The 244,904-nt window shown below is 36.8% G+C and overlaps 3 protein-coding genes and 2 long non-coding RNA genes across 11 annotated transcripts; 2 read left to right on the top strand and 3 right to left on the bottom strand.

Annotated features, from left to right (window-relative positions):
• Positions 1–20,352: 20,352 nt before the first annotated feature.
• On the bottom strand, positions 20,353–145,237 carry LOC132142775 (type II inositol 3,4-bisphosphate 4-phosphatase-like). 4 transcript variants are annotated; one of them, XM_059552887.1, is made up of 20 exons: positions 144,474–145,229; positions 135,562–135,678; positions 117,124–117,203; positions 94,424–94,532; positions 91,128–91,197; positions 87,846–87,993; positions 77,193–77,323; positions 71,451–71,555; positions 65,406–65,514; positions 49,415–49,598; positions 41,072–41,326; positions 38,645–38,783; positions 33,315–33,505; positions 32,945–33,068; positions 29,398–29,524; positions 27,360–27,500; positions 27,134–27,231; positions 25,744–25,856; positions 25,342–25,496; positions 20,353–21,198 (listed from the first exon to the last, which is right to left on the bottom strand). In XM_059552887.1, exons 1-20 carry the CDS (start codon positions 144,510–144,512, stop codon positions 21,066–21,068), a joined length of 2,568 nt encoding a protein of 855 aa, XP_059408870.1. In that variant the 5' UTR covers positions 144,513–145,229; the 3' UTR covers positions 20,353–21,065. The 4 variants fall into 4 exon arrangements, with proteins under 4 accessions (XP_059408870.1, XP_059408868.1, XP_059408871.1 ...); XM_059552885.1 differs by lacking the exon at positions 20,353–21,198 and adding an exon at positions 21,962–22,158 and having other exon boundaries at positions 144,474–145,237; XM_059552888.1 differs by lacking the exons at positions 20,353–21,198; positions 144,474–145,229 and adding exons at positions 21,962–22,158; positions 143,324–143,341.
• Positions 145,238–156,445: 11,208 nt separating this feature from the next.
• LOC132142026 (uncharacterized) lies at positions 156,446–160,233 on the top strand. The gene is made up of 3 exons (XR_009434008.1): positions 156,446–156,974; positions 159,488–159,547; positions 159,769–160,233. It is a non-coding gene; the product is annotated as an uncharacterized LOC132142026 (long non-coding RNA).
• A 48,991-nt stretch (positions 160,234–209,224) lies between these two features.
• Positions 209,225–218,845, bottom strand: LOC132142772 (SWI/SNF-related matrix-associated actin-dependent regulator of chromatin subfamily A member 5-like). The gene is made up of 24 exons (XM_059552881.1): positions 218,568–218,845; positions 217,266–217,388; positions 216,987–217,153; positions 216,297–216,397; positions 216,062–216,162; positions 215,676–215,855; positions 215,430–215,585; positions 215,217–215,348; positions 215,001–215,069; positions 214,786–214,895; positions 214,448–214,674; positions 214,232–214,353; positions 213,880–214,032; positions 213,569–213,701; positions 213,119–213,267; positions 212,882–213,001; positions 212,687–212,794; positions 212,483–212,596; positions 212,242–212,364; positions 211,920–212,052; positions 211,716–211,834; positions 209,952–210,164; positions 209,763–209,873; positions 209,225–209,651 (listed from the first exon to the last, which is right to left on the bottom strand). The coding sequence occupies exons 1-24, from the start codon at positions 218,646–218,648 to the stop codon at positions 209,586–209,588; spliced, it is 3,111 nt and encodes a 1,036-aa protein (XP_059408864.1). The 5' UTR covers positions 218,649–218,845; the 3' UTR covers positions 209,225–209,585.
• An 867-nt stretch (positions 218,846–219,712) lies between these two features.
• LOC132142774 (protein PAT1 homolog 1-like) lies at positions 219,713–230,031 on the top strand. Of its 3 annotated transcripts, none has more exons than XM_059552884.1 (18): positions 219,713–219,868; positions 220,629–220,731; positions 222,909–223,306; positions 224,154–224,228; positions 224,321–224,521; positions 224,873–224,974; positions 225,138–225,224; positions 225,351–225,544; positions 225,629–225,779; positions 226,021–226,135; positions 226,323–226,420; positions 226,639–226,698; positions 227,232–227,377; positions 227,690–227,849; positions 227,978–228,103; positions 228,219–228,310; positions 228,468–228,617; positions 229,499–230,031. In XM_059552884.1, the coding sequence occupies exons 1-18, from the start codon at positions 219,854–219,856 to the stop codon at positions 229,518–229,520; spliced, it is 2,295 nt and encodes a 764-aa protein (XP_059408867.1). In that variant the 5' UTR covers positions 219,713–219,853; the 3' UTR covers positions 229,521–230,031. The 3 variants fall into 3 exon arrangements, with proteins under 3 accessions (XP_059408867.1, XP_059408866.1, XP_059408865.1); XM_059552883.1 differs by lacking the exon at positions 219,713–219,868 and adding an exon at positions 220,494–220,544 and having other exon boundaries at positions 225,147–225,224; XM_059552882.1 differs by lacking the exon at positions 219,713–219,868 and adding an exon at positions 220,494–220,544.
• Positions 230,032–239,216: 9,185 nt separating this feature from the next.
• Positions 239,217–244,206, bottom strand: LOC132142025 (uncharacterized). 2 transcript variants are annotated; one of them, XR_009434006.1, is made up of 6 exons: positions 244,160–244,206; positions 241,059–241,112; positions 240,362–240,479; positions 240,186–240,250; positions 239,880–239,958; positions 239,217–239,737 (listed from the first exon to the last, which is right to left on the bottom strand). It is a non-coding gene; the product is annotated as an uncharacterized LOC132142025 (long non-coding RNA). The 2 variants fall into 2 exon arrangements; XR_009434007.1 differs by lacking the exon at positions 240,362–240,479 and having other exon boundaries at positions 244,160–244,199.
• Between the last annotated feature and the right edge of the window lie 698 nt (positions 244,207–244,904).

Below are 244,904 nucleotides of genomic sequence, written 5' to 3'. Positions count from 1 at the left end.
AACTGGAAGATATGCTTGTAACCCGTGGTGCTTTGAGAATCACATGGAATGCCTTTTGAACTCAGAGGTTTGGAATTCTATCTTAATTCTGAGGTATATCTAAGAAATTAGACTGATTATTTCCTTTGCTGATTACTGTGTAAATCTGGCATAACCACTAGGTTGCTAAAACTTGGGCCACTTTCTAACATGAAGATAGGCCAGCTGACATGAATGAACACATAATAACCCCCCCCCCCCCCAAAAAAAAAAATGGTATAAGATTTACTAACACAAAGTATTACAAGTTAGCAGCATGTAACATTGAATTAAATTAATTTGTGAAGTAGAAAGACTGAAATCGTATTTTTTTCTTGTCAAGCATACTCCAATAAAGTTTTATTTAAGATTTTATTACAATTTTGTAACATGTCAACTGAAGAGAAATTGTATAGATGAGTTCAGAGTTGTTGTTGAAACTTTTTTTGAATATTCAAAATTTCTCAGGGTTTATTTGAATGCCAATTTGTGTATCAGACACATACATTAAAGTCTCAACTACTAAAAAAAAGCTATTTGACATTTACTAAACTGAAAAAAACTAACATTGGTGTAGGATTTACTTTGAATCAGTTTTCACTTGGAAATTGCAAAAACTAAAACAGCATTTCCTTTTAAAACACACAGTAAATATCTATTTTATTAATGTTGTCAAAAAATAAATAAATGACAGCTTATTATTGTAAGGGAAAAAAATTGTAAACTATTTGTGACACTGTGCCCCTGTTGACAAACTATATGGGGTAAGTTGTCAAAATGTGAATCTGTCAAGAACTAGGTCTCTTATTAGCCGTATGAAAACATAAAACAGTTCTTGAAACTGCAAAAATAGACGGCAAAAACAACCAATTCTTGTTTTGACCACAAGCTGTCCTGAGTCATTTATATAACATATAACATGACGACTTGCCCCAGCCAATCTGCAGTGTTGTGCGAGCACTATATCTACCTTTATCATAAAGTAAACTTTATTTACCCTAGCAGTCTTACATTTTTCTAATTGGACTTTTGACTCTTTATAGTTCATGAGTTTATAATTGTTGAGATATGGCTCTTGTGACAGCGTCCCCACCGATATACTTACAGTCCAATTAAAATAATTAGTCTCACACATGAGATGAGCTGGCACATCTGAGATTTCTAAAGTCCAATTTAAATGGCCTTTTATCTGCTGCTTCCCCATTATAGTGTGCATTAGTCAAGTATGCACATTAGAGTCTTAAGAGACGCAGACACAGCTGGTAATGTGAACCGGCTTTGAGATCAATCTCTGCCTAGAGCAAACAACACTATTATCTGTTCAGAACAAAGCTGTGTAGCCTTTTTTAGCTTGTTTACAATAAAAAGGGTGGAGAATGGTGATCTTGAATGTGATCAGATAGAATTGAAACCTACATCTGAAACCATAATGACGTTTGTGTATACAGTCTATACCACTTGCTCTATTCGATTTGTTGATATCTTGATTTAGTTCATCCGTATTTCCATTGCAACTGAAGCCAGTGTCTTGTAGTTACATTAGAACTGTTCTAAATCCCAAGTGTGAAGGCTGTTAGAAAAGATTGTACTTTATTCTTAGATACCTTCTTTTGGCCAAATGGCATGTGGAGAAGTTACTTCACGAAGGAAGTAAAGCTTTAGTGCATTATGCATTGAGCTTGGTGGACAAAAAGGTAGAAGAAGGGGGAAAAAAAACAACCCAAATGTGACAAATTTGGATTATACATAGTTAAAATTAATTTAGTACCACAAGAATGTCAATAAAAATTGGACTGTGTTACCCATCATTTGTGTGCTGTATATTAATACTTTTATTTAACAAAGATGAATTCAATTGATCAAAAGTGACTCTAAAACATTTATAACATTACTAAAGTTTTATTTATTATTATTATTATTAATATTAACTTGATCAAAAAAATTATAATATCAATGGTTTCCACAGATATAGGTATCAGCACAACTGCAATATTGATATCAATAATGTTTCTTTAGCATCAAATCAGCATATTCAAATGATTTCTGAAGGATCATGTGACACTGAAGACTGGAACAATGATACATTTATAAATTACAGGTTAAATGTACACACAGAAAACAGTTCTTTTAAATTATGATAATATATCAGAATATAATTTTTTACAGTTGTTGTTTTTTCCTTGATCAAATAAATGCAGTCTTGGGGAGCAGAAGAGAGTCGCTGAGCACAAACTGTCCAAATCAATCAGTTACAAACTCAAACTGTAGAGAACAAGGCATCACACTGGGTTTTGGACCAGAGCCATGTGCTGCATGACTGTCAATAGAAACACTCATGTTATGTTTTTGACGTGTTCAGAAGAGCTGCATGGAGAACAGATCAAAACTCAGGTCATGAATAAATTAATGAATTTTGCCTAATAGAATACAATCAGAGGTTTTTGGAAGCTGGCACTGTGGCATTGCAAATGGATTTGTAATGAAGATGGAGCCATTGTGTATTGTGCAGGATTATAAAATAATTTTACTTCAACTTATGACATATTGCGGTTGTTTTTCTGTGTTTTGTGTGTGTGTGTGTTCAGCTGTCTTAGTGTTCTGTTGCCCTTGGCTGGAGGTAATGAAATGCAGGCAGTGACAGACCTCCAGATCGTACTCGAAGAGACAAAGCCTTTATTTCAAGTAAGTGTGACACCTGAGCTTTTGATGCATTGTGCAATCAAGGTGTAGCCTTATTTGTCTGTTGTCACAAAACTCACTTACAGTAAATCAGAATCCTAATATGTAAACTTCCCCCCCAGCGTTCTAATACAAGTTTGTATACACCATACATAGAGGATATCAATGTAAGTTCACTTAAAAAAACTCAATTTTACACCGATTATTATTAGCATGGCAATAAACGTTAGAATCCAGTGCTAACAGCGCGCTATGTTTGTCTGCAGAATTGCACATTTAAGTTTTTTGACTGTTTCCTGATGGAGATGAACGTTCTCTTGCATGATGAAGACCCAACAAATGTGTACACATTCCAGATAAAGACAACTTTAGAAGAATATAACAAAAATGTAAGTCAAAAGCAATACCACAGTGTGTGTGTGTGTGTGTGGGTCAAGATTGTGCATAATTCAGGATTAACATTCCTAAACTGGAATTGTTTTCAATAATGCATGAGATTATGAAGAATCAACATTTGAAATGTTATAACAATGACACCATAGAAATGTGTATTTCTAAATAAATAAATATTATATATATATATATATATATATATATATATATATACACACACACACCACCGCTGCATTTATTCGACCAAAAATACAGTACAAAATTTAATATTGTGGAATATTATTATGATGTGAAAAAACGTTTTTCTAGTGTAATAAAGATTAAAATGTAATTTATTTCTGTGAACAAATCTGAATTTTCAGCATCATTCCTCCAGTCTTCAGTATCACATGATCGTTCAGAAATCATTCTGATATACTGATTTATTATCAGTGCTGCAAATAGTTACATTTATTTATTTTTTTAGGAATGTGATACTTTTTTCTTTTAGGTTTATTTGGTGAATAAAAAGTTAAAATGAAGAGCATTTATTTTAAATAGAAACCTTTTCTGACAATATACACTATAGTTCAAAACGTAAAGTTAATTCTTTTTTTACAGTCTATTTTTATTCTTTCTATTTTTGAAAGAGAAATCAAAACTTTTATTTAGCAAGGATGTGTTAAATTGTCAAGTGATAGCAAATATTTATATTGTTAGAAAATATATATATTTTGAATAAATGCTATTCTTTTTAACTTTTTATTCATCAAAGAATCCTGAAATTTTTTTTTTTTAATATTTGGCAGCACAACTGTTGATAACATTGATAATTCTAACAATAAATCAGCACATTACAATGATTTCTCAAGGATCATATCTTTATACTGGAGTAAATTCAGCTTTACATCACAGAAATAAATTATATTTTAAAGTATATTAAAAGAGAAACCATTATTTTATATTGTGATAACATTTTACATCTCTGTATTTTTGATCAAATAAATGCAGCCTTTATGAACAGAAGAGACTTCTTTAAAAAACATTACAAGTCTTTTGAATGGCAGTGTATATATATATATATATATATATATAAATGTAATATTGTTTATATATTTTAATATAGACTTAAATCTGCAAACAATATGGTGGACACTGGACATTTTGTGGAGCTCTATGGCAAAATTATGGTTTTATTAGCTGATTATTGTTTCAAAGTATTGAACTTGGTAAAGAAAAAAGCCTAATAATTTGATATATAAGCACATATTAGAGTTTTGTAATATTAAAGAGTGGATAATATTAAATATGCATAATTAAGAATAAATGTATTTAATGTTAATCACATAACTTTTTCAGTGAATCATCCTGTCATTGCAATTCAGATTCCCAGTCATGAATAGGAAAGAAGCAGATTTAGTTTCAGTTTCCTGTGATGTGCATCCCTGAAGGTTATGTTTATAACAGCTGGTAACGAGTTTGTGTTCGCACTGCTTCCACAGAAGTGCTCCGAACGATATCCTTGTGAACTACAAGAGCTCACCAACACCAGGGAGTTCTTTAACAGGATGACCACCTTTCTTCAAAAACAGCAATCTCTTTGCCAGGAGACATCTACTATTAAGCATCAATCTACTACAACATGTGATTAAAATCATACTTTATTTAAACAATAGCATGAACAATAAGCTCATTTATCTATTCTCATTTTAAATTATACTACTTTTTTATTAATATTTATATCACATCAGTCTGAAAGTGTCACTATATTAAAGCTGTAAGAATGTTTTGTTAATGATTAACTGTGAATGCCTTGTAAGTGTACAGAATTTTACATTTTTTTTTAAATGTTTTTTTTTTTTTAATCGTTTAATATCTAATGTATTGTTACATTAAAAAAATGATCAACAGAAATAATATCATTGGGTTTTATGTCTGATTTTCTGACCCGGTCTGAAGGAAACCTGACGTCTGATATCATTTTTTAACTTTGAGGGAGGACTAGCATACATTGTTTCAGTTTGCCTGAGAAGGGATTTCCTGTGAAAGTCCCACCACTGTCCCAGGAGAGATGCATGACATTTACTACACATTCACAAAAAAATAAAAATAAATCTTTAACAGACCCTTAGTGTGTTTTTGACAGGAAGGAAAACGAGGCTGTGAGATTTTTTGTCAGGATTATATATCATATTTCTGCATTTATATCTCAGAATGGAAAGGAAAAAAAAAAATAATCAAAATTGTGAGGGAAAAAAAGGGCTAAATTACAAGATGACAATTTTTTTTTTATCCCATGGTGGAGAAAAAGTTTCTATCTTCACGGTCTCATTTTCATGCAGGTTACATTCAGTTTGACAAAAGTCTAAACTAATTTAGATGAATGTTAAAATAATGACTTGATGATTTCCGGACCGGTCTCATCTGTGGACGCATCTGCGTCGTTCGTGACCGTGGTATCAGGTTGTGTTACGTTCACACTCTCGCTCTCTCTCTATGGGAGCTGTGATAAAAACAAGGACGTGTTGATGAAGAATAAACAGAATAAACTATTTTATCAGTAAAACACATACCACAATATGGCTGTGTTTACTGGTTGGTACATATGATGACAGTATTAAAAGATTTTCAGAATATTAATGAATAATGAAAACAAATCAATAAAAAATATAAATTCCCCTTACCTTATTTTGGGAGAGAAAGTATTCCTCGTGCAAGCATCACGATTCGTCAAATGAGAGGTTTATAAAAATGTGCATGTTTAAACTTCAAATCAGTATGGTGCTCTCCCTCACCCTCTCATATATATAAATACAGTCAGGTCCATAAATATTGGGACATCGACACAATTCTAATCTTTTTGGCTCTATACACCACCACAATGGATTGGAAATGAAACGAACAAGATGTGCTTTAGCTGCAGACTTTCAGCTTTAATTTGAGGGTATTTACATCCAAATCAGGTGAACAGTGTAGGAATTACAACAGTTTGTATATATGCCTCCCACTTTTTAAGGGACCAAAAGTAATGGGACAATTAACTGCTCAGCTGTTCCATGGCCAGGTGTGTGTTATTCCCTCATTATCCCATTTACAAGGAGCAGATTAAAGGTCCGGAGTTCATTTCAAATGTGATATTAGCATTTGGAATCTGTTGCTGTCAACTCAATAGGAGATCCAAAGAGCTGTCACTATCAGTGAAGCAAGCCATCATTTGGCTGAAGAAATAAAACAAACCCATCAGAGAAATGGCAAAAACATTAGGTGTGGCCAGATCAACTGTTTGGAACATTCTTATAAAGAAAGAACGCACCGGTGAGCTCAGCAACACCAAAAGACCCGGAAGACCATGGAAAACGACTGTGGTGGATGACCGAAGAATTCTTTCCCTGGTGAAGAAAACACCCTTCACAACAGTTTGGCCAGATCAAGAACACTCTCCAGGAGGTAGGTGTATGTGTGTCAAAGTCAACAATTAGGAGATGACTTCACCAGAGTGAATACAGAGGGTTCACCACAAGATGTAAACCATTGGTGAGCCTCAAAAACAGGAAGCCAAATTAGAGTTTGCCAAACAACATCTAAAAAAGCCTTCACAGTTCTGGAACAACATCCTATGGACAGATGAGACAAAGATCAACTTGTACCGGAGTGATGGGAAGAGAAGAGTATGGAGAAGGAAAGGAAATGCTCATGATCCAAAGCATACCACCTCATCAGTGAAGCATGGTGGTGGTAGTGTCATGGCGTGGGCATGTATGGCTGCCAATGGAACTGGTTCTCTTGTATTTATTGATGATGTGACTGCTGACAAAAGCAGCAGGATGAATTCTGAAGTGTTTCGGACAATATTATCTGCTCATATTCAGCCAAATGCTTCAGAAGTCATTGGACGGCGCTTCACAGTGCAGATGGACAATGACCCGAAGCATACTGCGAAAGCAACCAAAGAGTTTTTTAAGGGAAAGAAGTGGAATGTTATGCAATGGCCAAGTCAATCACCTGACCTGAATCCGATTGAGCATGCATTTCACTTGCTGAAGACAAAACGGAAGGGAAAATGCCCCAAGAACAAGCAGGAACTGAAGACAGTTGCAGTAGAGGCCTGGCAGAGCATCACCAGGGATGAAACCCAACGTCTGGTGATGTCTATGCGTTCCAGACTTCAGGCTGTAATTGACTGCAAAGGATTTGAAAACCAAGTATTAAAAAGTTAAAGTTTGATTTTATGATTGTTAATCTGTCCCATTACTTTTGGTCCCTTAAAAAGTGGGAGGCACATATACAAACTGTTGTAATTCCTACACCGTTCACCTGATTTGGATGTAAAGCTGAAAGTCTGCAGTTAAAGCACATCTTGTTCATTTCATTTCAAATCCATTGTGGTGGTGTATAGAGCCAAAAAGATTAGAATTGTGTCGATGTCCCAATATTTATGGACCTGACTGTATATATATATATATATAAATATACAAATTTATATAAACACACACACACACACACACACACACCTATATATATATATATATGAGGTTAAAATTATCTTTACTATTCATATCTTTTAAATACTTTAATATCCATTTTATATTCTTTTAGTTAGATTTGTTATTTCTTTATTCACCCATAGATTTTGCAAGTCTCAACACAAGTACAAACATGTACAAAAACGCAAACACACAAACACAACACTCAGCACAAACACAAGCATACACACAAACACTCAAACAAACACAAATATGCAGAAAAACACAAACATCCATGCAAAACGCAAACCCAAACATACACGCAAATCTAAGCACACACACACTGCAGTTAAACACTGAAACTTACGTTGTCTCATACAAACCTTTTACAAATAAAAATGTTTACCATCACACTTGTGTATCTCTACAAGATGATGTTAAGCAGTATGATTAAACACTGACGCAACTTTTGTTTGAACAAATAAGTTACATTTTGTAGATTTTTCAAACCTAAAACTATGATGCTCTAAAGCAGGGGTTAGAAGTAGTCAAACGAGCCTCTGATGAATGCATGGAGCTTACAGAGAGCTTTCTTTATGAATTAGGCTGAAATACGACTGAAAATCAGTCGTCATAAGGTTGTTTTCAACAAAAGTACTTTTTAAACAAGGCACTACAAATGTCTCGCAGAACCTTTACGACAGATTAGACTTTCTCTCTCACTTAAAAAATGGTATTATTAAATATTGATTTAGATTTGTGATATAAATATCTTACTGATACAGCTGTGTTAAGATGTTAACTATACTGTGTATAGTTCAATATTACTGTTTAAAATTGTTAAAAAATTAATATTTTTAGCTCTCATGTAGGATTCATGTCCACACTCAAGAGTTTTTCAGAGTCCTGAGACAAATGGAAATAGAATGTATGGAACATTTTTCGATTTAAGATATTTGCAATGACAGACTAAAAAGCTTTAGTTTGATTAAAACAATTGAGTATATACATTTCTCTTGAATACATATATAGCAACCAGCAAGTAGCCTAAATGAAACAGTATAAATACATAACCTCATAAATTCAGCATGATTCTAATATATTAATCAATAAAAAAAGACTTCGTTTTTATACCATATCTAACTTTCTCTTCAAAACACCACAAATTTTTGTTGAGGAAAAACACAGTGTTATGTTTCTAAGGTAGGATGCGTGTAGTTAAATCACATCTTTAACCCAAAACATTTTTTATGTAAACTCTCTCTCTATCTGTGTGTGTGTGTGTGTGTGTGCGCATGTGCGAGAACACTGGAGTTGGTTTGTGTGAGTGAGAGCGTCCTTGAGTGAGTTTCTTTTTTCTACTTTCTACTATTTTTTTAGTTAGATTAAAAGTTTTTGTTTGTGAGTAAAGTTTGTGGGGCGTTAGCTGACCTTTGGTCAGCGTGCTTCGAGTAATGGAGACAAACACAAGAGATTGTCTGGGGATGACTGCATGGTTGTAAATGCGTGGAGAATTTTTATTAGCTGTGATTCTATGATCGGTGGCGCAAACATCAGGTATGCGTCACGCATGAATAAAGCTATACAGGTGCATCTCAATAAATTAGAATGTTGTGGGAAAGTAATTCAACTCAAATTGTGAAACTCATGTATTTAATAAATTCAATGCACACAGACTGAAGTAGTTTAAGTCTTTCTTTTAATTGTGATTATTTTGGCTCACATTTAACAAAAACCCACCAATTCACTATCTCAACTAATTAGAATACTACATAAGACCAATAAAAAAAATTTTTTTTTAGAGAATTGTTACTGTACATGTACTCAATACTTGGTAGGGGCTCCTTTTGCTTTAATTACTGTCTCAGTTCAGTGTGGTTTGGAGGTGATCAGTTTATGGCACTACTGATGGAAACCCAGGTTTCTTTGACAGTGGCCTTCAGCTCATCTGCATTGTTTGGTCTCTTGTTTCTCATCTTCCTCTTGACAATAGCCCATAGGTTCTCTGTGAGGTTCAGGTCTGGTGAGTTTGCTGGCCAGTCAAGCACACCAACACCATGGTCATTTAACCAACCTTTGGTGCTTTTGGCAGTGTGGGGAGGTGCCAAATCCTTCTGGAAAATTAAATCAGCATTTTCAAAAAGCTGGTCAGCAGAAGGAAGCATGAAGGCCTCAAAAATTTCTTGGTAAACAGGTGCAGTGACTTTGGTTTTCAAAAAACACAATGGACCAACACCAGCAGATGACATTGCACCCCAAATCATCACAGACTGTGGAAACTTAACACTGGACTTCAAGCAACTTGGGCTATGAGCTTCTCCACCCTTCCTCCAGACTCTAGGACCATGGTTTCCAAATTAAATAAAAAACCTGCTCTCATCTGATAAGAGGACTCAACATTCTGTGAACATGCTTGGATACAGCACTCTGTGAACAGCCAGCTTCTTCTTTCAATAATTGTCTTCTGGACAACTGTCAGATCAGCAGTCTTCCCCATGATTGTGGTACCTAGTGAACCAAACTGAGAAACCATTTTGAAGGCTCAGGAAACATGTATGTGCTTTGAGTCGATTAGCTGATTGGCATGTCAACGTTATTCTAAATTGTTGAGATCGTTGGGGTTTTATTAAATATGAGCCAAAATCTTCACAATTAAAAGAACCAAAGACTTAAACTACTTAAGTAAGCCGCATTTCCACTGCAGGAACTTTACCCAGGAACTAGGGACTTTGGCCTGGTACTCGGTGTGTTTCCACCGCAGGAACCAGGAACTAAACAAAGTTCCGGGTAAAAAATGCCCCCCAGAAAGTCCCTGTTGGCGGGGTGGTACTTTTTAAAAGTTCCGGAACTTTCGGGGGCAGGACTTGGGCGCTAAACATCCTGATCGGTTGAGTACACGCAGCATTGTGATTTCAACCACCATTCATTCGGATCATTTTCAAAATATTACTGTTATTGTGTCATGAAATGTAATTTTAAAAGTATTTAAGGCGAGAATGTAGTTGTTTAAAACTCAAATCTGCGGTTTATTTATAAAGACAGCGCCTATTTAAAAATGTGTTTCACCAATTTCAGAGACGTTCAGAGTTTATGTATCCGCCGAGAGCAGTCTCACCTCGGCTAGACCTTCTGATATGTGCCGCTGGCTCTGATGTCTCTTTAGTGGTTAAACATAACATATAATTTAGGTAAATCTAACAGGTAATCTTTGGTCTTTATTCAATTTATCTATATGTTAAAATGAAAATAAAAAGAAGCAATTGATATAATATTTCGTTTCATTGTAATGGCTGTATATATGCACATTTCCCTGAACTAAGTACATTTCTGCAGCTGTTATTATGTCTAAATTGAAATGAAAGGAGGCAGTGGCATTTAATATCCTTTTTCATTTTATTGTAAATATACAGAGAGGAAAACTGCAGTTGCCATGGCGGGCTGACGTATGTTATCAAGTACTCTGCTGTTTGCAGAATTACCGGATTTGTGTCGTCGCGGACATCACACTCCCGAGTCGAACGAACTACCGAGGATGCAAGTCCAAATTCAGCGTACTATAGTATTGAGAAATGCGCGCAGACTTACGTCACCAGTTTTTTTTTTTTTTTTGCCTAATCTTCCCGGTACTGTAGACTGCGGTAGAAACGCAGAAAGCAACAAGTCTGGGGGGGAAATAGTTCCTGGGGAAAAAAGTTCCTGGTACAATTGTTCCGGGTAATTTCGGTGGAAACACGGCATTACTGAAATAAATTAACTTTTCCACGACATTCTAATTTATCTGAGATGCACCTGTAGTGGTGTTTCTTAGTGAAATTCAGTTGGTACATACTTTGATTGAGAGTGGTTTATCAATTAAGTACACTTTTGTGCCTGTTCTATCTCTGTCAAGATTTTGAATTTCCAGAATGAGGCTCTGAACTTATCCGTCAAGTTGAGAATTGATGGTAAAAGATTATATGATTTTTATCAGTTCAGAGACGATTTAATGTTTTGTATGTGGAGAGTTTGGCCACGTTCAGCAGTCTTGTCTGAAAAAAATGGAGTGAATGTTAATATCACGGCTGCCGCTGTTAATGAAGAGAGTAACAGCCAGGCAAGTAGTGAGTTAAATAGGGGCACGGCTGCTGTAGTCGGCTGCTCATCAGTGGTGTCAGTTGTTGAAGGTGCCACACCAAATACCTCGCATGAGATGAGTGTGGTCTCAGAAAACTCAATAGATGATTCTGTGGAAGCAGATAAGGTGACTGTTTTAAATGGTAGTGAGAGTATGGTCTCACAACCTGTAAATGGCCTCTGTGAAGTGCTTATAGTTTCTGATCACGATTCACATAGCGAGATAAAGCAGATGCAGCTTACTAAGGTAACAGTAAATCTGAAGAAAAAAAGTACAAGCCAAAGTGTAGAATATAGGAATAGGAATTTAGTACATATTTGCAAACTGAGGATTCTGATAATGATATTGAAGACGTGGGGGCATTCTGGATGAGAACAATGAGACTGGCTCAAGTGTGCAGTTAGTTCACTGAAACAAATTAACGACTCTTTGGATAGTACTAGAGGACTTTGTAAGCCCAAGATCGAGAATTTAATCCCCCATATTTAGGTCTGTTTTTGGCATCTGGTACAGTAGCAATGAGAAAAACCTCTTTTGAGGAATTTGATAAGCAGGACAAATATCGTCTTAAGATTCTAAGCAATGTGAGCTTTTCCTGATGTAAAACCATATACATGGATGAAAGTAAATTCTAATATGGTTTCTGCAGCAAGGCTTGACAGAATTTATGAACAAAGAAGTGTCAGAGAGAAAAAAATTTAATAGGTGTATTACTCCCACTCCTTTTTCAGACCATCATTATATGTCTGTCAATGTAACTACAGCATTTAAATGCCCCTACTGGCGTTTTAATAAGCTTTTGCTGGATCACAATTTTGTACACACTTTTACACTTTTCTGGGGGCATTGAGAGAGAGAAAATCTCAGTACAAGTCTCTGAGTCAATGGTGGGACATCAGTAAAGTCAAATTTTTATGTCATAAGTATTCTATACATAATAATAATATTCTTGAAAACAAAATGAGACATCTTGAACAAGATATCATGCAGTTGAACATTGAAGAGGATGATGGAAGTACTGTTGAAGCTTTGGAAACAAGAAAAACAAATTCTCCATTATCTCTTGGAAGAGAAAGCTAAAGAGACTTTGATTCATGCAAGGTTTACTTCTTTTAACTGCATGGATTCTCCAACATCCTTTTGTTTTTCAATTTGGACAAAGTTGCAGATAGAAAAACTTTAAGGTGACTTCCGGAAGGATGTGAAACAACTGATGAACATTAAATAATTGTTCATGCATTACATTTTTATGCAAATCTTTATAGAGTGGAGCTATGTGATCGAGAACTAATAGAAACACTTTTTCAGGATCTGCCTTTGCACATGAACAAACTGACTGCTGCAATCAAAGATCTGTCTTCAGGCAAGGCTCTGGGTTTAGATGGCTTAACTGCAGAATTTTATCAGTTTATTTAACAGTTTTGGCCAGTCATTGGAGAAGACTTGTTCTCAGTTTTTTAGAGTGCTTTGATATTGGCACTTTACCACTGAGCCTACGGACAGCAGTTATCACCTTGATGGATATAAGAAACTGGCGACCAGTGTCTCTACTTGGTCTTGATTATAAGATAATATGAGAAAATAATTTTAATGTGGGTTTATAATCTTTGGACCAGGAAAAGGCTTTTGATCACGTGGATCATGAGTTCCTTTTTAAATGGTTTGAAGATTTTGGTTTTGGTTCTTCATTTATTTCTTGCGTGCAATTGTTGTATACTGACATTTATAGTATTTTGAGTGGTATTTTGAGTGGTTCACTCACAATAACTTTTCTAGTTGGCAGAGGCATACGGCAAGGGTGTAGTATATGTCAGGCATTTTATATGCCAATGTCATTGAACCTTTGCTGAGGCATCAACATTGTGGAATTTCAACTGTGGGTTTTTCTACTTTAGAGTTGATAAATGTTAAACTCAGTGCTTACGCTGATGATATCACTGTGGTCATTAGATCAAATGATCTTCACAGATTTGAGATCTATCAAAAAGCCTCTTCAGCTCGAGTCAACTGGAAGTACATACAGTAAAAGTACATCTTTGTTATTAGGCCAGTGGGAGGAAGAAGGCATTTCAAAACTTCCTCAGCGCTGCCCCTGGAGTTCACAGGGCTTTAAAGTGCTGGGGTTTTCCTTGGAACAGAGCAATACATGGCAGAAATTGGGAAGGCCTCTATGAAAAGGTGGCTGGGCGCTTACAGAAATGTAAATAGAGATGGATCTTATAGAGGGATGGTTCTTGTTTTAAATAATCTAGCAGCATCAATGCTATGGCATTGTTTGACTGTTATTGACCCCCCCAAAAGATCTACTGCAAAGACTACAGAAGTGGTGGGTTTCACTGGCTTCCTTCTGGGTTGTTGTATTTGCCAATAAATGAAGGAGGACAAGGACTGATTGTTCTGTCAGCAAAAGTGAGACTAAAATCTGCACAGAGACTTCTTTTTTCTACTGAATTTATTCGGTGGGTGTCATTTGGGCAAGCTGTTTTAAGATCCTTTTGTGGTGTTGCGCTTGATAAACAATTGTTTTTGATGTAATCTTTTAATGAAAAGTCTCACATCTGGTGTTAATTTTTATGTATAGGTTTTAAAATCTGCGTTTGGTGCATTTGCATTTAGGGTGTATAGGTCTGAAGATGATCACTACGGTTTGAATGAACCATAGTCTTTTTAATTCCTTTCTAGGAAATGTTTGTATATCTAATGGTATAGTTAAGTTGTGTATGATGAAAGGTTTGACTAAAGTGGGACACTTGATTAACTTAGACTCAAAAGAGTGGAGTTCAGTGGAAGAGATTGCCAGGCAGGTTGAACTGAGGTCTGTGAGGGTGGAAGAGCAGTTGACTGTAGGCTTGAAAGCTGCTCTTCCTCCTACTCTTATGCAGTTCTTGAATTTTTCTTTAGAGAGTGGGCCTATACAGTTACATTTTCCTAAGTTAAGTATGTCCCCTGAAGTCTGCCCTGAAGTCAGTTGGGTTGAAAAGCTGTCAATTTTGAGAGATTAAAGGGGCTACATTTTCAAACAGTTGGAAAAAAGATATATATCAGTTATGTGTAAAAACTGCTTATTTTAAAGAGCTTCATGAAAGATGCGATACAAAATGGAGAGAAAAACTTGCAGTTACAGATTGTATTTCTCCTTCTTGGAGGCTTTTTTATAAAAGTCCCCTTCCAAAACATTCAGGTGATTTACAGTGGAGAATAGTGCATTGTGTGTTAACTACAAATGTTTTTGTTTCCAAGTTTACCTTGTTTTGTAATGTTTGCAATGTAATGTTTTGCCCTTTTGTCATTTCTGTAATAGTCATGAAACGGTTTTTCATGTTTTCATTGGATGTTCATGGTTGGTGCCACGTTTTGGATTGTTGGGAAGGCAAGAAAGGGCAAGGCAAGTTTATTTATATAGCACATTTCGTACACAATGGTAATTCAAAGTGCTTTATATAAAAGAAAGTAAAACAATTATGAATAAAAATAATCACAAAAATAAAACAAGCAATTTAAAAACTTTGAAAATTATAAAAGAAAACTGACTTAAAAGAATTTAAGACCATTTAAAAATAGAGAATTATTTTACTTAAAATACAGTGCAATACATAAAATACAGTGCAATCAGTTCGGACATTGCATAGTGATCAAAGCTAAACAGTTGTGTTCTGAGTCTAGATTTAAAAGTGGCTAATGTTTTAGCACATCTGATCTCTTCTAGAAGCTGGTTCCAACTGCGGGAGGCATAATAACTAAAAGCAGATTCCCCTTGTTTTGTGTGAAGCCTTGGTATTTCTAACTGGCTCGATCCTAATGATCTGAGTGCTCTGTTAGGTTTGTATTCAGTGAGCATATCAGTAATGTATTTCGGTCCTAGGTCATTGAGTGAATTATAGACGAGTAAAATTACTTTAAAATCAATCCTAAATGTAACTGGAAGCCAGTGTAAGGACCTGAGGACTGGTGTGATATGCTCAGATTTTCTGGTTCTAGTCAGAATCCTGGCAGCAGCGTTCTGGATGAGCTGCAGCTGTCTAATGGTCTTCTTAGTCACTGCTTTGACATGACTACTGAAACTAAGGTCTGTCTCCTGAATCACACAAAGATTCCTGACTTGATTTTAAGTTGTTTGACCCCTAGAGTCAAGGTATGCATTCACCTTGAGAACTTCATCTTTGTTTTCAAATACAATGACTTCAGTTTTTTCCTTGTTTAATTGAAGAATTTCTGGCACATTCAGATGTTAATTTCATCAATGCATTGGTAGAGGGAGTCAAAGGGGCTGTAGTCATTTGGAGATAAGGCTAGGTAAATCTGGGTATCATCAGCATAGCTGCGATAGGCTATTTGGTTCTTTTTTCATTATTTGACTTAATGGAAGCATATACAGGCTAAACAAGAGTGGTGCTAGAATCAAGCCTTGTGGGACTCCGCATGGCATGGACGTCCACTGAGACTTATGCTCTCCTTAGACTCGCATAATAGCCTCTGTCTTCTAAGTATGACCTGAACCATTTGAGTACCATCCCAGAAAGTGCGACCCTATTTTCCAGTCTTTGTAGAAATATATTATGATCAACAGTGTCAAACGCAGCACTGAGATCTAGCAATACCAGCACTGATATTTTGCCAGAATCCGAATTTAAGCAAATATAATTTATTATCTTAATGAGTGCTGTCTCTGTGCTTTGATACGGTCAGAAACCAGATTGAAAATGGTCCAGGTATCCATTTGAGTTTAAGTATTCATTCAGATGATTTAAAAACTACCTTTTCTATAATGCCTATAAAAGGAAGATTTGATGTTGGTCTATAATTGCTCAAAATGGTGTTGTCAAGATTGGTCTTTTTCAGAAGGGGCTTAACAATGGCAGTTTTCAGGTAGTCTGGAAAAGTCCCAGAAAGAAGTGAGGCATTCACCATTTCTAAGAGATTCGTTTTTTAAACAGTTTAGCACACTTTTGAAAAAAGATGTAGGAAGTGTGTCAAGATAGCAGGTTGACGATTTTAGGCGCTGCACTATTTCTTCCAAAATGTTGCTATCATTTTCTTCAAAAATAGACATAGTATCTTTTGATATCTGTCTGACCTCTGCATAACTTGAGGATGTGCTAATCCCCTTCCTGATATTAATGATCTTCTCAGAAAAGAAGGAAGCAAACTAATTGCATTTGCTGTTTGAGAGCATTTCACTGGGAATCTGACTTAGGGGGTTTGTCAGTCTCTCAACAGTAGCAAAAAGAGTGCAAAGTTACTATTTATAAGGTTTGAGAAGAATCTCTGTCTAGCTGTGGCTAGTTCCACACTGAAAGCACAAAGGCTGTCTTTATAGATGCTAAAGTGAATTTCAAGTTTCGTCTTCCTCCAGATCTGGTCAGCTTTTCTACATTGTCTTTTCACACTCTGTACTGCTGTTGATTTTCTCCAAGCTGATTTTTGTCTGTTTGTTTTCTTCATGACTATTACTGGAGCAATATCATCAATAACATTCTTAACCTTTGAGTTAAAGAAATCAAGGAGAAGATAAACAGAGTCTGCAGAAATACTTGATGTTAAAGATATAGCCTCCATAAATGGCACAATAGTGTTCTCGTTAATGCATCTCTTTGTGAAAGAGACAGATTATTGGATTATTGGAGGATGGGATTTGATTTTAACAAAACATTTTTTTAATATATGGCTGTAGGTAATCTAAACTAAACAAGGAACGATGTACGGGAGCCAATTTTATAATTGAACAAGCAAAATTAGCTATTTGGAAGACTTGCAGACTTGCTCTTGAAGGAAGAATTGTTAATGTTCTTAGTTTACAGCATTAGCTGAATCAAAAATAAGAGTAGAATATATTGTTGTATTGTTGAAAAACTTTTTTATAGTGTTGTTTCAAGTGTGCAGTCTTTTGATTGAATAAAGACTTTTTTAAACATCTCTCTCTCCCTCTCGCTCTCTCTCCCTCTCCCTCTCCCTCTCTCTCACGCACACACACACACACACACACACACACACACACACACACACACACACACTTTTGTGTCCAGTCAAGCCTTGTTCATGCCTTCATCACCATCAGGGTTGACTATTTTAATGGTCTCCTCACCGGCCTTCCCAAGAACACCATTAGACAGCTGCAGCTCAGGATTCATTGTGTGACCGTCTCTCTCTCTCTCTCTCTCACGCACGCACACACACACACACACACACACACACGCATGCGCACATCCACACGCACTCGACGTGCAAGCTCCACATTTGAACATTAAATAGCAAATCCTTAAACTAATAACAAAACGTACTCCCAGAAGCTCCAGATTGTAGTAGCAAAATCAGAATTACCTCCTGTCCTAGGTTCATCAAACGATTGTCCATAAAATGGTGTAAGTAATCATGTTGTAGTGTACTCACACTAGGCAAGGTTGCCTTGAACCGAACCCGAGCACGATTATCCCCCCTCCCCACTCTCCTGCTGGCCTGCCGGAGCACACTTACGTCATGCATAACAGAGAAAACCACTTTCGCTTATATTCTGCTGAATAATTAATAATAATTAATTTATAATTTATGCCATGCATTGATTTTCACTTGTATGTATCACAAAAATGTTTACGGAGACAGCTGAGGTTGATGAAATAATGTGCAGCTTTACGAGAGCTTTTTTTGCAAACTACATGTCCTGTTCATCAATACGGTAAGTACCAGAGCCCTTACAAACCTAAATATACTTGATTTAATTAAATTTATAGAAAATTGTAGTGTAATTGTAGTAATAGAATATGTTTGAGGTTGTAATGATGACAGTAGTGCACACAAAATAGTATCTGTTCCGTACTCCGGCGTGGTTATCGCTCACACTGCATTCCTACCGCACCCGAGCCCAACCCAACGAACCCAACAATCGAACCTCGCACGTGCACAACACTGAGTACTCACACTAGTCAAATGAACAGGGCTTAGGGGGTCAAACGTGCTCGGGTATGGGTACGACAAACCGCCTAGTGTGAGTATACCCTTAAAGATTCCTAAATGCATTTACTTTCGGAAGGCCAAATAAAGTGCTTTTGCTTTCGCCTAGCCCTAGATACACACAGCATCTCCCTGACATGACTGCTTCAACACTAACTGCGGTCACTAAAACCACACCTTTTTCCTTTGCATGAACATTTGGGCAGCATTACGCAAATATTTCCACATAGTGACATAGACATGTGGGGGGCGTGTTTAAATAAGCTGTATTAGGGGGGCGTGGTCTTAACCTTGATAAAGAATATCTCTTTCGCTCTTTGGATTTGAGGTTTTAGTCTTTGCAACTTTACAGATCTTCTTTATGCATCAAGAGCTTGTAACACTCAAAAGAGAAAAGAAAAATTTTTAATTGCATCATATGAGCCCTTTAATAAAACACGATCTAATAGGAGGAAATGTAAATTTATTGTTAGCTTCGGGGTTTTGTTTTATCCCTGCTATCCACTACCCACAGTGCGAATCCCAAACAGAAGTCAGCAAGCCCTACTTCCTTCTAACAGCAGAGGCCTTGAAGTGTGCTAAGGGAATGACTGACCAAATATTTACCCAACCTTCACAAAGCTGTGCGTGCATGCAGTATTCAGCAGCGAACGTGATTTCACCAAGTACAACATGTTTCTGGATCAACATCCTCGCTGATCCTGGAACAACATTCCAATCAACCAAACAGAACTGAGATATAACTTTTCCGGAAATATCTGTTTTAGGCATACAATCACCCTTGTTAATCAGCTATCATTTCCCACTGATTTGAGGAATACATTTTGGGTAGGGTTAGGGTTAAATCTGTTTTTTTTTTTTGACAATAACAATGATCCAGGATCATCAAAAGATGTTGATCCAGGGACATGTCTTACTTTGCAAAATCACGGCGACCTCATTCAGCACTCCATTAGTTGTTGCAAAATTTTTTTACTGTAATTGTATTTAAATATGAGCAAATTGTGTCTTATTTAGCATTCTATTATACTTTCTCAAACTTAACTTGTTTCCACTACCATCTTAAATCATATTTTTATCACTGACAATTTTCTATCATATTAAAATAAGGACAAATTTAATATACCCACTTTTAGAGAGAACACAAGTTTTTTTCAGGCTATGCAAACAATTAATTTTGACTTATTCTCAACCTTTGCAGTACATCACGTCCAGTCAGAGAGGCAAATAATACTTCAAATGGAACACTTCATTTGCTCTAAGTCCACGAGAAAGTAGCGTGTCCTATTTGTCATTTTAGCGTTCATAAGGGTGCTCGCGAGCGCCCCCTTTGGGGCCGTTTTGTGACCTCTATCTGCACTTCTGCCGAGTCTGCACTGGTGCCAGCTCCGTAGCAGACTTCTACCCGACAGTCAAAGGGGCAATACATCACACAAAAGTGCAGTAGATCGCGAGGGTTTAGGGTGCTATTTGGGACAGGGCCCATGAATGTGTTCTGGAAAGAACTATTCAGCTAATCAGATAAACACACAAATGTTTTAGGAACAGCATATTTCATTTAAAGCATTTTGCTTGGCTTCAAAGACCAGACAGTATGTCTCTTATCTGCTTATTCCTTGATACACAAACAGAGCGAGTGATCATTTACAGCTCCAAGTTGGCAGCATATTGAGAGAATATTATGTAAACTTAATGTTCACCGAGTGCAAAAGCAAGCTGAAAGATGTAATGGAAATAAGTCCAAGATTCATCCTGAAAAAATTTAAAGTGAAATGGCTTTATATATCAACACAAATATAAAACATACAGTACACACCTTCAGAAATACCTCAGTACAAAAACAAACCAATTACAACAAAAGAACAATCTGTGGTCATGAGACACATATAGACAGACATGTGATGAATGTCAACTGATATGACAGGCCTACAATCCATTTACTTGGCATTCAAAGCTGCAAATCCCTGCAAATCGCTCGCTTTTCGCTTTGGAAAGAAAACATTTGTACACATTACACGTAAATAACATGGTAAATATACATTATTTACATGTAAATAATGTTTACGTTGAGTATCTTAAAATTATTTTTAAATAATGCACTGCATTCATTTCTTGAAACAATTAAATTAACAATTAAAGAATATGTCCTTTACAGTAGGCCTTTTGTTTTAATATATTCAACAAAAAAACCTTTCTGTTCCTGTGTGTGTGTGTGTGTGTGTGTGAATATGTACAGCAGGGTCCAAAAGTCTGAGATTTTATAATTACCATAAAATGGTGAGTGGAAATTCAAACATTATGTATTAAAAGAAGTATTTGGTATATGAAGTGCTGCTGTCATTAAATTATATTTCAAAATAAAATATATTATTAAATGCTCCCCACCCCTCCTAGATTTTCTAAATTACATTTCTAAGTTAATTTTGAATCCCAGATTTCAATGTGTATTTTAAACCCCTCTGTATATACAGTGTTTAGGAGTCCACCTTGCCGTATGTCCCTTCAGGTGGCCGGTAGTATTTGGGAAAGGCCATCAGCTGGAGCATGTTGAAAGCGTATTTTCTGCACTTTATATTCTTTTGCACATTCTCAATCCGGCAGCCTTCTCTGATGAAGGGAAAATGAAAAAAAGAAAGGAAAGGAATGATAATGATAATAATGATGAGGATGAAATCATATAAGAGCCTTATAAGAAACCATATAAGCAACAATGAAAAGGCCAGAGATTCAACACTTCAATTATGAAAGCATAATGCAACAGATAACTGTGACATTCATGCTGCATTTAGAGCGTGTCAAAAACAAATAAACACATCTTCACTTCCTTCTGACCAAAAAACACATGCAGCTGCTAAAATACTTTCCATTTAAGATCAGAATACCGTTCCAAACCCGCATGTGACATTATCTTTCAAAGAGATAAATAAAAAGGCTGTCAGACATGAGGGTTTGAACCATTAATATTATCAAGTGCTCAAAATGAAATGACTTATTTCGTTAGTAGTCTTATAACAAATACCTAAGGAAGCACGTTTCTCCCATAGGATTAAAATAATAATAAAAATAAAAAAGGTAGATGTTACTTTGTATCTCACAATTCTAACCTTTTCTTAGAATTCAGGGGAGAAAAGTCTGAATTGCGAGGTAAAAACTGAAAAATGAAAGCTGTCAAATATAAACTCAGAATTCTGAAAAATGTTAGAGTTGCGGGATAAAAAGTTGATATTTTTACGTTTTTTAATTCCTTGGCAAAAACGGGCTTCCATAAATACCTGAAAACATAGTCACTCCCAAATGAAAATCAAAGTGTTATTCGTGAAGACTGAGAGAATCACTCGAGGAAGCAAGTAAGAAGTTAGACGCAGCTCAGTTATGCCATAATCAGCCGTTTATTGGTATTTCGCAAGCAAAAAAACAAGACTTAAAATGAGCCACACCACCAGCAGATGGGAGCTGACAAGCAGAAGAGCGATTGGATAGAAGTGGCGGGACGCCGGCTTGTTAATAGCTACGGAGCCCACTTCAGGGTCGTCCCATTGGGCAACCTCTCCCTGGGCCAAGAGACCGCTGAGCCGAAACGAAAGAGAGAGAGAGAAAGAAGCAAACACACAAACACATTCAACAAGACGTTTGGTTAATAGGTCAGTACACACACACAAACAAATTCAAGAAATGGTTAATTGTTTAGTCTGGTCTGTGAGACTCACACAAACACATTCAACAAAACCCTAATAGAATGCACACAGATTTTAAAATTCATTCATTTTGGATTGGAGGCCAAAAATATCAGAAGCAAATGATTCTCATTAAATTCAAGTCTATTAATGGTCGTTGAATGTCTGTGTTTTTCCACTGATGCTGACAGAAGAGCAAACTACAATAGTGAATCTATCACGAAACAGCAAGTAAACAAATCCAAACGGCATGTGCTGAGAAAGGCAGATTGGGCAATGCAAAAATGATACAGATGTCCTTCTGCTGAGTTGTGCACAAAAACAAACATACAGTGCAACACATGTGGTTTGATTCTCAAACAAACCAGTTTCACAAAAATTACGATTTCTATAAAACATTAAAGCTGACAAAGTGAATTAAACACAAGTTTTATCTGAATAAAACATCTAGTAATGTATCTCCAGATGCACACAAAGGTCAGTCGCAGGTGACACACTTCAGGACACCAAGAGCAACAAACACGGATATTCTTTTGAAAAGGGATGAGCTTGGTTTTTGCATCAGAATAACAAAATGTCACAGCAAATCCACTGTTGAGTGAATGTCACACAGGCTGAGACGCTTCCACATTTATCAGCTCAACTTTCTATTTTGGCAATTTCCACAGACAGGTTCTGCCACTGCAAAACAAATGAACTCGAAGCCTTCAGGGCATCAACACCCAGCACTAATAACTTATAGGAGAATCGCAATCAAGCCACACAGCCATGAGCATCTTTAGCAGGGTCTTACGTCTTTGTGGGGTTTTGGGAAGAACACATGCAAATCATTGTCTATATAGTCTCTTGAAACAAAATGTATGCCTCATGATAACATTTTAAATGTAAAAGAATTACAAGAACTCACATTTCCTCCGTGCCGAAAACAACAGCAATGAGAAAATCTCCTAAAAATATTTTTCCATGCAATGCGTTTTGTAAATTCTGTTCACAATGCAAGTTTCAAGTGTTTTTACCAGTTGAAGTTAATTTTCCTTGAAGCTTTGAGAACAATGCTTTTTGGATATGAGGTTTGTTTACATTGGAAACAGTAGTGGAGGAAACACTGGAGATCATCCTGCACCGGGGTGGATCTAGAAAACGACTGTTAGTGGGGCGTGAGGACTGTGAGGGGCGGCAACACCAGAGCAAACAAAGCATTCAGTAATCTATGCTTAAGTACAAAGAGTTTATTTATGTAGGCTAGTTGGATGATCCATAAATCACATGTTTTCATGCGTCAAGTTTATAAGCAACGATTAAAGCACAGCTGCTAAAATAAGTTACAGAAAACATGGCTTATTTAGATTTTATACTGGGATAAATGAATGATAAGTCTTAGCAGATACGTCAAGCCACCTAGCAAACGAATCTTATTTTGGTATTGAGTGAGGCAGCAGATGAAGGAACATAAATATTTGAAGAATAAAGCAAATTAATGAGATTACTCTAATTTTGCTTGCTCAAATCAATTATTGGTGTTAAATGAGTAGTGGCAGAATAATTGATGAAAGTGTGTTTGAAAGTGCGCAAAATAAATAAATTGTATAAATAGAAGGAACTTGGCTATTTTTTACTTTATTTTTTTTAGAATATATTATAGACAACATTGTTCAGTGAATGAAATAATGGTAATAGTAAGAATATTTCACTAATTTATTCATTCTTTCCACTGAGCATGTTTTATTGCATTCTGGAATTGATGACAAAATGATCTAATTTTGATGTAAAAAAATGTCACTTTTTGAAACCGAGCCTTTGTTGGGAACATTTAGGATATAATTGGTACATTGTGAATGCAGTAGTAGTGAAATTTCCTACTATACTGTTCTTTTTTTTCTTATAGGATCAGGATGTAAATATGAGCTGCTGACAGTGGAAGTTGCACAAGGCTTCTTACAAAGTGCTCTTTTAAATGCTCTTTTGTGTCAAAAGCTTCCTGCTGCCTGTATTCAACAATCTCAACACAGGCTACATGTGAGATTCATTAGATATCAACAGATGTCGAACTCTTCAGTACTGGGTCATAACAGGAAGCAATATTTCACATTTTTCACATAGTTTGGCTTCTTGCATCAGTTAGATTTTAACCAAACTAGAGATGGGGTCTCTGTTTCAGAACATACATATATACAAATATTTAAATGCATCATGGGCAAATTTTGCTGCATATTTTTCTGTGAACAACACAATCAGAACGGACGCACTGGTATAGACTTCAAGTGTAATTTTAAAAGGAATAGTTCACCCCAAAATGACAAGTTTGCTGAAAAACTACTCACCCTCAGGCCATCTGAGATGTAGATGAGTTTGTTTGTTCATAGGAACAGATTTGGAGAAATGTAGCACTTGTTCACCAGTGGATGGGTGCCGTCAGAATGAGAGTTCAAACAGCTGATAAACACATCACGGTAATCCACAAGTAATCCACAAAACTCCAGTCAATCAGTTCATGTCTCATGAAACAAGAAGCTGCGTGTTTGTAAGAAACAAATCCATCAAGGCATTTTAACTGCAAACCTTTTCAGCTAGCAAAAAATATAAATCCGTGATCCATAATAACACTTACTCCAGTGAGAAAGTCCATCTCCTGTTGTCCTCTCACATCGAAATCCACCCACATGTATATTTTTTAGAGCTGTTTTTGGACTGTTTCTGCATTTAACTGGTTATTTGATCAGTGCATATTTAATTCAGACAAGATTACTTTTTTTTTTACTGGAGCAAGCAATATTATGGATAGAGGACTCGTATTTCAGCCAGAAATAACAACTGAATTGATGGAATGGAGTGTAAATTATTGTGATGTTTTCATCAGCTGTTTGGACTCTCCTTCTGACGGCACCCATTCACAGAAGAGGATCAACTGGTGGTGAGCAAGTGATGTAATGCGACATTTCCCATGAAGAAACAAACTCATCTACATCTTGGATGAGGGCAAGCACGTTTTTATTAAATTGTCATTTCCTGGAGAATATTCCTTGAATGCATGCATTCATGTGGAGAACAGACCTGCACAGAAATGTCTGGCTCTTACCTCCGCATGCAGTCCAGAGCTCGCACAAAGTAATCTTTATTGAGCTGGTGCTCGTCCCGCAGCAGAGAGCACTGCTCCAGGGTCACTGACATGGACGTCCTGTCTTTGGCACTTTTACAGCTGGTGAAGCGGATACCGTTAATCCGTCGACAGATCTGAGGACACATGTGACAGATCCAGTAGTATTTACTTTAGCTTCCCAGAAGTGAAGTTTGGTGATGCCAAACTGATGGTTGATTTTTACATGAGACTGTGTCATAACAAATGTTTTAATAATGCTTCTGATTTCTCTCGAAATCCATGATTTATAAAAATTTTAATCTTACTTGAAATCACATTTCAAGGTTTGAAAAATGGACACATGTGAAGTTATTAAACAACCTGCCCACACTTCTGCCTCACCATTCCCGCAAGCCACAGGATCTCCACATTCTTTCTTTTCTTGGTGACTACATTCTGGCCGAGGCTGTCGAGCAGTTCCCTGATGTCTGTCTGTGTCTGAAAACAAGGCAGGCCTTCAGATAGAAGAGACAAAAACAGCACCACTTTAGATTTCATGCATCAATGGGTTTAAAGTGAGCTTGTTTGTCCCTGTATTGACAAGCACTACAGATGAGATTGAAAAGTCTGGGGACATGTTCTTTTTCTGATAAACAGAGAGATGTGAAAAAGACAAGATGTGACACGTTGAGATGCCGCTTGGCATTCGTCTACTGGGAGCATTCATCAAGTGGAGCCGTCACGCTCCATAGACGTGTTTGACTTATCAGAAAACAATAAATTCCTGCACTCAATTCCTTCGAACATGAGACGCTACGCTCGACACTAACACTGAAGCAGTGTCACATGGCTGTAGACGTGTGGCATGAATGATTGCTTTCAGAAGTTGGTCTAAAAAAACAATATCGTTCGACTGTAGGAACTTTTTTTTTTGTGTTTAATTCATTCAATTACTTCTGCTTTCAGAAACGACCAAACGTGTGATAAATGTAGACTTAAATATGAAAACATAACACTGAAACTTTTTTTTTAATTAAGGTATAGAGAGACTGAATCTTTGAACTGTTTCGTACAAATCCTTAGAGAATCGTTGGAAAACGAGGTGATATTAAATGCATATTTTGAGAAAACGAAAGTGTTTTTTGACCTTGCATTAATGTAAACCTATTGTAGGATAGTCTCAAAACAATATTAGGAACCATAAAAATGGCATTATAGGGGTTCTTTAAATCAGCCCATTATCGAAGGTTTGGAACACACACACACACACACACACACACACACACACACACACACACACACACACACACACACACACACACACACACACACTACTAACTACACTAAGATTTGTTTATGTTTTTAAAAGTTACCCAATGCTGCATTTATTTGATCAAAAATACAGTGAAAAAATCTTGTTAAATTTGTCATTTTTGATTACTTTTTGATAAAAATGACTTTTAAAAAATCTATTTGTTGGATTTTTTACAGTTAGTTAAATTGAGTTTAAACAAAACAGTCACAGTTTTTGTCTTTTTAATGATGGTTGAATCTCAGTTAATCCTCTATATTCAAATAAATAAGAAATTTGTCATAAGAATGTTGCATAACGAAAGTGAAAGTTTTTATTTACGCAATTTTAATATCAATATCAAAATCGAAATAAATTGTTTCCAACGTTTGAATAAAAGTAACTGATGAATGACTAAATGCAATATATTACTTTATATATCACTGCATAATGTAATTTAATTTAATATATAAAGCTTGGTTGCTTGAAAGTTGAACTTACATTCAGAAGACACCGTGTTGGTTAAGGATTTATAGTAACCTTCTAGAATCTCAAAGTTCTTCTGGTTTATTCTCTCCTGTAAAGATATGTCACCAAATCTGAGAGGGAGACACGCAGAGAGCACAAGGATCACATTTCAGCTCAGACATGCTTTCTGTTTGTGTGCTTCACTGAGCATTTACGCTTGTAGGGATTGTGTTTCATTTCTATCGGTCGGTGCTTGTACCTCTCAGCGATGGTCTGTTGCTCGTTGATGCCCACGTTGAAGAGCACGGGGAGCACGCGTAGTGGCTTGCCCTGGCGCAGCTCATCCGGGAGCGCTTGGAAGGCATGATGTGGGAGAGGCACCTCGACAGTGTAAAGGTCTCTGGGACAAAAACAGGTTACATTTCCAATGTCAATACCAGCATGCAGCTGCTCAGTGTGCATGTTCCCACAGCTTCCTTGCAAGTCTTTTTCCAACTCATTTTAGAGCTTCTCTGCATATATACTGTATTTACCATTCAAAAAAAGTTGCGATTGGTAAGATGTTTTAAATTGTTTAAAAGAAGTATCTTCTGCCTAGCAAGGCAGAAAAATACAGTGAATATTGTGAAATTTTATTACAACTTAAAATAGCTGTTTTCATTTGTAATATAATTAAAAAATGTAATTTATTGCTGTGATCAGTTTTTTTTTCAGCAAAGAAATTTTCAGCATCATTATAGCAGTCGTCAGTGTCATGTGATCCTTCAGAAATCATTATTAAAACATTATTATTATTATTATTTTGAATCATCTTTTTATACATCTTCTTTTTATCAAATGTCTTTAATGTTTTGATCAAGTTAATGCATTCTTGCTGAATAAAAGAAAGAAAATTTTTATTCCTCCCCCCAATTTTTATTTTTTTATTTCTACAATAACTTAATCAAATTCTCTATATAAATTATTTTATTAAAATCTAACACATAATAATAATATAATATAAATGGTCAAAAATGTCATTTAATATTTTAGATTTACTGTAAAATCTGAGCGACTAAGATTTATTTTCATCACTTTTTTATTTTTGTTTATTTATTTATTTGTCTTTATTACATGGGACAGTAAAGAATTGTCAGCAAGTAAGTGATGTGAGAGATAAAAAGAGACATGAAAGAAAAGTACGAGACGGCAGAAAGCATATGCTTAAAACATATGTTTGTTTTCTTTATTTTATATTTATTTATTTTATATTATGATCACGCTGGAACCTATATGTCCCAAAAAAGCGTGCTTTATCTTGCACTCTCCGCACAAAATATTCGATATAGCGCACATCTGGGTTTAACGTTAAAACATCGTTACATGCTTGAACTTTTATATCTTTAGATTTTATTTCAGACAATTCGTGATGATTTGAGAAGGCTAAACTGATTAAACAGGCTATGTAAACTCTCTCTATGTGCTGGCCGCTTTAAAAACAAAACTTATAGGCCTGTTTAACGATCAAAAACTGCTCCAAACATAAAAAACGACGGAAAAAAGACGGGCTGAACATCCTCAAGTGAGTTTTAAAACTTAAAGTTTTTTATTTTTTTATGTTCGGCATGGTGGGTCGCATGTGATTTCATGACGTGCCGCGGGTTGAGATCCACTGGTTTAGAGCTACAGGATTTGTGGAGTAGCAAGATCCCCAAATAGATTGAAAAAAGTTAAATATGAACAAGAAATACTTCCACTACTACTTCGTTTGTGATGGTCGTTTATTTTTTAGATATTAAGATGCAATGTTTTCAGTTTATTGATGACCTGACTTTGTCCTGTGAATGCATTGCTCTCGGAGACAGTTAAAAGTTATTTTATCATACGTTACTGCATCACTAACAGTTTCTCTCAGATGACGACATATTTCTTCATCCGCCCGGATAAGGAGAAGCGCTTTAATTTCACTGTCGCTTCAGTTGGATGACATTTATATAATTTTCTTAAACAGTGTGTGAATGCGTCACATTGTTATGATTGGCCCGGAGTAGACGTCTTACGTCACTGCGTTCTGAACTCGTACGTGCTCATATCAGTAATTTTCCTTCTGCGTCCACACAGTAGAATTCCGGCAATTTACTGGTAATGTTACAACTTCTCATACCGGTAAATTGCCGGAACGAATTTACCAGTATTTTTGAAAAGATCCTGTTCACACACGATCTCTTTAATGCAATTTACCGGTAATTTTCCGGAAAAGTCTGTATGTGTGAAAGGGCTTAGTGACTGATTGTGTGTGTGTGTGTGGTCTCTCTCACCGTCTACCGCTGACGGTGGGCTGCATGCTGACTGCTTCTTCAGATGCCGCCTCTGTGATCCTGAAGGCCACTCTGTGCAGGTCACTGATCCCCACCTCCATGTCCTCCAGCATCCCTATTTCTTCACCTATGTGACAGATATCTGTGTTACTTCAGCATATACAAGCTATCTACATGATAGCGCTACATTTTTACATCTACATTTTTTTTTTTATAAATGAAAAGACAAGAAAAGGAAAAGTGCAATACAAACCCGCAAATGTATAAATGCATAAATACATATGTTGTATACTGTTGTACAGAAGCTGGATTAGTTTAATTGTGAAAAAGATCACTACATTATCTTCAGTTTATCTTTACGTTGTCTATATTCTCTAGGTTGTAGTATATCAGTGTAGTTTTAGCTGTGCTCAACAGTGTTTAGTATAAGTTGTGGGGGAATTGAGGGATTTCCAAAAAGCACATTCCCAGGAGCCAGTTTCTCAAGAGTGTCGGTAAACGCAAGAACCCAGCTGTTTGGTGTTTCGAAACAGTCTTGACCGATAATGACTACACACACAAAGCATGGCAAGACTTCATCTGTGAAGAATAATACTGGGCAAAAACCGAAAGTGAATGAAGGGAACCAGTGACTGTGTCCAAACAACACAGATCTTTCAGGAAAGAGATGGCAAACCTCAAGGTTCAAACCGAAGACCGTTTCCACAAAGCACCGATCACAAAGCCGCACAAAAATGCTAAAACTTTCAATCACAGACACTATTGCTAAAATGCTAAAAAGGGTGGTGTCATCTTGACTCATGATCATAAAAAATGTGCAGATGCAACACCAAGATGAACTTGTACAAGATGTTCTGATAGATGACATTCAACTGGAGACATTCAAAAGTTGTCTTATAATCTTAAATGTTCATATTATTTTGTCCAATGCCTTTATATACTGTATCAATACTTTTTAGTACAGAATGGAGATTGCTACATTGACAGTTCAAGGATTCAGAACAGAGGGATTCATTTTATTTGTGAATCACTTTTACCATTGAGGACATGGCCAAAGGGAGGTTTTGTCAGGTTTCACTAACTTATAGTGAAGCTAAATTTTGTCCCTAAAGTAAAGGTAAGCATTACATTTAGATTTCTTTGTGACACTGTATGTGGACGCTGGGAAATTGAACACGTGACAATAACATTTGATAATGTCATGCTCAACCAGTTAACAAGAATGTTGTCTCTAACTCCAAGGTTATTATAGTTAACTGAAACTAAAACTAAAAAAAGGGTAAAATAATATTAGAATTTTTAATTTGAACTTGAACTCAAATAGTTATAACTGAAATAAAATTAATAAAAAGACATAAGCATATAAAAAAACTAATAAACTCACTATATGAAAACTTGGATAAAAACCAGTTCTACTATGATGCTATAATAACACTGTCTAACTCCAACACCCATAACTACCAACAAACCCTCTTTTCAGGAGTGTTGATCCTGGAACTTCACTATCTTAAGGCGTATGTGGAATATAACAACCAACATTAGAGTTACATTGGTACACTGTAATCTCTCCACTGGCATTGCCTCAATGGATAAACTTTAACTGAGAGCAGCAAACAGTCGCAGTTATTCATTAAAACAACAGCCTCTAGCTCTTCACAACACAAGAACGGTGAGTTAAGGTCAAAATCCTTATGGCGTTAAGATGCATGTTCAAGCACTTGATTGTAATCTGCGATCTAAGGCACACGTTCAGCTGGAGTCTGTTTATTTCAAAGTTTTGGTTGCTGCGGGAAACAGCCGTAAGAACACAGCAATCATACGCAGAGATATAAAGAGCTAAATAAAGCAATAAGCCACTCACATTTTACGAGTGCCAAAATGGTAGTAAATTAATTACACACAGTCTTAAGTGACTTATTGTTTTTATAAAACAGTTTTAACAGAAATATAATAAAATAGGGCAAGGCAAGACAAGGCAAATCATTTTAAACACCTGAGTTGAATTCAGACATTATCACATTATAATGTAAAGAGTGAAATTTGCTAAAGATAAACATTTAACAGTGATATTTAATCAAGTATTTAAAGAATAAAAGCTTAAATATAAAATATATAAGTAAATAGGAAAATATGAGATACTGATCAATTAAAAAATGAAATGCATTAAAAATATTTTTTATTACATTCCTATGATGAAAGACACCAAATTGTTATAAATAAGATATATTTATCATTAATAAAGTTGTGTAGCATTCAATGTGCTGACCAAATTTCGACTGAAACAGACTGAAAGTGACCATAGAAGCCACTCTTGTTTTCCTGTTCCAGTAGTGCCTGCCAATGAATATGCTTCACAAACAACATGTGATGTGATGATGTCAGAGCGGTTTGACATTTGAACTAATCGAATCTGCTATTCTCCAGCTGTTGTCCTTGGAGAGCCTCTAGCCACTCAAACTCTCCTCCTCACCGTGCATTTGGACGATATAGACACACGTCCTCTTCCAGGCAGAAATGGGAATTTTCAATGCTCTAGCTCTTTTCTTAAAGCCACTTTCTGATTTGTGAAGCTCAATTATCTGTTGCTGCACATCAGAACTATATTCTTTGGTTTTACTCGCTGTGATGGATGATTAAGAGAACTTGGCCTTTGTTTTCCCTCATATTTATGTTCCTGTGAAATGGATAATTTCATGTTCACAATTGATGTTCAAACCACGAATGGGAATGAACTTAAGATATATTTTCCATATTTTAAGGGTACCAATAATTGTGGCCATTGTGTTTAAGAGAAAATAATTTATTTTACTTTTTTTTTTAGTTGAGATGCTTTGGTTGCTACAACCCTTAATATTCGTGAAAGTGTAACTAGTATCTGATTTTGCAGATAGTTCAATTATGAATATAAAAAGTACTTGTTCTGGCCCTTGTTTTAAATGATTTTGTTCCGTTGTTGTGCTTCTTATTGTCGTCTATTGCAGTTGTACAAGCAGGATGTGGAGGTTGGTCGGGTTGCTCCTCCACTGTGATTGGTTAGCTGTCTAAAAAGTGACAGTGATGAGCTCTGCATTTTACCCAGAGATGAACATTCTTCAACTCTAGGAGCAACGCCAATTTTGTCTTTGTTGTTGCTGGAGCTCACCGGATTACCGGTAACCTTAAGGCAAACATATTCATACTAAAGCCCAAAAACCTTCAAATTTGATTTCATCTTGACTTCAACAATAATGTGGACTTTAAAAAAATCTTCCAAAAGTAATATACAGATTGAAACAATTTAGTGTAAAAACCATTGGCAGTAAATTTTACAATTAATTAGAGAGAAGTACTCCATACTCCAAAAATTGTAATGTTTTTTTTTTACTTTGTTCTAGAACTTTTTTTTACAGTGCAGTTCATCATATTAAAATTAGACTAATATTCACCAAGCAATGTAGAAACTTATCATTTCATATGAAATGTGTGGTCATATATGCATGTTTATCTTAAAATAGTGCATTTAGCAGGTTGCTTTGGTGTGATTGCACATCTGATTGTGGATACTCACTGTAAGTGCTCAGCAGGCTCTCAAACTGGGCCACCAGCCCAACGGCGTGAAGCTGTCTGAGAAAGCCCTCATCTTCCAAACCTGCGTATAATCGCATGACAAATCCACATGCCAGCGCAGCCAGCTGCGGATACACAACATACAGTATATATCTGCACCATTGCCTTTTCACAATAAAATGTGATGCATAAACAAGCAAATTTCTAGACAAATTCCAACAATATTGAGTGTTTTATTTAAACACAGTTTGGAAACTGTGGCCTAGTTTTTCTATCAAAATAAGAACACAAAATTATTTTTACAAGACACAGTTCACTAAAGTGAAGGCCAGATCGTGTGTGTCTCAAATGAGGAATGTTAGATCTCTCACTGCCTGACTGAAGACAGCGTCCCGTCTCTGCTGCAGCTGCAGGCCCTGTGCCGTGCTGCACACCGCCTCCTGGAGCAGGACGAAGCTCACGGAGCGCCTGGCTCTCTCTGCCACTTCTGCCACACACTCCTTCAACGACTGAACCACTACACCAAGCTGATCCTGCCAAACTTCAGTTGTCAGGGGAGGATCTGAGGAAAAACACAACAAATGTGAGCTGCTTTTCCACTAATGTGTTTTTTCCAGAGCATTTGTTTTCCACAAGTACATAGATGGTCAGTATTAATAAGAATGAAACTGGATATTTGAGATCGCATAATAGCTTGAGAGAGCTCCAGGGATGATTTTTTTACATTTCCATCCTTCTGAAGTAAATGTGCTTTTGGTTAAATGTCTGAAATAAGGTCTGTGGTATGTTTTATTTATCATTTTACAGTCCTGTGCCTTCAACAGACAATACAAATGCATATAAACACATTTAGACCACTTAGTGACTGATTGCTATCGGATGTGAAGAGACTTCACCAGCATAACTGTTATGCCCTGACTAGAGTAAAGGTGTGTCATGTAAATATCATCAATTTTAATGAGCATAATAGTTTTACAATGAAGTTGGGAAAGTTAGCTTCAGGAGGCCAAGAGCCAAAATAACAAACCAAAAATGACTAATTATTATATACCTCTAACTGTCCTAGATGTGGTGTCTGGCAATTGTATTTAAGCTTCAGATGAATGTTGTGTTTATTTGTGAAGATGATCATGATGAACAAAATGGATAAATCCTATTGGATATTGGAACCAGGGTGATGCTAACTTCAGGATAAGCCTACAAAAATACAATCATCACCGCAGCACTATTGGTTATAAAAACAGCTGGTTTAAACATGAAAGTCACTAATATAAGTGTGTTTATATTTAAAATAATTTGCACTTACAAATCGTTCACAATCAGAGCAGGAATGTGCATTAAGTGTGTAGGGTCCATTTGGATGTAGGCTTTAAATCAGACCAAAATTATACAAAACTGACCAAAATGAGACGAAAACATGGAAAATGAATGGGTCTGGTTTCTTCAGCATCAGCACAAACCACGCTTAAACTTGCTGTAAGTCAACCTGAATTTAATGTAGCAGTCATTCGTTTATTCTTTGTGCAGATATGTTCATGTTTGTTGAGGATGATGGCATGTCACAACCAGTCTATGTTGACATTTATCAAATAATCTCTTGCTTCAAGTGACAGATGACACACACACACACACACAAAAACATAAGTATTTCCATTTTCTTTTGATGAAAGTTAATAAGCTTGTTTATTTACGCATGCATGACCTAGTGGTTAGTTGCATTATATTATTTGCATTTAGCGTTATGTTTAACCTTGTTAGGTAAAGGAAAGGATTTAATGGAACATTGAAGTTATAAAAGTTTTAAAATCTTTAATAAAGTTTAATAATCTACTATTATAATAATGGCATAGTTTGTTTTTGAGCGCTGTATAAAGGAATTAAAAATGATACTGCTCTCCCTTATATAAAGCAGCAAACCCCCTGTTAAGATCACAGTGCAATTAAAGCGCCCTCAGAAAGAAGTAGATCAAGCAATAGAATAAGCTGTGTTCAATAAGGCCTGCACAAGTCTGTTTGTTTTTCTAAACTACAGACTAAGACAACTACAGCTCTGAGGGTCCCGAGAGCCGGGGGACAGAATTAGACCAGAGTTAGCAGATATGATCTTTGGGGCACTAGAGATCAAGTCTTGGCTTCCTTGCCCAAACATAGTCTGGAAAATATAGAACAACAAGGGTTTCATCTATCAATAAAAATAGCTCCAAAACATATGAAATAATACACGAGAAAACACAGTAGTGGAGTTTCATTAATGAATCTGTGTTTTTGAACAGATCTCTTGAGCAAATGTTTCATTGATTTACTAATCAAGACACGCTTTGCTCTTGTGCTAAAAATGTGCTAAACGAATAACTCATTGACTCATTTGTAAAGACCGTCACATGCTATGCTCCTGAAATAATAAATGTTTTTGAATTAATTGTTTTAAGAAACTATTATATGAATCACTTATAAAAACACTCACTTGCTTTGTTCCTTACTGAATAAACTTCATTCCAAAATAGATTATTTTAAACAAATTGGTTGAAAAATGATACAACAACTCACTTACTCAAAGACTCATTTCTAACTGAATCAAAGTTTTTGGATGAATCAGATGAACGACTGTCTTTCTCATAAAGACAGTCTTTTTGTTTCTGAATGAATCAAAGTTTGTAAACAAACTGGTTGAACAAACGATTCAATAGTTCATTTCATTCCTGAACCACTCAAGTAGCAAATGTTTTCTGGCCCAGCTTCGGGCCACACAATCACTTTTACCTCGGCCCAAGCAAAGAATGACGACCCTGAAGTGGCCCAGAACTGGATTAAAGACAAGTGCCACATATGGGCCATAACCAGCCCGAATCACAGCCAGTTAATCACCCTTAGCTGGCCCTGAACTGGGCCAAAACAGGTTTTATTATTGGTGCCAATTCTCAGCCTTAAAGGGGTCATATGATGCGATGGAGGAAGGAGGAAGGAGATACATATCGCAGATGACAGGTTTGAATGTGGATCTGTTCCTTACGCAAAGCATCACACGGATACCGAGGATTTAATAAAATAAAAAACTTGTATGATCAGTTTATTTAATGCTTGTACATGACAGCATACTAATAAAATGATGTGCCCCATGGTAAACCAAATAAATATATATGATAATGGTTTAATGACCTTTCTCGCTCTATGTAAGGATTCTAAGATTACTTGTACAGAAAATAATAATATAACATTTTATGAGATTATAATTAAGTGCAGTTCAATGCAGTTGACTGATTTACTTAATTTTTTTATGATAATGTTTCATTCTGTTTTGACTTGCCATTTCAAAGACTACATTTTGACAATACTACACTTCATTTAACCATTATCATGCAATATTGTATTTATCTTGTTTATTATGGGTCACATAATATGCTGCCAGATCTTAGGCTGATTTGGGCCACATGATCACCTGACTGATCTGGGCCACACTCCTCCCACCAGAGAGCAGCCCTCATATTGTTTGGTGTGACACCCTGGGCCATCATTTCCACACATGACCCAGCTCTGGCTGAAAGGGTACATGCCATTGCCGACAGGAGGCCAGCAGTGCCAGCTCGAGGACACATTTGGGCCGAGTCCTTTTGCTTTGTGGGATGTTGAATGAACAATTTAATGATTTATTAGTAAAATTCCAATATTTTGACATATTTTGTTGTTTTCACCTTTTTACTACATCACTAATCACAGAAAATATCATTCATACATTATTTATATATATACATTTACTAATCACTGTAAAAATATTTAATAAACATGTTAACATGTTCAGGCACAATTCAGGACAATTCTAAATGTCAGATGCAGGTGCCCTGCTGAAATTTCACATGCATTAGCTTGTTATCTTTTCCATTTGTCATTTGAATCTGTGGAACACAATAAATCATTTGTTGTTATAGACAAAAGAAATACCTGAGAAAATCACTTTAATCTTTAATCTATGGACTTAATCTGCCTTGCTCCTTTCATTGTGCCTCCATGTTTTGCAACAAGCTCTGCGTTTGAATGCGTTTTGCATTAGTCATCAGGTTTTTGCACTATTATCCTCATTTGAGTGACATTTCAATGACCCAATTTCATGCAAACATTAATTTTAATAGTCACATTCAATAGTTTGGTTGCCAGCTATGGTGTATTTACACCGATGATTGGAATTCCCAACTTTATTAATTTTTTTTTTATTTTAATGTGCATGACACGAGACATCAACCTAAACCGGTCTGACATCATTTCATCACGCCTTTGAAATGACAGCTGATTTCATGTGTTATGTGAAGTATTTGCACAGACACAATAACGTTTTGCACAAAATGTAAACACTTACAGTAAGGAAAAAAAAAATAGCACACATTGGAATTCTTTAAAAAAAATTATTATTAGTTTTGCAACATTAAAACTTTGAAACTGCTGTGGTGAAAATATATTAACAAACAGACAATATTTACTAAATCAGTCATAAAGAATTGATGACCAGTTGCTTTAACATAACATGAAGGCTTAGCCTTTTCGCTGAGAACTTTTGTTTTAAGCTTGATATTTAAAATGGACAAAATTGTCGGAAATTAAGTTTAATATGAGTTTAGCATAAAAAAAGCAAGACTGAGATTCAGTAAATTCATTATATAGTGAACTGCAACCAGATGAACCTCAGCATGTAGTTGGTGTCCACATGGTGGCAGCATTAACTGTATTAAAAACTATATTGAGGTTTTGCACTCTTCTGCTGCTTGTCATTGGTTGTGTTTTTTTTTCAGTTTAATAGCACTGAAAGTCAGAAGTTGTCTTAACTATTCTGGTCTGACAGAAGATTCATGGATGGTGCTGATCTCTCAACTGACATGTCTGACATGTGCTTGAAAAAAAAACAGAGTGTAGTAAAACATTAGAAGCTTTTCTAGGATGCCTAAAGTTGGCAACATGTGTGGAATATTACTATTAAAATTAGAAGGAACAATATTACGATATATATCTCAACATTTTTGTGCACTTTTCTCTACGTAAGACTTTTTTTATATAACAAAATTCTGTAAAACTTGAAACCTTTATGTACAATACATTATAAAGGAATTCATAATGAACGCTGTAATGCTATATATATATATATATATATATATATACACATTCACATACATATATTTTGTCGTGTTTTAATGGATTTTATTTTATTAAGGTGTAATAATGAATTCATAAGTATCAAAATGTATTATAACTATGGTTACAATTATTAATGGGATCAAAAATGCACTGCAAGGTGCATTACAAGGCATATTTAATGCTTTAAAAAATATTTTTAATAATGCATTATATAAACTGGCTTCAAGTATTGTAAAGTGTTAACTAAAATTCAAATGATAAATCAAATGTAATTTCAAATCCTCATAATGGGAAGCAAAAAAAAAAGTCATTTTCATAATCAATCTAGAGCAATGTCATAATTAAATCAAAAGCATGATAATAAAATTATACAAATGATACGTTTTCTTTTTTCCACTGTTTATGCTTCACCATAAAAGGAAATGAAATCACCTTTAGGATTTTTATTGCTCAATCCAAGCAGCCGTTTGATGCATATTTGATGTATAACTTTAACATTTAAGCATTGGATGGTTTGTTGCAGCTGCAGTCTTAAGTTTTTAATGATCAGTTGAGCATTTCTAATCTTTGTAGTTTGCTGTACCGGGACTGTGTGAGGTGATGACGTCAGCGAGCGTGTGGCCCGGTGCTGATTCCAGGTTGTTGTTGTCGTGTTCCTGTAGTTTATCCACCAGGGCGATGACACAGTTCAAACTCTTCGCCACACTGGCCCAGACCCTGTCCTAGAAGAGCCAAAGCAAACATTAAAGGACCAGCACTAACATCGCAGAAACCTGACATGCAAACATGAGCTTATGGGCAAACCAGACACCGCTGTGAACTTTTGTATTCTGCAAAAACATGGAACAATAATAATTTGTGATTTTATTCAATTTGATTCATCATCTCGGATGAATGGGTATATGGATTTTGGGGAAAAATTTTATATATATAAATTGCATATATAAATACAGAGAGAGAGGGAGAGAGAGAGAGAGAGAGAGAGAGAGAATGCTATAAGTAAATATATATAAATACACACTCACAATCATGAACACATATGTAAAAACATAACATAAAAACATGTTGATAGGTTTCTTTATTTATCTTAGGAATCATTTAGATGTCATTTTCTCAAGCTGAGTTTGACTCCTTTCCACAAGTTTCTTCAACAGCCAAAAGTTGACATGTGCCTTCTGGGGCCTTATTACAGAAACCTCCAATCTTAGATCTCAAATTAAGGGCTTGACGAGTTCAACGGAATGTGAAAGTGAAAGTGACGTGACATTCAGCCAAGTATGGTGAACCATACTCAGAATTCGTGCTCTGCATTTAACCCATCCGAAGTGCGCACACACACAGAGCAGTGAACACACACACACACACACACACACACACTGTATGTGGTCCCTAATTGAAATTTGCCATGGTTACTAAGGATGTTTTTGTTATACAGCTCCTGATCTCATAAAAAAACATTGTAGAAGCCACACACACACACACACACACACACACTACTACATTTATGCAAACTGATACAAAAGCAGCACTTCTATTGGCTGACAGAGTTAAAAGCAGTACAAATATAAAACAGCAAAAATGACAGCATACATCTGCTATGAATATTGGGAAGATTCTTAATGTACAGCAACCTTCAGGCATGTTTCTCCTTCCCTCCTGTGAGTGGCGCTCAAGGACACTGATTAGAGATGCTTGTCTTATCTTGTTCTCTAATCCTCTCCACACACACACACACACACACACTCTTGAAGGCAATTACAGGAGCCAGACACCGCAGCATCCACAACTAAACAAACTCTTGAGGCCCTGAATATGTGATTTGAGTTTGTGGTCATCCTTCAGCTTCTGTGGTAAAGCTTTCCACTAACAGATGCTTATAAGAGCTGAAGACACTGGTTCGGTTGCTAACCTGATCCCGATCTCGCCTCTGGTCCTGTGGAATGATTGAACCTCTCAAGATCACATCAAATATGTCCGAGCTCAAGTGCTGTCAGATACAAGCAGCACATGTGCAGAGTATGGAAAACCACTTCTGCCATTGAATAAAAAGGATAATTGTGACCTTTTTCTCACAGTTCAGTCTTTTTTCATGCAATTGCGAGTTTAAATATTGGAATTCTGACCTCATAACAGGCAGTTGCTTACAATTCTGAGAAAGGAAGTTAGAATTGCAAGAAATAAACTAGAATTACAAGATATAAGCATACAAATTGTAGAGAAAACTGTGCAAATTGTGAGATAAAAAGAAGCAATTACCTTTTTTTTTTTTCACAGGCAATTACCTGTGTCGGAAATGGGCTTCCATAACAGAGAGACTGAAAAACTAAAGGCTGGAATACACTACATGACTTTTGCCTCATATTTTTGGCAGATTTACAGTTTGGAGAAATTGATGAAAGTCAGACATGACAGATTCATGTAGTGTATGATGGTCACAGACTCTGATTTTTTAGCTTCAGACTATGATCCATCAAGTTGGAGGATATCAAACATGTTTAGGTATTTTGAGCTGATTTTAGAACGCATATTGTTTCACACATCTCAAATATTAAGGTCACAACTGCACCTGTCTGAAAAAAAAGTGATTCAATTAATCATTGTTATTTTCAAAGCTCTAAATGTCGTAATAGAAATGCTCAAAAATAAAAAATATTCCAAATCATTTGTTTATAATCTCTGCATAGGACTGACTTGGTGTTGTTTCCAAACAGAATCGGCATTGGCTATCCGAGGCTTATCCATTTTCAACTTTTGATGTGTTATAAAAATATAACTTTTGGGTTATTAGAAAACAAATTTGGAAGCCCAGGTTACGCAAAAGTAATAATGCAATTGTAACTACAATGTTACTTTTCTTATAGCGTAACGGAATATTATAATGCAATACTTTTAAAAGTAAGCATGCAAAATATCAGCAAATCTGGCAAAAAACAAACAAACAAAAAAACAACATCTATTCTTGTGCATACCTATTATTAATGCATGAACACTCAGAAGTGAAAACACTTGCCCATTCCTCCTCGTCGTACTCCTTGTGGTGCGGGATGGAGTCGGCGCGGACGGGAGACGCTCGGCTCACTTTCGCCGGCGTCTGACAGCCGTCCACATTGTTGCAGACGCTGTGTGGCTCCTCAGTGGCTCTGGGATGTGGGCTGGACGGAGCAGAAGTCTGACTCTTGCTGACGTATCCAGGACGGGCGGCATGCAGCGCCAGGAGGGCACTCTTCACCAGCTCATCCTTCAGAGCATGAACAAACTGCTCCGTCTGCAGACAGAGAGAGAAGAGCGGATTTGATAAGCCAGCGTTTAATAACCAACATTTCATTAAACTACAGTGCAGCATAACGGTGTGTGACGTGGATGAGAAGTGTATCAGAAAACGAATAAGCAGACAAGAGCAAACAGCAACGACACATTCGATAGAAAGAGAAGAGAAGGCAGAAGAAAGAGGAAAAAGAATTAGAGAGACAACAAGATACATTCAAGGACAGGGCAGCCTCATTCATATTCATAGGCATTTGTACATATGTATATTTTTGTATGTTTGGAGAAACTGTTGAAGTAGGCATGTCCAAAAGTCTAATTTCACACTGAAAAACTCATCATGAGAATCATGAATAAACGACGGATAAATTTGAGCTGAGAAATAACTTTTTAATGTCATATTTATTTATAAATGAAGTCATAAAATTTGCATGATAAAATTCATATATTATTTCATGATCCTCGAAAGTTGTGAACTTCTCTAGTTCAAGTGCGTCTGTTACTGATGCTAGTTATAAATAAGTCTATAATAATTGACAGCAAAGGCTTTTGGGTAGTGCACATGTCCATCTAAACTTCTTACAATTTTATTTCAGAATTTATAATTGATATAATTATACGATTTAAATTATATAATTGTAATTATTATTATTATGCATAAAGCTTTAATAACTTCATATGTGACAAAAATCTTTTGAAACTATTTAATTGCAAAATAATAAAATAAATAATGGTTAACTTGATAGCTCTATAAATAAAAACATAGAAATAAATAAATAGGTCTAAAAGATTACTTTTAAATATACTTTTTAAATTAATTTCTATACAGTGGCTCTTTGGTTAATATGACACCTCTATAAATTCGAATAAATAAACTGGTTGATATTATAATCTCTAAAATTTAAGGAAATGAGTCAACTACGTTGAATAAAAATGTTTTAGAATTATGTAGTCTTTCTTTCTTTCTTTGATCAGGTGCACAACTGTCTCTGAGAGATTTATTATTTTTCTGACTCCACCAGCACTACCGGGATGCCAACTTTTCTTTTAAAAAAAGAAAAGACACAAATTCACAACCCAGTTAGGTTGGATTTGTGTGTATTTCAGGGCCAGTTGAACTGACGCTGCTGACCTTTTCTCTACCCATTGTTCTATCATTGTTTTAAATATGATCATCTCATTTCACAATTCATTAAATTCTCCAGCACTGAATTTACCCACATCTCTTCTGTTTGGATTCTCATCTCACTGAAATTCTGGTATTTCTTTTTTTAATGCAGCTTTACGGAGCTATTTTTAAACTTGATGGCATTTTAACAAGCCCGGTCAGCTTCACTTTCTCCTCACGTTGAGTTCCCAGCAGCGAGGTGGCAATCCTGCGGGACAATTTCTCATCGTCAGTGTGTGAGTGATGCCTCATCACGCGTCAAGATCTCAATGTTCTGTGTCATTACCAAAACACACATTCCTGAGAGCAGGAAATGGTTCCAGTCGGAGTGCTACACTGAAAACACCTGTACAAAAGGTGCACACACCCCAATAGGCCTACTTACAGATGTGTTAACATTTATCCAGCTGTTTAGGCCTACATTTTCTTAAAAGTCTCCCCTCCCCACCACACTGTCACAAAATACACAATAAAACTTGTTGGCAAATACATTTACTTTTGCTTAGTTTATTTTTATTTATATGCAAGGCTGTAACGATTCACTCGTTTTCTCGATGCATCGATTACAAACCCTGACGATGCATATGCATCGATCTAGAAACATGATTTTTGAATCGTGAATCACCGTTCTCAGACAGTAGGCTAATCTGTTTAAAACGCTAAGAATCGAATAAATCGCCATTTTTTAGAGCTATTCAATGCTTTCTAAATAGATACACATTTAATTACTTCACGCACAAATGAATGGAGACCTTGAACAGTGTTCGTGGCTCGCATCCATCCTTCACGCGCTCCACTATTACCGCCCGAGACTGTCGGAGGATTGCGCTCGCGCTCCGTTCGTCTCTGACGCAGCTGATGTGTGATCTCTCCTTAGGTGAGTTTTACTTTTCTGTAGTCTGTCAATTGCTCTCTGCATCGTACCGACGGCGTGACCTGAGCAGTCGAAAGCTGTATTTATTGCATGGGTGGAGCAGAAATCTAAGTGTCTAAAGTAGTGATGGGAAGTTCGGATCATTTTACCGACTCGGACTTTTGAGTCTCGTTCAGCAAAATGAACGAATCTTTTTTCGAGTCATTTCGTTCATTTCGTTCATTTTAGCAAAATGTAATGAAAATGTTATGTGTTACTTCCCCAACACATCTAGTACTTACGCAAACGTTGATCCCACTAAAAACAATACAAAACTAAAATGCTATAAGATACAGAAAAAAAAATTCCTTCTTTACCTGGGTCTTCAGTCTGTGATTAGCTCACTTCACCTCTTATCTGACAAGAGTCCTCGGGTTTAAGTCATTCCTTAATCACGTGACAGCCACATACGCAAAACTAACGCAGTCTTGAGTCGGAAAGAGAATTGATTAGTTCATCTCATGAGTCTTTCGGGTCTCGGGTCGAGTTTGACTCGTTCTTTAATCACGTGACAGCCACATACGCAAAACTAACGCAGTCTTGAGCCGGAAAGAGAATTGATTAGTTCATCTCATGAGTCTTTCGGGTCTCGGGTCGAGTTTGACTCGTTCTTTAATCACGTGACAGCCACATACGCAAAACTAACGCAGTCTTGAGCCGGAAAGAGAATTGATTAGTTCATCTCATGAGTCTTTCGGGTCTCGGGTCGAGTTTGACTCGTTCTTTAATCACGTGACAGCCACATACGCAAAACTAACGCAGTCTTGAGCCGGAAAGAGAATTGATTAGTTCATCTCATGAGTCTTTCGGGTCTCGGGTCGAGTTTGACTCGTTCCTTAATCATGTGACAGCCACATACGCAAAACTAACGCAGTCTTGAGCCGGAAAGAGAATTGATTAGTTCATCTCATGAGTCTTTCGGGTCTCGGGTCGAGTTTGACTCGTTCTTTAATCACGTGACAGACCCATACGCTATTTCTGTCACTGTGTTTTTGTTACTGTTTGTTGAGGATCTGTTTTGTTATTATTTTATAAATAAATAAAACCCTGTTATAAATAAAATATTGATTAATTTGTCTTTTTGACTGTCTATCGGTAAATAAACACTAGGCTATATAATAATATAATAATTCAAGCTTACAATAAAAAGTATTTATACTAGTTTGTTCATTTTACTCCAATTTTGAGTTTGCTAGTATAATAATTGCTTTTCCTAGGCAGACTTGACATATTGGTGTAATATATGTATAAGAAGATTGCTCAAAAAAGGACATAATGACATATACATTAAAAGCAAATAAAATTTTGAATTTGAATTATTAATGTTAGTTTAAAACATTAAGGTTATGATAACTTCAGCTTTAACAGTTTTAACCCAGCTCAGAGTGAGGAGGATACTTCAGATCCTGGTGCTACTGCCAGTGCAGGGGCCATGTTTTGGGAAGACTTTGACGAGAGGGTAGCAAGCTTGAGGCCTTCTGCTACCTCTTCTAAGACCTCAGATGCTATAAAGGTGCAGGCCTACCTTGCAGAGCCACTCTTACCCCGCACATCAGACCCTCTGGCCTGGTGGAGGAGATGTTCACCAGTATACAAAAGCCTTTCTGAAGTCACAAAGACAAGACTTTGCATTGTGGCCACATCTGTGCCATCTGAAAGAATTTTTTCTAAAACTGGGCAGATTATCTCAGAGAGAAGAAACAGACTCAGCCCATCCAAGGTCAGGGAGCTTGTTTTTTTTAATGCAAACATGCCTTAAAGCAAGTCCTAAAAATATAGCCACAGTGTGTTATTTTAAAGCTTATTTATTTTTATTTATTTAGAAAAAGACTAGCTTGTTGTGCAATATTTTTGTTGTTGTTGTGATTTTAAAGGTAATTTGTTATTGTTATAAGGCTCCGTAGCTTTAGTATCTCTTCATTTTCATTTATTTTTATTTAAATGGTTTAAAATTATTTGGGGAATAGTTATACTCTTTGATATAAAGTTTTTATTTTGGCACAAAAGTGTTATTTATTTTAAAATGTATTCATTTTAAATTATTATATAAAAAAAAGCAAAGCTTGTTGTGCAATATTTAGTTTTTCTTTTTCTTTTTTTATATTGTACTTTTAAAGTTCATTTGTTAAGGTTATTAGACCCTGTGGCTTTATTATCTTTTAGTTTTATCTTTATTATACTTTTTTATTATTTTGATTTATTTTGGAATAGTTGTCCTCTTTGTGACAAAGCTTTAATGGCACAAAAATAAACAATAAACAACAATTCAAAAGTATGTACACAGTGTTTTTTAATGTTTATAAAGTGTCATATGTTACAAAAGTATGGTTTATACAGACAATCTGATTTAATAATTACTCTAGCCAATGTTGTCACATCACGGGACAAAAGAACGAACAACCCGAAGAACCGAAAGATGAACTAATCAATTCTCTCTCCGACTCAATACTGCATTCTTTTACTGTCTATGGTTTTAGCGTACGGGGCTGTCACGTGATTAAGGAACGACTCGACCCGACTCGAAGACTCATGAGATGAACTAATCAATTCTCTTTCCGGCTCAAGACTCCATTGACTGACAGGTGAATCCATAGACATGTATGGTGAATCACTACTACTAGAACAGAACCTATAGAATAATGCGCATGCGCGACTGAACAAATCACTCCCCGAGACGACTCGTTCTTCCCGAGTCACATTAAAGATTCGTTCAAAATGAACGAATCGTTCAAGAACGACACATCACTAGTCTAAAGCACACGCACAGTTCCATTGAATGATAAATGTGTTTAACAATGTGGATGAACCGAATGTAAAGGAAACACAAAATAACCACAGCATTAATGACGACCTTGAAATAAGAGCACGAGGTTTATCTGATAACCAGATGCATGAATGTAGCATTCGTTGCTTTAGCAAACAAACATCTGGCGCGTTTTCTTTCAGGATCATCATTCGCTGATGGAGAGGAAAAGTTAAATAACTACTATAGCATTTTATTCTGTGAAAATGAGATAAAGAAGTTTTCACCCTGAAAGAGAAGTGATCTCGCTCTCATAGATGTGTCAGGCTTTATCTGCAGCTAACTGAATAAAAGCAGAATGAACTGATGAAACGTTAAGAAGAAAAAAACACAATACATAAATAAAATGTATAGCCTAAAGGATGCAGTGCTAATTGATATAATTTATTACAGTACATAAACTAAAGTATATTTTCTACCTTATTCTGTGCAGAAAATGTTAATAATTTGTAATTAAATTTAGCATATAAAACAATAATAAAATTACCATTAGGAAAAAAATATTGATTACAAATGATTGATTATTGTCCAGCAGTGTGTTTGGTTTCTTACAGCTAATTAAAAGTTATAAAAAAAGAAGAGAATTCCTTGTAAAAAATAAATAAAAATAAAAATAATAATAATAGTTATAAGAATACATAGGCTACATACATAAAAATTATTATATTTTACATTTCTGTCACTTCTGAAATGATGGCTACGCCGCTGGTGTGACAAAATGTTAGCTTATACATAATACTTTTAAAGCTCTTTTTTTTTTTTTTTTTAAATCTTGGCTTACATACATCTTTACGTATGTCAAATCGAATTTAATAGTGAATCGAATTGAATTGAATCGTTCTAAATTTGCAAAAAACATTCTTGAATCGTAAACCTATGAATCGGGAATTGAATCGAATCGCTGCCTACCCAAAGATTCACAGCCCTAATATGCACCAATATAACAGTATATACTATGTGCACTTATATTGCTGCATATGAATGAAAATGATTAAATATAATATTTACATAAATTAAATACATTTTGAGAAACATGCCTTAATATAAAAAATGTGAAAATGTAATTGCAAAAAAATTAATAAATAAGAACACTATACAAATTATAAAAATAATAAAAGAAATGGATGAAAAATATATTTTTTTAAATAAAACTTTTAAAATGGCTGTTTGGTTAATATGACTGAAAATAAAATAAAATGAGTCATACATGTTCTAAAAGATAAAAGTAAATAATTCAACTATATATATATATATATATATATATATATATATATATATATATATATATATATATATATATATATATATATATATATATGTAATAAAATAGAATAACAGACGTTATAACAAACTGCTATTAGGTCAAAATGATATTTCTAAAATATAAATTAATAATTTTGACTCAATTACTTTACAACTACTATTTTGGTTAATATGGCAGTAAAGTAAAGTAAAAAAAATATAAAATAAAAAGTAGATTAAAGATGTTTTAGAACTATATAGTTGCAATTGCTGTCTGGTCAAAACGCTAGTTCTAAAAATAAAATAAAATGAAATAATAAAGACTCAGATGGTGTGTGTAGTGTTTCAACATTTGTCTGATGCAGCAGAAGCGTGGTCACGTGACAGATGAAGAGAGGAGGCAGCTGATTGGCTGTGGCAGAAACAGTCTCTGTGTCACAGATTGCACACTAACAGCAGCAGATGTAATTCATTAATTACACACATATAACATGAAGGCCTCCAAACGAGATGCTCATCCTGGTGGCTTCTGTTGGCTCTGGCAGAGGGGGACATGACAGCCAATAGCCATTTGTCAAACAGCCTTGATGTCTGCAAATTAACAGATTTCATGCCCAGTTGTGGTGGTCTGAGTGAACGGGACGACACGGTTAATGACTTGCACATGCTGCATTTGTTGATGTAAAATCTGGTGCCGTCTATAAAAACACAGAGCACATTCACTGCTGGATGATTCAGCATGCCATTCATTTCCATGGTTTTGGAGGAACTGTTTTTGGTCGAGGTAGCATGGTAATATAAATTTTTAAGGCAGAGATATGGTATATGAATATAGTAATGGTCCAGTACAGTAACATATATCAAAGCACCAGGGTATTATCATCTGACACGGTACAAGCGCAGTACTTCTGTATGACGCAGACACCAGATGTTAGTGACTGCAGCAACACTAACAATCATTTCTCTCAGTGATTCAGCAGAAGCTTCAGAATGTGAATAAACTGAGTGAGACAGTAACGTATTTCATTAGAAGAGATATTTACCCTTAAAAGGGTATTTGCAGGAATATTAATAGATGCACTATTCTACCTCATCAACGTCTTGAAGAGTAATACTTTTTTAAACATTTTACATCCACTTTAAAACTTTATGCAATTCCACATTGACTCAGGTATTCAAGGACACTGGCTTATATTGCCTCTCAAAAAATTATATATATATATATATATATATATATATATATATATATATATATATATATATATATATATATATATATATATATATATTTTTTTTTTTTTTTTTTTTTAATACGATGAATCATAGTAATATCATAATGAACCCTCACGTCCAGTTATTATCTTAATAAAATGAAATAAAATAAAATAAAATAATAAAAGACTGAAGGTGATTGGCTAAAATTGTCGCTCAATGGTTTATTGATGAGTCATAATAATACATTTAATAATAATACCTTTACCTACCTACTTACATCCAATTATTAACTTTTTTTAATATTTCATTAAAAAATAACAATATATATAATAATAATAATGTCATAATGCATCTTCACCGTAACCTCATGTCCAGTTATTATCTATCAATCTAATATTCTATCCAATTAAATACTGCTACTACTACTACTACTACTACTATTACTATTTGGGGGGTCAGTATAATTTTTTTTTCGTAAAGTTTTATGATTTTGAATGTCTCAGTAAAAACAGAAATACTGTGAAATATTATTTTACAATTTACAATTAATTTTGTATTATCAGTGTACCACTTCACATTTTTGCGGACACGTATTCTTCAGGAATCCTTGATGAATAGAAAGTTCAAATTCTTTTATTTGAAATAGCAGTCTTTTGTGACATCATAAATGTGTTTCCTGTCACTTCTGATCAGTTCAGTGCACACAGTCTTGCTGAAGGTTTGACTGGCAGCTGTCAGCAGGTCTCACCTTCTCCTCCAGGCTCTTGAGGACGTCTCGGAGAGGCTGGATGGGGCTCTGCTGGGCCGTCTGGAGCAGCTGGTCGGCCAGCGCAGAGATGAGCGGCTGCAGCTGGGACACCACACACAGGATCTCGCGGGCCTTGGCCGTCTGTTCTGGAGGATAGTAAATGCACTGATACGCCATGCTGTAGCTGGAGGACGTCATACAGGAGCCAGAGAAACAACACAGAGAGAGATGGAATTAATAACAGCAGGGAGATGAAGAGCATGGTCTTGTTCATCATCAAACAGCTGAGAGTACAGCTCTGTGCAGCAAACACACTGTAACATCAGTGCAGCAATCAGAGTGACAAACATATCTAATAAACCAAACAATTCCAGTCCCTGTGTGAATAGCGCTCACTTCCTGAACATCTGAGCTCAGGAGACACTGGCAGGCAGGAGAAATTACTGTTTTTTAAAGGATCATATCATGCATTTTTAGCAGATCATTTGTACCCTGATGGCCACTTACACAATTTTCGCTCATAATTGAGTTACCCTCTCTCTGAAGCTGTGGATGTTTGTATAGATGACCTCTGTCTGCAAATGAGAAAATGGACTGAAAGTGATGGCAGACACTAATTCAGGCCTCTGACAAAAAACAAAAACAATAAGATTTCAATAAAAAGGTACTAAAATAAATATTTGTATTATTCGAAAATATGATTTAAATATTGCTACATATTATTTATATTAAAAAAAGATATAATTATATATGAATCGTTAAAGAATATATTTTATAATTTATATTTATTAGTAAATATATTTTAACATTAGTAATATTTAAATACAAGTAAAATATGAATATTATTATGAAATTATTAAGATTAATTATACAGAATTGTATCACTATAAATTATACAATTATCATTATCAATTTTAGATATATTATTTATTTATATTATGTGTATTATATAATTTGTTATACATTTATTTTAAAATATTAATATTTATATAAATGTATACAACATTAATATAACTATTAAAATACATTTCATGTATATTTAATCACTTTTGATAACACAATGATAATGTACTACATTACTTTTACTAACATTTATTTTACATTTCTATTCATTTACACTGATGACTGATGCATACTTGTAAAAGGTAAGCACTATTATACATATTAAAATAATAAATCATAATAATATATACATAATATGCCAAATGTGAACATTCAAGTGAAATAAACAACTTCACAGATACAGAGTACAAAGGTATCTGAATCCTTTAAGGTTGGTTTAATACTGAATTTGTGGATTTAACACAGCAGGTTGATTATTTGCATGTATAACAAATTACATTTAATTAAACATGTTTAACAGCATTGCATTTAATATGATTAACACTAATTTGTCATAAGCATAATTCATTAGCCATTCTGAACTATTGTGACAACGCACTCTCACAGACCCAGTTTCCATTATAATCACATTTATTGTATTTTTATGATAATTAAATTCAGCCATACAAAGAGTGCAAATGACTCTCCTGTTATTAGTCCCATTTGGATTCCATTTGGAATCAATTTGCTATTAAAAAAGTCATTATTTTACTTGTTTTCCATCATTTACCCAAAAATGAGAGCCCCGCTTCAATATTAAGCTCAATCATCTATACAGTCACGAAAGTTGCAACAATTCCAGTTTTCTCTCAACAGAAACGTGTCGACTTGAATGCGATTACCAAAGGTAAGTGCTTGAATGTTAGAAAAGGCCTCTGGGCACGAGCGGCTCTATCATGAGTATCCAATTCAAGTCCACTTTTAAAGGCACCACAGTGAGTAAGTCAATCTGTGATGCTGGAGATTAGAGACGGAGATCAGCGTATCAGACCAGACTCACAGAGCCGAGGCTCATCGCTTCAGATAATTGGCTCCCGGGAGGATTGCTAATCGCCGCGGCTCCGAGCTAATAAAAGCCTTGCTTAAAGAGAGGAGATGCACACCAAAGAACACAGAAAAACATGAGAGAACAAGCTACTGGAATCATTTAGCAGGTCTACAATGACACAACACAGCAGAAGCTAGCACTCCAAGAGGCTAAAACGGATGCTTCCTGTCAGTATACGGAAGCAACTCACTGACAGAAGTGACACAACTTGGCTCACAATACTACATTTTTATTTTTACAAGAAGCAGCAATGTATAGCTTGACAAACACTGCAGACTGTTTTTGTGATCTGTTTGTTCAAACTGTTTCATTGAACTGAATCATCTGCTCGATCAACTAACAGTTTTCACAAATAGTCTGTTTTAGAGAATTCATTTGTTCAGACGGTCCCTTTCAAAGACCTGAGGCAATCATTATGGAATAGTCCACATAATTAAATTCAGTTTGTTTAAATTAAAGTGATTCGTTTAGATGGTTCATTTCAATGAGAAAGATTTGTCATCACTTCAAAAAAAAATTAAGCAAAAAAAGCAAACAGAATAGTCAGATTAAAGAGCGAGTCAGTTTGTTCAGCTGGATCATTTTAATTAACTGGTTCAAAAGAATGTTTCGTACATCTACAGAACCAACAGTCAGTTGTTATTTTTATTTTTTTTTCTTTACCATTTTTAATGTAATATCTTAATATCGTAATATCTGTTATATAAAAAAACAACAGTGCTAAACAGCAGTATATGAATTAAACAATTACAAATAACCTCAATATAAATAATTTTCTGAATATATACATAATTATAATTATTAAAAATATATAAATTACATAATTGTATATAATATCATATGATTACAAACTATATATAATATTTATTTATAAATTATAATTATAAATATTTTAATATAAATAAATTATTTTATGAATATATATATATATATTATATTATATTTATATATAAAAATATAAATATCATAATATTATATTTAAATATAAATAGATTTATATGATTTTTTAGTGTTGCATGTAATATATTTTGTACAAACAAATTATATAAAACATTTTTAAATATATGATTGTTAAAAACAGCATTTTTTTTGTTTATTGTTTTTATGTATTTTAAATAAAATACAGGGTTGTTTAATATTTTTAGTAAATGTAAATTAAACATATATTGAACTTGATTTTTTTTTTTTTGAATATTGGTAACCTAATTGCTTTTGTGCCAGATACATATTAATCTGCAAGATATGCTTTTTGTAACTAGAAAAATATAGCATGGTTAGCTACATTTGTTAGCTCGTACTGAGTGGCTTTAAACTATGATTAGCTTATAGCTTGGACCGCTACAGCTTCAAAGTATCTTTAAAGAATCTTCATTAAATTAAATATACTGTCCACTGTCAAGTCTATTAACAAATAGTAAAAGTGTGTTCTTCAAAAGGGTGCATAAGTAGCCTAAAATAATCAAGGCCGCAGCATCAAACACACAGCATGAGGGAAGGATTTCAAAGGAGCACTACCATTAGCCACATCCTCCATACACACAGCAAGATCTGTGAATGTGCTGTCTGGATTTTCAGAAATGATCAATGGAAATAAAAAAAAAATGATGCTAATGAGAGGAAAGGAATCGCCAAGCCCCTCAGTGCAGTCAAGCCCATGTCTCTGGTGAATCTTTAATTAAACGTACAAATATAAAGGCAGGGAGATAGACGTTTACACCAGAGGATGAGAGTTTACGCCAGGCTAGGCATTACAAAGCACTGCTGGGGGTCTGTCATATGGAAAAAAGCTATGCGTTACATTTATAACACTCATCCCAGCAGACAAAAATAACAACGTTTTGCTAATGTTTCCATTTAGAGAACGAGTCAATGTTTTGTTCGTTATCTGGCTCGGCTCGGTGTTCATCTTCAGTTCTCTCTTCACAGCAGTTCAGTCAGTGTACTGTTTGAGTAAATGAATTACTCCGGGATATTGGTTTGTTTGAACTCAGAGGGAGTGTCAGCCACATTAAAAAAGTTAACAGCTTAAGTCATTTGTGGATTAATGCTTATTAGAGATGTGAACCGTTTCAAACGATTCAGTTTGATTTGGTGAACTGGTTCAAGAAGATCCGGTTACATCGAGTGGTTTGTTCGCGAACCGGATATCACAAACTGCTTTGTTTTGAACTCTCTCACAACAGACACGGAAGAGAAGACAATGCTGAATAAAGTCGTAGTTTTTGCTATTTTTAGAACAAAATGTATTTTCGAAGCTTCAAAAAATTCTAACTGACCCTCTGATGTCACAAGGACTACTTTGATGATGTTTTTCTTACCTTTCTGGACATGGACAGTATACCGTTCACACAGTTTCAATGGAGGACTGAGAGCTCTCTGACTAAATCTAAAATATCTTAAACTGTGTTCCAAAGAAAAACAGGGGTCTCACGGGTTTGGAACAACATGAGGGCAAGTTATTAATGACATAATTTAGATTTTTGGGTGAACTATCCCTTTAAGGGAATATTTAATTTTGCCACCATTATGGGAATGTTACAATTGAATGTTGTCTGAACATTCCGAAAAAAGTAACATTAGAAGAATGTCCAAACGAAAAGTTCCAGAAAAACATTCCAATATTACATAAATAACATTACCAACATTCCACCAATATATAAATTAACCAGAAGACTCTGCACTGATTCTATTAATGTTTGTTGGAAGAACGTTTGTTCTTAACTTTTAGAGAACCTCGCCAGAACGTTCGCAGTTAGCTGAGATGTCGTCAAAGTGCACAAATCCACACGAAAACACTCATTCGAAGCACCTGGAAGGAGACAATTGTCTTTGTGCAGCGAGCAAATCGACTGCTGAACGTCAGAACAATCTAGTCATGCCGACATGCACAAATTAAAGGCAAATAAAGTGCTTGTGGACTGCTGTGGATGTTAAAGAGAAATAAATGCTCAGGTTCGGAGGTGGCCTTAAGGAACCGGAGAAATGGATATTGATTGGTTCTCACACAGCAAGCCAATTAAAGCCATTGTAGCTGCATATTACATCGCTCCCTAGCCGCCTTCCCAGCCTCGCTCTCCAGGCACAAGAGAAGACAGATGGCTCTTTCATTTTGCTCTCAGTGTCCGTTTCCCCAGCACGCTTTTTTTTTTCTGTGATACATTAATAAAGGCCAAGAATCATGTCTGTCCTATTATATTTGTCTTTTAATCAAAGAAAATTCTAAAAGGTTGCTTTCCAGGAAAGTCTGGGTGGAAGCGTGAATGAATATGAGTGTGTTCATGAGGTCATCTCTCGTTGTCCATTAAACTGCACAAAGTGTTTCATTCATATACGAGTTCTACTGCACAGTTTTTCATTGTTGCATGTTGTGTAAATGCCCCTTTTTATGTGCAAAGTGTTAAAAAACATCCAAGAATGGAAAATAAATTATCATTTTGTCATTATTTGTACACTTTTGTATCTTTTCAAAGCTTTTTCTTCAATGAAACACAAAAGGAGAAATTTTGTAGAATGCACCTGGTTGCTCTTTTCCATTGACTACAACAAATGAGGACTGATGCGTTTAAGCTTTAAAATAGACTTAAAAGAACCACAAAGATCTGTTCTTTTGAGTCAGATCTTTACAATGAATCAAATGATTCAGTTCAGAACGATTCACACACACGAATTGGACTGATCTGGTTCATTTTTTAGCTGTTTCTCACACAAAGCTAGGACTTCAGTAGACTTGGATCATGGTGCACTGTAACGACTGGGTGAAGGAGTGGCAGGAAGCAAGTGCGAGATTAATGAGATTTAATGAAGACAACAAGAAAATACAAAACTGAGACACAAATAGCGCTGGGAGAACGCACAGTCCAAGATGGTGGTGAGGAATGATGAATCCGGAAGGCGGAGGTGAGTTGGCAGCAGGAGAGGCTGACACAGGAACTGCGGGGAAGCGAGCCGAAGGTAAGTGGTGTTGCTTGGTGGTGGGTTGTGTAGAGTGGACGGGGTTCCGGGGAGACAATTTTATATCCAACGCAGGAACACACAAGAAAGCAAGGCATATGTTACAAACATAAAACAATGCTCTCACGAACACAAGACGCTAGACAAGCCAATATATAGGGATTGTCACAGTGTCTGGGTTGTGTTCCCTGGGTTTCCACTAGGTGTCCTCCTTTCTCACGGTGTCTGTCTCCTTATCACTTCCTGTTCCCTTATTTGGTCACCTTCCTGCTGTTTAGTAATTGATTGTTCCCCACCTGTCTCCTGTTCCCTCATTATCCTTCTGTGTATTTATACCCGGTCTGTCTGAGTCTGTGTCAGGGAGTCCTTGTTTAATGTTCATGTTAAACCTGTTGTCTTGCCCTTGCTGTGTGTTCTTATCTGTTTTGGTTTATGTTTGGATTCTCTGGTTTTGACCCTGCCTGGACTGTTTACCCTTTGGATTTGCCCTTTAATAAAGTCACATACCTGCACTTGGATCTCTCCCGTGGTTCTTTGTAACACCGATCGTGACAGAAGGACTCCGTCACACTGAGATCCAGCGGTATGTCTTTTTCCCGTTCCCCAGCCAAAATGGCGGAGCGGAGAGCTAAGTATCTCTGGCTGATCGCCCTCCGCCAAGAGGGCAATGAGGTGGGTGCCCTGGCACAGGTGTTCTGGTCCCTGGCCGAGGGTATGGGATACAACGATGCGGCCCTGAAGGATTATTTCAACAGCGGGCTGGATGATCCAGTTTCTCAGGAGGAGATGGGGCATTTAGAGACACTGGAATTCTGGGAATTCGTGTACTTCTTGCAGCATAGGCTTCCGTGGGATGCCCCAGCCACTCCTGTCTCTTCCGCCAAGATGGCCGCGAACCCAGCGCCAATGCCCAAGCCTGTCACCAACCCAGATTCATGGCCCAAGATGGCCGCCAGCCCAGCGCCACAGCACAAGATGGCCTCCAGCCCAGCGCCACAGCACAAGCTGGCCGACTCAATGCCTGAGTCTCCAGACAAGGTGCCACTGACTCGCCATCATAGAGGGCGTAGGAGGAGACAGGCGTCTACCGTTCCTCAAAGCCCGGAGAATGTTCCCGAGCGGACCGCAGCCGTCCAGGACATTCCCGAGGCGGTGCCCGAGGCTGTTCCGGAGGCCGAGGCGGTGCCCGATGCCGTTCCGGAGGCCGAGGCGGTGCCTGATGCCGCTCCGGAGGCCGAGGCGGTGCCCGATGCCGTTCCGGAGGCCGAGGCGGTGTCCGATGCCGTTCCGGAGGCCGAGGCGGTGCCCGATGCTCTTCCGGAGGCCGAGGCGGTGCCCGATGCCTTTCCGGAGGCCGAGGCGGTGCCCGATGCCATTCCGGAGGCCGAGGCGGTGCCCGATGCCGTTCCGGAGGCCGAGGCGGTGCCCGATGCCGTTCCGGAGGCCGAGGCGGTGCCCGATGCCGTTCCGGAGACCGAGGCGGTGCCCGATGCCGAGGCGGTGCCCGATGCCGTTCCGGAGGCCGAGGCGGTGCCCGATGCCGTTCCGGAGGCCGAGGCGGTGCCCGATGCCGTTCCGGAGGCCGAGGCGGTGCCCGATGCCGTTCCGGAGGCCGAGGCGGTGCCCGATGCCGAGGCGGTGCCCGATGCCGTTCCGGAGGCCGAGGCGGTGTCCGATGCCGAGGCGGTGCCCGATGCCGTTCCGGAGGCCGAGGCGGTGCCCGAGGCTGTTCCTGATGCGGTGCCCGAGGCCGCTCCCGATGCGGTGCCCGAGGCCGTTACCGAGGCGGTGCCCGAGGCCGTTACCGAGGCGGTGCCCGAGGCTGTTCCAGAGGCGGTGCCTGAAGCCGAGGCATCTCACGTCTCCACAAGCAGTCCTAAGCCAAGTCAGGTGCCCATTGACTCTCCAGAGTCGAGTCAAGTTCCTGTTGACCTTCCAGAGTCGAGTCAGGTGACTGTTGAATTTTCAGAGTTGAGTGAGGTTCCGGTTGACCTTCCAGAGGCTAGTCAGGTGCTTGTGGACCCTCCAGATTCAGGGTTAGTCACCGTTGACCTTCCAGAGTTAGGGCTAGTCACCGATGACCCTCCAGAGTCAGGACTAGTCACCGATGACCATCCAGAGTCAGGGCCAGTCACTGATGACATTCCAGAGCCAGGGCTAGGTACCATGGACTTTCCAGAGACAAGGCTATTCATCGTGGACCTTTCAGAGTCAGGTCAAGTCACTGGGTGGCCTTCTGCTCCACCCTGTTGGACTCCGGCATCGACCACAGGGGCGTGGTGGTCTTCTGCTCCGCCCTGGGGGGCTTCCGTCCTGACCACACGGTTGTGGTGGTCTTCTGCTCCGCCCTGGGGGGCTTCCGCCTTGACCACACGGCTGTGGTGGTCTTCTGCTCCGCCCTGGGGGGCGCCACATGATGTCCTTATGGATTTCTGTTTTGTGTTTCTTGGTTTCTGTTATATTTTTGTCTGTTCCCCTCAGTGAGTCTGGCCCTCCGTCCCTCCCCCTGAGCCTCCACCTGTCCGCCTCCCTCCTGGTCTGTGTCATGTCTTGTCGTGGAGCGTCTGGGAGCCGCTCCGTAGAGGGGGGGTCCTGTCACAGTGTCTGGGTTGTGTTCCCTGGGTTTCCACTAGGTGTCCTCCTTTCTCACGGTGTCTGTCTCCTTATCACTTCCTGTTCCCTTATTTGGTCACCTTCCTGCTGTTTAGTAATTGATTGTTCCCCACCTGTCTCCTGTTCCCTCATTATCCTTCTGTGTATTTATACCCGGTCTGTCTGAGTCTGTGTCAGGGAGTCCTTGTTTAATGTTCATGTTAAACCTGTTGTCTTGCCCTTGCTGTGTGTTCTTATCTGTTTTGGTTTATGTTTGGATTCTCTGGTTTTGACCCTGCCTGGACTGTTTACCCTTTGGATTTGCCCTTTAATAAAGTCACATACCTGCACTTGGATCTCTCCCGTGGTTCTTTGTAACACCGATCGTGACAGGGATGAGTAATGAGTGACAGCTGTTGCTGATGACAATTAACGGAGACGCCCACAAACTAATCAGTGCTGACGCGTAACACACAGACTTCACCCACAAAGTGCAAAACCCAGAGATCACGGTTTACCAACCGTGACATGCACAAGTCAAATAAAAGCTTTCAATTAATTTTTTTGGTGGCTTTTGAAGCATAAAAGTCCTCAGTCCCTCATATTGTGAAAATCTCATACACCATTGTAATGACATAATAGAGAGTAGCTAACTCTTGGTCTGAACTTTCTCTTAACAAGCAACTTTAACTTTATATGCTAATTCATTGCAGCACATTTTTTAACAGTATTTTCTTTTAAAGAACTACAGGACTCACTTGCTTTTGAGGCATAAAAATGGAAAATCTGAGCATGAAGTAAAACATTAGCCAAGTCGAAAAAGAAACAAAATGAGGTCCATATCAGTCTGGATTAATGTGTAGTGCAAACGCTCTTTCAGAAATTGATTTCTCTCTGGTAGAAATGGCAAATGTCCTTGCATCGTATCATTGAGGCGCTCCACTGATAAATCTTGCCACCACTGGAGGCTGAAAACTTTTTCTAATTTCTTTGTACTAGTATTCCTCTGTCGGTCTGACTCAGTAACATAAAAACCCAGGCAGTGTAAAAAAAATAATTGGACTTTGCTTGGTTTTTAATGAGTCTGTTCTCAGAGGGATGAGAGAAGTACATCTCAAATGATAAAAAAATGGACACATTCACATGACCGACCTCATGACGTTGAACTCATCCCCCCCCCCCCACACACACAAAAAAAGCCAGCTTTGATCATTCACAAAGTACAAAAATGCACATAACTGAATAAGAGAAACTTGAGGAGCTCTTTACTGATGGAAATACCGAGGGGGCTGAGATAACATGACATGCTTTTCCTTCTTCAGAGGGCTGAAATGCTTGGTGTGACGGTTTGGACAGACAAACCACTTCAATGACAGTCAAGACAGGCTTTCTAATTAAACATCTCTGTGAGGACAAAACGAACTGAAGATGAAGGAGAAAGAGTGGGAGACGGACGACTGAGGCTGAAAGAGATGGTCACAATTCATTTCAGAGCACCAAACATGTCAGGAGAGACTCCAGAGCCAATGGGATCCAACTGGGAAAATATTAGACTCTGAAATTATTATAAAGTCATTAAGGACCACTGTTACTGTACAGTATATTCCACCAACAGCTTGGAACTTATCCTTTCACAACAATTTAAAGCCGAACTTGTGGCTGAAAGTGAACACTTATTACTCTTCATGACAGTACAATCATTGCACATTCAGACTTGAAAAGTGGTTTTTAGCCCAAATTATGACAGATTTCAAGGAAGACTTCTGCTAAAAAGACTAGATAAAGGCCATGTACTATAGTAACAACCTAGACCACATCAGCAATCACATCTTAAAATCCATTTAGTAACATGTAAACAACCAACGGTGCTTGGTAAGTTACTTACAAATTGTAGTCTTTTACAGATTTTAAATTACAGGGAAAACATTGAAGTTAGTAACTTCTAATCTATTACATTACACATTTTAAGTAATATAATCCGACTGCTTTTTGATTACTTTTGACCCAACTAATTCATCACATTGATTTAATTAGAAAAAATATTGTACCAATATTGATATAAAAATACAAAGAGAAAGAAAATATATTCCATTTGTTGTTATTAACAACATGCATTAAACATTAGAATACACAGAGGTTTTCCAAACTGGGGGTTGTGAGGTTAATGAAAAGCTAATAATTAATTAAGTTATAAAAATTTTAAATTAAAAGAAATAATTTTAAAATAACAACAATCATAAAATAAAACACTTCCTAGAAATATGAAATTTTTATTCATTATAAATATTTACTTAACCTTTATAACAATTATAAAGTAATATAATTCAAATAAACACTTCGGAATCCACACAGCAATGTTAACGACCAATTAATACTCACTAGCAACTGCATAGCAACACAAGAAAACAACCACCTAGCAACACCCAGTATGCCCTAGTAACACCCTAGAAAACACCTCAGAAAACTTTCAAATTCCCATAGCAACACATTACTGTACAACACACTGAGAAGCACTTAGCAAACACCTCCACCATCCTCAGAATCTGCACACACACAAACACCCAACACACTTTCTTCTTACAACCCACTAGCAACCACATAAGAATAAGATATAAGATAAAACAATTTAAAGGACGAGTTAATTAATACATTTTGATATAATTGATGACACAATTACACACACACACACATATATATATATATATATATGTGTGTGTGTGTGTATGTGTGTGTGTGTTTTATGTTTTTAATGTACATGTACTGTAAGTTTCAATGTCCATTCTCCTCCAGAAAGTGTTTCTTAACTTATTTCTTGTTAAAGGTATAGTTCACCCAAAAATCAAAATTATGTCATTATTAACTCACCCTCATGTCGTTCCAAACCAGTAAGACCTCCATGAGGTGTTCATCTTCAGTTCTCTCTTCACAGCAGTTCAGTCAGTGTACTGTTTGAGTAAATGAATTATCCGGGATATTGGTTTGTTTGAACTCAGAGGGAGTGTCAGACACATTAAAAAAGTTAACAGCTTAAATCATTTGTGGATTAATGCTTATTAGAGATGTGAACCGTTTCAAACGATTCAGTTCGATTTGGTGAACTGGTTCAAGAAGATCCGGTTACATTGAATGATTCGTTCGCGAGCCGGATATCACAAACTGCTTTGTTTTGAACTTTCTCTCAGAACAGACACGGAATCAGAATCAGAATCAGAAAGAGCTTTATTGCCAAGTATGCTTGCGCATACAAGGAATTTGTTTTAGTGACATAAGCTTCCAGTAAACAGACACACAACAACACACAGAAAGAAAAAAAAAAAAAAAAAAAAAAAAAAAAAAAAAAAATTACGGGAGAATTACAAATTGGCAAATAAATAAGTGTATAAACAATTGTGCTATAAATGATAATGGAATAGGATCGAGTGAGATGCAGGAATGTTCTAGGATGGAGGGGTAACAAATAAATATAAGGATATTGCACATTTTTGCATAAGCATAAGTTTAAGTGGGAAACATTTAACTGTTCATGAGGTAGATTGCCTGGGGGAAGAAACTATTCTTGTGCCTTGCTGTTCTTGTATTTGCGGCTCTGAGGCGCCGGCCAGATGGCAAAAGTTCAAAGATGGGGTGACTAGGATGTGAGGGATCCAGAGTGATTTTCTGAGTCCTTTTCCTCACTCTGGATGTGTACAGTTCTTGGAGGGTGGGCAGGGGAGCACCAATAATCCTTTCAGCAGTCCGAACAGTTCTCTGTAGTCTTCTGATATCTGATTTTGTAGCTGAACCAAACCAGACAGTAATTGAAGTACACAGGACTGACTCAATGACGGCTGAGTAGAACTGTTTCAGCAGCTCCTGTGGCAGGTTAAACTTCCTCAGCTGGCGAAGGAAGTACAACCTTTGTTGGGCTTTTTTCACAATGGAGCCAATGTGATTGTCCCACTTCAGGTCCTGAGAGATGGTGGTTCCCAGGAATCTGAATGACTCCACTGCAGCCACAGTGCTGTTCATGATGGTGAGTGGGGAAAGTGCAGGGGGGTTTCTCCTAAAGTCCACAGTCATCTCCACTGTTTTGAGCGTGTTCAGCTCCAGGTTGTTAAGACTGCACCAGACAGCCAGCTGCTCAACCTCCTGTCTGTAAGCAGACTCGTCACCGTCCTGGATGAGGCCGATGACTGTAGTGTCGTCTGCAAACTTCAGGAGCTTGACAGAGGGGTCTTTAGAGGTGCAGTCGTTGGTGTACATGGAGAAGAGCAGAGGGGAGAGAACACATCCCTGAGGGGCACCAGTGTTGGTGGAGCAGCTGTTTGACATGAATTTCCCCAGTCTCACTAACTGTTGCCTATCTGTCAGAAAGCTGGTGATCCACTGACAGATAGAGCTAGGAACAGAGAGCTGGGTCAGTTTGGTCTGGAGGGTTGTTGGGATGATGGTGTTGAAAGCCGAACTAAAGTCCACAAACAGGATCCTCACATAAGTCCCTGTTTTGTCCAGATGTTGCAGGATGAAGTGCAATGCCATGTTGATTGCATCATCCACGGACCTGTTTGCTCGGTACGCAAACTGCAGGGGGTCCAGTAAGGGTCCAGTGATGTCCTTCAGATAAGCCAGAACCAGTTTTTCAAACGACTTCATGACGACAGACGTTAGAGCCACAGGTCTGTAGTCGTTAAGTCCTGTTATCTTGGGTTTCTTTGGAATGGGGATTATGGTGGAGCGTTTGAAGCAGGAAGGCACTTCACACAACTCCAGAGATCTGTTGAAGATCTGTGAAAAGATGGGGGCCAGCTGGTCAGCACAGATTTTCAGACAGGCTGGTGTAACGCCATCTGGGCCTGGTGCTTTTCTTCTTTTGTTTTTCTTGAAGACCTGGCGCACATCATCTTCACAGATTTGAAGAGCAGGAGGTATGGAGAGGGGGATTGCAGGAGGTGTTAATGGTTGTGCAGGGAGATGGTCAGAGTGGGTGTTGGGGGTTTCAAATCTACAATAAAACTCATTCAGGTCGTTAGCAAGTCGTTGATTAGCCTCAGTGCAAGGGGATGGTGTCTTGTAGTTTGTGATGGCTCTCAGTCCTCTCCAAACTGAAGTAGAGTCGTTGGAAGTAAACTGGTCTTCCAACTTTTTAGCATAGGTCTTTTTAGCCGCTCTAATCTCTTTGTTCAGTGTGTTCCTGGCCTGATTGTACAAGACCCTGTCCCCATTTCTGTAGGCATCCTCTTTGGCCTGACGAAGGTGTCTGAGTTTTACTGTAAACCATGGCTTATCATTGTTGAATGTTAAATAAGTCCTGGTAGGAATGCATATATCCTCACAGAAACTAATATAGGATGTTACAGTCTCTGTGAGTTCGTCCAGATCGGTGGTAGCAGCTTCAAAAACGCTCCAGTCTGTGATGTCAAAACAAGATTGTAAATCCTGCTCTGTTTCGCTGGTCCATCTCTTCACAGTCTTTACTACAGGTTTAGCAGATTTAAGTTTCTGCTTGTAGGTCGGTATAAGATGAACCAGACAGTGATCAGAACGTCCCAAAGCTGCTCGTGGAACAGAGTGATATGCATCCTTTATTGTGGTGTAACAGTGATCCAGTATATTACTGTCTCTGGTGGGACAGGTAACATGCTGTCTGTATTTTGGCAGTTCACGGGAGAGATTGGCTTTATTAAAGTCCCCAAGAATGATTAAAACAGAGTCCGGGTGTTGTTGTTCTGTGTCTGTGATCTGATCAGCGAGTTTCTGTAAAGCTGAGCTCACATGTGCTTGAGGTGGAATGTAAACACTGACCAGAATGAGCGAGTGAAACTCCCGCGGCGAATAGAACGGCTTGCAGTTGATAAACTGCGTTTCTAGATCAGGACAGCACATCTTCTTTAACACAGTTACATCTGTACACCACCGTTCATTGATGTAAAAGCATGTCCCGCCGCCGCGCGATTTCCCCGTTGATTCTGCGTCGCGATCCGCTCTAAACAGCTGAAAGTCCGGCAGATGGAGTGCGCTGTCCGGTATGGCGTCATTCAGCCAGGTTTCCGTGAAACACAGAGCAGCAGAGTGAGAGAAATCCTTATTTGTCCGAGAGAGCAAAAGGAGTTCGTCCGTTTTGTTGGGTAGAGAGCGGAGATTTGCGAGATGGATGCTAGGCAACGGCGTTCGAAATCCGCGCTTCCTGAGTCTGACGAGCGCTCCCGCTCGCTTTCCCCGTCTGCGCGTCCTGAAGCGCTTGATCAGCGCCGCTGCTCCTCCGATAACAATGTTCAGTAAAACGTCTGTATAATAGAAATCCGGAAAAATATCATGTGGTGTGTTCTGCCGAATGTTCAGCAGTTCATCCCTGGTGAAACTGATCGTGTTTGTTAAACAAAAAACAGGAAAAACGAACAAAAACAGTACAAACACTGGAGAGCCAAGCACTGAAGCAGCCATGTGCGGCGCCATCTTGCAAAGGGAATCCATGAGGTGGGAAGAGAAGAGAAGAGAAGACAATGCTGAATAAAGTCGTAGTTTTTGCTATTTTAGGACCAAAATGTATTTTCAATGCTTCAAAATATTCTAACTGACCCTCTGAGGTCACATGGACTACTTTGATGATGTTTTTCTTACCTTTCTGGACATGGACAGTATACTGTACACAGTTTCAATGGAGGGACTGAGAGCTCTCGGACTAAATCTAATGTATCTTAAACTGTGTTCAGAAGATGAATGGAGGTCTTACAGTTTGGAACAACATGAGGGTGAGTCATTAATGACATCATTTTGATTTTTGGGTGAACTATCCCTTTAAGTTTGTAGTTGTGTAGGATATGATAGTGTGTGGGAACATGAAATCCTGGATAAACTGTAAGTCCAGACTTCATTCAGCATTAATGATGGATTAGGGCTCACACTCACTTCTCAAGTAGAATAATAAAAAAAAACTCAATCATTCATCGGAATAATCTGGATTTGACCGGATTAACACATTGATCAATTTAAAGAGCCTTAATGAGGGAAAATAGGCTATTTGAGCCTAATGCAAAAACATCATCAACATTTACTTCAAAATGATAACATGTGCATGGATTTGAGTTCTGCTTCCGAATGACGCAACCTTTGCACAATTCCCTAGAAATCAGTCTAAATGTGCTGCAGCTCACGCAGCTTATTTCTCTCAGCAAAATAATCGATTTACACGTTCATTTGCCTCAGTGCAAGATTTTGAGACTCACCGCCATCAATATATAATATATTTATGTTGTTTTATAATGCTTTGGAGCTTAACAGCTTGTGGTCTCAAAATAATATTCTTCAAAATATCATTTTTTTTTGTTTCACAGAGGATAGACATGGATGACAAGGATTGAATGAATTTATAATATCTCATTAAACGAAAAAATCTCCTCGGTGGTCTCATGTTGACAAATTAATCTTGTATAAAACCGTATCCATGCAAATGACAAACAACATATTCTGAATTAAAAGGCAATCTTCTCTACAGAAGGAAGCTGGCGCAGAAGAGACACATATGAACATATGGAGACTGACCTCTTCTTCTCGGTTTCATATTTGCTGAGTAGTTTCTGCAAGCCTCCGTTCTTGAAGCCTTGCGAATGGGCTGCCGGAGCTCCTACTGTGACCACATCATAGAAGGAATCTACAGAGGAAACATCAACAAACATCCTTCAACAGGCCTTACAAATCACAAACAAGCCCACAGCACACGGTTTATGTCTATATTCTGTCTTGTTTTATGTGCTTCCTGTTGTTTTGTGAATACATCCAAACAGCTTGTTCCACCTCCAGCTCTCTGAGGCTCTGAAGAACTGCGAAACGTCTATTGAACAGGATTCAGTGTGGAACGACAAGCTGTTTAGACATACACAACCTGCGCAACAGAATTATACTGAATATCTGCCGTGATCATGTAGAAGTGTTTCATGACAGAAAAACCACAAACTAGACAGTAGTATACGCTTCAACTTAAGAAAAAACCCCTGCATTTAATAGATAATTTTCCGGTTATCACATAGTATTTACAGAATTGACACAATTTACATTAAACAACAATATATTAAGTACCCATCCATCCATCCATCTATCTATCACCCATCCATCGATCCATCCTCCCACCCATCCACCCGTACGTCCATCCATCCATCCATCCATCCATCCATCCATCCATCCAGTTTTCTGACAAAACAATATTTTAAACAAAGCAACGAGATTCATTCAGATCTGGCAGTTTTTGTTGAAAAAATGATTTACACAAAATATTTGCAATGGCTCTATGGATGTTTTATTTTTACACCTATATCTACACCAATTGGGGCCCATTTTCATGATGATGCCTATGGGGAAAACAGGAAATTTCTTCAATGTAGATATATGCAAGGTCAGCCAATCGGCTCTGTGGGAAGTGAGTGCAACACATTAAATGGCAAATAATGATCCAGGCCCCTTCAAACGCTCTGACCCCTGAGCGCCGGGATCATGAAACCCGCCTGCGCTATGGCCGTTTCGTTCCCCCGCTAATGACGACGAGGTTCTCGTGCAACGACTTCCATCCCACCCTCGTGCTCTCACCGCTCCCCTGCCGCTTCAGGAGCATCTAATTGGCTGTTTCACAACAGTGTACCCACACGATGAATACAGTGGCATATATACGGGCCAGGATCATCCGTCATGCATGGCCCAATTTGGAGGTGATTTGTGCAAGTTCCTGCAGTCTCTATAAATGGAGGTTCTGATTCAAGGGGTTCAGGCACCTGTGTACAGTATCTCCATGGCGGAGACCAATTGTTTGCAGAGGCTTAGAAATTGTAGTAGGGCTGTCAATTTAACAAGGTAATTTAGTGCAAGATAATTTTAATTCTATATCGTATGAAAAATATAGAAACAATTAAATGGGCCTATTAAAGTATTTAATTATTAAAAATTAAAATATTATTAAATAAATTATTAAATATTTATTATTTTAATATTAAAATTATATCCGTGTATATCGTGTATATGTATATCCGTCACTCCTATTTTCCTTCTCTGCTAATGTCTCCACTGCTAAAATGACATACTACCATAACAAAATTAACAATTTGTCTAACTCTCGCATGCTTTTTAAAACATTTTCCTCACTTCTTTGTCCTCCTCCTCCACCTCCTGCTTCATCTCTAATAGCTGACGACTTTGCAACGTTTTTCATTAATAAAATTAAACACATTAGTGCACAATTTTCCACACCACAATCAGTCAAGCTCAAATCACCAGCAAACATACACTCTTTTACATCCTTCTCTTCACCCTCTGAAGCAGAAGTCTCCAAACTCATTCTTTCTAATCACCCTACTACTTGCCCGCTTGATCCTATTCCATCTCATCTCCTTCAAGCCATTTCTCCTGCAGTTGTACCTGCACTCACTCACATCATCAACACATCCCTCCACACTGGTGTTTTTCCCTCATCATTTAGACAGGCACGTATAACTCCACTACTTAAGAAACCCAACCTCAACCCATCTCTTTTAGAGAACTACAGACCAGTTTCCCTTCTTCCTGTCATTGCAAAAACACTTGAACGAGCTGTGTTCAACCAAGTCTCTACATTTCTCACACACAACAACCTCCTTGACAGCAACCAATCTGGCTTCAGAAGTGGACATTCAACTGAGACGGCCTTGCTCTCAGTTGTTGAAGCTCTAAGACTGGAAAGAGCAGAATCCAAATCTTCAGTACTTATCCTGCTTGATCTGTCCGCTGCTTTTGACACGGTTAACCACCAGATCCTCCTATCAACCCTACTGGCAAAAGGCATCTCAGGAACCACACTTCAATGGTTTGAGTCTTACCTATCAGATAGGTCCTTCAAAGTATCTTGGAGAGGTGAGGTGTCCAAATCACAACATCTAACTACTGGGGTGCCTCAGGGCTCAGTTCTTGGACCACTTCTCTTCTCTGTCTACATGGCATCATTAGGTTCGGTCATTCAGAAACATGGCTTTTCATACCACTACTATGCTGATGACACTCAACTCTACCTCTCATTCCATCCTGATGATCCGACAGTTGCTATTCGCATCTCAGCTTGTCTAACAGACATTTCTTCCTGGATGATGGACCATCACCTTCAACTCAACCTTGCCAAGACAGAACTGCTTGTGATTCCAGCAAACCCATCGTTTCATCACAATTTCACCATCAAGTTAGGCACATCAACCATAACTCCTTCAAAAACAGCTAGAAGCCTTGGAGTTATGATTGATGATCAGCTGACTTTCTCAGACCACATTGCTAAAACTGTCCGATCCTGCAGATTTGCTTTATTCAACATCAAGAAGATCAAGCCCTTTCTTTCGGATCATGCTGCACAACTCCTTGTTCAAGCTCTTGTTCTATCCAGGCTGGACTATTGCAATGCCCTCTTGGCAGGTCTTCCAGCCAATTCTATCAAACCTTTACAATTAATTCAGAACGCGGCAGCAAGATTAATTTTTAATGAACATCTGTTTATCAATTTGCACTGGCTTCCAATAGCTGCTCGCATAAAATTCAAGGCATTGATGTTTGCCTACAAAACTACCACTGGCTCTGCACCCATTTACCTAAATTTGTTACTTCAGACTTATGTGCCCTCTAGAAGCTTGCGTTCTGCAAGTGAACGTCGCTTGATTGTGCCATCCCAAAGAAGCACAAAGTCACTTTTAAGGACTTTTAAATTAAATGTTCCCTCCTGGTGGAATGACCTCCCCAACTCAATCCGAGCAGCTGAGTCCTTAGCCATCTTCAGGAATCGACTTAAAACAAATCTCTTCCATCTTTATTTGACCCTCTAACTTTAACACTCACTATTCTAATTCTATTCTTTAAAAAAATCTAACTACCTTTCTAATCTTTTTGTATGCTATTTTCTTTTCATTTATTATGCAATTGTATGTGTGTGTGTGTGTATGTGAAAAGATCTCTAACACTAGCTTGCTCTATTCTTTTTGTATTCTATCGGTTTTTTTTATTTATTATATTATTTAAAATCCCATGATAGGTGTACTGTGTTAAGCTAACTGAAACTTGTTAAAGCACTTATATATCATTGCTCTTTTTGTTGTTTTTGATTGCTTCCACTGTCCTCATCTGTAAGTCGCTTTGGATAAAAGCGTCTGCTAAATTAATAAATGTAAATGTAAATGTATTAAAGGGATAGTCCACTCAAAAATGATAATTCTGTCACCATTTACTCATGTTGTTAGAACATGTTTGCTTGGACAAAAACACAATGGAAGCCAAAGGGAACTGTTTGGTCACCAACGTTCTTAAAACACAGGTTTTGCATTAAATAGGAGAAAGGAAGTCTGTATAGGAATGACATGAGGGTGAGTAAACAATGACTGAATTAATTTTTTGGGTGAATCTGTGAAGATACCATTACTAACCAATATGCTAGTAATATGCATGCTATTAAACAACTAGTTAATAGTGAGAATTGGTCCCTAAACTAAAGTATTACCAGTAAGTTATAATAGCATGTACTGTAATTAATTAGATTAACCATTTTAATTTGACTGACAACACTAGTTTAAAGTCACTGTGATATGGGGTTTGATACTTTTCTATTTGCTGTGATGCAATAAAAGAATGATTTTTAGTTCCCCAAAGAACCTTTTTCTTAGCGTGAAGAACATTTTAATAGTCTTAAGAATGGAAATGGGAAGAATGAAAGAACGCAAAGATTAAACTGATGTTAAAAGTTCCTTATGAAACCATCGTTGCCAATAAAGTGCCTTTATTTTTAAGAATGAAGGATGTCCAATGAGAAATGAATGTGTGAATAGGCTTAGAAAGATTAGAAAACACTTCCATATTTAAAAAAAACTACAGCTCCAGCTACAGCGAAATATTTGACATGTTATGGGACTTAAAAGCAGCTGTAAGTGGCTTGTCACCATCAGGCAAAAAAGAAAAAGATCCATGGCATTTTGCTAGTAAAAGGCAAATGCAGTCTGAAAAGTGCTGTCCCCTACACTGTCACTTCAGGACTTCTGTCTGATGCTACAAACAAAAGCGCTTTCTTGGAAATTGTGTTTGGGCAGCGTGCTTAAAGATGGAGCACCATTACCAACATGAACTCGAGAGACGACGTCTGGTTTTTAAACTCTCATTCTGTCACTCAACTGCTGACATTCATTCAATTGACATTCCTCTGTACATGAATATAATAATTAGCAATCAATTGTTTTTTTCTTGAAAGCAAAATAAATTATGTATGTAAAACATAACATTATATAATACTACTTTGTATAAACTATTGACAGTAAAGGGTTTTACATGATTACAAACACTATTTCAAATAAATACTGTTCTTTTGAACTTCATATTCATCAGTTAATCCTAAAAAAAGTGTCAAAAGATTAAAAAATATATAAAAATTATATAAAAAGAATATGTATTAAAAAAAGTAAATACTATCCAAAAGTATACAAAAATATTAAGCAGAATAGCCGTTCAACATTTAAAATCCATATTTCTTAAGCATCAAATCAGTATATTAGAATGATTTCTGAAGGATCGTGTGACACTGAAGACTGGATTAATGATGCTGAAAATACAGCTTTGATCATATAAATAAATTACATTTTAACATATACTCACATAGAAAACTTTGAAATTGTAATAATATTTCACAATATTGCAATTGCTATTAAATGCAGCCTTGGTGAGCAGAAGAGATTTATAAAAATGGCTGTGAGTCTGTTATTCTGGCATTCATCTTGTCCAATCCTGTTGTGCTGTCATATCCTCATTTAGCTGTCTCAGTGTCAGCATCTCCCTGCTGACCCCTCACTGACTGCAGCGCCACCTGCCATCTGGACGCATGTGTGAAACCGAGCATCAGAGGGTGGCTGGGCCAAATGCACTTTCTAATAGGGTGCTGTACTGATCTTTGAGACCACCATGCATTTCTTCCCACACCAAAATAAACAGCCAGACACATGCTACACAGAGAGAGAAAGAGACCCAGAGAAGGGTGAAAGAGAGATGCTGTGCAGAATCACAATCCTTTAAACTAGTACTGCAGTATATAGTATGCACACAGTAGGCATTGCATACCTGTATTTAACAATTCATACACACAACATACAGTATAATATATACATAGAATTTCTTTGATCCCTGCATGCATGTAATATACTGCATGCAAATGTAGAAAAGCAAGGCCCTTTGAAATGTTAACAGTGCTCTTAAGAGTGTCAAACTGAACTAATTATCTGTGAGAAATATTAAATATAATAAAAAATTCAATTAAATAAATACATGAGCTGGGTTCAGATACATAAACTAAAGTGAAACTACAAAAATAATGAAATTGTGTCATAATAAATTATATTTTACTTATTATATAAGTTCATTAGATAGCTCTCTGAAATAAATTTGTATAACAAAAGTAGCATTTTACTGTTTAAAATATTCATTATGGAATAAAGGATTGATGAATTCATGATATGTTTGCTTTACATGTTGTTTTATTTCTAGGCAGTACGCTAGTATTCAATTCCAAACCCAGAGATTGTAAACAGAGGGAATAAGAACGCACATGAGACGCACCTGTTTTCCTTGGACACGTCACCTGCATTCTCTGTGTGTGCAGGTTGATGGGAATGAACTCCAGATATTTCTGGCCTTTGCTGCAGCTGGGCTTGAACAACGGGCCTGGGAAAGATTACCAGAAGCCAAGTGTTTATATGTAATCAGCTTTAGTCCTCATTCAAGAAAACAAACACACACACAAACACACAGCGGGGGCTCTGCCATCTACTTCTATTGAATTACAGCCTCATGCAAATACAACGCTTTATATTATTCAGACTTGAATGTGTTGGTTGCAAGCATTATACCAGCCAGTCTGAATGCATTCGAGTATAAAGCCACGACTTGATTAATTGAATAAAAAGAAGGCAATTAAACATCAATTAAAGGTGACAGCCAAAACAAAGAGCCTTCACGCAAGGCCTTTGATTTAAACGTGGGAAGGTAATGTCTTTCATAAAGGATGAAAGAAATCATGGATGACCTTGAGTGACTCGGTCTGTAGCAATGACCGCTCAGGGCTGCATATAAACACTGCGATCTGATTACAAATATCCCTCTCCCAAATACCAGCTCATTTCTTCTCAAATCTACTAAGAACAGGGTTTTGCTCAAATTAAGCACCACCTGCCTTGTACAAAAACAACCCTATTAAAATCTTCAGAAACGGATACTGTAAGCCCCTATGGTGAAGCAAATATCGCCCAGCGACACACGGCAGGCTTTTGATCGCTTCAGTGTAATATGTGCAAAAATTTAGCCAACAAAGGCTCGTTGAAATGTTATCAGCGCTCTTAAGAACTTTCAAAAGTAACTAATTATCTGACCAGTTGTGTTGTCAGCAGGCAAAGAAATAATAGAAATAAACTCACAACAAATGATACGCTAAATAACATTGGGTTCATAACATAAAAGAAAATATTGCACTTTGCATGATTTTTTGAAAGATAATTAAGTATATTTTCCACTCATTCAAAAATTCATATTAAGATATTACTATTCTCAATTCTCAGTAACTAACAATAAATAAATAAAAGTAAAACCTGATATTATTATTCTATTATACATAACAAATACAAAAATGTCTATACTGCACGACAAAACTACTTCGCATTAATACTTTAAAAAGTAAAATAATGCCATTACAGAAAAATTCATGATCTCAATAGGCTATTTTGATAAAAGGTTTTGTTTTCACTTGATCTAAAACATAATCAATAATTAAGTATATTTCACCCCGCAAAATTCATATTATTCTCCATGGTGAACAGAAATGTTTATAAACACTCTACAATTTAAAAATAAAAACAAACAAACAATTAAATCAAGGAATATTGTCATGGAAACAATGTCACAATGAAAAAAAGTGACTTTGATAATAGTATTCTATTGCATGACACCAGATATCTTTTTTTTTTTTTTTTTGCATTGTGACATTGTTTCCATATCAAGATTCCTTGATTAATTGAATTGTTTGCTTGTTTTTGTTTTTAAACGAAATATCAAATTCTCAATCCACACCAAAAGCACAAGTGAACTCTTTTGATGAAGTGCTGTGATAGTACAGCTGATCAGACTCAAAGGCTCTGTGCTTCAAAAAGCATAGAAACATTAATGAAAGGTTGTGCAGCCCCATGCACCACAGCCCAGCGAAACATCACGATACACCACTCAGGTACTGCTCAATATCACTCAAATATAGATCAGACCTGCCGAGCCCTCTACAAAATGCCCTTTTTATTCATATCAAAACATACCGAGGATGAGGAAAGTATAGAAATAAAAAGCGGCATTCCCCACCGAAACATGACCTTTAAATATTTGTGTCACTGCTGTAAGTTTGACCCTGACAGGCTGAAACATAAATTCACTACACCTCTACAGCATTAAGTCAGGTGGGTTAGAAACAGCACTCATGGGCACAGAAAAACATTGGGGCTAAAAAAATACTGCATGAACCCAAATTAGTGTGCTTTACAGTACATAGTTGGTTTAAATTTGAACAGTTTCATACAATCACTCTAATTAGGATCTAGATAAGCATTGCTCTAAAATAAAACAGACTTGATATGTATATTTCAAAAAATGATGATAAGATATCCAAAGCACTCCTCAGTCTCTAGGTAAATGTTTTTAATAAGAACAGAATGACTGATAGCATCTTTAAACGTCACTCATGCTGAGCACTTCCGGATAGTTTAGTGTCACTTTGTGCTCCGTGTGACAGCGCTGTCAGTCAGACAGATGTGCTCTCTCCTGGGACACGGGCTAATGGAGGCGGCCCAGCCAGGCGTGGAGGAGGAATTAGCCCCATCACACACCATCTGCCCAGCAGGTGCTGCCGAAACCTGCCCAGGGAAACCCCAGCAAACAGTGGACACTATGACTAAAACATACCTGTCAACATTTGGTCGACAAAATACGGGAGAGGGGGCGGGGCTAAAAGTATCAGTTGTTATATTATTATTATACTCATTTAAACAGTTATCATCAAACAATTATTTAAACTCTGTGAATATCAAACTGTGTGTTTTCTTTGTAAAAATAAGGGTTGTTTTTGACTTTGAAATTACTTTAAATACAGTAAAATAGAGCAATTAAGACGCAGTGGTTCTCAAGCCTGGAAGTACTTTGAGTTTTACCTTGCACTCATTTTATTATTACTTTATTAACTTTTGAAAACTTTGGTATAATTTTTTAACTACTTCCATGTTAATTTATTCAGTGTAACACCTCCACATAATACAAAATAGGGATCTTCAGCATTATTAAATATAATAAGTAAACACTTTATTGATTTGTGTGGATGCAGTATATGGATAAAAATATCCTGCAGTGTGAGAATGTAAACCTTTAAAATAATTTGTCACACTAGTCGAGGCAAAAAGTGATTAAAAGTAGTGGAAAAGAAACGCAGCAACGAACTACCTTGAAAAAAGGGATCATGTCTATTTGTCAGCTACGCAAACACAAACGCACTTTGTCTCTTTTCCATAAAAAAGCCAGCAGTCTCATTATTTCTGTCCCTCTGACAGTTTTTCTCTCATAAGATCTCCTTCTCGGCTACAGAAGCGCATAATGATGAGAGTTCAATGCGATCTGGAGCATCTTGCATGTTACTCTGCTTCCATTAAACGCCTTTCTCAGAAATACTGAGGAAAATGGTCCCGGGCCCGCCATAGAGTCTAGAAGGCACAGCTAGCTATTGGTACAGAAGCCTCGACTGATTCAGCTTCGCTGTAGGTCTCTTATGCGGAGCGTTTTCAGGGTTTCCCTCCCGTCGAACAGGCACCGAAGTCCCTGGGCAACAGCAGAGGGAGTAGGCTGTGGTGCCTGCGGCCTGCAGGCTCGTATATCTGTGGTTTTGCAATGTTTCTGGGGAACAAATCAGCGTCTGAGGCTTAATAAACTGTTTTTATGCTTACATGAGATCTAGAGCCAACAAAGAGCAAATAGTCTTGCTAAAAATGTGATTTCTGTCAATTAACTCTTACCCTGATGTTGTTAAAAAACCCGTTTGAGTCATTTTCTGCCATGGCACACAAAATGAGATGTTTAGCAGATTTTCCAGACCGTCTTCTTATCCCACATAAATGTTTCCAAATAGAGCATGTGACTCAAGCAAAGTGACTCGTCTTTTGGAGTCATGCAACAGCTTTGAGTGAAAAAAACATTAAAATTCAGTTTGTAAGTGACAGAAAGTTTCACCTTCCTTTAGCATTAATAACATCAAACCTACCAAATGTGCCATTTTTGAATCAACGCTTGAATGAAAGCTTTTATTATCCCATAAAACTGTTTAATGTGTCACTGTTCAAAAGTTTGAGGTCAGTTTGACTTTTTTTAATGTTTTTGAAAAAAACTTATTCTGCTCACCAAGGCTGCTTTTATTTGATCACAAATACAGTAAAAACTGTAATTGTGAAATATTATTACAATAAAAAAAAAAAATCTATTTGAATATATATATTAAAATAATTTATTCCTGTGCTCAAAGCTGAATATTCAGCATCATTCCTCCAGTCTTCAGTGTCACATGATCTTCAGAAATCTTTCTAATATTGAATAATACCAGGAAATATTTCTGATTATTATCAATGCTGAAAACAGTTGCACTGCTTGTCCATTGTTCTGGAAACAACAAGACATTTTATTCAGGATAATATGATCAACAGAAAGTATGAATTATTTTTTTTTTACTTTTTTTTTTTTGTAACAAACATATAAATGTCTTTACTGTCATTTTTGACCAATTTAATGCATCCTTGCTGGATAAAAGTATAAAAAAAAAATTCATGTGATGTTTTATGGTAGTTTTACGTTGTTGTTGTATTTTGTACAAGTTTCAGTAACACGAGGGTGAGTCAATGCTGAAGAAAAGCAAACCGCTTTAAAGAAAAGTCCAGGAAGCTTCCTCACTTATTTTAATTATCCTTCACTTATTCCGTGGTTCAGTGGAGTCTTTGCTTGGATTTGTCTTACTTCGCTCTCTTTGTCGTGCCGGGGCGGGTGAGGATGTGGGCTTCTCCACCCACACAATCCCGCTGGAGGACTAACAAACAACAGGATTAGCTCCCAGTGCCTCTAATTCCACCGGCTGCAAACAATGCTAACACAAAATGATTAATTCAGTAGTTAAGACACTCTGAATTACCTCACGTCAGCTTGTCTAATTAAAAATGAATTAATCGAAAGGGGAAAAAAACACCACAGAGCTTGTCTTTTGTTTTGTTTTTTGGACCATAGCCAAACGACTGCAATACCTGCCCTGAGGTGAAGAGGGCAGCTGGAGAACGGATCTGCCCTTTCCAGAAGCACCGACTGAAAACAAACACTGTCTTGAGCCACAGGTTGCCAACCTTGTGATAAGCTTAGATATCAATAATTAATAGTCTGCAGTGGCACTGCAGTGAGTGGAATATGACAACATCCCAGAGGACAGGAGAACATACACGACGGCTACCCTATTGACGAAAAACAATGGACCTTTTTGCTGTTGAATTTCAACAATATTACAGCACCTTAAAGCAAAAATACACTTCCCCTTTAAGACTTGTTTCCTGAACTGAATCCCGGCTGATTAGAAGGGCAAGATCATCACTGACTAGCTGACAAATACTGCCTTTTTTATTTTTCCTCAAACAATATGGATCATGCTAGAGCGGGGTGAGATGACAGGATATACGGCACGACAGTATCAATGTGTCAACTGGTAGAGACATATAACGTTTACATGGCCACCCCTTTTGCAAAAAGCACTGCGGCAATGTCTTATTTGTCATTTTGGCTTATGTGCTTCTAAACAGAAGCATAAAATTGGCACTTTTTTATCCATTTTTTAGTCAATCCAAGTTTTGTTTTCAGGCAACGCATGCAATTGCAATGCTACAGTACATCTTATTATTGAAAGCGACAAATATGTATTTACTGTAAACAAGCTTTATGCAATAGAGGCAGCTTTAAAAGTGCATGCTCTGCTTGTTCCTCTACAACGTCCAACCATGCGAGTATAAAGTCACATTGAATGTGACAGCTAACTGTAAGCTGCATATGAAAGTTTGATGAACTAAGAAATTCTGCATGAATGCAGCTGGGCAAAAAAGAAGTCATGCTATTACAACACTGCAGATCAATTATGTGTGTTGTCACATGCTAATTGCGGAAACTGTTTGCACTGGATAAAGTCTCATGCATACAAAATGAGAAGGGTGAAGTGTGTGTGTGGGAAAGATCAAGCTTCATTGCATCTGAAGCACTTACCAGTAAGTTTCTCCAGCTCCGCCAGCGTGTCCTGGTATTCTTTGATGATCTGGTCATAGCGAGAGATCACGTCCTTCCGCAGGTTGTCCCAGTGTGGAGAAAGCTCTCCTAGATCTTTCAGCTCTTGTATCCTGTGGGACACAACATAAATCAACCCTCATTATGTTGGCTTGACTTACAAAATTCTCATATTGGTCTTTCCTTGAGGGGCTAAAAACTTTCAAACAGTAACTGCTTCAGAGTATTTAAGTATTTAATCACAACAACGAGCCTGCAACACACAAAATAAGCCTAACAACATGCTAAAATATTCTACAAACGTACCAAAACATGTTAACCACATGTTAAACATGCTAATAACAACAGGCTAAAACATTAGAAACATGTTAAAACATGCAGGGAACGTTTTTAAAATGCTCACTATATGTTTAGCATGTTTTAACATCAGTCTTAGCAACATGCTAAAACATGTTCTGCAAATGTTAGTACTAACCCTGAACACATAAGCAATGCCATGCTAAAAAATTCTTAACATGTTAAAGACTTACTAAAACATGTTGAAACATACTACGAACATGCTAGAAATGTACTAACCACATGCAAAAACATGTTAGTATTGTTAAAACAAACTAGAAACATGCTAACAATGCTAAATAAGCTAGAAACTTGCTAGCCACATGGAAAAAGACATGTTAGCAATGTTTTAAAATATGTAAGAAACACATTAAAACATACCAGAAACATGTTAACAATGTTTAAATATGATTGTAATGTGTTAAAATGCTAGTAACACGTTCACAACTTGCTAAAACATGCTAGAACTTTGCAAAACATGTTAGCAATGTGCTAAAACTTGCTAAGGACCTGTTAAAACATGCTGGAAGTATGCTAGCAACTTGTTAAAACATAATAGCAATGTTCTAAGACATATTAGCAACACTGACCTTCTCTGACTTCTTAGTAAAAAGCTTCACAATTCAAGCTTTTCAAGTTATCTGTCTGTCTTCAAACTTTACTTTACTCTACTGAAGTCTGAGAGCACCAGCGAACTTCCACTCTGCATTAACAATGCAAATTTTTGCTGTAATGAAAGCAGGACTTGAGCATCTTGAGCTTCAATGGAAGCAAGAAGATCTGAATTACTGGCATATTTTACACTCACTCTGAAAATGTTTTGCTGTTTTGACTTAATAGTTCATGTAAAGTAAGTGCTTTGGTGCACTAACTCATGATCTGCGGTTTCACTGTCAGATCTGATTTAGTTTTAATCACTTCATCCTTCAAGAACAACATATCTGCTGCCTTAAACCTGCATTACGCTCGGATAGATTCATCAAACACCACATGCTTGTCAATGTGCCCTTCAAACTGTTAAGATCAGACTGAAACAATCTGAGATACTGTTAAAAATAAGCTTCAACACAACTTTACTAACATTTCTGACATCAAAAAGTATTTTGCTGTAGTTTGGAGTTTTAAGTTCTGAATGTCACAGTACGTTTTCTTGAACCTTGAATATGCAGGGACTAAATACATTTTTAAAGATAAAAAAGAATTATAGTGAGGATAGTGAAGAATGTCAATTGGGTCCAAAACCACAAAATTGGACCCCACTGACTTTCATTGCATGGACACGAAAGAAAACAAAAACAAACAAACAAACAACAATCTTATTTTATGTTCCACAGAAGAAGAAAAAAATCATACATGTTTGATTTTTCGGTTTTCAAATTTTTTTTTTTATATTCAAGATTTCTGAAGTGCATGTGGACTAAGATGTTTTCAAAGATGTGTTTAAATAAGGTTGAACAGGACATGAAGCTATTACAGGTAATGTACAAATGACTACAGGTTATTTAAAGATTACTGTTTCAGCCTCCAGTCAGTCTCTTTTCAAAAGACACAGAGGCCTTCAGAATGATCTATTCAGGTCTCGTTTTCATTGTCAAACAATGGTTATCTAAGGGAAATAGACAAAATAACTGTTATTACTTCATGCCAAGCCAGAGCTGTTAAAAGTTTGAGAAGATCTTTTGCTGAAGTTGTCGGACCACTTAAAAAAAGCATCGTATCTCCCATCTTGTTTTGTTCTAAAGCTCCGACTTGAATTGTAATGTGGATTTATCAGAATGTGCTTTGGGTTGAGCGGCGGCAATAATAAAAAAGAGATTTGTAGTCGAAAGAAGGCATGCAGAGAGGAAGAGGAAGAAACTTATTTCATATTTTATTGGGGTTTGGGGTGGAAGGAAGACACAGTAATAAAGAGCAGAGCTGAAACAATAGATCTAAGAGTGCTATTGGAGTAAAAAAAACAAAAACAAAAAAACAATCGTTTGGTAGACGAGAGATGAGAGCGCTGGAATCATGTCTAGATGTCGAGGAAGAAGCCACTCATTTCATGCTGCGTTACAGCCACCGTTCACTTTAAATCACCGGCGGATTGGTGTCTGCCGTCAATTCCAGAAATGTGACGGGAACAGTAATTAACAACAGCTAAAGTCCCTTTGAGTGCAGTAATACACTGATGAAGAAACGACAAAATGCACTGACCTCAGAGTTAATCAACACAAATACATCGGAAAACACGGTTTTGAAAGTTAAATGACCAGTTGTGAGACAAAACCGTCCACACTGCTCACTCTTTCTGTCCGAGATACTACTACTGAAACCTGTGTGTACAGGCTGTCAACATTAAAATATGAATATGAAGAAGAACTGAGTCAGCTAACATTATGACTGCAACCAAACATCTATATAAAGCACGGAGAATGAGTTATCTGTTAGCACTGGTATTCATCTCAGTGACAGTTTCTCATCCCCTCTGGACGTACATGACCTGCATGATGCATGTTTTACATGTAAAAGTCATGTGACTAATCACTCTGTAGCCCCAGGAAATGACATCATGATAACACAGACTGGCTGACGGTATCACAGGAACACATGATCCTCAACAGAGACATCGAAGACAGCAGACGGGGAGGAAAAAAAGAGCAATTTTATGTAAAAATTAAATAGATAAAATGGTAATACAAAACTCATTAGTGCATATTGGGCACTTGCAAGTTGCATCATACAATAAAATTAAATTCTTGCTATTTTATTTCTTCAAAGACAGCAGATAGGGATAAAAATAAGGCAATTTAAAGCAAAAAATAAATCAAAATAGTTAAAAAATTAATTGACATATTAGCATCATAGAATAAAATTTAATAATTTATATTTTATTTCTTCAAAGACTGCAGGCAGGGATAAAATAAGGTAATTTAAGCAAATAAATAAATAACGAAATAATTTATATTATCGGGCATTTGCATCCAGGGGCGTCATGCATTCATGATTTTTGAGGGGGCACATTTTGGGGGGGGGGGGGGGGGGGGGGGGTATAAGTCATTCTACGAAAGCACTGTATAACTGATACAGGATTATTTTTTTATTATTTTTTCCTTTTTATTCAAAACAATTCCAAACATGCTTAATATATCAGGAAATATCTCGTTTCTCAAATAAGTGTAGGTAAACGCGTTTTGCACCTTTATAGATTGCTATTTGATCAATATATGGAAATGTAGTGTAATCTATTAACTACACATAAAAACCTGACTTTTTACTTAAGTGCCATATCATGCCATAAAATATTTTTAATACGACTGAATTTGCATTTAATGTAAATTTTAATAACAATATTGTAAGATACTTATTTTAACACTTTCATTTTACAGAGAGTAAAGAACATTTACATTATCAAAAAACATTTTCATTCAGTCTAGCCAGAGTTCAGGCACTCTCAAAAACTCCCATTAAAATCACTGAAGCACTTTACATTATGAAACGAATATCTTACTTACATTCGTACGCACATCTGCACTTTTTTGTTGTTTCTGATGAGAGAATTCGCTAAATCAGTCAGCGAGCAAGTGAACAAAACACTGCGTTTCAGTGATGACTCTTCTGGACGTCTCTGATTGGCCATTGCATCCATAAGCACAACAGAATAGTTTCTTATTGGTTATCATGAAGCGTTGTACGAACGCGTCTGTCTCTGGCTCAGCGCCAGCCAGCGAACGCAGATTTGAATTTAGCAGCTGATGCTGTGCACTGAATCTAATCACACCGCTGTGATTGTATCAAATATATAAAAAATATTATTCTGCAATTTTTTTTTTTTTGGTTTGGAAGCTGCATTTAAAATCAACTTGGCTCAGAAATCTGAGGGGGCACGTGCCCCCTCACTTCGAATGGGCACGACGCCTCTGTTTGCATCAATACAATCATTTTTCTTACAAAAAATAAACAAAAATACAAATTTCAAACACTGTCGAAACATCTTTTGTAATATGATTCACTATTTTATTTTCTCAAAATACATAGCTGCTTTTTAATAACTGGATCTTTTGCATGGCGAAATATGATTTTTGGTCTTAAAATGGTTTAGTCATGTTATTGTCCAGCAGGGGGCTAACCGGACCTAACTTCTTTAAACTTGCCCCCTTACTCAACATGATGGCATTTAAGACCCATTTAACTTTCATAACCGCATGTAATTTCTAGTTAAACAGATACTTAGAGAAGAAAAATGGCATAGGTCAAAGACCTTAAAATATGCTTTAGGAACTAACTGGGTTGCAAAAATAGAAAATAAAATAAAATAAAAAAGATAAAATAAAATAAAATAAAAAAGGAAAGTCAGAGGTGAAGAGTTTGTTTTTGATAAATATGAAGACATGAAAATTCTGAATTTTTTTGAATGAGTTGCAATGATGATTCGTGCAAAATAAATAAGAGCAGGAATGTGCATTATGCATGAAAATATGTTCAGTTTAGATGTCATGTTGACTTCTGAAGGACACTGAATTTCCGTTGACATCAGTCCAATGAAAGCGCAAATGAACACACAAATGTAGACAAAAGGTCTCATTCACAATAAACAAGCACTAGTGTTTGACAACTGCTGAAGATGATGTGAGTTTTGCCGGATCACAACAGTAACAGTGATGCTTAGCAAACACCACTAATGACAAAGCATCAGCATCGTATTGCATTCGACTCCTTCCTTTCCTTTTCTAAACACGTTGAGTCATGGCATCTTTTTTTCTTTGAATCGTATGCAATTGTGGTTAAACCAAAGCCAACAAAAGCAGCTGAAATGGGTTGGTGAATGTGGCAGCAGGGCCGATAATTAGATGTCTAGGGATAGAAATGGCTGCTTGAGTTACCTGTCTATAGCAGGAGAGCAGGTGTTGAGGCCAAATAGCCTCGCTGAATAATGCACACATGATGATAATTGCTTAGCAGGGTCTGATCTATGGGAGCACCAGTCTGGGAATGTGTGTCTCGCTGAGTTAATGATCTCAGATTCTACAATGGACAAACACACACACGGTCTGGACCGGCGTACAATGATTTGTTGTAGATGAAAACAAGCCTATGCTAATACCTGTCGACTTTGGGGAAGCTGCCGCTGATAATGGTGCACGCTGAGAAGTGTTTTGCATGAACATAAAACCAAAAACTCTGGGGAAAGAGCGAGAGCTGGAAACAAAGAGCAAATTAAGCTGTGAGATTGTTCAGCATGATGAAACCGGTTTACAGTTGTCAAAGTCTCCGTCTAGCCTTTAGTGCTAGGATTGGGCAAAAACCTGAATATCAGAACTGACTCCATAAAATGTGTGATATCTGAACTAAATTGGTAAGTGGAATTTATTAAATTGCAATTCAAAGAAATATCACATTAAAAATGATTGACTAACAAAATAAATACCTTTTCTAATTAGAAATGTCACTTTTAAAAAAATCATAACAATTGTTTTTCACATTTTGCATTGCAGCACTATAAAAAAATATTTTTCCAGTGTAAAAAGAACAAAATACTACACTTTATTATTTAAAAAAGATTAATGCAATAATAAAAAATCTATAATTCATGTTAAATATATTTAATAATTATTAGAACAATAGTACATTATTAATATATGAAATAAAATACTTTGAAAATGTATTAAATTAATAAATAAGAAAAAAGTAGAAAATGAAATACACATGCACTCACACAAGCACACTCATACATATGTGTTGATTTATTATCAAATCTGAACATAATTTAATACAATGCTTAAATACCAAAAATACTTATATAATATAAATATATAAATAAAGCACACATTGTTGGAACTATATATAGTTACATTATTTAAAAAAATGTAATATTAAGGTATTGTGTTGATGATCATTGTGTATATATTTAATTTAGCTTAGCTTTAGGTTTAACTTTTGGTCTGGAAATGGAATACAAATTCGGGTGAAACATCTGAGTGCACATGCTTCAACACACTGAGCTGGTCATGTCACATCCAACCATCAGAAACCCCAAAACATCTCCCGTTGCATCATCTGCAAACATGTCCACATTCTTCTTCCACAGATTTCCACTGAGCTGTGTGATCACTGCTTCATCGGACTGAAACACACAGGAACTGAGCAGTGTGTGTTCTTTTTTTTTTTTTATTATTTTTTTTTATTAAACATAAGGTAAACACATAACACAACAACAGAACACAAAAACAACAATAAAACAGCAGTATTAATAACAACAATGGAAAAAAACCCCCACAAATAATAATAGTAATATGTAGAAGTATTAGATAGTATTTAACTAGTAATAGCATGTATAATAATAATGATAATAATATTTAGTGGTGACGGTAACAGTAATATCAGTAATAACAATGACAGTAATAATAAAATAATGATACTACGGATGGTGATAAGTTGTGTTGACGGCAATAGTAATATCAATAATAATAATAATAATATATAACATTGATAATAGTGATAATAAAAATAACAGTATTGGTACTCATACTAACAAAAAAAAAGTGATGGTTGATATTGATAAAATCAATAATAACAATAATAATAATAACATTTATATCAATAATAATAGCAACAGTAATAACAGTAATAATAGTAATACTAAATATGGCGATGATAATATTTTGTATTGAAAGTACAATTGCAATAGTTATATAAATAATAATATAATAACAACAACAATAGTAATAATAATAATAATAACAATAATTACAATAATAACAATACACACACGTGTGACACACACCCACCACATACCACACCTCTCCTAGTTTCCGTGTCAGTGTGCAAAAAACATTTTTTTCTTTTTTCTTTTCTCTTTCTTTTTTTTTGCCCTTTTCTTTCCCTTTCTTCTCATTCACTGTACAGTTACTATTTGTATGTATGCCTAAACTAAGGTGGTGCATTAAAAGAAGGTGAAGTGCATTAAAATCAGCATTTGGTGCATTAAAATCATGTGTGGTATTGTGTTAGATGTTGACTTGATTTGGTTATATTTTTATATTTTATATATTAATATCATTATTATCATCAACATTTCATTTATCCATTTATTTATTCATTTATTTTAATCATTTAATATATACGTTATACCATTACCGTCCTTATATCAAGCAAATTATCACCACATCGCCATCATTCCATCACTGTTTCTATGATATTAAAAATATTAATAACCATAATGTCAATATTAATTATAATAATGAAAATACTCACAATATTACTAAAATCTTGTATAAATGTATAATAATAAATGAATACATAATTAATCGGGATGAGTGTGTCAGATTTGTAATAGTTGGATGAGGTCTGATGTGGAGTGTTGAGGTTCCGATATACAGTTGTAATGAGGTGTAAAATATTCTAGGGAGATGTAGTCTATGAGCAAATTTTTCCAGTGTGTTATGTGAATAGTGTTTCGGGATTTCCAGTTCAGGAAGATTTAACGATGGCTAAGGCTTGGCGATGGCTAAGGCTACAAGGAGCATCCTTTTGTTTGTTATTTCCTGATTGAGAGTTGATAGATCACCTAGTAGACAGAGTAAGGGGGGTAATGGGATGCGGCAGCCCAGGAGGCGGGACAGGGATTCAGTGACGTCTTTCCAAAAGTGTTTAATGGGTGGGCAGTGCCATGTGGCATGGATATATGTGTCTGGACAGTTTTGTGAGCAGTGTGAGCAAATTCTTGATGTTAATCCCATTTTAGCCAGCCTTTCCCCAGTGTAGTGTGTTCTATGAAGAGTCTTATACTGTATGAGCTGAAGGTTGGCGTTTTTAGTCATGGAAAAAATATTTTTACAAATTTGAGTCCAGAAGTCGGTATCAGGAGCAATCGAAAGGTCTTCTTTCCATTTGATTGTTGGTAAAGTTATGGTTTTATTTGAATTAGCTATAATTTTGTATATTTTGGAAAGTAATTTTTTCGGGGAGGATATATTAATTAAATCTGCTAATGCGGTAGGAAGGTGAATGTTGATAGTTCTGTTGTTGATTTTGGATAATACAGCTGATTTGAGTTGCAGATAATTCAAGAATTGATTGCTCCCGATACCGTACTCTTGGACTAAGTAAGAAAATGAAACAAAGTTGTTAGACTGAAAAATGTGCTTTAAATGTGAGATGCCCTTTTGTGCCCATTTATGGAAATTGAGTGTTTTTTTGTTGCTTGTGAAATCAGGGTTATTCCAGAGTGGGGTGAGTTCAGATGGGGCCTGATTGGAGTTTGTGATGTGATGATATTTCCACCAGGCTGTCAGAGCAGAGGCTATTGTCAATGATGTGAAACATGGGTGGTGTTTAATGGACTGACTAAGAAATGGGATGTCTGATATGTTCAATTTTTCGCAGAGGGATTGTTCTATGTCTAGCCATGTAGCCATGTCTGACTGAGTGGGGTGAGTCCATTTATATATTTATTGAAGTTGGTTTGCTAGTGAGTAATGGTAAAAATGCGGTGCTTCTAATCCTCCTAAGGATTTGGGTTTTTGTAAAGTGCTTAATTTTATCCGGGGTGGTTTATTTTTCCAGTAGAATCGGAGTGTGTGTTCTGAACAAACATCTATGCGTTGTGTCGGAGTGTATTGTTGACTGCTGTGCTTTAGAAAGTTTCTCGTGTTGCACCCTTGTTCTCTTGTTCGCTCCAGTCTCTTTTAGATTTCCCCTTTAAATGCTCAGGTTACAACTCTCCCACAATGAGATGGAGACAACAGAGAAAGCAACGGTAAAATGAAAGAAAAGCAGGAGAGAGAGAGAGGTGGTTGAGTTTCCGAGCGAGAGGACAGGCACTCTCCTTTGAAGTGTTAAACATCCTTGAATAATTTAGTGCAGGCTAAGTATAGCTCTAAAACAGCCATTTCCATCTCAGGAATAAAGCCTCACTCCACAATCGCGCTCTTACTGCCTTTTGTGTCGAATTCGTTCTTCCAAACAATTCCAGCTTCGCTCAACCTACACTTGAACCCGTTCTCTAGGAGCGGGAATCGCCAGGGATCTTACGTAACAATAAAGTCACGATACCTCAGCCGCCATGCTGTTTGCAGAAGGACATTCGTATAATATTCACAGCAGGTTTTATAAATATAATTGGCTTTCATACAGGCCGTTTCTAGATCTGAGTCTAGATCTGGACCCCGGATTGGTTTCATTACAACCACAAATTCAGGGAATAATTTAAAACTCAATCAAAATCCTGTCATAATTTTTTTTTTTCTAGTTCTGAAACAAAATGGGGAAACTTTGTAGCATGAAAGAAGATTGGTAACACTTGATTTTAAGGACCAATTATCAATATTAATTGGCATATGTATTACAGGCATATCAGCTGATTATTAGTACTTATAAAGCACATATTAATGCCTAGACTTAACCACTACTTAACTAACCAAGCATAAGCATATATATGTATACATCTGGGCGTCACAGAGATCACTCGCTCTGTATGCATGCATTGCATATAGTCATTCGGATTGATAACCATTAGTATTATTACACAATAAATACTAAATATTAAATGGCTATTATTATTATTTCTTTGCCGGGAAGAAAATATTTCAAACATGTGCGCGGTGAGAGCATCTACGGTAATTCACGTTGGCCAAAACGCATTGTGAAATAAAATATCGCCGGCAATCACAGACATTTGCATTCGGATGGGATTTGTTTTCTCAGAGGATCACTGAGTTTGCTGAAAAACAGTTAGGTCATTTGCTCTGGAATTATAACAGAGGTTGTGTGAGAAAAACACAGACGTGGCAGATTCGGACGGGATTAAAATCAGCAAGTACGTCTGTGAAACACAGATTTTACAAATGACCCCCTGTAAAAATAGTCCCGTCTGAATAGGGCTTTAGAATGATTTCTGAATCTGGATCGTGTGACACTGAAGACAGGACTAATGATGCTGAAAAGTCAGCTTTGAATCCCACAAGAATAAATTACATTTTACAATATTTTACATAGACATATATGCAGCCTTGGTGAGTAGAAGAGACAAAAAAAATATTTAAGTTCAATATATAACAGAAATATGTGACAACTACCAAAATAAACAAGTTGCAACATGTGGCAAATGCTAAAAAATTATTTACTGTATTGACTGTCTGTCATCTTTCCAGTGATGGAAAACTCTTCACATCAGATTCAACATCCAGAGCAGAACTTTATACAGTAGGCACATTAACTCTGATATTACACTCAAGTCTCATCACTGTGGGAATAAAACTTTTGTGCCGCTTTAACAATCTTGTCTGCTTAACTGTTTCCTCGGGTCTGAACGTCTCTTACCTGCAGGTGTCCTCCTGAATGTAGAGGGCGATGAGCTGCTTCGGGATGCTGAAGGACAGCGTACACTCCGCCATCTGTTCCCGAACCAACATCCATTTACTGTCCACCGTCTGAAACCTGTAGACCTTACACACCGCGTTCTTAAACACTGATGGGGAGAGAGAGAGAAACACAGAGAGAGAGAGACATTAAGCAAGAGATTCAGCAACTTCTCTATGTCTTTACATTTGATCATTTAGGCTTTGATTAACAACACGTAATTTCAGCCTGTTCCTTCCACAAAGCTATTGTATAACTTCAGAAGGCATGATAATATAGCACACGAGTTATACGAATCATTTAATGGTGTTTTTTGTTGTCTGACAGATGTTTATACTATATCCTACACTATTAAAACTGCTTTAAGAGCTGCTAACCAAGTCCTATGAAGAGAGACGGAGGGGAAAGCGTTTCTGGATAGCCGTGAATGAGAGCGCAGAATGTGTTTAATGCTGTAATCAGAAGTGAGGCTGTGGCAGGAGAACTTATTTCCTAATGAAATCTTGCTTCTCATCTGAGTGGAAATCTGCAAGCCTCACCCGAGCGTTTACTTTTCCTCATGAGAGAGTTGCATAAATAGTGAACGTTTTCACCATTTTTGGTTTTTGTGGTTGCAGCCTTAAATACATAGAAAAAGAGATCTATCATAACTCCATAAGAGCTTAAACAAAAGGCTTTGAAACATAATGTGGGTATATGTAAAATGGAGAAGTCTGACTAACATAAATATAAAGGCTGAAACCCGCAATAAAATGTAACTATCTAACATAAAATTAACCCTTCATGAAAAGTTCACCCTTCATCTTTTTTATATTTTATTCTTATATTTTTATTGTTTACTTTTATTTCATTCTTACATAGCTATATTTATGTATATTTCCATCTGTGTTGTTTTCTTTAATAATTGCACTGTCCATGGAGCGGACCTGACTCACATTTCACTGCTGGTTATGTATGCTATATATAATTTGGTATGTGACAAATAAAACTCTTGAAATCTTGAAAGTAGCTAGATTTTGTTTTGTTGGCCCTGTATGTAACAAACAATGTCACAGGGTAAACATGTAGCAACAGGGTTGCATGCAAAATGTTTGGCACTTCTATACATTTTTGTTATTAAAAAAGGTTATTTGAAATTTTCTAAAGATATATTGCGTAATTGTTATTCTTTTGAATAATGCAACTTAAGATACTATATATATATATATATCTTACATTAATATAGTTAATTTGATTGCATTATTATATATAACATCATAAATGCAATATATCTTTTAAATAATATATTTTTAAAACAAATTTAAGATGAGATTAAGATGTAAGATAAATATGAAGGTACTAATATATATATATTATTATCAGACTAGATTAAAATACTTTTCCTTTCTTCAAAAAATAAATAAATAAAATAAAATAGCTCATTCATGACCACCAAAACATTGCATGTGTCCTTAATGGAAGCAGGAAGTACAGACAGGTGGTTGGCTGAGGATGTGGAGTGAAGACAGAGACAGATGGATGCGTGAGCTCCAGAGGAGGAGAAGCGGACACAAACTCCCTCATCCAGGGCAGAGTTCTTCACAGAAGAGGATTAACCTCTGACTCCGCCCTCCCTTCTGCCCTCTAATCCAGCGGCCAATCAGATCGCAGCGTCTCTGCCTGCTCAAGCTCTTAGAGAAATGACTGTGCGTTGAGTTCGAGTTGAAGCACAGGGGTTGGGGTGAAGAGGACAAATTTCATTAGTCACTCTTACCGAAGCAGCAGAGACTAACACATTTTGACGGCGTGATTAAAACAACAGCCATCGAGAATGCCACAATGACATTCCATACGGTTACAAATGCGTCAACAAAAAACACAGTGAAACATTAGATTCGAAGATAGCACCCAACACCCTGGACTTCTGGAGAGATTCGTCTGCCGTTCCCGACTTCCCCTCCATCCTTCAAATCACAGCAGCTCATAAATAAAGAAATGACCTTCTACAATGTTTGTTTCTCAGGGAACTTTTCTCATCCTGAGACTTCGAGTCTATTCACTCACTAATAATGTGCCAAAACTATCCGACACATCCCAACTCTCTTTTCCACCTAAATTGAAATGACACAAAACTATCGCATTCCCCCAATACTGTTTATTGCTACGTTACCTGAGGTAATTAAGATAATGAGCTGCACTTCACACCGCTGCTGGGTGTTATTTACCCGCAGCAATCACACCGTTCACTGGGACAGCAATCAAACGCTGCCAAATCCACTTCATAATCTCAACAATACGGATGGGAATCATACTGAATTCTATTCTGCTTCTGCTTCTGCTTCTACTTAATGAATCCATTACTGATTATTTCATTGCTCATCCACATAATTGGACCGACAATACACCAAACAAACATGCTAAATTAAAACAACACTATTTTTGATTACATATTCAGTCTTAAGGACCATTTATTCCAACAAAACTTTGCTAGAATAGGAAACTGGGGCTGAAAAACAAAAGCTAATTTAAAAAAAGGTGCTTTAGAAAATGTTGTTCGTCCACCAGAGCAGGTCATAGTAATGTGATGTTTTATTCACTATTCGTTTCATAACGTCGTAAAATAACATGAATGTGGGTTTTTTTTTCTAGGAATAAACACAAAGAATGTAATTTGTAATTTGACGAATACAAAAGAGCAAAAGAACAGCATTTATTTAAAAGAGAAACCTTTTGTGACGCTATACATGTCATTAGTCTCATTTTTGGTCAACTTAATAAGGCCAATGTAGTTTCAAGAGTTTAAATGATGCTTCTTCTTGGGTGTCATAACCAACTGCAACTCTGTTAGAAAATGCTTCCTAGACAGTAATGAGCTTAAACAGCGAGCAAAAGGAGATGTTTGCTCAGGCCTTCTGCTTTCCAGAGAAAAAGTATCAAGCATCATCTCTAGAAGTAGAGTAGAGAGGCAGAGATCACAAACTGCTCAAATTCATCATGTGTTCATGCACATGTTGCCCTCACCCAATCACCATTGTCATTTGACAATTTGTTTCATTCTGTGAGTACTGTATATTTGGTCACATGATATTTATGCATCAGGTGATTGATTCAAAACAACCCAGCAGTGAAAATTCATCAACACAAGCAAAGATGGCATATTTCAAATCACACACTTCCACAAACTCGCTTTCTTTAAGTATAAGAAACTTTACTGCATATGAGCAAAAAACTCAAAATATAAAGTTTTGGTTTTTTTTTACTCACCAGCATTCATTATTGGTCCATTATCTTGGTCATTAATCCTTCCATGTGACGACTCGTACACCAGCGTGCACTGTGGGAAAAAACAAGATTGTGCATTTGAGACTGAAGCTCATTTGTCCCGATTATTAGACATTACAATAATGACTACTACTCTAAATACAGCCGATGACATCAGAGAGTTTAAAACATCGTCCCGTGACTCTCTCTCTCTATCTCACGAGCTGGACACAGTGACAAGCTGTCACCTGCACCGCTGCTCAGATAATAGAGAACTTCTCCAAGTATCCCTGAGCACCAGTGTAAGCAATCCAGGAGAGAAGAGACCCTCACGGCAGCTCAAGACAAACACGACCCTCAATCAACATCAGCCGCAGTGCTTACAGCCTAATCACTTCAAATGCAAAGCCTGCATCAGGGTTTAGTGCGATGACGGATGAGTCTTCACGTCTAGTTAGGTCTCATGACCTTGGATGGGTCTGTCAGAGTTTCCAGTCAGTTCTTGGCACACAGCTCAAGAAAAAATAAATAAATAGAGAAGAGTTGCAATCAGGCCATGTTCTTGTTCTGTGTCAGATTTTCCACAAACATACATCGGGCCTGACCCACATTCCCTCATGAAGAACAAAGACTCACTTCTGAAGCCCACATATAAAATAAAACCACAACGGCTCTGAGCCAATAAACAGACATACAAAAACACCCACTGTCTATCATCCACCCACCCATCCATCCATCTATCTAGCCATTACTCATCCATGTATCACCCATGGATCCATCCATCTATCTATCTATCTATCTATCACACATCCATCCATCTATCTAGCCATCATCCATCCATCCATCCATTACCAATTAATCCACCCGACCATCCATCCATCTATCTAGCCATCACCCATCCATCCATTACAATCCACCCAACCATCCATTCATCTATCTATGCATTACTCATCCATCCATCCATTACTAATGAATCCACCCAACCATCCATTCATCTATCTATACATTACTCATCCATCCATCCATTACTAATGAATCCACCCAACCATCCATTCATCTATCTATACATTACTCATCCATCCATCCATTACTAATGAATCCACCCAACCATCCATCCATCTATCTAGCCATCACCCATCCATCCATTCACCCATCCATCCATTACCAGTGAATGCACCCAACCATCCATCCATCTATCTATACATTACTCATCCATCCATCATTACTAATGAATCCACCCAACCATCCATCCATCTAGCCATCACCCATCCATCCATCCATCACCAATGAATCCACCCAACCATCCATCCATCTAGCCATCACCCATCCATCCATCACCAATGAATCCACCCAACCATCCATCCATCTAGCCATCACCTATCCATCCATCCATCCATCCATCCATTACCAATGAATCCACCCAACCATCCATCCATCTAGCCATCACCCATCCATCCATCCATCAACATGGAATCCACCCAACCATCCATCCATCTAGCCATCACCCATCCATCCATCCAGCCATTAACATGGAATCCACCCAACCATCCATCCATCTATCTATCCATTACCCATTCACCTTCCATCTACTGTATCATGCATCCAACCACCCATCCATCTATTTATCTATCACACATCTATTCATTCATCCACCCCCGCATCCATCTATCTAGCCATCACCCATCCATCCATACATCCATCTATCACCCATCCATCCATTACCAATGAATACACCCATCCATCCATCCATCCATCTATCTATCCATTACCCATCCACCTTCCATTGGATGTATTATGCATCCAACCATCCATCCATCCATCCATCTATATATGTTTAAAAGAATAGTGTTCTTCCACTGTAGTTCAAAAACAAAAAACAAAGGCTATTATGAAATATAATTATGAATAAAAATAAATGTAAAAAAATATATACAAGCCTATAAACAAACAAACAAATAAAAACTACCCCACATGAAAAATGGGTAATGATTTGATGAGTTTTTCAAGCTGAAAAGTTAAACCTATTATTATGATAGCTTGGCAAACTCAACAATCTGTTTCTAAGGTCTATATACTATTCACACTTTTAGACTTTAAGACAAGGTTTTGCCAATCCAACATACAAAGTTCATCTTAACAAACATTCCTTTTCTAGTTACAAACAATTTATTTCTACTTTCCTGCATTCAAATATAAATTCTGAATCTCGTTTGCTACCTCAATTCAAATTCAGGATTGTCATTTATAATGCATTCTCTATTTAAATCGCTTCAACTTTCTGTATTAAAATGGTGCTCATTCGAAATATCCTCCATTATCTCTCTCATGTTCTTCATACATCTTCATAATGCTTCATAATTCTCACACCCTTCTGGATTCTTCCATATATTCAGTCTGTGCCTCTATCATGCTGATTAATGAAGGTTAAAGGGCTCTGCTGATGGCTGTGTCACTGCAAGTTATTGAGTTTAGGGGACATGAAGGGTGTTATGCAGCCTGTCTGTAAGAATAATAATGCTCAATTTTCCCCCGACATACAGAGCGAAAGCAGCTGAGGACACAAATACAGCTCATTTCCACATGCCCATCACATGTGTCTACATATACTGGATAAAATATTCCATATTCCACAATATTCCATAAACATGCACATGTACACGTGCGCGCACACACACACACACACACACACAGTAAATGCTCTCTAAACAGATGCTTTACTCCTTCTGTCAAATGTGCAATTGAATTTCTGGGACACCACACACAATATTCACTCTACTTTCCCCTCACTGGCTGAAGACACGTCCTGAGAGGTGATTTTCTATTGCCAGCCCTTACAAATTGCATGCATATGCAAAAAAAAAAAAAAAAGAAAGTCACTCTTAATTTACAGTAGCTCAACAGCAGTCAAATGACTAGTTAGCTACAAAACAAGCTCCTAACACACTTCATTGAAGTATTGCATGTAACTAAATAATTTACTTCAGAAACAACTTAATTAAATCACTAATCATTTATTTAGATGAACTATGCGACTACAATAAAATAGAATGAAAAATACAGTGATTTTGCCTTGAAAGCAGCTTTATCAATAACAAAAACACAATATTACCTTAAAAAAAATGGCTATAGAAATAAATATTTCAACAACAACAACAACAACCAAATAGATCATTCATAAAATAAAAGGTAAATAAATAAGTGGGGCAAACATAAAGCCTATATACTCTTCCCAGGCTCCACTAGGCAGTCCAACTAGAAGTGTTATTGAGACAGTAGCTAGTTGTAGTTGTTTAGCTTACCTTCTGGTGCATGTCGGCGGTAATGTGGTCCACCTCACCATCTTCGATCTCACCCATCTTCATCCGGCTCACCACCACTGTCCCCACGGTAGCTGAATCATCTGCTGTCCTGAAACACATCAACACAATGACACATGAGTCTCCATGCATGTGTGGCTACGTCTTCAGGCTAATATGAACATGAAAGAGAGCATTTAAATTCACTCATCAACTTTCCTTACATTTTTTCATTTCCAATGTCGGGAAGAAACTAGTTACATGTAACGGTGTTGCGTAATTTAATTACAAAATAAATGCAATCTGTTACAGTTACTGAGAAAAATGTGTAATTAAAATACAGTTACTTATACATTATATACTTATAGTAAAAAGTTAGGATATGTTGAACAATATTAATTTGTTGTTTTGTCTGGTTTTGATGTGTGTGATGCCTCCTTTCATTTAAAGGCTGTTTAGAAAAATGTTGCTATTCTGACGCTTTTGATTGGTTCTCTTGTTTGAATTTGCATTTGATTTTGATTGGTTTTCTCTTGTCTGAAAGCTTTAGGCTACAACCTCTCTTAGGCCAGACCAGGCACCTTTTTTTAATTGCTTTCTATTGGCAGTGAGTGTTTTGCACTCTGTTTATATGCCTCGGGCACCTTGTGTTTTTTAGGAGCACTAAGAGCGCCTGAAATAAAAAAATTAGCAGGTTTGCTAATAGACAGTTTACTTAACAGCAAACCAAAGATTTTAGAGTATTCACACAATAATCCTTGATTAGACTAACAGGACAGCCGATTCGGTGGTTGCCTAGCAATATATATTTAAAGGGACAATAAGTAACTTTGTAGGTATTTTATTATCTAAAATCAATATTTTTATTCATAAATATGCCCTCAATGGTGTACAAATACCTATGCCAATGTTTAAACTAATCCTCGTAAATGAAGAATTTATTATCTTTACATGGGACGGGTAGGTCGACGGAGGCTTCCATGTAGTTCCGCCATCTTGCAAAACTATAATAGCAGAGAGGGACAAAAAGTACTAAGCCAACGCGTTTTCGGTCAGAGCCAGAAACGCAGGTGCAGAGCAGTGAGAGGCGCTTGAAACTGCACCGGCAAGTTTAAAAGTCTGGATTGCATTCTTATTATGGACCATACATATGCCGCGCCACAGGAGAAGAAAACATCGTCGCCAAAACGAAGTGCTATTAGAAGACATCCTGTCAAAGCTTTTTGGTACATATCGCCTACCGTAGATGCAACGCGCATTTGAAAAAGCGAGGCGCTGGAGAGCAAAATTAGTTTGAATGCAAAATACAATTTCACCACTAGATGGGAGTAATTCCTACTTACAGTCCCTTTAAAAAAAAAAAAAAAAAAAAAAAAAAAAAATCGCAATGCGCTGCTCTTTTCTAAATGATAAAAAGTGCAGTTTCAAACTTGAAAAATGCATTCTTCCTCATCAGGGCCTTAGAGTTGATTAACTGATTAACAATTAAAAAACAATAATTTAGAAAAGTAGACCTAGTCAAAAATGTTATCAAATGTAATCCATTACATGAATAAAGTAATTGAAAGAGTTACACTACTTATTACATTTTAAATAGGGTAACTTGTGATCTGTAACCTATTACATTTCCAAAGTTCCTAACACTGTTCATTTCATCCAATCATATTAATTGTATATTTGCATAATTTGTGCGTCGATAAATAAAGTGCTTCAGAATCTCCGATTCAAAAATCTCCTGTAATTTGACACTGCAGCCTCGCTAAGGTCACTAAAACCCCTATAAGATATCCTGTAGACATTAGCATTGATTGATCAGGATTACTCGGTTTCTCAGTAGTAACCGTCTGCAGGTTTGGCACGATCGGATCAGGCCCCAGCTGTGGCTGTTCACGTGCCAGCAGACTTGGAGCGAGTCTGATAACTGAGGTTATGATTGACCTCAAATTAACTTTGAAGCTCGATTGAGTCATGGAGGAGAGAAAAAGACATCCAGTCAGCCTTTAGAGGCACATTGGCAAATGTCCCATCCATGAACATGACCTAGACAAATCTAATTGGCCCTGGGTCTCTTTATGACAACAGTAAATCAGAGAGTGTTATTATGAGAGGAGCTAGTGCTTTATGCTAATAGATCTGAATGAGACGCCATTAGCAACCCATTTAACTTCTGTAATGTGACACTTTTCTGAGTGAAACAGCATATTTCATGATTGAAAGAAACACAGGGACTGTTTATCAAATACAAGTAGTCATTACATTGCAAAAATGGTGCTCGATGGTTGGAGAGGGTTAATAAAATGAGAGGCATTAATGATGTTAGTCGAAAATTAAAGTCATTTCAGAGGCAGTGCAAGTTATTAAGGTGTGGTACAATTTTTTAATCTATATTTTTTGCTTAAAGTCAGTGTCACTACATACGCTGTGCCATACAAGAATATTCAACACTTTTTTTTCAAAAACATTTTCAAAATCATATACAGACCCAAACTTCTGAATGGTGGTGGTGTATATAAATATAGGGAGGGGATTTTTCAGTGACTCTTTCTGCAAGTTATGCTGGTGGGTGGCAACATAAGTGAAACACTGATTCATCCAATTCATTCAAAAAATGTGAAAATATATGAGACTGTCTTCACAAGTGAGTCATTTTATCGATCATTCAAAAACAAATTTATGTTGCATGGAAGAGCATAAGATAAAAATTGTGCTATTGTAAATACATTAAAAAAAAAATTAGAAAAAGACACAAAAAGTCAAAATTATGACATAATGACAAGGACAACATTATGAGATTTCAGGACATAATTATGATATATAAAAAAAGTCAAAATTTTAAGATGCTAAGTCAATTATGAGGTAAAAAGTCAAATATTAAGAAAGTAAATTATGGGATAAAAAGTCAAATTTACGAGATACTACGTCAATTTTGAGGTAAAAATAAAAAAATATGACAGTCAAATATGGGCTAAAAATCTAAATTAAAACACATTTATGTGAAAAAAAAAAATCAGAATTATGACATAAGTCAATTATGGGATAAAAGTAAAAATTATGAGATACTACATCAATTATGAAATAAGAATTCAAATTATTACAAGTCATAATTATGAGTTAAAACATCAAAATCGGCATCATGACTTTTCACCTCTTGATTTCAACATTTCTCCAATCTTGATTTTTCATGTCATAATTTTGACTAATTCTGACACAATTTCCTATTATGTCATAATTCTGAATTATCAAAGAATGATTTTGTGTTTGAAAAACAGACAACATAATTGTCAGTCTCATGTCTAAAATGCAAGTTACTCAATATTATTTATATTTATTGAGCTCTTGTAACAAAATTAATAAACACAGTCATGATGCCTTGTTTCTTATTAACTTCTGGGAAATGGCTCCAGCCATTGTTGCACATTTTAATGTGAAATTTCAATTATAGTAACTGAGTCTTGGCATCTTTTGAGCAAACTATGTATGCACGTGTATCATGTACCAAAGTCCTGCAAAGTGTAAAAAAGGGTAAAGTGTAAGAGCAGCAGTGGTGAGAATCATAAATCTTCTCACATACAGCATCACAAGACTTGATGATTTATGATGCCTTTAACCTCGCAGCTGACTCTCAGACTATTTCCCACTGTGACTAACAGCAATTATTAGTCAATTAAGAGAGGCAAAATTAATATCTCTCTTTCAAAACGACATACATGTCTTCATTTTGAGGTAGAGGACATTTCAAGGATGCAGTGCTTTCCACACAGAGAAGACTTGACAGTCAAGATACTGTATTGGTGCCGCTCACTAAAGAACAGAGATAGGTTGAATTTGTACAAGATATTCAAGAGGGAGAGAAGTGAAAAGCTAAATGAAGATTCACATTGAAAAGAAGCCCTTCAGTGGAATGCATGAAACGAACCTTACTCTTCACCAGCCGACATGCTGGGTTCTGTGTCAACTAAATCATCTGTAACACCTGAAGAGAGCACTGCCATTCAGCTCAGTGTAGCAAATTAAAACTCCATGATCACGGGAAGAAAGAGGAGGGAACCGGCGGACAATCAAATCAAGACTTTAATGACATAAATAAAAACAAAACAGTGCGTCAGCCCCTCACGGACGACTGACGCGCACAAATCAAAACCAAAACACAAACTAAAATCCAGGCCTGGTCCTCTCACGTCCTTCACTGTCGTCGCTCCAGTTTTATATCCTTCCATCTCCTCCGTGGGACTCGAGACCGGTGGGCTCTGTTCCCACGTCTCTCGGCCCCGCCCCACTCGTCACACTCAGTTTCTCGGCTGAAGTAGAGTCCTGCACGGGTTCGGGTGACCCGCAAATTTGGCTGAAACGGATGAAAAATATCCAACTGTGTCGGATACGGGTGCGGTGCGGGTCGGGTCAGACACCGGGGAAACACGGGTCTAAACACAGGTTCAAAACAGTCACGTGCAAACGTAAAAATAGGCCTACGTTCCACTTTTTAAAAAATCACAACCGCGCGAATGGCTGCATGAGTTTTTTTTCGTTGTTTTTGTTTTCCGTTTATATATATATATATATATACAGAATCTGAATTAAAATGTGTTTGATTTAAGCCTATTTCAAAATTTGTGTCATGAAATTATATTGCGCATACAGCTCAACTAACGCGATCGTTATAAAGGTGTTTAAACAACAATACACTTTTACTTGCATGTATTTGACAATCGGAATATCAGATATTTCATTCCATAGCTAACACATTTGTGAATATGGGCCTAATCTAGGCTATCCAGGGTTGTTGTTTTTTTTTAAAATTGCATCTGAAAATGACTTTGTGCAGTTCATTCACATGTGCGCTCTGGCGCAGATCCGCCTCTCACGATGCTCAGCTGTGAACCGTTCGTCTTGAAGCACAACCTCAGACGGTGGTATGATTCGCTCTTTTCTGTTGTTCTGTTTTCTTTCAGGATCAAAAATACAACAAATGAAAGTGTTTATCTGTATTTCCGACTGATGAGAACTATGCATATACATTCATAAATCAGTCAATTTTGTATCTTATTATGAGATATTTTATTCTAATGTGATCAGTGACTCAAGCACTGATGGACCAAAGAGCACGTATTTCGACATTTGCAGTAAAAAGCGTGAAATATAAATTCTCAGAAAATGCATTTAATACCAATATATTGAAACGTCTGTTTATATACTGCATTAATAAAGTTGTCCAGACATTGGAAAAATATCAGTCCACATGCGTTTTATATTTAATATAAGGGAAATAGACATGCATGCATGCGTGAAACAAAAAATATTAAACTTTTAGGTAGCAAAATATTTTTTTGTAATTCTGTCAATTACGCTAAGGTTATTACATTGTCTGCTATATATTTGCTTCTTATTTATTAAATACGGGCAATCGATTGATAAAACATTGATCAAAATTAAGATAAAATGTATAAAAAACGAATATCTTTTAAAAAGAGTTTTCCATAAATAACTTCTGTATGACCTGGCATTAAAATTTGAAAAAAGTGTGTCTAATGTGATTGGCTTAACTGATTTGATTTCGGGTGCGGGTCGGGTGTCGGTTCTATTTTAAGCGGGTCGGGTCGGGTTGGGATTTTAATTAGTGCTGCTGTCGGAAAACGGGTCGGGTGCGGTTTTAAGCACTGCGGGTACGGGCGGGTGCGGATTTACCAAATCGGACCCGTGCAGCTCTCTGGGCTGAAGTGAAATCTGCCATCTTTGCTTAAGAGCACAGAGATTCACAGTTTATTATTCCTTGACAGTTTATTATTCCTTGACATGACTTCCTTGAAAAATAAAATAAATGTGAAATAATGAAATAACTAAATTTAAAAATAAATTATAAAACTAACTAAAAAATAAAATAAAACACAAAATTATATTTAAAAATACAATAGACAAACTATGAAGCTAACTTGAAAAATGTAAATTAAAATTAAATAAATATAATACAAAACTAAAAACTGCATTAATTATGCACAAAAAGTGCATAATTAAATTAAAAATAAAATACAAACAAATTGAAAAATAAAATAAAATACGAAATAAAATAAAATAAAATAAACATTTATGAGCAGCTAACTCATGGGTAAAAATAAAAATAAAAAGTTCAAAGGAAAATTTATCATAAAAAAGCCTTAAATATACATTTTCTGCACATTAAACAATTCTGACATTCATTTGCGCCCATTGCTGAAAACAAAGTTAAATAAATATGTGTTAAAAACTGTCATACATTATTGATTCTTAGCATTATTCCTCATCTCACTATGAATCAGAAACTGCTTTTTCACCTTCGCAAGTTAAATAAAAAAAATGTTGTGAACCGGTTCATATACATACACTGAAACGATCCAACTCAAAAGAAGGATTCATTCATGAATCAGACATCGCCAGCCGACTCTTTTCATGGGTGATCAGTCAAAATAGAGCAGCGGTGGAGCTGTAACACAGTCTCAGTCTTGTTCTGCCTTTATTTCTCCCAAGTTCTCCCATACATCTCACCCCGTATGTAAGAAATCCTCTGATTTGTGACCAACATAAAAAGCTGGACGGTGCTAAAAATAGCTTACTGGTTTTATGATAGTCTGTATGAGTAATGCTGGCACGACTCTGAGTGAGAGTTACTCTGAATGAGCCGTTTCTTCCCTGCGTTTTTCCCATGACTCAGCAGTAAATGCATTCGGATGGCTATCTCAATCAGTGTGTCGACACACTGAGCTTCTGAACAGAACGTGGCAGAAATCGACCGAGCAGATGCTTGTTTTGGAGCATTTCCAGTCTTTCTAAACAGACGCTATGCAACAGCTACTCATGAATATGAACGACCAGTCCCCTTGCTATTTTTACAGTGGAATATCTAAAATGAACTGAATTCATTCAAACACCATGTTGCAGGCTGCGGTGAGAGGACGCTGGCCGGCCGGGGGTTTATCTGTCCGCTCGATATTATTCTGTATGAAAGCGGGCGTCTGAATGGCTGTGAAAGGTCATTCATCAGTTGATTTCCGAGGGCTGTTAAAAACTCAACCTCAAATGGGGTCATGTTATGAAGCTCATGTCCTAAGACTCATGCTATAACCTTGTATTAAAAACCCTATGTTTCATTCCAGAAAGGTGGCTATCTTTTAAAAAAGGGTAATTGAGAAATAGGTCGGTCTGTGTATCTGGGATCATTATTAGGGCAAACGTGAAACCTGTCAAGAACACGTCTGGGTCAGATTTAACCCTAAAATCACAAGAAAGGTTGAGAAATGTAGTCTACTTTTTAAGAACTGAAAATGTAAAAAATCTAGAAATAATTCAAGTAGTAAAAATTTTAATTAAACATTTAAAAATTAACATGATTGTTATGACAATGAAAGAAAATAAATAAAAATCACAAAACCTATCAGGGTCATATTTAACCCTAAAATGATGAATAATGATATTATTAACATGATAGATAAAATTTCCCCCCACACATGCATATATAATATATATATATATATATATCTTTTTTTTTTTCCTTCATGAAAATTATTAAATAAATAAATCATTCTTTGTGTGTGTGTGTGTGTGTGTGTTAAATTTTGAGGTGAAATGTGACATTGTCATGTTTTCCTGCATGCTAAAATGTCATGTATAAACTAGTGAATTCAGGTAAACATTTGGAGATTAAATTTCCCTAGCTATTCTGTTTGAGGATATTGTGTGGCACAGTTTTTACTGAGACTTATGAATCGAGGCGACATGCCCATTCAAAGTGAGGGTGCCTTCCCCCCTTTAGATTTCTGAGCCAAGTGGATTTTAAATGCAGCTTCCAAATGACAAAAAAATTGCTGAATAATATTTTTTATATATACATATAAAACCAAGACTAATTAATACCCCCTGATTTTGATACTGATTTTGCTCATGAAGGCTGAAATTCATGAGTTTGAGTTGTGCAACTTTCAGAAATCTCTGTCTTGCTGATGAGCACCAACAAAATAATGAAAATTATAATCAGTTTGACCAATATTGAAAATACGTCTGGTCTAATCTAAAAAATAAAAAATCTAGAAATCTAAAATAAATAAATAAATGCTGTACTACTATAAATATCAGTTGATAACAATAATGCAATTCATATAATTTGTATAATATCTTAAATAACACTTTAAAAATATATTAGTTTAAAACCCTTTACAATAATAGTGTAATACCTTAAAAATATTTATTTGATAATATAATAATAATTTGAAATATAAAATAAAATACAAAAATGGTAATATAAACAGCATCAGCTGATAACCTAAAATAATAATATTAATACAACTGATATTATATAGTAGAATGAATGAACAAATAAATTAACTATAAAGTAAATAAAGTATAATATAAGAACAAATAAACATTTAAAATAACAATATTACTATAATTAGTGTAATGTCTTAAAAAACGAATGAATAATATTTTAAACATCAGTTGAGAACTTTAAAATTATAATTTATGTAATTGATGTTGTATGGTAAAATAAATAAATAATAATATAAAAATATATCAATGTAATAAAAAAAAATATATATAAAAAATTGTCAATAAACATAGATCGACCTGTAGGATTTTAATACATAAAATGTTTGTTAGTAAGCCAAGTGTAAATAGGAACGCTGTCAAAATGCTGCAAAGTTTTCTGGCTTTAGGAATTCTATCATTTCTGGAAACATTTTGCCACTATATGAGCAACGTGATCACGTCAGCCACTCAAACACAAGCAACATTAACACATCTAACACATTTCAGTGGCAGTGTGTCATTCATAAAGCAAACAGTCTATTGGTAGTCGCCAGATCACGTGGCTGCTCTTCTGCATAATTCATAAGCATCGTTGACAAACAGTTACTCATCCTCGCACGTTTCTCTTCACAGTTTGTCAACGCTGCTGAAAATGTGTTTTCACAAGGCACTTGTTCTATCAGCTCAACAAGTTCACAGCAGACTCCGTGAACAGCAGCAGCAGTCACACTCCACTCCACAATCTCTCCATCCTGCAGCGTTTTACTCTCCACAAACATCAAAATCTCTCCCGCACCGTCCGAGACAAACAGCACCCTCAGACCCGAGCCGCTCGGCTCTTGATAAGGCAAACAACAAGCTCACCTTCAACGCTGAATGTCCTGGTCTGTGCGGTGTTCGTGAATGTGAAAGTGTCTCAGGCCAGTCAAAATGTCAAACGAACGACAGCTTCCTGCAGGGGAAAGTGAGCAAAGGGTACCACAGACTAAAAATACCCTGTTCTGCGAGTCTGGACGGAAATAGCTTAAAGGTAAGGGCTCAAAAAGAAGACTCTTGAGACACTCGGCATCTTTTAGAAACTCTAAAAGCCTTTAGTGTTTGTGAAGAAACCAAGTACTTGTATTTTACACCCCATACATGCATAATGAAGCATTCGAAACATGCTGTGTTCTGAAAAGTGCAAGACTCCTGTAAAAGAATAGTTTGTCACTGGACTGTTTTTGTACGATACTGAGGTACTATTCTTCAAAAAATGGTTATGTTTCAAACTCCAGAATCTTGTAATGCATCCATTAATGTAATTCCTATTTATATGATAAACTGACAAAGCTTTTCGTCATGATAATTGTATATATATTTTATATCAAATAAATAAACTTAATTATTTAATTAAATTAAATCTACAAGACTGAATCACATGATGCCCAAACAACCATTCTTTTCTTTTTCTTTATTTTTTCTTTTATTTTTATTAAAAAAAAAAAGAAATTACATTGTGCATGAGTGAAGCCTTTTAGGACAATAATTTAAGATAGTTAGGATGCTATTATTTGACATTATTTTCATGATAATTAATCATATTTTCTTCCCAATACATTTTAGTATCATTGACATTCCATTGTAGTTTTTAGTAACATTTTGGAACAGTTTTTATTTTTGTATTTTCTGTTTTCAATTGCACTTTACTTAATTTTTTTAATAGTCTTATTTTTTTTAATAGTCTTCTATCAGGGTTATTAAATTGAACTAAAACTGAAATTAAAATAAACAACTGAAATTACAAAATAAAAACTATATACACTGTAAACTAAAACTATATATATAGTTTTTATTTAATAACCCTGATTCTCATAACTATAATACAACACCAGTGAAACACCATGATGTACTGTATAAACACTTTCAAATTTCAATAATATATATTTATGATTTACATTAATGGATTTATTGTATCAAAGTAATGAGGATAAAAAAAATCTTGATGTTCCTAAAAAAATAAAAATTACAATAAATGCAACAAATCTTGATGCTCCTAATAATAATAATAATAACAACACCAATAATAATATTATTAAACTATCATATAAATAAAATGTTATATATCATAAGATATTTATTACTTTTAATTACTGGGTCAAATGTGACTAGATGACGTCTTGAGAATTATTTTTTTTTTTTTTGGAGATTTGTCCTTTTACTAGTAAAAGTAAACTACTTCAGCCTGTAGTGAGTCAAACAGAAAACACTGACACCTGAGCTGAGACTGTCATCTGTGAGTAGGATGTTGATGTGAGTCATTGATATTGACAGTCTCTCGCTCGCTCCTGAAAGTCTCCATGCAGGATTAGATTCATCAGAGCTGATGCAATCCCAGCAGCGCAGCAGGGATGTCCTCAGACAACTGCCGCCAATGCATCCTCACTCACTCACTCACGCACGCAGGCCGCTCTCATCACAACACATCAGTGCCTTACTAAAGCAAGAATGCATGGGCATTTACACAGCACAAACAACAATGGCTGTCTTAATCGTCTTAGCTTGGGTTAAAGCCAAAAGACTGTTCTTTACAGCAGTGTTTCCACCCACTGGAAAACGATCATAACTTCCTATCTCTGTTATAGTTCCTTATTATTATTTGAAATCATTGCTATTGGTCATCCTTATGTCTGTTTGTGGGTTTTACAAACATTTAACCGATGAAACGCATTCAAAAGCGCTTGTGACTAAACCTCATAACATTACCATTGGATCCTCAAACAGTCAGCGAAGCCTCAGAGTCAGAACTCAAGCCACCTCCAATACAAGGGTATAACATGCTGATGTTGAAGAAGTACAGTGATATCTTTACTCATTAAACACTATAAGAGTCTATAAGAGTCTAAGAGTTAAATATCCCATGCAAAGCGCTTCATCTTATATGTCATGAGACTCTGGCCAAATGTATTCAACATCAGGAAAATCTGAGCTCCCATATAGACACAATAAACTTTATAGCCTGTAAGTTGATGAAAACGTAAAGCGATGCACTTAGTAACTCAGATGAGGCCTTTCAAATGATGGACAAAACACACACCTCCATCATTCGATGGTAAAAAAACTCGTTAACTCGTTAACATTTGAGCGTGATTTTCATAAAATGTTAAGTGTAAGTGTCTGATCATATGTAAAGCCAAAATACCAACTCAGTGGACAATGGAGTATACTGTAATAAATTAATTAAAGAAATAAATCTAAATATGCATTAGGGTGCTTTATATTTCTCCATTAAATTGCCTAAGGATCACATAATTAGCTTGAATTTGCTGAAAACACTATTTAAAACCCATCTCAGAGCATTTATGTATGTATATATATATATATATATATATATATATATATATATATTTATTTATTATGTAGTGCATAAATATACTACACTAAATTAGAATAAATTAATTGAAAATGAAATAATAATATATATATATATTTTTTTTAAAGGTTCAGTGGCTCCAAAGTATTTCAGTGTGACTTGGGTGCCTACTTCATAGGGTTTATATTTTTAGAAATACTGTCATTACTTTAACCCAGTTGTCGTAACTCCAGTTTTTAAGTTTCCAGGTTTCTCATAATTGTGGGAAGCCTGAAGGAACCTTTGAAAAACCTTTATTTTTAGTAGTGTAAGATGCAATCCACTGTATAATGATTGTTCCTGTAAATATGGTCCTTCTGAAGGGATCATTAGAGGCCTGATTGCCTGCTCGCCTCCATTATGATCTGCTCTGCACAAAATCACCACACTTGGCATCCCTGTCAGAGATGAAACAGACTATTTGTTCTTCAGTGAAAACACGTTGTGTGTGTGTGAGAGAGCGCGTGCCACACCGAAGCCTGTCATTCGGCGGTCATTAAAACAGTAAGCAGCTCCTCGAGCTTGACCTGTGTGTCAGACTGTGACGAGCCAAGCTTATCCCCGTCCCTCCGGTGTCAGAGCCCAACTCCACCGCACAAGCTCCCCTGTTAGCCATCTCACCTCCGTGTGGAGGAGCTCTGTCTAATACCTCCAGACTAACAATGAGAAAAATGTCAGAGCAAAGAGAAACGGGCCACGCTCCTCTGACAGTGTGCTCACCGTGGGCTAAATCTCAAAGTCAGTCTCTCACCTCAATAAACAGATCGCTGTTTGTTTACCGTGATCCATGCGAGTGGCCTTCATCTGAACCTCTGTTAGGAACGCAAACTCGGGATAACAACTGTGTTTGGCATTAGCATGTTGCCAAGATAACCACCTGACGCTTCAATAAGCATATACATTGTACATTTATGCATTTAGCAGACGCTTTTATACAAATGCATTCAAGCTAACAATTTTCTTCTAACGTGTTCCCTGGGATGCTCTACCACTTGAGCTACAGGAACAATAACAATAAAATCAGCCTGAGAAAAACGAACAGAGCGAGCCAGCCAGGAGTCGAACCTAGAACCTAGAATATCCATTGCGCTACTAGCCCACCATATAACACACACACACATATATATATTGGATAATAATATACTAGCTGATAACAATAGGCCTAGTACTACCAATAATAATAATAGTGGCATAAGCCACAGGCAATATCTCTGACTATCATTGATACACAATACTACCGTCTGTCGACATAACCCTACTGCCTTCTTAGTCTTTGAAACTCAACATGAATGTTTTACAGCCACAGCTAGAACAGGATGAGTGTCATGATCCAGAAAGCATGTGAATCTCAAGCTGAGCTACAGATGTGAATGCGTCCATGCATTACATTTCTAGATAGTTCCATCCCACTGCATGCAGCATGCAAACCAGCATTAAATGACACTGAGGTCAAGTCAAGCAGGAAAACCAAACCATCCAGTAGCATATACAAGTGTCAGATAACACACCACAAAACTCAAGAACTTCTGCTTTGGGCTGAAGAAGTGCATAAAAAAACCTGCGAAAATAAACCCAACCAGAGCAAGTATGGATATTACTCACTGAGCAAATGCTTGTGTGCTTGCAGTGTGTAACAAGTGGTCACTAGCAGCAGATAAATTAGGGAGGGAGATACTATAACACACACACACACAGACTGTAGCATCAGAAGTCTGTGTAAAGTGTGATGTGTCAGTATTTCTCCAGCACAGCCGCACATACTGTATCCCTTTTTCTGCTGGGCTCTGTATTTCACTGGATCAGATACTTGATGGCTTTTCCATAAACGTGGCAATAAGCCTGGCCTTAAGCGTGCGTGCGTGCGTGCGTGCGTGCGAGAGAGAGAGAGAGAGAGAGAGAGAGAATGCAGTGCTGTGATAGGCAGACTACCAGAAGCCGAGGCAAAGTCGTTCTCAGATTATTTTCTTAGTATATGTTTGTAGTATGTAGCATTGCATCACTTGCTCACCAATGGATCCACTGCAGTGAATGGGTGCCGTCAGAATAAGAGTACAAACAGCTGATAAAAACATCACAATAATCCACAAGTATTGTGTCATGAAAATCGTTGTGTTTGTAAGAAACGAATCCTTCAAGACATTTGAATTTTATCCTGATGCTTTTGGCTGAAATACAAAATCCATAATCCTTAACACTACCTCCGGTGAAAAAGTCCATCCCCTGTTGTATCTCTCATCAAAATTCACCTACATATGTATTTGGAACTGTTTGCACTGTTTTCAATAAATGGTGTTTCTCTCTTGATTCAAACGAGAAAACTTTTTCACTATAAGAAGCAAGATTATGGACTCATATATTAGCCGGAAACGCTGCTTTGAATCTTATCTCATTCTGACGGCACCCATTCACTGTAGTGGATCCATTGGTGAGCAAGTGATCTAATGCTAAATTTCTTCAAATCTGTTCTGATGAAGAAACAATGGGCTTAGGGTGAATACATTTTTAACAAAATGGCATTTTTGGGTGAACTATTCCTTTAACAAATGAAACCTTAGTGTAAAGTGTTACCAATAAATTCAGGTTTCAGGCCTAAACCAAATGTTGCATCAAAGCTGGTTTGACACGGTCATAACACTGTGCATGAGACTCAACACAATGTGAGTGACTTTGCAGATATTAAACAGAAAAAGACTGATCACATTTCAGTACACAAATGAATACAAAAAAGACAATCAATAATTCAGTTAAGAATGCAAATGTCACAGTGACATCATCACTGTAGTTCCATCATGAATACTGAATATTCTATTATTTACTTCACATTTTAGAAGTACAATGTTTAAAAAACAAAAATAGCCCATCTGAAATGATGCAACAACCCAAGCAAAACCAAAAGTGGTGAATTAATTGCAGAAGTCTATTACTGGGTGTGGACCGGAATGCTTGACAAATATGAATACAGTGCTGCCTTGAAAGCACACAAGACAGCAAACAAATAAAGACGAGGATGTATGCATCAAAATACTTCACAGACAAAACCAAAGGAAACTATCTTCATTTTAAAAATGTTAATGGAGAAATACACTTTTCAAGCTTCATTTCACATAATTTAGTATCTATGAGGACTGAAACAACACATTAGTTGCAACCAAACATAAGTCCAATTACATCCAGCATTTCAATAAATTTATTGGTTTGTGCGTCTAATGTTTCCCAACTGGTGACTTGCAACCTAAAAATTCTCATGTTTGTTCTGATAAGGCCCTGAACAGTAAAGGAGAAAATAACTGTTAAAGACAACTGATAAAATAAGTAACCATATAATCATAGCCAGGACAGCAAAATAAATAGGTTTATAAACTTTTCAAGATTTGAAAACACTTCTTTTCTTTTGTTGTCGGCTTCAGAGGCAGTGCATCTAAAGCACTTTGGCACAAGTTCATTGGGGGTTTATTTTTAAAGAGCCAGTCTTTAAACTAAGACCACCAGATAAACACTAAACCATGATGGGTTTTACATGGGCTTAAAATTCACCAAGTTATAGTCTAATTCTGGCCAGTGTTGGCAAAGCAATGAAGTTATAACAGACACAGCGTCTTGTTTACACCCGTTTTACAGTCTTCGGAAAGAGGGAGGTTATAGAGGGTGGAAGAGAGACAGAGGAATAGAAATAACACCAAGTGAATGTGTTTGGGTGTTAAAGTGTAGGTGTGTGGTATGCTAACTGATGTGTGAGATGATATATAGGTTAATGACATTAGTTAATGCATCATGAACTACCAATAAAACAAAAACTTTTTCACAGCATTTATTCATTTTTTTAAAACAGCATTTATTATTAATCTATTATTATTCATTGATTTTAATATTATCCATATTTTAATCCTGACAGGGTGCAACAAAAAAGTATGTTATAATCATTATAAAAAAAACAAAAATCTGTCTGCTAAGATTCAAGAGAGTGGTGGATGTATTATTAATTACATGTAATATTAACGTAATATTAATTATACTACTAATTATGAATGTTTTTAATTATAATTTATAAACAGTTATTTTTTATAATAATTGTACAGTATAATTTAATAATAATTATTATAATTATTGTTAATATTAATATTTAATATTATATATTATATTAATATATAATATAATTATTATATAATTGAAACAAATATTTAGCTTTAATACTGTGCATATTCTAATGACATACTGTAGTGTTTAAAGGTGCCATGTGCAAAAATTGAGGTAAAAATATCCAAAAAATGACCTACACTCATCAAAAGAATAAGAAATAAGGGCGATGATGTCATTAAAAAAATGTCAAGTTATAGTGCTGCAGAGATATCAACCTTAATTAGCATTAGCATTACTAGCCCCGGCCCGACAGGTGTCGTAATACCAGTTTCGGCCATGGGAGGCGGTATGCGGGCAACATAACCACCAGCCAACCTGCAATACACGAATAACTTGCACGGCTTGTGGGCGTAATCTAACCTGATGTCAATCGTGTGGAAAGTACAGCCCACTACTTCAGTTCAGGGAAGAGAGCGCAAGGATGACTTAAGCCCTTGGCAAGAGACCACCACCCGCTACAGGGAAACAACCGCGCTCAGAATCACAAATCAAATCCGATAAGAAAAGGTGCCGAACCAGAGTAAACATCGGCACTGCTTTCAATCGCTGGAGACAACTGATGGACCTGAAAGAAATGAGGTTCGACACCGAACTTGCAACATTTCTTTTGAATTGGTAAGTTAGATGCTGTTAGTATTTCGCTAGAAGTTTGTTTTATATGTTTGTGTATTTTTTTCGGGAAGTTATAACATAGAAATGTATCGAAGGCTGTTCGATAAACGTGCTAATGTTAGCGATGGCTAACCGTAGCTGCGTTTGATAATTAGCTAGCTATAACTTACCCATTTTTTTATATCATAACTAACCTGCTCTCCGTGTCCTCTTTGCTTTGTGGTTTTTCTGTGCGTGAGAAAATTGATGTGTGGCATGAAAGCGTGTGAAAAGAGTCAATTGCGTGTGTCTCACGGTGAATGCTTGAGAGTTGGCAGCTCTGGTTACGTTGGTTGGCGCTAGCTTGGTCAACATCAGCTGTCTGATGTTGACCAATGATGTTGACAGAATGCTGTCTGTCAAATTAATTTAATTCAAATAATGTGTATATACAACTCAAAATGTAATATGAACAAAACGAATATGAACATATTCACTGGTAAAGGTGAAGGGGAGTAGCTTGAAGATGTCATGTTTCAAAATCACTTGACATCACCCAACGTTCCTCTGGAGGCAAAACGTCCTCTTAGGCTTCGGCTATGGCTCTAGGGTTGTTGTGAAGGTAGGGGCGGAGCATAGAGACTATGCCGTTTCTCGTTTGTTACTCTAGAGTAGACCAATTCACTTTATTGAGGCATACTGCCCCCATCTGGTATGGAATGTGGAGTATGACTTGTATATATATATATATATATATATATATATATATATATATATATATATTTACTATGACTACTATTTAATATTAATCAAATAATTAATAAAAAATGTGTGTGTGTTCGTGTTCCATTTTTATTTAAATTTACATTATGTAATGCATTTAGTATCATGAACTATGACAATAACTTTTTTCACAGCATTTATTAATATATTATTTATCTAGTATTATTATTATTATAATTTCTTAAAACTCATTTACATTTACTACTGTTACTACACATTTGCTCATTATACATTAACGGTAACTTAAACGACTTGAAATGTTAAATGTTAATTTGAATGCAATGACTAAATGTCTAAATTGTAACTAATTACATTTTATATCCTTCCAAAGAATTTCTAAAACATCTGTATGTTACTGCATTAATTCCAAACTGAGGTTCAGCTAGTGGAACATGCTAATAAATCCAGAACAAACTAAGACATCAACACTCTCTTCCTCTGCTGTGTTTTGCTTGCTCTTGGCATTTATTGCGCTGCAGTTAAGCAAGCTAATTTAATCAAATCATTCATTTACATTTCATCAACAGCAGACGAGAGGCTAAAGGATGAATCAGGAAATGTAGGCCAGTAACCCTTCTAAACACAAGCTGTATACTAAATCAATCTGTATACTGATTTATGTTTGTTTCATTCAAGGGCTGTAAATGAATCTCTCTTCCCCTCGCGCCAGACATCTTCAAGCTGGTGATCTTGTGCATCTCACAGATACACATGAAGATTCACTTACAGCAGGTACTTAAAACAAAGTGTTTATGTGAATTGAAATACGATCATATTAAATTATTCTGGTCTCTCTGTTCAATCTGATCATGCGTGCATTTTAAAATTATTCCCCAGATGCTTTGAAACACTTTTTTCCTGAAAATCTGAATGAACTTCCATCACAACACATTCATCAAAGCACACTTTCCTCCTGATATATACTAACTAACTGATGATTGTGTGAGCGAAGATAATGCTCAGTTAAGTGCTACTGAGATGAGGGTTAACGCTACTCATTTATCTCAACAGTTTAGAATGAAAGGGACAGGGTTATTTATGTGAGGCATCATGGGATAAGATCCGAAAAACTGCCTGTGCTCGTCCATCACTGGGTTTGTCAATAGCAACATTACTAGCATGTAGTAAATCATTCGGTGAGTTCATGCATGTGAAAACCACTACTTGTGCACCAGAATGCTTTCTCATCTGAAAGTTCTCCATGTACTTTGAATTAGACTAGAATTAAAGTAAAATTAAATTATTTTTGAAAAATCATCCACACACAATAAATCTCGCATTTTTGTGTGAATCTACATTTATGCTGCCAATTGTCAATATTCAAGAGAAGTAAAAAAAATATATATTAATATATGTTTGTGTATATATAACATCTGTATGTATATATATATATATATATATATATATATGAATATACACACACACACACACACACACACACACACACATAAACCTAAAAATTAAAACTATTTTATTTTAGGTAAACAGGTAAATAATGTCACTAGCCAACTTTCAATTTAATCACCAAACCAAAAATATGAAGAACTAAATTCTAATGGGTATTCATGATTTTGTAATTTGCTGGGTTAAGATTAAGTACATTTTTACAAGAAAGCAATTTTCTAATTTCAGGTTTTCTACTTAAAAAAAAAATGTTTAATTCAGTGTGTTACTTATCATTTCTGTAAAAATTAAACTGTTTGTAAACTGTTTCAAAATAAATGTAAACTGTGACAAGCAAATATTTTTGCTACAAATATATAATGGGGAAAATATGAAATAATAATATTGTGTGTGTCTGTCTGTGTGTGTGTGTGTGTGTGTGTGTGTGTGTGTGTGTGTGTGTGTGTGAACCTGGAGCACAAAACCAGTCTTAAGTCCCTGGGGTATATTTGTAGCAATACCCAAAAATACATTGTATGGGTCAAAATGATTGATTTTTCTTTTATGCCAAAAATCATTAGGATATTAAGTAAAGATCTTGTTCCATGAAGATATTTTGTAAATTTCCTAGGATAAATATGTGAAAGCTTATTTTTTGATTAGTAATATCCATTGCTAAGAATTCATTTGGACAAATTCAAAGGTGATTTTCTCAGTATTTCGATTTTTTGCACCCTCAGATTCCAGATTTTCAATTAGTTCTCAGCCAAAAATTGTCAAATCCTAATAAATCAAACATCAATGGAAATCTTATTTATTATTATGATGTATAAATCTCAATTTAAAAAAAATGACACTTAAGACTTAAGGTTTTGTGGCCCAGGGTCACATATATATGTATAAAACTCAATTTCACATGGGCAGTTATAAATATTATTGGATGGTGAAATTTCTCAATTCCATTCACTTTTGGCAGGTGAGTCAAAAATTTTACTTGGATTGTCAGAAAAGTGCAAAGAACACAGAACAACAATACAACTGCAATACTACTACAAAATAATGCAAATAATTATGATAAAAACAGCTGACGTTGCCAGGTACAGAAAAAAAACTATCTGTAATTTTACACCCTGGCCTCACATATGATGAAGCTTTCATTAGGAAAGATTTAGACTTGATTTGCCATGGGTACGGCACATCTCAACCCATAAACTCCCTCCCAATCAATACACCGACTGTAGAAGATCTCCAGTGCAGGCTGCTGTTTATTGCCCTACACTCCAGGCATCTAAGACTGCTAGGATAAGGATCTATAAATAACTGAATGTGGCATGATATAGAGAGAGGAAGAGATATGCCAGAAATGAAAAGGTGACCTGCGAGGGGATGAAGAGAGGAAAGACAAGACTTCCTGAAACACAGCGCAGCAGAGCTGTCAATTGTGTGAAAGGTGTCGGCCGGGTCGAACAACAGAGTCACAGACACACACAACACATGCACTGCATTTCTATTATATGCACAACAAAAACAACTGAAACCGAAGTGAAAAACTGAAAAGCTTCTTCACCCTATACTGTATATACCAAAACAGAGTGCTGATTATAAACAACTGAAGAGCTCAAGAATGCAGATGACTTTTTCAGCACAAACTTATTGAAAGTATTTTTCCCATTAAGTACATTACAAAAGCATTTCAGAAAGTGATCCAAACAAAAGCTCTGAGAGGAATCGCAACATTACACAAAGATAAAAGACAGTGTACTTTAAATCTTTTATGAGTGAATGAAATACACGCCACATAAAGCACTGCGAATGATGCAATTTAAAAACAAATATATAATAAATCACTTGCATTTATGCATTGAAAAAACTTACAAAATATTAAAATATCAATATAAAAAGTTTAATATAAAAATATAAAACAAATCTAAATATAATTAATAAATTAAAACAAAAATTATAAATTATAATAATAAGTTATTCGCTGTAGAAGTACAAAAAGATATGTAGACTATCACAAATATCATATGCATTAATGATTTGACACAATGCATGAAAAAGAAAAAGTAAATCTAATGCTTTTGAAAAACACCATAAACTATACATAAACAAATACAATATATAGAGTCTAATCACGTTAAAACATGCAAGACTTGTCGCAGTATTAAAAAGAAACAAAGCTTTTGATTTCTGAAAAAAAAATCATAAAAAGGAAAATAAATATTTAATATTCTACACTATTTCTAGGTCACTCTCAAGTGAATGAGAGTCAAGACTTGTTTTCATGTTTTTCCATTAACCAATTTCAAATTCTTATTTTTATTTTTGATTAAGATTTGGATTGATTTTGTAAGTCATTTTAATATAATTTAAGTTGAAATAACTTGTAAAGCCAATTTGATTATAATTCAAATTTAAGGTAGCAACTGTACTTAAGTTGTTAAGTTGAAATACAGTAATTGGAAACTTCTTACAGTGTACGGACAGTCATACTTTCTTCCAGCGAAGCTCAAGATGCTCTTTGAAACATCTTAGATCGCTCCACTACTGCTTCAATTAAAGCAGAAGAGACACAAACCAAATATTAAAACAATCCGAAATTCACAATTTTTCGATCCAATGTACAATATGGAAAAAAATAGCTTTCCAGACTTTTGGACCACATGTACTGTACGCCTTGTTGCATTACAGAAGAGATGGTCCTTTTGTACTTCTGCCGCTCTTCACCAAAGAGAAACGCTAGTCTTAGTTTCAAGAGAGAGAGAAAGAATGACAGAGAGAAAACAACCAGCCACTGACAGCGAAACAAACAAGAAGCAAGGGCCAGTGTCTACACCGTAACATGAGCAATATGAAAAATAAAGAGAAACAACACTCTATTGATACTAATGTTGTAATCTGTGCTGCAGTGTGCCGGGAATCCCTCCGTCTGTCACTCACAGTCACAACACTATCAATCATGACTAAACACACACCAGCTCAGCTTCAAAACACAGCAAGCTTTCTTAATGATTACTGCATGCTTACCGTCAAGGAAACTTGTGAGGACACTTCATAGGCAGCAACCCAGCAAACAGCACTCCAATTTGGCCAAAACAAGCTATCTTAGAAGACAGCCGTTTGGTAAGTGCTGTCTATGTAGACAGCCCACTAGGTTTTGGAGCAGATCCAGCACATCCGTGTACACAGCAGAAAATATCCGCACTGAAGCAGCTGTTGAATTCGGAATCATTTAGTGAACAATAAAAAAAGCAACAAAACGGTCGGATTTCAGGTCTCGCTCTGATGGCATGATGCAGATGCTTATGGATATGAATGTATCCTGCCTACACAGTCTGTACTAATTTAGAATAACATATTGATATTTAATTACCAATCAACAGTGCATTTAAAAGGAGCAACCCTACTGAGAGGAGCACAATTGTGATCCTTTATCCTTTATCTTTGTTAATGAATCACAGCTTTTAGGTTGCCAGATTAGACTACTACTATGACTACTAAACGTCCTCTACCTGACTCTTTCTTCACATTACCCAGCTTTCTTATTTCCACACTTATCCAGCACACTTATTGAATAGTTTTTTAACTAACTAAAAACTATTCAAACTAGCATAGAATAGGAATTCACACTATTCCTTACTAGTCTTTTATATTACTATATTAATATGCATGTTTTGTTGGAAAGTGTGCTAAATGTCTATTTTTGTAAAGTGGCCGATATGGGCATTCATATAAAAAAACTCGAAATTCATTGGATGAAGCACATTTAAAAGCACAGCGGTTCTCTGCACCAGAAAAGCAACTAAAATGAACCAGTTCGGGACTTGTCTTGACACATTCCTCGATGTGTAAATAACACATCTAAGGTGCTTTAAACCATCAAGACGTCCTAGCCCTACCATACAACGAAAACTCAAGCTGTGCATTCATTGGACAGTCAGATCGAGCTGTATGGCAACTAAATATGTGCCAAATAAAGGAGCAGATGGCCTGTTTTCTGCTGGTCTCAGTCCTGTTTGATCAGCTGTGGATGCCTGACATCATCCACCTCCAGAGAGCTCATCACATGTGCACAGAATGAAGTTTACACCATAAAACGACAGCACAGCCTCAATTAATGCTGAATCTCACATCCCACAATCCAACTCACCTCAGGCTGAGAGAAAGCTGCTGGTCCTTGGACTGGAGGAAATCAGCCACGGAGAAACTGCTACTTCCCAAGAAGTTGCTCTAAAGAGGAAACAAAGGAGAATGTGGTCATCACCCAACTGTAGAACATGTGTGAGAAATGCATCCGGAGATTGTCCTGCATACATCTTTTTTACATGGTTTTTTATTAATAATGTCATTATATCTAAATGGTTTAACTTTCAATGTTACAGTTGTAACATTCCTGAATTGAATTATTGAAGCAAATATAATGTAGAATTGGAATGCAAATTTTGAATGTAATGAAGCAGAATCAAAAAAAGAATTGAAAATAAAAGTTTGAGACAACATTTGAATGCTGAAAACATAAAAAATGTGGATGGATGGCTGGTTAGTGATGCTGGGTAACTGGGAACAAGTGTTTATTCATTAGCATCATCATCACTTCAATTCAGCTAAATAAGAAGGTCACAAGCTATACAGGAGGTTAAAACAGAGCAAGTAGTGATTTGTTGTTTATTGTTGTATTGACAAAGACTTGTGTCGAGATAATAGCTAAATCCTCTACATACACTTCAGAGCTACACTACTATACATCACACAACATAGTGTACAGATACTTTTTGTCTTTGTCGTTTTGTAAAGATTGCAGTGCCTGAGGAACACAATCTCAAGCATCATTACTCCACAAAACTCGATGAACAGTGTGCTAAGTGCGAGGAAAAGATCAGTCATGCAACTCTGAAAAAACACTGTCCATGCAGCAGAATCGGTTTCAGAGAGAAACAGATAAAGGATAAACTAATGCAACCACTGAGACTAGTCATCTACACATATCTCTATATATTAAACTTGCACTGGTTGCAACTGTTCAAGCAGTCCCTTTTAGATCACCTGACTACCGTAAGTCAATTGGATCATTTAAAAATAAAAAAATACCAAATGTATATTGAATACTGAAGAAGCAATACAGTAAAATAGAGGAGTGAATGAAGTTTGACTTCTTGTAAAACCAAGTAAATATGACCTCAGACTTAAAGCAAAAGGCCTTCAGACCTTTAGAAAGCATCTGTTTTATTGATATGGCCATATCTGCGTAGGCATTTAGGAAAGTCGTTTTAGTTTCTGTTTAGAGTTATTGAAGCGAATAACAAAACTCAAAACGGCCTTTTACCCCAGAAGGCCTTTACTCCTGTTGTACTTTACTCTAGAAATACTCTGCATGATTGATCTCATTTTTCTTCTTTCTAGAGCACTGTAAAACAGATATGCTCACAACGGTGTGAGATCTTGATAAAAAACCACTTGCAGCATCAGGGTTTTTGTTTTGCTGTACTATCTTTCTTTCTTTCTTTCTTTCTTTCTTTCTTTCTTTCTTTCCGAGCTGAAGCTCTGAGACAACTCATGAAGAACCAGACATCACCGCAGAAATAGTCTCAGTCTCAAGATGAGTCAAATGTTAGAGAATTTTTATCTTGTGTACTTTTTTAACTGCTGTCGGAGGAATTTTTCTGCTTTTAAAGGGCATCCTTTACATTGACCTCTTCTACACGAGCACTTCCTTCCTCAACGTTTTCACACTAATAGAGCAGCTTCTCAGGTGCATTGCAACATAGCAAAACCAAAACACACACACACACACCTGTTACAAACATACATAAACATAAGAAATAAATGTGCATGGACACAAACAAACAGAGAAAAAGTAGAGACGCAGACCCTCTTTTTCACCAACAGCTTTATAGTTTATGACCAGGAGGAGCAGGACAAAGCAGGAAAGCAGGAAAATACAATTATATATAATAAAATTAACATTCATACTGGTGTGATGTATATCCAGTTTACCCCTCATACTTAGCACAACCAACACTAAAATAACAGACAAAAAAATGGCGCTTTGAAAGGAGAACATTAAACAGTTCAAACAGAATTAAATCCAGTAGTTTAATACTGAACAAACGCTCGCCAGAATGTCTGAGGAATATCAACATTGTTCTGCTTTGCAAATGAAATGAGAGAAAGAGGAAAGATAAAAGTGAAGTTTCCTGATATTAATAATGAGCTGCTGCTGCCACTCTCACTCTCTCTGTGTGTGTGAGGCTAAACACAAACTTCTGATCATGCCCTACCTTCGTCACCAGAGGAAGTGTGCATGTTCAAAACATGACACACACACACACACACACACACACACACCTTGCTACCTAAATGAAAGCATACCGCAAACGTTTGCTGTTTGTATAAACCTAATTCTGACTCCAGACTACCTCAAAGAAACTTTCTGCATGCTAGGACTCAAAAAATATCATTTTAATATCAAGCACCTTATTCATAAATCATTCGATAACCTCCCCAAAGGGAGAGTTTGCCACATTAAGCTCACGTCTGGGTAGCATTTTGTCCCCAAATTACAACAAAACAAATATCTGGCTCTTCAAAGATGACACATCTCACATTCCAAATCCCCAAATGCACTTTTTCCCACACCAATGTCAGTCCAGTTCATCCCACCTGTGCATTCGGGTCATTTGGCTTTGGGTGACAAAGTGGTAAACCCTTGGGATGATCCGCACCTGCACAAACGCATTCAAATGGTGCATGTTGCCATCCTGAAAGCATACTCACTTGTTAAGAGTAGCGCTCACACTCGGAGGTCCACAGATGAAGTGTCCTAGCAGAGCCGTTGTGGGGCAGAACTGCCTCACAGGGCAGCTGCACGAGACCGCATCTCCTCCTAAGGATACATTTGCAGCCTCCTTCCCATCTTTGCATACCAGCCGGGGCAAGCAAACACACGTGGATGCAGCGAGCACACAGAGCAGCCACACGACCCGACTGAACGACTGAATAAACCACTGCAGATCTGAGCCCACGCCAGAGACACTGAGACAGAGAGAGAGAGAGAGAGAGAGAGAGAGAGAGAGAGAAAGGGGGAGGGAGTAAGACTGGGGAGGCGTGTAATACTCCGAGATAAAGGAAGGAACAGAAAAAGAGAGAGCGAGAGAGAGCACGACAACAAAAGTAGGTGAGAGAAAACAGACACACCTCACATGGGGTTAAACAGTGACTCAACAGCTACTTGAATTAACACCCAGACAGATGCTGATTTTGTGTGTGTGTGTGTGTGTGTGTGGTCCTTATAGTCTGATATTTGCATGTGTTTGCTCTGCAGTTGGAGGAATTACAGTTTTACAGGCTTACAGCTTATCCACAAACACGCTCCCGTGCCACGGTTTCTTAGAAAAATGAGAATGTGGCTCCTCACAAATCTATACAGTATGATAACATAACTGATATTATGGAATTAGAGCAAAAGAAACATTATGAAATATTAGGTTAAATGCCATCTAAGAAACATTTTATCTAAAGTAAGGGCCGTTTATAATATTACCAAATGGACGCTTTTCACATTTTCGGGGTTCTCCGATCCAGTCAAGTCGCCACAGATTGGCAAATTTATGAACAGAAACCACAAAAACTATATTTTTTCCATTTGCTCCAAAAGCATGATTGTGATGGTCAGAAGAGAAAACTTGCCATTGTATTAGAAACACTCACACGGCAGCATTAACTATTTTGCGGTACTTTACTAAAAGGTAATAAAGCATAAAGAGTAGTACATATAGCCTAGGTATATTATAAAACAAATAATTACCCTGTCGATAGTCTAAGTGTGTCAAACTACTGAAAATGGGTTAATTACAGACTAAACAACTTAACCACTCGCACATCACCGCTTTTTGCTCGAATCGTGATGACCTTGAAATGACGATCTGTGGGTGAGCTGGTTTTCCAGCTGTGTTCAATTAAACAGCTCTTCTGTTTTATGACAGCTGCAGTGTTTACAGATCATTTGAGAACTAATGATCTAAAAATAAGGTGAATATTACAAATTTAACAACAGTAACTGATAAAAACTACACAAAACTGTATTGATTGGTCATCTTTGAGGAAATCAAAGAATCTCAACTGAAGACCAAAAAGGACAAAGCTACACGCAAAAGCTAAACATACAGTGATTGGCCACTTCATATGTCAATCAAACTATGTCCTCATTCTAAGTAGGCGGGTCTTAACCAGAATAAGCTGCTCATTCAGTCTGAAGATCAAAAATCTGGCTACGTACACCACTGAAACTGAATGATGACAAATTTATTTAGCTTAAATCCAGTCGCTTCAACAGTGCCGACCTTTGAGACTATGAATACAGATATCTGAAAGCTAGAGGTGACACTAGGCTAGAATTTCAATATCTTCATTGTTTGTTTAAGATTAATCCGGTCGATGTCAGACCTGCCTGAATGCTTTTTCTTTTATTCTAAATGACCTTTAAACCAAAGCAACTTCTAAAACACACACACAATGTCATGAGAGCGAAACACAGGGTATACTACACTGATAAAGTATCCGCCAGATGCTGTAGGCACATCTGTTTACTAGCAAAGTGAATATGAGCGACTGAGACTGAACTTCCTCTTGACACATGGACAGAAACAGTCACAGTCTCACGCAGACTAATGCTGTCTAGACTAATGTTTACTTACATCAACAGTGCTCTAAAAAGAGAGGACTGCTTATTTTGCATAAACAAAATGAAAATTCTTCTTTTGCATTGTGACATTATTTTCCTTTTGGGATCAAGCGAGGATATACAATTTCTCTTACATATTTACTGCTTTTGCTCAATAGAAGATTATATGTAAATCGACAGCTCAGTGAAATCTCAACAGGAAACACAGCTGGAACACACTTTCCACAGAGCAGTGTGTAGGCTATGATTCATCAGAAGTAACACAGCACAAACACACACTGAAGAGTGAATTACAAGCTCGAAAATCAAACACGGTAATGCTTCTTACTTCTTTAAACAGCAGCAGGCCTTTGAATCAAAGCATCATACAGCAGATCAATCCAAACCGAATTCATCTTATTTAGTTAACAACTCCTAACATACAGGCAAAGCAGCAGTATAGAGTCATTCCTCAACATGTCCACGCTCGCCCCAAACCTACACATGACCAGTACAGGCCCATCTGCTCCTCTGCAGGGATGAGCTACAGTCAATAGTGGCTTCTTTTCAATTCATGAAAAAGAACTGAAAAGAATTCCATTAGTCATACACGAGACAAAACACACATTTCAAAACATTTTCTTGCTAAACGTGCTACCAAAACTAAATTCAATCGTGTCAAAATTCAAAACACATTTGATCAAAATATGCATTTTCTCATTGCTTTATAAAAATAAATATTGACATCAAAATTGGAATATTGTGATTTGAAACTAAATCATTTAATAATAGAATAATGATTAATAGAATATAATTAAAAGTAACATTAAACATAAACGTTACATTACTTTAATGTACACATTATTCAGTACGCAATTATTAAGTTAATAGTCATTATATTATAATATAATATAATTCTTTGAACAATAAACACAGGTGTAATTATAATTACCATTTCCACCATGATTAAAAAAAAAACGTTTATATAAAATATATTTATTAAATATGAAAGATGATATGAATTTCTATAGATGGCATTTCAAATATTGATTATCATATCATCTATTGAAATTATTACGACAACAAGTTTATGGGCTAACACAAAGTGTTTTTTAAATGTTACAGTACTAAGTATTTTATAGCATTACAATTCTACATCCTGTTTAGTACCGGAAGTAAAATCCAATGCACACTGATCTGAAAATGAATTGTAGTTTCAACTGACCTGGATGGAATTTAAAATGCATTTTCAATTAAAATCTGAAGCGCTGCACACAAACCCCTCTATAGCACTTCATCTTTCATTTTACTGTGCACAAACAGCGGGCCAAAGCGAGGATCTACCTCACCTAACCCTATTACTTGCACATTATTATCATATTTAAGGTTACTATTATCAGCGGAGCACACACTATTGTTTATTTTTTCATATAATAATCAACACTCAAAGTAAAAACCTAACCCTAACTTAAGGCAATTTTTACATGTGGTTCAAAGGTCAGTGTTTGTGTGTTCTTATCTCACTCAGTCACTCACACAGAAACTGTCAGATAAGTTTGTTTCACAAGCGCTCCTCATCTTCCGGTCTCTTTGAAGCATGCAGGTGGGTGGCTTGCAGAAAACAATGACAACGACACAAAAGTCCACATGCTTGATCATCTCAGAGCGGGTGCAGAGAGGTCACAAACGGCACAGAGTAAAGTTTAGCAAAACTACAGGCGATAAGAAATTACATTTGGCCGAATGCCTCTGGCTGGCTGACTGGTCTGTGTTAATTTTGTGATTCGCTTTGACTTTGAAGACTTTAAGCATAAGGTCATTTCACAGTCACTCAAACAGATGCAGTCACACAGTCGAGTGAACAACGGCAGCAGCGGGGTGAACAATCACTCTTGATGCTGGTCAGGAAAGGGCCATCGCGGACACACACACACACACACACACACACAGGCGACACTATCATCTACATCTCTCTGACATGCAGGAAGTCCAATTAGGGAAGTGGTTTGAGTCTGCAGCTCTGTTCTTAAACCCAGCGAGCCGCCTACATAGGCAACATGACTGAAAAAAACCCTCATAACTCTCTTCATATACAGCAACAATCACACAGAAATACACTCCTCATTTTAAGCGCGCTGTGAATTCGCCTCACGACTGATCTAGAATTTAGCATTAACAAGTTGATAACCTTATGATGCAATGCTCTTACTATAAAAACACAGAATACTCAGATATTGGGTAAAGTACAGTAGTCAAAAAATTATGCATTATAGTTTTTGTTTTTTTTCGAAGAGCTTTTCAAGTTAAGCTGCCTACCTTTTGAAACTCTTTAACTTTTTTAAAACTCTGCCTACAAAAGCACTAGACCTTACTCCCACAACGGGCCTTAGTTTTAACTTCAAAGATCTCAATGTACCTCAAACTTCGTTTCAAAAACTAATCCTGTCTGGAAAAATGCTTACACATGTGTCCAAAAAAAAAATGAAATAAAAAGATATGTCAACATGTGTATATGCCAAGCATCAATACTTGGTAGGTATTATTAGAGTTGTGGCATATGGCCAGAACAGTTGTTTTGACACCTGGTGCATCAAGTTTAAAACTGGAGAAAGTCAGTAGTTGCATGCAGGGGCGGAGCTATGGGTGAGATTGACAGCTTGCCCACCCTGTCTGATGCATGGATTTTTTTTTTTTAATATAATACAATTTTAACATTCCAGCTAGCAGCTCCCTTGAATGTTTATAATAAAAACAGTTATCTATACTAACAGAAAATTTGGATTACAATAAAATTATCAACATCTTCAATTTAAAACCCAGACGACTATGGCTTGTTTACAACATACATCAGTCATTCAAGCTAAGGTTATATGGGTAGTTTTTTGTCAGGCCCGCTGTGGCATGGTTATGCAAAATAATGAAATATTTGCGAGCAAGGGATTTTCTGGAATGTACATACATTACAAACTGCAAAATAATATCATTTTGGAGAACGCTTTTTCTCTCTTTCTCTGGCAATCCCTCCAGTACATATGTGTTTGCAGACAGCGTCAAAGGATTCTATTTCCAAAGTTTTTTGCAGCGTTGAGCAATTTAGCCAATCACAGACATCTGTGATGTCACAACGCCGTCACAACGCCCAATCGGTCAGTCAGAATTCTCATTATTCCAAAGAACAGACTGGCTGTAAATAAGAGATTAAATGTGCAGTGTAAAGAGATCACGACGAACTGAACTGAGTGGCAGCTCGTCAGTGATTATAAAGGGAATGCTCTTTGCACACTTTCTAGGCTTAGGCTATATAATCCATTCATAATTTGAATAAAGGGGCTATTAGTGATGCAAAAAACGCCCTCACTAATGAAGCAGGGAAATGGTTCTGTAACCAGGCATGCACTTGTCACTTTATGCACTTTTACTGATCAGCTATCCGATTAATTCTGTTCCATTTAAACATTGCCACATAAATGTATAAGCTCAAAACTAATATAAATGCTACCTTCAGTGGCTGCGCTAACAGGGGAGAGAGAACTTCATGACTGCTTTTCAGTACTTCTAAATAAGTTGATGAATGTGTTTTGAGCCCCTGGATGCGACACCAAACTTTGAGTTTCATTTGCAGCAGTTTGCGTGTCTGCAAGATACTTTCATCTATGGTGGGTCATATCTGTGGAGATGATCTTGTTCAACAACCAGAAAGGTTAGATTTATGTGCATTTTTTAAATAAAATATCAAAACGATATTATTATTATTAACAATTCAGATTTATTTTCACGGCCTTCTTTGATCATATTTACCAAGGGTGCCAGTAATTATGACCATGACTGTATAAACTTAAATCAAATAAAAATACATCAAAGCAAAATGTAAAAATAAAAGAAAATTAAATACAAAAATATTCCAGTAATATTGAATTTACCCATGTCAGCCTATTTTTATAGTCAATTTAAAAAGTCATGTTTATAAGGGATTTATGATAATCTCCTGACTTTGATATTCAGCAGATTATGCAAATAATTATTCTGTATGACCAATGCATGTACCTGCATTAGTGCAAATATGGGTCCTGAAATGAAACTGAATTAAGCAAACAAAATTAAATGAAAAATGTATAATAAAATAAAATAAACACAGACAGAAAGCAAACTAAAGTATTACTATGCTGGTTAACTTTTTTTTGAAGTGCTTCAAACACTTCAAATATTTTTTTCCTAAGGAACGATGACACGAACTTGTCAAATCCTGTTCTTTCTCATCCTGTGCACTCTGACTCCCAGAAGATGCGTACAGTAAAGCGTAAAGCCGGCCAATCAGATCAGAGATGTGTAATATGCATCAGGTAGTCCTTGACCATTTCATCTGAAGCTAAAGCTAGGGATTTTAGTTCCTGAGTGGAGGAATAACCCCTACTTCAAAACAAAAGGTTTCTTGAGCTGACTTCCATGGATAATAAAGTAACAGTAAGCCAGTTTCCCATTGAGAGATTAGAGTTAGCCAAGCACTGAACTCACCCTTGATCTGCTAATACATGCAGGTGATAGAATATGTATCAGTGATAAGTGGGAGGTAAAAGAAAGACCACCTTAATTACATTTCAAAATGAAAAATGCATTACAAAATTGATCTGGACAAATCCCATTTTGTGGATGCTGGAATGGGATTATAAAGGGAAAGGAGGGGCCTGGAGATGACTGGAGCACTTTAGAGAGCCAATGAAGAATGAGCTTCTACAAAGATACAGTACGTGATGTTTGACTAAACCACAGCACCTTCAGAAGAGTCCATTACTACCTGACAGAAACGCTCACAGTGGACGAGTACCACACTCAAAACAGTGTTTTACAGTAGGGCTTCACTGACTGAACACTGGACATCAGGTGGAGACTAATATGGTACCAGATGCCACTTATAAAACATAAAAATAACAAAAATGTCTTACTGCATAATGTCATTTAATAACAGGTGACAGAAATCTCTCTTCTTCTTTGAGGCTTCTTGAGTTGTTCCCAAATGTCACATCTGTATTTTCTTACCCACGAGCACCGTCATGGTGCCTCAACACTTTTATAACACACGACGCTAAAACAGCAGATGCCACCCAGCCGCCTCTCACTAACGCCTGTCTGCACGTAAAACTCAGCAGCTGCTTTCTTTTATTTGACTGCTTCATTTGTCTAACAACCAGTCAGCCAAGTTCGCGCACATCCTGGCGCTTTGCCAATTTTCACTGCTATAAAAGCAAGAAGCAGACATCCAAATCACTATTAATATTTGGCACTGTATAAAACCTTGTGACCGTTTACAATGCCACTGTATTAACAAGCTACTGTAATTCATCACTCCTCACCTCCACGGGGACCATTTGTTTCTGGCCATTCAGTGTTTACTGCTCAGCCTGAGCTCTGGGAAGGTTTATACCATCAACTGTTCAGTCAAAAATATCAGTCATGTTCTCTCATTATTTTCTCTCTTACTTTCCAAACCCAAACAACGTGACCTCATCTGTCCAGTTCCAAAAAGCATAAAAAAGTAATTCATACTAAGTTTAAAAAAAATATAGGAAGCTCACAATTTTTTTTTTTGGGAAAATACTTTCAAAGTGTGTGTGTGTGTGTGTGTAAAATCAATTACATTTATTAATATAATCAATATACTGTATACCAATATAAGTCAATCTAAAAAAATATGAAAATTAATAAATATATTTACTTTTATATTCATTTATTTGAATGATTTACTGGTTTTATATTGATTGATTAATAACCATTAATTAATATATTTATTTTCAATATAATATTAATGTATTGTATTATATAATCAATATATTATATTAGATTGTTTATTATTATAATATGATATTATATAAATTATATAAAGCATCAATTTAAAATTAATCAATAAAAAAATATGAGATATAATTATTATTTTATTATTATATTAATTAATAAACATTTGCCTTTTTCATTTTAGAAGGGCTTTTGCAATGTGATCCCTGCATATAAGTACAATTCAAAAGCCATGCGATTCTGCCTGAAAATTAAGCCCTAACTTACTCCGAAATCACATCAGTCATGCAACTCAAGAAACAATGACAGATTCTTCTATAAAATGTTGTTTTGAACTACTATGATCTTCAGGAAGGCTCTGTCAAGTTAAAGACCTGCACAATTAAGACAAGATTCAGCAGAAGCCATGTCCACAGCGTTCAGGAGCATGTCATGAGCCTGCCAGAGAAATATGATGGAATATGAAACGGTTCCACACACACTCGGCAAACAGCGGCTGCGCTGCCATTTTTATCTGGTGGAATCCTTTGAATGACAGAGCATTAACATAACATTTGCATAAACAAATGAGCGTAATGCGACGGCTGCGGAATTACTCTGGCAGACGGAAATGAGAAACGCATGCTCATAAACCATTCCCTTTCAGCCGAGTTCGGATGCTTCAAGGACTGTTCTGAAACGGCGCCATGCTTGTCGCAGAACAACACACTAATCAACATAGCGTGAGTAGTGGCCCGGGACATCTTAATAATCTCTGTCTATCTCTCTCTCACACACACACACACACACACACATGGGTCAAAGCATGCCAGAAATACAAACTCTACTCTGGAGTAATACCAAATCTTGTCTCTTGTCAACTCTTCATCCTGGTCTTTTATTAAAGCCCCTTGCTCCTCTTTCCAGTCTTAAAATAGGAATAATTGGAGAAGGGCAGAGCGCAGGGGTGGCGAAGAGGGAGAGGTGGCTTTTCATTTAGATTGACAGGGCCGTGTTATCAGCACCGAGCACCTGCATGGGGGTCCGAGACGAAAAAACGGAGCCCAACCAAAGCCGATCCCGGCAGTCATTTTGCCACTGTAATTGGTTCCATTGACCCTCCTCTGATGGGAGCGCTGAGCCTCGTGGGAATCTCTGACAGGACGGGTCACGTGCTCCTCGAGCGGCTCAGATGACACTGGTGCCACGCTCATCTACGCAGGTATCAGGTTTAGCATGCAGAGAATGGAGAATATCATTTAATTTCATTTTCTTGCATCACTATGACAATTAAGTGAACACTGTGAACTTCTTAAATGAAAAACAGGTAATATATTCAGAGGTGTTACAGGTGTTTCCTCACGCTTTCCTTTCTCAAGTCAAAATTTTTCAAATAAACATGTTTGCCTGGGGGGATATTTTTTAATTGGTGATTCATTTATGGGGTTTTCCTGTGTCCTAAACATCACTGTCCTGTTCCCTTCCACATAAAAGAAAAAAATAATAGTTTTTTTATATGTATGTGTATCTGTTCACTAACTCAGGTACATGTAATAAAATTGCAAAAAAAGAAAAAAAAAATATGATCAGTAAATCATGGCAACTTATGGTTTTACAACAATTTAACTCATCCAAATAAGTTGAGCAATTTCACCTTTTTTTTTTTTTTCACGAAATTCACTTTTTAAGTCATCTTAATGTAATTTAAGTTGTAATTTATGTAAAATTAAGAAATGACTTGTGCAACCAAGTATACTTGTTTTTGAGGCTGAAATATGTAAATTTTCACTGTATGCACAAACAATGTTTTTAAATCATGTAAAATCCATAGTGTTCATGGACCACCCACAGTCTGTTGACTAACTCAAGTACACAAACACATACTGGCACAAAGGAACGGCAAACACACAGGCCGCGTGAATAAAAGATTTCCAGCTGTCTTCTGTAGCACTGAGCAGACACAGAGCCAGAAAAACACACATTTGTGCACATGATGAGCAGGTGCAGATAGTCAGTATGCTGCTTGGACACATAAGGGGAGGCAAGGATCCCTGCAGAGGACGCTGGGAAGGTCTTCGGGTGCAGACTATTAGATTACAGGCCAAAAGCAGACGGGATGCTGGGATATCACAGCGGGAGAGAAGCCCGCTTGTCTTCGCTCACGCTGGCAAATGCTGGCTGCGGCTACTATCTGTGTCTTCTCTGAAACAGATCCAGGAGCATCTAGTGTGAATGTGCGCTTGTCTCGCTCCAGATCCGCCTTTGTTTCATCTTTATTTCTTTGTACGACTTTGATCTGCATTTGTCTCGGGGTTAAAGACATCTCGTCCTTCAGGGTGCCTACGAGAACCGATGTTGCTCTTCATCTGCTGTTATGAGGATATCATTTTTAAACAGGATGACGAAATGTGATGTCAAAGAAATGTGTGAATTCTGACAGGCCACGTCTCAGGAGAAGATCAGATGTCTCATGTTCATCAGATCCGGTCTGCATGTACAGTAGAGCATGTGATGTGAACTTCACAGAGCTCTATGACGGTATAAGTGATAGCTAACGCTTAAAAGTGACATAACAACCCATATGCTGTAACTGGCCTTCTTGCTCCATTGACGGCTTTGAAAAAAGCTTTACAGTATGTTGCCAAGCATACTGAAAATACAACAATCACAAGAAAAATACATGTGATGTTTAGTAGAAGTAGATTATCAACTCTGAAAAATATGTTGAAACGGAAGAGCTAATGAAGAGCTAATGAAATCAACTTTTTATTGCATTATTACCATTTAATTCACCCACAGCTTTGAAAGCTTGTTCTTCTCAGTATGGCAACTTTGGGTTTCTTTTATTTTTTTTGTAAATTTCTTAATTATTTGCTCTTGGAAATTTTCTGTAACCTTTGGAAAACTCATAGATAAAAAAAAATGCAATAATGAAATAAAAAATGTAAAATATATATATTTATTCACTGGATAAGATCAGATAAGATAAGATTTCTCTCAACATCGGGACAGGAACGCTGTCGGTCAATACATGGGGGGAAAAAGTAACTGGCATTACTTGTTTGAAAAAGTAACTCCGATATTTTCTTGTAAATTAGAAAGTAATGCGCTGCTTTACTAGTTAAGCCTGGAATACACTACACGATTTTTGCCCCAATTTAAAGTTTGGATAAGTTGACTAACTGCTGGAAGTCAGAGTCAGTCGGCATATTTGAGTTGACAGATTTATTAATAGAAAATCGCATAGTGTATGACGGTCACAGACTCCAAATTTAACCTTCAGACTATGATTCATCAAGTCAGAGGAGATCAAACATTTTTGATATTCTGAGCTGATTTTAGAATATATATTGTTTGCATTTGTCATGCGTTTCCAAGCAACAAGGTGCACATTTCTCCATGAGTTCATTTTGATCGGAACAACTTTAAAATCTGGTAGGGTATGATCCTCATTCGTTTAATGTATGATGCTCAGTGCCCCATCAAGGGAACTCCATACTGCATCCCCTAGGGGACACTTTGGGGAATGCCATCAGCATGACCGGTGTCTGGAGCACGTGTGAAAACACTCTGTCATACTCTTATACTTCTGGGACCGCCCAGAAGTATAAGAGGATGCCTGTAATGTACATCATGGAAAAAGTTTCAGTTAGTGTGTGCCTCCATTTGAGCACCTGACGACATGCTTGATTGATGCATTTTGTGCATGAACGAGGAGTTCTCGAGGGAATTAAATGTGCTCATTGCACTTATTTTGATTAAGCGTGAATATGTGTTTGAATCATGAGACAGCGGGGTGCGCTCATGGTGATGTATTTGTGGGGCTACTGAGAGCAGAGGTAAAGCTTGCCTTTTACTCAAGATTGCAGATAGTGTTTGCATGAACACGTTCGCCTCTCAAGGGAGTAGAACAGGCTCAATGCGACACATTCACAGCAGTTTCTGTTCTCGCCTGATTCTTGAGGGAATCTAGTGTTTGAATGTACGTAGTGCGTTTGGCTCTCGGGGGAGCTAAATGCACGCTTCATGATGCTATCATGCAGAGAAATGCCTCGTATGCTTGATTCTCTTTTGAGGAATGAGAATTGAGTGTCTGCCACCCGTGGTTTGGGGACTGCAAAGGCAGCTAGGCAGACCGATCACAGGCATTGTAGGCAGGGCATGGAAGGAATCTGATGGGAAGTGCTATCCCTTTCAGGAGTTCCCTTCTTTCTGTTCGCTCCCAAAGGATAGTAGACAGCCTTCACACGATCATGTCCAGCTCTCGCAGGAATAATAGTGATGCTTGAACTATAGGCATGCTTAGCTCTTGAGGGAGTTGTTTGATGTCACAATAATCGGTTCCACCCAGGCTTCACTCTCTCTCTCTAAACTCTGCGTATGTACAGGTTCCTTGGATTGAGCTCTCATAAAGTCTCCCTATTCGGGAAATTACTTGTCAAAGATGTACCGGTTGAGACGGGTTTCCGTTGATATGATCTCCCCCTGAGTCAAGAGCTTCTTCTACATTTCTTCCTAATATTTCTGGTTGATAGGTTGGGCTGCCTCCTCACTTTCTAGGGCAGTCACCCTGAGGTTCCTTTTCTATGTTAGGCTTGGCTGAATGGGATGTCCCTGCTTATAGTAGTATGGGTTGGGTTCCCCATTTCCCCCAAGTTATTTTAGCTGTCCAAAGCGTCATTAAAGTGCCCCCCTTTAAATCAGTGTATGTTTGCCACAATTATTAGTGCTCTCTCATCAGGTGGACAGGCATGCACCGGGGCATAGCATTGTGGGTATTTTGTTCCCCAAAGTGTTCTCTAGGATACAGTGTGGAGATCCCTTAAAAGGGAACGTCTCGGGTTATGCATGTAACCATGGTTCCCTGAGAGGGAACAAGACACTGCATCCCCTTACCATGCCTGAGACAATCAAATGATGGGTTGAGTTCATAAAGACTAAGTGAAAAATATATTTATTTATTATCTAGGAGCTTGTTCCCTCTGAGTCTGAATGAAAATTAAAGCTCTTGATTAGCTAGCACGCCGTCGCTGCGACAGCTATGACATGTTCAGTAGTCCAGCGGACAGCAGATAATGACTTTCTCCTGACAGGCAACTTGTAGCTCAGCTATTAGTTTGCCTGTCAAAGAGCTTCCTAAATATGGTACATAAGTGCTATAAGATATGTGTAGTCTTATCTGTATTGACCGCATAACCGCTGCACATTTCTTCACTACTATTTCTCTCTCCCTCACAATGTGCAATATGCAGAATAATTTAGTTCATTATGTTTTCCACAATGTCTCAGACTGAACTATGATTGCTCACAAGGTGACCTTCAATCACTTAGTGATTCCAGAAATGTAAGTCAAAACACTAAACCGGTAGATCACAGGTCAATTCTGACAAGGTCACAAACAACGGGGGGAAAATATGCTAAATAAAATGCATCTAACATAATTGTGCATAACTATCATAAATGTACATAACTATAATTGCATAAACCATGCAAAATCAATAGGAATGTGAACTTAAAAAAAATTGAGAAGAAAACAATTCCCTGATCTTTTGCTGTCATCAAATGCTTTGGGTTCAATCAAACTCTATTTTACAAATTAATTTTGCGGAACAAAACAACAAGTAAAAAAAAGATACAACAGAAACGATAATAAAAATGGGCTCACTAGCAGCAAGATTTGTAAATTATTGGTTACCATGAGCACAAAATAATCAGAATTGATATTTAAGGACTAAAAACTACTCAAACTAAAAATGCCGTGAATCACGTTTCTGCTTATTTATAAAGTTGTTTTAAATCTGTCACTTTAATAGCTAATTCTACATATCGCTGTATATTGGGCCTATGCATTTCAAAGTAATATTAAAACATTTCAGTATTTGATTTTTAAGCATGTTTTGATTTTAAGTGATATTTTGAAATAATTCTGAAGCCAATTTGTAATCATTTTGCTGAAGCAAAACTGGTTTTGACCCAGCTAGAACCACTGCTCCAGGGTGCACCGAGATCAACAGGATACAATATTAAAGCCAACAAGCTTCTGGAATATCAAAATACCATAATTTACACAGTTTGTTATGCAGAATGATAAATAGGCATGTTCTGCATTCATAAATGAAAGCTGTACATGGAGATCTGCACTATCGTACATGTTTAAAGCAGAGTGAACTGTCTTTTGAACTTCAGATAAGCCACTATATAGTCAGCAATCTCTTGAGTAAACTCTGGTCCTGACAGAAACGGATCCCACGACTCCAAAACCCATGTTGCGGGCTCAGAAGTTTGCACTATTTATATAGCACATAAACAAAGTCTATTCCTGGGATTTCAGCCTCTTGAGAATATTGTGGTCTTGTAGTGCTGAAGGTCATTAATATTACACGGTACATTTACATATGCCCATATGTTTTACAATTATGGTAAAAATAAATATTAAACTCAAATTTTAAAGACGTAAAACATAGTATGTATGTATGTATTTATGTATTCATACAACTTTGGTTTGACCGGATGTTGTCATGTTCTTGGTTGTTGCCAAAAATAAATACATAAATACATCCATACTTAAATACATTTTATACATTATTATACGAAACAATACATAAACGAAATCATATTATTTAATCTTAAAAAATAAAAATATATTTATGTTTTGCATATATGAATGTAATAATGTAATATTTCATTTTAATGATATATTTAAATTCTATATAAATGTATATAACATTTCTCTAACACATATTATACATTTAATATTAATTGATATATTAAGGATAAGATTGATATATTGCTAAAATATGTAATTATAAATATTATAATTGATTAATATCCTACTTTTTTAAATTTTACTCACTCAGAAATCAATTAGCTTTGTATCAAAGTTTCAAAATATTGAAAAAAAAAGAAAAAAAAGTTATAAAAAATTTTTTTTAAAAACTTTAAATTGACCATACATGACTAACTTCATCTCTTTATGATCATCCTGTTAATTTTCCTGCCATTATGCAAATAAGTTACATAGTAATTAAAGTTGAAGTGCCTGAGCAAATGAATCATATTCGTAAGCTAGAGCAGGAATAACTGTGCTATTATTTTTATCTATATATGTGCGATGGCAGGCAGTCCACCTGTCCGCTCTGACTTCATGCCCTCTGGCAAGATCAAATCCAGGCAGAGCAATCAGAAGTGTTTCCCTCTGCCCATCTCTCCTCCTGCTCTCTTATTCATGCAAGTGAGGCAGGACACGTACAGGAATACTAAAGCGTGAAGCTACGGGCAGACGAGGAAATGATGCTCAAATGAAACCTGAAGGATCTGCTCAGAATGTCAAAAGCTCTCTCTCGCTCTCATTGAGCAGCTTCTGCTACCCTCCTGCTTACTGAGGCTTGGCAGTATGAAGCGGTTTGGGAGTGATTCAAACAAACGGTTTGAATTCAGGGAAATGAATCAAACAGGGACGATCCCACAGGAAGAATCGAGGGTCCTGCTCGAGGGCACAATGATCTACAATCTACTTATATTAGGGGAGCTGTTGCATATCTTAACATAGTATTGATTTGAAGTTCGATTTTTGTTCCTTTTTGCTTTTCATAGTGCATGTTACATACAGGTAAAACAAGTCTCTGTAAAGTTTGTGAGTCTTGTGGCATCGCTTCTAAACAAAATGTACTTGAAAAGTATCCAGACTCATATCTTAAAGTTGGCACATTTCTCAAGCGCATCTGTTTCTCCTGCTTTGCTTTCAGATTTTGTCTGTGAAATAATATCTAATTTCTTCAGTGTTGTCTGCAGAACGGGCCGATGCGACAGAAATGAAATGAGCTGTCATTTTGTTGCAGAATAAATGTCAATGTGCCAGACTTTTTGCAAAATAATCAAACATGTGGCTTGCTAGACAACGTCTGAATTATAGACTAAAGCTGCAGTTCGGATTGATTTTGTGACAAACAATACTAAGCAGGTGATTAGAAGAAAATAAAATACATTCAGGGCTTCACAAACAACACTGGGGCCCCAGAATACCCAAATATCATCAATAACGGGACCACAACAAATCCATGAACCAGAGACCGAGATCTGCACAAGCAAACATGAAAAGCACCGAGACAAGTAGAGTCTCTAGCACAGATTTCATCCAGTGTGGAGTGTAACCTCTTTACTCACCGTCTGCTGGAAACCGTCGTTCACACCGTAGACGCTGAGTTTAATGTGTGTCTCACTGTAGACGGGCCAGTCAGGTGGGAAACTCACTCCAGTGGGGAACATGGGATCTCTCGTTCCCTGGAAAGAGGAAAAGAGACAGTCAATGGGAGAGGACCATAAATGAACCAGCACAGCTGTCTGCCAACGTATCGCCACTCATTCACTTATTCGAGGCAGATGGGAATAAAAAATTCCCATCTTAAATAAAAAAAATAATAATAAATTTTTAAAAAATAAAAATATGAATAAATGTAAATAAAAATAAATAATAATAAAATAATAATAAATAAGTGTAACAATAAAATAAAATTAAATTAAATTGGTGACATAAACAACCATTTAAAGATTTTGTAATGTTTCTGAATGTTACCAAGGCTGCATTTATTTGATCAAAAATTCAGTTAAAACAGTAATATTTTGAAATATTATTACAATTTTAAATAACTCTCTTCTGTTTGAATATAATGTAAAATTTGATTTATTCCTGTGATACAAAGCTGAATTCCACCAGTCTTCAGTTTCATATAGAAATCATTCTAATATGATGATTTACTGCTCAAGAAACATTTCTGATGGTGCTGTTCATATTTTTGTAGAAACTGTTACTTTTCACCGTGATTCTAGATTTATTTATTTATTAAGAAATATTTTAACTGCTACTATTTAAAAGGAACAATGCTGTAAAAAAAAAAAAGCACCTTATTTGTTTAAAGTGTTTGCAAACCAAATTCTATTTTTGCACTTTTGTTCATATGGTAGTACTTATAAATGAAAAAGTGCACAATGTATTACTCTTGAATTCATTAATTAATTTTGTGCATAAGAGATTCATATATGAATTTTGTGTATAGAGCAGGGGTGCCCAAACTTTTTCCTATGAAGGGCCAAAAATCAAACTTGATTGAGGGCCGTGGGCCAAAAGTAAATTTTGCATCATAAATCAAACAGTATTATATTAAAGTTGCTATGGGTTTATTTATTTCATAATATTTAAAATAAATATAAAACAACTTTAATCTGATTAACTAATGCAGTTTTATTTGTAAAGTTTTGCATTTTAATGAACTTGTTACAATAAAACCAACATTCCCCAAGTGTTCAATGTACAATACAGTTCAATGCCAAACACACAAGCAATAATAAAACCATGTGGTTGCAATGTCAGTGACCTAATGAGAGATATGAAGCTGGTCCTTATTTTTCAGAAGTTTTTCAAGATTGGGCTGTAGCTGACTTACAGACAAAGACAAGATATTATGTAAGTGAGAGTCAGTTATTTTGCTTCTGAGTTTACTTTTGTTCAAATTCATCAGACTGAAAGTCTGCTCGCAGAGGTAGGTACTGCCAAACAGAGACAGCATCACTTGTGCCTGCTTACACATCTTTGGGTACCTGTTTGCTGGGACACATTTGTAGAAATCTGTCAAGGGAAGGGATGTGAACTTGTGTTTCAGTTCTGAATCACACTGAAGCTCTATTAGTTCCATCTGAAGATCATCTCTGACTGCATCCACCTGAAAAAATCTGATCTCATCACGCAGATCAAAAAATCTCCTGAGAACTTTTCCACGGCTGAGCAATCTGACCTCCTGGTGGTACAACACATCACCATATTGCGCATCCATGTCATCCATCAGTGTCTTGAATTGTCGGTGAGAAAGCGCCTTGGAGCGTATATTGTTGACAATTTTGACGACGTCACGCATCACATCCACAAGCCCGACAGATTTAGCACATAGTTGTTCTTGATGTAAAATGCAGTGGTACTTAACAACTTTTCCTCCACATTCACTGACTTTCTGAGAGAAATGTAGCAAGGCCAGATTTCCTCCCTACCATTGCCGGTGTTCACCGGCGCTCCGTCAGTTGTAATGCCGGCCATCTTCTCCCACTTTAATTAATTTTTTTTCAACACTCTCTCAACAGCAAAAAAGAGATCTTCTCCTTTAGTAGTACCAGAAAGGGTCTCAATGCCAGCCAGCTCTTGTGTCACATCAAAAGTTTCATTTACTCCACGCAAAAATACCAACAGCTGTGCGGAATCGGATATGTCGATGCTCTCGTCGCAGGCTATTGAATAGGCAGAGAACGCACTTGCCTTTGTCTTGATTTGCTCGCCGATGTCTTGAGCCATGTCCTCTATACGTCGGGTAACAGTATTTCTTGACAGGCTAATTTGTGAGAACATTCGTACCTGAGAAGGACAAACTGCTTCTGCAGCCACTGCAAGACATTCCTTGACGAACTCTCCAGTAGCGAAGAATCTTCCACTTTTAGCAATTAGAGCGGAAATCTGATAACTGGCCCGTGTGGCGCTTTCTTGTGCTGATGAAGGACGTAGCAGCGCGCTCTTTTCAGATCGAAGTTTAGCAAGCAGCTCGTTAGCCTTCTGTTTTCGCGCCACGCCGCTGTACTTTGATAAAGCTGCAGAATGTTTTGTTTCATAATGACGACGGATATTTTACTCTTTTAAAATAGCAACAGACTGTTTGCAAACTAGACATACTGCCTTTGATTTTACTTCAGTGAATAAAAACGCATCTTGCCAAACTTTTTTTAAAATGTCTCTTGTCTGTGTGCCAGGCCCGGTTCTAGAACCAAATCACTGAGGGTGCTTCTGAATATAGTGAGGGTGCTGCTTACATAATCGTAGAAAATAGCTCAGTCATCAGTCTGAAACATAGTATCTCAAAATTGGGGATGTTGAATACAACAATACTACGGTAATTGCTGTTATGTTAATCAATATACGATCTGGCAGTAAATTATAGAATAGCAGGTACACAAGCAGCCATCTTCACTTTGCAAAACATTAAAACATGCCACACATAGCCTACCTATACTGTGGTGATACCCTTGTTGTAACCGGCTTCAGCTTACATTGAACACTCCTAGAATGGAGAAAAGTCACTGCCTTACACACGTCTCTCTCCATGACGGTGAGAGACACATTTTTACATAACAAGGCAGAAAATGTACCAAGAACATCCAACCTAACTTGAACATAAACACACGTAACTTTACTAACACAAACCCCAACCATATTGCTGTAATAACGCATAAATCAACTCCCAACAAACAATTACCCATAATGCACTTGCGCTGACTGCCGGGTCTGACAACCATGACAACACATCAACACCCAATCAGTCATTCATTGTTAGCGTTATTCATAAACATATTGATAAAGCACTGCTGCAGTAACGTTATTACACCAAGGTATTGCTGCTATATTCTTTATGACAACTCCAATAACAACGACAAGCAGTTCAAAACAATTGACAGCAAAAGACCAAGAAGCTGCGCTAGCTTAACGTTACACAACACACATAACGTTACACAAAATACTTATTGAGCATGCTACAATTATTAATAATAATACTTACAGGTTGTGATTCGGAGGAGGAGGAAGAAGCTAATCCAAATATATTCAGTACTGTAACCTTCCTTCAAACGGCTTGCGAATCCAGACTAGAAAGCATTTATGTTGGAGAACATTATGTTGGAGAAACGTCAATAAAATGACGCGAGGTTCGGGCTAAACTTCTGTGTTAGTAAATATGAACTGTAGCCACTGACTCTTCACATGCTTGTCCCTTCGATGTAGATGTTTGTGCGTTCTTGAGACATTTTCTTATGTCCATGATGATTAAAAATGGACACTTATTTTTACGTTACCTAAAGCCCCGTCTCAGAAAGTCAGCTAACAAAATTTCTGAGCGGGAAGCACGCACGCAAGCAAAGTGGGCAATTAAAGAGACAGCTTCACCTTTTGCGTATCGCGATCACGAAAGGACAACTACAATGCATTAAACATGAAAGCATAACGAAATAATTTATTTAATATATATATATTTGTATAATTTTATTAATTTATTTCATTTGTGTAGGCTATCCTATTATAGGCAAGAGTGTGAAATCCGTCTGTGTTTTATTTTCGGCATAATCTCGTTTATGTGTGCTATTAATAATTTTTCATCTGAGGGTGCTTTCACTTTTATTTGAGGGTGCTTAGCACCCTCAAGCACCCCCGTAGAACCGGGCCTGCTGTGTGCCACTGCCTTGACTTCTACATTATTGCGTTTAATTTGTTGACGTTAATTGACGTCAAGTGTCGCAAAGCACGTGGTGCTGCACCTTGAATTGCCATTTACAGGAAAAAAATCTAATTAATTTATATTTAATTTAAACATTTAATTTCAGTTTACCCTGTTGTAGTTAAACAATAAAACAAACAAAATTGTTATGTCAAATTAGAAATGACGATCTGTGCGAAGGTATCACCCACCCCTCTCTCTCCTCAGACGGTATGGTGGGCCAAAACAAAGGTTACCACGGGCCAACATTGGCCCGCGGGCCCTAGTTTGGGCATCTCTGGTATAGAGAAATCATGTGATTATCGCGATTAAAATTTGAATCATTGCCCAGCACTAATAATGTTTGGGATGAACAGAGGACCATAGTGACCCATCCCTAAACCGCAACAGCTCAACTAAAAACACAACCACAGCAGTAGAGCGAGAGGTCAGGCACACCACATCAAAAAGTGTCTGTTTATGAGAAGAAGCCAGTCTGTGTCCCACAGAAGAATCTTCACGCACTTATCATAGTGCACTGATCTCAGACCGGGAAACTCCCAGTCATGGCTGTGTTTACACATCGGCATTTCCTCAGGTTCTCCCCTGGGGCGTCTCTGGACCGAAGCCCCCTGAGACAGTGGGCAGGACAGATATCAAGGAGCGACTGCTTGCATGTGAACTCAATCACACATCTAGAAGTCCAGAGACTCGAACAGCTCTCTTCTCTCAGGGTAAAAAGCAGCCTGGCTATTATTCAAGTCAGTTCTGGATCGATGTTGCCCCAGGCTATCTGTTTCACATCTGCTTATTGGCTGAGTACACGCTGCTATCTGAGCTGAAGATCACACTGAGTCTAAGTGCCTCCGGTTCTGAAAATGAACTGAGCAAATGTATCCGGTTAAAGGGATAATTCACCCCTAAATGAATATTCTGCTCAATCATCACTCACTCAACCTTCTGCCGTTCTAAACCGGTACATTAAGGATTGCTCAAGACTTTTTAAAGAATCTTTGCTTTTGTACCAGTTTACAATAACAACAGTTTTGAACATCCAAAAAGCAGCAGAAAAGCCCAGAATATCATTCCACACAACTCATTTGCTATATTTCTAATGCTCACATGTCACACAACAACATCATAAACAACAGACCCCATTACTGAAAATTGTGCCCTCTGCTGCAGTTCCCAAAATGTATTTTACATTCTGCATAATTGAAATGGTGCATCAACAACGTCAAACATGGTGCAACACATTTTGAACAATAAGTGAACAAAATTTGAAATCTTCAATAGACTAGACATAAATAATGGGTTCATTTTAAAGTTGCATTCCTCATAAAAGCTACTTCAGAAGGAGTGGAATATTATGGAAACTCATTTCTGCAACATTTAAAAATGTTAAATCCTAAATATGATGTAAAAAAATCTAAATGATCATTAACAATTTAAATGATTACTCATTAAGTAAGAATTATGAGATAAAAAAAATTAGATACTAAGTCAGAATTATGAGATTTAAAAAAAATGAAATTATGAGATACTAAGTCATAATTAGGACAAAAATGTATTGTCAATTACAGTGTCATCATTTTGACGCATATAATAAATGTCTTAAATTTTAAATTTTTCAAATTGAAAAGATTATATATATATATATATATAAACTTTATTTTTGTCACAATTTCGATGTGTTTATCTCATAATTTCAACTTTATCTAAGAATATTAATGCCTTTCAATTATTTATTTATTTATTAGAACAATCACCATTTCATTCCAATTTCAGCTGGTCATAATTATCACTTTTTATCTAATAATTTTCATAATTTCAACTTGTTTTTCACAATAATAGTTTTAATTTAACCCCTTAATAGGTTTTTAATCCATAATCATGACTATTTTATCTCAGAAATAATTTTGACGTTTTAAACTCATATTTATACCTTTATCTCAACTTGTCATAATTACAAAATTGCAATGAAAATACATAATTATGACAAGTTTAAGTTGAAATCAAGTCTTTATTTTCTTTAATTTTTAGCTCATAATTATGACTTAACATGTCACAATTATGATTTACCAAAACATACTTGTATTTTTTCTCTTAACTGGTGGAAATATTTTCTCACAGAATATAGTGCACATTTTCTGGTGTCATTTTTGAAGTTTGACAGACATACTGAAGATGACTATGTACTGTCGGTTTAGGCTGTAAAGATGCCAAATTACTATTTTTGTTCCAAGGAAGACAGAAAGTCATACATGACATGCAAACAAACTTTCTGGGGGGTGAACTATTCCTTTAATGCTAGCTATGCAAGAAACCGGCACATGGAGACATTAGCCAAGCGGATCTCAGAGTCTTTTACAGGTTTGCATCCTTCATCAATTCAACAGGGTGAGATTGATTTTATAAAGTGCTTAATTAAAAGAATCCGCAGGATCTATAAGCTGAAAGGTTTTCAAACTCCGTCTTGCATACGACTCCTAATCACCAAACAGCACAAAGAGGACCATATAAATCCTGCTAAAGTTATGATCCATGCTAAATCACTAAAAAGCATTACAATGTCAAACTTACCTCACCCTCCATGCCTAAAATTTCAGTTAGAGCCGAGATAAAACAAGTGACCAGCACAAATCTGAACCCATACAACCACAAGGTCAATATCACTGGTGGTATAAATCAGCGGAGCGACGCAGGGGAGCGCAGAAAACTCAACTGCAGCATGGGTAATGCTCAATCCTAAGGACTAATGGCCTCGTTTCAAAAAGCAGCGTTTATTTAGTGTGTGTGGTGAATGCAGGGCGGAGGGAGTCATTTAGATATGTCCCAAAGTGGCCAATTTATCCTGTAATGTGCTGTCACACTGGACAAACTTATTTTTACACTAACCGGACGTTCGATAGGAATGCGATACAAAAACAGACTGAATAAATAGCAAGTCGCCATGATTTTGGCTAGAAATCAATGTGCACACAAATGCACATGCATCAATAATAAATAACCAACAAAGATGTTTTATAAAGAGACAGGGGTGTGACGTCAAATCTTACTTACGACCCTCCTCTTGAGGCAAGACGGGTATTTTTATAGAGTGGGATTTTCCAGGACATTAAGAGGCTGAAAACACACAAACACACAGGCTGCATTTCTCCAAATATTATCAGGGAAGGAACTCAATAGTGTGATTGTTAAATCGTTATTCTCAGTATGAAGTAAATTTCTAGGTGCCAAATAACTACATTTTAAAAGTTTTGGGGTCTGTTTTCACAAAAATATGAACTGCTTTCAACACTGATATAAAAAAAAGGAAATCCACATATTAGAATGATTTCTGTAGGATCAGGTGACACTGAAGACTGAAGGCTTTGCATCACAGGAATAAATTACATTTAATAATATATTCAAATAGAAAACAGTTCTTTGAAATTGCAATAATATTTAGCAATATTGAATGACATTAAGCAGATGCTTTTATCCAAAGCAACTTGCAGTGCATTCAGGGTATATTTTATATATTTGTGTTCCCTTGGAATTGAACCAACAACTTTTTGCGCTGCTAGCGCAATGCTCTAACACTGAGCCACAGGATTTCAAGTCACCATGGCACTTGAAATCAAACCAATGCTGCGGTCACTAACTGGCCTGTTCTCCACTCGACTGTCACATCAGACCAGCATCAGCATGATGACTGAGCAAAACCTCCACTGGGAAACACAGGAAACTGCCTGCAACATCTTCACACACAAACACGCACACGTTTACATGAGATTACATGTGCATTAAGTCAAGAGCCTGGGAAACAGCTGCAGTCTCATTTCAGACTACAGCACCTGTCTATATTAAATAACTAAAGTGGCCCAGCTCTCTCCTAACAGCGCGTGGCCCACACCTGCTGCTATTTCAGAAAACTGCCATTCACAGCAATCCACAGCAGGCGCCTTCCACGCTGAATGTGGAAAACAAATCTGGGAATCTTGCTTCACGGTTTCACCCATTAGGGAAACCTCTGTGATTTTCACCACCACACGTCTCAGTGAAGCTGCTGATAAGTACATGATTACATACAATTCATTTCAATCCATTTGTCAATTGCTTAGCAAATTATATTGCATACTGTTTATTCCATAATCCTTCATTTATGAATGCAAACAAGATATCTAGATCCCCAAAGCAGACTTACATGAATAGTTCATCCAAAAAGGTTGTAACCAACTTTTTGAAGTCTTGTAAGATTTTTGATAATTTTTAGTAAAAAAAAAGTCCGTCGCTAGGTTCAGTTAAGGTGACATCAATGGCATTTCAAAAAAATTTTGAGTTCTTTTGTGACTTGGTCACAAAAACTCTCCATTCACATTTCAAGAAAAAAAAGAATATAAAACACAATTTTCAGAAACATAACAAAAGGTTTTTATGTTTTAAAGTGTATAAAAAGCATGTTTGCAATTATTCTTTATATATTCACTTAGGAAAATAACCCAATCAAAGTCCAATTTTTTGGACAGATGTAGTCACTACGAACTGTTAATATATGCAAAACAGCTTCATGAATATTCTGCAAAAACTCTCATTTGACAAAATAAGGGCAGTTCGGATTTTCAATTCAATTTTTCATAAATATATAAACAAATTTGTGTCAAAGTATAAAAAGTATGGTAATTCATCATTTAAAAATGTACATATTTAATTTTAGCAATAAAACATATAAAGTATAAATATTTTATTATTATAATATTTTTAAAAAATATACTTAGATAAGTATTTTATATATATATATAAATTCACACCTACCCAACATCTCAGCCTCCAACAACATGAGCTCAAGTCCATCTTTAGTCCAGAGTCTAGTGTTTTCACAAACAGGTCAAAAGTGTCACTATTCGGCAGCTTCCAGCATCCAGCTCGCTCGATTGCTAACACAGAAACTGAAGCCAGTCATTGTACGATCTATATGGTGAGGTATAAATACGTCGCTGAACAACAAACACACACACACGCATGAAAGCTAAATATTACAGCAGTCTGGGTGAGCTTCAACAGCGCAAACCTCTTTCCTCCAGCAAATCTAATTTAGTGGGAAATAGACTTCTCTTTGTGCACTCATGTGGGGCCGAGGGTCGATGTGGACGGAGAAAAAAAAGAGGCAGAGTGAGAGAGAGAGAAACAGAGAGATGAGTGTGCCAGCGGAGGGTGTGTCTGGGTGTGAGATAAGAGCAAAGGGAACTGCCAGCTGTTGCCCTCAATAAAGAACTCAAGACGACTGTCAGCAGAAACATGCCAGCTTCCCACAATAAATAATGTGTGTGTGCAAGACACAATCAGGCCTGCTTTACTGTGCAACTTTACAAAGAGCATGATAGCATCGTAAAAGTGCTTTTTCTTTCTTCTATCCCAACGTAGATTATAAGTAGGCTTGTTCAACAGTGTAGACACTGTGACTCCGTTGCTGTGGTTGTTAAAGCCGAACTACACTGACACAGCCAAACCAACTCAACCAATGAAATAAGTTTGGGGTGTGGCTATCTATTTTTGTGACCAATAGCAAGGCAGAGAGCAGATTTTAGTTTTTGCACTTTAGTCAGTTTAATCGATTTTACTTGCGATTTTAAATGCAATCTAATTTTAGTCAATGAAAAGAACACTTAAGTTGATAGGAAGTGCGAAATTAAACAAAATATTTAAAAAATTCCATACAGATTTAAACACGCGTGAACATTTGACTAAAACAATGTGTAAAAAGTAGTTAAATTTCATGCTAAAAGTAAAGTAACTCTTAAAAAATAAATAAGATTGCTTAAAAAAATGTCTAATACTCATTGTATCTGTAATCATGCCGTCGTGCCTCCTCCAACACACCTGCACTGAAGGGTTCAGCTTCCTTCCCATGAACTCTGACACCTTACACGCTGAAAGAAGAGAGAGACAATGTCAGAGCCCAGAAGAAAGATGAATGCCTGATACAGCACATGTATAGGAAGAGGAAGTGGAGGGATTGAGAGAGAGAAAGCAGATGGATATAAAGATAAACCATTTTGTGAAAGAATTACAGAAAACAGTGCCAAAAGGAGGAGAAAACCCTTTAAATGTGAAGAGCGGTTTGTTGGTATGCACAGGAAGTATCTCAGGAGGACACAGGAAGTCTTGCTCAGTCTCCTGAAAAGTGGCATGGAATGGCTGTGAGAAGTGTGCGCATTTTTCCCATTAGGGTTGAATTTCTGTCAGCATTTGCTTTAGCGAGGCTTTCACCCTCCCGTTCCAGGTTTCCTATAGCAGGAAGAGCAGCTCGGCTCTGGAGCTATTCTTGAAGAGGGATTTCTCTTTCACTCCTTCCCTTCCTGCCTCCGCCGTCTTCCTGTAGAACAGCATCGCACCACTCTGTAAATGCCTGCAGGATTGGGATCAGTATGAAGTTTATTAAAGCCGTGGAAAACAAGTTTCAAAAAGTACAAACCAGGCCGAGTTCGTAACGTAAAAAAGAGTTGGACATGTTCTAACGAGAGCGTGATCTGCAGTGATTCAAGGTCAAAAACGAAGCCAAAACACAATAATAAAAAATGTATAAAAAGAATATCATATGAACAATAACTCAATGGCAGGTCTTAAGAACATCACATTAAGATGTGCATAAGTTTAATGAGACTAATTACCCAAACTAGACTAAGCTGGACATCACAGAGAAGAATCTCTGAAGAAAACTTTTTTTTTATGATGGATTGGTGCCGTTTTTTGGACTACTGAATATCAGGCACGTGCAGAGCGGGGGGCGTTGGGTGCTTGAGCACCTGCCCCTTTGCCCCTTGGTGCCCAAATTGCCCTTTTGTCAAAGCAAAATTTCCTCTAATTTTTTTTGTCATAACGTACCCTTTTGTGAATGCCTGCCCATGCCCAATCTAAATATTAGTACAATTTCTGAATAATAATTTAGCCGTCAATAAGATGATCCACATGATGACCTTTCACCTGACGACGACGACCTCATCCGACCGGGAAGATTCGTCACGCCGCACTCGCATTTTTTAATTGCCAGAGGATATTTTCAACACCGCGGAAGCTCGTAAGTGGTGTTCATTCTCAGCGAAGTGATTTTGATATTTATTTACTTATTATTATTTTGCAAGAACGACGTGATGTGAGAACATGCAGATATGTTGTTTATATTGCGGTGTGTAGCCTGTAGTGTAGAAGTAACGTTAGCGGGCTGTTTGAGGGAGAATCGTTTCACAGGCATTGAGGGCAGAGGGGTCATGCCCATTCAAAGATTTCTGAGCCAAGTGGATTTAAATGCAGCTTCCAAATTCAATGCTAAATTCAAATCTGTGTTCGCTGGCTGGCGATGAGCCAGAGACAGACGCGTTCGTATAACGCTTCATGATAACCAATCAGAAACGATTCTGTTGTGCTTATGAATGCAATGGCCAATCGGAGACGTGCAGAAGAGTCATCACTGAAACGCAGTGTTTTGTTCACTTGCTCGCTGACTGAATTATTTAGCGAATTCTCTCATCAGAAACAACAAAAGTGCAGATGTGCATAATGTAATGTAAAGTGCTTCAGTGATTTAAATGGGAGTTTTTGAGAGTGCCTGAACTCTGGCTAGACTGAATGAAAATGTTCTTTGATAATGTAAATTTTCTTTACTCTCTGTAAAATGAAAGTGTTAAAATAAGTAACTTACAATATGGCATCATTAGGTTCTGTCATTCAGAAACATGGCTTTTCATACCACTACTATGCTGATGACACTCAACTCTACCTCTCATTCCATCCTGATGATCCGACAGTTGCTATTAGCATCTCAGCTTGTCTAACAGACATTTCTTCCTGGATAATGGACCATCACCTTCAACTCAACCTTGCCAAGACAGAACTGCTTGTGATTCCAGCAAACCCATCGTTTCATCACAATTTCACCATCAAGTTAGGCACATCAACCATAACCCTTCAAAAACAGCTAGAAGCCTTGGAGTTATGATTGATGATCAGCTGACTTTCTCAGAGCACATTGCTAAAACTGTCCGATCCTGCAGATTTGCTTTATTCAACATCAAGAAGATCAAGCCCTTTCTTTCGGATCATGCTGCACAACTCCTTGTTCAAGCTCTTGTTCTATCCAGGCTGGACTATTGCAATGCCCTCTTGGCAGGTCTTCCAGCCAATTCTATCAAACCTTTACAATTAATTCAGAACGCGGCAGCAAGATTAATTTTTAATGAACATCTGTTTATCAATTTGCACTGGCTTCCAATAGCTGCTCGCATAAAATTCAAGGCATTAATGTTTGCCTACAAAACTACCACTGGCTCCTGGTGGAATGACCTCCCCAACTCAATCCGAGCAGCTGAGTCCTTAGCCATCTTCAGGAATCGTCTTAAAACAAATCTCTTCCATCTTTATTTGACCCTCTAACTTTAACACTCACTATTCTAATTCTATTCTTTAAAAAATCTAACTACCTTTTTAATCTTTTTATATTCTGTTTTCTTTTCATTAAGTATGCAATTGCATGTGTGTGTGTGTGTATGTGTGTGTGTGTGTGTGTGTAAAGACCTCTAACACTAGCTTGCTCTATTCTTTTTTTATTCTATCTGTTTTCTTTATATTATATTATTTAAAATCCCATGCTAGGTGTACTGTGTTAAGCTAACTGAGACTTGTTATAGCACTTATATATCATTGCTCTTTTTGTTGTTTTTGATTGCTTCCACTGTCCTCATCTGTAAGTCGCTTTGGATAAAAGCGTCGGCTAAACGAATAAATTTAAATGTAAATGTAAATGTACAATATTGTTATTAAAATTTAAATTAAATGCAAATTCAGTCATATTGAAAATATTTTATGGCATGATATGGCACTTAAGTAAAAAGTCGGGGTATTATGTGTAGTTAATAGATTACACCACTTTTCCATATATTGATCAAATAACAATCTATAAAGGTGCAGAACGCGTTTACTTACACGTTTGAGAATCGAGATATTTCCTGATATATTAAGCATGTTTGGAATTGTTTTGAATAAAAATGAAAAATAAATAAAACATAAGCCTATATCAGTTATATCACATGCTTTCCTAGTGTGGCGGGATGCAGTTTTCTGGCTCATGCCTCCCTGGGTGACGCTTGATTTGCTGCAGCTGTGGGTGGTTCTGGGCAGGTAACTTTGAGCCAATCGCGAGGACTACTCCCCCTTTATAAACCGGGACTTTTCTTTGGATAAATGATGCCACCGGTACGCGACTTGTCTTGTTTACCTGCCCAGTGACCTGATGTCTGCCTGGTTACCTGTCTACCATAGCGCCGCAGGTATGGTTAGCTTTGTTTCTCTTTTCACTCGTTAACTCTATAAAGTGGGCTTATAAGGAATGTTTCATGTTGTAGAATCCCCGGTGCGGCAGCAGCCCTTTCACCAGCTGAGTGTGCGCTCTGCTATCAGCAATCAGAGCTCAGCGCCTGTGACGCAATGTTGTTAATCATAGGGAGTGCTATTTAACCGGGGGTGCGGCCGCCAGTTGGCTACATCGACGCTGAACAACTGCTGCTTTGCTTATACTCTTCACGTTACATGTTCACATATTTATGTCGTACCCGATTGCCTTTTCACACTGGACCAAGGAGGATTGAACTCAGTTGTGATGTTTTTCATTTGACCTTTTTATGTGATTTGTCTAGGGTTGATTGTTTATTTTTGATTTATTGTGTGATTGAGTCCCTGTTCATATTGCTAACCCCAGTATAATCTTGGGCCTTAGAACGGGTGACTGATTAGACATTGTGTTGTAATTGTTATTTTCGTTTAACTTTCAAGTGTCCATTTTGTCCAGGTGCTGAGAACTGCCAGTGGGAGCAGTGCCCCTTGCGGTGGTGGGTCCCTTGGTGTGTGCTGTGGCTGTGTTCACTGAGTGTGGCCATTTCCCTTGCGGTGCGTGTGTGAAATCGACACGTGTGATTGGGGTGTCTTTTAAGGATGCTCATTGCTCAAGCCACTAGTCTTCCACTGGTAAGATTCCGTCCTGTCCTCCTCTTCTCTCGGGGGTGTGATCATTGTGTGTTTAAGTAATAATAAAAAATGCATTTTTGTACGGGCCACTGTCTCTGGCTGATCCATCCACGAACTTGAGTGCCTGGTTAGAACGAGAGAACAAGATTCTTTGGGTGTAACTCCCATCGTGGCGTAGTCTGCTACTGTCCTATATGCCCCTCCACTGCCACACTAGCATGACTTTTACCCCCCACCCCCAATGTGCCCCCTCAAAAATCATGAATGCATGACGCCCCTGATCGAGGGTCTGGTCTTTTTATGTTATTTGACTAAACTATTATTATATTACAGTATTTATTTATTTTTTAACACGTAGAGTGCCTTAAAATATCACAACACTGGCAAGGCTTATTCAGATTTTCTCATTCTCTGAATTATCATTATAAAAATAAAAACAATTCAGAAATGAATTAAAATATAATTATATTTTAAATGTGACAGATGAATAACACATGCAGCCTGTCATTTGTTTACATTGCAAAGGTGTTCAATTTTAGACAACAAGAACTACAACCGTAATAATAATATTAATCACTATGTTCCAGTGTATCAGTTTTTTTTGTTTTGTATCAATATTTAAGGTGGACTTATTGATTAGGTGCAAGAGTAGTAGTGATGGTTAAAATAATAGATCAATGCTGAAATAGTAAATTGAGCCTTGTTCCTAGATGGACAGAGAGTGGAAAGTAATAGATCAGATGAGGAGATGGAGAAAGAGGAAGAAAAAGAGGGAAATGTAGAGGCACAAGTGACAGAAAGAGCAGGTAACAGCAATCCAGGAGACAGAGGCTGGTGAGAAAGAGGAAAATGTAGAGGTTTTCTATAGTTTTTACTATAACCGCTGTTCTTAATTATACTGTAGAACAGAGAAGAAAAAGCCATCAGGTTGGGACAATTTAAGACATTTCAGTTTCTAATCCCAGAGTTATTATTAGGTGGACAATTTTTTTTTTCTTTTAAACTTAAAATTGTCTCTTCTAATCCGTTTCTTTTTCAAAACTGCATCACAGCATTTGCTGCTGTATCAATACATAATCATCCATATCGATACGTGAATCAGCAAGGAATGCATCACAATATATTGCTGTATTGATATTTTGAACTGCGCTATTTAAAGCCTTGTTCCATGTGCCCCTTTTATACTTTGAGCACCTGCCCCTACAAAGGTCTCTGCACTGCCCTGCTGAATATCACCCATTCATTGTCATTATAAAGCTTGGAAGAGCCAGGATATTTTTAAATATAGCTCTGATTGTATTTGTCTAAAAGAATAAAGTTATTTACACCTAGGATGGCTTGAGAGTGAGTAAATCATGGAGCAATTTTCATCGTTGTGTGAACTATCCCTTTAAAAACAAACTTCAAAATAAAAGCACAACATAACGTTTCGTATGCTCAAAAGTAAAATCAGATTTGCTAGCCTAATCTAGCACAACCTGATAATAAGATTGTTATATTTGATCATATATCGATATGACACTAAAACTGCCAGTAGGTGGCGCCAAGTCCCTTAATGAGTGATTCACTGAATCATGCATTCAAACTATTTGCTTAAAACAGCGGATTCATTTAGAAATTAATCAAGTGGCTGTCTTTATAAATAGATTTAGTCATTTACTCAAATGATTTGTTTAAAAACAGATTATTTCAAGATTGAAACACTGCAGTGTTGCTCAGAGACGCACACATGTTGTGCTCCAGCTTCGTTATAGAAACTAGATTTATTGGTCAAACTGAAAATTTTTTTTTTTTTAAATGTAAAGCACTAAATATTCACTGTAAATGTAAACAACTACATTCTGCCGTTCCAAAAGTGCCTCCTATTTGCAGATGATCAATTTGCGTATTCAAAAAGCCCATCTATAGTTTTGTTCATATCAGTGTGAAAGTGTTTTAAATTAATAGAATAATTTATACTTCTGACTTTTTTAAATGCTGAAATTTTTTAAATGCTGAAAAAGCGCTGGATGACCTTGGAGAAAGACGTCAACCATGACAACATTGGTAAACTTTGTCAGTTACAAGGTGGACGTTTTAGCATCAAAGATCCTAGAGCCACAAGAGAAATGCTGAATATCATCTCTGCTATAGGAATTCACACACTCCCCGTTGGATTGCAACCTTGTAGTGGTCGGGGAGCTTGTGTGTCTCAATGACCCCTAGAGCTATACCAGCAGGAGATTTATCTCCTGGTAGGGCCACCCATGCTGGACAGGTCAAAGGGTAGAGGCCAGACAAAGAGCAATCCACTGGTCCTCCAGGTTGGAGGTTTAGCACAGGGCTAACAACTCTGTCTTGTAAAAACAAACACGTTACGGAAACAGCAACAGAAGGAATTGGCACTACTGGACGTGATGGACTTCCAGGGCTATCATCAGATACTAGGATGAATGTCATTGGTGAAAGCCGAAAGGAAGCCAGTGACAGGAAGGTGGAAATTCTGAACGCCAAACTTAAGACTAGGAAAGGATTTTGGAATGTAAGAACAATGTACGATACAAGTAAATTAGCACAAGTGACATCAGAGATGAGAAGATATAACATAGATATACTCGGAGTAAGTGAAAGCAGATGGACAGGATCAGGGAGACTCACAACAAGCACAGGGGAAACAGTGCTGTACTCAGGAAGAGATGACCACCAACATAGGGAAGGAGTAGCCATCATTCTGAAGAAAGGAGTAGAGAAGAGCTTGATGGAGTGGAAACCTGTCAACAGTAGGCTCATGAAGATTAGGCTGAGGGGGAAGCAAATTAACACAACTATCATCCAGTGCTATGCCCCAACAAATGACAGTGATGTCACCTGGAAGGATGAATTCTATGAACAACTGCAGGTTATATTGGAAACTACACCCAGACACGACATGAGGATAGTGATGGGGGACCTAAACGCCAAGATGGGTAATAGCAACACAGAACACGATAGGGCGATGGGAAGGGAAGGTTGCGGTGTCATGAATGAGAATGGAGAAAGGTTAGCAGAATTTTGCACCATCCATGACCTCGTCATTGGGGGAACCCTGTTCCAACACAAAGACATTCACAAGCTAACTTGGTACTCTCCAAATGGAAAGGATCAAAATCAAATAGATCATCTCATGATAAATGGCACATGGAGACGCTCTTTACTTGATGTTAAGGTCAAACGAGGAGCAGACGTTGGTAGTGATCATCACCTGGTAACAGCTGTGCTGAGAATAAAGCTTAGGAAAACAGGAAGCAGAAAGACAGCCAGAAAACAATTTGATGTCGGAAAGCTACATGATACCAAGGTCAAAGGTTGTTTTGTGCTACAACTAAAGAACAGATTTCAGGCATTAGCAGATATGTTGGATCATACAGAGCCTAAACCAGATGATATCAACACTTTGTGGGAACAGACCAAAACAGCCTATGTGAAGACCAGTGAAGCCTGTCTTGGATACAAGCACAAGGAAAAGAAGGAATGGTTAAGTGACGACACATGGCAAACTGTAGAAAATAGAAGGGTCTTAAAGAAGAAAGTAAATGAGACAAAGTCTGAACGGCTTAAAGAAAAATACAGGAAACAATACCAAGAAACAAACAAAGCAGTGCGAAGGAAAGCCAGAGCAGACAAGCGAGCATATCTAGAAGATCTCGCAAGTCAAGCAGAAGAGGCAGCTAGAAAAGGGGAGCAAGGAAAAGTCTACAAGATCACCAAAATAGTGAGTGGCAAACACAGACGAACAATTGAGGCACCAATAATAGACAAAAAGGGTCAGCTATTGACAACTGAGTCACAACAAGAAGCCCGATGGGCAGAGCACTTCCAGGAAGTTCTAAATAGACCACCACCCACAATAGAACCAGATGTCCAGCATGCAGAGAATGACCTGGACATTAGCATTGAACCACCATCAAAGGAAGAAATTGTCTCAGCCATTAAATCCCTAAAAAATGGAAAAGCCCCTGGCCAAGATAACCTGAATGCAGAGCTTTTCAAAGCAGACCCAGACCTCGCCTCAAAAATACTTCAACCACTATTCAAAACTATCTGGGAGGAAAAGGAAATACCTGATGATTGGACGGAAGGAATTATCATAAAGATACCAAAGAAGGGCAACTTGAGAGATTGTAACAATTGGCGAGGAATCACACTCCTATCTATACCAAGCAAAATCATGGCAAAAATCATTGAGCGACGACTTAAAGAGGCAGTAGATAAGAAACTCAGGAATGAACAGGCAGGATTCCGTAAGGGGAGAGGGTGCATTGACCAGATATTTGCACTTCGTAATATCATAGAACAATGCACAGAATGGCAGAGGCAAATGTACATCAATTTTATAGACTTTGAAAAGGCATTCGATAGTATACACCGAGACGGCCTCTGGAACATCTTAAGGATGTATGGAATTCCACAACACATAGTGGACCTCATCAAGACCTTTTATGCCAATTTCAAATGCCGGGTGGGAAACAGTAGCCTGGCATTTCAGGTAAAGACAGGAGTCAGACAAGGATGTGTAATGTCAGCATTGCTCTTCAACATTGTTATCGACTGGGTGATGCGCCGCACAACAGAAGATAAATCAAGAGGTATACGATGGACCCTCTTCTCAACATTGGAAGACCTTGATTTTGCTGATGATCTGGCTCTAGTTTCACACACTCACCAACACATGCAAGAGAAAACAACACGTCTCAGCTACTTTGCACAGCAAGTTGGCCTGAAGATAAACCAGAGGAAATCTGAAGTAATGGTGCTAAACATCCTAGATCCATTACCGATACATGTGAATGGAGAAGCTCTACTAACAACAAATGAGTTCACCTATCTTGGGAGTACTGTAAGATACGATGGGGGTGCACACAATGACATTAAAAACAGAATCAACAAAGCCAGAAATGCATTCAGAATGCTAAACAACATATGGAAGTCTCAGCAGTATAGAACCAAGACAAAACTAAAATTATATCAGAGTTGCGTTCTATCCACCTTACTGTATGGCGCAGAATGCTGGAGAATGACAGCAAGTGACATATGCCAACTGTCAGTCTTCCACACAAGGAGTCTGAGAAGAATCTGTCGGATTTTTTGGCCAAGCAAGATATCAAATGAGGATCTATTAACAAGATGTCAACAAGACAGCATGGGTAGCATTGTAACAAAGCGGCGCTGGAACTGGATTGGCCATATTTTGAGAAGAGAGCAAGACAGCATCCCAAGAGTAGCCCTTCATTGGACACCCGAAGGTAGAAGAAAGAGAGGACGACCAAAGATCACCTGGCGTCGTACAGTAGAGGAAGAAATGAAATATATGAACCTGACATGGGGAGATGTCCAGAAAATAGCCCAGAATCTACCAGAGTGGAGGACCTTCGTTGCTGCCCTACATGCCAGAGGCATAATGGGCAGTAAGTAAGTAAGTATAGGAATTCACACCTGATATCCCATCAGTGATAACAGCCACCATCCTTCTGCTAATCGTAACAAAAATCTATGAAAACAACCATGAAAAGATCATATTCTTATCAGGGGTTTACAAAAATAAAACTAAAAGTCTCAAAATAATTGTCTCCGTCCTTCAGGGTGAAGCAGCTCATCCATTCATGGTCCTTTACACACAGTTTCATCAGATGCTGCCAATCAAACAAGACCAAACACACACAAAAAACACACAAACACACACGCACACACACACACACACACACACACACACACAGGCAGGCAGAATCATGTTGTCATTATGAGATGGTACAGATGCCGCCTTGTGATGATTTCAGTGGCATTATTAAAAGCCTGTTAGGATTTTATAGGGAAATTGTCAAATGATATAAATTAATAATAATAATAATTATATAATAAAATATTATTAATATAATACTTATAATAATTTTAATATGAATATATAATAATATAAATGCATTTAATAATTATGATATTGTACAATTGTGTTAATATTGCACAATTATGTTATACAATAAAACACTGAAGACATAACACAGAATAATTTCATACATTATAAACTTAAATTAAATTTAAATGTAATAAATTAGTTGATGATTTTTATTGTGTAAGTATATAATTAAATAATATTGTATATTAAAATTTTATTTAAAAAAATATTTGTATAATTATATACAAGATAACAAACAAAATATTGCTTGGTGCGAGCAGTATGACTTATTACAAGTGGGGAATATATTTTATATTTAGAAAAATGGCATCAGGCTGGTTTGTGCCCCGGGGCCTTACAAGACCATAATTCATTCTTGCTTTGCACAACCACTTGACAAAATTCAGTTTTCTCGAGTTTGCTTCGAGTTCATGTAACCACAAAAGCAATAATGTGTGGTTTGTGGCTTTTAGTCCAACGTCTGTTAGTTCTGAGGTCAAAGCCATGCGAGCGAAAACATTCTTAAGCAGACTTACAAATTTTAAATATTAATGCATTTAGGGGCACATGCAAATTTTCATCCAATCAAATGCTTTCTAGAATGAGACTACATAAGCAAACAGCCAATCACAATTCACTGCCAAAAATATAGGCAGGACTATTCTTTAACTTGCCGCTTCAGTAGTAATTATGAGTACATGAGCCACTCCATCAGTACCTTCACACCTGCACACATGCCTTGCCATCACAACTACACAGAACATGATCTTCCATTAGCATAAGAATCCAGAGCACTGAATAATATTAATCATGTCTGCCAATCCTCAGCGCTGCAATTATGCCACAAACCTCGAAACAGATCAATTTGAGTAATGTGTAATGTCATTAAGAGAAAAACACTGGTTGCTACGAGAAACCCATATGCTTTTAAAATGAGGACTATTCATCATGGTAATTTTGTCATTGTTTTACTTAAAGTGACACTATTTGCATCTGGCACCTGTTTGACGATTAGCTCAAGAGCATTAATTTAAAGAGGAACTCGGGCTTAATGAGGAAAACTGATGAGGTTTCTATTGCCAGTTACATCACTGGGATCATCAATAATATTACGCACGTGTCAATTTGCACAAAATTAGACGGACTAGCTGGTCAAAAGTGTGACATCTATGTAATGCTCCAGACTAAGTTTTAAGAAACAAAGCATGCACGTATGGAGGGGATATTTAGTGGTCATCTCATTAAAAAGTTGTCGGTGAGTAAAAAGCCTTTTGCCAAGACCTCTGGGCTGGTGTGTGTTTCTGGACTGCATCTATTCAGAATCTGAAATGAAACAGATGAGCTTGTTAGCACAGATGAAAACACCCACTAATGAAGACCGGTGCAGTCCAAAGGTAAACATTACACAGACAAACTATCAGATCTCTGCTAGTTTTGCTTCACGACCAAGATTTTAGACCTAGACCAAGAAATGACCCGACAATAGGGCTGGGTATTAGCACAGATTTTACTAATTGATTCAATTATGATTCAGTTTGATATACAGTAGATTATAATAAATTTATCCTAAGGAAAACAATCTCTATACAGAACCTATACAGGGAGTCAGTAGGTACTATAAAATAATCAGGTTTCTTAACCTGTTAAAATAAGTCTGTCGTGAAATCAAATAGCCACCATTTAACTGTTCATATTTTAGCAAACTAATTTGAATAGAAACATATAGTGGGTTTAATATTTATTTGAACCCCTGCTGATTTTGGCAATGATTATAGGGATCCAAGACTATATAGCTAATTTTGCCCTTCATGACAACTGTGAGGGGTGTTCATTTTTTTTAACTCATTTTTATTTTTACTTTTTTTTTCTAGCGTATAATTTGCCTGATGTGTTCTCGTAAGCCAATCAGCGAAGAGCTTATTGGCACACCTGGTTGAATCAGAAAATGGAGGTGCACATTATTGTAGCTGTTTGCAGGCATCCCGAAATCTATGATACAACTTTACAGAGTTGTGCGCACCTCTGTATGGTGCTGTGAACACAGACACTTCTGCGTTTGGCTTTTCGGCCTTTATTGGGACTTCCACAACATGTACAAAGCAGCGATCGTATTTATCCTCACCATGGTTGATTACTCACGGGATGTTTTTTGCCTCACTCATGCGAATAAATCCATAGCCCGAGTGATAAAAAAAAATCCCACGAGTAATCTAGAGCGAGAGACGTGATAGGCATATTTTGTTTTGTGTGAATACACCATTAGGTGAAAGTAAGAAAAAAAGAGAAAAAAATCATTATATTTCATTACATTATCATTATATTGGATGCATTGTCTCTTAGTGACAGCACCTAATTTACCAGCTGTTGTTGTCTGTGTTCTTGTTTATCCAAGAAAAGAAAAAAGAAAAAATCACTTACTGCTCTTGACTGAATTAATTAGTAGTTTTAACAAGAATTAACCTATATTTTATTTATGCAGTGCAGATTATGCATTTATTTTTTACACTTGATTATTCTGTTTCTGTACTTGAATACCTTGAAAAAAAAACGTAAACTTTGTATAATTTGTATCTTTGTTCTATTTATTTGTTCGTGCTATTAATACCATTTTACATATTTACACAGCACTGAAATTTTACAGAGTTAATTGGATGGTATTACATGGTCTTTGAGGATGGAGGCATGTCTATGTTAGATAGGCATTGTCTAATTTTCTATCAAAATGCAATAGTTTTATTGGACGTACAATCTTTGACTTTAACACCAAAATATATGTGAAGTGTTTCCCCAGCCTTTTAAAAGACTTTGAAAACACCAGTGCTGTTAAATTAAGTGTTGCACAGAGGCACTGACCTTGCTCAAATGTTAATTATGAGAAAATTACTATGGCGGAGATGAGGGAATCTTTATGCACAGCTTTCTGTCTTTAATCAGGCGTTCCCACTGCTGCACATCTGTGCTTTAAAATCCAGTTTGGGGTTTTCAGGTTGAAGGGGTTTTACTGTCTCGTAATTGCACCACTTTTGATTGCAGATAGGCCTGGGTGTAAAATTGTATGTTTACCTTAATTGCTTGTTAACTTTCAAGTCTCCCGATTAAAAAAAAAAAAAAAAGCTCAGGGGGATGTGAAGACTGTCCTTTACGAGCATTTCTTCACTTTTAATGTTATGATCCCAGTGAGATCTGGGGCCAAAGCTCAAGCAAATGCTGCAACATCTACTGTCTTTTATGTAAGAAGAAACACGAGTGTGCAGCTGTTGGATTCTCCACTTAAATGGCACATTAGTGCCTTGAGGAGCTAAAATTGGCTAAATGTGTCTTGATTATACAGTGTGTATTCAGCTTAACTTATTAAGAAATATACATTAACTTATAACAGGAGTAAGTGCAGTACAAATGAATTACAGTCCACAAATCTGAGACCAGTGCTGAAAATGCTTCTGTTTATTTAAAACATGTATTTATATCTTTTTATGTCAATAAGGTCTCTAAATGTTCATGTCTTGTATTAGTAACAGTTAAAAGTTTGAAAATACAACTTCCGACTGATCTCCATTAATTTTTAATACATTTTCATCTTGAATAGCTCTGCTTCCAATCACTAGAACATGGAATAACATTTATTGCACCTTCTGATCACACCACAAAAAAGTGATGCTCTTCCTCAGTAGTTTTCAGTTGTTTTCCAGTGCAAATGTCTAAAGATTCTGAAATCAAGATGCATTTACTTAAGAAGCAAAACTACATAAAATAAGAAGTCTTGTGAGAAACTGATCAATAAGAGATGAGTTTATGATTTAAACAAAACACATTTTTTTTCCCAATGGGCTCAGAAGAAAAAATCTACTTAATTCAAAGGGAAAAGAAGTTTTCACACCCCACTGACTGATGTTTGTTCTTGTTTTAGGGATACATTTTGTTCGATTTCTCAGAAAACAAGACTTCATATGTTCAGTTTGCATCCCAAGTAAATGTAATTCAAGGATGTTTAGATATTTGTATTGTAAAACAAAGCAAAAACACAGAGAAAGATGTTTAGTTGTATTTATTTATTTACTTATTTTGTGCGTGCAACATTTAATGCCATGACTACCTGTATGAATTGAAGACTTCCTGCTCGGATTTTAGAACTTTTTGAGCATTCATTTGTGAAAAGAACCCTATAATGATTTTTATAAGTTCCTAAAGCTTTGGGATGGATCGATGGATGGATGGATGGAGATCCTCAATGTGCTCTCGAGACTTTTGAAACCTGAACCCAAACAGAATTTCTCTTGGGACATATTGACAGAGTTTTATTTAAGAGAGCAGCTGTAGCAAACAGGAAATCCTTCCTGCCTGTTACTTAGCAACAAGTCCAATTCGAATATTCTCCACCTGCTGAATATTGACAGTGTAAATGACTGTTTGAGGATGAGGAAGACGATATGCTCAAAGTATGACACACTCATTGTGTGCTAGTGAACCTCCCCCCCCCCCCAAAGCAGCCCTTCACCGCAATCGAAACCTATTTAAAAAAGATTACATTTTCCTATATTGCCATTTTTCACTTGACTGCCTGCTTGAAGCATACAAACATGAATGTATTAATGACTCCAATAATAAATGTAATCTATTTTAAGGGTCATATTCATAATTCGCAGTGAGAGAGATACTTACACTGCTAGAAGTAATGCTCAGAAATAATTATATTGTTATTTAATTGTATTATTGATAAGCTTGGGACAGATGCTACAACAGACTGTGATGCTTTCAGAGCTGGAGATATCAGTGAAATTTTGCCAAGGATCTCTAGTTCATTTGATTACATGTAGAGATGATGTCTGTTAAATTGCATCCTCTTGCAGCAGGAGTCTTTGTGATGTGATGTGTTACTGCTGGAAATGCCGCTCGTCTGATGGATGTTTGAACACTCTTGATTCACGGGTAAAGAGGGTGGTTTCTGAGAAGCCCTGAGTTCAATCTCCAGCTGCCTAGAAAATGAGACAGAATAAAAATGTTATTACTGAAATAGTGTTATAAGATTAAAGGCAGACGGGTGAGATAAATTCATATTGTGACATACAAAGTCATAACTACATGAAAACATTTTAACTGTGAGAAATAGTGACTTTTTACTCTGAAGCAGAAACGATAGAATATAAAGACATAATCATCAAATAAAATCAAGTGTAGTATTCCAGTAGTATTACTGGATTATTGCAAATTTGGCATTACCACATTAATCAATATAAAAACATGAATAAATCCATTTATATATTTCAGGAGTTCAAAAGTTTGGTGTCAGATATCTTAATTAATTTATTTATTTATTTTTTTTTTTTTGTGAAGTAATACCTTTATTTAGCATTAAAATTATCAAAAGTGATCACGTGACACTGAGGACTGGAGTAACGATGCTGAAAATTCAGCTTTGATCACAGGAATAAATTACAATTTTACAATATAGCAGTTATTTTAAATGTTAATAATAATTCACAATATTACTGATTTTTGCGTGTGTGTGTGTGTGTGTATTTTTAAGAAAATGCAGCCTTAGTGAGCATAAGATATTTCAAAAACATGAAAACCTTTTTTTTATGGTAAAGTATAGGCAATAACAAATTATTTGATAAAGAAACATTATTATATATATATATATATATATATATATATATATATATATATATATATATATATATATATATATATATATATATATATATATATATATATATATATATATATACACTACTCTTTGCCATACAATTATTCATCATGATATGACATTCTGGTTGCTCCACCCAGCCCTAAACTACATACAGTATACTAAACCTAACAGCACACAGTGCTATTAGTGAGTTAACATCTGACCTCACAGCAGCTGAATCGCTGGGAGCTCACAGAGCCTTTATAACTAGTATGTTACCTCTCTTTGTCAATCTCTGTACCTCCAGAGAGAGGCTGAAAGGCACCAAACACCTCAGCAAGCCAATGTAATTACTGCTGCTGGAGGTGTATAAGCAGAGCTCCATCTCTGTGAAGGCTTCTATGAATCCGGTTAATTAAAGTGCCCCTGCTGTTTTTATTCAATCAGCGAGATGCCGCTTCGACTTTCACAGACAGCGATCAGAGTGGAAGGAGAGTTCGCCTTCACTTGTAAACGCTGATGTAAAACACAGCGGATGTAATTGGATGATGCTTGCAAATGGTGTGTGGTGATGACCATAATACTGACCTATGGTTTCAATGCAGACAGGCTCATTTAAAAGAGCCAAAGATGCATGAAGATGTGATTCCAGCAGAGACACTCATCTAAGACACTAATCAAATATCTTGATGGATTCCTAGCAAATAAATAAATAAATAATCTCTTATTTGCTTAGCTCATAATCACACATATTTGCTGCAAATTGCATTGCTGTGTTGTGTGTGTGTGTGTGTGTGTGTGTGTGTGTGTGTGTGTGTGTGTGTGTGTGTACTCTCAGGGACGTAAACTGAGGTCTGAAACTGTTTCTGCTCAGCTCAGTTCAATCTCCTTTTGTGTTTCTTGTGAAAACTATGCAGGATTGGAATACCATGGGTGTGAATAATGATAAAATACGAATTTTTCTATTTCTTTAATTGTGCATGTTGCTTTCAACAACACAGTTAAGTAAATGATAATTCACCAAAGCAACAGTGGCTAACACTGGCGTGCTGTCAGCTAAAGAATGTGCACTAAACCTCAGAAAGATATTTTTTAATGGGAAGCAAGTGAATTGCGCTCCAATTGTTGACAGGAGAGATCACGTCTAAAAGAAACTGAAGAAATACTGAGGAGGAAATGCATAAAAAGATATGAAAACACTGCATCCTCTGAAAAGGGACTGATAGAATATGAGAGCTCAGATCTGTCAGGCTTTGAAGTAACAACTGGTTACTAATGTATACATTTATCATTAGATATTGATGGTTAACTGTGCTTTTATCATGCAAATGTTTAGCCTGCACAGATGGTTTGTGGCTGGAAACATGATGTCAGTCTGGTTCAACACATTCATTGTATAATTCACTGAAAATGCATTAAAAGTTAGTGATGCTTAAAACTTTGTGAACTTCCGGAAGAATTTTCTGTATGTCAAAATAAATTGATCTACACTGACATCAGATTTTCATCTTCCCATCATATAACTAAAAGAGAATCTAATCCTCAGAAATCAATTTTGGCAATGGCAACCTTCCACAAAATGTCTGAAAAATCTCACAAGATACAGTAAACTTACTTGAGAATAAACACTGCATTAGAAATTAAAACTTGTTTTCAGTGTATTTTGTCTTACTGCATTTGTTTTTAAGTATAAACCAGTAAAAAGGTAGAAAATCAAACAAAATACACTTATGTAATGAAATATTTGACAAGAAGTCTTAATATTGTATGCATCATTAATTATCCAGTGTATGAATCTTATATTTTAAGAATTTTCAGATATTTTAATTTGAAAATACAATGATTTAAAATATTATTTGTCTGCCGACTGTGTGTGAAGTGTAGGTCCAAATTTAAATACAGAAACTTCCATAGGCCTTTACGACTTTTAGTGTGTAGCGTGTTTATATTTCTGTACAAATGCACAATAGAGCCTTTTATATTTGATTATAGATAATTACCAATTGAACATGCACAGAAAAGCAGGACATCTAACGGACAAATGAGGAGCATCTTCAACAGTGAGGCAACACATAACGATTCTCTGGTGCATTTCCAAGGATTCGCCGCATTAGCTAGAACTTTGGCCCACGCAACAGCATATGCATGCTGACACGCGCACAAATAATTATTACAAATATCATACCTCCCCGAGGACAAGCTCCAGCCAACTGCACTCTGCTGCAGATGATGAAGTTCTCATTATGCTCGCAACTCAATTGAATGACCTCCGCAGGTCCTGACTGATTAACAAGTACCGATGAGAGGCTGCAGGCTGGAGAGCAATACTGAGGTATTTATTACCCCTATTCATGAGTGCAAAACACACATGGTGAGCTCATATGGATTGTTATGCACACTGAACTAATCTGGCCAGACAGGCGCTTCATTCAGGGCTGGATATGCCAACGCTACCTCTGCTGTTTATCAGGGAAAGCACGTGTTAATGTATGCAGATGTTCAGGGTTTGCCGTTCCGCCCCTTTGGGCATTGCATTATGCTGACCTCATTCTGTATGACAAGACTTTCTCATAAAGCTTCCGGATAAAGACCTAGATTGACATGAGCATGTACAGCTAGACTCATTTCGATTCTGAAAGCCATCAACTAGAACGGGAAGCCGAAGATTGCATCAAATCGTGTATTTTCACTGAAAAGTCATGGCTCCAATCTGACTCTTGATTGCCCCTATCAGATGCTTATCCTCTTTCATGAATAGATATTACATTACTTGAGCGAGACGCAGAGGGGATCTTTTGCAATTCCTTTTCATATTCACTTTCTTCTCCAAGGCCCATTTACTTATAAATGACGTGAAAAAGGGATCAAGGGAACTCTCGGCGCTCGTTCAGCGCATTTGTATTCCAGGATGGAAACACTACTTCTGCATGATGTGACTCTATCAAAACACTTTACACGTAGACCGGTGGCCTATTGCCTCGACGAGCTGTTAACGAGGGGAAAGTGGATGTGCCGCTCCTTGTGGGACTTGGAGCGAATCCGATAAATGTCAATCATCCTTTAATTCAACATACCTGGAGAAAGCCATCAGTTAGCATTATCATTCATCTCAATGGCTGCTGGTCAGCTGGAGCATTAGCCTCCGGGAGTACGCGACCGGCATGATGCCATCTTTGCTCATGAGCACTCAGTTTTTTGAACAAATATATATCAGCTTCTGGCACCTCAAGAACACACAGTCCCAAACCTTTCACTATAGCAAATATCCTCAACTGAGATGTAAAAAAAACAAACAAAACAAAACAAATTAAATTTCATGCTTTTAATAAAAAAATATATATATATAGAAAATATGGGCAAAACATCCACTTAACCCAATAAATAAATACATATATAATGTAAGTCATTCAGTTTTTCCACTGCAAAGCGTACCTTATCATTATTCAACAAAACAGTGAAAACAAAAAGAATTTGTATTTATTTCTTTAGCATCTGCTAAATAAATATAAATTATAAACTGTAAGTATTAAAAATATTCAATATTTCAATATTATTATTATTTTAAATGGCATCAATTGGAAAAAGTTTTTGCTAGTTTTTCTTTTCCACTGAAAACTGGAAGTGATGATGCTGAAAATACAGCTTTGATCATAGAAATAAATGACATTTTACAATATATTAAAACAGAAAAAAACTATTTTAAAATAGTAAAAAGATTTCACAATATTGGAGTTTTTACTGTTTTTATTATTATTATTAAATAAATGCAGCATTGGTGAGCGTAAAATACTTTTCAAAAATATATTTTTCAGTGATATACATCTTAAGAGAGACATAAATAAACTCAAATGCTTGTTCACCAGCAAGACCAGCACAAACCATCCTAGACCAGTATGGAAATTCCCGCAGGATTCAGGCTGAGAGTGAATGTGTTCTGCTGTTGATCTGGCTGTTTGAACTGTTTGTTCAAATCATATTGCCTTTGGCATCATTAGAGAGAGTTTTTTAAGGTCAGCGAGTGTGAATGTGCTTATGCCTGCACCTCAAATCTCTCTCTTTGGAAATATAAACAAATCCTCCACCTCGCACAGTTGTCAACTCATCTCCTCCGTTTGCTCTGTAATTACCTGTTCAAAGTGCTGCGTCTGCAGAAAACACACCAAAGCGAGCTGCATGAATGTGATTATTATTACCTGTCCAGCGGCATCTTCTCTGGACTGTAAAACTCTGAGGGGATCATTAGTCATATTTTGACTTTTGTTTATCAGACATTTCTCTTGCTTGAACATTTTTTTCTTCTTCTTCTTCTTCCTCTTCTTCTTCTTCAGTGAGCATTTTCCTTTTCCCTAAAGGATACATAAAATAACTTCGAATTTGGTTAGAATGAGGCATCTTAGAAATCAGCATTATTACGGATAATCATGGAGGATCTGTACTTGTGAAGGATTTTTTAAATGAATCACTTAGGATTCAGAAACGTCTAGGCACCAATCAGATGAAAGTGCAGCATGTGTCTCCTGTAAAGAAACAAGAATGAGTCACTCTGCCGAATCAGCACCAGATGGGATCTGCTGACCTTTTTCACCATTTCTGTGTGAGTTTCAGGGAAAAATCTGCAGGCTTTTATGCAATTCCATTTAAATTGTGTCAAAGTTGGGGAGAGGCTAACTGAATTCAGCATTATTTTACCATAATGCCACATAGCCATTTCTAAATGAGACACTAATGACACTTAACTTCACAGCTGAGCGAGCTGAGGCAATAATCAAAATGTGCTCTTCTAAAACATCCCCTCTGTCAAATTTAGCACTGAAACGTCTGAAGTGAATTGGTTTGTTCAGATGGTTCATGTATATGAACCAAATCAAAAAGACATGATTCACTGATGCATGTCTTTTTTCATGTCTTTTATAGAAACATATTCAGTATATTCAGATGCTACTAATTGCGGAATTTGAGTTATCTTTGAGTTATCGCTCTCTCTCTCTCTCTCTCTCTCTCTCTCTCTCTCTCTCTATATATATATATATATATATATATATATACATAAACACTGTATAATCACACACATATATATATAGCTGCAATCACAATTTTTCAACACTCCTGACCTGTAAGATATTCTGCTTATTGACTTTAACCATTGATGCACAAAATTATTCAGTCCCCATAAGTCAACTTTGGTGCTTGATCAAAAGTTTTTCTTATACTGACATTGAACCGTTTTATCCTCCTTTCATCAGGTCATCTTGCAGTACATGGAGGGTTTTTCTCAGCCGCTCTAATCAAACTTTTTATTCCCTGCGATTATACTGTGCTTTTTCTTCCATACCCTGGAAGGTTTTCTGGTACAATACATTTAAACGTATTAATGATGTTGCCAGCTGTGTCTCCAAGAACTCATGTCTTGGAAATGTTCTTATAAGTTGTAGCCTTTCTGATGGAATTAATAAACTATTCTCTCTAGCTTTTGCGAGAGCTCTTTTAACTTGGCCATAATTACTCAACTTTAGCACATGGACTAAACTTATGTATGTGCCCAAGCTAATGAAGTGTTGTCATAGTGTTTCCCAAGGTTTAATGCTGTTTTAAACACAATATTTTACCTTGCTTTACTAGTAAGTGATTTAAAACAGCAATGTTGAAAAGGGGTTGAATAATTATGACATACTAAAAATCCTACAACCCAAAAAATATAATATTATATATTGAGATTATCACTTTTAATATGCCACTAAACTGTCTGGATATTACATTTGTAAATATTAAAACTGACTTGGGGGAGAGGGAGTTGAATCATTTTGATTGCAATCGATGCATACTATTGAGTGTATTTATATACATATGTGTGTGTGTATGTGTATATGTATATGTATAAATTATGTGAATCCCGGCTCTAAAAATATGAGAAATGTGAGGATTACCTGCTTACGGTGGGCTGTGTGTCAATTCATTATTGGCCGCTGGCACATACTGTAAGTTTCCTGGATATCCAGACTCTGAGTTTTATTCCCAATGGAGTGATGAAGTGAAAACTCCAGCCTGAAGTCCAGAGACAGGGAACCTGTTGTTCAGGACTGAGTGAGTAGGGCATACAGAAGACACTTTAATGATCAGGTAAGCTTGCATGTGCACAAGCAATGCTTTGATCAATTGTTTCTGCTTCTTTTTTGCTTGTTTTTACATCCAGAGATTCAGTACTCTATCAGAAGATGCAATTCAAGTTTGCTGAATACGTTTTCTTTCATTGCATTGCTTTTGTGTTGTTATTCAGGTGCCAGAAACAGCACCAGATCCCAGACATTCAGAGCTTCAGCAAATTCACAAAGCCGACTGGTTTCCTCTTTCCTCTCGCTGAAGAAAAGCAATTAGTCAAAGCCTGACAGCAATCTCACGCTCAGCAGGTGAGAGGCACACACAAAAACATATCTGGAAAGAGAGAGAAACGCTGCCTTCAAGTCATGTAGGAATGATCACATTACGAGATGAGCGCACATGAGCGCCGCCATAATATTTTAATATTTTAATGTTTTCCTTTCCATGCTGAATCATGTACGTTGAGACATGATGAGATGAATGGGAATGTTAACGGATTGCTTAACAATTTCAATACTCTGTATGTATGTACTGTACATGGGGAAGAATTGACAATAAAGCAGACTTGACTTGACTTAAACACTGACGCAAAAAATGTACATATGCATCGTATGTTTTGTTGTGCTGGAGCTTAAAATCTTCTTATCTTTGTCTGTAAGTGAATAAGAAACATTAAAAAAATACCATAAATAATTTGAATGCAGATTTATTTGCCTTTAATAAAACTTCCCAAGCTGGAACATCCCAAGAGTATAGGAAGCCGTTTCCCCCACTTAATAAAAAAATAAATAAATAATTGTGACTTTTTATCTTATAATTATTTTTTTCTCGCAATTCTTTTTTTTCTCGCAATTGGGAGTTTAGAGCACACAATTCTGACTTTTTCTCAGAATTGCATAATATAAACTCTTTAACATAAAAAAGATTTAATAAGTTAGTAATTCTAACTCAATTTTGAGTTTATATTTCACAATTCACAAGTCTGTTTTTCTTAGAACTGTGAGATATAAACTTGCAATTCGAGGTCTAAAGTCCAATTCAGAGGGAAAAAATATTTTTTTCTTACAGCTGCGAGTTTATATCTCACAATTCTGCTCAATAATTCGCAATAGCACGTTCTAAATTCTGAATTGTGAGATATAAACTCATGTCACAATTGGCATTTTTTATTCAGTGTCGCAAACAGGCTTCCATACGAGAGGACCTGAAGACAAGAAGAGATAAATAAAGTAAAGGAAGCAATATAAGAAAAATTGAAGGAAAGATTGGAAAATACAGCGGACAGAAAAAGCGACTTGGCAAACAGAAATTGAAACTGAAGCAAAAAACACAATGGAACAGAAAGAAGAGGAGGATTTGAGGTTATAGCAGAGACGTCTTTCACCGAAGAACACACCACATACAGACATGCTGAGAAAACAAGCTAGAATTTTCACTCAATATGATGCTCACTTGTCAAAATAAAACCACAAAGTAATCACAAATAATGAAATCTGACAGCCAGACAGCTAAAATTAAGAAACAGTAGGACAGGAGATTAAAAACAAGAAGCTGATTAAGATACAGACAGCATCTTACCAATACAAATGATACTCAGGGGCTCACAAAGAGCTGAAGGGATTCAGGCCGACTGTTGAAATCATGATTGAGTACGAGAAGCATCTATTCAAAACATCCTCTCCATCCAGAATAAAGCCATATTTTTGTGAAGATCAAGGCTGACAACACAAGCATGGGCCTGAATGCACAAAATCTGCACACTAAGGCTGTATTTATTGAATCAAAGCTACAAAAAATATATATATATAGTGAAATATAATATTTTCTATTAGAATATATTTAAAATTTTACTTTGTTCTTGTGCTCCAGTGCTGCTTTATGTTTTTGTGGAAACTGGGATACATTTAAAGACTCTTTGATGAACAGAAAGTTTAAAAGAACAGCAATTATCTGAAACAGAAAACATTAAATGCCTTTCCGTGTTACTTTTGATCAATTTTATATGTCCTTTCTGAATAAAAGTATTCTTTTATTCTCAAACTCTCACCACTGGTTGAGCCAAACTTGCTCATACAAACACACTTCAGTTTGGTGCTGCTAGTGCTAATGGCACAAAAATTACCCACATGGAAAGAACCTATATGTGGATATATGTGCATATGTGTAACCTATATGCAGTGTATATGCATATATATGCTGCATATATGCACATATATGATAATATATATACTGCATATATGCGTATATATGCCACATATGGGCAAAATTGAGGTGGATATATGTGCATATACAGGAAATATAGGTCTCCTGTATTGCTTCTTCATATCCACATATAAGCCCTATACATACAAGATATGTCTTCTATAGAGCTAATGGCAGGATCTGGTCATTTTGTAGCTCATATCCCATTTTTGACTGTCATACATGATGCCTAGCTCATATTTTCTATTATCAAGGCAAAAACTAAGAATTAACGAAAAAAATTATGCAAGAACTTATGTATGTGCGAACATGTGAAATTGGTATCACATGTAATTGGCATGTTATGGAATTTAACTATGGCAATATATTAACATGATATACAGAGCCGGACAGTAATGGAGTACATTTACTTGAGTACAGTACTTAAGTACAATTTTGAGGGATCTGTACTTTACTCGAGTATCATTTTTGGGGAGTACTCATGACTTTACTCAACTACATTTAAGAGGCAAATATTGTACTCTTTACTCCGCTACATTTCTATCCATAACCGTAAGTACCCTTTACTTCTTCGGCCCCGTCCACACGGAGACGGACCCCCGATCTTTTTTTCCCTCGTCTCAAGAAATATCCGCATCCACACGAAACCGATGTAGAATACATGCCAGACCAGCATGTGGCGCTGTAATTCTGCCACAGAGATACACTTAAAACAGAGAAGAAGACATTGATTTGCTGCGCGTGGTACATAAACGAACATGGAACAATACATTTATTAATCCGTGTTAATGTTAGCGTTCAGTGTTTGTTCATGTTTCTGTTACTGTTACGTGATGTAGTGGTGTTTGACTAGGGGCGAGACGTGGGCTGATGACGCCATATTTTCAGAAAATGTAAGGATTCGCCGTCGAGAAGAAACGCAAAGGCGGCGTTTTCAAATATATCCACTCTGGGACCCGATTTCAAAACATCGGTTTCACTCTTCCAAAACGCCAGATCCCTGTGGACGAAAACGCCTATCCGCAAAAAAATTTGTGCGCTGAAAAAAAAGAGGAAAAAATAAAAATCTCGGACACCCTATCAAACGTCATTGGATAGTGCAGGAAGGAAGAGGAGGAGGAGGAGGATAATGAGGCGCGTCATGACAGACCTTCAAAGAATATTAAAGATTTTTTTTTTCTGTTCAGTTTTTGGTTTTATTTTTGTTCTTGTACTATTGATTGTTCTTGTAAATACATAATGTACTTTTCTATATTTTGGACTTTTATTTATGTTGCCTAGCAGGTTTTTTGACTTAATTTGGTTCTTGTACTATATTTTTTGTTTTGTACTATTTGATTGATCTTGAGTAAATAAATAATGCACATTTCTACATTTTGGACTTTTATTTATGTTGCCTAGCAGCTATGGATTTTAATTTTACTATTATAGGTGAACGTATAGGTACATATATACGTGCATATATGTACCTATATAGGTATATGTATGCACATATATATATCTGTTCATATATGTGTACATATATATGTGTGCATATATGTACATATAATATAGGAAAACGGCCAATTTTATATATGTCACATATATTAAAAACATATATCAAAACCTATATTGAAACATATATGTTTATATAGGTTTTTTCCATGTGGGTATATACACACTGCATGTAGTTTTTTCTTTTAAATGACAGACTTTTAAGGCAGCCTCCCTCTCTTAAAGCTCAGAGATGGCGAGATAATGATTTGCTATGCTTACCTAACAGATGAAGAGATGTGGTTCTGCATTTGTGCTGGTTTTTCTCTTTATTATGTGCCGTTTGACAGATGAGTTTAATATAGGGCTTGTGGGTAATGACCCAGTGGAGGCCCCAATCTGACAGGTGTTACGGGAGAAAGGCGTAATGCAGAGGAGGCCGTGTGGGTCAAGACCGGCTATACACTGAAAGATGAGCATTCAGTCCTGTCCATCACAGACAGCCACGACAGGTCACGCTACCACTGGCCTTTATGGCATAAGAAGAGATGGGGAAAATGGATCAAAAGTCAGGAATAAATGGATATGGTATCATTGTAGCACACTGTAAATAAATAAATAATAATATTTTGTTTTTTTATAAATAAAACAAAATATTGGCATGATTTCGAAGAAAATACGGTCTTTTTACTTCAAAATGTTGGGCCCTATTTTAACGATCTAAGCACATGGTCTAAAGCACACGGCGCAGGTGAACTCAGGGCGTGTCTGAATCCACTTTTGCTAGTTTAACGACGGGAAAAAGGTCAGCGCCTGGGTGCATGGTCTAAATGGGTTTTCCCTATTCTCTTAATGAGTAATGGGTGTTTTTGGGGCGTAACATGCAATAAACCAACAAACCAACCAACTCCCACCCCCCTTAAATTCCAGTTGCGTTGTGCCATAGCGGGTTAGCTATATACATGGCGAATGTAATTTAATTTTTTTTTTTAATGTTTGTGTAATGCTGCGTGCCCCTGTTTGTGTAATAAGTAAAGTGTACACATGTTGTGCACTCGCCTTTGGGCACATATTACTAACGAGCTCTTTAAATAACAAAGAAAAATTAAAGCTGCAAGCAGCGATGAACGGGTCCTCGCACCCGGGCTCACCGCCAGCGAGGGGCTTTGGTAAAAAAAGTGAACGGCGAGAAATATGCATTTAAAGTTATAAATATAAGTGGAATATGTCAAAGTCATTTATATGTTCCAATCTTCCTGTTGCCAGCAGGTGGCGCTATCATTATAATGAAATATTGGCCTTCAGATGTGTTCAGGCCAGGAGTCTTATCGAACATGTGAAGTTTGGGGAAGATCAAACATTTTATGCCTGAGTTACAACAACTTCTCTTGCTGTGGCGAGACATCAAATTTTGTCATGGCGCCATGGACACGCCTTTTAACGAAAACTCAAGATCTTCACATCTGAACATCGCACAGGCCTTTAGATTAGACTGACCACAAAAAATACATTAATGTCAATAACAGCGTAAAATATGTCACTTCCTGTTGCCAGCAGGCAGCGCTATGACTATAACTGAATATGGGCATTTAGATCTGTTAAGGGCAGACTTCATATCTAACATGTGAAATTTGGGGCAGATTGGACATTTTATGTCTGAGTTACAGCAACTTCCTTTTTCATGGCAAAACATCGAAATTTGTCAGGCCGCCATGGACATGCCCTTTAACAAAACCTCAAGATCTTCGCAATTTAACATCGCAAAGGCCTTTAGATGACAATGACCAAGTTTGGTGTTGATCTGTATAAATCTCTAGGTGGAGTTTGTTAAAGTACAACCCCTGGAAATGGCAAAAACAACACCAATTTTGCAGGGAAAATTCTAAATAACCAACATCCTGTTGGGATTCGGATTTCATACCAAGAGTCTTTTTTGTAGGTATTGGTGTGTTACATCCATCCATCCATCCATCTTCTTCCGCTTATCCGGGGCCGGGTCGCGGGGGCAGCAGTCTAAGCAGAGAACCCCAGACTTCCCTCTCCCTAGACACTTCCTCCAGCTCTTCTGGGGGGACACCGAGGCGTTCCCAGGCCAGCCGGGAGACATAGTCTCTCCAGCGTGTCCTAGGTCTCCCCCGGGGTCTCCTCCCAGTGGGACGCGCCCGGAACACCTTCCCGGGAAGGTGTCCAGGAGGCATCCGGAACAGATGCCCGAGCCACCTCAGCTGACCCCTCTCGATGTGGAGGAGCAGCGGCTCTACTCTAAGCTCCTTCCGGGTGACTGAGCTTCTCACCCTATCTCTAAGGGATCGCCCAGCCACCCTGCGGAGAAAGCTCATTTCGGCCGCCTGTATCCGGGATCTTGTCCTTTCGGTCATGACCCAAAGCTCATGACCATAGGTAAGAGTAGGAACGTAGATTGACCGGTAAATCGAGAGCTTCGCCTTGCGGCTCAGCTCTTTCTTCACCATGACAGACCGGTACATCGACCGCATTACTGCAGAAGCTGCACCGATACGTCTGTCAATCTCCCGTTCCATCCTTCCCTCACTCGTGAACAAAGACCCCAAGATACTTAAACTCCTCCACTTGAGGCAGGAACTCTCCACCAACCTGAAGTGGGCAAGCCACCCTTTTCCGACTGAGGACCATGGCCTCGGATTTGGAGCTGCTGATTCTCATCCCAGCCGCTTCACACTCGGTTGCAAACCGTCCCAGTGCATGCTGAAAGTCCTGGCTTGATGAGGCCAACACGACAACATCATCCGCAAAGGGCATAGACGAAATCGTGTTGTCACCAAACCTGACCCCCTCCGGCCCCTGGCTGCGCCTAGAAATTCTGTCCATAAAAATCATGAACAGAACCGGCGACAAAGGGCAGCCCTGCCGGAGTCCAACACGCACCGGGAACAAGTCTGACTTACTGCTGGCAATACGAACCAAGCTCCTGCTCCGGTCGTACAGGGACCGGATAGCCCTTAGCAAAGGGCCCCGGACCCCATACTCCCGGAGCACCCTCCACAGGCCGCCGCGAGGGACACAGTAGAATGCCTTCTCCAAATCCACAAAGCACATGTGGACTGGTTGGGCAAACTCCCATGAACCCTCCAGCACCCTGTAGAGGGTATAGAGCTGGTCCAGTGTTCCACGGCCTGGACGAAAACCTGTCTTGGCTGACACGCCTCTGCAGCATCGCATGGCAGTCGGGGACGGTGCCTCTGGGATGGCAGAACGGGGTGGTGGTCCCTCTTTTTAAGAAGGGGGATCGGAGGGTGTGTTCCAATTACAGGGGGATCACACTTCTCAGCCTCCCTGGGAAAGTCTATGCCAGGGTACTGGAGAGGAGAATCCGGCCGATAGTAGAACCTCGGATTCAGGAGTAACAGTGTGGTGTGTTACATGTGTGTGCGAATTTTCGTGCATGTACATGAAACATAGCTGGAAGGCTGTTGATTTTTTTTAGTATAGGTGGCGCTGTCGAGCCATTTTGCCACACCCTCTTCTGAATCCTTTATCAGACGAAAATTTTCACCAGGTTTGACGCGTGTGCAAATTTCATGACTCTTTGAGCATGTTTAAGCCCTCAAAAATGCGATTCATTTTGGTGAAACGGAAGAATAACAATAAACAGAGCAGATATAATAGGGTCCTCACACCATCGGTGCTCGGGCCCTAAATATTGTGCCAGTCTTAAGACCAGGTTTGAGTTGGTCTATGGCACAGTCTAATTTCAGTTCCTCAAAATAGCAATGCGCCAACAATGAGCCTGAACAGACCCCTTTTTTTGATCAGCATGCTCATGGGCGCATAAATGGGCACAAACTCATTTGCTATTTAAAAAACGAGGTGCAGGATGGGAAAATGAGAAATGCGTCAGGCTGAAACTAGCAAAAACACTTGCACTGGATGTATGACAGGGCCCTTCATATTTAATTCAATGTTGCTTAACATTTTACATTTTTTTGTAAGTGTGTTTATATTTCTGAACTCTTTTTCAAAATGGAATTATTGAGTCTGTCTGGTCTTGTTCTGCAAACTTAAAGGAACACTCCACTTTAAAAAAAAAATTGGCTCATTTTCCAACTCCACTAGAGTTAAACAGTTGTGTTTTACAGTTTTTAAATCCATTCAGCCGATCTCTGGTTCTGGTGGTAGCATTTTTTGCTTAGCTTAGCATAGATCATTGAATCAGATTACACCATTAGCATCTTGCTCAAAAATGACCAAAGAGTTTCTATATTTTTCCTATTTAAAACTTGACTCTTCTGTAGTTGCATCATGTACTAAGACTGATGGAAAATGAAAAGTTGTGATTTTCTAGGCTGATATGGCTAGGAATAGCAACTCTGCTATTGCTGCAACTACACAAACTAGCTGGGGACTATTTTCAGGTGCTACGTAATGTCATTGCCCCTGCTGCACCCGTGGTACGGCAGCAAAGTTCCTTGATTATTACGCTGGAATGAGTATATAGTTCCTAGCCATATCAGCCTAGAAAATCACAACTTTTCATTTTCCGTCTACCTTAGTACACGATGTAACTACAGAAGAGTCAAGTTTTAAATAGGAAAAATATTGAAACTCTTTGGTCATTGGGATGCTAATGCTAAGCTAAAAGTGCTACCACCAGACCCTGAGAACAGCTGAATGGATTGGAAAACGGTAAATCTCAAATGTTTACCTCTAGTGGACTGTTCCTTTAAGACTGATATGAGAACTGACCAACCAGTTTATTTGGTTTGTTTACACAACAACAATTGTATTAAAATCGGAAAAGGTTCAAACGGATCCGCTAAAATGACTAAAAATGCTGTTTTATTCATGCCTGGCCAGTAGTGATGTTACTTTGTAAAGAAGCACTATGAGCCTGCATACATGCACATACTTAACTGTATACATACTGTAATAAGCATGAACGTGATAATCACATCTCTATGTGCTGAGAATTAACTGACTTCTGTGGTCTATGGACTCTGGAGCCTTTTCAAAAACAAGTTCGGAAATCATAATTATGTCCTCTAGCAATTTTTGTTTGGAAAAAAATTGACGCGTTGGGCAATTTCATATTTCTTTCTGTCCCTGTCACTTCACTGGAAGCTTTTAGTGCTAATGCAACATGAAAAGCAAAGGATGAACATATGGTGTGCAGTTTTCTTGTGTTGCCATAGTGAACGTAGGTAAATAGTTTTATAAATCTGTCACTTCTAAACCACCTAACTGAGTTGAGGTTCAGAGAGGTTAAAGAAGCTCTTTATTTTGTCATGCAGCAAGTCAGCTTGGTTATCTGAAGGATTGCTACTCTTAGAGTTTCCTACAGCAGATTAAAAACTCCTTCTGTCTGAGACAGGCTGCCCTTATACTCAATACGCCACAATCTTTTCTTCACTCATTTTAATGCTTTTTGACAATGTGTGCATTGGCGCTCTTGCTGACTCAGTGGACAGCTGACAGGAGCAGAAGCTGAACTTTAAAAACCAAGCTTATGGTCTATGGGCTCTGGAAAGGACGGTAATAGATTTGTCATTACTTTAAATATGTTAGCCATTCTCTTTAACTTCCACTGTATCGACACAGCTCCTGAAGAACAGCATTCTCTCTTTCTCTCCATTGTGTGAGGTGGAAGAGACCATTATGGAGGCTGTAAAGCTCTCTGAATAAGGGTTTCCACCAGAAACAAAAAAAGGCCGTATGGAATTGGCACTGCGTTAAACGTCACCAGAGGCAGCATGAAGAAAGCTATAACAGACTTCTAAGTGCAATTTCTGACATGTCATTTTTGGTCTACATCTTTTGCTGTAATGTATAATATTGTCATCTGACATTATATTTTAGATCCTGGGAAAAACACAGTGTCATTTATTAAAGAAAATAACTACATTAAATTCATGGTAATTCTGACATGATGTGAGTGCAGCATATGATAACTGTGAATTCATAAAATCAATGAATGGATCTGAACACATGGTGAAATCTACAAGAGGATTCCCTCTTAAGACAGCCAGATGTAGTTGGTCTCAGTAGTTTTTAAATCTGTTCAAACTCTCCGGTTCCTGGAAGGCATCCAATCACGCAGTGCAAACATATCAAGAGCAATAAAAATCTTCTAGCAGCTATCGATAGCTCCATATGTTTTTACTGCATGAGTCATTATTGCTTCAAGAAGCGCGAATGGGATTTTCACGAGATGAACTTTCTCAGTCCTGCTGAAGAGAAAGAAGTGCCATGCTGGTCCAGGCTGGTTCATGCTGGTCTAGCTCAAGAGGTCAGGGTTTAGCCATTTACCCTTGGCCTGTTGTATCTACACAATCTGCGGGCAAAAGCAGCTGTGCAGGCAATTAAATTTTTTTTTTAAATATTTCATTACATTATAGCAGATTTATATGTGCCCATGCAGTAATTTCTGTCCTCTGACCTTTGAACTCAAAGACACACACCTATTTGATGTACTGAGAGGTGAAAAAGAATAGAAGAAACCATTTCTAGTGTTTCTGTTGTTGAGATCAATTAAAAGCATTTCATTGTGTGGAATTGTGCTGAAGCCCATCTGGTTCCTCAAGGTGTAAGTGCCAGCTGAAATAATCAAACATCAAAGCTCTGCCGTAATTAAGAGGAGAACAAGAGCTCACCCATGTTTATAACCACGACAGAGCGGATCAAAAACACAAACCAGTCCACCCTCAAGTCTGTGAGATGTCATGGTCCCTACATACGGCATTGTTTTGTTTTGTGGATGTTTGTTTCTGAACAAGGATCTGTTGAAGGATGCTACAAAAAAAAAAAAAGTCGTTCTGTATATGATCAGGCTTCTGTCTGCTGTTTGACTCAAATCATGCTTCATGCTTTTTCAATGCTGCCACAATAATGGAAAATGATAATGGAAACATTAGGTAACTTTAAAAAAAAATGTGTGTTTCTATGACTGAAAAATTAATAAAATTGTGAAATAATAATAATAAATAAATGGAAAATAACTAATAAAAAACAATACAATAACATGTATAATATTATGTATTATAATATTATTTAAATAACATTTTATTTAATATAAAAAAATTATTGATATTAATAAACTCAAAAATATATTAATAATAAGTAAATGTTGCATTATGATGTGATTTGTACAGAAATTTATGACTTTTAGTTTTTTAACCACCAATTTGCTACACTGTGAAATAGTTACACATGCAAGTCTGTTATTTTATGCTCCAATTTTGATTTGATGGGTTTTTGCACTTGTAGGATTGATATTTGGATTTAATTCAACTAAGCACATTCATCTTTCAAAGGAGTCCAGCATTTTACTTTATAAAAAAAATGACACTTGCCACAAAATATTGTTTCAGCTAATCTAATAAGCTTCTAAAAAAGTATGACTGCTTTGTTTTTAATTGGTACTTGCCATTGCTTCAGTTAAAATTAAAATCAAGATTCATCCACTCAAAACAGCATTACAACTGCTTAATTCATGTTTCAACACAGCCTGTGACTATTTATCTGTACGTTAAACTAATCGTACTCCTTGTTCCTCGTTGTATAGAGTGACAGAGCTCTACTGCATCTGATGACTGGTGCTCATAAAGTACAGCAGCACCTGACAGCCATCCATGACCTCTACCTGACCTTCCACACACCCGAGATCAGACAGACAGTGGGAGAAATGAAAAAGTGCATCATCCATCCATGAAAAAGCCTCAGGTTTTTGACGTGTCATATGCCTATAGTTCCCACGAGCCCCGGTGGTGCGCATTCTGCTTCAGGGAGGCCTACAGAAGCTGCAGGAATATGAATTTTCATGAGCGAGGTCAGGAAGTGGGAGGAAGGAATAGAATGAGAAGGGAAAAGATAAGAAGCGACTATGATTGGGCTCATAAAGCATAAAAAGTGCACATTCCTGCTCACGATGACTCTTACATCATATATATGCTAGAACAAAAAGACAGGAAAATAAATATATTATGTAATACATACTGGTAAAAAAAAAAAATAATAATCGCTTTGGATAAAAGCGTCTGCTAAATGCATAAATGTAAATGTTATGTATTTTATAAAACAAATATGAATATAAATGACTCCCACCACATGGGTAAAAAAAAACACACTAAAATGTTGTCATCCTACAAAAAAAAAAAAAAAGACATGCCAATGGACATTTATTTTTTGTATTCCACTTTATTATTAGTAGTAGTTGTATTAATATTATCATTATCATTTAGTAAATAACAATCATATACTTATGTAATGGACATTGGCAGAAAAAAAATGTAATAAAAGTAATAGATTGTATAATTATTACTAATAAATTATATACATTTTCTATATTATATATTTATATATATAGTATATAATTACCATATAAGTATATAAAGTATATAGTGTATATATGTGTGTGTGTGTGTGTGTATATATATATATATATATGTATGAAAATAATTATTAAATTTTTTTTATTATGAATTAATAATAATAATAATATAATGATGATGATAATAATAGACATGCACTCTAAAAGCTACATTTTCCTTTGTAATAATGGTAAAAGAAACATTTGAGGAATCAAATCGAACAAACAGCTTAATTTCATTGTGCTTTCAACCATTGTTTTACTTTCCCTAAATGTACTTTCCCTTAATTATTTTAATTTACAAAAATGTTTATAAATCAATACTTTTAGTCTCAGTTTTAATCAATCTCTGAGCAGAAAGTTCAAAAGTGCAGAGAACTTTGTATGCAAAGCCTGGCACTCTTTTTCCGGAAGAGCTGCCAGGCATTAAACTGTCACCTGATATTAGGAATGTTGATGGGGATTTGGCAGAATGTTGGAAAGCAGTTAACAAGCAACACCGCAGAGACCTTTAAAATAAAGGACAGGAGATGTGAGAGAACAGCAAACCACAAGTGCTCTCGGCTAACTACAGCCAAATAAGGTTCTGCATACATTAGCCAAAGCACAGTGCACCATTTCTACTTCAATACACAAAGTGAACAGAGCTATGCTAAACATGTCCTGTAAACATTCGGAAGGGATAGTCAAGGTCAGGTGTGACCTGAAGCCTGAAGATTTCGTGGATTTCCTGGTCTTGGACATTTGAATAAAGCCGCCCAATAATGTCCCTGTCGACCTCAGCAGTAGGTGTGCATGAGGTCATATTAGTGCTCAAGGAAGGATGGAGGATGGATGGATTACACATAGCAATGGTCGGACAGATGGATGGATTGAAGGTTGAATGGATGGACAGATGGATGGATGACAGTGATGGAGGGACGAACGGATGGATGGATGGATGACAGTGATGGAAGGACAGGCAGATGGATGGATGACAGTGATGAAAGGACAGATGGATGGATGGATGGAAGACAGTGATGGACAGATGGTTGGATGGATGGATGACAGTGATGGAGGGACAGGCGGATGGATGGATGGATGACAGTGATGGAGGGATAAACGGATGGATGGATGGATGACAGTGATGGAGGGATAAACGGATGGATGGATGGATGACAGTGATGGAGGGATGAACGGATGGATGACAGTGATGGAGGGACGAACGGATGGATGACAGTGATGGAGGGATGAACGGATGGATGACAGTGATGGAGGGACGAACGGATGGATGACAGTGATGGAGGGACAGGCGGATGGATGGATGACAGTGATGGAAGGACAGATGGATGGATGGATGGAAGACAGTGATGGACAAATGGTTGGATGGATGACATAGCAATGGATGGATGGACGGAAGGATGGATGAATGGATGACATATTGACGGAGGGACAGACAGATGGATGGACGGATGGATGGATGACAGAGATGGACAGATGGTTGGATGGATTATATATAGCAATGGATGGATGGACAGAAGGATGGGTGGATGATGAAATATAGCAATGGATGGACAGATGAATGGATGGATGTATGACAGTGAGGGACAGATGGTTGGATGGAAGGTTGAATAGATGGACGGACGGATAGATGACAGTAATGAATGGACAGATGGATGGGTGACAGTGATGGACGGATGGATGGATGTTATAGTGACAGAGGGACAGATGGACGGATGGATGGATGACCTACAGCAATGGATGGATGAATGATGGATGGATGGAGGGATGGATGACATGATGGACAGATGGTTGGGTGGATGGTTTAATGGATGGACAGATGGATGTATTACATGTAGTAATGGGCAGATGGATGGATGACATATAGCAATGGATGGACAGATGGATGGATGGATGACATAGTGATGGACCCATGGTTGGATGGAAGTTTGAATTGATGGATGGATGATAGACAATGAAAGTTATTGGCTAAACGTTAGCCAAAGTTAGGCTGGCTTTAGTTTTGCCCACTTTTCTAAATCCAGTAAATTAATTTTATTCAAAGCAACATTCAAATGATGAATTCCTGGTGAAGTCCCATGATGGCAGCAGCAGCAATATTACAGGATCTGTCATTCAGGAGATTGGTTGTGTTCATTGCAGCAGGAATCTAATGTGAGTTTGAGTTTGTCTAATGTGAGCACACTGATCTGCTCAAAATTCAGTGCAGCTCTGCTGGCAAATGCCCCAGAACAGCTTACCATAATAGCTTCCACTGCATATATAGACGAGACATGATTAATCATATTTAGATGGGGACATGTACCAAAAAAAAAAAAGTGATCCACCTTTAACACTTTTTATTAAGGTGCTGCCAAAAAAGATTGTTATTTCTGTCCGAGTTTAAGACTATTTCTCATTTATGCTGCTAAGATTTGCTTTACATGACTTGCTTCAGGAAGCGCAGGAACCTACACGAGAGAACTCATTATTTCTTAAAATCGTATCTTAAGAGCAGCTAAAAAAAGGCTTACGCTTTAACCAGCTGAGGAGGGGGGGGGGGGATCGAAAGATGTGAGTTTATGAAATCATTGCAATAGTTTCCTTTAGAGAACTTGCTCAACTCTTTAAAGCTGAAGTGAATAGTTTGTGTAGTCATCAAACAGATCTGCAGAAAAAGAAAAATTCTAGCACAATTCTAGAACATGCATTTTTTATTCATTCAACAAAAAAACTATTTTAATGGGTTAATAGCCAAGTTATGCAACTCATGCCAATTCATTAACAGTACATGTGTTTACATGCACTGTAATGTTTTCATTATAGCGCCACCTTTTGGACAAACAGCAACTTCAAGCTGGGGTTTTGAATGCGTATACTTAATTCACTGATCTCATGTTGACCTCAAAGGCGAAGATTTTTTAGATAATTGTTCAACCGATGTTTATCCCTGTTGTGTGTGTGTGTGTGTGTGTGTGTGTGTGTACTAAATCAAATCAGCGCAGCAACAGCACTGTATGTTTGCATTAAAAGCCTTTATGTATTCTGTTCAATGGGGCTTTGCATGTGTTAACATTCAGAAGCTCTGGGTCTTTAAGCATAAGCCCTGTACACATGCACGTCCTCACCTACAATCTCTCTTCCCCATTAGCTCTTCTGGATAAATTATTTAACATCAACCCATGTTCACAGCCGGGAGAAATCCATTAAACCCACATGAATCAATCCCATCGATTTTGATGATAAAGACTGTATGTAGGTGTGAAAGCCAGGTCATGAAGGGCCGGAAAAGTTTTTGCTATAGTGCTGATGAAAACCTACTCAAGAGGAGCTGTAATAGTTTTTGTATTTTTTTTATGGCTGACAGAATAAGGGAGGATGGAGAAAATTGAAAAATCCTAACGTCTTATATATATATACACACACACACACACACACACTAACACTTATTGATAATTGTTTTTTATTTTAATTTTATTACAAAATGATAAGGATGATGATTACATTCACAAGATACTAATGCTTTTATAGTATATAAAATTTAAATATTAGCACTAAATAAAAATGAATACTACTATTAAATATTGATTATTATCGTCTATATGATCATATCATATAAAACATTTATATAAATATTTATTATTGTTGTCGTCGTTGTTGTTGTTGTTATAAAAAATGAATGATTATAATCACTTTCAATAAGTATGGCTATAAAATTATAAATATCATTTATTAATATTATTTTTACATTCACAAGATGTTAATACTTTTATATTATAAAAATGTAAATAAATTACTACTATATAAAAATAAACACTACTATTATAAAAAGTATTATTATGAATATGATTTGTATGATTATTACATCATATCAAAATATTAATTTACATAGTAATTATTATTATATTCACAAGATATTAAGACAAATATTATACTGTCATATGATATAAACTGATTAAATCTTAATATTATTAATCCTTGAATGTTGATTGTTAATTTATTAAAAAAGCCATCAAATTAAAAGACATTAAAAATCATGTGTGTACATAATAAACATCTACCCCCTTTAAGTCATACACATATATAGTTATATACATGTATAGTATATATGCACACACACACACACAAACACCCATTCTTGAGTTGTTTCCTCATGATGGGAATTGGACAAGAAAACACTTAAAAACGTAGCATCTCACAGAAAAGATGAAAAAAACATGAAAACACTGCACAGTGTTTTTTGCAACAGCAATAAAAAATAAAATCGGCTGGAAAATAAAATGCTTTGGAGGTTGTAGCGGAAAAGAAACTCAATTAGAAGAGACGGAAAAGCAGGGAAGAGAGGAAAGAGGCTTAGACTGACACTGATGAAGAGCTTCATGTGGGGTTGATGACTGTGGTCACTTTCTGCTGAGACGCTTACCTTATGGAGAGTCATTTAATCATTTCAGCTTCACATCCCTCTACTATTGCCTCGCTCAGTTTGATTAATGACTCATGTTACATCCAGTTCAGCTTTACTGACATGACTGCACCGCTGTGAGTGCTGCTGCTCATTTGGCATGATAACAAACACAAGATTTTTTTCAGGTTTTTGAAAATACTTTTCTGCTCACCAAGGCTACATTTATTTGATCAAAACACAGCAAATTTACATGATCCTTCAGAAATCAATCTAATATGCTGATTTGATGTTCAAGAAACATTTCTGATTATTAGCAATGTTGAAAACAGTGCTGCTTCATATTTTTTTTATAGAAACTGATACATTTCTCAGGATTCTATGATAAAGTTCAAAAGACCACTTTTGATCAATTGTATGCATCCTTGCTAGATAAAAGTGATAATTTCTTATTTCATTTCTTATTTTCTTATTACATATTTCTTTGAACAGTTCACCCAAAAATGACAAGAAAGTTCTTTCTTATTTTTTTCACTCACCCTCCTGATGTTCCAAACCTGCATTATGCATATTTTTTTCTTCTTCCGTGGAACACAAAAGGAGAATTTCAAAGAAATTAAATGTAAACTGTTAATACATAACTATCAAGATACATACTAAATAATATATCAACAAATTATTAAATAAGAACATTTAACATTTGAAAAATAAATAAATAAATAAATAAATAAATAAATAAATAAATAAATAAATAAATAAATAAATAAATAAATATATATATATATATACATTTTTATTAAAAATGAATGAGCTAATGAATGTATGTATGTATGAACGATTGATTGAATGAACATGTTTTCCAGTTCTCAGTGTGAACTAAACTAACTGCATTACTTTGTGTAGAGTGACTTTAACTGTACAATGTGCTCAAATATGCACAAAACCCCCCAAAGCCACAAGGGATGAGCGAATCATTTCAAAGCTGGATCAGAAATTATTTCCACTCTAGTCTCTTAGTTCCCCTTGGACGTCCAGTAATTGATTTTATTTTTTAAAAACACTTTTGTCGTCACTCCAAACCCAGCCTCAGCTTTTCCACTTCTACGTCTTTCTAAGCAGTTTTTCGGCCACAATCCTCACCCCACCAGACCTAAGAGGACAAAAACATTTCTTTTAAACATAGGGCCCTTTAAAATAACTCTAGACGAATGAAGATACTCATACAGAATCTGTAGGTCTCTCAGGTCTTCTTAGTTCTTTTTTCTTAGTTTTCTTATGATTCAGACTCACAGACATGTATCTTTCCCAAACAGCGCTCAACACATTTTAAAGGATGTCTCTTCCATTCTTCCAGGGTATCTCACAATCTGACGGAAGGTGCAGCGGTAAATAGAAACCCTCATCATTATTTTTTGATGTTATTCATTATTCATTCAAATCATTATTTATTTATTTATTTTTGTCTGCAAAACATCAAAGAGCAGAATAATGGAGTTGTGAATGGTAATACAATTAAAGATGGATCTTCTAGATAATACAGCAGAAGGGCTCGCTCATCTTCACTGGGGAATACACTTGATGAAGTTCCTAATTAATTCAATTATGCCGAACCTTTCTGAAATATCGCTTTCAGAAACAAGGGCCTGCGATGCTAAAGATCAACCCAGTCACGAATCGCACGAAACTATTTCAGCTCACAAATAAAATCCCTCTGTGTCCAAGAAAATCAATGCAATCTGCAGTTGAAATGGCCCAGACAGAGTTGACAAATTAAAGATTTATAATAACAAATAGATTAGGACACAAACTGATCTCATTAATATTCATAGTGTTTATGTAAAGTAGTTCTATCAAACACACAATATGAATATCTTCAGATATACAAATTGTAATATTTTTTTAACAATTTACAATAAAGGTTAATGCATTCATGTTAAACAATTAAGCATAATAAACAGCAGTTAACACTTTTACATTCATCTTAGGTAATTTTAACTTCTATATATACTAGAAAGATACTATACATAAATATATTATGAACAAACATAAATAAAAGAACAAAACATTTGTAAACATTATTAAAATTAGATCTAAATGTCTGTTTATTGCTAGATCATGATATGTATATATATTAGTTTTAAATAAATATAACATTGATTTCATTTATATATTATGTAATACATAAAAATGCATTTACTTAATGTAATTTATTGATGCAAAAATATCTGTTAAATTTTATTTGAATCTAAAAGTGTTAAGAAATTGACAATGTGTTTAAGTTCAATTAGTATTTAGTATACCACAGATAAAATGGCCCTACATTTTGACAGGAAACAGACCCTATTGAGAATGAGGAGATGTCGTCACGACACAGCGCCCCGCCCCCAGAGACTGCGTCTCCTCCCCTTTCCCCCATTTTGGGAGGATACCCGCCAGCACAGTTCATTGTTTACATTGGTAGTAGAGGAGGTTGTCGCACTATTCTAGAATGCCTGGAAAACACTGCTGTGTAAAAAACTGCTCCAGTGTCTCACACGATTGTCGCTGAAACCGTAGGAACCATTTTGTTACAGTTTTTTCGTTTCCCTACATGGAAAAAGCATGAGGGAGAGCATGTCTCCGATGTGACAAAGAGATGTCGGATTTCTTGGGTGTCTGTAAACTTGATTTTTTTTCCTCACACAGTAATTTTCATTTTGGGTGAACTATACACACTAGCTGCTACATATTGTCACTATCCACGATATATATTGTTGCATTTTTGTATTGCAATATATTGTGACACGATATTGTTACACCCCCAATTCACACTATTTCATTTGAACTGAATGCCATCACTGTTTGATCCAGAGTTGCTGTAAGTTACAGCAGAAACAAACTTTGTTTTTTTACTGTTATTATTATTATATTATTAATCTGCTTTGATACAATCTGGATTGTAAAAAGCACTATATAATTAAAAGTGACTTGACTTGACAAAAGGTGAAGCAACTTACCTTTGCCAGTACAACGGTGTTTGGGGGCTTGTAGATGACCAAGTCGCGCACCCAGCCGCAGCAGAATGTCTCGTAACTTTCCAAGGATTTCAGGCTTTTGAATTCTACACATTCTTTTGGAAGACACATCCCTTTGGTGTGAGAGACCTAGGTTCAAATCCACTGTGAGACACCAATGTGTCCCTGAGCAAGACACTTAACCCCTTATCGCTCCAATGTAAATGTAAATGTAAATGTAAGTCACACCTGTCTGTGTGAGACCACTGTGAACATAAGGTTTATTAGCCTATCCGAAAGGCTTTCAACATATGTCAATCATTCTGTGTAGGCATGGCTTTAAAGAGATTGCATGTAGCCTGGCTGAAGCTAACAAAAGGGCAGTGATCTACTGTAACACCTTTAATGCAGTGAATGCATATATTAAGTATCAGATCTACATAAACATATGTAACTCAGACTGGTTGCACCAACACACAGCAAACTTGGCATAAAGTCATCTAGAAAGTGAAAACCATAGAGAATATAGTGTTCTTTGAGTATAAATCAAGAACACAGAATTTAATTAGCCTTCAGTGAGCCTGCTGTGCTCAGCCGGTATGTAATTACTGAGTAATGCTTTTAATTGGAGACATTCCCGTGAATCTGACAAGAGCATTTCTGAGCTTAAAACGAGACTCAGCGAGAAAATCCACTTGATAAGCAAAGAGCCGCATTAACTGGGAAAGTGCATTCAACCGTTTTAACTGGAGCAAAGATTTAAGCTTTTTCAATTTTTTCATTTTTTTTTTTTTCATGCTCAGGGAATTCAGCCATGAAATTTCAGTAAATTTTCAATGCCAAGATGCCATGTTTCGGGAAAAACGAACAGGCAGTATGTGTGTTAGAGAAAAATTACAAATCCCAAATGAGAATTTGATGCCTTGTGAACTCATTTTCACAGGGAGAATAAAGCAGAAAATATGCAAAATCAAATAAAGATGTGGGCCTGCCAGTTAGTACCAGTGGGTCAAGGTTTAGCGTGAACCCATTAGCCGTTGCTGATAGATATCATAACTACACCATCTAGCTTCAAAGAGCATCTCTCTCCATTGACGGCCTTTCAAGAGCCTCCCTGTATTCTACCAAAATGCTATGAACTTAAATCAAAAATATAGTAATAATTTAAAAGGCTCTTAATAGTGTGAAATGGACTTATATTATGGTCCAATGGAGAAAGTGTAGTGGTAGTGACATTTCTGAGCAGTGCATCTTCTACAAACTCATAATTTTCAGGACCTCAGGCCACTAATTGTCTTCTGAACATTATCAAAACCAAAACACCATGATCATCAAAACGCCTTTGAAGATAAAAAATAATGATTTTTGCCACCACAAGGAAAGAAACTATTACCAGATTAGCCAATGTGTAAAAGAATTATGATGATACCATCTTCATATACTTTCTCATGGAAGACGTTTTCCACCACAGAAAATGAAAATAAATAAAAATGACAAAATTCTAAGATATAAATGTGTAACTATAACAATATAAACTGCGTCTCCATCATCCCATCTGCTGTAAAAGTACCAATAAGCTCAATCAAGGAGCTCCAAAGCACAACAAAAGTCTACTGAACACTCAACCTATGAGTCAACTTGGCACTTTTGTGCTTTTAAACTAGACACAAGCCATCTATAATGAAGAGCAGTGTTACATAAAAATGCCTCACTTCTAAAAGACACGCTTCTAAGACACGCTTGAATCGCTGGCTCACAGTGAGCTTCTGTATTCATGCTGTGTTCGACTTGAGGAAACAGCTCACCTAACGTCAGATTTCATTCTGCCTGAGCTTTGATCAAGAGAACTGCTGCTCCAGATTTCCTCACGATCATGTGTGATGGAGGACGAGCTGGTCCACCGCAGCAGAGAGGGGTGAAGGATGATGGACCTACAGAAGGCCAACAGTACAATGTTCTTCTCAAATGGAACAATGGCATTACATCAGTCCATATGTCTTTAACCCTGTATTGCCTGAAATGAAAATGTACCATTTAAAAGATATATAAATAAATGAGATTGTCTATTGAACCTTGATATACTTCAGGCATTGATGGCCTTAATGATACAAGAGATCATGGAGCTCATACTCAAGGAGGAAAAACCCTTCGGTTTGGTTCAGTTGCTGATATTTAAATGGCCAAAAAGGAAGATGAAATTCTGATAGCTTGTAATGTAAATCTTATGTTTATAAGAATAAAAAAAGGTTTAACCACGAAAACACACATGTACATGACAGAAGATGGACATTTTTAGAAGTACACTAAAAAGCCAATAAGTTTACATTACATAAAAAAGTTTTTATGTTGATCATTGATGCATTTGAAATATCAAAAGATTGCATAAATCTTAAAATAAGGAAGAAATGTTTATATATATATATATATATATGAACACTGAATCCACATCATTGTGAGATGTTTCCTCCATCTGCTGCAGTGCAGGAGTTTTCCATTCACTCGCCAGAGCAACAGCTGCATTCAATGCAGGGTCAAGACATAAGCATGAGGCACGCAATGCACTGCGGCAGAGTGCTGCTTTATATCAAATGATTGATATGTTCTGGATAGGGAGCTGACTGACTGAATTTCCATGTTTGGATGGTTAAACCCTAAAACCCTATAGCGATGCCTTAATATTCTACCACTGATACACAGACAGGCATCAAGAATGAGTTCATCAATTATAAATGTTTCCATAAAACATTACAAATATATAAAGATGTTACATGTGGGATGCCAAAATGTTTTGACATTTCTTAATGAATAAGAACAAATAATGATTATAAAAAAAAATAAAAAAAAAGATTTATAAAACCTTTTAAAAATGTTTTCATTTTGGAAAATGTTATTCATATCTTGGTCCCTCCATGCATGGTGCCATGCATAATGACATTTCTTAATTATAATGTAAATATAATCATTGTAATAATTGTTTAAGCAAATTTAAGTTTTTATATGTAGATTTTGAAAATGTAAGGATAGATAACCTAGACTGAGTGTTCGCTGAAAATATTCCAAATTCAATTAATATTTCCATTGCTGATTGAAAAAATCTAATCAAAATTCCACAGATAATGTAAAGGAAGTTACAAAAATGTGCTCTTACTGAAAAGAAAGAAAAGATCATTGTGAAGAAATTGTAAAATTGCTATACCAGTTAATAGCATACACAAATACTTAATGCCTTGTTAATCATGTTTCTGACCGTGTTTCTTCTCATGTTAAACACAACGCTCATTGTGCATTATTCAGCAGCGTTCATGGACATCTTTGTTTTTTAAGATGCTTCCTCCTACTATCCTCTCCTTTTTGAAAGGCCTTCTGTGAATTAATTTTTCATCAGCACATTATGATGTGAACCATCTGTTTGTGCTTTATGAGCCCATATTGAGAGATGAATGAGCAAATCCATATATGCATTACAGTGATTTGCATATGTCTGTGCCATACAGAGACAATGAGAGCCAGAAAGAGAGAACCCAAGCATACACAAACACATCCAATGAACTCTGACCTTTGGATTCACAGAGTGCACAAACGTATATATAGGGCATATATAATTTAATTGATATATATATATATATATATATATATATATAGAGAGAGAGAGAGAGAGAGAGAGAGAGAGAGAGAAAGAGAGCAAGAGAATGTGTTAAATTAGATAGTAGAATTTTGTTTTTATATTAAAAATTTTTAATTTTCATTCTGTTTATTTAAGCAAGCAATCACTTGACTGTCCTAGATTCAATTAAAAGCAAACAAGCAACGTTAACTTTTCTAACCAATCAGTCTCTGCATATCAATGATCTGTAAGTATTCTGATTGGCTGACATGCTTTGGGAGGGCAGGGTTTCATGAAATTAGTAAGACTGGCAATATTGTGCAAGCACATTACTTGTTTTTGTATATATCAGCTGTGTGTATAACATACTGTGTGTGTGCTGTCACCTGAGATAACTGTGTCGCCTCCAGCCAAAGCAAACAACAGATGATTATCGGAGAGGAAGGAGAAATTTCACAGATAAAGTGCCGACAACAGAGTCAGCACGTTCTTCCCAGTCATCTCTAATTGCCTTACAAACACCAGCACCATGCTGTCAGGTTGCTCCTGAGGGCTTTGAGAAATCCAGTGTATCATCTGCTGGCACACAAACACGTGATGGGTGTAAACGTATACAATGCACTCTAAATATCATGTGACATGCAGGAAACCTTCACCCAAAAAGTGTTTTACAAAGTTGCATGCATTAGGAAAAAAACATGCACTTGATGATGTATGGTAGCATTGCATCCTGTGGGTGTCAGCATATAGTGACACTCACAGCTGTTTGTTCTGAGTATCTTATAAGCATATGAAATGATTCGTTTGTGAAGTGAGAGCTGTGACTGCTGGCAGCCTGTCATCAAACGCTGATGGGATACAGTGGAGATGCTGCTGAGGGATCGATATCCAGATGGCTGCTGATAATGACAACAGCTCTGCTCTCCTGCGGAGTGGATCTTTGAAAAGTAGAGCTGTTAGAGGAAAGGCTGAGGTGAAAATATGGGTTAAAGGACATTACATCAGTGTGACTCCACACCTTCAACTGATGCATGGATGTAATGATGAAAAACAATCATTGTTTCGCATTGGACCTTTTCACCAAATCGTCATGAATAGGACTGAATCAGTCAGAGAGCTTATTCTTTTTGTTATATGAAAGTCATTAAAACATTTCACAAGGATTTTATTAATATTTATATTTTACTGCCCTTGTTGAAAACCCAGATTTTTAATATTTAATAAATACAATCAAAAACAACAAAAAGAGCAATGATATATAAGTGCTATAACAAGTTTCAGTTAGCTTAACACAGTACACCTAGCATGGGATTTTAAATAATATAATATAAAGAAAACAGATAGAATAAAAAAAGAATAGAGCAAGCTAGTGTTAGAGGTCTTTACACACACACACACACACACACACACACATACACACACACACATGCAATTGCATACTTAATGAAAAGAAAAGAGAATATAAAAAGATTAGAAAGGTAGTTAGATTTTTTTAAAGAATAGAATTAGAATAGTGAGTGTTAAAGTTAGAGGGTCAAATAAAGATGGAAGAGATTTGTTTTAAGACGATTCTTGAAGATGGCTAAGGACTCAGCTGCTCGGATTGAGTTGGGGAGGTCATTCCACCAGGAGGGAACATTTAATTTAAAAGTCCTTAAAAGTGACTTTGTGCTTCTTTGGGATGGCACAATCAAGCGACGTTCCCTTGCAGAACGCAAGCTTCTAGAGGGCACATAAGTCTGAAGTAACAAATTTAGGTAAATGGGTGCAGAGCCAGTGGTAGTTTTGTAGGCAAACATTAATGCCTTGAATTTTATGCGAGCAGCTATTGGAAGCCAGTGCAAATTGATAAACAGATGTTCATTAAAAATTAATCTTGCTGCCGCGTTCTGAATTAATTGTAAAGGTTTGATAGAATTGGCTGGAAGACCTGCCAAGAGGGCATTGCAATAGTCCAGCCTGGATAGAACAAGAGCTTGAACAAGGAGTTGTGCAGCATGATCCGAAAGAAAGGGCTTGATCTTCTTGATGTTGAATAAAGCAAATCTGCAGGATCGGACAGTTTTAGCAATGTGCTCTGAGATGTATATATAATGTAAATATATAACAATATGAACAATGATTTACAATAACAATAACAATAATTTAATTATTTATATTATATATTTATATTATTTATAACAATAATTTAAATACAGCAAAAAAAAAAAAAAAAACATTTTCTTGTGAGAAAGTGATATTACCGGTAATTAAATATTAATCAGAAATGTTTTTTTTGTTTTGCGTGTTTGTTTATTTATCTTTATTTTATTTTATGTATTTTTTTGTTTGTTTGATTATTTGTTTGTTTGTGTTCTTTTCGAGGCTCCCAGAGAGGAGTGTGATACAAGATGTGATTTTTTTTACATGCATAATTTCCAAATCAAGCTGTTTTGTGTATCATTTAATTGAGTGTGTATTCAGAGAAGAAGAAAAAAACATCCAGTGATGATTGCTGACACAGTAACAGGAGATAAACAGTGTTGGACATTGTTAGTTGAAGAACAAAACTAGTGAGAGAGAGAGTGTGTGTGTGTGTGTGTGTGTGTGTGTGTGTGTGTGTGTGTGAGTGTGTTTTAAGTGTGAAACGTATTTTAAAATTAATCTTCTAGCAGTGCACAGGTTTAAAAACACACCCACAATTAAAGAGAAACCTATAAACTGTCAAATTGAATACTGTGTTGTGTATGCGCTGTATCTGTATCTCCCCACACTGACCCTCGAGGACGAGACCGCCGTCTCTATGCCAGCTCCCCTACAGAGAGACAAGCTGAATAACAAACAGCTCAGAAAGGCTCAGAAAGAGAAGGAAAAGCCAACAATCAATCATAGGTATCCCAGCTCACAGAGATTTATGGGTTCAGAGGTCAGAACAGAGGAAACAATACATTGCAGGTAATATACAACACTGGAGCACTAGAGTCGACAGCACACTCAACACCCCACGATCAATAAACACACACACACCTATCAATCCGCTGATGCACGTCATAATGCGAGGAGAGAAACGTGAACTTACAATACATGAGGTCAAAGGTGACCAATGAGAGGAGTTTTTTGGAAATTGTTCTTCACATCATTTTGACCTGCTATGTGACGATGCCTTACGCGAAGTCGAGTGTATTTTGCAATAAAGAGTGTCTCAGCCTGCCGCAACAGACTTCTGCATTTCCCAAAGAGGGGGAGGAACAGTCGTGACGAAATAACCACTAGAGGCCGCTCTAGAGGACCAGAGCAAAGCATGACAGAGCATGATGCTTCACGATCAAAAGAGAAGCAGTGAGGGGGAAGAAACACCAGCCACGGGGTGCTTGCACATTACATATGATGTTGTTTCATAAAGAGCTGCTGTGCTTAAGTGAAGAGAGAGAGAGAGAGAGAGAGAGAGAGAAGACTTGTGAAGTGTTTTTATGCACTTAAAGGTCTCATCCAAAAATGAACATAGTCTCATTCACTCACCCTCATGTCCATTCCTAAATGTTGTTTTACTTCCATGGAATAGTAAAGGAGATGTTTAGGGTGAATTTATACGCTTTCCTCTCCCAGGAAATAAAAGTGGATGGCAATTTATAATCCAAGATGCATGGATGGATAGATTTTATTAATAAATAAAATATCAAATGTAATATTTTAATAAAATAAACTGATATTTAATACAATTAAATACATGTGTGCATTTAAATGAAGCAAATGCATTTTAAATAAATACAAATTGAAATAAAATTGAAATGCAATTCAATAAATGAACAAAATAAAATGTTGTAATTTGATTTAAGTAAACGCATTTTAAATCATTCTAATTAATAGAAACATTTAACTATTAAAATAAATGTAATATTGTTATTTAATCAAAAAAATACCATTTAAATAGATAGAAAATAATATAATTACATGAATAAATAAATAAATGAATTACTTTTGGTTAGGGTGAAGAAACTAGTCAACCTCACAGTTGTTTGGTTGGTGCTTCACCCTGCTACACATGAGGACACCAGGTGACATTTTATCTGCCCTTCTCAAAACAACAGCAGCTCAAGACAACAATACAAGGAGAGAAAGAGAGCCACCAAATCCATAAGAGAAAAACTCTTCAGGGAGGGAAGTTGTTTTAGCCGTAATGGAAGAGCCATCCGGCTTCATTTTCAATCAGAATTGAGTACACTGTTGTCCATGCTCCTTCCCTCTTCCCCATGGTCTGAGGGAAAATCCAATTACTTTTCAAACAACCCCAAAGGCACAAAAAGGTACTCTGTCTTTGCCAATTATCCCGTGCTCTCACCACTGCTCCTCAGCGACTGACATGCGCATCTGAGTGTTCATGCCGTTCAACAGGTCCATGGCTAAACCCCCTTATTTAAAGATCGTTTGATATGATCGTGATGGGAGATGAGGGAAAGTTTGCTCCACCACTGGAAAAATTCAACACATATTTAAGAAAAAAAAAAAAAAAAAAGTTCTCTCACTGAAAATAAGAAGTTTATGTGAGCTGACTGTGAACAATTACTTTAACTTAAAACAGAAAAGCAAAAGAAAAACTAAAATAAAATAAAAGATGTTGATTTTATTCAGAAATTTACTGGGTTGGTCTCCGCCATGAAAGGAGTTAAAAAAATATGTAAAATATAACTCAACTTAAAAAATACTCAAATATACTGAAAAACAAATTAATTAGTGTAGAAACATTTCTAGTAAATTTCACAAATAATTACAAAGAAATGCAAGTACAGAATTTAGAAATTTTGAAGTAGAAAACAGAAAATAGTATTTATTTATTTTTGATTTATTTTTGTAAAAATAAAAAAAAGTCCAATAAAATTAGTTTTATTACAACTAATATAATATATATAATTTCTATCTTTTCTTTCTTTCTTTCTTTTTTACACAGAATATTTGAAATCATCATTTAAGAGGATTTTGAAATATGGTAAAAATTTTAATTTTATTTTCTTCGATAAACCAATAAAAGTCGAAGAGAACTGGGGCTGTCGAGCTTCATGCAATAGCACCATAAAATGATCATAAACATGGTCCATGGTCCATATAAATCCTGAGCAATACTGAAAGTCATTCATGTGATAGATTTGTGTAATGAACAGACCAAAAGCAAGCTGATACTTGAATCATGAGTTAACACCAGAATCATGGAGTTAGTGAATTAAATTTGAGAACCATATGATTTCAAATAATAATTCAGTTCAACAAGACAGATTTCAAACGACACAAGGATGAATATATGATGATGACAGAAAGTTACTGATCACATCTTTAGCTAGCAATACAACTCTCTCATCTCTATATGTGATTAAACAGGCATCTGAAAGAGGCTCATTATTATCTGATGCATTTAACACACAACAACACGAGAAGAATGAAAACTACTGGAGCTGTGGTTAATCAATAACACCTTACAGGGCGTGAAAAACAAGATGCTCAATTGTATTCCTCCACCTCATGATTCATTACAGCGCTGCTGCTGTTATTGACAACGCACTAATATTACACAAATGGAAAACGCTACTCATTAAAGACTCAAACATACCACAAAATACCATGATGTAGCAGAGATCTCGAAACAAAGACTCTGCCGCGCGACACTTTCAGCATCATCAATAGCAGGGCTTTACTTATTCATGAGGTTAAACAGGCAGACCGACACTCTTTCACACTGAAGGCAAATCAAGCTGCTAAATCAGACTGTATTAACTGAGTAAACAGCCAGAGATTCACTCATTCTATGTCTCATATACAAACGCAGCACAGAAATTAATTGCCCATCATTGTGGCTGTAAAGTTCCAGATAAATGTGTCTTCGCTGTCTTACCTGACACACACACACACAAACACACACACAGATGAGCTCGCTTTCATAACCTTGACATTTTACGGCATTACAGGCATGTTTCGGACAGTTGCTCCAAAAAAGGAAAGTCTGCCGCCTTTAAAAAAAAAAATATAGTTTACATAATATAGAGCCTAATAATATTATACTCATAATATTTCTAAATATCATTAATATATTACATTAATTATTCATCTTTTAATTCTTAAGTTTCTATTATTATTTACAGACTGCATTATATATACAATAATATTATACTTATATTATTTATATATTTTATTACATTATAATTGTCTTAATTTGTTGTGAAGTCAGTTTTAATTGCATTACGTTATTAATTATATTATATAATATTAAAATAAGGTAACAATACAATAACAATGCACTGATATTATGCTTATAATATTCACAAATGTTATTTATATATAATTATAATTTCACTTTAAAATTCATTTTAACAGAACTGTTCTATAAAATTAATCGTGAAAAATAATGTTAAACGTTAAAAATAATACCATAATATTATATCTCTAATATTAATACATTTTAATTACATTATTTTACATAATTATATAACAAAGTAAGACAATTCTGTTTAATTAAACTTATATTAGTAATTAAGGCATGAAATATAATAACATAAATAAATATCTAAATTGCCCAATACACCTAATAATGATCTCATAGTTATAAAACTAGTTAGATCTTGATTTTAAACTAGTCACCCAAGGAAAGCATGACAACTCCTGCTCCAAGCAGCTATAAATGATCAGAGAAACAGTAAGACAAGCACAAAAAGATGATAATCAGTGGAAGGACACCTGAGCATTGGAGGAAATGGAAAGATTTTGCCAATGCAGGAGCTGATTTTAGGCCGTCTCCTCTGTTCCTGTGCTCTGAAGTACTGCTCCTGAGTAAGAGCTGTCAGATTATTTAGAAAAGGCATGACACCGCCGGCGTCGGGACGGTATACGTGCCACCTCCCTGCTGTAACGATTAGGAGCAAGGCTGGAGTTTCTGTCAAGAGAGCAACACGCAGAGAAGGAAAATATTTTTCAAAGAACTACAGAGATGGAGGAGAGGATCGATCATGTAAAAGAAATGAAAAAAAAGCTAGGAATATGAGAGGAGTGGGATGAGAGAGAGATAATGCATAGACCTTCCTACTGGACCAAGTATTGAGGAAGATATAAACAACACCACAAAAAAAAAAAAGACTAATAACTCTGAATGCATATCTTCATCCGTTTCCAGACATGTAACATGAATACATGAACAAAAATATACTACATGACCTTGTCTGCTATTCTTATGTGAGAAAAGATGCATCATTTCCAGCCCACATCAATGTTCATCTGTACTTTTTCTAAATTTCAGGTAATAGATAATTAGTGTCCGGCTTTAATTTTATTATTTTATTAGCTTTTATTAGCTGTTTCAAAGGCCTTCCTGCTCTATGTATCACAACACAAGACGGAAGAATATCAATAATGAGGGTGTGAGGCTTCAACAAATACAGTTATGAAGCCGTTTACCTCATCCTCCATCCAGCCGAGGATTGATGCTCCTTTTGAGCAGGAGTAAGAACTAGAAGATAAAGCTCAGAACTAGTGTAATGAGACGTGCTTTAGAAAATTCAAACGGGATTAATGTGACTTTTATTTGATTTTATATTGCTCTGTCACATATTAAGCAATCAAAAAGCTAATGGATGATAGAGACACAACTCATGTCCTGATAAAGTTGGCCAAAATACTTTTATATGCAAAAGACACATCACAAGGAGGCTCCTGATACGCAAACATTACTGATAATACTTCAGAAAGGGAGCACAAACAGCGAATGGGAGATTTCAGTCTCTTTTCGCTACAGTTATCATCATAAAAGACGTATTACAAATCTTCTAAGACACACTTGTTGACAGCAGGCCTCTTTAAGGAAAACCATGGTATCAGCAAATGTAAACGACCAAAAATGAACCACATTTTTAGAAACAACAGGACCACTTGAAAGGATGTGTGGCCCACCCACCAAAAAAAGAATGGGCTCAAAGAGAATGGTTTATTTTGAAACAACTAACAGTAAGCGATGCGGATAATTGGTTTCATTATTTAACTTAGAGAGGAGTGGATGCTTTTAAAAAGCACTGTATATGTTGGATGGTTTGCTCTGAACAATTGCATTACAGGACCAATAAGTGAATTAGACATGCATTGAATTAAAGAGACTCGAAACGCTAGTCATTACTTTGAAAAGATCAACATCACAAACACGATGCATTGCATGTAATATACATTTTAACTATATTATAATGATTCAGTAGCCTTAAAGCTAAAAATGAACTGGATTCTGGAGAATTTGAGCATTAAAACAGCTTGTGTTGCTTCACATGAAAGTAAGGTGATCTTGAACTTCACTGTGCATCTCCTTATGATGGATGGCTTATAATTGTTTGGATGCTTCGAATATAGAAAAAAATGGACTTTGCACGCTAAAGTGGTGCAACTGTTTAATAAAACTGTGCATGTTTTCCACCCGTGCAGGCTGTTTTCCATGACAATGCATCAGAATGCACACTTGTTTAAAATGCTGCAGGTTTGGGCTTGTTATGATGGTGTGAGAGACAGAGAAGCTCAATGGGAAGCACACAGCACTTAACCAGAAATAACATTTCTCAAAGCACCACCGTCTCCTGAGGCATTTTAACGCTCCCTCATTAAATCACAACACAGCTCTATATTAATGACCTGTCACAACCACTAACATTTATTTCATGTGAATTTATTCAAATCAAGGGAATTTTTTACAAATGGCATCCACCGGCCACCGGCTGGTTTTTCTCTATTTCTTCACTGAATTTAAGTCAGCAAAGCCCCGGCGCTTTGGCTTCACACTGAGAAAGAAAAAAAAATGGCTATATTTATGGTGTTCGGGAACGTTATTCTCACATGCACATTGTTCAAGGCATTAAGCAATATCTTGGAAAATGTGAGGGTAGACACTGATGATTAATCTTTATGGAGAGTAAATCTTCACAATGTTACTGTATAACATTTCTTATCAAACCCTTCAGGACCTAATTATCTAAGCTCTATACTTAATAGATTGCAAACTTATAGACAGTAAAAAATAAATAAAACGAATCACTCAGAAATTGCTAGTAAATTTCCCAAATAATTACAAAGAAAAAGCAAACAACACATTGAATTTAACATGAATTTTAACATGAAAATGACCATACTCCATTTGTTATATTTACAGCTTAATGACAGTGTAATTTCATAGCTCAATACTCTTGCATTATTTCAAAAATTGTCTCATGTTTTGTTGTCACAATCCGTTTGTCACATCAATCAATTGTCACAAAGTTGATGCTTAAATGAAACCTAAATTAGTCTAACTCTCCTTAGATTTAAAAGAGCAAAATTTGAGCAACAGAAATGTTGTCTGAGATCTCAGTCCACATAAAATATCACATTCAGCACTTTATCATATGTAAGCGGTATATTTTTTACAGAGTTCATTAATCTTTGTTACAGTTAGTTCATTAAAACATAGGTTAATTGTTATAGATGAATAGTCCAAAATAAAAAAAAACTAGATATCATCATACTTCTCCAGCTGATTTAATGCAAATATCTTTTGCATTACAGGTTTTCCAAAATAAAATGTTTAATTACACAAATGATACATTATTTAATAAAATGTTCACTAATTTGCATTCATTTCCAGAACTGAGATCTAAACACAGACTAAATCAGGTAAAATTTAGGATGTTTCCACTAGTCTGAAACAAAACTTTTTTTGAACAGCCAAATACACCTAAATCTCCAAACTGACCAGTGCATGAAAAAAAACACAGATACAACTTTTGATTTTAATAATGTATTCATAAATGTTTAAATTAACATGAACTAAGATTAAACGGATTCAAAGCTTCACTGTTAGTCCATTTTAACTAATGTAATAAATTTATGTTAACAAATGGAACCTTATTGTGGAATTTAACCATAAAAATACTATATTATTTAATTATATAATTATTATATTTGTAATCATTCTAGCACTATATACATGGATATTTAGAATGCTTCGCATCAATGTGAAGAAAATAGTTTTATCTTTGCCCAGTAAGTTTCCTCCCTTTTCTTGCACTGTATTTACGATGATGCCCATTACTTCATTTTGTGAGTAGTAAGTTAAAGCGTCAACATATTTTTGATGGGAGGCACTGGGGATTAACAACTATCGAGAGAAACCATTTTCCCAGAGCTGATAATAAAAGACTGAACAAGATAAATCAGACTTATATCACTTTCCCATTTCTAAAAGATGAACATGCTCATGAAAGAAGACTTTAAGCTGTAGAGTCACAGCAAGAATGACGCATTAGTAATAACCTGATCCAATTGCATTTCTGACACATTTAATTTTCTGAATATACTGTTCTAATATCGTCAATCAACTCCATATGGCATCGTCTAGAGAAATACTTCATGAAAAGGCGTTTGGCCTGAAATACACAAATGTTAATGATTTAATGCTTTGAGTTTTGGTCTGTTCCTCACTAAAAGACATCAAATGACTTCAGAAGACTTGAAATATAGCTCACAAGTCTTTATGATATAAAAAGTATACAAAATAAAAAAACTGCAGATTTTGCCTTGGTCTGCCATAACTGAGGAATTGCAAGGCAATACAATAGTGTGGATTTTCAAATGGGCCAGGACACAGATAACAACATATGGTTTATCCTTCTGTCCTCTAATCATCCAAATGAGCCATGTAGAAATGACAGAGAAGGAGAAGGAAGCAGCTCAAGCCAGACAGCCAGTCTGCAGTAACACTAGCAGAAAGACAAATGACAATAAAGAGTAATGAGAATACCTCGCCAGGTTGTCTCAATACGGTGTTTAATCTCTCCTGCTAACCACGCTCTTCTCAGATTCACATGTGTACCCTGAATGACGCGTGTACTAGTTCCTGCAGGAGCTAAAAATCACGCCAAGTACTTACGCAGCATCTTGGTTGGATTCAGTGGTGCATTTGGTGTTTGGAGGCTCGATCGACATCTGCTCTGTTGTTAGCACATGTACATCTTGGAGACGTCTATTTGACATCTGCATTTACATCTGCAAGATGTATTTTTTAGAGCGTTTGCTCATCTGTAATACGTCTATAGGATGTTTTCGTTTAGATGTCAAATAGATGTATATTTGATGTCTTTAAAGGGACTGTAAGTAGGAATTACTCCCATCTAGTGGTGAGATTGTATTTTGCATTCAAACTAATTTTGCTCTCCAGCGCCTCGCTTTTTCAAATGCGCGTTGCATCTACGGTAGGCGATATGTACCAAAAAGCTTTGACAGGATGTCTTCTAATAGCACTTCGTTTTGGCGACGATGTTTTCTTCTCCTGTGGCGCGGCATATGTATGGTCCATAATAAGAATGCAATCCAGACTTTTAAACTTGCCGGTGCAGTTTCAAGCGCCTCTCACTGCTCTGCACCTGCGTTTCTGGCTCTGACCGAAAACGCGTTGTGGAAACGCGTTGGCTTAGTACTTTTTGTCCCTCTCTGCTATTATAGTTTTGCAAGATGGCGGAACTACATGGAAGCCTCCGTCGACCTACCCGTCCCATGTAAAGATAATAAATTCTTCATTTACGAGGATTAGTTTAAACATTGGCATAGGTATTTGTACACCATTGAGGGCATATTTATAAATAAAAATATTGATTTTAGATAATAAAATACCTAAAAAGTTACTTTTTGTCCCTTTAAGATGTTTATGATGTATGCAAATCTGACACCTGAAAAACGTCTGTCAGACGTTTGTAGACAGCAGATGCTTTACAGATCAAGAGATCTTTAACAGACATCTTGCAGATGTACATGTACTATAAGAAATAATCAAACAAAAGAAGTTATTCGCGAAGTTATTTTATTTAATCTTTTTTTAAATAATGCATCTTTAAAAACAAGTTTCTGTGCTCCTGAATGTTTCTGCATGTGTGTAGCATGTCCTCCGATCTCTTTCTCTCTCTCTCTGTGTGTGTGTGTGTGTGTTTGTGTGAGGAAATGAAAGCAGCGGTTTTAATGCACACCTTCCAGCCAATCAGAATGGAGAATTCAGATAGACACTGCTATAAATTGTGATATAATATTGCTGGATATAATGCAACATTTACTTTTGGCCCACGGCCCTCAATCAAGTTTGATTTTGGCCAGTCGTATTAAGTTTTAGCACCTCTGGTCTAAACGATGCTTCTATTTGATGAATAATAAAATTAATGATACATAATGGCAACACAATGTGCAACGTAGGGGAATCAATTCCTAAATATGTTTTACTTTTAACAATGGTGTTGAAATAAACACGCTAAAGCAAGCAAGCTTCAGGTAAAGAAACTGAGTAGAGATGAGGTTTACGATACAAAAGGCAAATTTTAAGAAAGGAATAAGGGTCTATTAGTGCACTTGATAAGCAACTGTAAAATTTTAGGTTGCCAAGGAGAAATGTTGCATTACATTAGAAAAGAATGCAAAAGAGAAACATCTGGTGTCTGTTTGACACTCTCAGACTATATTAATAGATGTAATTTCACACACACATTTGCAGAGCATTTCAATTAATCACTGAACAAACTGTGGGCCGCATAAATTAAGAACAGCGCTGTTAAGACACGAAACAAGAACACGAATCGCATCGTTTATCAGCCAATGGCTATATAAGAAAGCCAAGAGCTCATTAAAAAGTTTATTCATTTAGTGGACTATATTCACTCTTTGACTGTTGTGCTGAAGTGCTGCTTAACAGGGCATTTAATTATAGACGCATCAGTGAGCTGTGAAATACTGTCACATCCACAGGAGACACGTCACGGGTTCACCGGCAGAGGTCTCTATCATCAGAGTGCATGTACCAGCCCGTCCCATCACTGTCACTAATGTGCTATTGTGCTTTGTGCATTTCTAGCCTCCAATTACAATCTTGGTTTTCTCAGTAATTCTGGGCTTTCACCCTGCATGAGTTTATTACAGATTGGTCATTTTTCTTACCAATTATGCCTCTGGGCACCTCGATGTCTTAATAAACTCAGTGAGCTCTGAAAGTTTGGGGGTTTGGACGAAATCCTGAATTGTCCACGTTAGTAATAAATGATTTTTGTTCTTGGGTTTTTGGAGTATGTTTTACAAGAAAATACTTTAAAGCTTTTTCAATGTGTTAGTGTCGATTTATTTGTGTTATTTACTAGTAATTTCTGAGTTGTTTCAACAACATTTTGTTCAGTGCGCACTTTATTTCTTTTTTTAACATTGAACACTTTCCTTTCTGTAAACTCTGGATTTACGTCCCATATTTGTGTGCAGATTAGTAACAATGATTCGATTATGCCTAAACTTTCGATATTCTCTTTTAGCAGATTTACATCTTTAAACAAACATTTTCTCTTCCAGGAAAACAGGAAAAATCTGTGACATAAATACAACATTTGTTTTTGGTTATTTACTAAACATGAATCAACAAATATTAATCTTTAATAAATAAATATTTGTGTTTCATAAACATCACTGGATTCATATGATCGGTTAATGTTCTAGAACTGCACTGTTTCTCACTGTAAAACTCTGCCATTGTTATTTCCTAAATGTGTTTATTTGCCTATTTTCCTAATGAAATAATTCAACTATACATTATTGTATACAAAAGATATCATAACTAAAAACTATGGTGTATGCACCTGCCATATCATCCAGAATAACATAATCAAAACATCAGTGAGTGCAGTTTTAAGATTACATGAGGAGGATCTAATAAATTATTAAAAACAGGGAAAATGCAATGTGTAAGTAGTATGTAGGGCAAAATGTAAAGGAATATTAATGAGGTGGCATGCAAATATGGCCATCTATCTTGGCTGGGTGAACTAATTGAGGTTTATCTGATGTCTGTAGAGCAGTCCATCTCCAGAGACAGTCGTTTAGATGATCTTAGCCTTGGGTAAATCGAATCCCATGAAACTTCCAGCCCATTAGCCAGGAGACATGCCAGTCATTCACTGAAGAATAACAGGCACTCCTGAACATGGCCGTCTATAAGCCATTCACCTGTTTAAGATTAACCTTACAATTTACGATGTTAAATGCATAATCTGACTGAGACAGGGCACATACTGACTTTTAGAATATATAAATGTTGCTCATGTATCTTTTCAGCTCAATGAGTAATGGTTGGAAAACATCCAACAACACTCCTCAGTCATGCAGTGAATTCATCATTCATCAAAATTTCCACTGTAAGTTATATTTGTCAGTCTATTCTCCTACAATCTCACGTCATAGACTCACGGGCTCTTATAGATCATTCTGCTACTCGGCACACAGTCTCTTTGTTAGATTTCTGTTAGATTTCACACTGCCGGGTTTATAAAGAACAGTGTTACATAAGGTTGGTTTGCAGAAAGGCGTAAGGAATCCTGAATGCATCCTTTGAACATCTGTTATCATCAAAACCACTTGTAAAGGCAGTGGTAATGTTAAGCACCAAACAAATGCCTGGGCCTCTGAGATTTGAGAGAACTGAAAAGACTAAATGAATCATTGCCATGCCAACAATCGCTATACTGTCAGTTTATAGTCTAATATCAGTGCATGCAAAAAAATTAATAATTAAATAATTAATTAAATAAATGGAAGTACAGCAGATTTGGTTGGTTTATTAAAAGATTCAAAATAAAGTTAAAGACATCTATATGCTAGCATATGCCCAAAATTTCAATATGTACTTTAAGCAAATCTAGAGTTTAAAAGAGAACACTTTCTCTTCCAAAAAAGCTGCACTGCATGCTAAATAGTTGAATGTTAAACAAAATACATTTGTATTAAATATTCAAAATATATTGTATGAAACAAATACAGTACAGTCTTATTAAACACATAAAATTGTGTGAAATAAATATTCGTATACCATAAATTCATATTAAATATATGTATATTAAGTAAATCATATATATAGCCATATGAAATAAAAATATTCATATTAAAAAATAATTTGTATGAGCTATTCATATTACATACATTGATATTAAATGAATACATTCAAATAATTTTTTGTTTTTTTTGCTCGTGTGTGCACATACAGATTTTTTCTTGCTTTGTAAAGTGGTTACATGCACTAAAATGATAACTTAACATCAAAATCACATCATCTGAAGGCAGAGATGTTAGATCAAACATGATCAGTTGGCAAATGCCAAAAGCTCAGCCCAAAACTGCTGCCATTAGAGCTCAACGGGTTCAACCTGCAACAGCAAAGCCGACATCAGAGGATCGTCTGAACACCTCAGGGCTTCAGCTCCTCGCCTCCAGCCAGACTGGGAGTTCAAATAGAAAGTGGCCAGAGAGGATGCCAGAGGCTCCAACAGGGGAGTAGAAAGGCTTTTTGCAGTTTGTTTTTAAAAGGCACAACTAAATGGACCAAATGCTCCACAAAAGATTCAAGGACGCCGTTGGCAAATAAGCTTTTGAAGGGATGCACGCAACGGAGACGGTGCATTATTCACAAGCACTGGTGACTGTAAACAAGACAGCAAAGAGAAAAGGAAGAAATGTCTCAGCCAGGACTAGAAGAATGAGGGAAAAGACTGTAAAATGAGGGAGAGAGTTGTTGCAGGAGAGAGTTTAAAAAAAAAACATAATTGACATTAACAGCGTTCACTAAAAATGGCTTGATTTCACCCCCTGACCCCATTACTGAAGCCCAGTAGAATGAAGACGGCAAAAAATAATTCTGAAAAAGAAAACTAATGCCCTTTGCTAAGAAGACCAACTTAATTTTCCATGCTTGTCCAAAGCTCGTCCACCTAGAAATCAAAAACGGAGAGCAAATGGACGCTTCTGCTGGTGTGATAGTAAGGCATTTTAAAAATACATTTGTCCTTGAAGTTCCTGGCATCAGTCTTGCACTCAGATATCCCAACAATATAAAAGACAGCAGAACACATTTTTTGTTATTACCACTGGTGTCTTTTCCCAAATTGTGAATCCCGCTGGTTTCTTCTCCAGCCTCAGTTATTACACTGAGAGAAGCAGACCAATGGTCAGTGATACATTGCAGGGGTGTGTTTGTTCAATACGTCCTCTTTTTTCCTATTCACCATGAGTTCTGTGCAGCATCTTTAACCTCGTTCACATCCTCAATGAGGAGCGACTGAAGAGCTGCTGCTGGCTTTATTCAGCCATTCACCTCCAATACAGTGAGGGACAATGACGTCCCACGGGCTTATTCATCTCAACGGTCCAATCATTTCATTGCACTTGCAATTTGTGTGATTAACAGAGCTTGATAGATAACCTTAGACATATGATATGATAATATAAAAACAGACATTTTTACATATTTATTTACCGAAATTACCACTTTAAACTGCTTCTGGCTGCAACATACTGCAGGATTGGGTGGAAACAAAAGCGATGCAAACCTCAACTTTAAAAACCTCAAAAGAATAAAGCCATACGGGACTAGAAAGGGTGTAGGGAAACTATTCTGCTTATTTTAAGAGCTGAAGCATCTAATGTAAAATCAATCATGTTAGGGTATTTTAATTGTTACTTAAAAAGAGTTTTTTATTGCCAAGAGTACGCAGACGTTTGTATTGATAAAGCAAACAAACACAATAAAAACCCTATTACTCCTAAAAGATTAGTTTTTGCTACAAGATTATTCATGGGTGGAGAAGTTTATGAGGTTATCATTTCTGCTTAATGTAACAATGCTCTTACTTGGGAGCAGGCCATCTTCAGTAGATAAGCCATTCCACACTGCTGCAGTCTTTCCAGAGAAACAGAGCAACAGCGCCACCTTGTGCATCACACACATTTCATAAATCAGAATTGAATACAGATTTGACACAACACACACACACACACACACACACACACACACACACACACACACACACACACACACACACACACACACACTGCATTAATAAGTAAATAAACAAATAATATATAGCATGTTAAACATATGCAAAAAATGAATAAAATATAAATAATTAAATAAATAAATAATCCACATGGGTGCATTTACACTACTGCTGGCACCTGACAAAAACAGATTACATCAGGTGTCTTATTATATTAATAATAGATACTTTAAGACAATGGATATAACATTTTATGCGATGGCAGCTTTGAAGAATAATAATTACCAATAGGCTGTAGTTACATCACATTTGCAAGTCAGAGGCAGGTTTATTACAGCATTTGATTGAACCTAAATTTTAATATACCATGAATGAACCATCGATATGTTTAAATTGAATTATTAAATTAAATGTAGCCTACGTAGGATTCAATAACAAAATCTGAAAAATATCGACATGGAAATTAAAAACATTGTAGTGAACAAATATAATTACACTTATATAGTGTTTTATAAGGTGATGTGTGTAGTTATTGTATAGTTTTGCTTTTTAGAAACGCGTCATTTAAACTAAAACATCTTCGATTAGGTCGAAGTACATTTAATTTCACAACAAGTTTGTATAACATCTAGGGTTTAATCGCTTTCTTTTCGGCATTCAAAATCACCTCAGAAATCAGTAGCGCATGAACTCACTGCGCATGCGCGGTTTCTCTTGCCAAATCGCTCAGATTTGCGTAACAATAATGTTAGAAAAAATTATGGGAGCTTGTAAAACTGCTGCACATGCACAATGTATATCATTAACAGATAAGCAAGACACAAACGCAAAGGCAAGGCTCGACTCGGCTCGCGATACACCAAGTTTATTACTTTCTTTGGGGAAAAGTTGGAGAAATATATTCAGTTTTTTGTTGGTATGTTTTACGTGATTTAAACTAGCACCACTACAGCCTCTTACTGTGAATAAGCGCATGAAATGACTGATGAAGCAGGGAGCTGCTGTGCTTTAATGACAGTGATTAAGTGTCTGCATTACAGTGAGCTATTCTATATTCATATTAACTGCAATGATGTGACATCCACACAATGTTGTTGCCTGGGTTCAATCCGTCATAACTGTCCTGCAAAAGAAAGATTAATATGCTTCTTCTTCTAAAGCTCTGATAATCACTTTATTGTGACTGGTGCTGATTCTGATTATGGTAAATGTCAATGAAATGACTAATTTGTACTTTATAGAGAGGAATTATTCAATTTTCATAGAGAAAAAAAACATGTACAGAAAATATGCAGCATAAATAAGAGTATCAGTTAAATTCAGAAGGGAGTAATGTAATGCACAATGCAAATTACTTTATTTTTTAAAGTGCTTTATATTAAATCAATAACAAATAACACTGCTTAATGTGTTCCCTTTAAATAACATGCATAAAAAGTACAATAAATTGTTTGTGTATAACATTTTTACCAATATGTATTTAATAGAAGTAAGCAATGTTGGCCTATCTTAATTTTTTTTTAATCTATTGCCATTTTTTGAATTATTATTTGTGTAGTTGATTATATTTATGTAATATTGGTTTTGCACATAGCCTGTTTTAGCAGACATAACAGTTGTTTACACTAATTAAAGGTTTCCTGTTCTTTGTGAATTACATTACACCTTTTAATAATTTTAAATATATAATTAGAAATGTATTGATGTGATTATTGCATCATATCACATCATCTCAATATGTGGTAAACTAGTTAACGTTGATGTTTTTAAAACTACAATGCGTTTGGAATATTCACTTCAGACGAAGTGATTGATGAGGAGGTTTGACTTGAACCTGCAAAGGTGAGGACAAATCACATGAATGAGACAGAAAGTACAAGGAGATGGAGTAACATACAGAACAGAAGCATATTATAGAAAGGATATTGAGCATGAGGCACATCAAGAATCACAAAGACCGCAAAAGAGTTTTTTCTTTTCCTTGAGCATTTACAAAACATTATTTCCTCCATTAACACTAAAGCTCTCTGTGTAGTTGCTGAAAATGTACACAAATACTACATTAACATACAAGCTGCAGATATTACATTCATGTGAAAGAATCATACTGAGCAGTATTTATAAAAACAATATTTATTTGTCACGTTCCAATTGACTTTTCAACTGAGGGTACAGAGACAATACTGAGGATGCTAATAATGAGGGAAAGACGGCAAATCAAATTCATACAAGCAAATGGAATGTGGTACAAAAACAAAAGTAGGCATAAATACAAAACACAACTGACAGCACAGCCGTAGCACATTATAAAACTAAAAGAGAGATATCTAATTTACAACTCTACACCTTTGTTAAAAAGGTCAAGCTACTTGGATGTGAGGTTCAGTGCTGCAAATCCATACAGTACATGAGTGGGACCCGTTACAACTAATGCAACAATCGCTGTACTAACCCTCGCCAAGTAAAGGGTGACGCCCATCACAATTTGAGCTTCTTCTTGCGGCCACGTGCCTCTGAGCTCCCGTCCTGCTTGCGTTTCTGGGCCTATGGGAAAAGAGGGATAAGTCATTAAAAAACTGCTCTACAGCTTCTGAGCTCACTCTTCAATGTCCCCCGGAATTTCTGTGATGAAGAATACGACAGGCACAAGCTCACCGAAGATGTGCGAGGGCCCCTCTTCTTCTTCTCTGCTTTCTCTCGCTCTTCCAGCTCCATGTTCTCACGTTCGATGAGCGTGATCAGTGTGTTACATCTCCTCTGAAGCTCCTGTGGTTACATAACAGTATTAAGATATTTTGGATACAGGAATATTGCTCGTGACTTTACAATCCACATAAAGCTCACCATGGCCGTGCGGGACTTGAGGAACCAGTCGAAGCGGAACTGGGGCGAGTTGCGTATGCACTGGCGCAGCTCATCGTAAACGCTCTCCTTGTCAAAACCCAGTTTGTGCAGCATGCAGATGAGAAATCGATCCTCCTCCTCAGTGTAGTTCTTCCCTTTGTTGGTGCCGTATGAGATCCTGAGCTGATGGAACGGTGCCTTATAACGGCCAATCTGGAGAGAGAAAAACTAAACGTCAACCCTCTAAATCAGTGTTGGTTTAGTATCATTGATATACTATTATAGTCTGTAATATTTTGCATTTAATTAAATTTTGTTTTCATTTCAATCTTAGTTGAGTTTTAGTAATTTTGTCGGATGTTTATTTCAAGTGACAGGGGTTAAGGCAAAAAAAAATCCCAAGCCTGAACTTTTTTCCGGGGACGGGGCAGCACATGCAAAACATGCAATGACTGTGACAACTTTAACATTTGAAAGGATACTATGGCAAAGTTATTGCTTTCTTTATTCAAACTGATTTTCTTTTTTATGAATATATGATTGACCTGCAGAATGAAAGCTGTATCATACACTTGGAAAATTATGAGCTAATCATCACTTATCGACACTAGGGGTGTGACAATACACTTAGGTAATGAGATGAGACAAAGTACAGATACTTGGTTCACTAGAATGTGACAATATTTTAATACTGTTTTTAAGAAGTTTTCAATAAAATGTTTCTTCTTTTTATTACAAAAAATAAAACAATGCAGTTGTATTTAGAAATATTTTAGCTAATCTAGGGCTGTAACTAATTATTTTGGTAATCAATTTATCTATTGATTATTTTGACAACTTAGTAATCCTTTTTTTTATTTTGTGAAAACCAGGCTTTAGTATGACTATTTATATATAAACTAACAATGAGGCAATAATAAATGGCTCAAATAAAACATCAAAACCAAGAAATTACAAGATTGTATTGAACAACACTGTAATATGCCTAAAACATGAACATAACTTAAGTACATTATGTATTAAAACAAATACCTGCAGAGGGCGCCAACGGCCTGGTGACGTTTCACTTAACAGATTGATTAAACAGTGTTTAAATCCATTCAATTTAAATATTTGGCCACGTGCAGAAACATTTATTTTGAAATCGCGATGTACAATACAATACAATGCTGTGTTGGCAAAGGTTTATAAATGATTTACGTTTCAAATCTAGTGAGATAATGCACACGTTTTTTCCAGATTAAAATTCACAGCGTATACAGAGGAAGAGTTTAGCCCCTTTCACACATACAGTCTTTACTGGTGAATTACTGGTAAAGTTACCATTAATAGATCACGTGTGAACAGGAACTTTTCAGAAATCCCCGTAAATGTGTTTTGGCAATCATATCATTCTTATGGAGATGCCATGATTACTCTGAGCTGTTTACAAAGCTTCGCTGCTTTATAATTAGCTTTTCTATGTAAATACGCGCTAGATGGATATATTTGACCATTTGGCCTCACAGCTTTTTGCCGTGCTTCTCCATTCATAGGCTCTGCAATTGAATACTATTACACGCGTCTCGTGTTTATAAAAGCAAAACATTCTGACTGGCTACTAATGTTAGTTACTGTTAGTTAATGTCATACCATTGGTAGGCGAACGCATGGACTCAAAAGTTATTATTATTTTTCATGTAGGATTAAATGCTGCATGCCAGAAATCCGGCACGGTGCCGGAGAACTTTAAGCCCTGCATTGAGAAACAGAAGAGTGACTCACTTTAGAGTCCAGTGCTTTCTTGATGCTGATCCTCCTCTGGATTCGGGCCTCTCCTCTCTCGATCTGAGCCATGATCTTCTCAATGTCCTGCAGCTCATTGCAGCGCTCCCAGAACACAGCTGCACACAAGAATCAAACACATCTTAATCATACACTTGCTGTCTACTGTTGAGCTGTGCGCTGGTGGATGGCACATCGACATACCAGAATATTCCATGACCTCCTCCGGCGTTTTGCCCTCGACCTCACGGGCGATGTTCTCGATATCGTCTCTTCCCCACTTCTCATTGGCCTTGATGAACTGATTGAAGTCACGTTTGGTCCAGATAGTAAAGCCCTGAGTACAGAAGACATACTGACATGAGCTGCTACACAAACATCACCTCATGGATTCTAGAAGGTGGAAACAGTGGACAGCACAATTCAGAGAGTTTAATGTTATCACACGGAGATCAATTATACTTAAAGGTGTCCTGTAAACATGAGAAGATAAGGAAGTACCAGTGGGCTGGAGTGTGGGATTTACCTGTGACAGGAGGTTCTCCTTCTCCTCCAGTTCTTCCTCATTAAGTGGTTCAGCTTCATCGATCTTGGCCTGTTCCTCTTTCTGCATTTGGGCTGAGTTGGGCAGATCGGGGTTTCTTGGCACCTGTTAGCGCAGTGACATCACGCATTATGAACTTTAGTAGGAATCATTGCTTCGGAAGAGTTTTGAACAAAGTGTCAATTTTGTTGACGCCAACCTGAAGCTCAAAATATAGACACACCTTGTAGCCGATAGTCTTCCTGTAATACAGGATCTCTTTTTCCAGCAGCTCAAAGAGCCGAGGGGGAAAGAACTGGAAGTCTTGAACATTGGGCTGTTTGGGAGGACGGGGAGCCTGAGGGAACAGGAGAAAGGCCATTAAGACTGCTCTAGGGTTTCCAATTCAAACGCTGATTACGCTCAACAGCATTAGGGCTAATAATACCTTTGGTGCTTTGGGCTCGCTGACACGCAGGGCCTCTCTGAAGTAAGCATCTACAGCGTAGTTGGCCTTGCGCTCTCTCTTGGGTGGCTCAATCCAGTTAGTGATGACCTGAGGAGGAGGTGAGTTCAGGTCGGTCTGTCATTTTCAACCACAAACTATAATGACAAGTACTTGTTGCGATTTGTAATGCATTACCTTTTTCTTTTCTCTGTAGTCTTCACCCTCAAAGTTGTACACGCTGTTCTCTGTGTCCATGGTGAAGTTCCTCAGCGAGCTTTCGCCAAGATTAGCCAACTTTTCCTTCATCTCCATGGTCTAAAACAACCATTAGAAATGTTAGAAAGAACATTTCTGTAAATGAGCTGAAACAAACTGGTTGCTTTTACATTTTAGTTCAGCTTTGTGAAGTAATTTCTCTAGATCAGGTCCTACCTTCTTCTCTCCTCTCTCCAAGATGGCATCAATGTCTTCATCGGTGATCTCGCTCTCCTTGGAGGCGAACACATGAGTGGCACCATGACGAATGATGGACAGCATCTCGTCTTTGCCCAGTTTGCTTGTGTTTGGATCGACCAGCCTGCCTGTTGGGAGGAAACGGTATTAACTATAATAATACAGTCACGTCAATTTGAAAAATTTGAAAATTAATTAGAAAAAAGGAGTGACTAAATGTAATAAAATATTATATAGCAACTAATAATTATCAAATAATCATACACATACAATCACATGAATTGTAATTGAGAATTGTACATGTTTACAATTATTTTACAATTAATAGAGAGACAGACAGAGACAGATAATATATATATATATGAATTATAAATTTTTTTTTTTTTTTATATTACTTGGAAGTAGATTCCTGTTTGTTTCACGTCTTACCTTGTTGAATGACAATGGAGTCTAAGCGGAGCTTCATTTCTGCACGTTCCACAATTCTTTCCTCCACTGTATTGTCCGTGATAAAACGGAAGACGCGCACCTGCTTCTTTTGACCAATCCTGTGGGCACGATCCTACACAAAGAAAATCCAGTGAACATGAAATACCACTCAATTCCAGAGAACATCTGATGCTGCTTTGGAGAGAAGGACTTTTTAATCAATTCTGGCAAAGGGAGAAAAGCTACACAAGTGTAAAAAATAAAGAAAACCTAGAATAGACTAGAGAAAAAAGGTCAGTGTGCATAGTGACCATCGCCTGAAGATCCACTTGAGGATTCCAGTCCGAGTCGTAGATGATGACGACATCAGCAGTGGCCAGATTGATACCAAGACCTCCTGCTCTGGTGCTCAACATGAACAGGAACTTCGAGCTGTTGGGCTCGTTGAAGGCATTGATGGAGATCTGAGGAGAATGTTAAAGACTTTATCAATCAATCTCATTCGTGTTTAGTTATTACCGAACGGTTCAGTCATGACGGAAGGCAGGTTTATATTTATGGCTGTCTGTAACTTGTGCTGTGCAACAAGAAAGTCTTGTTTTTAAAACACTTATGCATGCAAACACACTATAGGGAGCATATCATGCAAATTCATCATCATACCTGTCGCTCCTCATGAGGAGTCTGTCCATCCAGACGACAGTAACAATAGTTACGCCACATACAGTAATCCTCCAGAATGTCCAGCATCCTGGTCATCTGACTGAAGATCAGCACACGGGAACCTGCACGAATGAAGAGAGAGGCATGTTAAAAGCAACATGTCAAGACAATTTAACATTTTCCCCAGTGAAGTACATCTTGCAGTTAAGTGGTCACCTTGCTCTTTCAGCTTGGGCAACAGCTTGTCCAGTACTGCCATCTTTCCGCTGTTGACCACCAGGTGGAGGTCGGTGGTGTAGGGCGGGCCAGGCTCTGCTCCGTCGAACAAGTAAGGGTGGTTGCAGCATTTCCTGAGCTGCATCAGCACATTCAACAGACGCATTTTGTCCATCTTCCCAGCAGAGTTCAGAATGTCAATGTCTTTCATCAAAATCTTGGTGTACCTAAAGGGAAATAATAACAGCTCCTTATTTGTCTGTTGATTCTGATACTTTGATGTATACATCTAAAAAATTAAAATAAAATGCACAACAGAGATATACATTAATATTTACCATTCTCGCTGCATCTTGCTAAGGCCAATATACATCTTGGTTTCCTTTTTGGGGAGGAGAGACTTCTCCACATCAGCTTTGATACGTCTCAGCAGGAATGGACGGAGTACCTGTAACATTTCATTATTTAATTTTAACAAACATATTTTCATGAGATTCACCCACTGATTCGTGCTATAAATGTCTAGATTGGAGCCGAAGGAAAATCAACTCACAGTATGTAAACGTTCCACCAGTTTTGTGTCTCCCAGACAGTTATTGGTGTCAAACCAGGAATCAAAATCCTGCACAAAATGGAAAGGCAGAAGGCATTCATAACCGGTTCAGCAGCAAAAAGGGGATTTCAAAAGAAAGTTAATCGGCTCTTATGCCCATGACAACATGTGCATGTGCCAGTGTTCTTGCGGCAATATGCAAGAAAGAAGTGGCACCTCTGAGGAGTTAAAGACGTCAGGCAGCAGGAAGTTCAGCAACGCCCAAAGCTCATGGAGGTTATTCTGTAGAGGGGTTCCAGTCAGCAGCAATCGATTTGTGGTCTTGAACTCTCGCACGATCTCTGAAAGCTGAGAGAACAAACTTTACTAGTTACATTTAGACTAGAGGAAACCAGCGACTGTTTGTGGAAGACAGATGAAACTGCAAACCTTTGATTTCTCGTTCTTGATGCGGTGAGCCTCGTCAATGACCAGGTATCTCCAGTTGAACTTTTTGAAGACGGCCCTCTCGATAATGAGCATCTCATAGGAGGTGACGCACACATCCCACTCTCCTGGCAGCAGTGTGTCACGGATAAAAGCCGTCTGCAACCAGAAGCAAGTTATTAGATGGGGATAAATTCATAAGTGTTCAAGCACTAATTCACAATAAGATCAATGGAAAGCCCTTCTTACTCTTTCATTTCTGTCACCGATGAGGCAGACAGCACGCAGAGAGGGAACCCAACGCTTGAACTCGTTCATCCAGTTATACAGTGTGGATTTAGGCACCAGAACCATGTGTGGTCCAGGAATGTTTCTATAATGCTTCATGTAGCCCAGCAAAGAGATGGTCTGTAGAGTCTTGCCAAGACCCTGATGGGACAAGAGAAGACAACAAGTTTGAGATCTTTGTTATGGACACAAGTCTAAAATATTTCAACAGCCAGAATCTGGTTTTTAATTATAGGAGTTTCCATAACTTTTACAGGCTCGGAATCAACAATTATATCCTTCAAAACAATGATATTTCTATGTTGTTTACTAATAAAAGGACAAGGAAATGGTGAGGGGAGTCATACCATTTCATCAGCAAGGATCCCGTTGATTCCGTTCTCATAGAGGGAAATGAGCCAGTTCAGTCCACGCACTTGGTAGTCTCTCAGTTTGCCATTTTTCACATCTGTTAATAAATGTTCATTGGCAACAATAAGCTTTCATTGAAATACCAAGAGGCCATTGACCTGATTTCAAATAAAAACACTGTTATAGGTGTTTATTACAGAGATTAAGTGTTTTAATGCGCGTTTAACTCACAGGAAGGCGAATCGTCAAAACGTGTGCAAACGCTGGTGGCCTTGCTGCTCTCACTCAGGAGCTCTTCATCCTCCTCCTGCTCAGTCCGACGGTGGCGGTTACTTCAAAACAAGGCACAGCGAATCAGCAGGGAGTGATTATCTGATAGACACATCACTAACACAAGGAGCAGACACTACTGGAGTTATGAATGAACCAATAATAAATGCAATATTTATGACTGATGGGGGAAAAACGGTAATTGAAATTCTGATTTAAAGTGCTTTTAAAGTTTTGCTCTGCTTGTTTGGAGAGATGCACAATTTGGCCAAAAATTTAAAAGTTTAATAATAGTCACTAAATAAAAATATATTATATAATACCAAAAAAAACATCCTAACAGAGCTGCTTTAAAACAATCTGTATTGTATGAAGGATTATAGAAATTAAGGTGACTTGACTAAGCCATATCGTGAGTTTACTTTTATTTTGATTAAGCATGCAGCTCTAGTATGGCTATGCCATGGCTACATGCCGTTAAAATCGATAGAGCAGAACAAAAGTGTTTTCTGTAGTAAAATTCCCACTGATTTTTTATTAACATACATTTGTTAATCAGTGGTTTCACCGTCAGTACAATTTTTATGCAGAAAACAAATGGGAAAAATAGTTTTGAAAACAATTCTGCTAGAATAGTGTGGTCAAACTCACTCTCCAGCAGAGAGCAGGTTCTGCTTCTCGTCTTTCTTAATGCGAGGGCGGCCAGGCTTCATCTTCAGAGGAGAAGTTGGGGTCTTCTGGGCAGCTGGTTGGATGAAATGAGCAAACAATTCGGTCTGCTTTAGGAGGTACTCGAATCTGTTGGTCCGATCTGTTTTCTGTTGAAACAAAGCAGTAGAAGTCAAAGTCTAATTATGGGTCAACATTCTTGCAAACTGTAATATTTATAACTCAAGTAATTTTGATTATTATGGAAGGCTAACACATTACCACTTTTTCTTCATATCCACCCGGCTGGTCCTTTTCCTTCGCCGAGGGAGGTGATGACGACTGCGCTTCACTATCCATTGCGGTATCTGAAGCTTCATCGTGACCATTTTCTGAGCCATCATCCTTGAATACAAACAATAATGTAATTTAAGCTTGAACTGCAGAAAGACAAAAATTATATATACACAAAAAAGGCAAGACTGATGGACTGTTTCTTGTGTTGTTTTGATATTTCCTATGAAACTGGAAGTTTGTAAAAAACTTAAGTAGTGACAGATCATTTCTTCTGTATTGTGATGCACACCTAATCAAGTTATGGCATTTCGATTGAGAAAAAATGTGGTCAAACTAAAAAAAATTAAACATGGCTGGTTCATCCACAGTAAGATCTATAACAGGTTTAGAAAATAGGTTCAAGTTTAATTGCACGCAAACTTTAAACGAAAGGAATATTTTCACTCAAGCAGCATTTGATTGGACAATACTTTGCATACGCCCACGAGGGCTCGATTACGTCATCGACTTTTTAAGTCTGTTTCCTCAACTAAAAATACATTTAAATGCCTACATTTGCTATTTGTCAATTTTAACAATTAGACTAGCATGCAAATGACATCAGCGTTCGATCAGAACTTCACTTTAAAACAAATATTAGTACAGTTTAAGAACGCAGTTACTAAAAGCAGCACACATATTTAAAAATACGTCTAAACGTCAACCAAGTAACGTGAAGCATTAAGGACACTTTTGTGGTGGCGGCGGGTTCAACTTCAGACTCGCGCCATAGGAACGTCACATAAATGAAAACCCACACTGCGGAACTTTTAATTTGTATTACATGCACAATAAGAAGAGTCCAAATGTTTAACTGGAGTTCAAGACAAAGATCCCTGTCTGGTCAAAATGTAGTGAAACGTGGTTAATTTAAAGTAACGTTACCGTTCTTAAAGTAACAAAATATCAACACCATTGATTGTCATATTAAGTTTATTCAGACGACAAAAACATATCAAATTGGCCATCTCTCTAACCCCTTCCCTAAATCTGCCAATTTACCAGTGTAAAAAAGTGATCAAAATGTTGTTGTGAGTGTGATAATGGACGCTGATCTGCTCATCACCTAACGTTATTCATCTGAGCCGGAACAATAACGTTAACGTACATGCTAACAAAAACTTTTTCAGAGACGCGCTCGGATGGTTTATCGGCGCTTTGTTTCCATCACCATCAGTCCGTGTTTTAAAGTCCCAGATGAGCTGGAATGTAATTATTAGTGGGATATGATGATAAAGAAGGGCTCACCTCTGCCGGAGCAGCCGAGTGGAGTTGGCTCGGCTCTTCCCGCGGCTGCTGCTGTTCCACGCTGCTTTCTGTTTGGGACATGATGGGCTGGCTAATTCCGTTATTTCGTTATGGATACGAGTAATTCCGTTTAAAATACGTACGAAAAGCCGAAAAAGTATATAGGTTTGATTGGGGAATTACAAAATATTGCCCAAATAGAGCAAGCACACCACGCGTCATTCACGGCCCCCGGCTTTTCTGTTGACACTGTTCCCGCAAAACGGGCCTGGACACAGACTATCGCGAGATTTCAGCCGTGTGTGACGTCATACGTACAGTAAAAAGGGAAATGCAAACCAATCTGCGCTGTTTTGGTATAATTTCTATCTGATAATTATTTTATGTTTTGAGGGAAGTTTTTGTTTTTGAGGGAAGTTCTTATTTTTAATTGCTGTATACTGTTTGGTCATCCTTGAACCCCTGTCTCTCCATTTGTTTTTTTTTGTTTTTCAGTTTGTAATGTATTAAACACCCCCTTTTTCTTTTCTTTTGTTGTCATTGTCTATCATTTTTATTTGTTGATATTTGTATGAGCATTAATAAAAAAGACCCAAAAGACCCCCAAAAAGGACGCGTTTATTACTGTATCTTACAAAATGTTACATTCATACATTTTCAAAGATTTATTATTTTATTTACATTAATTGTATTGTTGTTTTATTTTCTTAAAGCTGTTGGTATGTATTTGAATTCTTTAAAAAAAACTCTCAAAATTAACTAGCTTGTAAAACATTTTAGTTAATTTAATATATTTCATATAGTGTACTAATCATCTTATAATTATATTGTTTATAATATTTGTCTTTTAGTTGCTAAAATAAAGTTTGTGACAACTTTCCCTGATCTCCTATTTACCATGGTATTAAATAATAACCTCATTCATATACCATAGTATTCATATTTTGATGTAAGTTTGATAATACCATTATGCTTTTCATTTCTTAATTTTATTCGGACACCGTGATAGCTGTGTTATATTTTCTAATCAAGAAACCCAATGGAATTCCTTTCCTGCCATAATTTGTAAGCGATTTAGTGCATCAAATTTTTTTAATATATATATTTTTAACAGGATTCCAAAATACACGAACAGAAAGCTGGATCTTTCATGACACATAAACGGCAATATTATTCACTTCTGTGATGTTTGAGCGCGCGCGCGCGGAATCTGACGGTGTGTTGAGCGCGCGCGGCGTCTCGCGCAGCAGAAACAAACGATCGAGATCCTTTTTTAACACAGACACATGTTCCATTTTCAGGTAAATGGTTTCTTTTTTACATAGTACACGTCAGAATTGCTCTTTTTAAAGAAAAGTAATGAGAAAAGTGTTATTTAGAAGATTTGTACTCAGATTTTGATGGATAATTGTCGCTTTGTTTTTCGACCCTAACGTTACCTACAGCGAGCTAAAATGGTTTGTGAGGCCTAACCGTCAGTTCCTTCTGGTCCTGATATTGAACAAGACGTACAAGCTTCGTGAAATTTATAATAGCCAACTGTTCATAGCAAATTGCCGCTGTTTTGCTTTGAGTGTGGCCCAGATGTGTGATATTAAACATTTGGACTTGTTAGCATGTTAGCGAGGCCGTGCTAGTAACGTTACGTCAACTAACTTAACCGGGCAATTCAACGTTAACGCACTGCGATCACTTTCAGTTTCCAAGCAGTTTTAATTTATCTCGTCACTCTAAGAATGATGTTTTCGGAGCATAGATGTTTTTTTTTTATATTCATGTTTTTTTTTTTTTTTTTGCAGTTTTCTAGAACATTAGATGTTACTGCAGTTTGTTTCCTTAGTATTGGTAACAGTTTCTAAGAAGTTATTCATTATTTTTAGTTGATGAAGGACCTGGATGATTAACACTAACCATGTTAGTCTTTGATAACAGAAGCACAGTATGTGGCTGCAGCAGCATCTTTCCTTAAGACCAGATGTCTATGTTTTCCACCTCCATTGAGCCCTCTTTTTTATTACATTAAATGTATATATTTAGTTTGGCTTCTGTGTTGTTTTACAGTCTTTTGACGATGACTGCACCCTGGAGGAGGAGGAAGGGTTGGTAGAGGAAGAAGATGAAATTGACCAGTTCAATGATGACACTTTCGGTGCGGGTGCAATCGGTAAGTTTTCCGACAATCCTGGAATTATGAATTTACTCTACAAAGCTTACTGTATCATATTTGAGACATAGACTTCTAATGCCTCTAAATTACCAATATGATCAAAACCATTGAAAATAACTCTTTGTACTCAATCTTAGCCTTTAGATCACTGATTGATAGTTTGTGCTTTTTTTGTTTAGCAAGTTAAAGGCATTTTAGTGTAATTTTAAAAACATCCACCTTCATGTTGTTGTTTTTTTTTTTTTTTTTTTTTTTTAGAAAAATCATGTTAAAATGTAAGGTTTATTAAGGAAAGTTTTCATGCATTGCATTTTATGTTTTGCCTTCGATAATAAAAACTTCACAAAACTAAGTACTTAAAAATCATTTTACTAAGACATATCACTGGGAAAAATAGTATGAATACTGTTATTTATTTGCATTTTATCTATGTAAGATCTCACTGATCAAAACTTTGTTACTTTTTGGTATAAGTATCAGCAACTGCGCCAAATTGCATATTTTTGCTCACTTTGGGCCTTTTTGAGCTCTATACTCTCACTGTGTCGTAGTATATGAGCCATAAAAGCTTGGTGTATCAGATATGATAGAAAACATATGCAAACATTAGGCATGTATTTTGTCTAAAGGTTACATTTTTAATAATTAAGGACTGCACTGAATTTTACCCCAGTAGAATTTAGTAAATCAGCTGTTAATGAAACACTGCATACTTAAGGGCCAGTGCTAACTATAAGCAGTTGACCTCTACAATATGAGGGGCCTCCATAACCGTACCACAGTACAATATAGGTAATTGCATATGTTTAAAGGGTACCTAACATACACATTTTCACCTAATCTCATGTTAATCTTGAGTACCTATAGAGTAGTACTGCATCCTTCATATATCCCAAAAGTCTTTAGTTTTATCATATTTATAAAAGAAAAATACAACTTTCTGATTCTTTCCGAGCTCCTGGAGGCATGCCGTAAGCGGAGCTATAATACTGATGTTTTGTGTAATTTCCATTAACATATATTTACTTATGTGCTGATTTCCAACAAAATACAGAAATCTGATGCAATTGTACTTGCATGAATGGGTTTTTTTATCACAGTGATGGCTCCATGTTTTAATAGCAAACAATGTGCAAATCCAGCATCGACTTGGGCCTTGTTTATAAAACATTTATCTTTCAAATGACCAGAACACAGAGCAACTTGCTACACTCCGTTACTGCCCCGGAAAAACTGCATCCACTGTTCATGTAACACTGGGTTCTTTGGGAAGGTGAACACCAAAAATGCACTTATTTGGAGGCATTCTCGAACAAATCCTAAGCAGCGCTGTCGGTGATTTTGAAGCACGTTGATGTGCGCGGTCTCACTCTCCTCTATAAGGAGTTCCCTTCTCGTCTACGTCATTAAATCCACAATCGAAAAAAAAAACAGCCGAAACTTGTACCAACCCGTACACTGCCCTGCATATTTTAATAAACTACAAATTGCTTAATTGCTCTAGAGCTACATTATCTTTCTCAACAAGGACTGGTAACATCATTGTTTAAGAATTAAAGCCACAGCTTCACTTTTAATAGAGAAATGCAACAAAACGGAGGTAATTATTATGTGCACAGCCTCTCTCCTCTCTTTCTCTCTCTCTCTCTCTCTCTCTCTCTCTCTCTCTCTCTCTCTCGTGTAAATAAACACTCGATAAATTACAATGTTCTGAGAAAAGAATATTGAAGTGGAGATCGCTGAACTGTAAGCTAACAGGTGTTTGCAGAAAGCAAGCGTGCACAGGGTTGCCAGGTTGACAAAGATAAGTAACACACTTAACAGATATTTAATGGGTATTGTGCAATGTTTTGGGGATAACATCTTTTTATATAAGGCAACCCCGGTTTTGTTCCTGTGCGGTCAGATTCAACCTTGTTGTAGCCTATATATTAAGCTCTATTCATTATTTTTTAGAAACCTTGCACTTTTCTACTAAATTTTAAACCATATTCTTGTATTCAAATGAAGCACTGTCCACTGCTGTGCACGTGTCAAAATCGATACAGGGCCGGCTGTATCGATTTTCGTATCGTCAAATCTCTGTGACTATACATTGTCGTATAAATATTTTGAACACAGCCCTAATTGGCATATCAGATTGTAACATCACCTTGTGTTTTTTTCCTCTCTAGATGATGATTGGCAGGAGGAGCATGCCCGCCTCGCAGAGCTTGATGAGCTGGTACGAGACGAGGTGCATGGAGCAGGTGACGACGCCTCTGTTGATCTCCCTCTCGGTGGCAGCGATGCCCACTCGTCGGCCCATCATCCACCCTCCTCTTCCTCCCGGCTTTACCCTAACATAGATGAACGGGGTGGTGACCTTGCGGAGTCACTGACTCACCTCATCTTGGGCTCGGATCCTGCTATTGCTGGAGTGGGTGCCGCCAGCTCAGACAGATCTCTACGTCCTCTGATGCTGTCCGGTCAGACTCCTCAGCCCTCGGGATTAGCTGGACAGTCGTCTCTGCTGCTGAACTACCAACAACAGCAGCGTGTCATGCATAGAGGGCCGGCTCCTCTTTCACAGGTTTGTGTGATGGTATCACCATAAAATAAAGCTGTTATTGATATGAATTAGTTTGCAAATCTGTTTATGAGCATGAAAATGCCATCATCAAGGTGTGGATTGCAGCAGTTAACTTTAGTTAACAGTTATTTTAAGGGTTTGGCAATATGCTACATGTTTGCCACGTGTAAAAAAGGGCTGCACAATTAATTGAAATAAAGCCAATACACTAATTATTGCATTGCAAATACTGTTATTTTAATTCCGTATATTTGCTATATATTTAATAGTATAACACAGTACTTTGTGCTTTTACGTGAGCAATTTATAATCTGGTGTTTTCAACGTTTTCTTAAATACCTGTTTGAAATATTTTTTTTTTTTTTTTTTTTAATTAAAATTACAGTAGTAATATTTCTCGTTTTAATATTTTAAATATAATAATCAAGTTGAGAGATTAACATCTCTAGATTATAAATTGTAATGTTTTTTTTAATGTAATTTTAATGTTTAAAAAACACATTATTTTTCAAATACGTGTTTGAATGAGCCATTTTAGGTGTGTGGCAGAGTCTTAAACTTTTATAAAGAATATCTCTTTGGATTTGTGACCTTAGTCTTTGCAACTTCACAGATCTTCTTTATGCAAGAGCTTGCAGGTTCCAATTGTGTTTTCTTACATTGATTTTATGTTTAGTCTGCCTTAAATGCAGGTGGATAAAATAGCATTTAAACATATGTAGGAGCCTTCAGGTTAAATTAGCAGCATGCCTAGGTTTATTTTATGATGTGTCAAAGAAAACAATGCAAATTTGTCACTGTGATATTTAAATATTCATTATAAATTACCAATATTTCCTCCCCATAGATAAATTCTCACAGTATTTGGGAGAACAGTATGGGCTTCAGTCCTGTTAGTTCTGGACTACTCACTCAAAAAGAGGTAAAGCACATGTATATACTAAAAAAGCTTCCTTGAGTTTGCTTGATTATCTTTCTGTGCTGTTCCTCTAAATGTCTTCATTCACTACTCAGGACAAAACACTTATGTCCATTATCAAAGAGGTTGGGCTTCCGAATCGGCCTCCAGCACTGAGCAGAGAAGAAGGGCGAGATTTATCTGAAAGGGTTCCACCTCCTCGCTCCAGCTCACCTGTGATTGGAAGTCCACCTGTAAGAGCTGTACCTATTGGAACACCTCCAAAACAGCCCATGAGTCATGTCCACAATCAGCAGGTAAGATGACATCACCATTTAAAAATGTGGAATTATTAAAAAATAATAATAATAATTATGGTTTTGACTTGATTGCATTTTAAAATGTATTCAAATCATAGGTAGTTTATTTTTAAATAATTATTTTTATCAGTCAGAGGAACCATAAATTTTTTAATGAAACAACAGTTCCGTTAGCTAAAAAAATTATGCATTAAAATTGTTTAAAAGTGTACAAGAACATGTACTTTTTTCTTCTTAATTTACCCAAGGAATTTGTATATGTATGGATTTAAAATTTATGGATGATACAATGATTTACAGTGAATTAAAGTGGTTCACTGACTGCATGTTTTTGTTTCATTTCTTCAGAATAATCACCCTCCAGCCATTCATGTGAGAGCCTCTATGCCAATGCGCTATCCACCTCCCTTCGGTGAACGTCTGTCCCCCAACAACCTCCGGAGCATCGCTGTAAGTCCCAGATCACTTCAGAGTAACTCAATTCCAACAGCCTGATGGTGGTGCTGTAATACATTGCAAAGCTGTTTACTCTTTTCCAGAGTTTGATGCCTATTTAAGGGCTCTCTTTAGGGGACATGTGGTTTCATATCTATTTTGATATATATTCCCTCAGAGCTCACAGTTGACCCATCCTCCATTCCCTGCTGGTGTTGGTCCTGTTCTGTCTCAGATACAGAGAGCCCAACTTCTCAACTCTCAGGTGAGCTAATGAGACCGTAATTGTAAACACCATTTAGTAAGAGTAATTCTACAGTTTCCATGTTCAAAACATAGAAACATGGCAAACTTTCTTTTTATCTTGTGTTACGCTCTTCATGTTGGCCAGTTCCAACGTGGTCCAGCTCCCACATTATTACAGGGAGGTGTCGGGGGTTTCAGGCCATTCTTTGGGCAGTCTGGCCCTAGGTTGGGTCCCCATGGGCCACCTCTCGGACACGTACCCATCCGTCACAACACCACCCACCTCCACCCACAGCACCGCAGGATGCTCAACCAGAGGATGCAGAACAGAGGCTTGGGGTGGGTACCATCAGTCCTCTCCCTGGATGAAGCACCACTTTGAAAGGCCTCATGTAAAAGTTTCTGTGTCTCTCATACACTCAGTGATCACGTCGGCGGGAGAGGTGTTGGAGACAGGAGAAATAGAGATCCTTACAGCAATCTGATGACACAAAGAGAGAAGGAATGGGTAGCAAGAATCCAAATGATGCAGCTGCAAAGCACTGATCCATATCTGGATGACTACTATTACCAGGTAATCACACTTTTACCTGTATTTACCCAAGACTGACGCATCAATTCAAATGAAAACCTTTGCTTAAATTCTTCAATGCTTGTTAAACTGTTTTAAACAATCAGACAAGGCTTGAGAAATCAAAGTTTATCTACAACCTTTAAAGTTTAGTTATTTTCTGACTTTTATTTTTTTGAGAAACATCATTGTAAAATGTTGTGGAGATATTGCTGGTTTATAGTGCTTATCAATTATTTTGCAGAATTATTATGAGAAGATGGAGAAGCGTCAGGAGCGGGACCGAGACACCAGGAAGGAGCACACCACCAAACTCATCACTCCTCAGGTGGCTAAACTGGAGCACACCTATCGGCCAGGTAAAAAAAAAAAAAAAAGACATGGCAAAGTGGCCTTTATTAAAAAATGTGTGTCTTATTGCTCTGTAAGCAGGGTCCAAAATTCATATTTAATTTATTTAATAAAATTCATATTTTATTTAGTGCATTTCTGTCAGGTCATGATCCGTTCTAATGATGTAATACTCTGTGATTGTGTTTGTCACAGTGCAGTTTGCCGGCTCATTAGGAAAACTCACTGTCTCCAGTGTGAACAATCCAAGGAAAATGATTGATGCTGTGGTGACCACTCGCACTGATGATGAGGTCCGCACTCTTTCCCCTCACCCCTTTTACATAAAACCACTTATTAGGCTGTTCATGATAAGCATTTTTTGGTTACTTATGACTGAACCCCCCCAAAAAAAACACTCAACTCTCTGGCCCTAGTAATGCATTTACTTCTTGAATAAAGGGTTTATCCAAAAGGTGCATGCTATTATAGTAGGGTTTCCTTGTACAAATGTTATTTTGTAATTTTTCAGGAAAAAAGAGAAAAGCAAGTGTGGAACAAAAGACGGCAAATCCTTTACACTGTGGAGAAGGTAAGAGTGGAGAAAAAAAACGATTCTTTTTTTTTTTTTTTTTTAATCCTTGGTATTTTTATTCTGATTCAGGTGATTTTAATATAACATTTTTTAATTTTTTTTAAAGACCACATTATTATTATTATTATTATTATTGTTATTAGTCCTAATTTAGGGCTCAATGCTAAGAATTGTTTTCTGCTTGCCCAGTCAGTTAAGTGGTTCAGTTTGATTCATTTTTTTGTCAATTTTCACTGGCCACAAATAAGTAAACAAATTGTGCTGTTTTCATAGTTTTTGCCCTATGTAACCTTATATTCTAATAAAAAGGGTTATGACAAACATTTTAGATTCCAGTGAAATGTCACAATTCTCAATCATTTGATACCACAACGATTAACTATTAGCCTTACCAACATAACTAATTATCTTTTGCATCTTCTTGTGCTTGAATGGTTTAAAATACTTGAATGTTTAAATGGCAAGACTGAGAAATGTTTAAATGGACAACAAATAATAATACAATATAACCTGTATTTTTTATGATGCAGATGTACAGTCTATTATTAGAAGTGCAAGACTTTGAGAAGACGTTCTTGCAGACCCCTGAGCACCAAAGAGATGTCCTGCTAGAACAGCATAAAACCCACACGGTGCAGCTCTACAACTCCCTCCGAGAAAAAGAGTGGGACGACCGGTGAGTGCGACAGGAAGAGCCACACGAGTACAGGCCTGTTTGATCACAGTGGCCCTCAGATGGGTGTCCAGACTTATTAACCACATCAAAGTGAAGTCCTGGATCTTTAGACTTCTCCGCTATTTTTGAATGAGCAAAAAGCAAAACATGAAGCAATGTCTACCTAGTTGAGAAATAGTTTTATGATCATATTTTTTAATAAACATGCATATTTAACATCATGGTTTGCTGTAGTCAAGAGCTGTGTGGAATCACTGATATTAACAACTGAAGGTTTGTGATTGTAATGACCTACTTTCCTTCCTTCTGCAGAGTGAGCGATGAGCAGTGCTTGATGATCATGTCTGTGCGAAAGGGGAAACGCCTCATCTCCAGACTCCTCCCCTTCCTGCCACAGCCCCACGCTGCTGCTGTTGTCATGGGAATAGCCAGGAACCTTCCAGCCCTGGCCAAGAAAGACAAACAAGACCAGGTACGATCAGAGATGAGTAGATCTTTGTGTGCTCTCAGAGAAGAGAATAAGATGTGGAAAGTTCTATAGGTTATGATTAGCACTAGGAAAAGGAGTCCGTCTTCTCATTTGCATGCTCTCTCTCATAGGTACTGTGTTGGTTGGTAGAGCCAGTGACGGCAGTAATCCAGTCCTTGTCGAGTACCTCCCTCACCGATCTCCTCCAGGAGCTGCAGGGCAGGGAAGGACAGCTACCCCTTGTGCTGCAAAATAAGGTATCACTGTCAAATTGTATACATCTTTTATTTTTTTAATAATGGCACTGACATGCTGTCTTTTTGTTGGACTAAACAATGATATTTCAGTAGCATGTGTTGTTGTGTTTGTCAGTTTGGAGTGACGTTGCTCTATCTGATTCTGAGTGAAGGAGAGAGGATGCAGAGCTCCGATCCCAACTGTCAACTCATGGATGATAACCGCTGGTGAGCATCTGTCAGTGTTTTATTACCCATTTCCACTACATGCATGCTAGGTATTCCACAGGTTTTCATGTGTGGCAGTATTTCATCATGATTCGATTCATGTGTCTCGTAACGTTTTTTCGTGTTCTTCTTCCCAATCTATTCTTTCTGTTTCCAGGACTGAATTGGTGTTCTCTGTGACGCGGGAGCTTTTGAAGGTCCCGTCCTCTGCACTCTCAACACCGCTGTTCACTCCCCCAAACCTAGTGTCACTGTTCTCTCGATATGTGGACCGGCAGAGACTCGAGCTCTTGCAGGAGAAGCTACAGTGAGTTTGTCCACTGAAATACACACAAGCTCAAGATTTGAAATGGATATAAGACACTGAGACTGATCCATATTTATAAAATATTCAATATTTAAGATGTATTACCTGTGTATATTTGTGATTCCTATTCTTTTTGGTTTAAATATACTGAGATTAATGGAAATCACACAAAAAAAATTTAAGTAAAAAAAAAAAGCACATTTATATATTTTATTTTATTGTCATAACAATTTATACATGTATATGCAAAAATTGCACTTTTGTTTTTAGAGCTGGTGAAATTTATAGACATCACATTTGAGTTATTTATATATTAAATATATGTATGCATGAGCTTTTGATTGAAGTAAGATTTTTGCTAATATATAATCACAAATATAAAACGAATACTCCATATCATTCTGAAAGTGAAGTGACATTCAGCCAAGTATGGTGACCCATACTCAGAATTTGTGCTCTGCATTTAACCCATCCGAAATGCACACACACAGAGCAGTGAACACACACACACACACACTGTGAGCACACACCCGGAGCAGTGGGCAGCCATTTATGCTGCGGCGCCCGGGGAGCAGTTGGGGCTTCGATGCCTTGCTCAAGGGCACCTAAGTCGTGGTATTGAAGGTGGAGAGAGAACTGTACATGCACTCCCCCCACCCACAATTCCTGCCGGCCCGAGACTCGAACTCACAACCCTTCGATTGGGAGTCCGACTCTCTAACCATTAGGCCACGACTTCCCCAATTCTGTCATAAAGACAATGTTTTATAATGTTTGGTTTTGTGTTCATTGTTGGATGTGACCAGATGAAGGAAAAAAGGAATGGATCAGGTCATTTAGGCCTTTCATTTAGATTGACTTGTTTTTTTGTGTTTTTTCAGGATCACAGCCCTGACCAGGTAGAAGTGACTTCAAACGTGGCTGTTGTTGAGAGACTGACTGTTAATGTATTTGTGAATGAGCAGATGTATGTGATTTGTTGGAGGGTGTGGCCAGTTCACTTTTCCTTTATTGTTATAAGTCACAATAGCTAAGAATAATGTTTAAATGGTAATAAACTGTTGTCCATAGGTTTGTCAATAAAGGCGATCAGGTTTATGTATTTTAGCTTCCATTAGGTCAGCTCTGAACAGAAGAGGCAGGAAAGGGACCGCAGCGTGTGGCTGTGAAATGGCTCAATCATGACAAACATTCGACCTTATTTATAGACGCACAGATTTGAGGATAATTGTGCTGTACATTAATATCTTAATTTTTCTTATACACTGCAGCTTGATGTATGTTTGCAAAAGAGTGACTGTGCAAGTGTGTCTGTGAGCTTAAATGAAAGTTTAAACAAAGGTATTCTTCATTTTTAAATATCTTGACATGATGGCTGTGATGAACATGAAATTAAAACTTTCTATTATACAAAGATTGGTTGTAGTTTTTTGGTCTTAGTGGAGTTTCCTATACATCTGGAAAACCTTTATAAAAGTTATATTTTTTCCTCCCAAATTCTCATTTTACTATATTATATGCGATGGTGATTCCCTTTTTTTTCCTAGAAAACTTGTTAAAAAAATTCCCTTATGCAACTATATCTTCAAGAAGTGACAAGTACTAAGAATCCACATCATAATAAACAAAAATGACAATCTTATTCAACATGTTTTTTCCCCCCTTATAGTGTGTTATAAAATCTCACGCTCTCTGTGAGTTTGTCTTCTCCTTCTCTGTCCCTATCTTTTATTCCATACATGTGGATATATGTATATTGCCTCAGGAGTTGAGTGATGATGGTGGTTGGGCTCTGCGTGCTCAAGGTTGAGTTCAGTCTGGTTGGAAGACAAGGTGCATCTGGGAAGAAGTTAATTTCTTTGTGCACTATGTGCAGAACAGACTTTTCTGTGAGCGAAAGCTTTCTTCTCACACCAGCTGATAAGTGTCTTCAAGGTCATAACAGAGGAAATTTCCATCCCTTTTGCTTAGACCTTGGAAGTGTTTCTCTCAGCTTTGATAAAGACAATATCTCTGCTCATTTTGATCATCTCTCTCCTTTATCAACTTCACACTGCTTGATTTCAATAAACAAACTGGCCTATCACATAAATGGGCTATTAAAAAATACAGAGTGTATAACAAAACCTGGCTTCTACAGGTTTTATTGTGGGAAAAATGTAATTTATATTTTCCCTCCATAGTCTGGGTGCTGCAGCAAAGTGATTTATAATAAGAGCTCATAGGGAGAAATTCTTCCAGCTGTATTATCAGCTGACCTTCATGAGACACACTTTCTTACACAGCATCCACTTGCCCTGTACGAGCCCTTTTACAGAAAAAATGCTAGTTAAGGTATTTGCAAGCATTTCAAAGGTATTCATCATTTTAATTGAATGAATAATGTTAACCCCGAGTCATTCTAAATCTTGGATTATATTTAATCCACATTTCACGTTTCTCATAATTTACCTGTGATTAACAGTTAATCCGTTTACATGATAACGTTTTAGAGGTAAGAATAAAATGGTCTCTTCACTTCACGACTGTCCAAACTAGTGCCTGAATATTAAGCAGGTGATTGAGTGAACTATCTCTTTCAAAAGCGCAGTTTACTCCGATTCTTCCCAGCTAATTAAAGTCTCTAGTGACAGAATAGTTGAATAAACATATACAGTGCCCTTCTTTTACAACAAATACCCAGATAAGTCTGCAGTTTGCTTGTTTTGCTAGTTTTTATTCACAGCTGAGAGGAACAGAGTGACTTAATGGCCAAAGCACAAAAACACTGAGGTTACATGTTTGCTTCATGGTAATTTCTGTCTGTAGATGAGCACATCTTTCTGTTACTAAGCATATACATCTACTGTTCGTTACTAAATCTAATGCATACTTCTGCTTGTTTCAGTCAGTGCACTTTTGACCTTGCGCTGTACATCTCAAGAGACTTTCACTGCAACTTTTCCTCCCAAATGATTTCAGAGTATGGTATACAGCTACAGACACATTCTTCGTAAGTAGGACTCGACTGGAAAGCTGGCTTCTGATAGCCAATGGTCAGCAGAAAGACATCTAGATTCAGGAATGATTGGATTATCTTCAGGAGCTTCCTGGAGATGTGAAATGTGGCGTATGGTGAATTCAGATCGCCCAGCAAGTAGTAGGGAAAGTTCACATCTGGAAGAAGACTCCCTTTATGTTTACTGCATCTGTTCTCAAGAGAGGTGAAAGCCGAAGTCTCCCTCCGTATGGTCACACACCAGAAACATGTTGTCACCTTTAACCCAAATACATTCTTTAGCAAACCAGTACAAGAGCTTGAAGTGGGTGTGTCTTATGGGTGTGTCCTACTACTGTTTTGTGTCATTTGGAGCACTATACATAGGTTATTGACTCTTTGAGCTTTAAAAATATGGGAAACATAATGCATTTACTAATAAACACTTCAAACTGTAGTAGTCATAATAGTCACAATGGAAATGGAAGATCAAATTATTTTGTTATTTTGTACTATTTTAATATATATAAACAAATGTAATTTATTCCTGTGATGCAAAGCTGTATTTTCATCACCCATTCCTCCAGTCTTCAGTGTCACATGATCTTCAGAAATCATTCTGATATGCTGATTTGCTGCTCAAGAAACATTTCTGTTTATTATCAGTGCAGAAAACAGTTTTTGCAGCTTCATATTTTTGTGGAAACCATGATACTTTTTTTGTTTTCAGAAATCACTGATGACTAGAAAGTCCAAAAGAACAGCATTTAAAAATCCATGAATTTGTTAAAAGTCCATGAATATATATATATATATATATATATTACAAAAATATACTTGAATTGAAAGTTGTTTATTTTTTATATTTATTTGCACTTTACTTATATTTTATGAATACCTTTTAACTGCGCCCTTAAAGTGATCATTGTAACAATACAGTGAAAGTATACTTTCAAAGTACATTATTAAATAACCTGAAGTTGAAGTATATTTTAAATGAAATTATTTTACAAAATTTTACATTTTCTTCTTCATGCTTGGAATTCATTTATTCATTTACTTTATTCATTACTCGGACATACATTGTTTTCAGAAAGTAATAAAACAAATAAATAAAGCGAATGCATTATAAAGTGTACAGTCAAGTACGTACTGTCTATATTGCATGGTCAAAAAAAGTTCGCTGACTTTGCATTAATATTATATCACTGCATTAACATAATTATACATTTTATGGAGAAATAAAGCTGAAAAACAACAATTGGCATTGATATCTGTATAAAGCTGCATAAGTAGTTCCCCATAATCAATTTTTAGTCTCTTTCAATATTGTTTGGAAGTGGAATGACATATAGTTTTCTTTAGACCTAATAATTACACATTTCCATTTGAGTGATTGAGGACAGACAGCAAATTCATTATGAGACACTATATAAATATTGAGGATATACTTTAGCTGAACATCTCTAAAAAAAGTAAATGTTCCTCTACGCAAGCTCTTTAGCTAAAGCACAGAATCTATATGTGGTGGACGCAGAAGATGCCCCCTCCTCCTTGAAAGACACCAGGGTCATCATTTCACGTTACTACAGGAATGATCAAGAACACTGCTCACTGAAGAAGAAAAAAATAAATAAAATGCTGTTCATTTTATTTAAGCAATTCCTTTTTTTAACACCGTTATATCAGGTTTCCTGTTCAAACACGACTGCATCATGTCGAACCAGACAACTTTTTTCTTTTACTTACTTTTTTTTTTTCTTTTAAATAATGTTTTTGGAGAAAGTATGACTGTATAGAGTACAGGGCTATAGGTTATTATAACTAATTAAAATCGAATCAAATAAATACATAATAATAAATAGCCTACATTTACAAATATTTCACTGAAAAAAAATAATTAATTGAATGTTCTACTTTTTTATGGAAAGTGGTTGCAATCAATGTATTTTAGCTATATTTAAATAAACAGATCTAGTTGACTATCTCTCAATATTTTGCTTTATTTAAATGTCCTTATATAAATGATCCTCCTCAAAGTGGTTATTATGGCCTACACTAATTCTTCATTTAAAATTTACAGTTACTAAAAAATTAGTAATTGTTCCTGTGACTCAGTGGTAGAGAATTGTATTAGTAGCACAAACGTTTTTAGGTTCTTTTCCAAGGGAAACACACACACACACACAAAAATGTCTGCTAAATGTAAAATTATTATTATTGTATATGTGTTCTCCTTTTCATTTGGACTGAGTTGGTCTCCACCTTCTCTACATTAGCCTTTGAAGAAACCTTTTTTGGAAAATTATAATAGTTTATATATACATATATTAATGAACATATTGCTATTTGCAGTTCTGGTTGGATGCAAACTGCATTTCGTTGTTTCTGTACCTGTATGCTGCACAATGATAATAATCTTAATTTAATATAATCTTCAGATAGATCTCTGGCTCTGAATACATAAATGATGCTTACTCGTGTCATCATGACACTAATGACAGGAACCTCTCTATATTAGCACACACCAGTAGCTGGTTTTTATCATCACTGTGGAAAGAGAAACACATTAAGGAAGCTGTTAATGAGTGGATTTACATCAAAGCTACTGTGTTGACTAAATTGTATAATGCTAAACATTCAGATTTCATTTATTAAGCGTATCATAAAATAGAATTTATTTTAACATTTATCAACAGAGGTGAGATTTATATTTCATCACACAAACATAGAACTTTGTTATTAATTCTATTTTTTAATTAAATATGTCAAATAATAACCAACAACACAACAAACATCAACAGAACTAAAGAAGCTAGATATTGAGGTGATACTTAGTTATACCGAATATTAAGATTAAAATTTATATTAAATAAATCAGCCTGAAAGCAAAGTTATGATCATCCTTTTTTTCTCTATTGTGACATATATCAGAGTGACCATTCAAAAGAATTAGGTGATCCTCAACATAGTAAATATATAATGTCACACATTTATATATGTATTTGAATTGTTCTATCAAAAAATTACTAGAAAAAGAAAACAGCAAAACTATGTTTTGAGAGAAACAATCAAGAGCAACAGTGCACAAATTAGTGCACAAATCAGAAGGATGCAGCATGCACAGAAATCCCAAGTAGATTGGTGTGACCTTTGACCCTGCAGTGACTGAAGTGAAAATGAGGGTGGTGAGTATATGTTGGAATTTTTACGTCTCTGATAAGGTTTCGGAGCATTCATGGTTTCTCTGAGGAATTCTTCACAGCTCAACCTTTTAATTTCCCTCAGAAGACCAAGGCTAATACGGAAAGTGTGACTCGGGTCAAAGTTTGTCTGATCTGAGTGCCGTGTCACATAAATGTGGTCGAATCTGTTCCAGTCTGAGTCAAAGGAAACAATGATGCGATCTGTGTTACTGCTGTCTGATAATCCTTTGTAATTCTTTGTGATGGTGCTCAGGTTGCCCACCTCAAAGTATAGTAGATCAGTTTTAGGAAGAAGTCCACCACCATTATAGAATCGGTGGAAACCAAATTCTCCATTTGCAGGGTCACATTGTGCAGTCATACAGTCATTAGAGTCAATCTGAACACAATCATGAGCAAACCACCACAGCAAGCTCAGACCGTGTCTGGGACGGGGCTGACCAAACCCGGTCTCTTTCAGATCGGACAAGTCAAGCAGGGTTCTCGTCATGTTTCAGACAATCCTGTTGAAAAAAAAAGAAAGAAACAGGACTGGTTTTACTGAAACAATAGAGCACCTGTATTTCAAATAAGTTTCTTTTCTTTTTAAAATGAAATATACAGGGGAAAATGCAACTATCTAAAAACAAAACAAACATTTAAAGAGCATTTATAAGGAAGTTTTGGTAAAACACATTTGCAGATAATGATCACTTACACAAGCAGAAAGATCTCTTTTCTGATCCTCCAGGACTCTTGCAGTGAGACGAAGAGTCTGTGATCTGATCTGATCTGAACTTGAGAGGTGATCTGCCATAAATAAGTAAATAAATAATCACATAACTGGGAAAATCATGGTAATTAGGTTCTTAAACAAAAATGTTCTTTACAGTGTGATGTACTATACTTCTAACATAAATAATATTGGTTTAACAGTGAAGTGATAAGTTATATAAAAACATTATTAAATTAATCCAACATACCTAGCTTAAGGGAGGGGATCATCTACAGACAAGTCTGTGTGTAGTTCATGGAAAGATCTGCAAACTGAAACTGATGTTTTTCCATATCAGTGTCAGGGGAGGAGTTACACCATGGCTAAATATTTGGTTGGCAAATAGAGTGCAATCAAAAAGTCAGTCATTGAGGATTCAAATATTTACTCACACACATTCACATATAATTTGACACCTGTCAATTTCAAGAGCAAGAAACATCTACAGGATCTACCGATGAAGTGTTCATCCAAAAAAAAAAAAAAAAACCCTTATTATTATTCACTTTTCAGTTTTTTTGCTTTCATTTAAAAACTAGACCACACGCCAAATCAGGAAGAGATAATTAAAGATTAAATTGCACAAAGTTGGGTTAGAGTTTGTTCTGCTACTTATCAAAGCAACCCCAGTCTCCCTCCCAAATTAAACTTTCAATAAGACAGTAAATGCAAAAGTCAATCACTGCTTAAATAGCACTGAAGCAGGAAGTTGAAAATCTCAAAATGAACCTTGTATAAAGTATTTTTTGCAGAACTAACTTTTCTATAAGAGAAAGTCCCTGAAAATCATGCCATGCAGGACAGACAATTTGATTTACTATGAAAGAATGAATAATATTTTATCTATTTATCTATTTATGATGTTTACTATCATCAAATTAAAAAAATCCATATTTGTCACGAGGAAGATTTGAGCATTTTCAACATTAGTTACACATCACATCAGTTTATTGAAGCACAGACCGAAAAAAGTCCAGGATGAGGAACACACAGAAAATGGGCAAACAAATCCAAACCAATAATCTGAAACATGAATCAAAGCAAGCCAGGTAGAAAGTCACAAACCACATGAATAAAGGTAATAAAAACTAATAAAAACATCACACAGGCCTTTTGAACCATTTGAATAATTAATATATCCCTAGTGTAAATATGATCATCATAAACACGTGCATGTGATGCAGTTCGGTAAGTGTGACTTCTTCACTCTTTAATTTAATAAAAGCACATGTCAATCCAAATCCAAAAAATGATTAATAAATATACAAATACATTTAGAAAAACACAGAAATAGTTTCTACAAAGACTGCAAAGATGTACATATAAACTCAGTAGAGACGGCGATGTCTGATCTTAACTTGTCTGATGAATTTGAACCAATTTAGGCTTTGAATGATCCTGATGAGGCCTTGGCTGATGTGGAAGGTGGAGTTCTCATCAAAACTCCCCTGACCTAAATGATGGGTCACATATATCTTTGTAAACCAAGTTTCATTCCCGTTTGAACTGACTGAAACAACAATGCGATCCGCGTTGCTCTCACGTACATCACTGTCATAATTCTTAGTAACATAATGAGGCAGCGTGCCCGGATGGCGCAGGTTGCCCATTTCATAGTACGGAAGGTCATTATCAGGAAGAATTCCTTCTGAATTATGGAATAGATGGAAACCAAAATCTTCTAGGTTGCATTGTGCAATAATCCTGTTGTTTTCAATATCAACACACTTGTGAGCAAACCACCACAGCAGACTGAGACCATGTCTTGGATATGGCTGACCAAACTCAGTGTCTTTCAGATCGGACAATGTTTTCAGCTTCCTTGGTCGGCCCATTCTGTGTATAGAAGACAGAGTGACAAAATAGGACTAGAGTGTAAAAATTACATTTAAAATTGGTTCATTTTTCTTTAAACACACATTCAACACTCAACAACCCATTACTAATCAGAGTCTGAATGCTTTTTTTATATTGTATGTAAAACATTTTTTTTTTCTATTTGTTGAATCTACGCACCCAATTATATTTTCTATTTTACTCAATTGGCACAGAATATTTTCATAATTCTTTGCTTATTGGTGTAGTTTTAATTTAAACAACAATAACTGGTGTGACGTTTACACGATCCAATAATGTCTGTGAAGTTGATCTTGTTAACAAAAAGCAATAAAATAGACATAAACAAAAAGATACTTCACCTGTAGTTCATCCGTGGCTAGAAGGATCTGCGTCTGTGACGACTAGCAATTAGGTGTTCTTTATATATCTCTGTTACTGGGTGGTGCAAAACACAAACACGTGCTGCAAAAAACTAACCTACACACATACATTCTTCATGTTGTACTCATATCAGGGCAGGATCAGTGAAATACTTTGTGAAAGGAAACTATAGACTCCTAAAGTTGAGTTAGAAAGAAAAGGCCAGTCTATTAATAGGCTTTCTACAACTGCAGATATTCCATAGTTTAGCAGGAAGAGAGAGAGCGGCTGAATATGTAGGAAACAGAAAGTGAAGCAGACAGACAAACAGTGTGGGGTACTTTCAACAATTTTTACTCAACATGAGAGGCTGAGCTTCACCAATTTATCTAAAAATTAAAAACATACAACAATATCATTTTGACACAATCTTGGACTGATGTCAAACTTGTTGTTGCATTTTTAGTTGTTAACACATTTGAATTAGTTATAACATAAAATGTCATCAACTTTATCTCATTTTTGTGACACTGATAATGCATATTTGCTGATGTCACTGAACTCATGACAGAAACTACTCTATAGTTACACAGACTAGTTTTTCTACAGGTTATAAGTGTGTTTCTGTTGCTGTAGTGATGAAGACACACTCATCATGTGGAAAGAGAAATACAGTATAGAGCAGGACAGGTAACTGTAACTGTTTCTTTATTTCTTAATTTGAAAATTGTATAATAAAATTAAATGAATTTCCTCTCATTACTATTGTGGTTATTCAGTCATTTTTATTTGCTTCATAAAATATAAAATGTAAAATGCATAAAATGTAAATCAATTATATTAATTCAGTTATTGAATAGGAAAACTCAAATGGGAAGGTTCAATAACACTCACAGGCTCGACATTGAGCCTCTGACAATATTTCAGTCTTTACAAAACCGATTCCAAAAGTTGGGACACTGTACAGATTGTAAGTAAAAAAGGAATGGAATAATTTACAAATTTCATAATATTTTATTCACAATAGAATATAGATAACATATCAAATCTTGATAGTGAGGCATTTTGAAAAAAGGAGTTTCTCAGAGAAGAATTGCAAAGAGTTGGACGTTATCATCATCTACACTTTCAATGGTTTCTGGAGGAACCCTTTTATTTTTTCCTGCTATTGACATTTTTTATGATTTTAAAAAACAAACTGAAAAAATAAAACAAATGCCTATAAAACATAGCTATTGATAAGCAAAAACAATATCCATAATCCATAATAGTCAATACTGCACATCACAATCCCATTTATGGAAACATCAGTGTTAACATTGCTATAAACAACAACAACAACAAAACATTTACACCTTGGTAAAATTATAAACAAATAAATGTGACTCTATCTTAGAACTTTAAAAAACATTTCATGTACCTAAAACAATGATACAATTTAAATTAATAAATTAAAATTCAATTTTAGACACAATGCAATTAATAGTAACATTTTCTTTCCTGTTCTAAATAGTGGTAACTGATTGGGAGAATTCACACAGGACATTCTAAGAAATTGATAAGCCTCAAGATATAATGAACCAGTTTCTCAGCAGCGTAAGTTGTTATAGTTGAGTAAACTTCGAGAGCAGTGAATGGGAGAGTATCACAAATATATTTTTGCATTCTCAAAATATATACTCTAAAGATAGCATTTTCACAACTTTCAATCAAAGGAAGAAAACTGACAGAGACTGATAACAGCAGTCAGAAGAGAGAACAATGTCAAATTTAGCATCCCTCCCAAAGACTCTGGATTTGAAACACCCTTGCATTAGCTATTTTTCTTTTGTAATTTGATACAAATGTGATATAATACCAAGTATAGTGTTATAAATGCACATCATTTTTTTTAATCAAAATATTAGAAAATTGTGAGGATTTACGATGCTGAAGGCCGCTGAAACGCATCATCAGTCTTGTGCAAATGGTCCATGATCTCCTCCTGAATGGCCAACACATACACCAGAAGAATAGTGCGCTTTAGTGTACTTTTAATTGCTTTTCTGTATAAAGTTGAACAGAACATAGGCACTCATAGTAAGGTGAACTCATGTCGGCAGGTTCATCAGCAAGAAGCTCCTCACCATCAGGAAAGTCTGCAGTGCTGCTCTCACCAAATGGATCTCGAGTTATTACCACAGCTGTTCTGAGATTATGTGTAGGCTGTTCACTGAAAAAAAGAGTGATTTACATAAAATTAAATAACAAAATATTTACATTTATTCATGAACACAGGTTTTTTTTTTAATTATCTTAAAAATGAGGAACACCACAGGAATTATTTTTGTCATATTAGTGCATTGATTAATGGCTGTGGACTAATTAAGTGTGTATAATGTGTGTGTGTGTACACTACATATGTATACACACATGGACAAACTCATACTTACCTCATCATATACAGTCCAGGACAGCAGGACCATCATGTTACAGGAAGTGCAATGTTAGAATTTCTCTGAAAACAATAAAAAAAAGAAGAAAAAAGACCTGTTAATAAACTAGAAATAATTGAATGTTTTATATGGGTTTCTGGTGTGTCTCTGCAATTGTTCACTTATTTACACACCTGCACAAGATGGGGTATGTCCAGAGAGGTCTGTTTATTGTCAGCCAGCATCAGGCATCAGCAGCTGTCTGTCCACTGCCTCACAGGTGTCCACCTCAGAGCCACATTTCTTTATTAACTGAAGAATAAAAAAGATACATAAGGGTAGTTTTTTAAATTGTTTAATTCAGTTCAGTGTAACAGTGTATAGGCTACAGTCATATAATATTGGATTAGGCCAAGCTGAAACACTTTTTCAGTTATTTCTGTCACAGTTCATGAATGCACCGTCTCCAGCTGTATTCATGTTACGTCATGTTGATTGTTTCATGCAGGTGCATCTCATTCCAACTGCCTATTTAACACCCTGTCTTTCGTCTCTTGTTTGTCAGATCGTTGTTTGAGGTCCTCCGTGTTAGATGTCTGTCCTGATCCTCATGTTCCTGCTCTTGCTTGTCTCTTGTTCGGTCGTCTCTGGATTGTTCCTCTCTCACACGGATTATCTTCACTTCTCACGGATCTACCACCACCGTCATCTCTACCAGCGCACTCAACCCACCTACTTACCAGTCTGTGCTGCCATCGAGGTCCCTGCGTCACTCTCCAACCTTCATCCATCTCATCTCATTACAATAAACTCTGTCAACTTGCATTTGCCTCCTGTCTTCCATACCAAACCGTTACAATTTCAATGTCAAATAAATACTTAAATACTGACATAGTGCTGCTCTGTGAACCCTTTGAGATTTTTAGAGAAGTCATACTGGATTTTCTGAGGAGAGAAAATGATCAAAACCAGTTTTATGTAACGTTAGGGGAGACCGGGGACAGTTGCAACACTTTTTGCATTTGGCTCTGTTACTCGGAGATGGTTTGGATTAGACAAACCAATTTTTTATACAATATACTTACATCTGTCTGTTAATAGTCTAAACCATTTAAAGATTGTTCCAGAATCTACATTTTTCACATTTTGCATTTGAATGTAAGGAGTCAGATGTTGCAACTGACCCCGCGCCCGGGGACAATTGCAACACTGTTTGGGGATGGTTGCAACATGTTACAAATACAATATATGTCAGTTTTAGCTAAATGATTATTATCAAATATTTATTCATCAGCTTTGATTAATGACAATTATAGATTTTTCTAGATGAATAGGCCTTATGTGCAGATGTAAAATATTCAAAATGATATCAAATACAGTAGGCTTTTAGTAAAATAAGAAGAATGGAACGATTTGTGAGGCAATTAACTTTTATTTAGCCTATTGTCATGTAAAACATTTTTTTTTTACTATATTTTTTATTACATTTTTCATTTTAGCAAAACAAAGGTTTACAATGTAATGTCAACATTATAACTGCATCTTGAATCTACTTTAACGATAACTTTACAGCAATAACTCTCATTTTAACAACTGTCAAAACTGTAATATCAACAATAATATAATACTCTGGATTCAGTCAGAGTCACAGTTGTGACATGTGTACACATCACCTCCAGGGGTACAATCCTTGTGTGCCCAGGATTTACAGCTCCAGCACTGTAAACAGACTTCCCTCGACTTTGAATAACTCTCGAGACAAACGATACAGAATTCATCTGATTCTGATTCAGGCATTACGTTCTTCAGTTTTTTGCTCTTCTTTCCCCCTTTTTTTGTAACTTTTTTCTCTCCAAGTCTTTTTTTTGTCTTCTTGAGAAGAATGTTGTTCTTCTCGATCTCCAATGCTATCTTTTCTGGAGTGTCAGTCAGAATGGCAGTGGAGCGTCGTTTTCTGCCTTTGGTGGTCATTTTTCTGGGCCCTGCTTTGGGATGTGGCCGGATAGCCTCTGGAGAAAAGCAAGCAGGTGAGGCTGGCGGAAGAGACGTGAAAGCTTCAGGTGAGGCTGGCGGAAGAGACGTGAAAGCTTCAGGTGAGGCTGGCGGAAGAGACGTGGAGGCTTCAGGTGAGGCTGGCGGATGAGATGTGGAGGCTTCAGGTGAGGCTGGCGGATGAGATGTGGAGGCTTCAGGTGAGGCTGGCGGATGAGATGTGGAGGCTTCAGGTGAGGCTGGCGGATGAGATGTGGAGGCTTCAGGTGAGGCTGGCGGATGAGACTTCTCAAGAACTTTGCTGAGATTGTCAAAGAATTTTCCTACATTCACCTGGTTAAAGCTGGATGCTCTTGACAGGCTTGTGGCTTGTGGACGTCTAATTGAGAGACTGGGGTTCCTCTTCATAAATCCTGAAAACCAATCTGCTCCAGCCATACTAGTCTCTCTCCACTGCTCAGGAAATTTGCACCCATAGTGAGTGGCCAGCTGATATGCAAACCTCCTAACCTGAAATAAGTGTTAAAAAATGTAAAAAACATCCATCATATTATCTTTAGGCCTAATTCTATCCTCTCCCTCCCTCTCTGTTTTCAGACTTCTCTCTCATATTAATATGTCCCTTAATAAAACAGTCTTCCCCTAATTTCTTACCTCTTTGGGACATAACCCAAAGTATAGGTCAGCTGCCTTTTGTAAATACTGCCTGACGGTCTTCTCCTGTTCATCTGTAAACACTCTCCTGCTGCTCCAGTAGCCAACACTTGGTAACTTATCATGTCCCTCTGCTTGCAGTCTCCCTCTCTTTTTGTGGAACCTGTACAATGTGGTGTGACAGATGGCAAACTCTCTTGCCACTGCCCTGACTGATCTGCCTTCATCCTTGATAAGGTTAGAGGCTCTCTCCAAAATATGGAGTGGGACCCCTCTGTCTGAGACTCTCTTCCTCACTCTGGGCATACTGAAAAGAAAGATAAATATATGTATATTTATAGGTAATTAAACTATTCACTGTGTCCTCCTCTGCACATAAACACACAGTTGCACCAAAGCATGGCCACAGACATCTGCACACATGCGCACACACACATAAACTTGATGAACTATATTATATTTAAGTAAAAACTTGTGTGCAGATGAATGAAAAATTATGAAAGAACTTTTAAAATGTTAAAAATACCGCTATGTGGTCTGTTTTTATATTTATGCATTGTACGGGGACAGTTGCAACAGTTGGTTTTTTTTTATTTTTTTTTTTTAGTTGCAACAGTTGTTGCAACTGTCCCCTTACATGTCAGCCATGATAAAACCTCATGTGCTAGCTAAACAAGGTGGCATTGAAACATGTTAACCGTATTAGCTTAAAGTTAACATATCACTCATTTAAACCATATAGGTTTGAACTGAATCACAAAAAACAATTACAGCATTTTAACAAAAACAAAGCTCAAGAAAATAAATACTTTCATACCTCAAAAACAGTTTTTTTTTTAATAAATCCTGGAGCAGCTCAGGAATCTCCTTGATGTTTCTCTGCAAGGGAGGGGCATCCAACTGAGCATGTGCAGTGTGAGTGTCATCACTCTAGCTTCTTTTTGATTGGAGAAAAATGACATGTTGCAACCATCCCTTGTTGCAACTGTCCCTGGTCTCCCCTACATTATGTGCAAATGACTCGAAAAATAGGCTAACGTTACATGTACGTTAACATGGATGTATAACTATTTAACAAACGTAAACGAGAACAATAATTTAGAAAAGTTAAAGAGTTACACTGAATAAACGTAAACATCATGTGTAAACCTAACTAATAATTTTTGTGACCTTGTGTTTGTCTCCATTTCGTCCCACAAATTACATTAGACTCGTAAGCATCGCGGCTAATAAATTAATGGTTAAAACAAACATTTTAAATAAAAAAACATACAGTTTAATGTGCCAGTGTAGGAATTAGTATACAAATAATAAATCTGTGTATTTATTTTGGAGCCTTTACTCACCTTGCACAGCGGTTGTTTCTTTCTTTGAGGAAAGGAGCCGTTACTTCTAGTTCTTTGTATTTGAAATCGCTCTTGCACGCACACGCGCGCGAGCAAACAGCAGGAGCTCGAGGATAGAGCTGTGACGTTCGCGAACGAACCGATTCTTTTGAATGGCTCATAAACATGAACGATGGGAGCCGAGTCGCGGCTGGAGGGGAGCCGTTCTTTCTGTCGTTCTTTTTTCCTATGCGTTTCACACAGATGCAACCCTTTATAGCGTGATGATATTAGTTATTAGTTGTGCACGCATCCTTCACGTGACTACTCCAGTGGAAAAAAACCCTGCATGCCTCTGTCATTGGGTAGGAGCGTTGAAAAAAAGCTGTTTTGCACAGACATTCATTGCAGCCCACTTTGTTATTGTTCATTGACTTGAAGTGGCTGATGTCCTATTTGCAAAGTTTACAGTAGTAGTAGTATGTATACATTTCCATTTTATTTATTCTAATTTTATCTACTTTAAATATTTTTTGTTTTCTATCAAAATGTTCTTGTGTGATAACAATGTTCTTGTGTGGAAGTGTTTGTAGTAAAAGCTGTTTTGCACAGAAATTCATTGCAGCTGGCTTTGTTTTTGATGTTTATTCGTGAGTAGCTATTGTATGAATAACATAAGTCAACGTAGCTTTACACACACACACACTTTGTACTAAAGGTAAATCCAAAATAGTGATGTCACTGTCTAAGCAGAGGGATTTGTGCA

This window comes from Carassius carassius, chromosome 6, assembly GCF_963082965.1.
Source record: "Carassius carassius chromosome 6, fCarCar2.1, whole genome shotgun sequence".
NCBI classification, from domain to species: domain Eukaryota; kingdom Metazoa; phylum Chordata; class Actinopteri; order Cypriniformes; family Cyprinidae; genus Carassius; species Carassius carassius.
The sequence above is the reverse complement of the archived record's forward strand: the minus strand, read 5'-3'. Positions and strand labels throughout refer to the sequence as shown.

Coding starts and splice junctions, on each gene's coding strand:
- LOC132142775 (XM_059552885.1), bottom strand. CDS start 144,512: ATGGACTTGAGCTCATGTTGTTGGAGGCTGAGATGTTGG. Junction 77,324..87,845: donor ATTCAGGAGGACACCTGCAG/GTAAGAGACGTT, acceptor TGTGTCCCACAG/GATACAAGAGCTGAAAGATC. Junction 27,501..29,397: donor CCCACCGTCAGCGGTAGACG/GTGAGAGAGACC, acceptor TTTTTGTCCCAG/AGACCTTTACACTGTCGAGG.
- LOC132142774 (XM_059552882.1), top strand. CDS start 220,509: ATGTGGCTGCAGCAGCATCTTTCCTTAAGACCAGAT. Junction 220,732..222,908: donor TTTCGGTGCGGGTGCAATCG/GTAAGTTTTCCG, acceptor TTTCCTCTCTAG/ATGATGATTGGCAGGAGGAG. Junction 226,136..226,322: donor GGAGCACACCTATCGGCCAG/GTAAAAAAAAAA, acceptor TGTTTGTCACAG/TGCAGTTTGCCGGCTCATTA.
- LOC132142772 (XM_059552881.1), bottom strand. CDS start 218,648: ATGTCCCAAACAGAAAGCAGCGTGGAACAGCAGCAGCCGCGGGAAGAG. Junction 214,675..214,785: donor AGCAAGATGCAGCGAGAATG/GTAAATATTAAT, acceptor ATTTCCCTTTAG/GTACACCAAGATTTTGATGA. Junction 212,053..212,241: donor AGGAGAACCTCCTGTCACAG/GTAAATCCCACA, acceptor TTCTGTACTCAG/GGCTTTACTATCTGGACCAA.